Source organism: Polyodon spathula, chromosome 5 (genome assembly GCF_017654505.1).
Source record: "Polyodon spathula isolate WHYD16114869_AA chromosome 5, ASM1765450v1, whole genome shotgun sequence".
Taxonomy (NCBI): Eukaryota; Metazoa; Chordata; class Actinopteri; order Acipenseriformes; family Polyodontidae; genus Polyodon; species Polyodon spathula.
Window position 1 is genome coordinate 64,298,831 of NC_054538.1, and position 245,847 is coordinate 64,544,677.

A 245,847-nucleotide genomic window follows, 5' to 3' on the forward strand; every position below is an offset into this window, starting at 1 on the left:
CAAAAAAAAATAAATTATATGCAAACCCACAGATATGAACACAAGGTAGTTAGAAATGTATCGGAACCCTGCAAGTCTTGCTTCTGCGAAAGACGCATAAAAAAAAATATTTACGTACTTAATTGCAACTTACAGAATAAATAACACACATTATTGCTATATGTGCAATTGCAGTTATTAAACAGGTTGCAGTTAAAGCTGAATGACAGTTTAAAATAAATAGTTAATACTCGAGTTTTCTCCTTACAGAATTTGTACATAGTACTGAAAGAGTTAATCCTGATGGTGTTTTCCCAAAAGTCTTATTTAGTGACTACTCGTAGTGATTTTAAAAAAAATAATATATATATATATATATATATATATATATATATATATATATATATATATATATATATATATATATATATATATATATATTTTGCTTACAATGGTACAAATAATTTATTTACGCGTTCTACAAGTTGCTTAGCTGCAGTACATGTGCAAGTGCCTCATGATTTTTTATAGTTGACTACTGCCCTGATATATATATCATAACTGGAAGAGGTCTGTAATAGAGTTGTTTTGCCAGGTTTAAGGAAGGGGAATTTAGATTTCTGGAAAGTAATATATATATTCCGCCATCAAATACAGAGCAAGTCTCTATTTTTCGTGTTCATTTTCAATTACAAACAGCTGTGTACAGCATACTTTCAAACTTGGTTAATGCAGACTTTATTTTCAAAGTGCAGTATAACACGCCAATGGGCCAGTTTCCATGCGGAGCTATTTACACATGAAGTGGCGATGCGCATGCATGTCTGGGAGAATTACTCGTGTGAATCAAGTTTGTGGCCGGAAAAAACGGCCAAAGAGAGGGACGGTAAATCTCATTTACTCATGTAAATGACGAAAAACACTGGAAAACCACATTTCACGTGAAAATGTAAATTAGCTTGTTTGTTCTTATATGATAAATATTGCAAGGGAACAGGTAGTTCAGCTTAATGATAATGCGGGCAGCTTTTTTTGTTGTTCTTCTGCTGTGTGTCTGTCCTGTCATGCTGTGTATCTCAAGTGGGTTTACAGTTCTGCATAAAACCACTTACAAATATACCATGAACTGTGGTGTACACATGTTATAGTATTAAAGCAGTTGTTTGAGAATACCCTTGCTGTAGAAACTATGCTATAGTTAAACACAAAGAGCAAGCGAGCTGCTTAAATGCCTGTAACTGGATTAATTCCCGTTCCTTTTTTAAAATTATTTTTATCCCAGCTATGTCCGAAGACAACGCGTGTCTGCCCTCCACGTTAAGAAATGTAGTTGGTGAACTGGATGTCATGAGCCAGCTCGATCGCCCAAAACAGAGCAACAAACATATACAGCATACCAATAAACTGTTGATGCCCTCTCAGAACCGACCAAATAAAATTGCAAATGAACGTATTGATTGCGTTTTATTTGTTTGCATTATTAATATTTAACACAATGGTAAATCCAACACAACTTAAGAAAGGAGAAAATCACTGACAGCACGAGTCTCAATCAGATCGCTGCTGTCCAATTGAAACTGGCAGCTGAGGTAACTTTCCCGCTGTCTGTCTCACTGGCAGCCACTGATTCCTGAACACCTCATTTTGTTATTGAGAAGAGGTTGTGCAGGATACAACTGGCAGAGGCAATTTGGGGAACGATCTCATGCTGCATTTCAGTTCGTTTCACCAGTATCCACCACCTCCCTTTCAAGTGCCTACTACCCGTATTTGCCCAAGTGTGGTGTTGAATGCTTCCTCAGCAGCAGTTAGCCGTCCGGATCGGTAGGTTTTCTAAGCCAGGGTAGTATACGCAGCATCACCTGATCCCCTATATGCTGTATTGCCTGAATGAAAGGGAAATATATATATATGGTGAGCATGGTGATCTGCAATACCTGTTTCATTTTATACCTCTGAGTTTATTTTTAATTAATGAGTCGTAAGACAAATTCGTTTTAACAGTATTCATTAATAACGACATGACTCCCCACTAATGACATTTGAAAAACAATTTGGGCAAGAGCAGTAAAACATTCTTAAACAACCAGGCACGAGGTATTTAGAAACCGCAGCTTAGATTATCTCGTACCAGTTCTCTGTGTGCGCATGGAAACAACATTTTCACAAGCCATCTGTGATAACAGCACAAGGACTTTATGCATAGCGGGTGTACTGCCTTGTATTTTGCGGTGGTCACACGAGAGACAAACATGCAGTTGACATTGATCCTAAAGGTGGCCAATCTCACGCCATTCCAGTCTTCATCATTACCAGAGATGGACTGTCCTCTGTAACCCCAGCATCAAGCAGGTCCTGCCTGTTCTCAGAAAGGTCCTGCAGCAAACAGTAAGTGCCTGACAGCACTTTGCTCAGTTGTGTAAAGGCTGTATTGAAAGAGTTACAGTTTTACTGTTGCTAAGCTTCATGTGCAGGTTGTAAATGTATTTTTAAAAACAACCACAGTCCTTGTTTTTGCTGATGTTATTTTATTTGTTTGTTTAAGTTGTAATAATTTAACTGTCATTTGTTTCAGGGGTACCAAACAATGACCAACCCAGACAAAACCTGCGTCATAAGCTGCATTAAATAAAGCATTTGAATATGAAATTCCATGCCCAGTTTTTATAGATAATTGCATAACTACTGGAAGTACTGGTGGTTTCTAAACTAAAACATTTAAAAGTAGGAATGTATCATTTTTTGAAAACTGCTGAAGATGTGTTCAGCAAGTACATTTCTAGTTTGAAAAGTCAGTTTTCATTGGGAAATTGCATTTTAGGTTCAACAGCTGCAGTTGGTAGTTTGTCAATTATAGATGCTGTTTTCGAGCAATCCAGTTCGAATTGTTGTTTGTCACTGATAGATTATGTGCTGCTGCTGCATCTGCCCTTGGAAATTAAAGGTACATTTCAATTTTGAAAACACTTGGTCACAAGGGACTTTTGGGCTGTCCTTATAAAATGTGACCTTGCTTGCCCAAGGATGCCAGCTGTCAACGTGCTCCTCTGCTGTGGTGTGGCAGGAACAAGACCTTTTTTAAATATGCTCTGCTCTTTCTTTAAAGCCTGTCTACATTTAAGCACTTTTTGATGAACACCTTTGACGTTGCAGTACAGAGCAGTTGTACTAAAAGTTACAAAACCACATTTAATATTAAATTGATGTTGCCACTGATGGAAACAAACTAGTCACCTGATAAGTGGTCACTATTTAAGTTTGGTTGATACTGGCTCAGGTATGAATAAATAACTTGTTTTAAAGTACACCTCATATTGGCCTGGACAGTATATCTAGTTAACAGGTCAAGGTGGATATAAGTGTCCCACATGCTCAAATTATAGGGCATTATACTGCTGGCAAACTGCGGTCCACATTCTGAGGCTGTTAACCTGATATAAAGTATCCATTATAGGTTAACATGCAACTTTCGACTGAGCAAAAGGCCTGTTGAGTCAAAAGCGTCGATGCTTTTATTCTCATGGAATTTTGTCATCACATATACAACAAACAAAAAAAAAAAAAAAAAAAAAATAACAGTGGTACCTTCCTGCATGCTACACATAATATTAATTATAATAGGAAGAGCATTTTGCTCAATAAAGATACAGATATCCCATAATGCATTGGTCTTTCTTGTGTGGCCCAGTTGTTTTTTGTATTTTCGCTTGTAAAATACGCATAAAAGCAAAATACTGTTAGGCTGTAGTTCACTTACCTTGGGTGTTTTATAAATATATAATGTTGTAGAATGTTTACCATTATCTGGTTCCTTTTTGAAATTGCAAAAAATAACAAAAAAAGTTATTTACAAATACATATATATTTTTATTTAAAAATATATGTGTGAATAATGACATGCCAAGCAACATTATTATTTAAACCATTCTCTAGACAGTGTTAAAATAAGTTATCTTAAGCCAAATCAAACACAATAAACACATATTAAATATTTCAATAATGTATCTATACAGCAACCAACTCTAAACCAGACTTAAGAAACACAAGTATATGCAATATTCTTCTATGACAGGTATTGGCTTAATGCTTTCCTTAGAATGCACAACAAAACAGAACATGTATGTAGCTGTATGTTTATCAATATGGAACCAAAACTACTATTCTTGGCCCATGTCTCTGAAAACTTAAATCTAGGCCAATGTTCTTTGAAGTTCGCCTCTCTCTTGCATATGAATGATATGTATTTGTATAGGGCCTGCCAAAGTACCAATGACAAGAGCTTTTGTCATAAATGCATGGTCTGTAATTGGTATGTTATTACTGCTCCAGTAATAGTTACTGTAGGTTATAGCTCTAATTTAATGTTAGATGCAAGAGTTTCATTTAGCACTCAGAACTTGTAAGTTGAGTGCGTCAATAAAAGTATTGTGGATTATAATTAGGGCTTCTGGTTTTCAGTTTTAACCTATAAAACCTGATAAAACAGCCCTGATACAAAAAAATGACATAGGTTGACAGCCAATAAACACCGGAAAACACCAGAAAACCTGTGGAAATGGTTAATCAATTCACGTTGACTTTATCCTTTTTCCATTCACAAATAAGTGGGATTTAAAGCTGAATTACAGTTAAAATACAGAGGATTTAAAACAGAATTGTGGCAAAATGTACAAAAATGCCTACACACAAGAATGTGCCTGTGACCATAGGGATTTTGTTGTGGAAGACAGCAAAGGAAAGAAGGTATAACTTAAGTGTGCAAGTACTGTCAAGTTACTACTATACATATTTTGACAGAAAAAACAAAACAAAAACCGCTCAAGCATTTTGGAACATAACCGAAAACACTAATTTCATGCAGTATATCAAAACCAAAAGCCCTGAAAAAAAAAAAAAAAAAGATTTACATAAAACTAAAAAATAGCTAAAAATAAGCACCGAAACAGAAAAACAGAAGCCCTAATTACACAGTATTGCGTAAAACCTGTGGCCAGAAATGTGTTTCTTCACATGGCACAGTAACAGTACACTAAGCATGTGAACCTCACGTATCCCAGCAATGAAAACAGATCTTACAAGCAAACTTGAAAATGAGACCAAATAAATAAATTACGCAAGATCCTTCCTCAATCACTGGAAAGTAATAGCTGTGTGCATTTAGAGACCTTCACTTAGTTACAAAAGATTTGTCGTTAATGCTTCCTGTTAAACTGTTAGGGCTACAGCACATTGTATCCATCTGTTCCTGCATTCAAGATAAGCAAAATAAATGCTGAAGCTCCTCTTTTTTTATTTTAAGAGTAAAATAAATTAATTACATATCAAAATAAATTAAACTTAAGCCCCTTTTACACTGGCACAATCCCACATAGTGTGAAACCAGGTACCTGGGTCGTACCAGGGTTGACCCGGGTCTCAGCGACCCATCTGAGGGTGTGGGTCGCTTCGACCCGGGTTGAGAGAGACCAAATGCATGAGGCCATTCGTGAGCAGACGCAATAACAAACAGCCACGCCTGCGTGAAGATTTCACTTCCGCAAGGAACATTTCTGTTTATTCTGTTTAGCCATAGATTTGTCGATTGAGACACAGCATGAGCCAGATTGCAGCAGGGATGAAGAATAATTTGCTCTAAGCAACCTTTGGGCCGACGGTTCATTCCAGAGAAGCCTGGATGTAAGTGTCCATAACAAGCTGCTTCCAGGGCACTGATACATTGTGTACTTGCGTCTGTCACCCAGGTCAACCCTGCTTTAACAAAAGCAGTGTGAAACTGTAGCCGACCCGCATGACACCGGGTCCTGACCCGGGTAGGTTCTGACCCAGTTAGAGCATGCCAGTGTGAAAGAGGCTTTACACTTCTTCCTGTGTGCTAGATGGGAGAAGTGATGAGAACAGTGATATGATAAGTAAATTGAGAGTTGATGTCTCCCCCATCACACTAATTTGATTTCTAAAGCACAAACCCCTCCACACACATGCAAATCAACACATTCATGAGTTACTGCACAACAAAGACACAACAGAGAAGAAAAACTAGGTTAAGGCTGACAACAACACAACTGGCTGGATTTACTAAATTTAAAAAAACATACATTTTTAGAGTGTTTCTATCTATAAGTTGTTAGGTCTCAAGTTTGTTTTAAAAGACAGATAACCAATTCCTATTTATGGTCTACAAGAAGCTTTAAAAACAGAAAACAAAGTAAAATGTCATAATATGTAGTACTTTCCTTCCCAACAGGTCTAATAAGGACAGGGGTTTTGGAAAGAAAAGAATACCAACATATACACTTCCCCTTACACTGTGCTCCCATGACATGACTGTACCTGTACTATACAGTACTGAATGTATCAAATTCACAGTGCTAGTGAATTCATGTTTTAATTAGAGAAAGAGAATTGCCTGTCCAAAACAGAACCTGTCCACAAACTCAGTTTACATTGTATATTGTAGCTAGTTTTTTTTTTTTTTTAACTGAAATAGACTATTTTGTGCTACAAGACCTGTAATTATTGATAATTATCTTATTGTCGTAATAAATAAACCAAAAATATTTTGTCACACATAAAAACGGTATCAGTAAAATATCAGTAAAAAAAAATAAAAATTTGTAAAACAGCTGTTGAAATCACGACAATGCATTTGAATTGCTACATGTATTTCTAAAATGGATCCAAAAAAATACTTTTTTTTTTAATGCAAAAATAGCTGGTATTTTAGTCGTTTCACTCAAGTTTGCAAATATTTCTTTGCTACTACTATAGCTCCTCCAGTCCAGTTAAGTCCACCTTTACTTTAACAAACAAAGTTTCGTCTTTTACGTAAATTGCATTTTTTGGAGTCTCCAGCGCAGTATGGGTTACAAAGCAAGGGAAGCCGGAAGCCACGTTCATTTCAGTGGCTGGCCTCTTGAAGCTGTTGCTGTTCAGGTCAGGTTTAAAGACATCCACAACATCATTTTTGGCCCCGCTCTGATCTAGAATCATCAGTGTCACTGTCTGCTCGAAAGGCCAAGGCAGGAGCGAGTCGAATTCACCCCTCATTACCACAACATAGAGAGACAGGTGAGTCCCTTTACCAGTGCCATCTCCATTCAGGTACGCCCTCGCACACAGCCTGTAGCCATTGCGGCTTGTGTAAAACACCTGGCTGAAAATTGAAAGAACGCGCCCTTCCACAGCTTCCTTCTTCTTCTTCTTATAATCCTGGATCTTCCAGATGAGTTTCCCGTTGTAGGACATGGCTTCCAACTGACGGAATCTTTCCTCGTTTAAACTGAGCTGTTGAACATGAATGTTTAATAGTCCAGAATGGCGAGTGTACTGGACTTCCAAGGATGCTGAAAGAGAAGAGTTACAGTATTTTAGTGCTGTACATAACAAGACTGTCAAGAAGTGTTACAGCGTGATTTAAAATGCAAGGTAACATTCTATCAAAGACGATGGGCAGGAGATTTTCAAAGTTATTTTCATTGCAGTTTTCTGTAAGGAATATTTACAAATCTAAAATAATTTAAAAAACAAGACTACTTTAAAGCGCTGAGACGAATGGCTTGCGGTTTATTTCTAATTTGTTAATTTTATTGTCTGTGTTTTTCCTTTCTGACAAAAAACATCCTAATGACGTAACGGTATAAAAAGCCCTGTGAACAAGGGTGGAGGTGGTGGCATCAGTGGTGCTTTATTCAAATCGGTTGCTAGTCACGACACGAGACAATAATAATAACTCATTTTTAATTGCCTAAAATAAAATATAATGAAGTAAGCACTAAATACAAAAAAGACTGCACTTTCAGACATTTAACATGGAACAATAACTATTCTCTGTTCTGATTTGAAAAAGTTCAGATAACTGTAAACCATGCACCCTTTGCTCTAGCTGTGTATTTTTTTTTTTTTTTTTTCACGGTAGGTTTAGGGAAGAAGAAACACTTAAGACTGACCCAAATGATCTTTCAGTGATTCAACAACTGAGACTTCCTGCTTCAGGCTGCCCACAGAATGTTTGAGCAGCCCCAGCTCTGAGGGGCTTGGATCCTGGTTGAATGCCCTGGTTAACTGCTGCAGCTGTATCTGGACACTGGATACTCTGTCTTTCTGATCTTCAAGAGATTTCTGTCAGTTGCACATGATAAGCACATTTTAAAAAAATACGTAAATATACTGAAAAAAAAAATTCCAGCGCTCTACTTGAGGTGGGAGAATGATATGAAAAGCTTGGTTAGTTTTCATTTATTATCTGGTTTCGCAGACCCTAATTAGCATTAATCCTGGACAATCTCACCTTCGGTAACAGTAGGTAGTTCAGGATTAGTTAAACAGGACGTAAGGGAAAATATAAGATAGTGTAAAAGATATTTGTATTCATTGTACACATTTTATGGAGGTAGCAATATTTTTGTGAAAAATTTGGAATAAACGTTAATGTTATGTTCCCTGACATTTACACCACTTTTGCTCATTGGAGAAAAAACATCAATTGATCTTACAAATCTTAGCTGTTATTTCTTGATTTGTAACATAAACAGGTGTTTTTCTCTTATTTCACTTTGGAGTTAAAGGAAGATCTGTGAATTTCCCCCTCAAAGTCTTGCTTATCTTTTCTCACCACTAACATCTTTGAACATCATCACTTCATCACTTTGAAAGCCTGCATTTTCCAGATCTATATTTTGCACAGGATGCACACCTGCGCTCTGCTTTCACCAGAGGGTGTTATTCTCGCATCCAAATCATTTAGGTAATGTTGATGCCTTCAGTATAAAGTAGGATTATACGTACACCAGTTTTTAAATTGAAGCCCAGTAAAATGTTCATTACTAACGTATACTGTAAATCAAGGATTAGGTCTGCATAAACAGTTAGGGTCACACTTTATTTTAAGGGTTGTTTTTTTTGTTTATTAACTGTTAGCAAACATTGTTAATTTTTAGCTTATAGTTAGGGTTAATAAAAACCTGATTTAATTTGCTAAATATTACTACAGTAACAATTTGAACCGATTTCCAACATATGATCAACTGGGTATTGATCATCCATAGGGCTCTGGTGTTTGCAGTTTTAGCTGGCCTATTACATATTATTTACCAACAGAAAATAATGTACATGAACATATTTATTAGCTATTTGTTACCAATTAATAAACCAAGAAAACGGCCCTTAAAATAAAGCTTGGCAAGAGTTAATTGCTTATATACCAGTAAGATTGTTAGTATGATTATTATAGAATTGCTAGATACAGTGTGCCATATTTTAAAAACAGAGAAACAATCAACTTGATTATGCTTAAGAAAACTTGAATTATATAACTTTCTTGTTCGATTTTCATCTTTTTAAAGAGTATATTAACTGGTTTAAAAAATCCCCCAGCAAGTTTTTGACCACGTTGTTTGAATTGAATTACAACACACTGTTTGCATGACCAATTAAAATAATGCATTCCCCTGGATGGTGCATATTTGCTGTACTGCAGTAGCTCTACTGTTCATTTCAAACAAAACAAGAGCCTTACCTGAACATTAGAGAGCGTGTTGTCAGTTTTAGAGACCTGCTGCATTAAAGGTTTGATTTCATTCTCCAGTTTGTTAACAACTATTGTTAATTCTTGGATTTCCTGGTGTTTTAAATGTAATGTCACCTGTAGATCAGCAATCTGGGTGGAACAAAAGGCAAGTGCATGATAGGTATGAAACCATAAGTAGAATATTGGACCTTAAAGACAACTAAGACATCTCTGTACAGTCTGTTTGTATTAGTGTAGGTGGCCATGTAAATTCCCCCACAACAAGGTACCACTACTATGTCTCTCCTGTGAATAGAAACACAGCAAACAGTGTAGTTTTGTTAGCGTTGTATGTTGATGCTGTAAACTGAGAAATATGTTGAGACCATCTCATGTCTCCAACATATTTGTGATTTAACCCACAGTATCAACTAGCTCCCTATACATTGTCAAAATGAGTCATTATTTTGGTTTGCAGTCACCATGCTTAGTAAAAATGATCACCCTTGCTGTCATTTCTCAATTTCTGCTCTTTACCATGTTGCAGTGTTTATTTGTCCACATCTCAATTTAGATACACATGATTGTACAATATTATACACTGACAAGGGAAATTACATTTTGACTAACCTTGCAGTATTGTACAGCTTACCTGTTTTTCCAATTTTGAGTTACTTTCTAAAACAAGGAGCAGGTGGTCCTTCAAAGCCATGTCCTCATGAGCCCGAACTTTAACTCGTTTATCCTACTTAAAAATACAAAGAAAACCTTATATATTGTAAACGTTTGAAAAACAAAAAGCACAGTGAGCTTATATTCTCAGATTATGAAGAAAGTAAAGATTGACAGGCTTTTCTTAGAAGTGTGTTGCCTTCAGCAATGGAAGATGAAGACTTCCAATCACTGAAAAAGTAGGACTGAACTGATCTTCATGACTCTGAACAGACAACGGTCCAAATAACATGCATTATCAGATATACTGAAGAACTGTTTTGTATAAAAAGACTAACTTACTCATTGACGTCTGTGTTGTGATTCGTATTGTGAATCAGAATTCACTGTCAGAAATCTCTTCTTAAAAATACCAATTATGGAAATACTTTTTGCTAAATAAACACCTGGATTGATATCTAATAGGGGTACCCCATAGTAAAAGCATAGCAAAGTGTGATAAAGCATGGTGAAAACATGGTAAAGCATAGGTAAACATGGTAAAGACCAGCAAAGTATAGTAAAGCATAATAGGAACGATGGAAAACAAGGATAAACTATGGTAAATGCATAGGATAACCATGGCAAAGCACCACAAAACTGAAAACATATCGTGCAAGAATACTGTGGTAAATTTTTATATGGGACCTCCCTTCAGTGAAAAGGTCCATTTCCCACTGAGCATTATATTAAGTTATCTTGTCAAATCAAATAGTCCTTGAAAAGGAGGAGTAGCTAGTACTGTACCTTTTAGACCTAAGTGTGAAATACACAAAGGGGCATTAATGTGTACTAACCCTGACAGAGCAGCCATACTTCTTGTACATGCATTCTATTGGAATTTCTGGGCATTCATGGAAGTGTTCTTTGAGCTACAGAGAAAAAACAAAAACATGTCCTAGCTATCAGTATGTTTAGCTCGAACAAATTTTGCCAGGACATTGCCAAATTATTCATTGACTCAGCTCCCAAATAATTCTGAGAGACTTCTTTTGTTTTCTGCCTGACACACTCTATTTGTTTACAGCTTCAGAAAAGAGGCATCAGTGTTTCAATCAAATACACACTGCCAGCTGTCCTGCCACAGTTCAAATAATAATTTAATTAAAACATACAGTTGCAGAATTTGAAAGCACTATTTTAAAACAATTTGTTTAGGACTTGCCTGTTTATGGACAAACACAAATAAAAGAACAACTGTAGTGTGGTGACTGCAGTTTTGTAAAATCATAGATCTAGCACCTTAACGCATACAGGCCATCTAGAAACCAAAAGTGTTTGAGATATTAGCAGTAGAGGTGGATTGACAAGTACATAGAGTATAAAGAAAATGAGAAAGTGTTCTAGACCTGGTCTCTTGGTATAGCACCTTTACAAATCTGTCTCTAAGTGAGCAGTCTAAATGTGGTATGTTGGATTGAAATAAAAAATGTATGAAATATGATAAATAATGTACACTCTCTTACCTCTTGTCTTTTCATTATTTGGGTGCATGCATTGGGACAGGGTATTAGATATTCTGGACACTGAGTTTCTTCATGGTTCTACAAATGAACAATTCATGATATAAGAGACTCACTGAAATTTAATATAAAAAGGTTTGGTAACCCCCATGACTTTCATTATAATACAATATCAGTGACATACAGTCAGCACTCGGAAATCTGTCAGTCCCATTTTACCGCCCTTCTATTAAGAATAAAATCATTCCCTGTTTTATATATACATCTATATCTATATCTATATCTATATATATATATAGATATATTCAGAATCAATTATTGTAAGGTGACACTGGTTTTATGTTGGGAAATATTTTTAAGAAAAATAAAAATCTGAAATATCTTGTTTGCATAAGTATTCAACCCCTGTGCTGTGGAAGCTCCCAGTTTGCACAGATGAAAGAAATTGCCCTAACGAGGACACAATTACCTTACCATTGGCCTCCACCTGTGAACCATTAAAGTTGCTGTCACATTTTCTGGATAAAAACCCCACTGTTGAAGGATCATTGCTAAGGCTGTGAATCTGAAGGAAAATGAAGACCAAAGAGCATTCTACAGAAGTTAGAGATAAAGTAATACAAATGCATAGATTAGGGAAAGGGTACAAAATAATATCCAAGTGTTTGGATATCCCAGTGAGCACAGTTGGATCAATAATCAGGAAGTGGAAGCTGCATCACACCACCCAGGCACTGCCAAGAAAAGGCCATCCCTCAAAACTCAGCGCTCAAACAAGAAGGAGACTTGTGAGAGAAGCCACAGAGAGGCCAGGCCAACAATCACTTTGAAGGAGCTACAGAGTTCAGTGGCTGGGAGTGGAGTAATGGTGTACCAGTCAACCATATCAAGAGCTCTGCATAACACTGGTTTGTATGGGAGGGTGGCAAGAAAGAAGCCGTTACTCAAAAAGTACCATCTGAAAGCACGTCTGGAGTTTGCCAGAAAGCATGAGAGTGACCCAGCTGTGATGTGGGAAAAGGTTTTGTGGTCAGATGAGACCAAGATAGAGCTGTTTGGCCAAAATTCAAAGCGCTATGTGTGGCGCAAACCTAACACTGCCCATGCCTCAAGACACACCATCCCTACAGTGAAGTATGGTGGTGGCAGCATCATGCTGTGGGGATGCTTCTCATCAGCAGGGACTGGGCATCTTGTTACAATTGAAGGAAGAATAGATGGAGCAAAATACAGGCAAATACTGCAAGAGAATCTGCTTCAGTCCGCTAAAAAACTGAAGCTTGGGAGGAAATTCACCTTTCAGCAGGACAATGATCCCAAGCACAAGGCCAAAGCAACATTGGAATGGCTCAAGAACAAAAAGGTGAATGTCCTACAGTGGTCCAGTCAAAGTCCTGATCTCAATCCCATTGAGAATCTGTGGCACTATTTGAAAATTGCGGTCCACAAGCGTCGTCCAACCAACCTGAACAACCTGGAGCAAATCTGCCAAGAAGAATGGGCCAAAATCACTCCGACACTGTGTGCAAAGCTGGTACATACTTACCCCAAAAGACTTAAAGCTGTTATTGCAGCGAAAGGTGGCTCTACCAAATATTAATGTTTGGGGGTTGAATACTTATGCAAGCAAGATATTTCAGTTTTTTTATTTTTCTTAAAAATATTTCCCAACATAAAACCAATGTCACCTTACAATAATTGATTTTGAGTTTAAGTGTTTTAAAATAAAATATCAAACAGAACGAAATTTCAATGTACCATTTGTAATTCAGTAATATGAGAGAATTGGTCAGGGGTCTGAATACTTTTGCAAGCCACTGTGTATATATTTTATATATATATATATATATATATATATATATATACACACACACACACACACACACACACACACACACACACACACACACACACACACACACACACACACACTGTATATATATAACAAATGAATGCACTGCCTGTCACACCCAATTTCCGACTCCGTCACCAGTTTTATGATGTTTTTTTGGTTAATTCTCTAATGCCAGATCAGTCTGTCTTATATTGTGCAGTTACAGAGCGCTTCCTCCAGTTTCACCTGACGAAAATGCAGCAAAACAAAGCGAGCGAGACAAGCTGGGTAATTGGGTAAAAACAGTTTTAGATACTGTGATGTATTTTGATTTTTTTTATCTGTGATGTTTTGTTGCTTTTGTGCATTTTCATTTGCAAGTGAACTGTGACATTAAGGCTTTATCGAGCACTATATTCTGCAACTTTGAATACTGACTTGGGATACCATTTTTTTTTTTTTTAATCTTTTGGTTTTGCTAAATTGCATCGCCTTTTACGTTTTCCACAGTTCTGTGCATGGATAACATTTAGATTTCATTTTGCTGTTAGGTCGTTAATGGGAAATTTTACATACCGCTATAATGTGTACAATTTTAAAAGTATGTACTGTATTACAGTTAACGTATTGTCTCTTTAGTTTTGGTAAGTGATATTTTCAGAATCATAGCATTCTGAATTAAAATACTACTTCTGTTGAAAATATAGTACTGTACCAACAAAACCAACTACAGTACTAAATGGAAGCCTACTTATTTTAAAACAGTCCTTTCAGCTATGTATTTTTGCTATTGTATTTTTTGTGTTCCCTGAAAAATGGACAAGGGTTGGAACGGGCTAAAATGAAATAATCAGATATGCGTCGCACTCGTTTAACCATCAAGTCAAAATTGTATAGGGTCGGATATGTGAGTGCTGACTGTATAGGTATTGATAAATTCATTGAAAAGGCTTTAAATTTAAAAGTTCTAAAGTACTGCACATGTTTTATTTTATAGAACTAGGTTTCTATATATTACTTATGTGTATTATCCAAAAAGCTAATTACTGTGCCATGTAAAACTGTAAGTACATGAGTGAGGATGGGTGTATAGACTGAGATTATTCCGTAATGAAATAACCTGAAAGTAGTCGTTTTTTTTAAACATACAATTGCAGCCTTACCTTCAAATGAATTAACACTAGACAGGTCTGACAGTGTGGACAAGGTTCCAGTCTATATTTACAAATATTCTTCAAGTGTTCCTTTAAGTCCTTTCTGAACATCCTGTCAGTGCATCCTGTGTGTGTGCACTGCAGGGATTCATACTGGCACTGTTCAAGATGGTCCTGTAAGTGCCATGGAAAAACACTGCAGATTAAACACCTGAATCAATTACTTTAAAGCTACAGCATGATACAGTACAAGACAGGTGACCATCAGGGTCCATAAACACACATTAACTTCATACTACGATGAAATAAAACATAGCTTCTTAAAACATATAGACAAAAACAGGAAATTGAACAACAAATAATATAACTATAGTCTTCTATGCGCAGTGCATAAAACATACACCTAAGTCTAAAAAGTTTAAACAAGTCTAACTGACTTGAATTAGTAAAGTACAGTGCAATTTATGAAAAAGTTATACCTAATACCTAGTATAGCAACTGGTAATGTTTTATGGATGTTAATTAATAATGTGTACTCAATCCCTGGTATGGGTAGGGTGCTGGTCTTTATCATCTAGTTATGCTAGGAACTTTATCATTGGGAATGAGACAGCAGCATGGTTGTAGGGGGGAGTTCTATTGGAATCACGTAAGTAGTTATACGCAGTATTAGATATCGGCATGTTAATTTTTAACCAATGCGAATGCAGCATTTGGTTTTGACAAGTGCCCCGACCCCATTTTTAGCCAATCAGGATCGACAGGAAGTCCCAAATTTGAAGTTTTTAAGCAATTCCGGAAGTCCCACCCTCCCGTCCTGTCACGTGTTTGTAGTTTTAATGCAAATATGGAAACCATGTTCCTTGCTTGTATTTTTTTTTAATGCACTTATGGAGACCGTGTTACGTGTTTGTAGTTTGTCACAGAAAATGGTATTTTTTTTAATTTAAATGTATTTTTAAAATGGTAAAATGGGTAAACAGGGGTATACATGTTTTTGTTATATGTGTTATTTCAGAAAATAAAATAAGGTTTTTACAAAAATAAAATGAGCAGTAAATGGGAAAGACAGGGGGGTACAAAGTGTGCTTTGCTACATATGTTATTTCAGGAAAATAAGCTTTTGTACAAAAGTTTTGTACTGAAGTCTTTGTGTGCCATTCATTTGCTTTTGGAATGTGTAGTCTACACATGCAGGGTTGACCCAAACCCGCTATTTATTGTGAGAGGTGTGTCATTCTCCACCACTAATTGCGGTGAGGGGTATTTAAATGGTTTGATTGCTTTAACTAATTAGTCTTATAAAATAGGCCGTTACTTTGACGATGAGTGCGGCCGTACCGAACACGCACATTAGGTGGCTTTTTGCGGTCGTTTTTTATCCTTTATAAAACAGGGCCTTTGTTGTTTTTTTAATAGACACGCTTCTCTGTTTAATGTTCTTCTTTTAAACATTTTGCAGTCTGTTTTCAAGCTTGCTTTATTTTTCAAGTACAGTTTTTATTTCCCTTTTTACTAATTTTATTTTTCAACACTATACATTTTTTTTTTCACATTTTCAAGCTTGTTTATTTTTTCAGCACTTTGTACCCTTTTTACTTTTGTAAAAAAACTTATTTTTCTGAAATAACTTATGCAGCAAAGCACACTTTGTACCCCCCCCCCCCCCCCCCGTTTTTTCCCCATTTACTGCTCCTTTTATTTTTCGGAAATAAAGAATATAACAAAACAAAACTGTATATCCGTTTTCAAGATTATTTTATTTTTGTAAAAAGCTTATTTTATGTCCTGAAATAACACATATAACAAAACCATGTATACCCGTTTACCCATTTTACTCTTAAAAATAAAATTAAATTAAAAAAAATACCATTTTACTGTGACAAACTACTAACACGTAACACGGTTTCCGTATTTGCATTAAAACTACAAACATGTGACAGGATGAGAGGGTCGGACTTCTGGAATTGCTTAAAAACTACAAATTTGGGCCGGGAAGGGAGGCGGGACTTCTGGTTGGCTAAAAAAGGGTTCGCAACCAAATGCTACATTCTTATTGGTTAAAAATTAACATGCATAAAACTACTCACGTATAGCTAGATAAATGGCACAGAAATACAAAAAAACGATGTTTTAATGTTTAAAGGTTTGTAGTCAGTAAGGTAAATGGTGTGGATCACCGGTTAGAACAAATCCCAAAAGTATTGTTGGTTGTCGTCTTCGAATTGAAATGGAAATGACAGTATACCTGATGAAACTGAATCTAAAATCTTACCTTTAAACGGCATAATGTCACCTTTGAACTGCAGTCAGGAGAATTTGTGCAGTATATTTCTAAGTTTAACACTTCTCTTTTACAACAATTGTCCTGAAAGACCTACAGAAAATAAAAATACATACTATTAGGAAAACACAAATTTGGTCCACCCGAGCTGGAATGACCAACGCTTTATTATTTTATGTATATCAATGCACTATTATGTATCTCACCAAAGTAATGTAATTTTGTTATATGCTACATTAATAGCAATAAAAAGGGAAATGGTTAATTGGATATTGTTTGGAAATCTGAGAAGAATGCTCATCAAACACAAGTGAGTGTCACATGGCAGTAGTTTGAGGAAGAGATTAGTTTTAACTTCAACACCAACTAAAATGGAGACTGTTACTTGTTACAAAAACAGGTGGAACAAAAGTATTTCATATTCAAGTAAGTACAGTTGTAGTTTACCAATAAATAACTTGATACCTTATTTTACCTTCTGAGTAAATTAAAATTGAACTATAATTCTAGAGCAGACAGAAATTTAGACCACTGTGCCAGCAACTGCAAGCACCCCATAGAAGAAGAAAAAAAGGTCTTACCTCATTTGATTTTATCAGCTCATTATCAACAGGACATGTTGGAGCAGAGGTGCATTCCCTAGAAAAATGTTGAACAAAACATAAATCTGTTAAACCTGACCTAATATAGCTACGTCACTTTGTAGGTCTCTCATTTTCCTATATGAAAGACTCACATATTATGGTAAATATGTATTCCGTTTTCTACAATATCATTTTCCAATTCCTAAAGTCACCTTGCACATATGAGCTGTGTGTGCTTTAAATTAAAAAGTAAAGTTGCAAAACTCACAAGACAACAAACATAATACAAGCCCTGAAATGAATATTATTCCTAATTCTGAAATATAAACAGTTTTATTCATTTCAGAAAATAAGAGGTACAAGATTAATGTCCAACATTTGAGTCAGTTGGTTATTTAAAGGACACCCAAGGTTTAAAAACACTGTCCCCTTTCTGATCAGCATAACAGCTTGCAAGTCCCTTATCTTTCCCCTGTAGATTAATTAGGTTTCCAGACTTTATTTTCACTTTCACTCCGGCGAAGTCCCTTTAACCTGCCATCACAACGTGCAACAAGTATGAGGACCCCACCAGAAATATTTAACACCCTTTGGCGGCACAAGTGGTTTCAGCTGGGATCCTAATACCTGTTGCACAGGAAGTGAATCTACATTGTTGTGGCATGACAAACCGGATTCAAAATGAAAATAATGTGTTTAAAAGGTAAACGATTGACAGAAAAAAATTATTAATAAAAACTAATGAGATAAAAAAAAGGGTTAGGTTATTAACCCTTTAGACAAAAAATTGTATGTGCTTGAGGTTATGGGCAGCACTGGGGATTTAATTGGTTATTAATGCATATACTATATTATGGACCTGCAATCTGGACCACTAACAGCACTGGTACAGTATGTGGGGAATGGCTGCTGCCTGTAAAGGGATCTTTAAACATCTTTAAACATGTCTGCAACTTACAAAAAAGTTGTAATGCACTGGTAGCAAAATATGTGTCCGCAGCTTGTCTGGTGAGGATTGAGGACGACTTGGCGACAACTGGGACATATGTACTGTTCATCTAGCTTCTCCACAAACTGGAAATTCATTCTGACCAAAAAGTCGAATTCAGTGGAAATAGCTGCACTGGAGTTCTGTCGTGAAATTCCACCCATATTTGAACTGGGGCGATCATTCAATGCCATTGTCCCTGTGGAAAAAAACAAAAACAACAACAAAAAAAACACAATTGATTTAGGTGTGCATTAGCAGAGAAAAACCTGTTTAAAGAATCACATCGTCAGCAATAGGGATGCAAAGGGGGCACCAGTCCATACAAACTTAAAGGTATGTACAACTTTAGAGTTTTATATGTAATTGAGAGAACTTCTTATACAATAAGCTAAAACGTACTATTCTTGGACATTCTTTATCACACCTTCTTGAGAGTGTCAGAATCTTTGGATATAAGTAGGTGCCTGTCTGTTCACATACACTTGTACACATGTTTATTTTATTTTAGTTACACTTTATTTAACCAGTGCTATAATTAAGATGCAAGTCTTCCTTTCAACACAGCCCTGGTATGCTGACACTCATAAATAAATACATTCCATACAGTTCAAACATTCATTTGTTATACATCTTAAGCAAGTTAAATCAAAGCATACCCACTGCTTTCAATTGTCTGCAAGAGACTGGTTTACATTTTTCTGGAGAACCACTCAACCAAATCTAACAAAAAAATGTCACTCTTTATCACTCTCACTTTGTACTAGTTACTTACATACCTGTTTAGTAAAAAATAAAAGTAATGTTACAATGTTGCAGTCTTGTAATTACTTGTTTGACATCATCAAATATACTGTGTTTAAACACTGAAATGTCCCTTCTGAATTAAACATTACATGAAAGTTTGTATTGTATTGCCAGCAAACCATATCCTGCAGAGTGACAAAACTGGCCTTTAGAAATCCCCTCCTGGTTCATAACAAAACTAATTAAGCATGTTCAAAGGCCAAAAAAGGATCCGTTATTGGTTTCTCTAGCTTAATTTACGTACGTCAACAAGTTTTCTTCACTTTTTTAAATGTTAGTTCTTCTTTCTTTGCAAGCTTATCCAAAGATACGACTCAAAGGCATGTGATATTAAATAAGCACCATTCAGAATGCAATTTACTGTGCCACTGGTGGCTGTTACTATCCCCTTCAATGCAATGTGCAAACTAATAAAATAATTAAAGCAATAAACTACTTTTCTGCAGGAAAGGGCAGTTAAATTATTGGTAGTTTTAAACCATTACAGTGATTGTATTCCTCTCTGAAATGTTGCCTTTTTCTTTGGACTTGCTTTCAAATAAGGCACTAAAGGGTAGGTACTAGGATGGGCCAGTCTCTGCGCAAACATACAGCAGTTTGCATTTTCGTTGTGACACTTAGCAAAGTATATATTTTGTCATATGTACTAAGAGAAAATATGTTAATGAAAAGAGCCGCAATATAGTAAATATCTGTTGCGCCTTTTTAAAGAGATCTCTACTGCGAGAGTCGTGAGACATTGTTAACAGCAGGAGTTGAGTTGTGGTGCAACAGAGGGAGCCCGAAGGATAACGTCTATACATGCAAGGGTCCAAGAATCAAAGCAACATTGTTTTAAGGAGGTGTCGGGTTTAAAAAAAAATACAATTTGCCACAATTCTGTTTTAAATTCTCTGTATCTTAAACACTTTAGTACACCACCCCTAAGTTTCAAACCCTCTGTTTAAACTGAACATGCAAGTCATTTTTTGAAATACATTTTGGTAGAAAACATTGCAAAATATCTGCTTATGGTGTGTAGTAATGCAGATTTTGGAGGACCTCAAAATTAGCTATACATTCTGGATAATTTTAGCACCTAAGACAACTGAAAATACTGCATTGTAATAAAATGTATTTTAACTTGCACAACAGCATCCAATCCAAATTTAATTTTGTGAATCAGCAATGTTCAGTTTGTTTATCTGAGCACTCATAGGTGCTTTATTTTCAAAGATATACTAGCTATTCAACGGAACTCAATTTAGGACCAATTGAACATTCGTGATCAGCAAAGCTTAGGCTATCTGTCAATGTTGTACTGTAATCCAGAATCCAGACGCGTAGGCTAACATTTTGCAATCCGTGCTCAAGATACCGACTAAAATCTACAGATAAACCCGTTGCAAACTCATTTTGTCTGGATTAGGTTAACGCTGGCAGTAGTTTCTCTTCATGTGTGTCAAAGACTGTCTTACATTCAGTAGATCATAGCCAACTAATTACTTATTTCCTATTGCTAAAATCTAACACATTGTGTTTTTTCCCCCCCAAGCACAACTTTAAATCAATCGTATTAACACCAGCAGTAATAACTGTTAACAAGAAATTCAACAGCCTAATGTAACTTTAACATATTTTACTTAATATGTACCGTACTATTTTGTACTGCTGCTATGCTGCAAGGGGAATCCCATCCCTGGGTCAAATGGCTTTCTGTCACTAAGGTCCAAACGCTTGTAAAAAATACACATATTACATGTTTTAAAAATCAGTTGCAACTGTTCGAAAACGTAACTTGTTCTTCGTTTTTCAATAGACATTATATTTAAAAAGTAATGAATAAGATATTACAAATAAAGACTGTAACTGCAACTAAAACCGACAATGCAACGCTGACAATCTGTTTTACTTTCGGTTTTAATGGAAAGATACACACTCTAGGAATTTTTTTTTTTTTTTTAAAAGGTCGGCTTTTTGGTCGAGACACATACCTTGTTTTTTTTTATTCTCCTTCACGCTCAGTACACCACTGGACAGCCTCCAAGAATACGCTGGACTATGGATTTATTATAGAGCACACGGGTTATTCATCCCAGACGCGGGGCGCCTTTTTTGACTGTCACAGTGACAAGGGTGTTCGCTTTACATATTGCGGCAAGAAAAGGGATGAAGTATAAACAAGTATATGGCACGGTGTGAGGGCCGTAACCAGAGCTGATATTCTAGTACCGAGGTCAAACTTAGGTTTCAAACTATAGCTGCCAGTATATATGTGTGTGTGTGTGTGTGTGTATATATATATATATATATATATATATATATATATATATATATATATATATATATATGTGGATGAAGGCTATATTTGCATCCTGAACTATTCTAAAAAAAATTTAAATAAATAAGGCATAATACCACATTAATGACGTAAAAGTGATAATTCCAAGAAGAAAATATACTTTAACTTTGACTCCTCTAGACCATCACTTTCAATTCATACACAACATGTCTCGTTTCCAATCATTCGACAACACCCACAGTACATAAATGTTAATCATCAACAAAATGAGAATACATTAAAAAAAGGGGGAAACTGAAGAAACATATAACGACATAGAACATCTGTACAGCACTTAAAAAAAAAAAAAACTGTTCTCGTCTTCTTTAGTATTAGCATCACAATGGTATTTATGTATTATTAAAAAAAAATAATAGATGGGCCTCTTCAGTGAGTTACAATAAAATAATTCCACCTCGGGTTTCTCTGACAGTTTATAAATTACTCGACCTTCGGGCCTCTCTTCCCCCAACAACCCGATACCACACACACACACACACACAATACAATTTTATATTTCCTTAGCGACTGCTTTACAACGGAACGATAGATATAACATCTGATAAAAGCTATTGACTAAGTCAGGTTTAAAAAAAAAAAAAAAAAAAAAAAAAAAAAGTCTGGTCTAGATTTAAATGTTATTTATCTGCTTCTCTAATATTCTGAGAAATAGAATTCCATAAACCAGAGGCATAGTAATTGAAAAGCCCACATATGTGCCGTGTTTGTTACATTTCACCATGCTAAGAACTTGATTCCATCAAGTCTCCTTAAAGTACAGCAACTCGATGTATATAAGTTTAAACCAAAAATGGCAGTTCACCTTTAATAAAACTGAATTTTTTTCTAAGACTAATAATGATATATTTTATCTATAAAGAAGCCTTGATTTTGTGAAGCACCTTGATATGCGCACATAAAAACAAAGGTTAAATGAAATACAGAAGACAACAAAGTGCAAAACTAACTACAAAATGTCTTTTTAAAGCATGAATGCTGGATGAAACTGCTATTGGAAAAAAGTCATCTTGACAACAGGACGGTTCAATAGCAGTAGGTTCACAGTAGGTAACACAGCTTACAGCTCACAGCACACAATTCTCCACTCTCTGAATCCACACAAAATCACACACCTGATGCACCCTCTTTTAACCCCCCCTTAAACCCAGACACAGAAAACACAAAGTATGTGAGGCTTTGACGTGAACAACACCCGGTGACCCGTGTAGACTGCCTGATCCAGTGGCAACTCTGTAGCATGGTGAGATGACAGTCCTGGAGGCAGCAAGGCGCACGTCCATAGTGTTGTGCCAATGAAAAGGGACAGCCACTGGGGTGTCAGCAGGACTAACCTTGGCACGTTGCTGGCTGTCAGAGCCATCTGGCTATGTGGAAGTCCCGGGCAAAGGTGAGCCTGAGGATCCAGGTTGTCACTACACCCCCTCCACCCCCCACTGTATGAGGAAAGATGGTCCTGATGGATCGCCACCTTCCAATCCAAGAAATGTCCAGCTTGGGGCAGTGTCCCCACTTACAATGGGAGCTATAAACCCACACAAACTCCCCGGCAAAAAAGTGCCTTCCCCTCACCCAAAGGTCATAGTTACACTATTGGCGGCCGTCTGTAGCCGCGAGTCCAGGCAACCTTGCAAGTGCCTTGCATACTCAGGCACTGGGGTACCTTCTGCAATGTAGTGGTTCCTCCCAATCAGACTGCAGAGAGGGGCCCAGGATATCAATTCATTCGTCCCATGGGCTCCCCGGCTGGAAACTGTTGCAGTGAGTGTGCGACTGGCCCGAAGATCCCTTCCCTGCAACACACTCATCACAGCGTCAGAAATCCTTCACATCCCAACGGCAGCGGGCCCAGTAGAATGGCTTTCGGAGCTGCTTGAGGGTTAAGGCAGCCTCAAAGTGCCTTAAACCCAGCCTGCCACGATGTAGTAACTCCGTCTGTAGGGAGTGTGGGACCATGACTGCTGCTGTGGCCACAGTCAGCTCACTACAGGTTGCGGTGGTCTCCCAGCTCTCCTGCATTGCCTGGTGCCATTCTTGGTCCCGACCCCCTCTCTGCTCGGTCCCAACCATCACTTCCTCCCTGAAGTCCTGCTTGTGCTCAGTATAGGGGCGATGGGACAGTGCAACCGTGTTGTTGTGTTGAGTCCCGGCTCTGTGCTAGTTTCGGTAATTGAAGGGCTGTAGCTGCTCAATCCAGTACGCCACCTGCCCCTCTGGTTCCTGAAATGACAGCAGTCACTGCAACGCAGCATGACCTGTGCAGATGAGCAAGGGCAATCCACACAAATAGTGACAGAATTAGCAGACCAACACCACTACTGCAAGCAACTCCAGTCAGGTGACACAGTACTGCGACTCTGTCTTGTTCAGGGTGAAAAAAGCCACTACCCACTCTCCGTCTGTTGTAACAACACAGCTCCTATCCCTTCATTGCTGGCATCCATGTCAAGTAGGAATGGGAGAGTTGGATCAGGTGAAGCAGTACAGTCATACGGCTCTTCCTTCCTCAGCAACTGGTCAAAAGGTGTAGCAATAGTGGCGAACTGGGCAATGAAGCATCAGTAATAGCTGGTGTTGGTCGGACAGAACGGGCCAGTCCCAGATGGTGCTGACTGGCTCAGTGCAGCTCCCTTCCCCCCCATCTTTGCAGACCCAGAGTAATTTCCTGATGGGTGGTGGGGCCTGGGGACCCGAGGCTGGGAGGCAGCTGCCGGGCATTGTGCCTATAGGACCAGGCTGGTTACAGTTCCTGCAGAAACAGACCCAAGACCTGGAGCGCTGCTTGGCCACTGGTGTTAAGCGCCTGCACAAGGGGAGGACTTCAGGGAGCCAGGAGGGTGTTGGCGCGCCGCTGTTGGGTTCCCTTTCACTGAGCTGGGCTTGTCGCACTGTGGGTTGGCCCCTTGTTGATTCGCAGTGCAGCCTGCAGGGTCTGAGGGCATTGCAGCCACAGGTGTTCGTGCAGCTGTCCGGTCACGAGTGCCTCTATGAATTGTAGCCCGACTTGTTCTTGCTCTCATTCAGCAGGAGAAGACTGCGTATGCCTGCTGGCTTTCCCTCTTCAGCTCTGATGCAAAACTGGCCAGGCTCTCCGTCGGCCAACGCAACCGACGTTGCAGCCTCAAATTGAGCCCCTCTGGATTGACCATGCTCCCAAAGCAGCTCACGAGAGCCTCGCTTAAGAGCAGTGTATTCTCCCAGGCTGTCGGGGGAAGGTTTTATAGGACTAGCTGTGCATCACCCCTCAGCACACCAGTCAGTCGGCACCCATGCAGCTTGCCCAGTGTCTCCAGCTGCTGATGCCATCGAATCCCAGGATCTTTATTCCGCCTGGTTCTCGCTCTGCAGAGCCTGGTCTGACTCTGCTCCCCATCTTCCTCTCAGCGACCCACTCTCGCAGCCAGTTTCGGGAGACACCCTCTCTTGCTGCCGATTTCTGCCTGGCCAGTGGCGGTTGTGTCAGCTCTGGTTGCACTTTCCACAGTGTTCAATCCATCCGACTTCTCATCACCAATGTAGCACTTGACAAAACTGCAATCAGAAAAAAAAGTCTTGACTACAAAGCAGTTCAGTAACTGGCAGGCTCCTTATTTGCAGCAGCAGGTTCACAGCAAGTAACACAGCTCACAGCACATGATTCTGCACTCTCTGATTCCACACAGTCACACACCTGATACAGCCTCTCTTATCCCTCCTCAGACCAAGACACAGAAATCACAAAGTTACAAGTATGAGAAGCTTCAACCAATCAGCAATGTAACTAACAACGTAATAGAATAGCATGTTCCTCACCCAATCAGAGCCCTGTACAGCCGCATTGGGGTTCACACCCAGCACTCTGCTGCATGCATGGTGTAGGTTAACAGTTCCGACAAGCTGGTGTGCCTGTACCTGCCGCTACATTATGGTCATGTAATTAAAGCAAAATGGCTCCTCACTCCCAATATTTTTGTTTAATTTGTAAGTGTGAGAAAATACCTTCTGTTCTGGCTTCCCCTTCATTTTCCCCTAAATTACAAAGTCGCCCTACTATAAAAAAACAAAACAAAAACAAAAAAACAGATTGATAGGTATACAGTACATTAAGATATGTACAGAGACTTGCCTACATGTATGTAAAACAGTATGTCAAAGTACCTAAGATTTTTATTTTAGCTACACTGGGACCTTAGACCTTATGATCTGAAAGATTGAGCATAGGCGGGAAAGCAAGTGTCTGAGTCTGGATTAGACTTCCTAGGTGGAAGATCCTTTCTTTAACCACTGGACCACACAGCCTCATCGTTTATCTTTTTTTTAAAATGCACGTGTCACTGCATCTAAACTCAACTGTAGGAAAAAGATGCTCTTGCTGAGCATCTCGAGTGCGTTACTGCTCAACCCCGAAATATGAACACTCATTGGATGTGGGTGTGCAATGTGTTCAATGCTTTTTTTACAATGCTGTCTTGACTATTTGATCTTTACTATTCAAGCTCAAAATATGTTACATGGCAAACCAACAGAGAAAATTAAGGAGTTTTTATGTACTTCACCAGAATTTGTACATGAGCACTTATGTGTCCTTGTAGCTAGTTACAGCATAATTGTGTTGCCCATTCACCAAGTCTTTATATGGAAAATGTTTTGAAATATTCTTTCCCCCTATTCATCATTTAAAGGAAGCTGTCCGGTTGCCTACTGAAACATTTTATTTTTTGGGTAAATGTATTTTTTCACTTCATTTTCCACAGTGTAACAAACATAATAGGGAAGATTGTGGAGGGTTGTTAAAAGCCCATCACGAAACTGAGTACACAGAGGAATATGCAGTATGCTGTGAAAAGACAGTGAATTAAATGAAAAACAGCCGCACCAAGACTACTTCTGAACTTTAATGCTTTGTTACAACAAGCGTGTAATGATTGAACAACCAATTAGCAATAAACTGATAGTGTATACATGCACAAAGATACCACTACATATTAGGTATTTTTAATGCTTTACACCTAGCAAAGTACATAACGATAAATGGAAAAAAAAAAAAAAAAAACTTCCATTGTGTACAAACAGTATTGCAAGTACATATGCTGAGGTTTTTAAAATGTGTGTGCTATTTTCTACATACAGTACAGGCAGGTCTTTAAAGTAGCACTTTAAACAGTTACACAGTAGTAGAAAGTCTAATGCATCCAAGTGAGTTAGCAGTCTCTTTCCCTAAGGACAGAAAAGTAGGTACACAACCATTATGTGCCATAGCTTCAACGCATGTTGAACTAATGTTAAGTTTTCTACACAGCATTTATAATAAAAATACAAAATGATTACATTAGGGTACAACACAGACTAAATATTCCAGCTGTACGGCACTAGTCAAATGTTTCATAACCATCTATCATTGGAACATGCTTTTGGAAAGGAAAATGAGAAAACAGGTTCCATTGTGAATTATCAAATGTGAATGATGGAAACTGTCAATGGACTAGTAAAACAGAACAACCTACTGTGGTCACCTAAAATCAAACAGCTAAAGTTCTTTTCTAAATACTGTCTTGTTGCTAAATATCAAAAAAGTTTTAGTGCCCTACAATTTGTACTATCAGCTATAACAATATTGTTAGAAACAGTATTTAAGATATGACACACATATCTATACTAATTGACAAAAATAAGTTAAAACTAAAAACATACACCTGAAGCACGTTTCTTTGAAATCGTTTGGTCTTTGAAACACAACAAATAGTAAATTATATAGACAAATTAACAAAATAACAAAGAACAATGTTTCCGTAAAAAAAAAAAAAAAAAAAAAAAAAAAAAAAAAGAACAAAAATACAACTTTTTTAGTCTTTCGTAATTTTGATTTGATTAAAAATAGGTTCGTACTCTATATATATATAATATATATATATATATATATATATATATATATATATTATATATATATATATATATATATATATATATATATATATAATATAAAGGATCTCAATAGAAGTTTAGCGGTTTTGAAGATGCTGAGGACATGGAGCCTTTAAAGCCTTTCTTGTCAGCATGTACTATATAAAGGTTCATGACAGAATGTAAGAAAAGTTGGGTCAATCCCTTTTTTCATGTGTATAAACTAAAAAATAGCCCTTGATGTGCATGAAAAAACAAAAGCTCTTGCCATCACAAATGCAATAAGTCATACATTGAAAGAAGCTTGCAAACAGAAGACAGAATGCTCATTTAAAAGCAAGTACATGGTTAGCACACTTACTGTGACTTATTAAATATGCACAAAAAACTCCCACGATTTCCTCCCCATTTCTTAAGCGGCTTTCTGTTGTACAGTTGGTTTGTAGAATGCACTTCCTGCAAGTTAAAACACATACTTGGAGAGGGTCAGCTGATTAGTACCATTATTCTTGTGTTGCTCAAGCCAAAGCTGTGTTTTTAAACTGCTTTCCCTTCAAAATTTGTGCAGTTTTCACTTTCATGAAGTATATATTTTCCAGTTGTGGTATGTGAATCAGCCATGCAGTTTAAAAGTCCAGCATTTTGCACATACCATACAATTGCTAGTCCTCTTATAAAAACATCACATCTGAGGTATGCCTAATGGGCCAAGCAGATATGACTATCATTTGAAAAACACACTAGCCCTAAAACTACTTTTTAACCTGTTGCTGTTATACGGAATTGTAAAATGTACCAGACAATAAAACTATTATAATGGTTTTCAAATATTTATTGTTAAAGAGCACCTTTGTATGGATGTGAAATTTCAGTTAGCTTAACTAATTGTGGGTTATATTCACTTTTTGTGTTTCAAGTCAACTCAATCTTTGACTTTTTAAGACTCAAAGCATCGCTGTGGCCTCAATCATGCTGGAACTCTGTTTCAGGATAGTGACTATTAACCTTTATGCCACACTGCCCTCTGGCTGCAATAAATATCTCTGTGTAGCATTTCTTGCAACCACTAGGGGCAGTGTGGCAGAAAGACAACTTTAGACTCTGGTGTACCAGATATATTTATATTGAGGCCACAACGGTTCTTTAAAGCTTTAAGTCACAAGGATTTGATGACTAAAACTGAAAATGATATTAAGTGAATATAAACAAGAATAATACATTAGTTAAGATACCTCATATCTATACCAAACTGTCTAACACTACATAACATGCTAAAAAAGCATCAGTTTTTTTTTATCACAGTTGAAGTTATTTCGTTATTTGGTAAAACTATATATATATTTTTAAACTGCTGCTAAAGTTGTTATAATTACTATTTATCCATACCTTGTAACATGCTAAATGTCTGATAAATAAAAAGTTAGCATAACAAGACAACAGCGAGACAACAGATTGCCTAAAACAATTACTACCCTACAGGACATATCAAAATCACGTCCACAATGCAAGGAAACATTTGAAATTGACAGATTACAAAGCCACTGCCAAAACTCTCAGCTTAATTATTTTCTTTGTTCACACTAGCAAACACAATTCATAGGGCTCTTTTTTTGTGTTTAAAGCACAAAGGTCACTGGACCACAAAACCAAACTGGATGTAGTTGCTAATAAGAATCTTCATGATTGTAATTCTATTTTGTTGTTAAAAAAAAAAAAAAAAAAAAAAAAAAAAAAAAAAAAGCATTTTATTAATTTGTGCATGGTCATTAAATTGGTTACGTTCCCTGAATTCAGCTGCTTTATGTATTAAATCCTGCAGCGTCTAAACCAATGATTAAAACACTGTGAAAAATGACTTTTACTCAATGATCGGTAATTGCAGACTGTTCTTTTAAAATTCTTCGCTGAAGATAGGAAAATAGCTTGACAGAGCCAATAAACTCTCTACCTCACAGTCCTGAACTATTCAAAACTGAATCTGCACACAAATTAAAACAGTCAAAGTAAAAAAACAATACAAAAAACAACCCCCTCTCATTCTACTCACACGATTACTGCTGTTTGGGTACATACAATACAGCTACAAAGGGAATGCAAAATGACAGCATTTTACCTTTTAAAAAAATAGACACGTTTGTTCTCTCTTAAATACTTCAATGACAATGACAAATCAATGATTTATATTTCTTTTCCAGTTTTATGAGAGCAACCAGAGAAATATGTTCAGCTGTTACTCTCTTTAAAATACTATTGTGGACTTAAGTGCACTTGTATGGTGTTAATTATTCCTCGCATAAATGCGAAATTTGTCAGGAGTCAATAGCACCAAGTAGAAAAATAAATAACTGCTTATATACACAAGACTGATAATGATTAGTTATGTAGAGGAGAAAACAACATATTTGATACAGTAATTAACCAAGCAATACCAAAAAAAAATCCAGCATACATCAGTTATGCCCATGGCATAAAATTATTCCATACAAAACACATGTGTCACTAATGACTTCTGATAAACTATATCAACTTTGTAGTGTCTTCGTTTTTGCAGATTACATGGAGTAAAAAAACAACTTTTGGTTGTCCAGTTTGAATAAATTTGTAAATGCAATAAATACAAACATTTCTACAATAGGCCTGTTCTATTTGATATCACCTACTTAACAGATTAGTGCAGCACTTGAATAAAAGAAAGGGGCACCTAAGTGAAATGACTGTTAACCCTTTGCGGTCCTATGTCGGACCAGGTCTGACATTACAATTTTCCCTTTCCAGTCCGTGTCCGACATCATCAAAAAGAGGTCAACCACAGGTCTCTAGTCGTTTATTCTCCGGAAAAAGCAGAGAAAACCTTTCAATGGCCAAGAGAAGCCGAAAAAAGGGGCAGATCTGAGCAATACACAGAGGCCCTGCACCACAGAGATAATACGGACATAAACAAACAAGACAGCTGCTTCCACATCCAGCGCTCAAAGAATATCACAGACATTTGCAGAGCTTTTTGAGCTTTTTGTTATAGTAATAAAATAATGACTTCGCATTATTGAGGAGTTTGGTGATAAAACGAGTGATCAGGAGTTGATTTATCAGTATGCACGACTATGAAGAGGTATGTGATAAATACAGCTAACAAGGGGTGGGGTGGGGCAGGGCTGGAGGTGCAGTACTGAGTATGCAGTGCATTTGAAGCCTGTTTCACTGTGAAAAAAAAAACACTTTTAAACAGCGTGTGTAAAATAAACAGTACGTATAAAAATAAATTGGACCTGACGAGCCTCACAGGAGCCGAATAAATGGACCGCAAAGGGTTAGTTACTTATACTTATTTGTATTTATCTAATGATAACATTTACTCCAAATAAGTGCGTTGGTGACAGGAAAAGATGATGACAAATAAAACTGGTATCTATTGATAACATGAACCTTTTCTAAAAGGTTCACTTATCTTTTTAACAAAACTGGCTATTCAGATAAACACAGAAGTTACAACATCTGTTAAATCAGAGACACTGTATGCAACTTAATCTGCAAAAGTTCTAGTCTCTAAAAAAAATAACAAAAAAAATACAAAGAAAATTAAAAATTGTAACTGCAGTGTATTCAGTGCAGAGAGGACTGTGTTTCTGCTTGGATGCCAATCAGTGTCGGTGGCTGCTGTCCACTGACAGCTGGTACGACTGGCCTTGGGTTTAGACGGGGTGGCATTTGATTGGCCGGCCTGATGAGCGGAGGTGGTGGCTGGTTGAGGGTAGGCCTTGGTTGAAGGAAGCGAGCCTGCTGCTGCAATGGGGGAGGCTGCCGGTGAAGAGCTGGGGCAGCTGGGATAGATGGCCGAAGAAGGGGTGGTGGCTGGTTGAGTGAAGCTGTAGGTGTTACAGGAGCAGAGGCAGAAGACACTTGGGCTGGAGGAGAACGACCAGAAGATGGCACCACCAAAGCCTGTAGGTAAAAAATACATTTTGATTTGTATTTAAAAAAGAATACATTTAGGAGGTAGAGCCATAACATTCTCAATTTGACTTCCTGGATTAAAAAAAGGTTTACAGATAAAAAAAACAAAAAAACAATGAAAAGTCAAAAACAAAATATGAAAAAATAAATTCTATATAGTAGTGCTGGGAGGAACAGAGGATTTTCATGTTTGGATATTCACTCATAATTAAAATATTTGTTCAGGACACAGGCAGAGACAGCTTAGCAGCAGGGGCAGGGGGGCATGACCCACGTGTGTGCGCCTTTATTTTACAGCAAGACATTACAATATGTAACACGTTAAAGTAGAAAAATATCACAGGAGTAACGAAGATGTTGTGGATGTAGGTCTTACTTTACCCCAGTGAATTAACTACAAAGCAAAGGATGCCAAAAAGCAGTTCAAGTTAAACGTTTTTTTTGTTTATTCCCGAAATAAATACTACATAAAGTTAACACCGCATTTTATTTATTTTTGACTTCTTTTTCATTTCTTGCCATTACCGTTTCTTCACAGTAAACAGTGGTCATTTTCATAAAGTAGTAACATGAGGTGGCTTTTTGTAGCTGAGCAAGAAAACAAAAACTAAAATTTAACTTTAAACACTTCAAATAAAACAAACATGGAAATTGTGTTGTAAATTGAGGGGAAAAAACTCACCGTTTTGGTTCTTGTTCATACATTCAACATAACAAAGTCACAACAAAAAATATATAATATATACAATCTATATAAAAATCATTAAACAATATTTCCAGCAAGGTGGACACAGTTTAGGCGAGGCATTTCAGAATGACGTGCTTGCTTTTTTTCTGTCCCATGAGATTCTGACTCACTATAAGCAGCACAATGTGTTTTTGACCCAGATGGCTAACGGTTTGTTAACTTTTTGCTGTCTAAAACTTTTAAGTAGAGGCTCAAGAGCTGCTGTGTTGATCCTGTTTTTTTTTTTTTTTTCATATATATATTAATCTCACATATCAAACAGAGCTCTTTTTCATTTGCCATTTTTGAAACTGTCACGCAACTTCTGGTGAGGTGGAAAATAAGCGCAAGTTATTTTTGTAATTTCTAGCAAATACGAACATCTGATTTTTGTACCCAAATACAAGTCAAAACATTTTCGTTTGATTTGTCCCAGCACTAATATATATATATATATATATAAAATCATGTAATTTATTTTACATATCTGTACATACTGTACTAATAAATAGTAACGTAAGAACTGACAACAGCTACAACTGCAGACATCATCAATGTAAACACCAGCTACCACCTTGTAAGTTCACTGTTAGAAAATCTAATGAGTCCATTTTAATAATATTGCCAATAAACAGGCTGTCTTTACAGCAAATGGAACTAATTTTCTGCCATATTCACTTCAGTTATGTTTATACAGTAAATGTACATGCTTACATATCCCTGCTACTGTCCCAAACTCAACTGTCTTTTGAGATGGCATTTCAAACACCAGGGTTGTGGTTTTCTTTTTAAGTTACATAGTCCATCTTATCTCTGCTCTATGTTATCTACTGTCTATGTTAGTGAAAGGCAAGTAGAAAATTCCACCACCTCCTCCTCCTCCTCCTCCTCCTCCTCCTCTTCGTCGGTACTTTTCCCTGATGGGGTGTTGAAAGTGTTCTTCCCCTCCTCCCCTGAGGTAGCAGTGTCATCGTTGGGGGCCTGAGTTCCCTGTTCTGCCTCCCACTCCTGCAGCACCTCCTCCAAGTTAAATCGACGACGGTAGTTTACAAAGAAGTTTTTTACCTGACCTACGGTCTTATTACCGATAACTTCGGCAATAGCTTGGAAGTCTTTCCCATACTTCCGGACACCTATGGACAAAGAAGTGGTTGTCTTTTAAACAAAGCAACTGCAAATAAGAAAAACCAGTAGGAGATTTTATAAATAAATAATGAAAAGACCTTCTATGTTTACCTATCTACATCAACTGTAACTGGTCATCAACCTGTGCCCTCCCTCACAGAATATGCCTTAAAACCACTACCACTTACTGTGATGGCTACCGGAAAAATCTACAATTACATGGTAATTGCTGATTAGGTAAAAGAAAAAAGAAAACAAAACTGCACTACACTATCTCAATTCACAGTGGGCCTACATGACCCTGTTAAAAACAATGCTGCTGAAATGTCTATAGCTACCTTGTACTGCAAGCAGCTGCTCATCTGTAGTCCACCTGGCATTTATTTTCTGGTTACACTACAAGAAAAAGACAGTGATAAAGTCATACGCTTTACAAATAAAAAACAACAAACCTTAAACAAAAAACATAACCCTGAAATCTGTTTAGAAGGTAACAGTATAAATCCTGATTCCTACTTAAACACTGGGGTTCTCTCGGTCCCCACTGACAAGCTGTCAGTTGGTGGCCTCTGTTCAGTTCAATGCTATGGTCTAAATAAAGTCCAAGATCTAACACTTTTTTCAAGCAACAGCGAATCAAGCTAACATGCTTCCACTTTTTACTAATATACTTTTCAACTACTGTATGAAGGCATTCAACATTCACTTTATATAGTACTAGAATTTACCTCAGGCAGTCTGTAGTCATCAATACCTGTGTCCACCTTCTGCTTCAGAACTCCATTCACTTGCTTAGCATTTTGGACCTTTAAGAAAAAATATGAAATACTCCCCATTAAAACCTCTATATCTATATAATTCTAATAGGTCTAAAATCATATAGGGATAACACAAGTCATGTCTAATGCGTGACATGACTTCAACGGTTACACAAATCAAACTGTTTTAAAACAAGTCCCATTTTACGTACTTTCCCTTAAATGTGTTGTATTGATTGAGGTTCATAAGGAGGTTCAAGACGTACTTTATCGGTACACAGCTCTCTATATTCTCCTATTTTATGATCAAAAACATCCCTATAGTGCAAACACCGAAGAAAATGGATGTGTGAAAAGTGAATAATAGAACATGTACAGAATATAAACCCAGTATCTCAGAGCATTAGGTCTCACATTCATTTTAGGGTTGCAGTATTAAAATCTGCCACCGCTTAGATCAGGGTTCTCTAACCCTGGTCCCAGGGGGCTCCTCCTGGTTTCTGTTCTCACTGTACACTAAATTAATTAATTGGACCAATTAAGCTTCTACTAAGCACTTAACTGGTCCAAGTAAGTAATTTAGGATACAGTTGTAACAAAAACCAGGTGGACACCAGCCCTCCAGGACCAGGGTTGGAAACCTCTGGTTTAATCATTAAAATAGACCCAAGTGAGACTGCACAAGATTCATCTAATTATAAAGTGATCCTGACTAAATGCAGAAGCTACATAACATAAGAGTAAAGCGAAAGAAAACTTCTTAAGCTTTCTAGATGATAAAATGCAGATACAGGTACCTGTCGTTTTAATGAAACTAGCTCCATGTCCAGTTGTCTAAGAACAGTGTTTGCTGCACTGGGACTACAGGAAACAGCTACCACATCCTCCTGAGTTAGGTACATGCCTTTGGGAGGGCGGCACTTGGACCGTTGTGAATGGTGGCGATGCATCAGAGTCTGGTGCTCCCTTCGACCCAACCCAATCTTACTGTTCTGGACAGGCTGTTCAGACTGACTCTAAAAAAACACACAAAAGTAATACGATTAAGACATGTAAGTAACACACATAACTCCCTGTGGCAGGGCAAAAGCCCTGAATTTGTAAAAAAAAAAAAAAAAAAAAAAAAGTGTGCTTGTTTTGTTTGATGAATTATTTAAGTTTGGCAGGGATGAGGTGAATACCATCCCTGTCAAATACATGTGTGGAATGTGGCTGGATCCTGACTGAATAATTAGGCGGCAGTGTGGTCCAGTGCTTAAAGTCTAGGGCTTGTAACCAGAAGGTCACCGGTCACTTAACCTCCTTGTGCTCCATCTTGTGGCTGAGATGTTAAACCAATGTCCTATTGTAAGTGACTGCATATAATGCACAGTTCACAGCCTACCTCTGTAAAGCGCTTTGTGATGGTGGTCCACTATGCAAGGCGCTATATAAAAATAAAGATATATATGTATCAACAAGGGATGTCAATTTCAAACATGTAAACATCGTACTATTGGACATTAACTGAGGGTTTAAAAGAAACTCACAGATATAAGCCCTTCAATCCACTCAGGAAATTATTAATTTGCTTTGTTGTTACTGGAGTTTATTTATGAGTTGGTCTCTAGAATATGCTTCTTTGTGAATGTGTCTAAGTGGAAACAGTACAGTTTAGTGTACCACAGTAAGTGTTCACATTTACAAATACTAGTAAACCTGGAAGCCCAACTACCAACAAACATCAATCATATATTTCTTGAGATTTAGTTTCTGAGTCTCAACAAGGTACTTGAAATGTAAACAAGACACATTACCTCTTTTTTAGTTTCTTTACTTGGGTCATAATCGCTATCATTTGCCTCATTTGGATTTCCCTCTTCCATCTCCTCGTCACTAAAATGCCAAACCAAACATAACTGAAAAATGGCTTCTATAGAAAAAGAAATGTATGTTTTATCAAAAAGTTTTTTTTTTTTTTTTTTTTTTAAAGACCTAAATTAACTTTAACCCTCCACGTATCTAGCTACATGGGACTGCTTTTCATTAACTTTGATCATCACATTATGAAAAACAATTTAATTTTCATTATAAATTATAATAATTTTCACCAGTATAAAAAATAACAAGTATAGATTGGAACATCTGACCAAAATAAATCTGATTATTTTCTACAGCAAATAAATGTGCCTTCTAGCAAGGTAAGGCTGGTTTTATCAGATTACATTTAATATCTAAAAGATTACCAAAATAACAATATTAGAACTCCTTGTTCCAATTACCTTTCTTCTTGATTATTTCTGTTTGCTAATTTTCTGGCCTGACGGTCCATCAGACTTGTCCTGGATCTTGTTTTTTTCCAAGAGTAGTAATATTTTACCAAACTTGAAATGGTTTTATCTGGTAGCTGTAAATTACATTACAGTTAGTTGTGAAAGGAAGAAAGCAATAAAGACAGACTAGCATGCCATATTTAATCCAAGCCATTTTCATCTGTAACATTTTTGGTACCATAAGCTACAAGAACAAGTTGCCAATTTTTATTTAATGGCACAATACAGTCATATAATGAAATGTGATAACTGGAAAAACAAACCTTTGCAGTGAAAGGGTGGTTTAATTCTTAAGACCAGGTTTCAGCAATTCAACTCTGTACATGACAAAAAAAAGAAAAGAAAAAAGGAGACCTGTGCCAATATATTGTATGACTGAATTGTACCATTAAACCATACTGAATAACTGCACCCATAAGGTATGTAGCTTTTGAAGGCAAGTTACCATTTGTTGAATCCTGTGAAAACTTTTCCCATGAAAACTGAAGGCTTGCTCAAACAGAACTTTATCCTCCACTGTCCACTCATCGGGAAAAGGGGTGAAGTTTGGGAGATCAGCAAGTGACTTTTCAATGTTGTGCTTGTGCCAAAATAACATGCCCAGAGCCTAAAAAGAGACGACAAATAATTCAAACCAAGACACATACACTGAGAGTACCTCCAGAGTACTGACAATCTGACAGGTCAATGAACTGCACTAAAGCCAATAAGAGTTGCAAGTTGAAAAAATAATATTGCCAAGTAAACTTTAGTACCAAGAATGGCATGTACTCTTTTAAACTGTGTTGGTTAACAATAGCACAGACTATCAGTGTTGTATTCTTTGTCCTGTTCAATAATAATCCACTGTAATACTTCCCCTCACGAAGTGTCATTCAGTGTGATTTTTTCCACTTTAAAACACAAAACGTGTAGCCAATTACATTTAGTTAATTTACGATAAATTTTCTATAGAAAAAAGAAAAAAAATTAGAAAAAAATGAAGACGAAAATACAAACCTGTTCAACATTGTATCCATGCTTTTCTTTTGCTATCGCAATATATTCATCCACTGCAAAAATAAATAAATAATGGAATTGTACACAGTAGTAGTAAAATTAGGCTGTGCACAACGTGGACAAAAAGTAAATGCAATAGTAACTAGACATGTACTAGGGTGATGCCCAAAGAAATACATTTTTTAGTAATTGACTGCTTTGATTCAGAAAACAAATGTATAGAGTTTACATGTCATATGGCAGTGCACTTGAATCCAATGAAACCTCACAAACTGATTCCAGTTCAAAATGGGTTTACATGCAGAATATATAGAGGATTTGGGATTCCTCAATTGGTATCTTAAATCTGACTGCCAGTTAATTTTCATTCCTGTTAGTTCCATACTCAGGGGTCAAATTCTGCTGATACTCACCAGTACGTCGTACTGGGACTTATTTTGGTGCCGGTAGAGGGTACCAGGACTTATTTAATCTGCTTTTCATCCACTCACACGTGGACCCTGTGTGTGTGTGTGTGCGTGTGTGTGTATGTGTGTGCCTTTATTTTATAGCAAGACACTACGCTATGTAACACGTTAAAGTAAAAAAAATATCCAAGGAGTAAAGATAAGTAGGCCTTACTTTATCCCAGAGAATTAACTACAAAACAAAGGATAACAAATAAACATTGAAATAAATAGTACATAAAGTTTGCATCTTATTTGCATCTTCGCATTTTATTTATTTTTTACTTTTTTTTTCATTCCTTGTCATTGCCGTTTCTTCGCAGTAAAAACAGTGGCCATAGAGGTTTGAGGTTTACTTGTGCTTTTTTGTAGCCGAACAAGCAAACGAAAACCAAAATTTAACTTTAAACACTTCAAATAAAACAAACGTGGAAAAGGCGTTGTAAAACAAAGGCAAAAAAAAACTCACTGTTGTGGTTGTCGTTTATTACATTCCACATAACAAAGTCGGAACCAAAAAAACATTATCCATAATCTATATAACAATCACTACACAACATTTCCAGGAAGTTGGACACTGTTTAAGCAAGGCATTTCAGAATGAGGTGCTCGCCTTTTTTCTGTCCCATGAGATTCTGACTCGCTCTAAAGCAGCACAACGCTTTTTTGATCCAGATGGCTTTCCATAGAGATCACTATGCATGCGCACGCATATTCTGGTTTGTTTACTTTTTCCTGTCTAAAACTTTTAAAGAGGCTCAAGCTCCTGCATTGATCTTGTGTTTTATTTTTTTATATACTAAATTTCACGTTTCACACAGAGCTCTTTTTCATTTGCCATTTTTGGTGCGGTGGTAAATAAGTGCATGGTGTTTTTGTAATTTCTAGAGAATACAAACATCTGATTTTTGTATCTGAATACATGTCAGAAATATCTGTTTGAATATTCGGACATTTGTCCCAGCACTAATTATTATTATTATGAAGTAACTGCTGTTTTCTTTAGTGCGGCGGAGAAACTATCTGAATATTCAAATGGCCATTGCTGCACATGAATTTGAAGGCAAAAATCCACGTCAGTGTTAGCCATAAATTAGATAGTTGATAAATATTAGAAATAATTATCACAACACGTTTTGCTTTGCAGCGATTTACCACCTTGCCAGAATTTGTGCGAAAGTTTCTAAAATGGCAAGTGATGTGTGGGACAGTTGGGATAAACATTAAAAAACAGGATCAAGTGCTGCTTCAGATTTGGCGAGTCGGATGCAGATGTACGTGTGCTTCATGCTTTTCAAACACTGCCCCAACTTGCAAGGCACATGTTAAGTATAGTGATCAACATTTTGTTTTGTTGTGATCCTACTTTCTGTTATGAGGACTGTAATAAACAAAAAACTAAATAGCGAGGTGTTTTTTTTTCTTTGTACGATGCCCCATTTTCTACATTTTGCGTTTATTTAAGGTCAATTTGAGTTTTTACTTGCCCGTACATCAAAAAAAAAAAAAAAAAAGCCATAAGTAAACCACAGTAATGATATTACTTTATAAAAATGTGTCTTTTGCCACTTTGTTTATTGTGCAGAAACCACAATGCCAGGGATTTATACTTTTATAGTTTCTGACTGAAAAATATTTTTTCTGGAATAGATTATGGTAAATAATCTACATAGAAACTCAACAGAGGAACACACAGAATATATTGGGATAAATAAATTCAACAGCGGCTTGTGTTGTACACCGGCTAACTAATATATGATCTTCATATATATATATCTATTTATTTGTATATATATTATAGATAATCCGATAGTAACCATCACTTCGGTAGGCTCAGCATGTACCAAGGAAGGACGCATGGGGTCCCAGGACCTTTCGATGGTTTCCTTACTATGTGGAAGTACGGGAAAGATTTTAGGGTTCAGTTCATGGATATTATGAAAAATGTTTCATTCACGGAAGTAATAATTTTTTAAGAATTTTTTGGGTCTGTCCATAAAAAAATCTGAGAGGGTCTCATCTTTAAGGCACCCTATGTGATATTTCATTGTCGACCATCAGCTGAATTCTGACGAAGAATCATTTTATTAAAACGGGGGTATTGTTTGACTTAAACCTAAAAAATTTTTTCAAAGCATATTGTGCTTTGTTTGACTTAGACACATCATTCCTTTTATATCATTTTTTTTTAATAGCAGTTGTTTTTTTATACTTTTTTTTTTTATAACATCATTCCTTTTTTAGGCTCTCTCTAAAGCAGTTACTGGAGAATGTTTTATTTTTTTAATACTCAGTACACGACAGCAATACATGCAGAGGATACAACGCTTTCAGTATTTTCAGCTTCTTTGTTTATAGTGAAGTGGTTATATTTCATCAGTTATTTTATAAGGTTTATTTTGTATTCATAAATGTATTGTATACTATATATTTAAAAAAGTGTTTATTCACTGGCACTCAAATTGTCTCTTTTTTTAAATGTTTATACCTGGCTGCGCATATACCTGAACTTTTTTGTTCAGAATTTCAACCCTGACCACAATAATCTTTGTACTGAACTGATTACAGTAGTTACAGCTGTAAGGCCCCATACCATGCTTCATTTCGAATCACGACATTGTTGCCTTACCCATTCTTTAACATTACCTGCAGTCACACACAAAGATCCGTCTATAGCTTTCTGGACACCACTATAATTCAACTCCATATTCAATATAAGGTAATAATGAAATTATGCTAATGACAGCATAAGTTACTTACATTTTGTGTCAACAATAATGTGATCTGGAGACCATACCAACATTCCCCCACTGTCTTTATCTGTGTATTTTGTAGCACCTAAAAATGCAAAATAAAGAATCTAGTTTATGTACAATTGCTTTATGCATTCAATATTTTTTAGTCAATATGTCAATTAGTCTGATTACTTATTGTTCAGATTTGTACCGCATTCACAAATATCGCATTAGTGCATTTATTCATCCAGAACGTAAACCTGTACCTGAACGTCAGTAATATATATTGTACCTGCTGTACTTCACTCATATTAAGGGAACGCCTTAATACTAAATTCAGCTGTCAAACCCCTGCTGGACACTGTAAGCGTAAGAGATCACGTGCATGTATAGTATCATTCAGAGTTTATCTTGAGCTGAATCCACCAACAGATCTTAAATAAATAAACAGATAAATAAAAACACGTTATATGTTGTACGCAGCACGCAAACGTTTTTTTTTTTTCATTTAACACTATGTGATTGTAAATGCTTTTTAGGAGGCGGGGCTATGCTAATTTGTGTTAATCATGCTATACTTGTCTATTTGAAAAAGACAATATTGTCTAAACACGTTTGTGATAACTGTACTTTTATTTTCCAGTACACGATTTATCATGGTTCTTATAATTAAAGGATAGGCCTACACTTGGCCATATCCGGTAACATTTGAATCACAATCAACATTAGCTACGGTACTAACGTTAGCAGTTACTCGATCTGCGTCGTTTAGTTGCAAATTCCAATCCAGAAAACATTTTCCACCAACGTCTGTATTACAAATTACATTAAAAAGCATATCATAACAAATGTATAAAGTTACTACAATGTTGTGCTGTTTAACAGCGTAAACGTCAGGTATACACACTACAATTATTACCAGGTTCAAATTCAGGAATACTCGCTTGATATTCCGCTCCCACTCGCATTCCAACATCTACAAAAAAATAATTAGAAGAAGAAAAAAAAAATAAGTTCCAACATATTTCAGAACCGAAATGACAATATGAAAGATTGAAAATAGTGTTAGTGTTCGAGGCTATCACCGTGCTCGTCGTCGCTGCCACTCTCCTCCGAAAAATGTCCATTTGAGGCGTTAGATGGGCTTTTAGTTCCGTTAGACCGTCCTTTCCCAAGGTACTCTAACCCTTTGTCCATCATTCCCGGCATTGCTAAATACTGTATTACCGTATTTATTTATTTAGTTATTAAATAAAGTACATTTATACAACCAACAGCATTCCACTATGTTACTGAGTTGTTGTTTTTTTTTTTTTTCCTCCAAACAACTCCCCTTTCTGCGCAGCAGTGTCACTGTGCTAATGTACTGTCAGGTATTCATCCACCTATATATTTATTTAAATTGTATTAACTTCAAACAGGGACATTTCTTCTTATTATTATTATCATCATCGTTAATAAATATATATTTTACTAATTATTTCAACTGTCTTGGAAATTTAAAGAGCGTGTACTTTTTTGTACGAAAACAAATTGGCAAGTGTGGACTTTTTTCTTCGGCGGAGGGAACTGTCATTGGCTTTCTCGTCACAGCGAAGTTGAGCTGCGACTTAGGGGCTGGCTGGAGTTGCACTGGCAGCCTCAGGGTCGTTTAGTGTTTAGCAGTGCATGCTATTCGTTTTTTTGTTGATAATCCCCCCCCCCCCCCCCCCCCCCCCCCCCCCCCCCCCCCATCCCCTAATTTTTCAATGGACTCTATTAGTGTGCGTAATTCATAAATTTCAAATACTAAAGATTAAAATGTAGTTTATTATAAAGCCAACTATATTTGGTCGTCCGTAAGCATCAGGCATCTTGTCATGTTACTAATCACTTTACTAGAGTATGTTAACACAAATCCTAAAGCCAAATAATGTACCTAAATAAATTATAATAAATAATAATAAAATAATAATAATAATAATAATAATAATAATAATAATAATAAAAGTACACTTTAAGTAAGGATGGCCTGACATAAACCAGTCGAAATCATATATTAAAGCGCGTATCTGCAAATCATTAACGTTTAAAGAATTACCTTAACGCTGTGGCATATGGCAAGTGGTTTTAACATTTAATCCTCAATTGCTGATATCAGCAATTTTAATACTGATATCAGTAACGTATTGCTGAAATCAGCAATTCTATTTTTCATAACAACATTTCTCAATGTTATTTTTTGATATCAAAAAAAGTAATTGTTGAAAATACAATTATGGATATCAAAAATTGAATTGTTGATATCATAAATAGTATCTTTTATTTTGATATCAACAATTGTATTTCCGATATCAACAATTCTATTTTTGATATCAAGAATGGCATTTTTGATATCAAGAATGGCATTTCTGATATCAAAAACACGATTACAAACCTGATATCAAAAATGCCATTCTTGATATCAAGAATGCAATTCTTCGTATTAGAAATGCCATTCATGATATCAGCAATTGAGGATTAGATGTTAAAACGGCTTGCCATATGACGCTGTGTGTTGAAAACAGGCTACTGTTGCAAAATACTAAATTACTTTTTTGTTGTTGTGTGTGTATATCACCAGGAGATGGCGATGTTGCTTTATGAAAAAGATCCAAGGAGTTCCAGAGTTTCCCAGCGTGGTAATTCAGATAATTATTTTTCTATTACTATTATTGCTTTTCCTGCTGGTTTGATACCATCCTTGGCCAACAGAGGGAGCAGAGCTGGAGACAGAGACGGACGGCATGAGAGGAGTCAGATTGTAACACTAGCTCATTCTGAGCGAATACCATGAAGACAACAGACCTGGAAGATAGTCCAGTGGATTGTATCAGCAGCCCAAAGCCCTGAACCGTGTGCATACACACTGGACTGAATGACGAGACAGAATGGCAGGAGGCAGGAGAGGACTCGTGGCCCCTCAAAACACTTTCCTGGAAAATATTGTTAGAAGGTCTAATGGTAAGAACTTGTAATGATGCTATGTACCCTGATGTTACAGTGTGTTTATAAATTGTGGACCACGCATACACCGCGATGCCAAAGACTTTTGGTAAACTTTTTTATTTATTTATTTATTTATTGTAAGGAGAACATCCACAGGGAAAGTTGTATTTTTGCATTTTAAAAATAACGACTTTAAGATAAAACACACACACACACACACACACACACACACACACACACACACACACACACACACACACACACACACACAAAGAAATAACTTCAGATGAATCAATACCACGGCTTGTATGCGTTTCGCGAAGAAAAATAACCCAACACCTATTATTTATAGGGAATTAACGCACTGCGATGTTTTTAAAACTACTCTTCATATAGTAATCAGTTTCTAATCGTCATAAAGACACTTGGAAAAAAGCACAGTATTAACAGAAGCAGTTTAACCTTCATGAATAATATTTGGTTATAGAATGTAATATGTTTTGTTGACATGGGTTTCTTAAAACGCTGTCTATCCCACAGCTTGTTTCAACATGGATATTTCCATGATCGAGTTCCTTCTGTCCTTTTGAAATATGACGTGCTTTAAATATCACCTAATTAAAAACAAACATGGTAAAACCTTATTTTGAAATATAATGTTTTGCATTTTAAAGTGCACAGTATAAGTGCCTACTCTCTTCATCCCAATAGTCTAGACTGTCACCCACAATTCTGTTCTGATTGAGTTCCTGTGCATCTGATTTTGCAGCCAGTGCAAACAATTCACGGATTACTAGAAAGATATGGATGGACAGACACAAGATACTGTAATTCAAATTAGCCACAGTCTGTAGTATGTGCAGAACCGAATGCAAAGAATGCAAGGTTTTACATAATTGGTAGCAGCTGGGTTTTACACCGGCGGGGCGCTTAATGCATTCACTTTCATCAATAGCTAGTAATTATGAAAGCTGTTTGACCGAAAAATAAAGTTAGAAAACGATGTTATTAACACTTGTGGTTATTATAGGTAAATAATTAACACACTAGACATTTAGAATATACGTCAAATGAATATACGTTTCAGAACATTTCTAAAACAAACGATTCACATTAGAACGATTTATTTGATTGCATTCCAAACAGTGACTGTTTGGAATGCAACAATATTAGGCAAGATTAATAAAACAAAAAGGACAGCAGTTATGGAAAATTGTCTGAGGTGCTAAATATAGTAATTGAAATTTACATTATAGAAACAATAGCTAGGTCTATTCATTGCAGCCCACGTTTTCACAATGGTAAAGTTTACCAGTTTTGTTACTGAAGTTTGTTCAAGCCACACTGACATCAATACCTATTTCAAATGCCCGATAAAGAATGTGTACTTACTAATTGTTGTTCTCATTATTGGAATTATAAACAGTACTTATGTTTGTACATTCAGCACATGCGCTTGTAAGCATGTGTAATATGATAGTCCCTTTAAAACTGTTCTTTTATTATTATTATTATTATTATTATTATTATTATTATTATTAGTAATGGTAGTAGCAGTATACCATTAAACCATTGTTGATATTATATATATACTATATATATATTATATTATTATATATATATTATTATATATCTATATATAATATATTGTAAAGAAAAAAACCGATTGCTCCAACCTATGTTTACATGTCTCAGTACATATGAGCTTTGCATTAATCATTTTGAAACAAATGTAAACAAACAAACAAAATAAACAGTGCAGTAAATGCCTTATCATTTTGTGAATTTTCTAGGAATTCTTGTAAAACCAAAGAGTTCCTTTATGTAAAGTTTCTTTTGTAAATGTTTTTTTTTGGATTAATTCATTTATTTAATACATTAATAAATAATTAAGTGTGCTCATGATATCTTCAGTAACAATGCATAATTCACATGCAATGTGCAGTAGCTATTTTTAAATTAAGAACAGGAACTGTAACGTGAACAAAGCACTTTAAATGATAAGGTAAGTCATCTGTTCTGCTTGTTTTTTAAATTGATTTCAAGTTCGCTGTTATCGACTGCTGAGAAAATGTGTTTCTCTGATGTTCCTTTCTTCAGAGAAAATGGGACAGAGAGACTTTCTCAATGTAATTACTATACACAAAACAGGACTCAATTTAATAAAAAAAAAAAATAAGAGAATGTACCGATAAGTCCAAGACTTTTATATTTTGGAACAAATATGTATTCTTAAAGGGAACAACATTGACTTTCATTAATTCATTAAGTTAAGAAATACAATTTTATGTTGTGCCAGCAAACAAAAATATGTCACCAGAGGGTTAGGCTGAGATTACATTTCAATTATGGTACTGCTATACTTATACCACCTGCTTTCAAGAAGCACGTAACCAAACTGATAATTGTGCTGTGCTCAAACTGCTAAAACAGACAAAACAGTCCCCCAGCTCACGATTATAATAAAGATATTTTGTAAAATATATAAAGAGCAGTCTTTGTAACCTATTGATTAATTAATTTGGTGTCGGATCTCTGGAGCTCGATAGCCATCTCAAGGCCACCCTCCCCCAAATTACACACCCGCGGTAAAAATGAAAACATTTGTTTGATCTGGGCCTGTCCACTGGATCTCGACAGACGGTCCTTTTTTTCTGGCCGAACTACCTAAAAAGAAAAAAAATATGCAAATAAAAATAAGAACATATCTTGTTAGTGGGCAGGACAAGCAGAGCGATTCCACTTTTCTCCGGGACAGGCCCATCTCAAGCTCCTTCATCTTGCAGAATTAAACTGCCAAGCACTCAGGTAAGGAAAAAAAACCCTGCTCACCGAAAGGTGACAAAAGGAAATCTTAGGGAATCCATGGCTGAGGGTAAACCTTCCTCCTAGTTCAGAACAGAAAATACTTCTTTTACGCTTTCTTTTCTTTTGTGTAGAGAGTGTTTTTTGTGCTGCTAGAGTAGTTTTTCGGATATAAAGTTCGCCTTGATCTACTATGGCGAAATGTTCCTTGAAGCAGCTGAAGTGACGGTGCTGATCCTGAAGGAATGTCCGGAATAATTATCGGAAAGGAAATCCATTGCGTAGGAGAGATGTGCCTAGATGGTCGCAGAACCAATTCCTGGAAACAACTGATCCTTCTGGGATGAGGAAGAGGGGTTCAGATGAGCTAGCGCCCAAGCGCATCGACAGGTAGATGACCTGAGAATGAAGATGGAGATCTCTGATGCAGAGGTCGGAAGAGGGATCGAAAGTCTGGGTCCGGGAAGAGATTCTGCCGCATCGGAGGAATCAGCAGTACACAGAGACGAACATAGCTTTCAGGAGGGCGCCATGGTATGGGGAGAAGAAGCCAAAGCGAAGAATGTTTACGAGGGATTTCAAGGATTTCTTTTGTAGGGCAGTTTGGGGGATGGACAACTGGGAGCAGATCGTTGGATGCCCTGAAGCAGCAGAGATTAGAGGAGGAAAAAGAACTCTGGTTAAACGAAAGTGAAATTGTAACCCTGTTAAGTAGTGTTGTATGGTAGGGAGGGATATTTTTGAAGACCACAAACCAACTTTTGATGACATGCACAGGAATGTTTGTTGAGCAGCTGTGGTTGCAGCTCCAATCTTGAAGGAATGACATTAATAGTGTAGTTTGATGAAGAAAGGCCAGCTTTGGAGATCTTGGAGTCTTGCAGGTTCTGTGCAGTTAGAAACAGCAGGTCTGGAGATGCAGATCGGGGTCTGGAGACCAGATGTCTCAGCATGGAAGCGTGGGGACAGAAAACAGAATTAGTGTGAGCAATGTGTTTGAGATCTTTGATGCTGGCACCAATGCTGGATCAAGGAACTGGTTTTGGTGGTAATTTCACCATGCCGGTGGAACCCACAGCAGCAGAGACGAACGTCGTTTCTAGAAAGACCATCCAGAGCGCAGTTTTGACAGACTCCAGGACTCCTTTGTGATGGGGGGTTTGGAAGATGATGGTTGGAGCAGATCCTGAATGTCCCACGGTGACATTTATATCCAAGGTAGTGGTTAAAGGAAACAATAATTGCGAGTAGCCAGGTGATATGTCATGCTGATTAGTTACGCACAACGTAAAGAGACATGATTGCATTAATTAGTGAAAGCCATCGATTCTATGGTAGAATTTTGAGTAGTTGACATGACCGAGCATAATTGAATGAGATTAATGAGTGATATTGTAACCTGATAAATATGTGTATGAGACACTAATTGCATTGAGTAAAGCACAAGTAGTATTCTTCAGTAAGATTTTCATTATGCAACCCGACAAAGTGTATTGACACAGTAGATAGATTTTCCTGGATTCAGCACAAGCTTCAAGGGGAATGAAATTAAGGACTGCTCCTACATCTGTGTGTAAAGCATACTGCAAATTGGAATAGATTTCCTATGGAACCACTATGGTTCATTGATCTGGAGGATTGGGGAGTGAGTGATTGAACGTCCAGTTTAAATCAAGGTTTAGAAGCAATGTAATATTTTTTTTGTAATTCCCTTCTGCTAAGTTCATACAAGTCTGTAGAAAATGAAGCCGAGATGTTACGAATGCTGTAGATATATCGACACGATAGTATTTTTACTGAGTATACAGTGGAATACACATCTCTGTATGATAAAACTGGGCCCTCTGGCAGCATACGTGTCTCTCCCTGCACAGAATTAATCATGTTGAAAAATTCAAATACACTCTAAATAAATCAGCTAAAACAAAAGAAACAAAAAAATAATTTTGCCATCTAGAATTAATTTCAGTAGAGTGGAAATGTTTATATTATTGTGGGCATATCAATTTCTGGACTTAGAACAGTAAGCATATAAACAATAACCAATTACCAAGCAAGATTCTATGTGCAGATTTCACATTTGTGAAATTTTTCATGAATGATAATAACTCAATTCTGATAATAACAAAACCCTTACCCCATGAGAGGACAGAGCGTGCATTGCCAAGCACCAATCCCCAAATCGATGCAAAATCGTCTCACGTTCATTATCATTTCATTAAACTTACAAATACCTTAAGAGAACCGTGTCTACCACGTGGTGTCCCGAACATCCACCATGTTTGTGTGGTTCCATGTCCGATGCTCTGAGGTAGAATGGAAGGAGAGAGACTTGCGTGATAAGTTTGATACAGACTGAGCTAAAATGACGTACAAAAAATGCAAAACATGGGAGTACAAATGCGGCGTTTGGAAAGAATTTCACTTCTTTTTCCTGTTATCCTGTTGTGCATGATTGCTCTCGCATTCGGCTTTGCCGATGCCATGGTACCTGATGGTGCGTTGGAAACGCAACACAGGCTGTGTCTAAGAGCTAAGCTGAAACAAATCTGGAAAGTAACGTGCAAGGTGTCGCAGTCCTGAACTTGATGTCATGCATTTCGAGGAGAAATAAAGCTAAATTTATGTTCCTACCTTTGTGAATTTTGGAGCGGTGTTCCTGATAAATAAAGCTTTCAGGAGGCATGGATTTGTCCAAGCTTGATAGTTTTTGAAGGATGACTTCTGACAAGGTGTGAGCCTAGCAGAAGTCCGCATGCTAGGTACTGGAGCTGAAAACAGGACTGCCCATGGCGGAGATGCAGGAACTGTCGTGATTCGAATCCATAATGCCAGGTAAGGAGCATCAAACACAGAAATGAGAAGGAGGCGTAAACGATAGGGCTATGTATGGGAACAGTTTGATTATGTATGTGATTAGTGGGTGGATTCCCCTTTCAGAAACACAATGGAGTTTACAATTGTATTTCACACGTTTTAACAATTTTTCTTTTTAACTTTTCAGTTTGGACATTATCACATAGACAGACAGGTATACAACATGCTCTGTGGTGGTGTTCTGTGCCTATGATAGTTATTTCTCCCATTATATGTTACTCTGGAATCGTTCTGTACCAATTTCTGTTAATTTACAAGTATCCCTGACGTAAATACATTCAAATATGATTTTATGATTTTTGTAATTGATGTATTAATTCCATCATTCATATAATATATATATATTATATATATATATATATATATATATAAAGTAAACAACTATTTTTTTGGTTCAAATTGAAGGGCTGATACTGTTCTTCATACTTTTTGGGATGCTAATGTTTCCCTCCCTCGTAGACTTGACAGTGTATAAAGCTATTCACCAGCAAAGACTTTGGTATTTAACCATTGTAAAATAACAAATGTTGGCATAGAACTTACAACTGTACCATAATGTTTTGTGCTTGTCTTTATAGTATTAGTAAATGTTTTAAATCCTTTTTAATACTGTTTTTAGCTATTAATGTTGATCAAATATATCTATTGCTGTCTCCAGTTTCCATAGTCTATCATGTGATAATAATGTACTTTAAGGATTTTTTGCAGTGTATTATACCTGTGCTGTGTGGCTTTAGTTGTATGCTGCTTTCACTACTTTCCAAGCTCTACTACCTCATTGCTCTGTGATCTAACTGCGATTTCAGAGTTGGGAAAGGTATATTAAGCAATGGTTAGTCCGAAATTAAATTTCAGGCATTGTTTTGCCTGGTAATCGATTGTTCTATAGTAAATAATTCACTTTTGAGTTAAGCCTTATATGCTATACAGAATATGTACAGTATTTACATTGTGTAAGTTTGTGGTGTCAGTTATGGAAGCACCCATGCAAACAATATACCGACTCATTCTTCTCTATTCAGAGGAGCCTCTTTTAAAGGCACATTCTAGTTAAATGTATCATCACCAGTTCCATTTAGCACATTTCCATAATGGGATCTTCACATCATTTACATGTTCCTAACTATTTAATTTACCTGTTTAACATCCTATGATGTGTGTTCTGCATGATTCTTCTACTTTGTTATTTCTTCTAAATTCAGTATTTCCCATCCCAGTAGAAATTGTTTGTGAAAAGATGCTTTCCCACCTCATCTTCCCACAACCAGGAGTCTTTTCAGAAGCATTTTGTGCTGGACTAGTTAGTAAGCATGGCAAACAGTGATCTATGCAAAAACAACAAGAGACACTCAAACAGAACACACAAAAAGCATTTGTATATTCTGTTATAGTATAGGGGTAAGTATATATTGTATCTCAGCCTATACGAAAAAAGTCATAATTAACTAATGTTACTTTAGCGACTGATAATTAAGCGATTTGACGACACATCATTTATTTATGACTTTCCCAACTATTTTTCTTGGAATTTTCTGTACATTAAACTTCTGACTGTTGCTTTTATCATAAAAATTCCAAGCATTGAAAATGTCAGCCCATTTTTTAATGATCATACTAGAAGCCAGAGAATCATTCTTTGGACACTAAAAAAAATCACAAAAACAACAAAGAAAACTGCTTTCGATATAAACCTTCAAAGTCGTGTAATCCATTTATTATAAAACAATAAATAAATGGGTTATGATTGCATCTCAGGGTTCTGGTGAATTCCTCATAAACCAGACGAGGTTCGCTCCCGTGGTTTATCGTGTCACCAGAACCCTTGGATGAAATCATAACCTTTTAATTAACTGCAGCCTATCTATGATTCTATATATAATCAACTGAAACAGAGCAATCGGATTGATTAGAAATTTGTGATGCTGAATAATCGTGAATGATCAATAAGCATGACCTGGAGAATGGGTGTTTCCATAATTATTTCAAAAACTACATAAGATTAATACCATCCATAAATATGTATACAATGCTATTTATGTGTATGTATATGTACTGTATATACCTACAAAATGTGAGTCACAAGTGAGGGGTGTAGGACTGCTCTTGCTTTTCTTCCACTAATTCCTTTTCATGTTGTGGCTTTCATGCTTTAACAATTCAAAGTTAAGTTTCTCTATTAAGTTTAAAACGTTGAATTGATTATTATTATCATTATTATTAACCCCCATTCCTCCTTCCTGCCCTTTTTTTCTTTTCAACAGACACCAATTTTGTATTGGGTAATGCCCAGATTGTAGACTGGCCCATTGTGTACAGCAATGATGGATTCTGCAAACTCTCAGGATACCATCGGGCCGAGGTTATGCAAAAGAGCAGCACTTGCAGGTACTTACTGTTCCTTATGCTTTGTTACAACTGTAATGTAGGGACTAGAAACCATGTCATGTTGCACTGCTGAATTACCGGTCCCTCATTATTTGGACCTAAAGTGTGCATGTCTGGATAGAATGTTCTGTGATGTAGCGGAACTAAGTGACGATTGTGCACTTTTTTGGCCTACAATGGTTTGAGTTTGAAAGGAGTAGGATCAACTGTGTCCCAGAGTACAACCAGAATTCAGGGACCACTGTGTCACACGTCTGTAAGGAATGGCAAACAAGTCAGCAGCTACTGATCGTTCTAATTGGGGCTGGAACCTGCTGGTGACTAGTAGAGAAATATGGCTGCAGTATATTGTAACACCTGAAGTAATCACCCAAGCACCTCATGTTGGAAGTTGTGTGGACCTCAACAGTGCTCAATCTAACCAAGTACTGAGTACAGATTACGTAGGGTAGTGCTTATTAGTGTCTGTGAATGCAGTTATATAAGATTCAGTCATAGAGAAACAGAAAATGTAATTACGGTACATGACAAAATAAATGCTTTCTGCAAGAAAGTGGAATTTGGTTAGTTGATGCAAATGAGAATGTAACAGATTATCTTCTCACTAGAAGTTTGCTTCGAGAGAAAGTTGATCTTTTACTGTCTAAAACAGTTACTCTATTGTTGAATAGTTTTTGCTACTGTAGCATGTGTAACAGGTGTACTGGATGACTGTTTTTAATTGAGCGATTTCAGCAATATTTTCTGATACATTTTCATCAATAGTACTACAGTACTTTTAATTTAAGTGCATGAACAAGGTACAGTATTCAGTGTGCGTGTCCATAAAGTAGACACGCTGACTTTCACACCTTCTTTCCCTCACTAAGAACACAAAAAAAAAGTATATATATATATATATATATATATAATATATATATATATATATATATATATATATATATATATATATATATATATATATATTATATCTCTATATATAATATATATATATTATTCTATTATAAGATATTAAACAAACACTAACGTCGCAATATCAATGGTGAGCTCACGGACAAGGAAACGAGTGCAAAAGTCCGGCAAACCTTTGAAAACTATGAGATGAACTCATTCGAAATACTCATGTATAAGAAAAACAGTAAGTGTTGAGAAACAGGACTGGCCTGCCTTGAGGTACAGTACCTTTACCTGAACACTGTGTGGACTTTCCAGAAATAAAGAATTGTGCAGATTATTTTCACTGCATTTCAACTCCAAAAGTAATTCCTTTTTATTAATTTAGAAATTCTTACAGTGTGTTTCCCAGTATGTCAAAGTCTGATCACACATTATCTGCGAAAATACTCCTCAGATATGTGATAAATATTGTTGTTTATTCAAGGCATTTAATAGCATACACATACAAACTATGGCTATGCCAGTACTTTTCAGGACAGACGCTTTTTGTATTGATACTATTTAAAAAAAATATCTTATTAATAGATCAGTGGATTATCTAATGCCCTTCTTTCTGCTTGTATAGCAAAGTGTAAATGAAAAAAACAAAACCTTTCACCATCTTTGCAGTCTCTGTTGGTGTTGGACACAACCTGAGTGATTGTTCCAGCCCAGATCCTAATGGACATGTGTCACAAAGCCACTATCACATTTTTGACTTTTTCTGCAGGCTCCCAGAAAGGGAAAAAATTGGATAGAAACTAATTTATTGTACCTATAACTGTCTATAGTGCAGTATACTTACTTCCTGAGCACAGGCAGTGATGTCTGTTTTGAAATAAAGTGCAGCTCTTTCTTTTGCCAATTTCTGTGCATGAATTTTTTTTTTAATTATTGTTTGTTTCAGGGATGCCTGTATGGTTCTTTGTCAAAATTGCCCCAATTCGAAACGAACAGGACAAAGTGGTATTATTTCTGTGCACCTTTAGTGACATCACAGCTTTTAAGCAGCCTATTGAAGATGATTCATCCAAAGGTTGGTCCACCTTGATTTTCTCCACATAAAAACAATAATTGCACAAATGTGGGGCATTTCAGATAGACAGATGTCTTTCTTTTGGTAAATAGTTAGTTTGGTAAATAGTTCTTTAATCTTAAAACTTGTCACAGCAGACCTTAGACGTGTAAAAATTAAAGTAGTTTTGATTAATGGAACGATCGAGGGAATAAGAATACCTGTGTTTTACTAGTATGAAACAATACTTTTAACTGTTACTACTAATTACTCCTGGTATTAAACACAGTTAATTAGATTTTTTAGTTGATAAATACACAATTGTGGTCATTTATTACATGGTAACAAATACACTGTTTCTTTTCTAAGGCTGGGGTAAATTTGCTCGCCTGACGAGAGCTCTAACGAGCAGTCGAGGAGTACTGCAGCAACTCGCTCCAACCATGCACAAAGGAGAAAATGTTCACAAGCACTCCAGACTAGCCGAGGTATAAATGAATTCTAGTATCAAAATTATTACAGCATTGGCTCTCGTAATTCAAACTCTTTAAAATGTAATCGTTAGTGCTGAATTGCAAGAGGTGTGAACTATTGGGTTTCAGTGTAATCCATAGTTCTTAATGTGCAGACAATTAATCATCAACATTGTGGTGCAGCAGTTTAAATCGTCAACAGTTTTATCACACAATGGGATCTATTGAATTGATTTAATTGATCTCTAATACTGCCATGACTAAAATCAAGCAGAAAGGTCTCATTCTAACCCTTCTAACAATGCAAGTTAGCTTCTTTAGGGTATTTCTTTCTAATGACACAGGAAAATGTTTTTTTATTTTTTTAATGGCTATAACATAAAGATCTGCTACTGCTCAGATAACCTGATTAGACCCCATTGATTGATAGATTTATGCAAGTGATTTGAACTGTCCAATTATTTCTGCTACAAAGCAGGATATGGATAATGAATAAATGTTGATCAATTTGTCCAATGCCTAGGCCATAAATGTACAGTTACTGCACCAATACCGATACTCTCTGAAATGTCCCCAGTCTGGTGATTTGATTGCTTTTACTGGTGGCAGTAGTTAAGAGTATTCACTGGGGAATAACATCGGCGGTCTACTGAATGGAGAGAACACTGAGGGGGAGCAAATCTAGTCTTGTCACTCACAGGATCTAGGAATTGACACACATATTCCCTTCTGAATCCTTCTCACTGGCACTTGTACATAATAAATCAATTAACCACCGCCCTAGGTTGTGGTTTCTTTAATCTTTTCGCTTTTATCAAGTTGAACTAACTACCAGGGGACTGGAGCCATTTGTTACAGAAGACAACATTTGAAAGCACATTAAGGACATGCCACATGAGGATTTGTGTCCTCCTGCATAGATTATAGTTGGTTACAAACAACAGTATTGAATTTATATTAAACTGCCAGATTACAGATAACCCTTGAATGTTTTATTGCTGTCAGGGCAGGTTGTTTTGAATTTATTGTTAATATGAAGTAAAACCAGTGAACTCAATCTCAGATCCAATTTAACAGTCCCTTTAACACTTCAATGTGTTCCCATCACTGTTAAACAAAGAAATCTAAAATTGAACTGCATTCCAGAGGAGTCTGAAGTAGATTATAACACCTTGTCTAGGTTTTACAGCTAAAGCATATCATTTCTATATTTCTCTATTTATCGTTTACAGCACATTATATATATATATATATATATATATATATATATATATATATATATATATATATATATATATATATAACATATTAGCATAGCCCCTCTTTAATTACAGTGGTGTGGCACTTAGAAGTTTGTTGTAAAATAAAAAAGGACAGGGCTAAGGGATTTATTTTCAGTAATAATAGCTCTACAATGATAACGTGCTATCTCTATTTTCATTGTAAATGAAGCCACTGATTACCACCTCTAATTACACAAGTTACTCACCCAGTAAACTAATACATTATACAGTTAATATACCCATGCTCACTTTCATATGAAAGCCCCCACTTCCTCCAGCTCTGCCCTTAAAGCTGGCCCTTGCTCTTACTGTAGTTCTACAAAACAGAAGTGGGAGAGGGGTCTCAATTGCCTTGTCCAATTCTATTTACCTACAGCATGCATTGTCAACTCAACAAATTTAATTTTAATTCACTTAAATTGTGGCTGTCCTGAACTACTGATGTGTTCAATGTAATGAATAGACTATGGCATGCAGCTTTTGTTAAAAAGACAAATCTAAACAATATAGTAATACAGATATTTTTACAGTAAAAAGAATGTTTTTTTTTTTCAAAAAAACACAGAAATAGAAGTCATTCTGAAACAATAACTTTTAGATTTAAAAAATAATTTGAAAACAACAAATGATTTGTACTCACATGTCCGTTTGCATGCAATGTATTGCCTCCCCCTTCGTAAACAATGCCTGTGTTCCAGAAAAGGTATGGGAGACACAGATTTCGATTGGCTGACGATTTTACTTTTCTGTGGTGGTTATTCCATTTAATAGTCTGTTACCAAGGAAACCGTGAACTACGGAGTCAGTGTTATCTTATCTAATTTTCATGAATGCTGTTTGACCAATAATTAAAAAAGAAATTCCCCATTTACACACGCACAAATACAATTGTCTTCCTTAATGCTGTTCTAGATATGGAAGGTATGTGGTAGGTAGAGAACAAGCATATTGCAAAGAAAGGAAAGTAGTCTCTGCATTAATCTTAAGGACAAGGTATAAGCATGCATTCATAACTTCAAAACATTACATCAACATTTAAGGTAAAACTTAAAAGAAAGTAATTACATTAATCACATATTATCATATATAACTGTTAACTACAGGGCCCATCAAGGTGAGACTATTGACAGTTAAAGTGAATTGTAGTGAACTATTTCTTTATTAATGTATCCATTAAATATATTTTGTAAGGACTGTTGACTGAATCACAGTTTTAGAAACAGAGTAGCGAGGTTACAGTAAAACATACATGACAGTTGTAAAATAATAGGAAACAGTACAGTAAGTTTCAAGTATAGACCTTCCCCAATAAATGCTCTCTTTGGAATGAGTGTGATACCTAATGGCAGTAAATCCCAATACCTAAGTCACCTTATCAATACAATTCAATACAACAAGCATGCATGTACTGTAGTTCCTTTCATGTCCCTTCTGCACTTTAATATTATTACTCAGTTGCATTTCTAAAGCATGTCGAAGTAAATTGCCTTTGCATTTGGTTTTGGCCAATGTTTTTGGCATCTCGTTTTAAAAATGAATGGTCCTTTTCAATAGACGAAAACGAAATAGTGGGGTTTTCATTTTAAGAGAAACTAAATGCACATTGGCTGGCCACTATATTAGGACTGGACATGACTTGAATTAGAGGTGCAAATTTGGTTTATCATGAGATGTGTCATGTGATCTCTGCAGCACTATGAAGCTGTGGAGCAGAACGATTGCAAAACAGTCTACCAGAAATAGGGAATGGCAGCAATAGCAAGACCAAAGAGAAAGTTGTCACCAGTTCGCAAAGTAGCAGGGGGATAAGATGGTTGACCATGTGGAGTCTATGCCATGTTGTGTCAAGGCTGAGATCAGGGGAATTAGTGGCCCAACCCAATATTTAGTACAGGTCCTAATAAGGTGGCCCAACAGTGTATACCCTTATTGCCTGTAGTGTGTCATTGTTTAGCTCTGAAGTAATTAATTTATTTGCTTTAAAAAAGAAAACTCAGACCTGCTAAATAAATTATGGAGACCGCCCCTATGTGCTTTAGAAAATGGGTACCAGAAGAAACTGTTCTTACTGTTCAAAACAAGCTGCTGCCGTGTGATGTTTCCTCATCATTTAGCATTTTGAAACTATTCCAAGAATTAATTGAATGGTTTTCTATACACTCTCTTTTAATTATAGAACAGTTTGGCTCACTGATGCAACATCACCACTATTAATTGACACATTAAGTTTAATTAAAGTCATTGAGGTAAAACATTGACATTTTAAGGTGTTATGAAATAATATCGAAAACATATAGAATTGAACCTCAGTCACAAGGGATATACTTTGTGAGTGTTGGGTTCGGCCCGTCTTTTGGTGTAATTGATTTAGTGCAGTAAGCAATCCATTCTGGTGCATTAATATATAAAAAAAATGAACCAATAGCTCTGGTGACTGCCCAAAAGAAAAACAGCCTGAACATAATACTGTCATACTGCATACCATCACACTGCTAGACAGGCTACCCAATATACAAATATTTAATTGCTAAGTTTCTGGGAGTGGCTATGTTGAACCATTAGAAAATATGTCATTGGTGGCTAGTTGAAGGCCTGTGATTGAGTCATGATTTATGTGACCTTATGGCTCCAAGTTCTCCAGGATAGTTTGGGCCAGTGCTTGTCATCTTATATCTCTTAAATTAACAGGTGCAGAAAAGGTTACCTGAATGTGTTGTGATGGGACCGTTGTAGAATTTGATGGGCAAGGAGATTGAACTGCTGTACCCTAGCATTGCTGCTGTCCATGTTGCTCTGTCGATAATTTAACAAGCACAACAATTCATATATTATTGAAGAAATATAAATGTTCTTAATGTGATGTGTTTCTTTACAATCTTTCTCAGGTGCTGCAACTTGGCTCTGAGATTCTTCCACAGTACAAGCAAGAAACACCAAAGACTCCCCCTCATATCATTCTTCATTACTGCGCCTTTAAGACCACCTGGGACTGGGTCATCCTCATTTTAACCTTCTACACTGCTATCATGGTCCCTTACAACGTTTCTTTTAAAACCAAGCAGAACAATGTTACATGGCTGGTGGTCGACAGCATTGTGGATGTAATATTCCTGGTGGACATCGTGCTCAATTTCCACACCACGTTTGTTGGACCAGCAGGGGAGGTTATTTCTGACCCAAAGCTTATCCGCATGAACTACCTGAAGACGTGGTTTGTGATAGACCTGCTTTCTTGCTTGCCCTACGATGTCATCAACGCCTTTGAAAATGTGGACGAGGTTAGTACCTGAACCAGACTTCCTGTTCTGGTAAGTTGTCTTGCCTCTTACAGAAACAGGGAGATACAGCTTTTATATATATATATATATATATATATATATATATATATATATATATATATATATATATATATAGAAGAATACATGTCAGAGATGCCATTTCCAACAAATAAATCAGTGTCATGCAAAGGACATTCAATTTACAGCTCTGGATGGCTGGGGTTTCGAATAATTGCTTTCTTTCTCTCTTTATCTCTCTTTGGCCCTCGGTCCTCCTTCATGTCGAGTCTAATTGCCTGAGTCTTTGGAAGTCTGTCTATACTCCCAGTGTTGGACCTGGCTGCAAGCCATTCTCCCTAATTTGTCATTTTCATGGCTTCAGTGTAGGCCAGCAGGGATTTCTGTTAGAGAGGGAAGGGGTGAGCCGAATACTTTAAATTGCTGCTCTGTCTTCAGGGGGCCAGCCGAAGAGTGATTCACGTCCTGTTAAATCGAGCAGTTATTGTCCAGTACTGGCTCAGTGTGGCCCCAGTGACCTTGGAACAACTAACTCCTGGCCTGGAGACAAACACTGTCAAGTGTTTTTATTTTGTGTTTTTTTTTTTTTTTGCCAGTGTTGCCATCATGTTATTAGTCATAAAAACAGACAAACATCACTCAGTACACTGCAGAAAAGGATTACTGTATAGCAGTATGCTATCAACCTAGTTCTGGAATTAAACATACAGTTGTAAACTACAGTAGGTGATGCTGGTTAAGTTAAGAAAATATGAACACAAATTAAAAAATAATAGTAGCAAAAGTTTAACTTTTAAAAAGTGTTCTTTTTGATTGAAGTTCCTAGAACAGTTTTTTAATAAAGACCCCGACAGATGCTGCAGCTATAGCATCTTTCTTTAAGCACATGTGACAATGACGACTGGGAGTTACAAAGCAGCAACACTGACAATACTTAGTTAAGAAGTAATAATTACGTGAAGCTGCACTGTTTTCCTCTTTTTTTTAAATTTAGCTTCCTGATAACTTGCCCCTTCAATACCGTTCCCATACTGTAAATCCAAGGTTGCATGCTACCATGCTTTCATTTTAAATCAATTCTTGTTTGGTGGAATAAAAGTTCTTTTGTAGTACTGAACAAAAGAATTGATTTTACATAAAGCTCCTTCCACAGAGACGCCAGATACAATAATTTTGTAACAAAACTTGCTGCTCATGGATCTAGACTGGAGTGTTGCCTAAAAGCTGTTTCTGCGCAGAACATATAATGTGGCTTATTTTAAAAGCCTTTTTTGTAAATTAAGCATTACAAATTACAACCCAACTCATTAATATAATGAAGGTCCCTACTATTATAAGGCAGGACTTAACATGACATTTAAAGGCTGAAATGCTGCAAGCCGTGTGTCACGCAATGTGTAAAGAATGTAATTAGCTGTGAAATTCTAATTGCATTTAAATACTAGTGTCAAAATTCAAACTCTTTTTCCTTGAAACACGCCTCATTACCTAGTGATGTAGACCTGATAAAAGCCATGTGCAGGTCAACAGACCTTGATATCAAGGCACTCGAATTCAGAAATCGGGAGGTTACACTAGGTGTGCATGTACGTGTACACCGGCATATAGAAGGGCTGACTGTACATTCCCGTAGCTATAAACCTGTAACCACTGAGCCCGTCCAAGACATTCGGAATTGCTTTGTGGGGTTTGGAGTAACAAGTGACGAATAGAGAGAAGCATTTGATTGACCGAGTCATGAAGTGCCATAAAGAATTTAATGTGATTCACACAAGGGCAGGCAATCTGCGTCAGGTATCTATTTATGCCACGTTGCATCGGTGTCACTGAGTTGCATGAAAACAGCTTCCGATCAGAAATCCAGTCTTTTTCCAGAGCTATGGTGAGCAATACAGGGGAACTTATCCATATCTGAGTAGAGGCATTCCCATTCTTATGGGGGAGTCAGGTGATGCCCCTTCTCGCAATGATAGATGAAGGGATTCCTCTGGGATCACAGATGAATCAACCTCCCTGCTATCTGGGTCTAAGGCCTGACCTAAATAAAGCCTAAAAATGGAACATGCTTATCAAGGAAAGGTTACTCTATTGACCACAAGTGAGTGAGCTGACTTCACCGAACCACTGCATGACCACTTTGAACCGCAGATCACACTGTGGTAGGCCACCCATTCCCCTTATTGATTCCTTCAGTTCATTGCTAGGGTCTATTAAAACAAATGGTTCAGTAGTCGCAGTGTGCTGCATATTAGCCTACAGTGCACATACTACCTTACGCCAAGAGACAGGCTCTTTGCCACATGAACTATTTAACATGATTAGCTGCGACTGGTGAAAGGTATTTTCAATTATTCTGTTTTTTTCATCACACCTGACAGATTTCATCACACCTGACAGATAAAAAATGCTCTTTAACTGTGTTACCAATTGGTGATACAAAGTGAGAACAGTACAACCTTAAAAAATAGGTGTCACAAGGATGGCTGTAGTGGTGACTTCAGACCTGGAACAGAAACACACAGATTGGTGAGTGAATTGTGAATTGTGCCAGTTTATTTCAAAATAAAGAAAAGATTTTAACAAACCCAAACACTGATACAAAACAAACGGTGCCTTGGTCAAAATAAATAGACAGACAAAACAGATTAAATTAAAAAAGGACCGTGCTGGAGCTCCCACCATGAGTAGCAATTGTTATTCTTTTATAAATTCTTCTTATTAAATTACCTCCTGACTCTTGTTCTCTCCACACCGAACACACAACCTCGAGTGAGTGAAACATGCACCTGTATATACAGTTGTGTCGGGATTCAATTAATAATTAATTATTTACTTGAATCCCAGTACATGAACTAATTTGTTGCACTCATTGACTACCAGCTTCCTCAGTTGAGCTGGGGTTGCCTTGTGTGATGTAGGTGGAGCTGAGCTGAGACCAAGACCCCCTCTTCCATGCTGAACTTGCCACATAATATCATTGATTCGAAGGGCAGCCTTTGCATTCCACGGCTTTTTTTGCTGCCCACTTCCAGTTTTCAACACAGGTGCTGCCTCCCTTACTCATTTGTCGTGTGAATCTACTAATGTCATTTCCAGTCGGACTTTGGCGCACTTTAACTCCTTGGTTAGAGCAGAGACTGGTAGCTGCAGTATTCCTTTACCATAAGGTTCCACTCTGCTGAGGCAGCATGGAACTTTCAACCATTTCCTGACGTATGAACTGATTAAAGCTTCCAGCTTCTCAACACAGTACACAGTCAGTGGCCACAGCAACCTTGGCAGCAGACCAAACTGAAAGCACCAGAGTTTCAGTTTGCCTGGTAAAGCTCTGCTGTCTATGTTCGTCAGCTCTTCCGCTGCTTGTTGTCTAACTTCTCCCACACAAACTCTGTCCTTTAGATCCCCGTCGTACCATCTCCCTAGACTTCACTGGCTTCTCAGACACTGTTGGTATTGCCTCACCATTAATGTAGAACCTTTTATCTACTACTTTACCTTTAATTATAAGGATGCCCCTTGATTTAGTGGGCTTGAATTGCATTCATGCCCATTTGATTTTATTGGTTAATTTGCCCAGTAACCGATTAGTGCAGGCTACTGTTGTAGTCATGGTTTTCATGTCATCCATGTATGCTCGAATTGGTGGTAGTCGCATTCCAGAAGCCAAGCGCTGTCTCTCAGAAAAATGTTTCTCAGAAAATTAGCTACATTATCCACTATGTACCTAATTTATGCTTTTTAGTATATCACTGCATCTTGTGAGGATTTCATTTTTGCATTACATTTTATTAAATATTTTATATCCATTTTTATGTTTCTTTAATTATTAAATATAGCTGATGTATGTGCCAAACTGTGTTTTCATGTTTCGATTGCTTATTAGTTTTCAGTTTTCATTTTCTTTTGACACTTATTTGTTCATTGTTACTATATTTTTGTTTCCTTTGATTTGTGTTTTGTTTGCATGGCTTCTCCTCCATATGTTTACCTATCGGACTTGGAAGAACTGGAACCATCGAGCTATCACTCAAGTAGGCCTCACAATTTTCATTTTAGAAACTTGACACGAGTCTTGATTTGCACTTTCTGTTGTAAGATAATACATTTGGCCCTCTATAATTATATATATATATAATATATATAATATATATCATATATCTATATATATTATATATATATATATGTATATATATATATATATATATATATATATACACACACACACACACACACACACACACACACACACACACAGTGGTTTGCAGAAGTATTCACCCCCCTGCAAAGTTTTCACATTTTGTTGGCACCTGAGCGTACTCCACAATGCTTTCAAATTAGACTTTACATGTAGAATCTACACCAACTAGAATATAAAGAAGTAAGATTTACAGAGAAAAACAGATTAATCTCAGTTGCATATGTATTCAACCCCTTTGCTACTGCAGCCCTAAATCAGCTCAGGTGCAAATGACTTGTTTGAAAGGTCACAAAATTGGTGAAATGGTTTCAGCCTGTGTGCACTCAAAGTGGTTTAAATTGTAGATAATTTCCCTCAGGTATATAAAGACTTTCAAGCTGCAACTCACATAGTGAGCCAACAAAGCAACCATGAAGACCAATGAGCTTTTGAAACAAGTCAGGGATAAAGTGGTAGAGTTGCATAGAGCAGGATCCCCAACAATCTTATCAGAACTGGAGCAATTTTCCCGTGAAGAATAGGCAAAAATTTCACCATCCTACTGTGCAAAGCTAGTAGAGACCTATCCAAAAAGACTCATAGCAGTAATTGCTGCAAAAGGTGCTTGTACCAAGTACTGACTTAAGGGGCTGAATACTTAAGCAACCAGTAAATTTCATTTTGTACATTTTCTTTGTAAGTTTTGCTGACATTTAACCTAATATAACAATGTTCAGTTCAATCGCTACAGCTTTGAATAAAAAAAAAAAAAAGTTTGTTAGAAAAACTGTGCATAAATTATTTGTAATTCAACAAAATGTGACATTATTGGTAGGGGGTGAATACTTCTGCAAACCACGGTGGGTGGTTGGGTAGGGTAGGTAGGTAGGTAAAAAGTTTGGAAACAACAGTACTTCCGCATGGTTGTAAGCGGCTCATATTTGGGGTACCTTTGAGGTAGTCTGAGTGACGCTATCCACCAACAAACTCCCCACCCCCAGTTGTGCAGCTTTCCTAGAATAAGAAGAACATTTTGGGGTACCACTCCGCTTGTGAGACATGTTTGTTTAGCATATTTTTAAAGAACAGATAATGGGGGTTGTGTTGCGAATGATCCCCTCGAGTTGAAGAAGATTCATTTCACCCAAAGTGTTTTCTTCAGTTCGTGTAAAAGTGAGATTGAATTATTCTCCAGGGAAATAAATAAAATTCAAAAAAATAATAATAATTTAAAACCTCGTTATTGCTGTAATAAATATTTTGCAGACCTTTTGTTTTTCTAAGTGTGAACGTGTCAATTATAGTCATCAAATGTATTTTTGAGAAAAATTCATGTTTTAATAATCAGTTTTACTAAAAACATAATAGTACTCACTGGAATCGTCGGTACCAAAGCAGGAACCAGGTACCCGATTCATACAAAGGAACCGGTTCACACATCTCTACATTTTGGAAGCGATTTACACTAGCAGTGGAGTGGAGTGAGAGTGGAGCTGCCTGCAGAATTAGAAGAATCAGAGTGGAGCAGACTGGGGAAATAAAAGCCTTGGAGTGAGCGGTTTCAAAGAGGAAGAGAGCTTAAGAGCAGCATTTATGAGCGCTCCACTCGGCGCACTTGCTCTGGTCTGAGTGAGAAAAAAGAACAATACCCACCCCTAGTCTTGTTGTAAATCATTTGTTGTTTCCAAACTTTTGAGCCCTACTGTACACAGATCACTAATTAAGTAAATACCAACTGAATATACATACATTAATTAATTTAATAATGCAATGGTCTATTTCCACAAAATGTATGCCAGAAAAAAAATGTCTAACAATGTAACAAACAGTAAAACACAGGATTATTTTGAAATTACCAAAGGGACACTTACATTTCCCTAATATTTAATATCTTACATGTTTAATCATCTTTGTTTTTGCTTAGCTTATCATTTGTCATCCTTACAAACTATTCCAACGAAACATGCTTCTAAAAAAAAACAGATTGAAGAAGCATTCATGTGGGGAAACATTGAGAGTTGCATAGGGTTCAGTGCACATACCTTCATCTATGGGTTTCAGTGCACTTTGAAAAACGAATATGCTTTCCCTTCCCCACAATCAGTTGAGTCTTTTGAGAAGCAATTTGTGATGGAATAGTCAGTAAACATGGCAAATAGTGATCTGAGCAGAAAGTAGAAAATCATTCAGTGCACACATATACTACGAGGATGAAACAGGTAAGACATTTCATTCTGAAAATATAGCTGACAACTTAAAAATCTCTGTTAACAAAACAAAGCTGAGCTACGTCTGTTGTTCTATTGGCATTTGAACCCTTACATTCAGTAAACAATACTGCTTTCAAGGTTTTGTTATTAAATGCATTGGCGAGTGCTGTTTTTTTTTTTGTTTACTGATTTTCAAACAAGACAGTGTGTGTGTGTGTGTGTGTGTGTGTGTGTGTGTGTGTGTGTGTGTGTGTGCGTGTGCATTTTTTGGTTTTGTTTGGTGCTTATCCACTTGTATTGCTAAACCTTACATTAAGTTGTGGTTCCTCCCTCCAGCTATGCTGATCAATGTCCCTATTACTGTGGTGTGCACATCCTTTTGGGTAGCCCCATGTAAATTTGGAAATAATGGAGTGGAGTGGAAGAGAATGTGGACTCAATATGGTTAGCGTATCTGTGGCTGACTTCCACCACTTTATGAACTAAACTAGTTAGATTTCAAGACAGTCTCAATGGCCTTGAATGATCCCTTCTGTTTAAAGTTTTAAACCCATATTGTATAGTGCTTGGGTTACTTTCTCTAACATGACAGTACTGGAATAGTTAATAAGGGAATGGTTAAGTTATGTCCATTGTTTTACTGTGAGTGCTGGAAAATATAATATTCTGTGTCTTTCTGCCCCTCACAGGGAATCAGTAGCCTCTTCAGCTCCCTGAAGGTTGTCAGGCTCCTTCGATTGGGCAGAGTGGCTCGCAAGCTGGATCACTATATTGAGTATGGAGCTGCAGTTTTGGTGCTGTTGGTGTGTGTGTTTGGACTGGCTGCTCATTGGCTGGCCTGTATCTGGTACAGCATTGGGGACTACGAGGTCATCAACGAGGAAACCAATTCACTACGGACTGACAGCTGGCTTTATACGCTGGGAGAGTCTATTGGGATGCCATATAGATTTAACATATCGGGGAGTGGAAAATGGGAAGGTGGACCAAATAAAGACTCGGTATACATCTCTTCATTGTATTTCACAATGACCAGCCTCACTAGTATTGGATTTGGAAACATCGCCCCAACCACCGATGGAGAGAAAATCTTTGCAGTGGCCATGATGATGATTGGTTGTAAGTAGAATATTATTATTATTATTATTATTAATATTTAGCATGGGAATGATTTTCACTAACATAGATAAAAGCATTTAAAATTACGATATCGCATGGAACAAATCTTTGCTTTCAGTACAAATATTTCTGCTGATTGTTATGGTAATTGTTTTATTAGCAAATTTGGAAAGGGCGCTAAACTTCATGGTGAGCGATAATTGCACTTACTGTGCAGGTTAATGATTTCCGTATTTACTATTGCAATTGTATTCTTTATCGTGTGAAATAGAGGGCATATTATGGCGCACACTGATTTGTGCTTTACTGTGGTAATCAGAATGAGTAAGAACATAAGAACATAAGAATATAAGAACATAAGAAAGTTTACAAACGAGAGGAGGCCATTCGACCCATCTTGCTCGTTTGGTTGTTAGTAGCTTATTGATCCCAAAATCTCATCAAGCAGCTTCTTGAAGGATCCCAGGGTGTCAGCTTCAACAACATTACTGGGGAGTTGATTCCAGACCCGCACAATTCTCTGTGTAAAAAAGTGCCTCCTATTTTCTGTTCTGAATGCCCCTGTGGCAGGCTGGCGAGTGGAAAGAGGCCCAGAGAAAAAAAAAAATAACTATTTTATTATAAATAAACACAAAAATGAAAGGGCACAAGGGCCAAAACAAAGCAATTTAAACACAAAGAAAGACAAAAAGCAAAACTTACAAAAATAACAATTTCCAGGCTGGGCAATGCCTTCACTGGATTCAAACCTTCCAAACAACCAAAAAAAAACCAACCTGCTTCCTCAGCTCCCTCTCCCCAAATGAGAAGCAGAGGCCTCCTTTTATATCAGGTGGCTGGGCGCCGATTGATCGTTAATCAACCTAATCAACTAATCAACCCCAGCCACCTGAACATAATAAACCCAGGCAGGTAGGGGAAGTTAACCCCATCCCTGCCAATTTAAAGGGCAGAGCTTTGCTCTGCCACACACCTCCCCCCATGTACAACGTACACCGGCCGCAATCGGCCAACTCCCCCCTTCCCCCCACCCTCCCCCCCCCAAGAGTCCAATTATGTCCCTTGGGTGGGCTGTTATGGTGGGTGGTGGTGGGCAGGGTTGATGTCGGAGCCCCCAAGCCTTCTTTGGTTGAGGGGGCCCCGAATCTCCAAGGTAGTACGGCGGCCCGGCTCCCTCTACGGCGGCCCGGCTCCCTCTAGTGGCGGGGGCGGCCCGGCTCCCTCTAGTGGCGGGGGCGGCCCGGCTCCCTCTAGTGGCGGGGGCGGCGACGGCAGACCCTCGGCAACCCTAGAAAACAAAAAGGAGATACCAGCAGTCCCAAGCGATGCGGAGCAGCAGGCAACCCCAGGCAATACGAAGCAGCAGGCAACCCCAGGCGATCCAAATGTGTCATTCCTGAGCGTAGCGGGGGTGGCATCCCTGGGCGGTGCAAGGCAGGCATCCTTGGGCCATAGCTCCTCCCCTCTGGGCTCTGGGAGCGGCGGCTCCTCCTCTCTCAGGCTCTGGGAGCGGCGGCGGGGGCTCCTCCCTTTCTCTCTGGGCTCTGGGAGCTCTGGGAGAGCGGCGGCGGCTCCTCCCTCTCGGGCTCTGGGAGCGCCGGCGGCGGCTCCTCCCTCTCGGGCTCTGGGAGCGCCGGCGGCGGCTCCTCCCTCTCGGGCTCTGGGAGCGCCGGCGGCGGCTCCTCACCCCTCTCTGGCTCTGGGGACGACAGCAGATCCTCCTCCCTCTCTGGCTCTGGGAGCGACGGCAGCTCCTCACCCCTCTCTGGCTCTGGGGACGACAGCAGATCCTCCTCCCTCTCTGGCTCTGGGAGCGACGGCAGCTCCTCACCCCTCTCTGGCTCTGGGAGCGACGGCAGCTCCTCCTCCCTCTCTGGCTCTGGGAGCGACGGCAGCTCCTCCTCCCTCTCTGGCTCTGGGAGCGACGGCAGCTCCTCCTCCCTCTCTGGCTCTGGGGACGACGGAGGCTCCTCACCCCTCTCTGGCTCTGGGAGCGACGGAGGCTCCTCACCCCTCTCTGGCTCTGGGAGCGACGGAGGCTCCTCACCCCTCTCTGGCTCTGGGAGCGACGGCAGCTCCTCACCCCTCTCTGGCTCTGGGAGCGACGGAGGCTCCTCCTCCCTCTCTGGCTCTGGGAGCGACGGCAGCTCCTCCTCCCTCTCTGGCTCTGGGAGCGCCGGCGGCGGCTCCTCCCTCTCTGGCTCTGGGAGCGACGGCGGCTCCTCCTCCCTCTCTGGCTCTGGGAGCGACGGCAGATCCTCCTCCCTCTCTGGCTCTGGGAGCGACGGCAGCTCCTCACCCCTCTCTGGCTCTGGGGACGACGGCAGATCCTCCTCCCTCTCTGGCTCTGGGAGCGACGGCAGCTCCTCACCCCTCTCTGGCTCTGGGGACGACGGCAGCTCCTCCTCCCTCTCTGGCTCTGGGAGCGACGGCAGCTCCTCCTCCCTCTCTGGCTCTGGGAACGACGGCAGCTCCTCCTCCCTCTCGGGCTCTGGGGACGACGGAGGCTCCTCACCCCTCTCTTGCTCTGGGAGCGACGGAGGCTCCTCACCCCTCTCTGGCTCTGGGAGCGACGGAGGCTCCTCACCCCTCTCTGGCTCTGGGAGCGACGGCGGCTCCTCACCCCTCTCTGGCTCTGGGAGCGACGGAGGCTCCTCCTCCCTCTCTGGCTCTGGGAGCGACGGCGGCTCCTCACCCCTCTCTGGCTCTGGGAGCGACGGCGGCTCCTCACCCCTCTCTGGCTCTGGGAGCGACGGCGGCTCCTCACCCCTCTCTGGCTCTGGGAGCGACGGCGGCTCCTCACCCCTCTCTGGCTCTGGGAGCGACGGCGGCTCCTCACCCCTCTCTGGCTCTGGGAGCGACGGCGGCTCCTCACCCCCTCTCTGGCTCTGGGAGCGACGGCGGCTCCTCACCCCTCTCTGGCTCTGGGGACGACGGCAGCTCCTCACCCCTCTCTGGCTCTCGGGAAGGCGGCTCACCCCTCTCTGGCTCTCGGGAAGGCGGCTCACCCCTCTCTGGCTCTCGGGAAGGCGGCTCACCCCTCTTTATTGGAGTGACCGGGGCATCTCCCATGTCTACCGCCAGGTAATTAACCACCATGAGGGCAACCTCTGGGAAGGAGGCCGGGTGGTGTTGTTCCTCCCACTGTTCCCACCTCTCCCCATCTCGACGCCACAGCGTGTTGATAACTATGGGGAGATCATGGACGAGGTCTGCCTCAGGGTGCATCAACCAGTCCCAGATCTCCTGGGACGGTGGTGAAGGTGGTGGTGCTGGAGGTAGTGGGGTGGCCCCTGATGCCCGGGGTGAACACGGCACCTCTTCCTGGGCCTGGTTGTAGGGGCATCCTGCCCAGTTGTGGCCATCCTCCTCACACCGGCCACACCAGTTTGCCGGTGGCACGTCTGGGCAGGACCGCCAACGATGGTCCTCCTTCCCGCACCAGGAACACCAGGGGAAGAGGCTGGCTGGGTCCTCCAGCGGTGGCTGCAGCAACTTACATTTCTTCAGCTGCTGCTGCTTTTCCTGCCTTTGCCGCTGTCTGCTCTTCTTTCCCATTTTTTTTTAAAAAAAAAAAAAAAATTATCCCAAAAATTCCACAAAACAAAACAAAAAAAAATACTGCTCTGAGCCTCTAGGTGGCGCTATCCCACTTCTGACACCAAATGTGGCAGGCTGGCGAGTGGAAAGAGGCCCAGAGACAGACTGCAGTTCAAAAAAAATAACTATTTTATTATAAATAAACACAAAAATGAAAGGGCACAAGGGCCAAAACAAAGCAATTTAAACACAAAGAAAGACAAAAAGCAAAACTTACAAAAATAACAATTTCCAGGCTGGGCAATGTCTTCACTGGATTCAAACCTTCCAAACAACCAAAAAAAAAACCCAACCTGCTTCCTCAGCTCCCTCTCTCCCCAAATGAGAAGCAGAGGCCTCCTTTTATATCAGGTGGCTGGGCGCCGATTGATCGTTAATCAACCTAATCAACTAATCAACCCCAGCCACCTGAACATAATAAACCCAGGCAGGTAGGGGAAGTTAACCCCATCCCTGCCAATTTAAAGGGCAGAGCTTTGCTCTGCCACAGCCCCTTTGTCTAATTTGTATGGTAATGCATGATAATGTATTCAAATGAGCATCCAGCTCAGAATACTGAGATGAGCCGTGTTCACATGGTATTAATTTTAGTGCGCCTTGTGATGTGTAGTTCGATTCTTTTTACTGACTCGATTAGTTTGATTCATTCCGTTTGGTGAATCAATTCCACAGATGTGTTCGTTTGATTCACTAACGCAAAATAAATATTTCTTGCTGGATTACTTGGTTATGAAAATTTGTTTGAACAAAAAAATCTGCCAGCAAGGACCATTTAAGTTAAGACTGTTCACTAGGTGGGCTGCATGGTAAAAAAAATAAATAAATATATATATATATATATATATATATATATATATATATATATATATATATATATATATATATTGTAATGTATGTGAAAATGTATAAATTGTATGTAGGCCAATATACTTAAATATTCTACTCAAAACACATTAATTCCACTGTACGATTCCTACTCAATAAGTGTGCAGTTTCAATCAATTAACTAGCATATTCCTTAATGTACTCTATAATACAAAAATAGGCAGCTATAACCAGAAGCTGCTTTCCTAGAACACTGACTAAAAAACTCAGTATCACAAATCTAATATAATGAAGGAAACAGAAGGGTATTTTATTTCAGTGGAAATCTCAAACAGTAAAAAAAAAAAGATATCAGTGTAAGAACATTTTTAACAGCACTAAAAAAAAAAACCAAGATACTGAAAAAATGTGAAAATGCAAACTAGTAAACAGTACCACTATGAAATGCACCTTTTTATGACTTCTGTCCAGACACTTGGCACTTCTTTTCTGGCACACTTGATAACAATGCTCATGATGTGTTCTAATTCTGCAACTTTTCCACATAATGCCTGTTGATGCAGAATCCAGTGTAAGAAAATCGGTACTTCTGCATTTCTCAAATAATCATCTAGCTAACGATTTTGGAATCTTCTGTTTTCCGCCTCCACCTTTAGCTTCCGTTACATCTCCAGCTAATTTTTGGCTACTGATTTTAAATTTTACACAAAGTAAAATAAATACACCCACCCCTCGTTATATCGCCCCTCGCTATACTGCGGATTCGGATATATCGCTGTCCTGGAATTGGCTCCCAGTTTTTAATGTCTAACTGCGTATGCCTTAGCTGCAATATACATAAGCACTTAGAATTACTGTTCATTTTATTTCTTACTGCACATCATAAACAACAATATACAAAACAATTAAAAACAAAGTATTACTATCGTATGGTTATCGTATACACACGTATTGCACAGTAACACAAAGCACGTTATACTTGCTGAAGCTGTTTTTATTTTAGCCAACAAGGTGTTCACGTGTGGCAGCAATGCACTAGCAAACGCCCCAAGCAGTGACGTCAGCTCCCTAGCAACAAGCCTCCTATGTTGGTGTGCTGCTTTTTATACGAAAAATGAGAAAAAGCGGGTTGCATAGGAGATTTATACTGGACCCTGACGCACCCGATAGAACGAGGGAGTGGTTGTACAGTATTTATTTGTTAGCCTATTGAAAACATATTGGAACATGATTTCATCACTCTCTTTTTCCAACGCCTCCTTTTTCTAAAAAGTCAGACCAAAGTTCACAGAATCCTTGCTATAATATAATACAAGTACATGTGTATATATGAGAGATGTTTTAAGTATGTAAAACCAGCTCTATCTGATTATATTAAGCTGTATAGCTATGTTACCTTTTCAGTGTGTTGTCAATGGGCCAGTTTAACTTAATATACAAATGTGTGTTAACAAAGTGTGGGACAAAGACTGCCTTTGAATAAGCATACAGTGGTCAGTTATTTTCATTTCAATTTAAGCTATAATAAACATGTTACATATAACAGCCTTATTTAACTGTGCAATTCTCAGACTATGCCTGACCTCTGTCTGGTTCTAAAAGTTTCCTGCTCAAGCAGGATTCAGACACCCTGTTTTCTTGCCAAGACTATTGTTTTGATTAGTATGAAACACCATTGTAAGCACTTCTCCAAATTCATCCCATGAAGTCAGTTTTCTCCCAAAGAAAGTCGCTACTTATTTGATAAGAAATGATACTGGACACAACTCCCCTAATTCAAGAAGTGTCATTTCAACTGCCAGATTTTCTTATCAAAGTAAGACCTTGGATTCAAAACTGCGGACAACAAGTAAATCTCACTTTGACTGCCAAAAAAAACCCCTTCCATATCTAGCACCGCTCTGCTTGCAAGCAGATAAGGGCAAGGCTATTTTTCTGTAGGATTTTTGCATACTAAAATTATTGAATACAGTTTACACTGTCTTGTCTAATATTCCAACCCAACAGTTCCTGTTTTTTATTGCAGTAAAAAACCTTTATATAAACTAAACATGTATATTCTTCAATGGCATTTGTAATGTCTAAAATATTTATTGTTTACTTGGAGAAAGAAAATGGACTAATTCTTAAATTGATTAAATTAAATGCTCGCTCCTGCTTTTACAGTCTATTTGTATTACAGTAGAGCCCCAAACAAGCAAATACACTTGTTAGTTTAAATATTATGTTTCTTATTAGATCAAAATACTTAAAACATTATTTATCTTCTGAGAGTTTTGTCACTCTATTATTAGATAAGAATACTTTTTATTTAAAACCTCTATGCTTAGTAACAACACAATCAAATCCAATCAAATAGGTATTTTTACTTTCAAATATCATTCTGTCTAAAAAGGGTTACCCTTTTGTTTTTGCTAATTTGCAATAGCTAGCCTCCATGTTTAGTTCCCCCAGATGCCTGCTTCTTTAAGGTTACTGGCTTCCAAGTGTGTATGTGCACAAATAACAAAGGCACACAGACAAGCTTTTTTTCTAACATTAACGCTCGTTCAGTTTTCTTAGTTCATATCATTGTAACCTGTTCGTAATTTCCTGCAATATTATTTATGCTGATTTTATATTCTTTAAAGCACAGTACAATTATTACAATATTCTGACTGAATGTCTTTCGTTTTTAACTCTAATATATTCTTTTAACATTTATTTGTAACAGTTAACTTTAAATGATTTTATAACATGTATTTCTAATTCAGTTACTTCAGTACAACAGTTGCTAATATTATTTTACTGAATTAAGTCTGCCCCCTTTCTCTGTTCATACAAAAGCCAGTTGAAGCAGGTTTTAAGACATCCTAGCCTTTTGCCAATTTTTTGGTGTTGATTAATATGAGACATGAAGTAATGAAAGTAATGTAACGAAAGAAACTGGCTACTTTTTCTCATAAAACTGGAATATGTTGACAAGGCCTTATGATAAGAGCCTGCTTTCATAGACTGCTAATAATATTTTCTACTGGTTTAACAGATCTATTTGAAAGGAGTATATACATGTCACAAAGACGGCCGAAGTGGGCGGCGTCAGAACCAGGAAGGAATGAAATACACAGACAGAACAATGTGAAATGATGATGGCGCTTGCTTGCGCCAGTTTATTGAAAAATAAAAGGGTTTAACAAACAAACAGAAACAGGACACGACACACTTCGCCAAAACAAAAAGACAAACAAATCGGACTAGACAGACAAACACGGTGAGCTTCTATTTAACGATTACTTTTGTTATTATTTCTACCTCTGTCTCCTATCCCGTTCTCAACTCACCGAACACCCAACCGCGAGTGGGTGAAAACATGCTGTTTTTATGCAGCTGTACCAAGACTCGATTGCTAGTCAATCATTCAATTGGAGTCTCAGAACAACTGCACGTGAATTAATAAAGTGCAATTCCCCGTGCTCACATATTATTACTTTTTACTTGCACGTGAAGTGCTGTGCAATCCTCGTGCCTAAATACAAATATACATTTCTAAACACACGTGAAACACAGACCCGTTTATATCCCGTGTACCAATGTCTATACACCAACATTTAAACACACCACACGCAACACATAACAGATAATATACACAGGGGCGGGCACTTTGTCACAATACAGTATTACTATAATTATTGAGAAAGCGTATAGCATATTACTTCAATCAATACAGGCTAGTTTAAATCATCCAACACGTTCCCAACAGGATTCGAACTCTGCGCTAGGCTCAGCTCGGACTGGTTCTGCGAACACCACGACAGGCTTGTGCAGGTCTGCTAAAAATATTTTCTAAAACACATTACAGTCATTACAATATTTGATGCAGTTTCACAAATATCAGATTTGTATCCCAAAGATCAGCCTGCTTCCAGTAGCTGTGACATTCTTGGGTCAGTTTCTGCTCACAGTGAGTCAGTTTTTGCTCACAGGTGTGGGTGACAGTCTTCAAAAAGCCTGATACCTGCAAAGCTGGTTAGCTGGGCTCCCATCTCTACATTCCCATTCACATCATCACTGGGAAAACCTCAAATAAAATAAGCTGTTTCTGTCAAAGAGCCAGACAACCTTGCCACGTATACCTTTTACTCAAAAAAAGTGTTCACATCTTGTACAAGGGAAGATGAGTTTTAGGGTCACTCTGTGACATTAGCCATCTCTCCTTCACAATAAGGTACTGACCAAAAGATATGCCTGGACTGCTGGGGCTTTTGATATCACAATGGTCATGGGTAAGTCCCTGACATTATCGTGCACATTAAATTATCACTCACAATACATGTAGTGTGCACGGTTTGATATTTAAATTAGCCAAATACTGTGCACTTAAATTAATGCATTTACTGTTAGAAATGGGGCAGTAAATCTAGATGGATCGCTCACATTAGGCTCACTACTTTATGTGCACTCCAAATTTAGTGCCCTTTCGTAAATGAGGCCCTAAGTGTTTCCAGAAAGTCAGCCTACATCAAATGAAAATGTGGCCAGTACAAGCATAGACTGAAGCCACGAAGATTAGGATGCTCAGGTTTATTTATTTGGAAGATTTGGTTTTGGCTGGTTGTTGTATGAAAGAGTGTGACAAAAACGGCTGTAGTGGGGACGTCAGACCAGAAGAAACACACAGTACTGCGAGATGGAATGATAAATGGATGCGCTGCTGCGCGGTTTATTATTATAAAATAAAACAGGACAAAAAACAGGACATGGCACTGGCAGCCAAAACAAAGAGACAAACAAAAACGAACTACACAGACAAACACGGTGAGCTGAAATTATGATTTACTTTACGTTATTATTTTCTCCTCTCCAGTCCCGTTCTCCACTCACTGAACACACAACCTTGAGTGAGTGAAAATATGCTGCTTTTATGCAGCTGTACCGAGACACGATTGCTAATCAATCATTCAGTTGGAGTCGCGGTACAACTGCACGTGAATTAATAAAGTGCAATTCCCCGTGCTCACATATTATTACATTTTACTTGCACGTGAAGTGCTGTGCAATCCTCGTGCCTGAATACATATATACATTTTAAACAGTTGTGTTACACAGACCCGTTTATATTCCATGTACCAATGACTATACACCAACATTAACACACAACATACCACACAAAATACACACGGGGCAGGGCACTTTACCACATATACTCCTTTTGTGCAAAGCACACATGGCCTCAATAGCCACCTCCCCCCTTAAAATCCCAAAAGTCTCGCTCAAAGTCCTGGGCCAAGAACAGGGACTTTAAGGGGTTGATGGGCGGCAGTGTTGCCAGTAGCCAGGCTGCTACTGGCCATGCTGTCAGCAGACGTGCTGACAGTGGGGCGAATCTCTCCTCCCGCTGTACCACTGGCAGCAGAAATGCTGCCAATGGTGCGTCTGTCAGCAGACGTGCTGACAGCTCCCAGACTGACTCCTTCAGCCGGGGCAAGTCCAACAGCGGAAAAGCTGCTGGGGTTTGTGGTCTCCAGACCTCTTTCCTTCATTGTTTTAATATAATGTAGTGATATTAATATATACTCCTGGGGGAAAACATCAGCGGGATTTATATGGAGTAAGTGTTGCAGGATTTAGATCACTAAAATAGGCCCTAATATGTGCATTCCAGGTAGTGAGGCTGGTCAGCACTGGTGTGGGAAGATCCAGGGCTCAATATGAAAATGGACAAGAACAAATGATCCCAGGTGCAGCTTTATCGCATACATTCTTCTGTAGTATAACAAGAATCAAGTATATTAAGCCTAATTCTAATACAATAGTCATGAGAATCCTTCTTCTTTTTTTTTTTTAAATGATTTCCTTGTGAAAGGTAAATGTAAACCATAACAAAAAGGTAGAGCGCTGTTTTTTCTGAACAACAATATTAATTTAGAAACATCCAATAAATATCATAATATTAAAAAAATCTAATAATCTCTTTATTTATTGTACACTAGTGTGTACTGAATGCTAGAAGCTTGTTAAAGCAGAGACATTTCTGCATTGGAGACACTAATGACTCATTAGCTGATATTCCGTCAAGCTCAGAAAAGCTTTTGCGGCAGGGGGAATTAGAAACTGTCACTGTTTATTGCAGAATTGTGCAAAAGTTGTCTTTCATCTGTTTCAAGGTTACTGACATTTCACTTTGACAAACCATTCATTTGCAGTTGGTGGCAGAACATTATTATACAGTTTATTTTAAGCAGTGCTGTGGTTTTCATTTGATCTGCTGTGTTGTAGTCACTGTACTGCAAATACAGTTTGTTTGGGAGGGGATCTAAAAAAAGGCTTTAGTATAAAACACCAGTGAATAAAACAGCTCTTTGTTTCATGCTATTGTATCCTGACCTTGCATCTAAAAGCCTTCTGCAATAGAAACCCACAAAGCTTTCAGACTTTTAGAAGATCATAATCTGGTTAGATCTGAGTCTTGCAAACAAACCTTTACAGAGCACAGTCAGAGCAGACAATGATATCTGGCCCTGTGGCAGTGTGCCCTGTCCTGTGTGTATTTTGTGTTATATGTTGCGTGTGGTGTGTTAATGTTGGTGTATGTGTATTGGTTCATGGGATATAAATGGGTCGTGTAACACAAGTGATTTAAAATATATAGCTGTATTTAGGCACGGGGATGGCACAATCACTTCACGTGCAGATAAAGTATGTAATAGTATGTGAGCACGGGATTGCACAAATTAGTTCACGTGCCGAGATTCAAGTGAATGATGAATTAGTAATTGAATCTCGGCACAGCTGTATATATAGAGACACGAAGCACTTCATAAGTGGAGAACAGGTGTGGAGAGGAGAATAAAAAGTAAAAGAAAATAAATAATTGCTACAACGTGCTGGAATCACCAGCACTGTACTTGTTTGTCTGTTTGTCTACTGTTTGTTTAGTGTTAGTCTGTTTTTGTTTGTCTATTTATTTTGGCTCAAAGTGCCGTGTGCTGTTTTTGTTTAACGTTTTCTTTTTCTGTATGTTTAATAAAACACTAAACTCCGCAGCGTCTCAGTTTCACACGCCAGCGCTGCCTGTCTGTGTGTTCCTTTCTGGCCTGACGTCACCCCTACAGCCAGCCTATTCACAGGCCCCCATGCTGCTACACTATGAAAGGAGCAAAGCAGTCCATGTCTGTGACAATGGTCCATTACTGATAGCTTTCATTGAAATTGTTTTCTGTGAAAAGATAACAAAAAAACATGGAGTCTATTGACAGAAATGTATCTTTAGTTTTGACAGTATTAGGGACACTAGGTTCTACGTGCTTTGGCTCTCCTTCACAGAAACCAATCATTGTTTTTTTTTCTGTTACTCACTTGTTTTCATTATCTCCGTGTTCCTTATGTGAACTATCAAAATTATTTTCCATCTTTATTGAAGCAGCTTTTAAAGCCCAATTAAGGAAATCATATTGCATATTAAACAAAATAAATGTATTGTCTGTAAAAATACATACAGTATTCGGCATGAGACTAAGGGACGTAACATTCCACAATCGCTGTGACATTATGAGAGGACACATAGACATGTTTTGTGCTGTTTTTGGACCTGAATTTAAATGGCTAAAAAATGTGTTCCACCTGAGCTAGAAATGTTCAAAGAAGGTTCATAATATTCCTCAGACTATGTGTCAGGTTTTTCTTTTTTTTTTTACCAAATTGATTTGCAATTTGATTTGAAGTCAATATTTGCCACAAGTTACATTTGAAATATGTAAGAACTTCTGTTACAGCACAGATATAAATAATTATTCCAATATTTCTTCTGCCTGAAATTATTGAAAAACATGAGGTGTGGTATAAGAGAAAAGACAAAATGCTTTCCCTAGATGTATAACTAGTTAGAATTCTGCACCATGGGTTGACATGTCACAGAATGTTCGAAAACCCATATACATTTTTGTCAACGAATGAATCTTGGTTAAAAATCTCCCTCCTGACCTGTGAGGGCGCAGTGTAAAGGGAACAGTGTGCCCCGGACTGGATGGTTTGATAGTTTATTCCAGGGTCAGTAGGAAGGCGACCATCCAAGAAGGGGGCAGAGCCACAGTACTCCAAGTCATCGCCCCAGACAGGAAGCGATGTGGCAATCGCTGATTGGAGGAAAAACGATTGCACTCGCTAACCAAGGGGGCGTGGCTGAAGGTACAAAAGGGGATGTGGCCGAGTGAACTGCTCCTTTGTTATGGTTACGGATGAAACGCTGAAGGACTGTGATATACTGTGCGTGTTTGGTGTTTGTTTTGTTGTACTAATTGTAAACGTTGGTTCTTGTAGACGGCTAATGTACCAGGAGCTGTCGCTAAAGGCCAGCACTAAGCTGGACAACAATGCACTACTTTTCACAAGTAAATGTATTTCACCACTTGCACTTAAAAAGCACATACTTTGGAATTGTGACCGTGTCTGTGTTCTGTTTGTGTATTTACCATCATTATTATTTCAGGACTGAACCCCTTGGGTTTTACTGAACAGTACACATAGTTATGTATTGCCAGTTATTATTGTTTACAGTTGTCAAGTGACTTTGGATCATAAGTAAACATTGTGAACGTTGTTGTTTGTCATTACTTGAGCACCGCATGACCTCTACACGTCTGCACTGAAAACTACAATGCCACAGGGATATATTTGACACCCTGCCAAAAACTAACGATAAGACATAGATCAAATCTATTTGGTAAAAAACTGACATATAATCTGAGGAATGTTATGAACCTGCTTAACAATTTCTAGCTCAGTTGGAACACATTTTTCAATCATGTAAACTTAAAAGGCCCAAAAACAGCTCAGAACATGACTCTACGGACCTTTGACCTCTGATCTAGTCAGTACCAAAAGCACTGTAAACATTATCTCTACCGGATTTGGTGTTCAGATGATAGTCTACTGTATATAAATATGCTGAAAAACTCAAGTGGTTCCTGGTACTGAGGCTTTCTGTTGGAGGTGGATTGTACCAGCTGATATCTTTACATGATGTTGTTCACAGCCGATATGAGGGTCATAAAAGGTGGTATTGCTACTCCATGGTTGAATGAAGCAGCAGTAATTTAAAACCAAATCCCATTGAATGACATTCATGTCACTATCTAGCTCCTCCCTCTAGGATATATTGGGAAATATATGTTCTGCTGTTACTACAGTAGTTGGTACTTATCCGTTATTTATTAGATTAATTTAATATTAACCTTTTAGTGTCTTTAATGAAATATATTAAAAGATCCAGGTTTCTTTGAAGTCAACTGAAAAATACGTATTTGTGAATGTTGAATAGCATCCTTCCACCATAAACAAAGAAGAGTTTCCAGAGCTTGTGTTGGATTGCTTATTGGGATCAGTAAGCTATTCGTTTTAGCTTCCTCTTGTTCATTCTTATTATTTTTATAAATACAATGTACCTATAGTTAATGTCTGCAATGCTCTCACCTCGGACAGACCTCAAGTATATGTTTATAAGAATATCCATCATGATATCCTTGGGCAGGGAGTTTCGTTAGAAGGTTGCTTATTCTTATGCTGTAGAACACTTTGCTGCAATGAAAAGGAATCACTTGTATTTAATATGGTCAAGAATTTGATGCCACGTAATTATACTTATTTATTTTATACTGTTACTCCTAAAAGACCGTTAGAGTAATACAGTTTGCCCTTAAAATGGTTATTTAACTTAAATGAAAGACCATTTTCGGGACAGTTTAATAAGGGAAAGAGAAAAATCTATCCATCTGTCTCATGCTGGTCTTTAATCAGGGCATCGCTGAGTCTAAGCGCATAGAGGCAAAAATATAAAAGACATGTTAGGTACTGTAACTTGAGTCATTTCCCATAGAGCATTTGTCTTCTGTCCTCTAAGCTGAACCAAGAGCTCAGTGGTGCTCATGATAAGATATTTTGCAGCACTTATAAGTCAAACTAGCTTTCTAAACCGGCTGTTTTAGGCCAGTTTAGGCCAATTCCTATTCCATAGTAATTTAGACTGACAGGTGTTGTGTTATATTTAAAGAGAAATGTCACACCAGTACATTTGAAGGTGCTGTTTGACAGGTTTATTATTGTATTATTGACAGCTTTTATAAAATAAAAAAGTTCATTCACTTCAGTCTATTGAGTTCCGCAAGAAGAAATAAATGTATTTTTAGGCTATGTCTGTTTTGAAAAATGAAATAAAGTTAGCTACTGATGACACTTTTTTTTTAGCAGTTGCTTACTTCCTAAACAGTCATCTAAATATATTGTATTTGCATTTTTAATTAGCCATTTGTTAAATAACTTCTGAGTTACAATATTAAAGTTGTGAAATTAGGTTCCATAATCGATTGAATTAATTGATGGGTCTGAATTCAGAATGCTATTTCAGTTGCTTTTCAAGCATATCTAGAAAATGTGGTGTAAATAACTCAGCATTCCCGGTATATTTGTAGTATGCAAAGTAAATGAGTCACCTTCAGATCAGTTAAAAAAAAAAAGAAAATAGACATAGCCTATGCTAATGTAAAGCTTAAACTGAAGTGGTTCCCATAGTAACATAAAGACAGATTCTGTGCACTTTATGATTATAACAAACAATTAAAAATAGAAAGTAAGTGGCAGAAATTGGTTGAATAAAACACAATTTAAATTTCTAAAGTGGATTTCATGAACCAAGCTGTTACAACTGTCAGTTGAAACTAAATATTCTTAAAATTTTGTAAGCTAGAAGAACGAAATCTGTTTTAGCATAGAGGGAGGGAAAATATACTTGAATAGGACAGAGTCCTTTATTTCAGAGAACTGTTTTTTTTTTAATCTAGCCCAGGGAATCCGGAGAAGTGGTTTCCTGTGGTCATGCACTTACTTGCAAAACAATTTAAAGCATTTCAAGTTTTCAGAGCTTTTTAAGGCTAGTGTCAAACGGATAAGAAAACTGGCAACTGTTGATCCCAAAACATAGGGAGGAGGATGCTAAGACTACAAGACAAGGGGTCTATTCATAAAGGGTTAACCCCTGTCAAAATGAGAAAATGGGAGTACATGATTAGATTTCGTCCACAGACACCTATTTAGCGGCAGTTGCTATTCATAAGAGATCATTTACATGTGTTGTTAAGCCCCAATGATTTTCATCTATGAAGGCATGCTTTTAACAAATTGAGAGAAAGGTAAAGGATGACCTCATTAGCATAAAGTTTTCAACGGTCAGCCTGCTTTTCATAAGGGTGAACAACAGCAAAATGCTGTAGATAACTAGGCGTTATTGAACGCTTTCTACAGTCAAATCTAAACTGATGACAGCCTTGAAAGACTATTTTTTTTAAAAGACATTTAATTACTACACTTGCTCTGTTATATAGTTTGACATACCCATCATTAACACTGCCTATTTAAAAAAAATAAAAAAATCTGTAGCTTTATATGAAGAAAATGTTTAATATAAATGTTTAATTCTGTGGAATAATCATTTTGAAACAGCACTGTGAAGCGGAGAGCAAGTGAGAGACTGAGAATTATTTTCTTATTATTTCTTTACGTGATCCACGGCTGACAGCAGTCCTTTTCTTTTTATTTCTTTTACTTGTGTTCACAATAAACGGTTTGGATGCTCGATCAGTGTTCGAAAGGGAGTCTTTTTGTCCATTTTGTGTACCGTGTGCAATGCGGTGTGAAACGTTCACTGATTCATAAACATAAACAATTATTATTATTATTATTATTATTATTGCTAGAATTACAGTATTATTCAAACTTCCTCCTACAGTGCTTTGTGTTTAGTTTTATTTATTTTTTTTGGTCCTGCAGGTAAGAATGGAAATGTTATGTGTGCGTATGGAAATGTGTTTACCAGCGTGGCCAAACAAAACAAAAATACAAAGTATTTATTTCAAAAATACTTTTTTTTTTTTTCTAAATGATGACATCAGTAGTAGGCTGCTGCCGGTCGATTCCGTTTTTCTTTTTGCAACAGCTACCGACACCACCCAGGGAACATTAATAATGCTGATGATGTCATCAAAAAGAGGCAGATTTTCGTTCTTGAACATTTCGCTCAGATCATTTTATGAATAGCAACGACTTTCGTTAGTTTTAAACAAAATTAATTTTGTTACGGCAGTCAGCAAGTACTTTTATGAATAGGTCTTCAAGTCATTGAGATTTGCAGCACTAACCCATGACAATCCTGTGGGGAGGATTTCAAAATCAATAATACTTTTTACTGGAAACCAGTGAAGCCTGAATACGGTAAGGAATGTATGTTTGTTATATTTACAGATATTTTGTAAAGGGTGTAGTCTTGTTACGAAATCTGACAGTGTCAAGTACACTGCGATATTGTTGACTATTTTATATTTTCTGTCCTTGCTGTCCTTGCTACCAAAACCAGTATTGCTATAACGCGGTTCTTGGGAGACACACAATATGAGCGTTATAACCGAAGAGTGTTATAAACAGGGGAGGGGGTGGGGGCGCTGCGGGACACATACAACACACAGCTGACTAAAATACAAAATAAAATAACTCCCTCTATAATGCACATATAGTAAAGCAAAAAAAATCTAGGAGTCATAAATTGCAGCTACCTGGCAACATCTGAAAAAGGGTAAAGACATGCAATTCCGTCAGTGCTCTTAGATGATGCCTCTGTATAATAATTAATAATAATACGCTGCTTGTCTTTAGATGAACGTGAAGATAATGTACCGTTGCTCTTTATGCATTTCTCAGCAAGACGTGAAGACATGCTGACATGAAGCTTTTTACTTAATTAGCTTCTTCTCCTGCAGGGCTTTGCGTACCGTTTCACAGGTAATTACATCAATAGGAAGCTGGCAACAGCAAATGTTGTGTTAACAAATATCTGAATAGGTCTGTAGAATCAGCTCCAAGTCCATGAGAGAATTGTAGGATGTTGGTGTGGCTTGGAAAACGTGTATACAGATGTTTGAGCATAGCAGAGAGAATATATGGAATTTCATAAACATAGCTGGGGATCCTCCAGGTTTCAATTGTTAAACCGCTCGCTCTGTCAAGGGGAAGATACTGTGTTTTCTCTCTATACAATATCACAATTTCAGAGGGGATAGAAACTACACTTATACTGTACCTCTGCACTTCAGAAATCCAGGTTTTAGCACTCATTTCAGAGGCAGGTTGAAATGATTGGCTGGAATGGTTATTAGTAAGCAGTGGCACAGTAAATAATAATCTAAGCAGGAAAAACCATAGATAATGGTAGAGACCACACAAAATAGTGCATTAACATTATTGAAGCTAATCATGTAATCCCATATAACAAACATATATTTTTTATTTTAAACACATAGTGGGGAGGATTTTCAAACATCAGTGTTATTGCATGGAACTCGTGGTGCAGTAACGACACCTTTAGTAGCAAGTGACTTTCAAACAAAATTTGTTAATAAAATCAATCCGATAATGCTTTGAAATTGAGTCAATGAGGTGATTAATGAACACATTTCTCAGTAAAAAGTGTAATTGTCCCAGGTCACATACATCACTGCATAACAGGAACTTGTTAATCAAAATGCATGCAAATGAGATCAAGAAAAATAATTTTCTGTTATCACCTGCTGGAAGTATACAGGGACAACAGACCTTCCCGTTCCCAGGCTGTGTCTGTCCCTCTGCGTCACACTGGCCGACATGCAGGTAGAGGGGGGGGGGGAAATATCATTTTTAATCAAAAATTCTTAAAAAACAATGTTGATGGGCCAGGGGTAAGCCATCTATGTAGACTTGGTTGTAATTTATTTTCTTATGTAGTACATACAATTATAGGCTATAAATAAATAAGTTTCAAGTGCTATTTGTGTTTATAATTGTTCGATGAATTCCTCTAATCATGTTGAATGCATTTTCTCTGGCACTCATTGCTCGCCTCCGGAATAAATAAACTCAACATGATTAGAAGCAGCCACTGAACACTTACAGTATTATAATAATATTTTGTATGTATAAAACGTGTGAAGATGTAAGTATATATTATTGTACATACAGTAAGTGTGTGTGTATGTGGATGCCAAATAGCAGTTCAAGTTAAACGTTGTTTTGTTTATTCCCGAAATAAATAGTTGTGGCAAAGAGCGCAGGTGTAGAGGTGATGCAGTGCTCAAGAGAATGACAACAACAATGTTTCTGGTGAAATGATGTTAATGACAATACACAATGATGCATATTGCTCAGTAAAACCACAGGGTTTAGTCCCAAAATAATAAACACAATTTTTAATACACACACAATATACAAACACGGTCACAAGTACAAAGTGAGTGCTGTAGTGCTTGTGGTGCAAATAGAATTAACCGTGAAACAAGTGCAGTGTTGTCTGGGTTTGTGCTGGCCTGTAGCGACAGCTCCAGATCGTGTTAGCCATCTAATAACAACAAACAAGTATATTTAGACACAACAAAACACTCACGATTTATTATACGGTTCTCCTTCCGGTTTAGCATTAACCATAGCAAAGGAACGACCTCTTAAGTATGGTGAATCACGCCCCCTTGGTAAACGATTACAACTGCTCCTCTAGTCCATGGCTGCCACATCGCTTCCCTTCTGGGTCGATGATTTGGTGTACCTTATCTCCACCCCCTTTCTAGATGGCCGACTTCCACCTAACCCTGGGAATGAATTGTCTGACCATCCAATCCAGTGCACTCTGTTCCCATTACACAGTGCCCTTACAGGTCGGGAGGGAGATTTATCACCTAGAATCATTCTGTCTCTGTCACAGTAGTACATAAAGTTGACAGTGTACTCTATTTATTAATTTTTTTCATTCTTCGCAATTGCCATTTCTTCACAGTAAACAGTGGCCATAGACTTGTTTTCATAAAGTAATAACAAATCTGCAATCACCTGTAAGGTAACTTGATTGTAATATCTAGTGTGCCTTTTTCTATACCAAGGTTTGATTATTTACTCTTAGGTTTTTATATGTATAATTCAAATAAAATCTATAGTAGAGGTCAGTTGTCAACAAACACAACCACCAGAAATCAAAACATCCAACACATTTGAGCCACTTCAAAATTTTGATGAGCAAAACCAACAAAAGGAACAACATCCAGGAACCTACTAATAGTGGTGGCCAGACAGCAAAAAGAAAGGAGGTCATGATTGTTGGGGACACCCTATTGAGAATCACAGCAAGTTCAGTTCGGAGTTTGGACCCCCTTACTACAACAGTGTGCTGCCTTCCAGGAGCCTCTGTCATGCACATCATTGAGAACATGGACAGGCTCCTAAAACGAACAGGAGATGACCTGGTAGTAGTCATCCACTTTGGTACAAACAACATTGGAAGAGACAGACTAAAATCCCTGCAAAACAAATTCAGAGAGCTAGGAAGGAAATTAAAAGACAAGACCAAAACTGTGGTATTTTCTGGGATACTGACAGCTGGAAATAATGAATCTAAACGCATGGCTGAAGACGTGGTGCACATGGGAAGGCTTCACCTATCTCCATCATTGGACCACATTCTACAAAAACTATCTGATAGACGGGGCGGACTGCACTTAAATAAAAAGGGAACCAGTCTACTTGGAGAAAAGATCCTCAAGCAGGTTCAGAAGCATTTAAACTAGAAAGGAAGGGGGGGGAGGGAATCAACAAAAAAAAGAAGGGAGACTGCATGAAAACAAGGACAACAACTCAGGTACGACAGCAATTAAAAGTATTTATTGAAATGCTAGAAGTATCAGAAACAAAATTTTAGAACTTGAAGCTACTGCACTAACAAGTAACTATGATGTGATAGGTGTCACAGAAACTTGGTTGTCTGAGAGTGATGGGGATGAATATAATATTTGTGGGTATACACTGTATAAGAAAGACAGGCAGGACAGAAGAGGTGGAGGGGTAGCGCTATACATAAGAAACAGTTTTGAATCCCAGGTGTTAAATCTGGACAAAGAAAATAAAGCCGAATCAGTATGGGTCAGAGTAACAGACAAAAATTCAAAGGGCATAATAATAGGAGCATGCTATAGACTGCCAGATTCAGATGGCGAGCAAAATAATCAGTTATACAATGACATTAAAAATGCGTGTAGCAAAGCAGAAGCCATACTAATGGGGGATTTCAACTTCCTCCATATAAAATGGGAAAACCCGGTGGGTAGCATGACGGACAAAATTGAAATGGTGGAAATGACAAATGACTGCTTCCTAACACAATTTGTCAAGACGTCGACTAGAGGGGAAGCATGCCCTGATTTAGTCTTTTCAAATAACGAAGACAGAATAACTAAAACAGAGGTCAGAGAACCACTAGCAAACTCAGACCACAACATGGTCTCGTTTAAAGTGCTTTTTAAAACCCCAAAAGTAATGACTAAAGCTGAGGTTTACAATTTTAGACCAGAGACTAACAGAAGTAGATTGGAGTAAAATAGAGAAGACATCCTTGGAAAAAGGATGGCTGTTCTTCAAAAATGTAGTATTAGATGCGGATAACAATTACATCCCTAAAGTAGACAAATCTAAGTTTAAAACTAAATTTCCAAAATGGCTTAACAGGTCAATTAAAAAAAAATTCAGCGAAAAAAGGCACTTTACAGGGCGTTTAAAAGGGTAAGTAATGTTGTTGAAGCTGACACCCTGTGATCCTTCAAGAAGCTGCTTGATGAGATTCTGGGATCAATAAGCTACTAACAACCGATGGGCCGAATGGCCTCCTCTCGTTTCCAAACTTTCTTATGTTCTTATGTTCTTATGTTCTTATGCTCTAATGTACGTATCCAGAGAGGCTACAGTCGCATTGATCATTTCTTGGTACTAACATTACACTGGGTGCAAATAATTGTATATCGTTTTAGCAATACAACAAATGTTCCAAATGGTTAAAACGAGTGACTAAATCTCATTCATAATCACAAGTATAGAAAAGTCTAAAATATTTTCAAACTACAAATATTGAATTATCCAGGTAGTCTTACAATAATGACTAATATGCCATCTGGTGTGTTGGGCCTCTGAAATGATTAAACAGCGGATTTTGACAAAATCTAAGTCATGACAGGAGCCAGGGAAATTTGCTCATATGTTCCAGATGTTATAGGGTGCATCACAACTCACCTGCATGTTTAGTGAATGGAACCCCTTCCTGTTCACATGTGCATGGTGCTGTGGTGATTTGCGTGCAACGTGTGTGCAATTGATGGCTCCCATTACTCTGGGAAACCCAGCAATGTCATAAAACTGCCTTTTAATATTTTGTAGCTGCTCCTGATTAAGTGGGAGACTGATACAATCGTTAACCCTCTTTATCAAGTCAGCTGTGGCCCTTTGAAATCACCCAGAGACAAAGAAGGACAATGCTGCCAACACCTTCATATGCGAGGGTACGGAACAGCCCCTTTTAGTAGGCAATTCAAGGTTCTCCCGCAGAGTCTGACAGAGGTCGACAATGGCTGCAATATCCAGATGCAAGTTTTTAGATCGTCATCTGGTAAATCTAAGAAATGAACCCTGGTCCTGTACACCCTCGCTCTGTATTGTCGGCATCGCTCTAAAATTACATTTGCTTCTACTGCTGCTACAACTGTTGCCACTCCCAGCAAAGCCATACTGTAGTTTGTTTATTCAATGTGTGTAACACAAAAGAACTTAAATACTGTTTCATGCTGAGTTGTATACTTTTTTGTTAATTAAAACCCTCCTTTTCCAAGTGAAAATGAACGCCTGATAAATTATAACAATTAACACAGATTTCCTTTTAAATTCCCACACAAACAAAATAAATAGTTGCAAGAAGCACTGCTTGTTAAGATATTAACATTTTTTTCGTAAATCACATCATGATTATTTAATAATGAAATAGGCATAACGACCGCTTGAAAATGTCAAAATGCTACATGCGGATTTGTTCATTAACACTGGAGTTATCATTTACAACCTTTTGAGAAAAGAAAGGTGTTTCTTCTGTTAGAAGAAATTATTTAGACACATAGAACTAAATATTTAGCTGACAGACTTGAATAACTATGTTAATGTGGCCCAGGGCATTTGTTGCAAATTACATCTCAATCCCTATTTTTGTAGCAATTAGTTATTAAAACATTATTCTGACCCTGGAGGTAGAAAAATGGTGCAACTTCAATCATCACAGCAGAAAATCTTTGACTAACCACAGGAGGAAAATAAGGAAAACAACTCAAAAGCAATTACTACTGCAATATAATAACTTTGCCTTTTTTAAAAATGATAACTTGTAACAAAGAGTATCTTAAAACACAACAAAATATTTAAAACTTCTATTTGTGTAACATCAAGATTAAAACGTGAACAGGTTTATGAAAAAACAGTATTACAGAAATGAGATGCAAAGACAATTAAGCGATGATAAGTATTACAAACATATTCAGTATGACCCTGATGCTGAAACATTGTCAATCATTCAGTAAACTATCAATAATTAGATTACTAAAAAAAAAAAAAAAAAAAAAAAAAAAATTTATTTTAGTAGAGCATCTTAAAATACCAGTAATCTTCCTTATTCTTAAAATACATACAATTTACAAACTCCTCCTGGTTGTCCTATCGTAGCAGGTATTGACAGGTTATTAGAGCCTTTATCCACGTTTGTTGACTTCTTTGTAAAACCTTTTGTTATATCATTACCTACTTATATTAGGGATTCATCTCAGTTTGTTGGATATTATTGCTCAGTATGACAATGTGTTAGACAATTTAACTCTAGTCACATTGGACGTGGAGAGTCTTCACCAATATCCCACATTCTGAGGGATTACTGGCAAATAAATCGGCAGAGACCTGGGAATACACTACCTCCAAATGATTTTTTTTGTTGGAGCCAGCAAATTTAGTGTTAAATACAAACTAAAGGATTTTTTTTCAGTAAGAATTTTGTAAGGTAATAATATAAGTAACAGAATAAACCCGGTAACTATGTACAGTACATTACTTGTCTGCTTTAATAAATCGCGATAACATAAATCAACTTTTAATGTTCTCTCTGGAAGAGCAGACAGCTTGAACCTGACAATGTGTTGCACTTTACTATATATCCTGTTCAATTAGGAAGGGCCAAGCCTGAAACTCAATTTCTATTCTGATTGTAATGAATGTAACTGTGGCAAGGCAGAAGCCCTGCTGCTGTAAATGGTGTGTGTGTGTGTGTGTGTGTGTGTGTGTGTGAATGTAAGGTTGACAGGGATGGTTTTCAATATGTCCTTGCCAGAAATCACAGGTGTGGCGATTCCCCAATTAGGAAATTGATGCTAATTAGGGAGTGGCCACATGTATAAAACAAGAATGGCCACCCCAGTGATTTCTGGCAGGGACAGATTTAACCCCATCCCTGCCAACCTTACATTCACACACACACACATATAAAACAAGTGATCAGGAGAGGATTTATCAGTATGCACGTCTATAAAGAGGTATGTCAAAAATACAGTGAACAAGGGGTGGGGTTTGGCTGGAGATGCAGTACAGATGTCGTTTTGCCATGCAATGCCTTTTAAACCTGTTTTACTCTAAAAAAATATATTTTAAACAGCGCGAGTAAAATAAATTCGACCTGATGCGCCTGACAAGCACTGAATAAATGGACTGCAAAGGGTTAAAGAGAGATACAGCCACTGTTTAGATCAATAAAACACAACCCTCTAAAATTAAGAATCAAATACATCTTTTTGGTGTATATTTAAAAGGAAAATTGGTCCCTTCAGTGCCCAGCAATGTTAAAACATTCATGCAGTGGCGATGCAAACACAATTGTACTTCTAGTGAATCTGGTGAATCTGTCAGACTCCTTCAGTTTACTGCATTTTTATGGTCACAAATCCCTTAGGCTGCATTCTAATGGTGTTCTTATGCATCCAATGAAGGATTTAAGCATCATTAAATGCCTGCACATTTTTTTTTAACTAGAAGCAGTATTTCAACAGCTGCAATACTGGCCACTCCTCTCTCCCTTCAGTGAAACAAAATATTGTGAATAATGTTACGTAAGAATTTCTGCATGAGTAATGATCTAGAAAGTGGCCACTCATCTCAGTAGCTGGCTTCATATGATAAGGGAAAGAAAGGAGCAATAAAAATGATAGCAAACAGTCTGGGAGGTAGGGTTGTTCAGCTGTGATGGGATTTTGATGTTCTTTTGCACTGAACAAACATATAAGACTGGTTGTATGGTTTTAACTGGGCTTTATCTTGTGTTGCATTCTGTTGGTTGTTGCAAAAGAAGATACATTCACATCTTGCCAGGGCTGCAGAGAGCCTTCATGGGCCCCCAGGAAAGGATTAGTGTGTGCCCCCCTGGGCATACACGGTACTACATCAGTTCGACTTTGTTGTTTACTCATCAGCCAATTAGGGAAGAACATTATGATGTGTGTATATTGGGATCAAACACAATGGCAGCTTCAGTGATAAAGACTATAAAGGGAATCATACAATTATCACTAGAAAGACCAAGACGGTCATTCTGACAGTTTTTGGAATTTAAATTTAAATTGCAGTGTGTATGTTTAGGATCCGGAGCTGTGCTTTCCTGACTTTTACTAAATATATGTACTGATTACCCTTAGAAGAAAAGAATCTCATAGCTACAAAAATCAGAGAGATAAAGTAGCGTCATATCTATTCCTGCCAGGAGTGGTCAAATTGACAGCTACATATAAAACATATTATAACATTGAAATGTTGCGGTATTATTTGTATTTATCAGTCGGGACTTGCCGCCATGTATTGAAGCTTGATTATATCAGTCTGCACTCCTCAAGTGAGCAGTCTGTTGACATTTCTATTGTTTCAATGAGCCTCCTGATAGCCCATCAATCAGCCATGACAGCTCATGGCGCCCATCTGTCTCCTCTGATCTATGTTTTAGATGCACTCTGGTTTCTATACAAGTCACTCGTTTTTCTAAGAAATTCATTATTACCCCAATACACATTAAAAATGGATCGCGGAAGACGCGGGAGGATATTTTTCTGGTTACCCTTTTTTTCTTGTGTTTTTCATTCTCATCTTGTTCCTAATTGAAAGTTTTTAATGTCATTCACTACTGCCTTATTACCGATTACAAGAATAACAAGAACCACGCAAACCTACTTCAACCGTTATATTATGCATAATGTGTTGATAACAAAAAAACCCAAAAAATTCGAGTTTAACTCCAACTCTAAATAGGTTTATTTAATCAAGCTATTTGCTGAGGTTGACATATTTAAAAATAATTTAGGCTTTTACATTTTTTTTAAAGTGAAAATGTTAGGGAAAAAAGCAATTGGTTGATGGCACTTATTTGGGGAAAACATTCACCTTTTCAGTGTTGTTTAGTGCTACAGTGGCAATAACCATACATTCTGGTAAAGTTTCCTTTTTTTATTTTTCTTACATGCACTATTATGCTATATGGTTTAATGTTGTAATCTGGTTATTTATTAACAGTTTTGAGGTGCGTTCTCAAAATAATATTTTCATGTATTTTTGAAAACAGTTGTTGCTAAATAAAAATAAAAATAGATGAAGCCTACTAAGAATAGCATGATTACAAAAATGTTACTGAAATGTGCTAAACCTGTACTTATGAGGGAAGCCATAGGGGTTAGCAATACAAAATGACCCTAATTATTGCTTCAGTTTCTTGGTGGATGTATAATCTCGAGTTGTGAACATTCATTTTATTTCGTGTTAAAACAAGTGGCTTCCAGATTTAAAACACACACATCAGGAAGCTGTGTTTTTAATTAAATTTGTCAAACGCTGAGAAGAAAGCTGTGTGTACTTTGGAGCAGATTGGGTTGGCAAGGACAGCAGTAAACATTAACAGTGTCTGAAACGCTGAAATTGGTTTTATGTAGGTAAATATTAATGCTTGTGCTCATGTAAAAAAAATAAAAAAATCAATTATTCAGAGCAAGTTATTGTAGATTAATAGATTCATTATCTATGTTGTATATTAAAATGTTGCATAAAAATACCAGGACCTTTTTATTTTAATTAAAGCTACCTGGTTCTGTTTTATTTCATTTACTCAACTAATAACGTTTGTAAATATTAAACACATGATATGGTGTACTAGATATTTGTCACGGAGGCATTTATGTCATGACATTATCTTTACAGCATTTTATTGGGAAAGGAAAATAAAACTAGCAACAAACACTTTTTAGTCATAAAGTGACATTAATGCTGCAAAATTGTGATTGACATCCCAGTGATAATTCCACATACTTGTGTACTGTACTGCACTCCACCACACTTTCATGCCCCTCTTTGCTTTACTGTCATGCCTAACACAGTGGGTCTATTCAATTGATCAAAACGGTAGTAGATCTAAATATTGCTGATGTTTAAATCTAAAAGTGTGTGAGTGTTTTCGTCTTTAAAAGTAAGTAAAATGCCAGATTTGGACTAATTTTTACTATTTAAAAAATTGCAGCATTTAGATTTGCTACTCATTAGATCAATTCAATAGACTGGTATATTTGAAATGACGCCACCTTTAAACATCACAGTTTTGATTGGATTCACAGGCTGCGTTCCTTTGTAATGTCATAAGATGTTGACAGCATTAACAGTAGGGAAAAATAGTGAAAGAGTTAATGTGTCAGCTTGAGTCACTTGAAGATAGCAGCCATGGTGTTAATAAAATGGTAACATGTTTTGCCGGACTGTGGTGTAAATGGAATATGTAATAATATTCTGTTTTCTTTTAGCCCAACCATAGTAGACTTTAGTCTCCATAATCAGTCCTTGTTGTTGGACCCCATTGGAAACCCATATGACCACTTAAACAGACCAAACATTAATCATTCCAGTTTTATTTTTCTTCAGCTCTCCTGTATGCAACCATCTTTGGTAACGTGACCACAATCTTCCAGCAAATGTATGCCAACACCAACAGATACCATGAGATGCTGAACAGCGTGCGTGACTTCCTGAAACTCTACCAGGTCCCCAAAGGTCTGAGCGAGCGAGTCATGGACTACATTGTCTCCACCTGGTCCATGTCCAGAGGCATAGATACTGAAAAGGTATCGCAAACTGTAAGCTATACATTTATTACCTTGCATGCTAGTTTTTCTTTTCTTTTGCATGGTAGATCTGCCACTTAATTGCATTACCTGGATATTAATGCTTAACAGAATATCTCTTGCTAAAAAAATATCAATAATGGGACGACTAATGTAATGAATAATATTGTAGTAACCTTGATTTGTGTCTTGTGGGGTATTTGATTAATTCCTTATTAATACCGGTAGTGCTGTATTCATACTGGTAATGCTTATTTAAGCTTGAAAATTTTACATGGTCTTCAGTTCCCTTCTTGGTGTCACACTAATTAGTTGTCCACCAAACTCATGAAGAGACACTTTGGCCTACTAATATAGTTTAAACGATGGACATAACACTGTTCTATTTCACTGTAAAACCTTAATTAAACTTTAATTTTAATTCAATTATCCAAGCCATTTGTTCTTAACCTCCCGGTCCCAATTAGTTTAAATGAAAAGGCTTTCTCTGTATTTTGTTTCACGCAGACTCTCTCTAGTTTCCCCATTAAATGTAGAAGGCAACATCAATGGATAAAACACTGAAGTATTACTTAAATTATTAAGAACTTATTTAATTAGCAATGACTTTATATATTACCTGGACCATAAAAATGAATATTATGATGGCCTTTAGAGTACAAAAAAAAAAAAAAATTCTATTGGAAGACAAGCATAAAAAATAGTGAGTGTCCTACGAAAAGGTCTTCGCAAACAAAACATTACAGGCCTCTAAATAATTAAATGACAACTACAGGGCTCAGCGTGTATGAAGAGATAGCAGTCTTTCAAGTAGGTAAAATCTGAGGTGAGGTTGAGGGTGTTTTTCTAGCAAGGCGAGGGAGACTATTCTCTTCAAGCCTCTATTATATGACAAGTGCTTTGGTCTTTCTTTGATTTAAGGGCCTTATTTTTTATTTAAAAAAAAAAAAAAAGAATTGTATTCTTAAAGATAAAATGTTTGTGGTAAAAGCAGAATTTAAGGTTAATGGGAGGGCACAGTCAGATTGTTCTTCTTTTGTATGGCGTTTGAAAAGCAACGGGCTACAGTTGTAATTTTATGTTTGTAAGCCATTCCATGGCACCCAGAGTAGCTGTGTGGAGTCAGCTTGTTCCACTAGAATACGCCTGCATTGGGCAATCATCAGATGTGCCTGATGGTTTGCACCTCACCGCATTCACAGCTTGGTGAGTCCTTGATCTTCCATTTATGGAAGAAATATCCACACCTCCCATGTACTGTTCGGATGCGGCTTTGAGGTGATGGCGACAGCTAAGAGTCCGGCCGAGGGTGACTCTGTGGTTTGTGGTCATGGTTAAGGGGGACCCCACAGAATTTTACCTTGAGCGGACTCAAGGCTGCAATGTTGATCAAATGGAAGGAGGACACTGACATCTTCCCTGCATTGGGCTTCAAGCACCATGCTTTGCAGGACTTCTCGAGTACTGTCAGCTCTGCCTCCAGGATTCTCTCCGCTTCCTCGAATGTGGTCGCTTGGGTTGTCCGCACAATGCAGTCCGCATAAATGAATTTGCCAGACATTGTTGATGGGATGTCACTGGTGTAGATGTTGAATAAGGTCGGATTGTTTATGTATATTGACAGGATAACCTTAGCATTAAAAAATGCTTAAAGGTGAAATAAGACATAAGACCATTTCCTTGCAACATTGCTCAGCTTCTTCTAGTGCAGTGCTGCAGAATAAAGCTGCTGTGCTGGGGATTTTATTGCACAACAATACCTGTTAGAGCTGGGTACAGGAAGGCTCTTGTTCTCTTTGTAAAATCTGAAGCCTGATACTGATAACACTGATACAGGCTGTTAAAAAAAAATATAGACACAATTGGCAAAAGTTATGAGTTCACAGCGTATTGATTTTGAATTCAGATACATTAATTAAACATAGTATTCATTTCACAACCTAGAGTTAAGGACAGCAAGACAACACATACTATAGTATATTGTACCACACACCTTATATATATATATATATATTAGGGCTTCAACTCTATTAATATTAATTTTGATCGGTTAATTTATGGGCATTAGTTGATTAATTGGTAGATTAATCAGTAGATTAATCCGTGTACATTATTTTATAAAAGTAACAATCGTATAACAGCTGCCCTGCATGTAATACTAAAAAATCTATAGAATCTAAAATATAAAATAAAACCCAAAGGGACTTATTATTATTATTATTATTATTATTATTATTATTATTATTATTTGAGTAAATGTAACACATTTTCACAAAACAACAGCTCCAGCGGTATAATGTTTTTAATGGACAGCTACTGGCAAGTACTGCGGATACCTTTCATAATTTGAAAGTTGGAAGTGGCGAGTATATCCCTTCCCTTCCTGTGTCAGTTCAGGTATTTGTGGTGTATACCTCCATTTTTTTTAACAATCTAAATGCCAAATGCCAAATGATACTGTAGAAATGGCTGTGGAATAACACTTGTATAGGTTAGTATCAACTTGTGGAAGTCATATTTGGGCTTGCTACTGTTTGATTTTATTTTATTTTTTTTTGCCAAATTGACGATTGATATCGTCGTTTATTTTAGAAAGAATTTACCAGGTTTTTTTCAATCTTTAATTTTCAATTCAAGTAGAGAATAGGAGAAATCAACCATTATGCTTTAAATGCCACTGAAAAATTACACATTTTGCAAAACACCTGTATCATATTCAACATGCAACAAAACTATGGTTACCAGCATTCTAATTGAAATAACATTTGGTCACAGCAGAGCTATACCTTATAAAGATAAAGATCCCACACAAATTTAAAAATTGTCTCAACTAAACCGTAGAAAACATGGCATATAAAAGTACACAGACTTGTATAGCATAAATTTAATAGTAAAAATAATATGCACAGATCAAAACAGATAGTTCAACAGAACTAACTTGCACTTATTATTTGGGGTTAGAGTTCCATCCCTCTTGCTTCAGCACAGCTGGACTCAGAGTCACTGGAAGGCAAGGCAGATGGGCTCGCTTTGTCCTATCGTAGAGACTTCAGCCGCTGGCCAGGGTATTGTGCACAATATTCATGAAGTGTTTTTCACTTGTGGCCCATTTTCAAATCAAACTAGTAACTGTCGCCGTATACCTATAGCAAAAGCTGACCTACACCTTAACCCGCTAATTTCAAAGTAGGCCCTTTGAATGACAGGTGCTGTAGCTGGCAAATGAAAATGATGATTGACAGTCATTTAAACAAATGAGAGCATTCTAGCACTCAACGAGATCTGTCAGAACAGGGTGAAACTACAGTACTAACAGACCACTGAGAAGACTGACAGCGACCGCCAGCAATTCAGAGCAGAACGGAGATGGCACAGACTGCAATTATAAATACTACACAAACTAGAGAGATTTCTAAATGATAGCAAGTGGTTTTACTGACGTTTGTAGTATATACATTTATTTCAGTCAAACTCATATTTTGGGGGAATTCAACATTTAACGAGGTTTACCGATTAATATTGAAAAGTAGCAAACCTAGTCATATTCCATTTAGCTCACTGTCTTTGACTGAATCAGAAATTGTATTCTCATTCTTAAAAATGGTGATTTCATGCAGGAATAGATTACACATTGTTTAGTCCCCTCTCTGGTTTTCTTTTAGGTTTTACAGATCTGCCCAAAGGATATGAGAGCCGATATCTGTGTGCACCTGAACCGCAAAGTCTTTAAAGAGCACCCGGCTTTCAGACTGGCAAGTGATGGCTGCTTACGGGCCTTGGCCATGGAGTTCCAGACCACCCATTGTGCGCCTGGGGACCTGATTTACCATGCAGGCGAAAGTGTAGACAGCCTCTGCTTTGTGGTATCGGGGTCCTTGGAAGTTATACAAGATGATGAAGTTGTAGCCATTTTGGGTAAGTTTGGGTTGTTCAAACCTGTTAATTTTATTCCCATTGCTTAAGTGTGTTTCATCTTAGTATTCTTGAGACACCCTTCGTCCCAAACTGTCCCAATATGTGTTGGTAGGAGTGTACAGTGTTCATACTCTTGATAGCATGTATGTTGCTTCAAAAACAACAAAAACAACAAGGGAGTTATAATGCGATAATTTTGATCCAGCTTTAACCACTTCAACACCACGACATACGCACGTACGTCAAATGAAAACCCACTTACAGTTCCATGCCATACGTGCATACGTCAAGTTTCCCATTCTATTCTATGAGCGGTTTCTCAGTCTAGCGTTTCAGGTTTCATTCCCTAAGGCAGTGCTGGCACTGTGGAATGTGCAGTGGAAGTCGGGAGAGGGTCAGGTGACATTTGTATCCAATTGCGTGTCGTGTAGAGATTCCAATCTACCTGTGGGCATATTGAAGACTGAGATATATTGCAGAAAGCCATTCAACTTTTACAGTTACATATATAGCATTTTATATTATTATTTTTTGTTCTATTATTCGTTTTACTTGTTTAGTTGTATTTTATATAGTTTTTAGCGAAAGCTAAACATGGCAACATACGTGAGAGCGACAACAGTATTGATGAAGGTTTCGAAGTTGGTTCAAAGGATTTTGATACCAACGACAGTGATGCTGACTTATCACTCAGCGATGATGATGAAGAGGATGCAGAGCCAAGAACAGCAGGTGACTGGGTGTTTATTACTGATCCCTACCATGATGTCAGTCCTCCATCATTTGATTTTGCACCTGTTTACACAGATGTGCACCCTGCCGAGAGTTTGTGTTCTCCAGTGGAGTGCTTTTTGGCTTTTGTTCCCAAAAAGCTAATCACTGACCTTTGTGACTGTACAAACAAAAGACCATACAGCTACTTTACAGGTAAGCCAGCTGCAAACGGGAAGATGTTTGGTTTGAAATGGCAGAACATGGAACCCAAGGTGATGTACATCTTTTTTGCTCTTGTGTTTCTTATGAGCATAAGCAAGCTGCCACGGATGTCTGCAGACTGGTTAAACCACCTGTTAATGCAATGCACCCCTGACTTTTGCAAAGAGGTGATGAGCAGAAACCGCTTTCTCAGCATCATAAAGTTTTTGCAATTGTCTAATATAGACAATGTACGCACAGACTGCTCTTTCTTTCCATGCTAGAGAGACATCAATGGATTTAGTTGACCCGGGACAGAATATAGCCATTGATGAGGCACTTGTTTTGTGGAAAGGAAGACTTCACTTTTGGCAATACATAAAAACAAAAAAGAGCTTGATTTGGGAATCAGACTTTTCTGCCTGTGTCCCAGTGATAAAAGGCTGAAGGGGTTACACCTGAAATCAGCAAGGATAAATATGATGTCTCGCATTATCCAGAAGCAAGTGAACTCATTTTATCTGAAAGGATTGTGGTTTATTTGGCAGATCATGTACTGAACCAAGGGCATCATATTATTATTGATAATTGGTACATGTCTACAAGACTATCATCATTTTTGCTTACACAAAATATGCACATCACTGGGACTATTCGAACCAACAGAGGAGTACCAAAGGAAGTAACTGAAGAAAAAATGGAAGAATCATCTTTACTAATTGGGACCAATACCAGTTCGCATAATCGATTTGTATGGATAATCAAACAGGAATTAATAACAATTAATGTACCCTTTAATAATGTTTAGATTAATTTTAACATAGACAAGTACCTACTGATGATATATAGCTAGTAACCTATTCTATCAGATTAAGCATACAGAATTACAAAGCTTTTCAAATCATTAAATTAGTGCAATTCAGTAAAACTAACACCTACAGTTAAGGTAGTGGAATACTGTCATTAAACGTACCATATACCAAATTGTCAAAGAATACAATTCAGTACAACTTTGACACATTACAGAACTTTAGTAATCATTCAACTTCAAAAATTCAGTAAAATGTTTATTTGATACTTGCTGTTAAGGCATTGCAATAACATGCAATTGAAATGAATAAAATCAAGGTTCTTAGCTGCTCAATAACAGAGACAGGATCTCCAGCCTTAACTGACGAAAGAAGAAAAATCAAGAATGAGGTGACTGTTTTACTTTGCTTAACTGCTACAATTTAAAGCTCACAATGCTCCATCTAAGGTTTTGGTGATCTGAATAATTCTGTAACTTTCATTTGCCTCAGTCTGCTGGTCCTTTTTTTGTCAATCTCATAGCCGTTTTAGCAGCAGAAGCTGTGTGGTAATACATCACACGTAATTCATCACATGATTACAGGTGTGTTCGGTTGATTAGAAAGTACGGTTGATCAAAGATCAGATCATTGACTCTCTACTGTAAATACGTTTTTATCTTCTGTAATCCCATTGTAAGTCTCGTGTTAAAAAATGCCTATCGAACAACTTTAAAACAAATCACGCAAGGGCCAATGAAACCGTAATAAAAATGCTGACCAGGAAAAGGGTGCAGAGCTACATCAGTGCTTCCCCGTGACTGTCAGAAGTACATTCTTATGAATGTTTATACTGTACATTTTTCAGACTGTTGTAGAGAAATGTAATATTTGTGTATACTAAGTGGACCAGCAACTGGACTGAGAGTTTTAACTCTAAGTGGAGAATAATTGGGAGCCATGTGTGGTTGAATAATGTGCTCAGTAAACTGTATAGATGGTAAAGTTGTCTTAGAAATAAATGAGTGTATGAAAGATAAGTTCAATGACAATGGGTTTGAGTGATATATATATATATATATATATATATATATATATATATATATATATATATATATATATATATATATATATATATATATATGTACTGACCAATATTTAACCTGTGGTATATATCATAAGGTGATGGCTGAGTGATAAATATAACGATCTGCTTTGATGGAAATTGGTTTATGCTCAATTTCATCAGAATAGATAAGAGGGATAAAAGGGGCCTGATCTTATTTTAAACAGTATGTTTCAAGTATAAATAGAAGGGTAGCTATACAGACAATCAGGATTTGCAATTCTGAACACCTCTAAATCAACTGTCCACAGCCTGAAGAGTAATATACCTTCACTCCCAATAGAAACAATCTTAAAGCTGCTGTTTGATGCTTGTGACCAAGCATAACTAAATGTAACAGCAATTTAATACATGTAAGTGTGTGCTTTGGAATCAAATAAATGTAGTCTCGTTAAGTTTCAGTTATAAGCCATTCGAGTCTTTATTATACTTTATTAATAATCATTGATAATGACAATAACAGAATTATTGTTGTAATAATAACAAATTGAACCACAATCCCACACAGTCGCTAATAAACCATTGAAATCTGATCAGCAAGCTGAAGTTTACATGTATCTCAATCAATAAAGACTGTGTTTACAGTCCTTAAAATTATGGCATTGAATCCTGCTGTTGAAAAATATTTTAATGCAAAGGTACTTCTCTCATTACAACTATAGTAAATATAACTTCTCTTTGACCAGATAAAGTACTGTGCAAAAGTTTTAGGCAGGTGTGAAAAAATGCTGTAAAGTAAGAATGCTTTCAAAAATAGACATGTTAATAGTTTATATTCATCAATTAACAAAATGCAAAGTGAGTGAACAGAAGAAAAATCTACATTAAATCAATATTTGGTGTGACCACCCTTTGCCTTCAAAACAGCATCAATTCTTCTAGGTACACTTGCACAAAGTTTTTGAACGAACTCGGCAGGTAGGTTGGTCCAAACATCTTGGAGAACAAACCACAGTTCTTCTGCGGATTTAGGCAGCCTCAGTTGCTTCTCTCTCTTCATGTAATCCCAGACAGACTCGATGATGTTGAGATCAGGGCTCTGTGGGGGCCATACCCTCACTTCCAGGACTCCTTGTTCTTCTTTACGCTGAAGATAGTTCTTAATGACTTTCGCTGTATGTTTGGGGTCGTTGTCATGCTGCAGAATAAATTTGGGGCCAGTCAGATGCCTCCCTGATGGTATTGCGTGATGGATAAGTATCTGCCTGTACTTCTCAGCATTGAGGAGACCATTAATTCTGACCAAATCCCCAACTCCATTTGCAGAAGTGCAGCCCCAACTTGCAAGGAACCTCCACCATGCTTCACTGTTGCCTGCAGACACTCATTCGTGTACCGCTCTCCAGCCCTTTGGTGAACAAACTGCCTTCTGTTATAGCCAAATATTTCAAATTTTGACTCATCAGTCCAGAGCACCTGCTGCCATTTTTCTGCACCCCAGTTCCTGTGTTTTTGTGCATAGTTGAGTCGCTTGACTTTGTTTCCACGTCGGAGGTATGGCTTTTTGGCCACAAGTCTTCCATGAAGGCCACTTCTGACTTCTCTGGACAGTAGATGGGTGTACCAGGGTCCAACTGTTTTCTGCCAATTCTGAGCTGATGGCACTGCTGGACATCTTCTGATTGCGAAGGGAAGTAAGCATGATGTGTTTTTCATCTGCTGTAAGTTTCCTTGGCCGACCACTGCGTCTACAGTCCTCAACGTTGCCCGTTTCTTTGTGCTTCTTCAAAAGAGCAGTCTCAGCCTTTTGCGCAGGACCACACGCGGCACACCGTCAAACCGGAAGCGCAGCAGTGCAGCTTCCATGCAGTACAGTTATCGGCACCAAGGTCTTAGTTTCGTTTTTATCTGGCTAATTTCAGTTAACATGGCGTGAGTACAGAGCTTGATAAAAGCACAGCAATCGCGACAGGTACATTTCGATGCGATGCAAGGACTATTTAGATTTATAAACAAAACGTTTAAAATAGTTTGACGGAGTGTATGTTTTGAAGAACTGAAATTGCATGCATATGAAAAATACTACAGTTTAATTGATGCATAGATGTATAATATATAGCTAGAAAATACATGTGTGTATCTATTACCTTTTATCTAACACAATGTTTTATAGACTTGTCCGTTTTTTTCCTAACTAACACTCGCTATTCTCTTATAAAAAAGCCTTTTATGTAACTGCAGTTGCTTTTTTAAAATGTTCACTCATTTATGTACACATTGGAAATATACTTCCACAAAGTCCCATGTATTGTAATGATTAGAATTGACTATTTGCAATATTCAATACATTATTAAGAGTTGTTTGTTTGTTATACTACAAAAAAAATGTAAAACCTGTTTGATACGTTTAATAAATGAACCTAGTTAAAAAGTAAAGACTAGTTACTGTTTCACAGGACAAGATAAGTCAAATAAATATAATGAGTATATGTAGGACACTATATTACTTTTTTTTTCTGATGAAACCAGTAACGAGTCATAAGCTACTTTTTTTCAGTAACGTGCTCAACATTGTATTTAACAAATAATTACATGTAACTATCCCCGGAGCTCACAAAATAAAGAGAGATTACAGGAAGAATGCCCTAGTTACATGTGCTGTAAACCCAGATGGCCACAATTAGGTAAGCAAAATTGGAATGTTTCTGTAATATTATTCTATAGTCTTGTAAGCATCCTTTTTGATGCAATGCACCTTTAAATAATGGTGCAGTTCTTTTTTGAGTGACATCTGAAATATTTGTATAAGCCTTTCTTTATTACCACAAAGTAACACCTACTGGCCAAAGAGAAACTGTGATTAGTGTAAGTTTGTATTCTGCTATCAATTCATTATATTATTATGAACTCCTGTCAGAAATAGCTGGGGGTTCAGCTGTCATTTACCAAATGTTTATATTTTAGAAAATAGATATATAAAATATGAAATATAAAATAAAACATGTTTGGATAGCTTTCACTTGAGAGGAAAGCATTTGCAGAGACAGCTTGCTGACTGCTCTGAGGGGAGGTACAATGCTCTGGTAATGTGTTGAGTCTTTGCTCCAGTTTTCTCAGTCTGGGCATTGCCTTGAGTAGCCCTTTTAATAGTGGAGCAACAAGCTGCAAGTTGGTAATGGTGGTTAGTATTCCAGGGTTCTATCAGGAATGTCTGTGGTTAGTATTCCAGGGTTCTATCAGGAATTCTGTGGTTAGTATTCCAGGGTTCTATCAGGAATTCTGTGGTTTGTATTCCAGGGTTCTATCAGGAATGTCTGTGGTTTGTATTCCAGGGTTCTATCAGGAATGTCTGTGGTTAGTATTCCAGGGTTCTATCAGGAATGTCTGTGGTTAGTATTTCAGGTTCCTATCAGGGATCTCAGTTAGCCCCCATGTGATCAAATAGAAAATGTGCCTATATCTAAGCATATTGGGTTTAGGGCTCACCTGTATTTTTGTTGTATTTTTAAAGCTTTTTCACATTGATATTATTTCACTTTGCATGCTACTACTATAAATGTTTATACTAATACTTTTAGCGCACCACATTAAGAACTGGTGGATATTGTATGTGAGCTTGTGCTGTTATCTGCTGGAAAACCAGGAAAACTGAACAATGTTACGGCAACTATTGAAGAAACTTAATATAGGTGACATTTTCAAGGAATTTTAATTAATGGGTATTGCTGTGGCATATAACAGGGCAATAACTAGGTAATTACTAAGTAATAAGTCATCCATCAATCATTTGATTGAACATTGGTTCCATTATTACACAGGAACTCGACACAACAATAGCATTATAATTACTATACTACAACCGTTTACATGTCTTTATTTATTTGCCCCTGTTTGTCTGAAATAATCCACTGAAAGAGTTAACTCATCAGGACTTGAACATCCCTGGGAATGTTTCATCAGTAAGCAGTGGTTATAGAACAGGTGTTGTTGATTAATTTAATCTTTTCAGTCATGCTTTATTTGCTGTTCTATTTTTGAGTAGTAACTAAACCACTGACCTCCATAGAAAACAATGGGAGAGCAGTGTCCAATTGTTGTATAATTATGCACAAAGTAAAAAAAAAAAAAAAAAAAAAAAAAAAAATCGAAACCTTCTGAGTACCCAGCTTTTTATCAATTCAAGCCCATAGAAAAAATCATTTGAATTTCTTGTCTCAGCAGGAAAAAAAAAAAGATAATTTGTGTAAAGCAACCTTTTATAAACAGCTGTTGTCTGCCTCAAGTCATACTGTATAATGAACAGTGTTAATGCAGAACTGCATGCATTCAGTGTGATCTTTACATGATTAACCAAGACAGCAGCCCAACAGCTTGTGTAATTACAGTACAAACGCAGAAGGTGTAATAGCGAGATCTTTTAGTGTTCTGTATTTAATTAAACATATTACAGGTTATCAATAAAGTTTTTTTTTCTAGATACACCTGAGGATTTTTTGTTAATCTGAATAATGTTTTACATTCAACAACCCCCTTTTGAATTTCTAATTTGTTCCAACCATCTGAACATCCACAGAAGTAGATGATTATCTATTAATGATGATACATGTATCTATTAAACAGAAGAAGTGTGCAAGAAGCTGAATCATTTCTGAAACATGCCGAATTGGGCTGTATTTTAAGACTTACTCCAAGTCCTGAGCATCTGGAGCTTATTTGTTTGACTGTGAGGACAAGACAGAGCGAGAGGAAGATATATCTCAACAGAAAAAAAAAACTGAATATCAGAACTGAACCAAGCTGAATACAATAGGAGGGGGAATTCACACTGAGGTGACTTGACTTTTGAGTTGTAATTATTAGTATTTAGAAAGTTGTGATTTTCCAAGGTGGAGGATTAAAGGCAAAGTTAAAAATTAACAAAAGTACCTGAATCAATCAGAGTTCAGAGGCTGTTCCATTTCCTGGATCCACGTTCATTTAAATGTCATTTCTCATTTTGACAAAGTGGCTAACAGTGGGCAGGTGCAGGTGCTCAATAATCAGACAGACAGCAATATTCCAGGTGCAATGGTTTTTAAATCCAATTGCCTTATGACAAACAACAGTAAAGAATAATCAATGATAATGATGAGCAATACAGCGGTGTGTATTGCTTTATTGTAATCCACGGGTTTGGTCCCGAAATAATAAACAGTCCCGTTTTAAACACCCACACGAAACAGAAAACACATACACAATTCCACAGTGCGCATTAAAGTGTTCTTGGTGTAATTACAGTTCTACTGAAACAAAGTGCAGTGATGTCCAGTTAAGTGCTGGCCTTTGGCGACAGCTCCGGATCGTGTCCAGCTGTCTAAAAATAACAAACAATATATTGCTTAGACACGACAACAAAGAAACAAAACACTCATGATATAAATTAAATCCTCCGTTCGGTTTACCTTTAACCATACCAAGGAACAGATCACATCGCTCTGTTGTCCTCTTTTGTACCATCAATCATGACCCCTTGGTTAACGAGTGCAACAGCTCCTGCAATCCATGGCTGCCACATTGTTTCCCGTCCGGGTCGATGATTTATTGTACTGGAGCTCCACCCCCTTTCTAGAAGACCAACTTCAACCTAACCCTGGGAATGAATTGTCTGGCCATCCAGTCCAGGGTACTCTGTTCCCTTTACACAGCGCCCTCACAGGTCAGGAGGGAGATGTATCACCAAGAATCATTTTGTCTCACACTCATGCAACGTCTGGAGTGACATGGTGAGCTGGAAGGCTTTATTTTGTACTTAGAAGGAATGACCTAATTCTTCCTAGATCAAGCCAGGAACAAGTGTGCTAGTTTGGCATAAGGAAAGCAGCGTATAACATAACTCTGTAGAAGAAAAGAACAGCAAGCTGGAGTGTTGAAAAAAAAAATATTAGAATTTTGCAATAGACTAACAGTCACATTTTCCAACATTAGCCAAATACTGTATGTGACAGGTGCATGTTTCTTTGACCTGTCTACACATCACTTTACAAACCGATTGCTGATTTAGCTTTGATGTACTATAATATAACAGTGTGGTTTTGCTTTTCTGAACTACAACTAACAGTTTTGCTGGCTGATCTACATTGCTTTTAAGCTATTCCTGTTTTTTTTCTACCCCTTTCCCATTTGTACTTGGAGCTTTGGGTTCGATAGCTGATTGTTGTTTCTCAGCTCCTGGAATGTGCCCAAGCTCTTCCCTTAGGGTTTATAAAGAGTTTGATTTCAGTGAAAGGGTCTGCATTATTTAGTTGTCTGAGACCCTCCTTCTTAATAATTTAAATGACCAGTTAACTCAGCAGGAAGTTGCTGTTCAAATCTACCACTCCCATCTCCAACCTCCACCCCCAGATGGCCAGAGGAAGGGAGATTGACTCTTCCATCCTCTTTTGAGACATGGGAACCTTGACCAAATAATATTCAAACATATTAACAATGACATTGACAATTAATTTGTATTAGATTATTCCTACTACTTCCTTTAGGCATTTGACATGTTCCTATTGTGTAAGCACTGCTCATAACCTTTAGATTCTCCAAGCCGTTCATTGTTTCCACAATGTAATACCACTGTAGTATTGGTTAATCCAAGCATAGGGAGCTCCCTATAACAAATGCAGCATTGGCATTTATAATGTGCTTTCCGTAGTGCATCATGTGAAATCTAGAACAAGCTACAGAGTGGGTTTATCTTCAATCAGAAAGAATGTGCGCATTTGACCTTATTCGATACCTAACATTGCTTTGCATAATCTATGGCAAATGTCATTAGTAACTATGAAAAATAGAGGTGTTATTTTTGAGTGGTACAAAAACAATGTAATTTTCCAAAAATGCTCGTTTTAATTATGTTTTTTTTTTTAATTTTTTATTTTTTATTTTATTCTTTTTATTCCTGGTCAGAATCAAAACTGCCACAGCAAATTCATGTTTACTAATAATCCTGGTCAGAATCAAAACTGCCACAGCAAATTTGTATTCAAATACAATATGCTTTATACCATGAATTGAATTTAGAACATAAGAACATAAGAAAGTTTACAAACGAGACGAGGCCATTCGGCCCATCTTGCTCGTTTGGTTGTTAGTAGCTTATTGATCCCAGAATCTCATCAAGCAGTTTCTTGAAGGATCCCAGAGTGTCAGCTTCAACAACATTACTGGGGTGTTGATTCCAGACCCTCACAATTTTCTGTGTAAAAAAGTGCCTCCTATTTTCTGTTCTGAATGCCCCTTTGTCTAATCTCTATTTGTGACCCCTGGTCCTTGTTTCTTTCTTCAGGCCGAAAAAGTCCCTTGGGTCGACACTGTCAATACCTTTTAGAATTTTGAATGCTTGAATTAGGTCGCCACGTAGTCTTCTTTGTTCAAGACTGAACAGATTCAATTATTTTAGCCTGTCTGCATATGACATGCCATTTAAGCCTGGAATAATTGTGGTCGCTCTTCTTTGCACTCTTTCTAGAGCAGCAATATCTTTTTTATAGCGAGGTGACCAGAACTGCACACAATATTCAAGATGAGGTCTTACTAGTGCATTGTACAGTTTTAACATTACTTCCCTTGATTTAAATTCAACACTTTTCACAATGTATCCGAGCATCTTGTTAGCCTTTTTTATAGCTTCCCCACATTGTCTAGATGAAGATATTTCTAAGTCAACAAAAACTCCTAGGTCTTTTTCATAGATTCCTTCTCCGATTTCAGTATCTCCCATATGATATTTGTAATGTACATTTTTATTTCCTGCATGCAGTACCTTACACTTTTCTCTATTAAATGTCATTTGCCATTTGACTTTGCTGCTACAACAGTGTTTGCCACTCCTCCTACTAATTTGGTGCTACTGTGGAATATAAATAAATACCGTACCGGTGAATGACCTGTAACTATTGATTCATGAATGTAATTGCTTTGGCACCTCTTGGAAATCTTGAAGGAGCCGTACTATCAATTAAAACTGGATTCAATTTCACAGTCTGCAGTGCATTACGGTCTTTAAGCACTCAGCATTGACTAAATTGTATTTTTGGATAGCAGAACATGGTGTAAAATTTTCTATGCTATAAATAGGATGATTTATGCTGCTTGTGGTTTTCCTGATTAAGGATGTGCTGTCCACAACTGAGGCTATCATTGAGCAATTTTCAATGTATTCATGTATTTGTTTTCATTTCATGTGCAAAGACACTTGAAGCATCGTAGACTTTAGGTGCAACATCTTCAATGAGTCTGTCTTAGATTATTTATTATATTGTAAATAATGTATCTTACAAAATAACCCATTGCTGTAACTGTCCCTGATTCTCACATTTGTCTTTAAGTCCTGAGCAAAATATAGAATCAGAAATGAATGTGCCATATTGTATATTATCATTCTTCTGATTAAATGGACAAGGTTAAGGAAAGAAAATAATATATCATTTCTTATGTTGCCGATGGCAAAATGCTAAATACTGGTTATTGCACCATAAAGTTAAAAGTCCTGAAACTCCCTTCAACAGCAGCTTGGTGTTAATAAAAAAGAAAAAATAATCATAGTAACGTAAATATTTTCAACAGTGGGCATTACCTGCCAGATTGTGCTGTCTAAAGCCCTCAGGCACTGCCCCCCAAATAAACACATTTTATTTTCTCTAGAGCATAGAGTCAGTTTCTCACCATAGCTTCACAAACACAGTCCTTTTTAATTTAGTTTAAGACTTCCCAGTCACACAGTGGATTATTACAAAATATGTTTGGATGAGTCAGCCAGAGCACTGCCAGTCTCCAGAGGATAGCCTGCCTTTGGAGTTCAGTTCAATTAAACAGGAGCAGGATAAGAGATAACGGCACATTAGTTTAGATAGTGGCCATTGTCTTCAACATGTTTTGTATCAAAACTGGTTGACATACTAATGTTATTTTTGATTAATAATAATAATAATAATAATAATAATAATAATAATGTATATATTATTTTGGGAGAAGGATGAAATAATTGTAATTAGACTACAACTAGCATTAAACTTGCTTCTTAAATTGTATAATTTTTTTGTGCAGTTATGAAGAGCTTATGCTATTGTATAACAGAAATACAACACACTTTTGCTCTGAAGTTTAGGGAGGAAATTGCAAAGGAACGAACTGTTTGTATGTCGGTGGTCAAAGTATGTAAGCTTTGTGGAAGTAACAAATCTTAATCTTAATTGTGTGATATTGATCTGTATTTTATAGCCTAATTTCTTGTTTTGTGAAAATGCCATTTCATATTTTGTCAACAGTAACAGTATATACACAAATGTGTTTATTATATAATGCTTAATCGAATAGAATACAGTTCTGCTTTCAGAAACTGTTATTTTACTACTCAGATTTTTTCTATTATGAATTCTTGTTTCTCATTTACAGATCCATCTTTTGCACCAGTGAATCTACATTAACATTAATTAACATAATGTTAATAATAAAAACATGCATTTATTATTTGACATTTTTCAACACATGTCATGTGTTGACATGACCCCCCCCCCCCCCACACTTGAGATATTAGAACGGTTGGTTTCAAATCTCTAAATCTCTCAGTAACAGTTACTTAGCAAGCTTTGTGCAGCTATTTTGATTATGAATGTCATTATTGTAATACTGGATTGCTATAGATAAGCGTTAACAGTAGATCCACCAGACAGATGTTTTCTATATCAATATTATGTACTGTACATTAGTGACCCTACAGCAGTCTTATGTAGTGTACTCAAAAGCTAATTGCCTTATCGGTAATCTGGACGGTGGCCATTATGTTTTCCTTTACAAAGAATACCAGGAAAATTGTGTGTGCCTTTGTCAACCTGACATGAGATCAGTTGAAGGTGGTGGCTTTGATTCAGACATTGATTTACCATTAAGCAAAGTATTTTGATTAATTGTATGGTATATCAGTAAAAAATGGCTTTTACATCAAATGTAGTGATTGCACCCCTGTGCTCCTTGAATTGCACAATAGCTTGTTGAGGTTTATATTTTAAAATATATATATGTTTGACCGCTTTTTACCATTAGCAGTATTCACTCTGGTGCCCTTTCTTCTGTTGAAGGACGTTTAGGTCTTTGCTTTTTAAAGCCTCTGCCAGTTCCTTTTTATACTGTGTATTCATGTGCATGGCTAAGTATAAGTTAGTTGGTAATTGTGACATGCAGTGACAATGTATGAGTAAATATAGGACAGATGCTTTAAAATGTCACTTGCCTTTTGAATTGATGGATAGTGTTCATGGGCACCTAAGATCTTTCAAGTAATTCTGAAAGCTGACAAAGGACAATTTAAAATTATACGTGTCCCTTAGGATCTGTTGACCATTTTTGGTTATACCAATGCATGTCTTAGAATCAAATACTGTCTTTTTGTTGCTTTTGAAATGGAAATAGTAAAAATGTTCAATGTTCTCTCCTAAAAATGTTCAATATTTCTCTTTGTTTAAAAGTGAAGGTGGTATAATTATTAATGATAGCAGTCTGGCAACTGAGCCTGAAAGAGATCTAAAGGATCCAATCCGAGCCTAGCCACTAGATTTAACTGTGTTCAGTGTGCTTCATCAGCATAATGTTCATCTACCAGGGTAGCCAAGGAACCATAGTTTATCCATCTGGCTTGATCATGTGGATTGTACCCATGGTTGGCTGTCCAATCCTAGCCCACATCTTTCCTTATATTCTACTAATGTTTTTTTTTGTTTGTTTGTTTTGTATTTTAAGAATGTTTTTTTCTTTACATTTTTGTTTTGCTGGATAAAATAATGTTTTGGAGAAACATTCTTTTAATGAGTAAATATTTTGTGGATAGGGCCTGTTGCTGCATCTTTAAGGGTTTCCCAGTGTGTGGTTTACTGCATATACTGCTTTTCTCCTTTAGATTTTACACAGAATCAGATTTAACTGTTACCACAAATGTCAAATGTCACTGATTGGTTGACAGCTGTTTAAAACCTGGAAGAAATATGGCCTAACCCAGACTTCTAGTGTGAAACTCCAGTAGTAACCTCATTAACTGTTGCCACTTGTGTCAGGTTTCATTTAACTCCTGCAAATACTGTAATAAAGAACCAACCTACACAGAGGGTAAGAGTTGTTTGATTCCACCGTGAGATACTAATACATCTTTCTGAGACTATATTGCTGAAGCTGTGGATCTCAAATTACAAGCTGCTCTGAAGACAACTTAATTATACAGTGGACCACTGTATAATACATAATACTAATACTTTATGTTCCATATATAAGTCTTATTATTGTATAATGTTGAATACTGCAGAATATGTGATCAGTGTTTATCACCTAGAAATTGGGGCTGTTATGCAATGAAAAACCAAAAGAAACTGACAAAGTGTAAAGTGGTGTAACTAACAAAATACAGTCGCAGACAGAAATATTGTCACCCTACACTTAGTATAACATAATTCAAGAAAATATGTTAAATAGAAGTAGAAAGTGAACATTAGCCACTAATTAATATGACAAAGACCAACATACACAATTTCTGGTAGTTTAACAAGCAATCTTTATAAGTAAACAAAAGCACTTAAGCAATTTCAAATATTTATTCATGACAAAAGTATTGGCACCCCTTTTGTATTTTGTGTGTCCTCCTGTCGTGGGTTATTGCTTACATAACAAATACTAGCATTACCATGTGACGGAAATAGAATGATCTTTGGTGGTAAATCTTTGGTGGTAAATGTACTATTGACTGTGTTTATTGTTTGGAACTTGTGACAGGGTAGCCAAAGTGAGGAGACTCAGAGACGGAAAGTGCAGCAAATAAAATATTTTTAATTAAATAATAATCAACACACAAAACAAAAGGGCACGATGACCCACACAGCAGACTCACATCCACTCTAAACACCACAAAAACACAAAGACAGGCTGCACCCTGTCACAGAATTGCAATTCCGTTATTTAGAACAGTACAATACCCATTTGCCTGGGAGTTATTATTTATGGTCACCAGACCTGGATTTTAACTAAAAACCACTTGCACTGAGATTACCGTTGTCTTTCATTTAATCACTGCATCACTTCTGCACTTGTACACTGCAAGCCACTTTGCCATATACCACCATTTACAAGTAAGGATATACATATAAAAAAAACAACTTGGTTTTACTACTTTAATGGCAGTAGACTTGAGAAGTTGATTGCCCTAAGATGCCAGTCTCCACGTGCCCCCCCTTGGTCTCAATGGATGCTCACTTTTCTTGATATTATTCTCATGGAGCTCTCCACAGCCAAAATCCATGGTACCAGGAGGGATACTTTACAGGCATGGAGCAGAAGCTGTGAAATCCTTGCTGCACCGTGTTTTGTAAATTCTATTACATAATGCAATGTGCTTATTTTTTTCCTAACATGGGGTCCGTTTCAGGGGTGGTGGGGGGAACCAGATGCCTTGGGTTGGGGTAGGGGTGAGGGTGGGGCTTATTAGTCCTATGTATGACTTGTCTTTGATGTCTTTGATGTCTTAATTAATAGTTTAAATACAAAATTGTTCACAAAAAACAGTTTAGTATAGATACTGAGATGGCCAGTGACAATGGCAGAGGTAAGAACATTTATTTTAAAACCAAAGCAACAACAGTTTACAAAAAAAGTTCCACTAATGATAAGGAGAGCAGTGCAAATCATTTTGAAATCTTTAGCACAACAATGAAAATTTCAACTAAGCAATAATGACCACTAACGAACACTGTACTTGTAATCCACATGACTTTTCTCCACAAGCCGCATTGACTTGCTCTTTGCTTCTGTGTTTTACCAGCAAAAACGCACTGGATTCAAAATTATTTCTTAATTTAGATGTATTGAGAATTTATTTTTTAATACTATGAGTATTTAAATTAAATTACTTATTTTGTTCTTCTTCTGAAAATGTATAATTAACCTTCAGTTCAGTACCAATGGCTACAATCTATTATGCAGCCTCTGTGCATTTTGAAAACTGTATAAAACATTTATAATTAATTCTTTAATGACTGATAAAAGGGGTAATAGTAGGGGAAAATGCAGATAAACTGCAAGTTGAAATATTTACAACAAATTATCATGCACTTAAAGAATCAAAAAGTAATTGCCTAGTAATTTAATAGTAGTGAGATTTGTCTTTGCTTGTTCTGCTATTCTGCACTTTCAAGGACACTACAAAGTTGATTGAGTTAAGCCTGGTGTACTTGATTTGAAGCATTAGAAAAATTACCAAGCTGTTATACCAGTAATTCAGATTGACCGTCAGAAATACATAACAGTGCAGGTGTGACATTCATGTGTTGGACAGATGTTTTCAGTTAAAGGGTACACATTCCTTAGTAATTATTTGGTAACTACAGTATACTTTATATTAATTATTTATCATGGCAAACTGATTACTTACATTATTAGTTTACGGGGTGTGTCCCCTGATTTAAAAAAACAAAACAAAAAACAACAACATTTAACTGCTGGCAACCAAGAACAGTTGAGTATTTACTGTTTTCTTACTGTGTACCCAGCTGGTATGTAAAACACCAGCACAGGTTTACAGCCTCTCTAACTAGTGTGACCATTTGAAACTACAGGATGCTGATCACTGTTGGAATTTCCAAAAGGTTTGAACTTTGTGGCCATTTACCAAATACAGAATCTAAAACTGGTTTGAGACATGAATGAAAAAAATAACTATAGGGAAGATGTATTAATAATTCAAGTATAACTTAAACTTTGTAAACTCTTTCTCAGTATCAATAAAGATGGCAAGATTGTATATGTTATCATACAGTGTTTAACGTTATTTATAGATTTGTGATTGGTGTATAGCATAGCAAGTATCATATTTTACAAGAATTGCCAGTACAACATAAAATAAATCAAAACAGTGAATTTCATACTTTATTTCACAAAGTGTTAAGACCAATTGCAAAATCAAGAATCTTGTGGAGAAATTAGCAATTGGATATTTCCAAGGTTTCTAATGCCCTGACATTAATTAAAGTAATGTTTTAAGGACGAGCTGAAGAAGGTACTTTATATTAAGTCCTATTCCATGAAGTGAGATTCTTAACTACAATATAAAGCTTTGATGGATGTATAACTACACTTTTTAAGTGTATATGTCAGCCATATTCTAATTTAGGAATCATTATTACTTTTGTTGTGGCCATGATAATTTGTTGGTGTGTTGCCAAGAACATTACATGACAGTATGATAATTAATTAGCTCTGACAACCTCATAAAAATGTTCTTGTGCAGAATCTGTCTTGATTGTGTGATCTCTATTATAAGTGTGTATAATGCAAAACAATCTGTCCCATTTGCACTTTATTAGATTTACGTACAAAAACTTTGAAAAAAAGTATGAAGTACCATGCACCAGAATTTAATTTAAAAGCAGCATGTTATTTCTTGTGTAAATTTTTTCCAATTGTAAATTGTTTTAAATTAGATTTACAATTTTTTTGACCATGTGGAGTTTTAAGTCAAATCTTTCCACCTCATGTGCACATTGCTTCTATATCTCCTGTTAGGGCCGGAGGCATACTTTAATAAGAAATCATATTTTACATGTGTAGGACTTATAATAACATATCATCAAAAATACCTTAAAGTAGGTATCATAAATCATAATGCCTATTTCTAATATATAGTGATGCCTTAATTTCTTTCCTCTTTAAAAGTTGAATTTGTGAGCTGGTTATTGTTAAATTCTGTCTAACAGTATATTATGTATGTTAACTTGAACCCTTATGCATTGCAAGGAAGGATCCGTTCAATCATAGAAGCATTGTAAATGTCTTCAGCTTGTCTGTAGATGCTCTGTGGTAGTTCCCAGAGCCTTTTTCAGTGGAAGCATGGATAACACCAAGGTGGCTATCATATGGGGTCATGTTATTATCAAGTTAAGTTGCCGGATCATTATTTGGTTATTCCTGTTATACTGTAACACATGAATGTAATTGTTTAGCTTCATTGAAGTGTTAGCGAGAATCCACAATGTTAAGCAACGATAATAAAAAGCGATAATGATAGCGTGTTCTTCTTTCTGTAGGAAAGGGAGACGTGTTTGGGGATGTATTCTGGAAGGAAGTCACCCTGGCCCAGGCCTGTGCCAACGTCAGAGCACTCACGTACTGCGACCTGCACGTCATCAAACGGGATGCCTTACAGAAAGTCCTGGAGTTCTATACAGCCTTCTCCAACCACTTCTCCAGAAACCTGCTGCTGACCTACAACCTGAGAAAAAGGGTAGGGCTATCTTCTCATTTCCATATCACTTCCAGGCAGTTGAGCTGATGGTATTACTTCAATACGTAATTGGGTGCAGCGAAGGAACTGGAAGCAATACTTTGTTTTATTACATAAGCTGTGTTAATAAGATGCTGTACTGGTTGGAGGCAAAAAACTATTTGATATGTCTGTTACAGTGGGGCCTTATTTGTATTTCCTTGAATCCAGTATGTTGTTTTCTTTCAGTAGAGGATAACCACTACAAATCAGTGTGTGCAATATGTCTCAGTGTGGGGAGAATAATTCAATTTCAGGTGTCTTAACTTCTTTTGTATTTTTCCTTTTGATGGAAAGTCTGTGCAGGTATGGATAGCCTATGTTTCCTTCTGGAAGCCCTTGTTTCCTTTGAAGGCACAGGCAGAAGAATCATTAGTGCTTCTTGAATTTGTTGATGCAAGCTTGATTTGTTATTCAGTTCCTTGATTGGATATTCAGTTCCTTGATTGGGTATTCAGTTCCCTGATTGGATATTGGATGGGTCATATGTGAACAGGACAGCATCTCTGACCAGGAAGGGAGACTCAGACACAGATGTTGCAGTTTAAAACGCTAATGTGCACTTTTAATTATAAATAATAAAACAATAAACAAAACACTGGAACAAAACAAACAGTTAAACAAAACAATACAAACAATTTATATACCCTGTGGTTTCAGGCCAAGCTGCTGCTTTCAATAAACCACCATTAACACCCATTATATACCCTGTGACTGGAGCTTAATTAAACATCACTTATTCAATTTACGGCTCCAGCCACATTCCCATGTGTTTCTGCAAGGAAGAATTTAACCCCCTTCCTGCCAGCCCAATATTCCCCACACACATACACACACACCTGTGCACTGGCAGGGCTGTCACTTTGCCACACGGTGTTATCTCTCGAATCAGCTATGCTGTAAATGTCAATTTATGGAATTAATAAACACAATCACACAATTTCCCTGTAAATTATGATTGTGATTGATAACTGGACACATTATTACTGCATTTGTGGTTTGATGCAACTGCCAAAATTCACTCTAAGTAAAATATAACTTACCATGTGGTTTAATTGTCATTGAACAGCTTTATCTGTGAGAAAGTGACTCTAATAAGTATTAGAAAATGGATCTGAGATTTCCTTTTTTTTATTTTTTATTTAGTTGTCACCAATTAGTTTTTTGTTGTTTTTTTCCCCAATTTAGTAGTGTCCAATTATTTTGTTTAGCTCAGCTCACCGCTAGCACCCCTGCGCTGACTCGGGAGGGGGCGAAGACGAACACACGCTGTCTTCTGAAGCGAGTGCCGTTAGCAGCCCACTTTTTTACACACTGCAGACTCACTACGCAGTCACCCAGAGCTACAGGGGTCGCTGGAGTGCGGTGAGCCGAGGACACCCTAGACGACCTAACCCTCTCTCCACCCGGGTGGTGCTCGACCAATTGTGCTCCGCCTCCTGGAGCTGTTTCCAATGATATCATGTCTTTTGTTGTGGAATGTATTTCTTTTTTTTTTTATATAAGCCGCTCCCCCCCAAAAAATCATTAAAACGTTTATAATAATAATTTTTTTTTTTTTTATTGCCAATTTCGACCCCTTTTTAAGTTAGATATAAAAAATGTAAGGATGTTACAGTTTAAAATGTCTTCTGCTGTTGAGGAGCTACAAGATTTTGTCCGAGCCATGGTCTGTATGACAGAATGCCCAAAACTGCCCTATTTTCAGCATTGTCAGCTATTTTAGTCCAGACTAAGCAAAATATCACATTTGTAATGCTAGTGCAACAGCACACATGCTAATGAATATGCTCCACACCATTTGGAATGCTTAAGTCAAACCACAGGAGAATTTTTGTTTTGTGCAAATAACTTCTCTAAATAATTATTGCATCCCTTTGTGTATTTGTATTTTTTTTTTTCTAGAAACAAGTAGCAGCGACAAACATATAACTAGGGCTTTGCACTATTTAGTGCATAGTTTCAACGGGTCTAAGTAAGTTCTTCATTGAAACATGAAACCTGCTCATGGTAGTCATTTTCAGAGGCTTTTCCACTTCATGTGTTAACTTTCAGTTAAATCTGATCAGCTGCATCCACAATGTGTGGGTGGATGCTGAGTTGGATGCCAGTAAGGTTTTACAAATCGCTTTATCGGCACAGCTCTGAAATAAGAACCAACTTTTGTTGAAATGTGTTATGTTATATGTGGTATGTTATATATCCCATTTGAAGGGACATACAATAGGAAAAATAAATGTAAGAGTAAGAAATAAAACAGTGTTAAATAATGTTTTTAAATTAAATTTGGGATAAAGTAAAGAGTAATTTAATCGGTTAATAGTAATAAATGTAGTCACCTGTTATCATTTCTAATACATGTCCACAATAGACCAAGATTAACCTCTTGACACGATTATTGGTTCTCATTGGAGTCATATGCTTTAAGTAAGATTGTAGGTCAATAACATTAGAGACGGGTGAGTCCAGTTATTGTCGAATCTCGCCCACTCAGTCAGCCACTTCTTATGGTAACTTTCAATAGTGTAAATCACCGTTTCGGACTTTGAGTAATTGTCCAAAGCCGATAAACAAGTTTTGTTCACACGTAGAGATTTTCTACTCAAGTAAAACATTACCATAAAATGAGGGGGAACTCACATGACTCTTTGACTCACACATGTCATAAGGTTAAATTACCGTGTACATAAATAGATTTATGGGCAGTCATTATTGTATTATTTGCAGTTCAGTTGATAAACCACTAAAAAACATACCTCAACTAGTTCGTGATTTTCTGTTTTGGTAGAACACCATATAAAACCTTACATTTGAGTTTACACAGAAAACATAGAACAAACGAGTCGCGGACATGGACGCTCGACTTAAATAAAGCTGAACACAACGTTGTGTTGAAGACTTTATGACATAGCGAGTAAACTCATTAAAGAGGTAATTTCCAAAAATCCTTTTCAGTAAAGCATTCTGTACGTAGTGTAAATTTACTCTTTGAAATACTCTAAGAGTTTAAGGAGTCTTTCCTCTGAAAGGAGTCCCTGTAGAAGGGAGTCCTTATTCTCTGTTTATCTAATCAAAAGTTCGCTGTGTTTATAAACGACTTTTTTTTTGATTCGTCAATTATGATTGTTACCTTAACATCAAGGTTGAGTTTATACTTTTAAGGTTTTGACACGTGTGGTGTGTAGACCTGGGTGTTCCAATGCCTTTTACTCAGTAAAGTCAGCATTGCATTTAAAAAAAATAATGGAATGGAATGCGCCCAATTGTGATTGCACAATTATACACATGCTAGCTTTTGTACAGTCAACAGAATAGGTTGCCAGATTGTCTTCCCACGTATCATGTTTAAAAAGTCTACTGCCAGTCAACCTCTGTGACATTCTGCAAAAACAACAGGACTACTATACATGATATGGGATAAATTGTCTATAAAAGCTGTACAATTATACTCTAAAAGGAGATACAGCCACCCTTTAATTAACAAAAAATAAACACCTCATGCATTCCATTTAAAGAAGAATGCACAAAAGTACAATTCCTTTCAGAAAGGAAAGCTCTGAAAATGATTGTGGGGGGGCAGTGTTGTAGTATAGCTTTTAAGGAGGCTATGTGGTCTGGTGGCTAAAGAAAAGGGGCTTGTAACCAGGGTTACAAGCCCCTCCCAGGGTTCAAATCCTGGCTCACTGTGTGACCCTGAGCAAGTCTTTCGGGTGAGACGTTGTTGTAAGTGACTCTGCAGCTGATGCATAGTTCACACACCCTGGTCTGTGTAAGTCGCCTTGGATAAAGGCATCTGCTAAATAAACAAATAAAATTAACATACAAATAGCAGACGAAAGAATGGAAGTTTAAGCACTCTTGTTCATATTTATTTAAGGGAAACACAAATAAAACTGTTCACACAATATACATGATTTCCCAGGTAGAGCAACGTAATCAACAAGTGTTATGCTTGTAAGCAGGCACAGCTGTAAAGGCTGGGCTGGTAGGTAATCATCTGGAGGTAATTACCTGCATTCGGTCAGTGAAATAAGAGAATGGTAGTTAATTAATCAAGAGATTAATTGTTAATTAATCAAGTTTCAGCCACAGTCTGCATGTGGATTTGGCAAGAATAGTATTAACCCTATCCCTGCCAAACTGGAAGAACATCAATCCCAAGAAATGGATGAATGCATGTTCATATGAATGGCACACTTTTAGCTGTCTTGACCTGATAATAATGTAGATCATTTTTTTTAGCAGAAGTTCATTTTGATAGATCCAAACATAAATGGATAACGTTAGGATTTTGGCTTATGTCTATTCAGCGTACTGTGGGTCATGGTCTCTTTTTCATGATTCTGTGTTGTTCAAGTCATCAGTGAGGATAATATGCTGGTATGCTACTAAGTATTTCTAATAAATTGACCATTGTTAGAGACTTGAAAATGATTGTTCATATCTTTTTTCACAAATGAACCCACTTACACAGATGATGCAGCCCAAGCCGCAGCCTCGAGCAAGATCTTTAGAGAAGTGGTTTCCAAGGAGGATTCACAAGTGCATTTGTATTTCTATTGCCATGGTTTCAGACTATGGAATTGTATCAAAGAGTCCATTGAAACCTTCAAGTCTTAAGACTTATTTCTTTGACTTTTACGGTGCAAGAACAATTTTTGTTTGTATTGCCTAACAGATCATTGTTTTTGTATCTGTGCATGATGTCACACGGTATCATAAATCAATCCAATAGACATGATCACATTGTATTTGTTTTTATGTGTCACAGCTGTAATGTAAACTAATGTTTAGCTGTTCAAACCAGGCCTGATAGGAGGCAGATCTAGCATACGAGGTGTGCTTTAGCAGATGCAACACCTCCCCTATAAAAATTCACCATGGTCAATTTGTGTTATTCCTTTTGCAGTTTACTAAGTTTTATCATGTGTACTATTCTCTCACTATGCTTTACTGCTCTTTGTTTTCAATTAGTATAGTGCAGTTGCCACCAAATAAAGATGATGATGGTACTATCATGAAAAACATCTATATAATCTATATAAATCTATATATAAATCCCAATAGTATCTGATCCAGCTTGCAAAGTCTTGCACTGCTGTAACCTGGCCTGAAATCTGTTGAAGTCGTTGTCATTGTGCCTGTGGTTGAATCAAACTGCATGGTTGAGGTGAGGCTATATTTACATGGTTTGGGTCGGATTTGTGCTTTTGCTGCACTATAAATAAGTGGCTATTGGCTGAAATGACCTAGAGCATTGTAGAAGATCAGGATAACTCAAATAATCTTAAAAAAGACTCAGTAGACAAATGTTTCATGTTTACTTCCACATTCCAAATTGTCCAGTTTTGCAAGTTGTTAAATGTCCTGGTACAGATTTTCTCTAGACTATTACCAAAGCACAAACATTTAAAAAAAGTGTTTATGTCCCAACCCTATCATTCCTGATTGGCTAGCTGCGGAAGAAGCTGATCTTCTATTGGCTATGAAGAAACCCAGAAATGGCTGCCTGAGCGCTTCTGGCAAAAAAAATATAATGATTTTTTTTCTTTTGATTTTAGTATTGCTAAGCTAGTTTGCTATTTACCATATTTACATATTTATTTTAGATTTAAACACTATGTTACAAAAATATGATTTTGTTTTTACTAGATTTGAACAATCAGTTCTTTATTGGACATGCACAATCCATCAATTTGTGAAACTGTTAAAACATGAAGATTGACAAATACGTTTATAATGAAAGACACGAAATGCTTATATATGAGATTATCTCTACAGTATTTTATTATTATTTTAAAATAAAATACAGGTTGTAAAAATCATGGCAATGTGTTTATGTATTAATTCATTTATGTATTTATTTTTCAGTGAAAGTAGTGTGGGGGAAAAAAATCATGATGCCACTGGACAAGATGTTAGATGAGGAAAAACAGCTGTAAAATGTTGCTTTTTCAAAGAAAAAAGTATATAATAGAAATAAACAAAAGAAAAAAAAAACATTTGTCTTGGCAGAATTTGATGGAGCCTACTGTCAATATGGTACAGAACCCATCATTGAAACAGGCTGATGCACCCCATTTAAGCACCTGTGCTGGCTATGCCAGGCTGTCCCGGTCTGCAGCCTTCCACATCAGCTTTTATTCACCAAACCCAGGGTTCTCCCCAGGCCTTTTCAGCCAGAGGGGCCACCCAGCGAAGTGCATGTTGCCACCCAGCTGAAAAAAATAAATCCGCCCGTCTGTGTTACGTCTTGCCCCAATATTTAACCAGTCAGAGAACTGAAGGTGGCTGTTTTTCTGTGTTGAGTACTTCGAGAAGCTAAAATATTAGACTGCTAAAAAAAAATAACCAATTATTTTCAAAAAAAGTAGTGACAATGAACGCAGGGTTTTCAAAATAAGCCGACGATCTGTGCAATCCATCGCCTAATACTATATTTGCACCGGCTACTTTATTAAAAATATTAAGATATTCGGGTATTATCATTCACTCCATTTTTTATTGTATTATTGTACTGTAAAGTGATTTGTAGTGCATAACAGCCATACATATGCAACATAAAAGGAATATTCCTTTTGTTGTGATATTGTAAAAATATGTACCCAGGTGCTTGTGAGAGATATTGGGGGTTCATGTATAGAGGCTGTATGCCTTTAAGAAGAAAGGCACGATGGGATATCAGCTGAACACTTGTCAGCTGACATACAAATGCTTAAGTAGAGATGCTGGATTATTACAGTCCGGTTTCATGCAACAGTTATGATGGTGACCAAATGTGTGCGTAGTGTTGTGTAAATGGTTAAAATTAACAGCTGCATTAAAAAAATGTAGAACAGGAAAAAATAAAAACAGACTTAGCATTAACAAGTGAACAGGTTACCGTTTTTTTTTGTTTTTTGTGTGAACCCCAATAACCCCACGTTATCTTTCCCCAGTCAAATTGTAGAGTGCTAAAATAAGCACAGTAATTTACCATAATAAAAAAGTCCTGAAAAATAATTTAGAACACAGAAAAGCACGACCAAATATAGTCAACGAAAGACAACACATTGTTCAAATTCTTTGTCATGTTATGTATTTAAGGTAAGGCAAGTTTATTTTTCCGTTAAAAGTGCTCCTGGCTATAATGTTCTGCCGCCCGGCTGTACAGAATTCCTGGGGAGAACCCTGAGACCCTTTACAGATGTGAGCCATTGCCAATGGGGATTTTGTATTCAGAATGTACTCCCGGGTTGTGTTTATGGGGTGGTGACTATGAAAGTCACAAGTCCCACATGCCATTTTGCAAGTTCCTGTTTTAACTTCTTGTAAAATGCTGTCCCTGTTCGTTTTCCTTTTTGTTTGTCTGCCACTTTTGTTATCCATGCATCATTTATCGTTGTAGTTATGTAATGTTCTTCTTTCCACTCTATATAGTACTTGTTTTATATAAGCTGTATTCATAATTGTTGAAGCACAATACGGCACTAATGTTGGGAACAATATTGTTAACTGCTTACAGTAGCACACAATTGTATGTCCTGGGTAAATATACCTGTAAAATAATTGCAGTGAAAGTACAGCATTTTGCAGTCATATTACATTTTGTTGCTGACAGACATATATACAATATAAACATATACAGTATATTTGATGAAAACTCTTTTCTGCTAGAGCCCAAACAAAGTAGAGTGGCCCGAATCCTCATCAAAGGAGTGTAATAATCAGGCTTAATGCAATAAACAGACAATATTGCACAGTAGATGATTTGTACACTGATATCTCAACAACATTATCGTAAATTAACAAAAAAAAAATAAAACTAAAGAAATGTGTTTGTAACAGCAAATAGTGCTGGATAAGATGATGAGAGCATAATTACCCCCCACCCAACACAATACCGCATCCAAAACAAAAGGAAACTTGATTCGAAAGTTTTCACTAATAAATAATTGTTCAGTGACTCTTCTTTACAGACACTTTGGCTGATCTAGCGTGTGTTACATATAGTATGGCAAGCAACTAAAACTGAAAAACAGCTCCTGAACTTGGATGCAAGCCCCTTAATACAGAATTATCTAAATATGTATACAAAGTCCAGCAATTGCAATAAGAGCCACTCACATAACTGAAAACCTAAAAAAAAAAATGAATGTAATTTGAAGCTACTTAAGGTTTTAGAAAGGCCTCATAGGGGAGGTATGGAAAGAAACCATCAGAGTGTGTTATTATACTGGGGCAGTGTACTGTACAGTATGTGACAATAACATATTGAACAATACCCATAACAATTTAAATTAGGTCCAACATGTTCATCAAAACTGCTGGAGAACTGAAAGAAGATAATGTGACCTGCCGAGCTTGCGACTGAGGTGAATTCATGGAAAGTGTAATTGTACATTGTGCTGTGTCCTGGTTGCTGTAACGTATACTGTGCTGTGTTACACTTTACCAATATGTCCACTGTACTCAAAGCATAAACTCACGAGCTACTTGAAGACTGTTTTAAAAAGACAGTTCTGACTTGTTCATGTTTACATGACACAAAACCGTAAAAAATATTGGAAACTATATTTTTCAGCAAAGTACTTGAGCTGCAATGATTGATAAGGAGAAGAACTGGGTTATGTGAGCATCAGTCTTCAGGCCCAGTTGTTTTGTGTGAAATGTTAGCTTTATATAAATATGAGCAGCAGGAATGAATCTTTTTAAGGATACTAACAAACACTTCAGGCACCTGTTTTATTATAATACTCTACAGCATGCTCAGTTTTACTTTTATTTGGCTCTTTAACTGCTCACATGAAAACTGACTTGCACAGGTATCCAACAAGGTGCTTATACTGGTTGGAAGGAGACTTTTAAGGGTAAATCTTTTGTCTAATCAGGTTTTATTAACATTATGTACTTTTCATGTTACTTGCTTAAACTTGATATTTTTAATGTTGAATTCTTCTTTAGTAACCAGTGCAATTATCTATACCTTATATATGCTCTTAACAGCGACTTGATTGATAGTCTATATACATGGTTGTAGTTTGATATACGGTTCCTATACAGACAAGCAACTGAGAGCACAATAAAATAATGTCACATAGGCACCCAAATCCAGCGTAGAATAGACTGTCCATGCTGAGACAGAATCAATGAGGAGGAAGTCAATGAGTACAAAAATCTTAGACAGTACACATTGCAGAAGGCCTTTTGTTACTTCATTGATTTTATAATGCAAGTAGTTTGGCATGATGAGTGCAGATGAGAAATCGGTTTACTTTAGTGCTAGTTCACTGCAAGGGTTTATATTAGGCTTAGACAGAAGGACATGGGTATGCATGCTTTTGAGTATCCCTTAAGATGTCCCAATTGAATCAAGCAATTGTAGCTATGCTGGGTAACTATCTTGGTTGCGATCCCCAAACACAGGTTTAAGGAACCTTTCACTTTTGACCAGCCTGGAATTGAATAGATGACCCGTATTTGTTGGACCCATATAATTTCGCCAATTCACTCAGCCATGCATCCACTTTGTTTCAACCTATTAACATCAAATACCCTATAAGTTGCAGGAGGGCTCTTTTTCTTTGTATATAAGGATACGGTTTCTCACAAGTGCAGAGCTTTGGGTTTTTGGTCAGATTGATAAAGGAGAAATTGGCACAAGATCTGCACTTAAGGCAAATGCTACTGGAAACCATCTCCTTTGGGGCACTGAATTTTTTAAAGCGTTGATCACGTTCCTGAGAGTTGAAGTAAGGCCAGGTGGTCCTTGTGGTATTTATGTCTGCTTAGCTGTCATCTTTAGTGAGAATAAATTGTGATCAATCAGCAGCGTAAACTGCACTGCTGTGCAATACAATTGCATATTTTCAGCACAATGTTGAAAATGCTTCTGTGAGGCTTACAAAGAGAATATTGGCACCTTGGAGAATATTTATTTGATTGATAGTTTTTTTTTTTTAAATTAGATTACTGTTACCCCACTCTGTTCTGAAGTGTGTTTTAGATTGAGTAGCACTAGTTTCAGTTTTAGTTGTGCAAAAGCATTGGAGTTCTGGGAAATCCAAGCGGTAACAATTTATTTTATCAAAGCCTTAAGTAAGGGTTTAAAACATTATCTTAAATCTCCTTTGCCTAACAGAATTCTTGTCAGGTGGAAAACTCTCCCCATGCTCTTTCTGTGTTATAGGTAAAACAGGAGTGTAAGGCTCACATCCATACCTATAATAAAAGGGGCTTGATTCTGATGAAACAAGTGCAGTCGTGGACGCAATGGTTAAAGTCAAACGCATCTGCCTCGTAGGGTGTGTTGCTTCTCCAAAAGTGAGATTCTGATCAAAATAAAAACCCAGAGCAAGCATGTTTAGTGGTGCAGTGACAGCGCCCAGCCAATCAATGCTGAGTAGGTTGAGGAATCTGCTATCCAATCAGGTCCAGGCAACAATCCGTTTAACAGAATGCGCTTGCGTCACCGCAAGGCTCCAATGTAAATGTAGACGTGGCGTTCATGTCAAGCGACACTGAGTAGCACAGAGCAAGAAAAAATAGCACAAGTGAGAACAGCAAGTAGTAGGTCACTCGCCGACAGAATGCGTAAACCATGCTTCACGACACAGGAGACTGCTATATTAACAATATCTGTATAAAAACAATGATAAAAATTAACTAAAATAAATATGGAAAACAAACCCCCAAAAACAATAACATCGTAAATCAATTTGTGATTAGGATGTCGTGTCTTATTTTTGTAACCGGCAAAGCAGGGTGCAACACACTGCCCCTTTTCCAGACACTAAACCAGTCAGCGCGACTCAAGCCAGTTCCACTGAGCTCCACTTTGCATACTCTGTGGGGGATTTTAGTTTTTTAACCATGTTGCTATTGAAAGTTTTTTTCTATCTTATTCTGAAAGTGATATAAACATGGGGTGGCATGCTACATCCAAGCATCCCGCCCCGAGGTGGGCATTCAGTTTAGAGTTTTTATAGTCTTGGTGAGCACATTTTTTTCCGGCCAGAGTTCAAAATTATTGTACACGATCTAGTGCAGTAATTATTGTATTTTTTTTTTTGTTTTTATTAATTTTAGACACTCGCAAAATGTTCACTCGTTTATCAATATCAGTTAAGATCTCCTAGGATACTAAACCCACCCAAGATGCCCATATCTACCAATCAGTGAGGAGAGCCCAGAGTTGTTACTGGCTGCTGTTATGTGTCAGTCAATAAATCCTGTCCAGTTTTATTTTTGAAATTGAAACAAACTTAAACACATCAGGAACCTGGACCAATACACATAACTTAATTGGATTGGACAAAATTTCACAGCCGTGAAATAGGTAGGGCCTTAGTAATATAAAGTGTAAGCAAATCCATGTGGGCGAAATGCTTTGAAATGCTTCTCTGAGCACTCCAGTGTGTGACTCATTTTTTGGTTGCCACATGATTTGTAGATGGATTAGTTCTATACAAGTGTGAAGAGATATTCTCCATATATTGGTTGCGATCTGGGCAGGAAGTCAATTAATAATAAATCCACATACTTGTATGAAAGCGATATTATACATTTTCAAGTATGGAGACACAATATCAAATGACCGAGCGGAATTGTCGCTGTCGAAAGTTCCGTTGCAGGAAAGGGGAAGCTGCCTCTAATGTACTGTTTGGAAAAATGATGCTATAGTTCACTGGAGATAATGCAAATGTAAGTGGCTATGCAAAGTCATGTAAAGTTTGATTAAACTATGACAGCAAAAAGTGAAATGCATCTCTGCAGCTGTGGCACACTGGAAGGGACTATATGAATTATATATAATATAGTATATATTAATATATATATATATATAATATATATTGTTTTAATTGTGATTAAACTCAACGAATAGCCTATTAGTTCACCAATTAGACCTAATAAAAGAAACATGAATAAAACATATCTCAATAATACGTCCTTATTCTGGGTTGTTTTTTTTCCCCCCCTTTTCAGCGTAACAAAAACTATAATACTATACTGGTAAGTTAACTAGAATAGATACATTTTCTACTTTCCATTACCTTTAATGCAGCTTCTGCTGTTGGACTTCTTTTGAGAGTGTTAATGTTCGGCGAATAAGCTGTGGTTTTAATTTTCAGGCAGGATTCAAGTCTCACATCGTTCAGTTGGCTCCTCAGTTCGCTTTTTATGAAATACATGTTAGAAAACACTTGCTCACAAAGGTATGTAAATCCGAAGATTGACAGAAGTCCAAATGCGTATACCACAATTTGGTCCTGTTTTTTAAGGTTGTTCATTTCGGACCAGTTATGTTGTAGCGCCAGAGTAGATTTCTGCCTTTCGAGATTCTCAAGGTCAGTCACCATGTCTTTGAATTTGGAATTCCATAAATCCTTGTCCAGCAAAACAGCTGACTCAAGTTCAAATTGTGCTCAACCAACTCCAGCAAATGCTGAAAAAATAAGTGTCGGCTTCAAGGGGTTTCAACAAAAATGACAAAGTTGCCTTTTTCTTTCTGAATTCTTGAAATCGCGCAGCTTGCATTTATAAGGCTGTTGTTGCAAGGAACTTAAGATCAAGATCACAGACATTTATTTGTTTAAACTGCTTCAGCGCTGGGAAATGCGTCAACATGCCTGTTTCAATGTCCCTCTGAAATAAAGACAGCTTTCGTTCAAATGAAAGCACTTCTTCTAAAAGCAAGAGAGCAACATTTCCCTTTCCCTGCAGCTTCTGATTCAGGACATTGAAGTGAGAAATAATATCCACCATGAAAATGAATTTCTGTAGCACTGATCATTTGTAAGCTCAGCATATTCAAAGCCCTTCTCTCGCAGAAAAACTTTAACTTCCTCTAGACAGGCCGTAAAACGCATCAATGCTTTCCCTCTGGAAAGACATTGTACCTTGTTGTGCATGAGAAGATCAGAATATTGGCTATTGGCTTCTTGAAGAAGCTCACAAAACTGACGACGATTAAGACCTCTTTCCATTATTTTGTTGACGATCTGCACAACTAAATCCATCACTTTCGTTATCACCTCTGGAAACATTTGCGCATTTGGTGGATGATGCAATGAAATGTTATTATATTGTGCTTCACATTTTTTCGAAACAGAAATGAAACCCTTGTGTGCCCCCTTCATGCTCGGAGCCTTGTGTGTAGCGACAGAAATGTTGTAGGTGTTAATTTCTTTTTTTTTTAAGCATTCAGTAACAGCAGATGCAATATCTCTCCCCCCCCCCCCCCCCCCCGAGTTTGTCCTTTGAGTTGCAATAATCAAGAATCAAGATCAAGAAGGGCAAACTGAGCGATGTCATCCACATTGCACGATTCATCGCAAGCAATAGAAAACGCAGGTGATCAATTAATGTCACTAGCCTGCTGGCTGGTTATGTCTGTGGCCCTCTTTACAGTTCTGTCTCTTACAGTCTTGGCTGATAATGGCATGTCACAATTTTTTTGAACAATTTCATTTTTGTTTTTAAAATCACTGAAAAGATGCTCCGATGATTTGATAAAACATTATTTTATATATTCCCCATTCCGAGTGGCGCATCCGGTAAAGGTGCTCACATGCAGTGCAGGAGATTAAGGATGGGACGGTATGATAACCGTTAAAAAAAATATCCTTAATATCACGGTATACAGTACATCGTGCAAGTTATCAAATAAAGGCTCAAATGAAAATCACTTAAATTACCGTAATTCACAAAAAATTAAACCAACAAAACACACTTCCTTTCATGGAGTGATTTAAATATTTGGTATTTAGTATTTTGCTATGCCAAATAACTTGGTACGTTTCTTTTTTTATAAAGACAATCACAGTAATAATTAAAAAAAAAAACTAAAATTGTACACTCTCAATGTTATATTACAACAGTATTAAGATCTATTATTTGCTCAAAATGACATGGTGCTGTAGTTTGTATTTTAGCGTATAAAATGGAATAAATAAACAAATAAATAAATAAATACTTTGTTTAGCTGATGGCAAATAGAATTGAGAAATGATCGGTCTTTTGCTTAAAACATAAACATGTACCCATACAGGTTATTACTTAAGAGCACAGATGAGTTGTTTATTTTTTCAACCAGATAAATAAAATATGTATAGCAAAAAATTAGTATTTTAATACTAAAACGTGTTATTGGATTTACATTTACCACATTCCACAAGTAAGCTTCCAATGATTATTACACATGTGGTGTTTGTGAAAAAAAAAAAAAAAAAAAAAAGATTTCTTCACTTACCTAAGAAAATTGGAATACTGTTACAACTAGTTTAAACAAAACTACTTTTATAATAAGTAGGCTATCCTGCTGCAGTCGCGGGTCTGTGCTAGTTTTGTTTGAGACATTGGTCGTGTTCTTATAGCGCAGATTTCTGCAGTTCTGCAGTGCGGCACAGAATCTCAGACATGCGCTGTAGATGTCACTCAAAAAAACCCAAAACAAATAAAAAAAACATCAAAATACAGTATCAGTTCACAAAAAAGTCTTCCTCGTGCACTTTGCTAAGGCTACAAGTACAATGGCTTGATTTAGAAGCGTGTTTGCAGTTGAAAAAAGTGTCAACCGGTGTATAACCGAATTACAAAAATTGAGGTTTAGAATAAAAGCAACTGTATTAATACCGTAATGTAGCTAAACCGCGGTCAACCGAAAAACCGGTATACCGACCCATCCCTACAATAGATGCCTGGAGATAGCATGGAGATGGCAGGTTTGAATCCAGGCTATGTCATTGCCGACTGTGACCGGGGGCTCCTACGGGGCGGCGCACAATTGCCAGAGTGCCGCTCGGGTACGGAGGGCTTAGGTCGGCAGGGCAATACACGGTTCACCATGCACCAGCGACCCCTGTGGCTGATAGGAAGCCTGCGGGTCTGCAGTGGAGCCATTCAGATCTGTCTTGTCCTCTGGCACTATAAGTGGTGGCTTCGCTGTGAATCCGTAGTGCGAAAAATGACAGATTGGCAGGAACACGTTTCGAAGGACGTGTGTTTCAGCCTCCATTTCCTGAGTCGCCAGGGGGTTGAAGCGGTGAACCAGGATAAAAAAAAATAATAATTGGGCATTCCAAATTGGGAACAAAACTGGGGTAAAAACCACTGGCAACTCAATTAAAATAAAATAAAAAAATAAAATGTTTTTTTTAATCTTGACTGTTTATAGTGTAAAGTTTTAAAAAGCCACACTCTGTACCCAAAGAGCCGTATGCCACTCCAGAGCCGCGGGTTGCTGACCCCTGGAATAGGCTATAATGTTAATGTAGTTTTCAACACTTGGGTTTTTTTTCTCCTTTGGCCGGCAGGGTTGATTTTCTTTTTTTTCTTCTTTTTCTTAATTTACCATTATCTTTAGAGTGGAAATTTGTCAGATTTTACACAAAACAAGTCAAAGGCTAGTGACGGCAGGAGTATGAAAATTGGAGAGTACTGTATTTAAATGCCAATGTGTTTATAAAACGTGTCTTAAAACATCAGGATTTGTTTGAATGAGTTTTTATACCATGCTCTATAAAGTGACATATTGTTCCTTTAAACTGTTACTGTGAGAAGATTTTATTTATTTATTTATTTATTGCATTTTAACTCTAATCAGTACTCGTCGTTAGAATTTGTACGTTAATCGATGTCAACGTCAGGGTTCGATTTACAACACTAATTTATATATCTTTATCTCTCTCTCTCTCTCTCTCTCTCTCTCTCTCTCTCTCTATATATATATATAATATATATTATATATATATATATATACTAGTCCCCTTTACCCTTTATTATTCGATAACACGGGCCCAGATACAACGTATATAGATGCAATGTTCGTTACGAGTAACTTAAGTATTGTCTGGTCTACATCGTTAATCCTCAAACTCCCACTGTGGCGGAGTGTCCCGCCCCTTTGTGTTTATTAGTGTTTTATGTTGTATGTAGTGTGTTAATGTTGGTGTTTATGTATAAAATACACGGGATATAAATATGGGTTATGAGCAGAGTGTTATAAAGTGTAATTTGTATTTAGATACGAGGATGACACAACTCACGTCATGTGCATATTCAAGTGGGTATTGATATTTGAGCACACAGATTAGATCACGTGCTGGGATTCAAGTAAATAATTAATTGGTAATTGAATCCCAGCACTATTGTATATATAGATGCACGAAGCACTCACTCGGGGTTGTGTGTTCGGGAAGTGGAGAACGGGTGAGAGAGGAGAGTTAAATAATAACAATTGCTACAGCGTGCTGAAGTGCCAGCAGTGTTCCTGTTTGTTGGGTTCATCCATGTCTGTTTTGTCTGTCTGTTTCTTTGGCCAATGCGCCCTTTATTTTCAGTGTTGTGTGTTTTGTTTAAATCTTTTGTTTATTTTGTCATTTAATGAAATACTGAGCGCCGCGGCTCAGTTTCATCCGCCAGTCACTGTTTGGAGTCTGTGTTCGTCCGGGTCTGACATCACCATTACAGCCATCCTGTTCTCAGCCACATACAGATACATAGGCATACACATATCCTCCCTAAACAATGACACCCTCTCTCTTCCCATTATTTCTTAATTTCTCAATTATTTTACTTTTGTTTCTCACCAATTTTTTTGTCTAATTATGTTTCCGCAATTCCCCAGACAGCTCAGGAAAACTGAATCCCACTGCCCTATAAATCGTATCTTACAGCATTTTTCACCAAGGGGTTAGACAGTGGATCTGGGTGAGCTACTGGCTCCTTGATAGTAAGGGTCACTGTAGCGGACTCAGACCCTTCTACTTTTGCCTCCATAACCCATGAAAGAATGTAGTTCTATGGAATGGTCTCTGGAAAGAATGTCATGTGACCAAATAAGAACTGCTCATTGGGCTTTATCTAAAAATATCTTGGTCACTGCACAATAAGCCTCATGTGCAGTCACTTCTGCAGTTGAGTGTTTCTTTCAGTATTGTTTCCAGGAGTGACTCAGAACATCAATGCTTTACCACTGATACAAGCTCCCTTGTTAGGCTTGTTTGTTCCTATGGAAATAGAAAAAACAATAGTCTTCTGTTAGCTTGGTAAAGCGTTCCTAGTTCTTTGCTTTTTGTGAAAGCTTAGTGCTTTACAATGTCTTCTAAAATATATATTTTATTTTCCCCACGTGTATTCCGCTATCTGCATGCTAATTAAAGTGATGCTTCCGGGACATTTTAAATCTCTTGGCATACCTACAGCAGCTTGTCTGTTAAGGCAAAATGAATCCCCTAAGAAATTTCCCAAGAAAAGAAAGCCTTAAGGGGTTTGAGCTTCTCTTCTTTTTCACGCTGTCATCTCCTTTCTATCAAATGAACAAGGTTAGGTGGAAGAAGGATGTTCTGCATTTGAAGATAGCTCTTGAGGGGAGCTCAGTGTTATAGCTGAAAGAAAGGTCTTGAAAATTTTACCTTAACAACACCTAGTTTTCATGGGCACCCTTGATAAGAAACCATCACAGTTTAAAACTGAAACACAGAAAAATCTGATTGGATATACTAGAATCATTTGGAGGACTAGCCTCAATCAAGGAAACAGTGGTTAGGTTTCCATGCAGCTTAAAAAGTCACCACTCTCTCTCCAGGCACATACCACGCTCTATAAGGAAGTGCACGTCTAAAGCATTGTATTACTCTAAAGGGTGGATAAATTTCCAATTCACTCTACCCCCCCCCCAAAAAAAAAAAAAGTACAATTGACCATAAACAGTGTTTTTTGCATGGAAACATGTCTGGAAGTCACATTATACTTGCGAAACTTCAGCAGTGAAAATGGGAAAAAATAAGCGTAGAGTATGAGGGGTGTAAAGACATTCATTGTGTTTTATTTTTATTTTTTATGTGACGCCATTTATTCAAGTTATTGCCATTTGGCTCATTGTAAAAGTACATCATAGTTAAGTAGTTTTATAAGCAAAAAAAATACTACTACACTAACACTACTACAAATGAAAAAATACCCTTGCAATAAATAAATAAACAACTAACAAAGCGGGACAGCTGACTGCTTTAAGCCTAGACGTAAGATGCAATACATTGTACACTAGCCTTGCAGAATTAATTGTGGGTACCTAAGCACCAAAGAAAAAAACCAAGACCAAAATGTGTATTACATTAGCAGAGTTGTGTTATTGTTGCGAGCTACAGTCAGCATGAGGCTTGAGCCTAATTCATATCGAGCAAAATTTGTTTTAAAAGTATGAAAACATGAAAAAAAAAAAAAAAAAAATTGTTCCACAAATTTGTTCAAAAAGACAATTACTGATGAAAGCATTATTATTATTATTATTATTATTTATTATTATTATTATTATTATTATAAGCACTTCTTTATGTAGTGGGGAATGCAGTCAAATAAGGTAGCCTACCAATATTTAAAAAATGTACTGTATGTACCAGATCTGGGATAAATCTACAGTTATAAAAATGGTTTGTGAAAAGTAACTAAACACAAATTGTAAATAAATAACTGAAAAAAAATTAAATACAGATTGCAGAAAGTAACTATGATTTGAAAAGATTTAAATATGGTTTGTGGAAAGCAATTATAATTTGAAAATATTTAAATATAAGTAAAGTAGCTGAAATACACTGAAATACTTTAAACTCTGCATAAATATGTAACTGTAACACACAGCAGCCTAATTATTATCCTACATAAGCAATTTAAGCCTTATCCTTGTTAACCACTCGGTTATTTTTTGGAAACTGCTCTGTTTCAATTAGATTTAATTTGATCAATTAATTGAAATATTTTAATATTTTATTTCAGTGGGTAAATATTTGAAAACAATGAAATACATTTAACCACTGGTTTAATCTCCTGCTCTGATGGTATTGAATTGACATGTTTACCATTTTCCTCCTTAGAAAGCCTCCTCAGCCATCATGTGGTAATTGCAAGACTTGGTACATAATTAAACATGCAGAGTAATAATTAGGGTTTCGTTTTTTATTATTCATTAACTGTTTAGGAATAGTTGACAATATAAATATTTTCAAATAGTACTTGTTTTCTGCACAAAAAAAAAAGTAAATATTTTCAAATTTGAGCATATATATTTAAATATTTCATATATATTTCATACTATTATATATTTAAATATTTCATATATATTTCATACATGGAAACAGTCCCTATATGGTCGGGACAGTCCCGATTTCCTAGCAAATGTCCCGCGTCCCGATGCATAGGAAGAAAGTCACGATATTTACCCACAAAAAAAAAAAATCATTCATTCTGCACAGCAGAGTTAGTGAAAATCACACGCTGTGCCCTTCATGCGACTGACACGTCTGCTGATCACTAACTTATACAAAGGTAAGAACGCTTCATTATGTCTATTTTTACCGTCATGATGGTCGTGGTGAGTTGAGTTTGGGGGCGGGGGCGGGGGCGGGGGTATGTCTGTTATATCAGTGTTGTTCGCGTGTGCTCCTCCCATGTGTATGATGCGCAGTGGCGACTCGTAGCTTGAAAAACTGGTGTAAACATTAAGATAGCTTTCTAACATTACCACATCTTTAATTATAAACAATTCCACGCCAGATTGTCACAATCAAGAGAGCTGCAAACAACACTTTACAGGCAAGGGTCTCTTTTATCGACAGCTGCACCTGCACTAACCTGAGCGTTTGAAATGGGAGTATCGTCACACTCTTGTGCTGTTAATAACATTCTGAATTAAATAAGAATCAGGTTCAGTTTCTGATGATGTCTCTGGCATTGGTGGTTTAGCTTTTTTGTTGTAGAAAAACTCCAAACGTAGCTGTCTTTTTGCCATTTTAAAAGGGCTACATCAAATTCACTCTGTTTTTAGCACATATTTTGGCTGATTGAAAAAGTGTCTCTTTGAAAAAAAAGTGACGTTTTGTTTTTCGAAAAATAAAGAACAATCTTTTTTTTAACAAAAGATCCAATAACCAAATGCACTGTTGTGCAAAATAGTTAAAAAAAAAAAAAAAATCAGTTTAGAACACTTCCAATTAAAAACAAAAAAGGAAATACAAAGCAAAGGACTTGAACTTTTAACATGCGCATCAGATTTCAATTTCACATTATGATAATAAATAAAAATAACTATATATAATTTCATTAGTACTTATGGTTGTGCATTTTTGTTAATTAACATTTTGTGTTCAAAGCAAAACAAACCATTTTATTTAATCTCACAAATTCTGACTAATTACCGTTTGACTGACGCAAGACTGCTGGTGGTAGCTGCTAGCTTGTTGTCATCGGACGGTTCATCAACAGTTTTCTGCCGTTTAGACAAATTAGGACCAAAACAAATAGCTAATTTTTAAATTATGTTTTCTTTTCCCCTACCGCAGTCAGGCCATACTTCAAGTATCGCACTCAGTGTTCTGTCACGTTGCACGTCCGTTTGGACTGGAAAGTGTAAAAGCTGTGTGCATTGTCCAATCAGAAGAGTTCAAGGTTGAACCTCTCACGAATGACAGTAAATAGCGCTTTGTCAGACAGCAAGCATGTCATTGGTCAGTTGTGAATGGCGCTTCATGTATATACTAATTGAAAGTGTTACTGATTGAAGCGTATTGCCGCCACCAAAAAAAAAAAAAAAAAAAAACTACAGCTTTTCAGCAGTTTTTATTTCCTGTAAGGCATTGGCTAAGCCACTGCCTGGCGGAAATCTGGGGGGCACGTGACTAGGCGTGCCCCCCCCCCCCCCACATCACCATTGATGATGCGAATGACCCCCATTCCACGTGCAAGTGTACATTTTTAGAGATTAATAAAAAAAAAGTAAGGTTTCATTTTAAGAGGCAGTAGTAAACAGGGGGAAGCAGAGGAGCTAATGCTGACATTTCTAATGAATACTGTACTCTGAAGTGGGTGGGGCTAAAACCACAATGCCATAAAAAAGACATTTCTGGCACTCAGAAAGTGTTCATACAACATATGAGTGCCAAAGTTGTTGCCAGTTTGATACCATTACATGTTTTATTGGACTGCCTGTGTATTTGTCCTTGCTTCAAAATAGTTGTGTGAATTTTGGTCAGAAAATTGGGAAGTTATACATACCCACTGCTGCCAGGGTTCTTTGTCGAATGGGGTACATTTAGTACCTTGGTCGACAAAGACCCAATCTGCGTTACATTATAAGTGTCCTGCTTTTCATATTTGTCTATAGTTATTTAACACAAGGAGTGTAATTTAGAGCTAGCAGACCTGCAGCATTCACAGCAAGAAGATTAACAGTATTGTGTCTCCTCAATTTTCTGTATTTCTGTTTTAAATGCCTATCTTACTCTCTGCACAACACTGCCAAATGAGTCTGAGCCTACTGATTTGCTTGTATGTCCTTAGTTACTTGTAAACAATGTCAGTTTTGCTGCATGGTTTTCAAAGGCAGTACAGTATCTACTGAAAAGGAGCAATGGGCACTTGTTCAGGTGTTGACCATTACCAGGGGTATTAATTAAGCAATAGAACCAGAAGAGGAGGGCTTTACCATCTGTTGAGCCCCCTTGTGCAGTTAAATGAACTGAGCCAAAGGCAAGGGCATTTAACATAACGAGACAGGCTTTACCGGATGGTAAAACACTCTTTTTGGGATTCTATTGCATTACAAAATGGTTGCATTTCAAGTTTTTCTGTGTTTGTTTACATTTTTAAAAATTTGCAGCACTGTTTTTAGTTGCTAATGAATATAAACGTTTACCTCAAAAGGCTTGCTCAGAATTCAATGTATGGCAGCCTTCAGGTTTTTTTTTTTTAATTTATAATCTCTGTGTCATGTGCTATGTCAAGCTTTAAATTACTAGTGGTGGATGATGTCGTGTTGTGGGTAATTCCAATATTCTAAACAATAATTTAATAAAAAAAAAAAAAAAAAAAAAAATTCAAGGCATCTGGTACACGAAGGTGACCACGCTTTGTGATCTGTTTGTTTTTTTCCATCTTGTAAATGTGAAACATGTAAAAAAATAAATAATAATCAGGATATGAGTGCGGGTGTTTGTATTTGTGTATCTTTCAGCATTTAATAAATATATTAGCGTTAGCAAAAAAGCAAATATCTAGTAGCCCACATGTGTTAATGCTGATCGTGTTGTTGGTTCAGGACCTTTGTAGCTTTGTTAGTAAAGAGAACGCAGTGCCTATGTTGTTATGCAATGCTGAAATGAAGTTGCTTAAAGTAGTCAATCTACATCCAGTTGTTTGATTTCTACGTGTTTCATTCAAACCAGAGACTAGCTGTGATTGCCCCTGTGGCTGACAGCAAACAATGTTCACGATTAAATAAATTAATATCTATTTCAATTTTGAATGCTTGAATTTGAATGCTTGAATTAGGTCGCCACGTAGTCTTCTTTGTTCAAGACTGAACAGATTCAATTCTTTTAGCCTGTCTGCATATGACATGCCTTTTAAGCCCGGAATAATTCTGGTCGCTCTTCTTTGCACTCTTTCTAGAGCAGCAATATCTTTTTTATAGCGAGGTGACCAGAACTGCACACAATATTCAAGATGAGGTCTTACTAGTGCATTGTACAGTTTTAACATTACTTCCCTTGATTTAAATTCAACACTTTTCACAATGTATCCGAGTATCTTGTTAGCCTTTTTTATAGCTTCCCCACATTGCCTAGATGAAGACATTTCTGAGTCAACAAAAACTCCTAGGTCTTTTTCATAGATTCCTTCTCCAATTTCAATATCTCCCATATGATATTTATAATGTACATTTTTATTTCCTGCGTGCAGTACCTTACACTTTTCTCTATTAAATGTCATTTGCCATGTGTCTGCCCAGTTCTGAATCTTGTCTAGATCATTTTGAATGACCTTTGCTGCTGCAACAGTGTTTGCCACTCCTCCTACTTTTGTGTCGTCTGCAAATTTAACAAGTTTGCTTACTATACCAGAATCTAAATCATTAATGTAGATTAGGAATAGCAGAGGACCTAATACTGATCCCTGTGGTACACCGCTGGTTACCACACTCCATTCTGAGGTTTTTCCTCTAATCAGTACTTTCTGTTTTCTATATGTTAACCACTCCCTAATCCATGTACATGTGTTTCCTTGAATCCCAACTGCGTTCAGTTTGAGAATTAATCTTTTGTGCGGGACTTTGTCAAAAGCTTTCTGGAAATCTAAATAAACCATGTCATATGCTTTGCAATTATCCATTATCGATGTTGCATCCTCAAAAAAATCAAGCAAGTTAGTTAGGCACGATCTCCCTTTCCTAAAACCATGTTGACTGTCTCCCAGTACCCTGTTACCATATAGGTAATTTTCCATTTTGGATCTTATTATAGTTTCCATAAGTTTGCATATAATAGAAGTCAGGCTTACTGGTCTGTAGTTACCTGGTTCAGTTTTGTTTCCCTTTTTGTGGATCGGTATTACGTTTGCAATTTTCCAGTCTGTCGGTACCACCCCTGTGTCAAGAGACTGCTGCATGATCTTGGTTAGCGGTTTGTAAATTACTTCTTTCATTTCTTTGAGTACTACTGGGAGGATCTCATCCGGCCCAGGGGATTTGTTTATTTTAAGAGCTCCTAGTCCCTTTAACACTTCTGCCTCAGTTATGCTAAAGTTATTTAAAACTGGATAGGAACTGGATGACATGTGGGGCATGTTGTCAGTATCTTCCTTTGTGTAAAAACTTGTGAAAAGTAATCATTTAACATATTTGCTATTTTTTTTTTTCTTCCTCTACGATTTTGCCATTTGTATCTCTTAAACATTTAATCTCCTCTTTGAATGTTCTCTTGCTGTTGTAATATTGGAAAAACATTTTGGAATTGGTTTTAGCTCCCTTAGCAATGTTCATTTCTATTTCTCTCTTGGCCTTTCTAACTTCCTTTTTGACTTGCATTTGCAGTTCTGTGTACTCTTTCTGTGTACTTTCTTTTTGGTCCTTTTTTAATGCTCTGTAAAGTGCCTTTTTTCGCTGAATATTTTTTTTAATTGATCTATTAAACCATTTTGGCAATTTAGTTTTACATTTAGATTTGTCTACTTTAGGGATATAATTGTTTTGCGCCTCTAGTACTACATTTTTGAAGAACAACCATCCTTCTTCTGTGGGTGTTTTCTCTATTTTACTCCAATCTACTTCTGTTAGTCTCTGTTTCATACCTTCATAGTTTGCTTTTCTAAAATTGTAAACCTTAGCTTTAGTCTTTACTTTTGGGGATTTAAAAAACACTTCAAATGAGACCATGTTGTGGTCTGAGTTTGCCAGTGGTTCTCTGACCTCTGTTTTAGTTATTCTATCTTCGTTATTTGAAAAGACTAAATCAAGGCATGCCTCCCCTCTAGTGGGTGCCTTCACAAATTGTGTTAGGAAGCAGTCATTTGTCATTTCCACCATTTCTATTTCATCCTTCGCGCTACCCACCGGGTTTTCCCATTTTATTTGGGGGAAGTTGAAATCCCCCATTAGTATGGCTTCTCCTTTGCTACACACATTTCTAATGTCATTGTATAACAGATTATTGTGCTCACCGTCTGAATCTGGCGGTCTATAGCATGCTCCTATTATTATGCCTTTTGAATTTTTGTCTGTTATTCTGACCCATATTGATTCGGTTTTATTTTCTTTGTCCAGGTTTAACACCTGGGCTTCAAGACTGTTTCTTATGTATAGCGCTACCCCTCCTCCTCTTCTGTCCTGCCTGTCTTTCCTATACAGTGTATACCCACAAATATTATATTCGTCCCCATCACTCTCAGACAACCAAGTTTCTGTAACACCTATCACATCATAGTTACCTGTTAGTGCAGTAGCTTCAAGTTCTAGAATTTTGTTTCTGATACTTCTAGCATTTAGATAAATACATTTAATGGTTGTCTTACCTGAGTTGTTGTTCTTGTTTTGATGCGGTCTCCCTTCTGTTTTTTTGTTGATTTCTCCCCCCTTCCTTTCTAGTTTAAATGCTTCCGAACCTGCTCGAGGATCTTTTCTCCAAGTAGACTAGTTCCCTTGTTATTTAAATGCAGTCCATCCCGTCTATACAGATAGTCCTCGTTGTAGAATGTGGTCCAATGATCAAGATAGGTGAAGCCTTCCCGTGTGCACCACGTCTTCAACCATTGGTTTTGATTTATTATTTCCAGCTGTCCATATGGTCCTTTGCAAGGTGCGGGTAGTATACCAGAAAATACCACAGTTTTGGTTTTCTCTTTTAATTTCCTTCCTAGCTCTCTGAATTTGTTTTGCAGGGATTTTGGTCTGTCTCTTCCAATGTTGTTTGTACCGATGTGGACGACTACTACCGGGTCGTCTCCTGTTCGTTCTAGGAGCCTGTCCACGTTTTCAGTGATGTGCTTGACCGAGGCTCCCGGAAGGCAGCACACTGTTGTAGTAAGGGGGTCCAAACTGCGAATTGAACTTGCTGTGTTTCTCAATATGGAGTCCCCAACAATCATGACCTCCCTTCTTTTTGCTGTCTGGTCACCACTGTCAATGGGGTCCTGGATGTTGTTCCTTTCATTCTCTTGTTGTTGGTTCTGCTCATCAAAATTCTGAAGTGACTCAAATCTGTTGGTTGTTTTGATTTCTGGTGGTTGTGTTTGACGAAGTTTCTTTTTTTCCCTGCTTCTGCCTACCTGAACCCAGCTGTTCTGACCTTCTATCTCCCTGGTGGCTTTCAGTCTATTAGGGGTGATGCAGACTTCCATGAATTGTGGGTGTGCCAGTTCCTCAAGATCTTGTTGCTGTCTCACTTCTTCCAGCTCCATTTCTAGCATGCTTACTAGTTTATGCAAATCCTGGATCGCGCGGCACTTTACGCACACTTGGTTTAGCTCCGCTGGGTTTTCTCGGATTTCCCACATCAAGCAGGTGTCACAGATTACTGGCTTGAAGACCATGTTGAGGGTTTTTTTTTTTTTTTTTTTGAAGTTTAGTTTCTTCTGCAGCCGTCAACCTGCTTTCAAACTGCTTCGAAACTGCTCTGTACTTTTCCACGCCTGTACTTCTCCCACTCGCTGTCGCTGGGAAGACTGCCTCGTTTAACTGCGTTGTTCTGCTGTGCTGTCGGCTCCTCCCCTCGCCCGTGTCTCAAAACGGCGCTGAATTTGAATCAGCTGCTCCGAGTTTCAGCTTGTTTGTTATCAGAAAAACACACGCGGCTGTGTTTCCCCAATGTCCTCTGTTTTCTGATTAAAGCAATTCAAGATGCAATTTCTCCTTTCTGCTTCGAAACTGCTCTGTACTTTTCCACGCCTGTACTTCTCCCACTCGCTGTCGCTTCCACTCGCTGTCGCTGGGAAGACTGCCTCGTTTAAACTGCGTTGTTCTGCTGTGCTGTTGGCTCCTCCCCTCGCCCGTGTCTCAAAACGGCGCTGAATTTGAATCAGCTGCTCCGAGTTTCAGCTTGTTTGTTATCAGAAAAACACACGCGGCTGTGTTTCCCCAATGTCCTCTGTTTTCTGATTAAAGCAATTCAAGATGCAATTTCTCCTTTCTGCTTCTAAACTGCTCTGTACTTTTCCACGCTGTACTTCTCCCACTCGCTGTCGCTTCCACTCGCTGTCGCTGGGAAGACTGCCTCGTTTAACTGCGTTGTTCTGCTGTGCTGTTGGCTCCTCCCCTCGCCCGTGTCTCAAAACGGCGCTGAATTTGAATCAGCTGCTCCGAGTTTCAGCTTGTTTGTTATCAGAAAAACACACGCGGCTGTGTTTCCCCAATGTCCTCTGTTTTCTGATTAAAGCAATTCAAGATGCAATTTCTCCTTTCTGCTTCGAAACTGCTCTGTACTTTTCCACGCTGTACTTCTCCCACTCGCTGTCGCTTCCGGGCAAAGGTATAGTATATATATATATATATATATAGATATATATATATATATATATATATATATATATATATATATAATTTTTGCTATACTAAATTGAAATAGATTGAATGTATAGGACAGCGAGAAAGCAGATTTTAGTCTATATTGAAAGACAACATTCAGAGATTTCCTTTCATGAAGTTGACAAAAAAGGTAAATTACATAAATCAATGCACTTACGTATTTTCCAGCTGATTGATTTGGAACAGAGATTAAACATAGTTTGAAAGATATCATTGTAGTTCTTTTACCAGAGATTAGGGACCTCATACTGACCGTTCAGGTTAAAGGAAATCTCCAATCCATTTTCTAATGTTGTCATTAAAGTTGCTATAAAAGGCAATGCAGATAAGATTGTACTGCAGCAGAAGTAAGCTTTGAATCAAATTCCTGTCAAATTCTGTGGTTAAATGTTGATATGCTGCATACATAATTATAAAGCCCTTATGACTGGTGCACTACTATAGAATGGAAGACTACCAAATGCCTATAAGGACTGGTATAGCATTGTAAATTGCTCTTATGATTGTCAGAGAGAAGAAAAGCATTTTAACAAACCAAATGTCCTTTTCCAGGACAATATGTGGTATGCACTGGCATACAACTGGGAGCCTTTATTGGGCTGAAGTCACTTGTACCGCCTGGGTGTTTTTTAAATTGTTAAAAGGTGCCATGCATCTTACACGACTCCCACGCCCTTGCTTAATGAGGGAATTTGTAACCACACGTGATCTCATAGTTTACAGTATAAGATATCCTGTTATGCTTTTTTTTTACTAAAATGCTACTTATGCCAGCTGTTTATGTCAAAGCAGTGGGGTGCTTTTGTTATGTGTTGTATCACATTGCTGAGCAAAGCTATGCGTATGTTGGGCTCGGTTTAGACAGTGCTGATGAGTAAGTGTATTGGAAATTCCCAAGGCTCATTTAGTCCAAGGCTCATTGCTCCACCAGTGAAGAGAGGTATTGACTTGATGAACATGGAAGGATTTTGGCAACTAGTGATTAAGAAGATCAGGGGCGTAAAACAGCAAATACTTGCGTAGCCAGGCACAGATTAAACGTCTGATTAATCTAGTCTCGATCCTTTCTGAAAACTGATCTTTTTTTTTTTTTTACAGCCTGAAGTCAAGAGCAGTTTATATGTAACCACTGACCTTCAATCGTTTTTCATCTTTTAAGCAGAACAGTGGTATCAGCCCAAGTCATTCTTTTTAGCTAGCACCCTGCTTTCTCTACAGCCTGTACACTAAGGAACCAGCACAAACATGTCTTATTTCCAGACTCAACAGTTCAGGGCTGATGATGGATGTTTAACTTCACTTGAGTGCTACTCACTCGGTTGATTCAGTTGTCTAATTTCCTTCTACTTCAAGTGGCTTAGATCATTTAATCACCTACATTATTTGTATTATTTGCAGAAGTTCACACACTGTAGAACCAGACTGATTAATGTAAACAACATTGTGTTTCATTGATAAAACTGGAGCAACCTGGTAATTTTGGGATTACTACAAACCACATAATAATGTACCGCAGGTCTAAAATAATTGGGGACTTTCACACAACGGCAGTGCCTTATTCAGACTATGTTCAGAGTAATCATAGCATCAGATAAACAATCCTGTTTCCAGTTATCACAGTTTATTATTATTACATCAGTATACAATATGATTTCCCTCCTTTTGCTGTTAAAAACTAGATGTTAAGATGGTGTTTTCCATCAGGTATTGAATTTACTGCTTACAAAACGCAGCTTTTAAAATCTTGTCAAATACTTGGACGAGCAGAAAAATGTGCAGTTACCTGAGTGCTACCTGCCTTAAAGCTAGTAATATGGAATTCTCTTAACAATGTATAATTTAACAGGTGATAAACACAAGATACTTTGCAGAAGTGGAAAAATGGATTGAGTTATTCTGTTATTGGTGCTATTTTTCTGTATTTATAATTTTAGTGCCTTGACAGTTTCTGCGTGGTTACTGTGTTTGTGGTACACATCACTGAAGTGTGACGTATATTGGCAACACAAGACCAAACCAACAGCCTATTGTAAGATCAACCTAATTATGTAATTGCTTACCATACTAATTGGTTGATTAAGTAGACGAGATTAAGCGTTTCTGCCGAGGTGACACTACCTGGCTGATGCTCTTTGTATTTTTCCTTCTGTGTTGTGGTGCATTGGACTTTTCCTAACCCCAACAGAAAATGAAGGTTTAACATTCCTCAGATTCAGGTTAAGGCACAGTAGCTGAATGCTAATAAAACTGAAATTTCCAACAAATGTTACAATCCAGTGTACAATTACTATGTTGTTAAACAAGGTCAAATTTGCTTGTCCTTAAAAAAACAACTGATCTTCTGTACCTTTGCTTATAAAATGTGATTATTAAAAATAGATTTATAGGGAGGAAATAATCACTGATAGTAATGTATTTAAGCGTCCATGTAAGGAGAGCCTGTATGAGTTTGCGAATATGTTGCCACTACTGATATCTTCAGATGGCAACTTCATGTTTTCAGTTTTAAGGAAACTCTACTATTAAAATCTAACACTTTTACTTAAGATGGTCACTATGTTAGGTTCAGGGTATTTTTTTTTTCATTCTGGATGATGAAGACTTACTACTTCAAAGTATTGGCTTCATACTATTGGCTGTAATATTCAATCATGGGTGTTTTACAAGAAAAAAAAAATTATGAGTTATTTAAATTCAAAGTTATTTTATAAAGCTGCCAACGGCACAGTGTCAAAGCCGTATATCTCAAAAACGTTTGAGGTAGTTGCTTTATATTTGCTGGATTCTGTAAACCCTGCATGCCAAAGGTTATGCTGACCATGCCAGGACTCGTCAATAAAGTTCCATAACAGGGAGTGTCCAGTAGAAATTAACCATTTCACTAAATCAAAATTACTTTGTCCTTTTCATTATGGCTCCCTGGATGCTTTTTTTGGTCACAAAAGCTTTCATTTCTATTTTGTTTTTACTGTACATTAGCACAGCATTTGGATATAGACACTTATAGAAATAACTGCAATTAGCTTTAGCCTCCAGATTTTCTATTTTCAAGAGAACATTTTGATCTGAAAACTGTACTTTAGTGTTAATTTGGTTGACACTTCATCACAAATTAGCAGGCCAGGTCTTTGGAGGCGCGTTTACATTTGGTTTTCATAAATTAGGCTATTTGTTATTGACTTTTATGTACTGCATAGTACTCTACAGATGTTCCACTGAAGTCAATTTGCAAAGAAATGATTATTATTATTTAAAAGCGCATTATTATTTTGTGTTGCTTTATTGTGCTATTGTTGCTGTTTTGGGTTTGCATTCTTTAAAAGTAAGAAAAATGGATCTCCCTATTTGAAAGGTCTGCCCCTCACCTTGGACCTGATTGAAGGGGAGTGTATTGTGCCTCTTAATGCAAAAGGATGATCTAATTGGATATTGTCTGTGGAGGTGTGCTCAGTTTGTTTCAGCAATGTATATCTATGGTGGGGGACAGCTGTCAGCTTTCACACATGCCTGTAGGGATAGATCTGTACAACACAGGCAGCTAAGGCACTGAAAACAAAAACTGTCAAGTCTTCATTCTCTCGAGCAACCAGCTCAGGACTTTCTTTTTTATTAATACCTTCTGGGTATCACTAGATTGTGTGTTCACTGAAAGTCATCAGTCATCTTTGCCTGGACAGCCATTTCTCTAGCTCCTTAATGTCTGTCACAGCATTGTTAACTTAGCCCAACACTCACAAGATACACTTGGCCAGATTCATCAAGGCCAACACCTTTACTTGAAACTTGAAAATTCTGTCCACTTTTTCTGATTGGAACTGATGGCCCCTACTCAAAACTTCAACCTGCCTCACACATATAATGTTTGTGTTCCCGCGTGCAATGATAAAAATGGCATTTTTACATTGTTCTAATAAATAACATTTTTAAAGCATTTTACTAAAACTCAGCATCAAATTGTTAATATAACTGAAGAGAAAGCACTCCAGTATGGTGATAAGTAGGGCCCTGTGAAATTCACGGGAGAATTAGAACGACATGAATAACCGGCAATTCAAACCTCAAGATGTTCGTGTAACCATTTCAGCTAAACTGATCAAAAGATTCATTAAGTAATCAACCCATTAAATTCTGGCTAATTAGAAAACACCACCTAATTACGAGGGGCAATTATTGCTAGTAAAGTATTGGGATGATTGTTTAATGATTTATCATTACGTGGCTTACTGTGGAGGCTATATCGACACCTCGTGGCTGTAGGACTAAATTACAGGTTAAAAGACAAGTTGTGTAAAACGCAAGGCCCGAGTGATAACATGTATCGATTATAACAGGGAGTCAGAAATCCATCTAAGGACTTATGACTCTGTTTGTGTCAGAAACAGTGCTGTCACATTCTGATCACCTGTTCATATGTGTAACAAATCCCACTGCTGGAAAGATGAGTTCTAATGTGTGATTCTAAGGATTATACTTTTTTTTTTTTTTTTTTTAAATCTGTAGATCACTGTAAAATAATCCTTAGATTAGCCATTCCATTACCTTGCTCATCTGTGTTTTAAAAACGCCTACACTAAACCCGGTTGGCTACGGAATTTTTATAAGATTTCAACGTTCTAACCAGGACGAAACAGGATACCAGATGGAAGCGGTGTGTTTTTATGACGCGAGTTGCAATCATTGGTAAATTAGAAGACAGTAAACTGAAGAAACCTTTCCTCTAAAGGAACTGAAAATATTAAAGACTGCGAGAAGAAACGTCACTAAAATGGAAGATGAAAAGTTGGCTTTAAAAATGGGCTTTAAAAATACAAAACATTTCTTAAGACAACCACTTGAATACATTTTTTATTCAGAACTATAAATACATATTTGTGTATGTTTTTTAGGACCTGTGATCATTACCCAAAGTGCTTTGGGTGGGTAAACAAAACATAATGTTCTTGGGCTGATCCTCAGGTTAATGTGCAAAGAGCTTTCTTTTGTAACAAAAGTGCATTGTAATGCCTGCAGTACGTTGCTCTTGAGGAGTTTCAGTTAAACAGCTAACCCCAGGGGCCACACTAGGTGGTTCGCTGTTAATCTAAGGAATAATTGAATTACTGGAGTTCATTAAATGGAAATTATTTAGACTGTGCATAAGCTGGCTTCTCATTAACACCACATATCTTTAATTTGCCAGTTGAGTTGATATTAGGGTTAACGACTTTTTGTACAGTTTGGGAATGCATCTTAAATATTCAGGGTTATCTGTATTAGGATAGCTGAACTATTCTAATGTGGCAACTAGTTTCACATTAACACCTGGTTTAAAATATATAGTTCCCTTTCAAGTACGAAATGTAACAATTATCGTATGGGTAGTTACCTCCTAAAGCCCCCGAGACCTGAATAAGATATATCAAAGCTGTGACATAGTCATGGCTCACAAACCTCTGTGCCATTTTTCCTTTCAAGACTGACCTGACAAACAAGCCTTGTTCAGATAAGTTCTTGTACTTCTATCTGCTATATATTTTGCATTTATACACTCTACCTAGCTTCCCATGCCATTTCGGCTTGCCATATCAAAGTTGACTCAGTCTCCCCAGGAGCTCACTTCCTGGTGGGGCGATTTTTGAAAAGGGCTTGGCGGCTTCAGTCATCTGTGAAGGACATTGTTCCTCGCTGGAGGTTAAATGTGGTGCTTAATGCACTCATGAAGTCTCCATTTGGGCCCATGCATTCAGCTGAGGTTAACTATATATCGCTTAAAGTGGCATTCTTGCTTGCTATCACCTCCGCAAAGCGGGTGAGTGAGATGCAGGCATTCTCCATTGCAAAAACGTACTTAATTTTTACAGAGGCCAGCACAAAGGTTATGCTCCGTATCAATCCTGCTTTTTGCTGAAGACGAGCTTGGCTTTTCATGTCAACCAATGTGGAATTGGAGGCTTTCCCTCCACCTCCTTTCCAGTCTGACAGGTAGCAACAGCTCCATACACTCCATTGTATTAAATTAAATAAAGCTATGTTACTAGTATTAAGGTTCAAATTTAGAGTGATGCTTCAAGGCGTTACCAAAAGATTTACTGTATTTAACAACATTAAACAAAATCAGAAAATACGTAGGTAACTTTATTACCTGTAATACAAAAAACGCTAACAGGCTTTATAACATTTACCATAGTAAACGATGAACTTTACCATGCTTTTATTGTACTTATACTATGCATTTCCATGCTTTACCATGATTGGCCATGTATACTGTACTTGATTTACTTGATTTTACTGTGTGGGTGTGCATTAAAATGCTTTCACAATACGTTTGCTATGATTGTCATACTTTTACCATGGCATACTGAGCTAGTGGCAGCATTGTCTTTACAATATCTAATAAGCATGCTGCATGTCAGCATCCTGAGCAATGCTCTCGTGTGGTTGTTAAGCCCTCAAGCAGATGGGATATAGCTTTTATTTTATGTATGCACGATGGGAGCCAAATGTGTATTCTGCTGATATAGAAAAGTGTAATGTGCATTCGATTCTAATAGTCTGTATCAGAGCATGCTCCCAATTAAAAATTCATCTTTCAGTATGTGATGCCTAAGGACCTGCTCTCAAAGTTTTTGTCTTTAATTAACATTTTTTGAAAGGAGACTAAGATATCAAGTTTTTTCAGATCATTTATGTTACATTGCGTGTGCGTTTACTGTAAAGGGCAAGATAAAATGTGTAGGAAGACCAGTTGATTTTGATAGAGGTATGTTGCACAAATATATTTCATGAGGGCCAGTCTCAAATGTTCAGTGTTTGCCTGCTTCAAAACAGACTACCCTGATTATTTCCAACGCCAACTTCCCTAAGGGGTTAGAGACAGGTATAATTCAGGACTGGCACCATCGAATCAGTGTTGTTTATACAGTAGGGAGAGGCTACTCAAATCTTCAAGGGCCATTCCATCTAGATTCAGTGTTCCACTTGTGTTTTTAATTTTTTTTTTTTTTTATTAAGATTCTTAACTCCTAAGGTCTTTAATTTTGAATTATATCAGTTTAACCAGGACTGTAATAACCCCAAATGTATGGGGTGCCATGTGTAAAAAAAAAAGTGTATGTTTCACAGATTTAACTTAAATCTTGTATTATTTTCCAGATTTATAAATGTCGTGAAAATAAATACATATTTTTTTTAAACGTGTACATTCAGATATAATTTATAATCTTAAATAATTTAGCAAGTTTTCAACGTTTAAATGCTAAATCTTTATTTTAAAAACAAATATAGAATTTCTTATTAAATATTTATTTGGGGAATTAAGATTTAGCTGTTCGCAAATAAATCGGGATTTTGTGAACTTAAATATTTAACTAAATCTTAAATCTCTTAGCAAGATTTAACATTTAGCTAAATATTACCTGGCCAGCTGAATCTGGAGTTTGTATGCAAGTGAGCTCCACCCACTTTGTGTTACGTCAGCATTCTTAGGAGGGGCGGGCGAAGGAATCAACCAATAAGCACAGCTGTTGATGTCACGTGGTAAAAGTCATTCAAATAATTTTCATTTATTGCTTTCATTCCACTTAACTCCAAAGCTACTTGTTTTTACTTACTCTCCTGAGCTTTTCATGAGTTAAAGTACAGTTGTGCTGCACTGATGAGCCCCAAACAGGGCGAAACATGTCTGCAGATTTTAATTTGACAGTTAAAATGCAGTGAATCACACGATTTGATTGGCTCTTGTTATGCTGAAATTTGCATATCTCTCGATTACCCAAACAACTTGGAGAAATGGTGTCTGTAATTACGTGGCAATGGGAGTGCATTGAGAAATTGATAGGTCTCTATGAGAAATATCCATGTTTATATAATATGAAAAAGAAAGAGTATCATGATAAAAATGAAAGGAGCAAGGCAGTTGAAGAAATTGCCGCGGAGATTAACATGTCAGATGAGGTTTTGATATTTAGATGTGAAAAGCCCAGGCCGGACAGACCTACCAGAGAGAATACAGAAAATACGTTTTGAAATTACATTTAAAAAAGGCATAGTCTATCCCTGCTGAACCAGACATGTCAGGAGACAGAGCTTGTCCAAAAAAAAAAAAAAGAGATTTAAAAAACACACATATAAGTGCTTCAGTTATTTCAAATAAATAAGTATATAAACTTAAATAAATATCTACAGCATAGCACACTTTCTTTATACTTTAGCGTATAGGTTACTGGTAACAAAAAATACATTGTTATGCTTTGTTCACATTACTGTACACTGCAAAATTGAAACTAAATATATATATATATTTTTTTTACCTTAGTCCTACTTCATACACAATTAATATAACAGATAATGGTGTGTTGACACGCTGTGATATTTTAGCATTGTGTGAAAATAAAGCAGTCTCACAAAAGCAGGGTCTTCGTTTTCCTAAATTGACAGTTTATTATTTTTTTTTTACAATAAACAGAATCGCTGTCAGCCACAGTCCACGACAAAATAATAAAATCATTTAATTAGTGTTTCTCTTAATTTGTTTTGGTTATTCTCTGTCTCTGTCGTTTTCACTACACTTCTCAAACACAATCCTCTTGACAGCTCGCTGGGTCGTTACAGTATTAATACAGTATTACATTACAGTCTTAAAAAAAACACACACTTAAAAAAACCAAACAATTACATTGTATGCTAATCTGCTAGAATTTGTCTTGGTATATGCTACTGTAGTCCCAATGCTGTGTGTGTGTGTGTGTGTGTGTGTGTGTATACACACACAGCATATTTTGCACGTTTTAATATATTTATATATATATATATATATATATATATATATATATATATATATATATATATATATATATATATATATATATATATATATATAAAGATTTAGCATTTAAATGTTGAAAACTTGCGACATATTTATAAATCTGGGTAACAAATGCAAGATTTAAGTTAAACCTGGGAAAAAAGACATGTTAAAATATTAACACTGTATTTTTACACATGGCACCCCATACAAATGACCGGACTAACCCAATCTCTGCCTTTCTTAAGGGGCCATGAATATTACATTAAAAAAAATCTTAAGAAATTACAAATTCTACCAGTGTGAAACATCATTACAGAGTACTGGAAGTAGCTTCAAATTACATTTTCATAGTTTTTGTTCCCTATAACCTTTTCTGATGTTTGCAATTGTTCAGCGAACGTGGTTCATATTGTAACTACTCAAATATATTTTAGTCTGTGTTAAGTTACTTTGGTCTGGGTTCAGAAGTTGTTCTTTTAAACAAAGGCTAGCCCAGGAGTGTCTTAGTGTTAACAGTCACCAGGCCGTCTAGATGACACCTACTGTGGGGTTAGTTTCCTTTTGTATTTCTGAAAATACAGAGTAAGCTGTTCACTAGATGGTTATTGACACTATAAAAACATGTTGGCTGTTGTAAGAATGTTGCAGATTTTATCACAATTTGATAAGATTTAAAATACAAGTGTGAGATGCAAAGGTACATAAAGACTGATGGACAGTAGATACAGTCTCTGATACTCTCAGTAATTGTACAAAGAATGTTCTAAAATGGTTCACAGTTATATTACATGCACAATATACTGTTTGTTTGTTTGTTGAGATTAGCATTTAAGGTATGTGTGAATACGTAAGCTGACTTTTTTTTTTTTTTTTATCCACGGCAACTACAACCACAGTTTATGTGTGAATATGTGATGGTTTATGTCTCTAACAGGTTAAAAAAAAGAGTAAAGTGTTGTTTTATTTCTGATCGATTTCTCTTGTTTGTACCTCGGAATGCACTGTGTGTTCTGCTGCCACCTCCCCAGTCTGTTCAGGGGGAGGTCGATGAGAGAGCTGCAGGCCTCATCACAGCCTGAGACTCTGCAGCTCTGTTCTCCCCAGAGTCAGAACTGACTGTCAGCTTCTGTCACTCTAAGTTAGAGTTTTCCTCCCAGGAGATAATTACTTTCTAACTTTTACAGTATGTAAAATAATAACAATCTTTTTAATACTAATCTTTATTTTATATAGCGCAATTCATGCAACACATTTCAACGCGCTTTACAATCTAAAAACACACTAACACATAAATAATCATAATCTATACATATTAAAACATAGCTCACAAAACACACATACTATACAAATTCATAAAAGCAGACCTCCTACATAGTCTGATATGCCAAATTTGGCGACCGTAAATAATAAACCCTGGCAACACACAGCAATGTGCATTGCACAGAGAAACCACAGGGTTCATGCCCAAAATTAACAGATGTCATTTATTTATTGTATTTATGACAAAAATGAACAGATGTTTACTTGTTGCTTTTACTTCAGAAAATAAATACAAAGAATAACTATGATACTGTGTGCTTGACAGTCGCAATAAAAACATTTTGCATTTGTACTAGTAAAATCACTTCTGTAGAAAAAAAAATATATAATGTGACATTAACTTTTATAACCACTTGCTGTCAAACATTGTGTATTATAACGTCTACCTATAAAATTAAAAATGTAGCCTACGCATTGTCAACTACAACAATGTTCCTAAAATCTTATTTTAAGCATACACTGCTTAAAAATGCAGCACAATTTAAATTGTTCACCAAATCAAAAAAAAAAAAAAAAATCTCATAAAAATATTAAATTTCCGGTTAAAAAATTCAGTCAAGATTGAATTTTTTACTTAACAAATGACGGCACAGTAATTAATTTCTGCATCAAATACACCTGCAACCAATGCAGATTAAGCAAGATAAACACATATTACAAAAGCCCATTTTGAAGTGAATTGTATAATAATAATAATAATAATAATAATAATAATAATAATGATGATGATGTAACGACCCGGCAGTTTGTGGTAACTAAGAGGACTTGTTTTGCTGTTTGGACGCAGAGTGTTGAGCAGCACGGGGCAGGCGAACACTGCAGAGTCTTAAATATTCAAAGATGAGAGCTTTTTTTTTTTAAAGCATCAGAATAATATTCTACTCGCTGTTCATCGGTGCATTTAATGTAGCGTCAAGTCTGTTTTGCAGCGCACAACTCTGCTATCCTGTTGTCGTTTTCAGATATTACAAAAAAATATATCCAAACACTGCTCTTTTGAGCACTGGGAAAATGACTGCCTCAGTGTTCTTGTGTCATTAGTATATTAAGTGTGCCGGACCAAACATTAAATTCTGTGCTGGAAGAAATTCAAGCATGAATATCGGTGTACATTATCGGCTAAAATAACAAAAACTGACGATCGCCGATGTGTTTTTTTTCCTTATATTGGTGCCATGCCGAAAGGCTACCGACTATCGGTACACCACTAGAATAAATGTTTTATATCAATGAATGCTTGTATGCATGTGCCAATGCCACCAGGACACTCTTGTAAAAGAGGTAACTACATCAACAAGTTTCTTTTTACCTGGTTAAATAAATAAATTATACTTCTATTTACTGCTTCTATTCACATTGACTGCTCATATTTAGGAACACTGTGGCCTTATAAGCCTGTTGAAATTATTACCTCTAAGTTAATGTCATGTACAATATTACTGGTATAAGAAAAACATATTTTGAAAAAAAAAAAAGAATAACCACCTCCTGCTTTAATCTGGCTCACAGACTGCTATAATAAGTTAATTTCATGAGGGAAGATGCTAACTTAGAGGATGTGTAAAATAAAGTTTGGTTTCTTTCGGTAAACAGATTGCACCTAAGGACTAACATTAAACAGTCAATAAAAAGTCAGAGTAAGATTGAACATTATTGTGGGACATTGCAGCTTTCAATGCATTAGCTATTTACCTCTGCACTAAACTGAAAAAATAGGAAGAAAGACTAAGAACTGTAGCAAAGATTACTGCTCTGTACTACACAAAGATGATCTGTGTTGTGTTTTTAGCAATATTCTAGGCAATCATCTGAGTACTTTAAAAAAGCACCTCGTTTAATCCAATTTGACACATAATCCAGCCGCCTCAGTAATGGGCGGTCAAAGGGACAGAAAGTGTGAAGGCTATAGAAAGCTGAGGCAGCAGATTGCTCACTCCAGGCTGGGGGTGCATTGGCAGGGTGGCTTGGTGCCCAGCATTGCCACAGGCATACTGTGCATGACCTTGACAGCACTCCTCTTGTCACTGCGAGCCACTCGTGTGCTGCATCTTCACTTTTTTTTTTCTTATATAAGGAATTGATAACAGCCTGAGATGTATCCTCTTGCTGGCTGTCTAGAAAAGGCTTTTGATAGCTATTGTAAGACTCTCTCTGCTAAAGAAAGGCTGAAAAGCTGTGCTATCAATTCGACACATTAAATATTGCTACTTGTCCTACACCACTGAAACATCTCATTACAAAACATTAAGAGCTGGTATGGCTCCAGGGCAAAACTTACAGCCTTCATTTCATGAGCAGCACAGAAATGCACAAACAGAATATAAATAATTTGGGGGTATGTCATATTTGAAACAATCGAGTTGTAAACATGTTGCGTAAACAAAAGTCACCTAAAGTTGTATGGTATCTGACCAGCAAAATAAAAAAATATATACAAGAAAGGCATTCTTTTTGCAATCAGTGCCAGTCAGAAATGGCAAATGTGATTTCTCTGTTTAAAAATAAAGTAGAACTTAGAGGAATTGATGTAGTCGGTCCATTGTTTGGAGAATAAAACTGTAACACAAACCTTAACTCACAACATAAAAATATTAGTACACTGAGTCCACAAAAATTATGTTAATGATTTTTATTACTTGGAGGATCAGTAGAAGAATTCTATATGCAGCAATATTTATGAAAGCAAGCTGCATCCCGGTGTTAATTTATTTTCCTAACTAAATATAATGTGTTCTTAGAGATAGATTCCTCCCTAGAGCAGTCACATTAGACATACAGTACAGTATCTCTGAACTGAGTCTCTTTCAACCAGGGATCAAGCCCTATAGTCTCCACAATCACACAACACACATATCATCAGTGATGAAGCTTGATACGTGATAGTTTTTGACATTACCAGGCAACATTGATGACAAACACAAAGACAACCTCAATTACAAATTACAGCTTCTGTTTTAGCGCAGCCTGCGATGTTGTCTTCTCACAGTTCGTTGATATTGTCAAGCATTGAGAACCTGCTTTTCTATGGCCTGTTTAGTTGTCACAGTTTCTCAGAGGAAGTTGGTTCATTACTGTACGCAGCAACTTCAAAAAAATTGCTAGTGGAAATTGCTATATATATATATATACTTCTTGTGGAATAAAGCTAGTAATACCCTGTGACATTTTAATTAGTCTTTTTTTAATTATACAACAGTTTGCTGGTCTGAGAACCCCAAGCAAATCAAGCTGTTTACTCTTCCCCCTAATTCACCAAGCTCATTAGTGGATAATTGTGATCTTTAACTATCAGAGGGATTTTCAAAGGCAGCCATGAGTATAATGAATGGAGGTTTGTTTGTAATTAAAGTGGTTTTCCTTGCTGTGCCATCTTAAGAGATAAAAGAAATGAGGTAAGCCAGTCTTAGACCAGCAAAGATACAATAGAAGCAGACAGTAAGCTTGAGGATGAATATACATGTATGCTGTTGACAGGAGAACAAGCGACACAGAGCTGTAGGTAATGCTGTCAAGCAATAACAAAAACAACATACTGTACTGTATATGAATCAGCTGTGTTGTACAGGAGGTGTGGGCTAAAGGTTTCTTGAGGTTTGTTCCTTGTATTAGAACTCCTGCTTCAGACTGTAATACATTCTGCCAGTGAGGAAGTGTGTACTGCCACACATCATTAGTTTGGCAATAATGAAAATAGATGTTTTCTTGTTTTGACATACTACAGTACAGCACTGTGGAAGCACCAAAGGATATGGTATAATTCTGTCAATCTTGGCTACAGCACATTCTTAAATTAAAATGAACTGGCAAAATACACACCAAAAACCATACAGCTATAAACCACATCACTGTGTAAGTGATTCTGGGAAATTACTTACAGTGGTCTGGAAAGGTCCCTGTATACAAAATTGTGCAAATGAAACAAACTGCATTTTATTTCTTAGATACAACCATAACATAGTTGTTCAAGTCTGGGCAAAGAATGAGATCTTGGCATCTCAAATGCATTGAGCTGTGTTGCTGTGAGTTTAGACAGATAAAGCCAGCTGCTAACAGTGCTGAAGAAATTGAGTGTTGCCATCTTGGCTTTCCAACCATATCTAATGTTGTTAGACCAAGGAAATGTTGTCCTAAATACTAAAATGTAAAGCTACAAAATACAGTGCCCCCTGTATAAAGTGACACACTGATTAACCTAATTAGTGTAAATTAAATAATCGATAAAGCTATTTATAAATCAAGTTTCAAGTGTGTATTGGCCAATAATTCCTATCTGTTAAGACAAAGAACATCTAATACACAAATGTTCTTTACTGAATGAAAAATAAATTATACAATGCAGCACCTTTTTATAACCCCCTTAAAAAAAAAAGTAATTATATATTTTTTTAAAAACTAGCCTTTACAGCAAATTTCCTTTTCTGTTTCCTTCAGATTGTTTTCCGAAAGATCAGTGATGTGAAGCGTGAGGAAGAAGAGCGACTGCGAAGGAAGAATGAAGCCCCGCTCAACCTCCCGCCAGACCACCCTGTGCGGCGGCTCTTCCAGAGGTTCAGACAACAGAAGGAGGCCCGGCTGGCTGCTGAACGAGCCAAAGGCCAAGATGAGCCTGACGTGGAAAAGGGGTCAGTCCAGGTGGAGCACACACGGCCGGACGTGATTGCCACCACCAGCATCGTCACGGTTACAGAGAGTCCCGCCACCCCAGTCCCTTCAGTATCGGTTAATGCCTCCACTTCAAGAGAGTCTGACCGGGCAAAACTGCAAGCCCCCACAGTGTCAAACTATGCAGGCAGCAAATCAGCTGAGACCACCAAAGGAAAAGGCTGGAACAGATTCAAAGACCCTGTCAGGAAAGCAGACAACTGGAACAAAGTTTCGAAAGCGGAATCCATGGAGACTTTAAAAGAAAGAACTAAGGTTCCCGAGGAGACTTCCTTAAAGAAAACGGATTCCTGCGACAGCGGCATTACAAAAAGTGATTTACGGTTGGATAATGTCGGAGAGGTTCGGAGCCCCCAAGACCGAAGTCCTGTTCAGGCAGATGCTAAACACATGTTTTTACCAATTCCTGAGCAAACCATTCAGGCTTCAATCTCAGAGCTAAAGCACGAACTGAAGGAGGACATCAAAGCCCTAAACAACAGGATGTCCTCCCTAGAAAACCAACTTGATGAAATTCTTAGAATATTAAAGTCTAGGAAATTCCGAAATTCACCCCAGGACTTGTTTGAAATATCAAGACCAGGGTCCTCTGAGTCAGACAAGGATGACGTTTTTTAATGATTTTTACATGGTTTGGAAATTGGACTTCAATGTATGCCTTGGAAGAGGTGCATGGACTATGTGATAAAACTACATTTTATCAACAGTACAGTGGTTACTTCTAATAGTACAGGGAAAAAATAAGTTTATGGGCACAGAGCCATTCATGGTTCTAGTGTATGGTAAACATAGCATATCGTGAAGTTGTTCTTTGTTATTGCATCTGGGACTATACTACTGTACACTATAATGTATTTCCATTTGATTTCTTGTGTAATCTAGCTGCATATCTGAGATCTAATAGGCTTTTTTTTTTTGTAGCATTTAAAAATGGAAGAGAGCAGAACTATACTTTGATTTATGAAAGTAGCCTGCCCATTTCTAACAGATAACCAATTTTAGAATCGTTTCAATTAAAAAATAGCCCCGTTTGCTTTTAGATCATAATTAAATATCAGTTTAACTCCTTTTTGGATAAACAGAGCTGCTATTCCCTTTTTTATTTGATGGCAACAAAAACTAAAAACGCTCAGGACCATCGTATTGACCCTGGTCTGAAAGATCCTGCGTGAGTCAAGGTAGATGTTTCATGATTCATGTTTTAGTCCCCAGATCCCCAGGCGTGGTTACTTATTAACTTCTCTAGAATATCACACAGGCACCACAACAGTTCACAAGCAAAATGTAACTACTGGCACATCCCCACATCAGTATTGATATATGTCCCGTTCTAGGGATGTCTCAGTCCTTTTAGATCCTCCTGTGTTTTTCCAGTATCAGCCTGGCCAGATATTTACTAATGCTAGGTTGTGATCAGGACGAGAACCTGGATGAGATTTTGCTGGAACAATTTACTTTCCCTGCTGTTGTGAGGATACTTATCCACCTTACCTCAGGTCTCAAAATTAAATGTGAATTAATGATAAGTAACGGTATTCCGTCAAACCAGTGGAAAACTGAAATGTGTTTTTCGGACTGGTCTTCAAATATCATTGTTAGTCTCTCTAGTTTGCGCTATACAGTTTCATGTTACTGCTGCTACTTCTCCTGTATCTGTGTAAAACTCCTTGCTTGTAACCTTGGTTACCAGTTTTCTTATCTCATCAACATTTTCCCATACTGAAGGCATGCCTCGTTGCGTAACACCAACGCACATTTTATTTCCTCTGCCTCCCCTCCTTCATCTGCATGTATGGCTGTTTTTTTAATAGATTGTAATGTACCCTATATTCATTCCTGCTTTTCTATTCCCCTATAGTCATATGCAAAATAAAAAAATTATGAGATTATATATATATAATAAAAAAGGTAATGTAGGTGCATAACAATATGAATAATGGATAAAAAAAATTATATTATATCAGGTGGGTTTGGACTACAAGTCCTTCATCAGCTGGATGGAAAAAGCAACGCTGTAGACATCACCATCACTGCTTCTAATTTGGCCATCAACACCACCATTTTCTACAAAGAAACAGACTCACATTCATACCTGAGATACAACTCTTCACATCCTAAAGCTTTTCGTGACTCCATTCCGTACTCCCAGTTATTAAGACTGAGATGCATTTGCAGTGATGACAGTGATTTTTTTAAACTAAACATGAAATGTATGCATTTTTCAGAAACTGCGGTTTTCCAGACACAACCATTAGAGAAGCACAGTTACATGTATCTACGATAAACTGAAAGGATGCTTTGTACAAAAGCAACACAAGGAATACTAATAATCATATCCCCATTGTTCTTACTTGAGAAAAACTGCTTTTTTTATTATTAATAATATCTTTATTTTTATATAGTGCTTTTCATAGTGGACCACCATAACAAAGCGCTTTACAGAGGCAGGCTGTGAATAGTGCATTATATGCAGAGTCACTTACAATAGGACACTGATTTAACATCTCATCCACAGGATAGAGCACAAGGAGGCTAAGTAACTTGTTTAGGGTCATACAGTGAGTCAGGGGTAGGGGTGGGATTTGAACTGGTGACCTTCTAGTTACAAGCCCTGGACTTTAACCACTGGACCATACTGCCTCCAAGTAAAATAGCAATAGCAGATATTAATCAACTTGTTTAGCTGTTGTCCCTAATTCAAATGTATTTAGCACAGTACACTTGTTTTAGGTCATAGCAAGTGAGTTTTAACCTTCTAAAACTAGACTTCAAAGATTAGTTTATTTCAGTTCCCTTACGGGACATGAAAGAGACTTGGTCTTTGTTGAGTTTGCCCTGTTCATTTTTGTCCTGTTGTCCTGTTTACTGTACTTAAGAGGTCGAAAGCTGTCTCTTTGAAAGTCACTGCAGGAAATGGAGCGCTAGTACGTGCTACACAGTGTACTCATGATGGATTTTGGTCATGAATATTATTTTTTAGCTTACAAATTTAATTTAACTTATCCCCTTAGTATAAATATGAACTACTTTATTTTGGGTGTTTGAACGTCCTTAGAGTAAAATGCTATTTTATATCTGCAAAATATAGCAATAACATTTTGTTAGGGTGTTAACTACACTGAACAAAAATATAAACGCAACGTGCAACAATTTCAAAGATTTTACTGAGTTACAGTTCATATAAGGAAATCAGTCAATTGAAATAAATTCATTAGGCCCTAATCTATGGATTTCGCATGACTTTGGAATACAGATATGCATCTGTTGGTCACAGGTACCTTAAAAAAAAAAAGGTAGGGGCGTGGATCAGAAAACCAGTCAGTATCTGGTGTGACCACCATTTGCCTCATGCAGCGTGACACATCACCTTCGCATAGAGTTGATCAGGCTGTTGATTGTGGCTTGTGAAATGTTGTCCCACTCCTCTTCAATGGCTATGCTAAGTTGCTGGATATTGGTGGGAACTGGAACACTCTGTCGTACACGTCGATCCAGAGCATCCCAAACATGCTCAATGGGTGACATGTCTGGTGAGTATGCAGGCCATGGAAGAACTGGGACATTTTCAGCTTCCAGGAATTGTGTACAGATCCTTGCAACATGGGGCTGTGCATTATCATGCTGAAACATGAGGTGATGGCGGCGGATGAATGGAACGAAAGTGGGACTCAGGATCTCGTCACGGTATCTCTGTGCATTAAAATTGCCATTGATAAAATGCAATTGTGTTTGTTGTCTGTAGCTTATGCCTGCCCACACCATAACCCCACCGCCACCATGGGGCATCAGCAAACCACTTGCCCACACGATGCCATACACGCTGTCTACCATCTACCCGGTACAGTTGAAACCGGGATTTATCCGTGAAGAGCACACTTCTCCAGTGTGCCAGTGGCCATCGAAGGTGAGCATTTGCCCAGTGAAGTCGGTTACAACACTGATCTGCAGTCAAGATCCTGGTGAGGACGACGAGCACGCAGATGAGCTTCCCTGAGACGGTTTCTGACAGAAATTTTTTGGTTGTGCAAACCCACAGCTGTCCAAGTGGCTGTCCGAGTGGCTGATCTCAGACGATCCCGCAGGTGAAGAAGCCGGATGTGACGGTCCTGGGCTGGCAGGGTTACACGTGGTCTGCGGTTGTGAGGCCGGTTGGACGCACTGCCAAATTCTCTAAAACGACGTTGGAGACGGCTTATGGTAGAGAAATCAAGATTCAATTCTCTGGCAATAGCTCTGGTGGACATTCTTGCAGTCAGCATGCCAATTGCATGCTCCCTCAAAACTTGAGACATCTGTGGCATTGTGTTGTGTGACAAAACTGCACATTTTAGAGTGGCCTTTTATTGTCCCCAGCACAAGGTGCACCTGTGTAATGATCATGCTGTTTAATCAGCTTCTTGATATGCCACACCTGTCAGATGGATGGCAAAGGAGAAATGCTACCTAACAGGGATGTAAACAAATTTGTGCACAAAATTTGAGAGAAATAAGCTTTTTGTGCATATGGAAAATTTCTGGGATCTTTTACTTCAACTCATGAAACATAGGACCAACACTTTACATGTTGCATTTAAATTTTTGTTCAGTGTAAATTATGATCAATCTTATTTTACTGTTTTAGGGAAGGCAAGGTCCATTTAATTTAATATATTGTAAATTAGTGGTTTATTGTAAATCTCCCCCTTGCCTGATTTATTCTTATGAAAAGGGTTACATGTAAAATTTAGAGAACAGTTAATAGTATTAGGTCTCTCTCTCTCTCTCTCTCTCTCTCTCTCTCTCTCTCTCTCTCTATCTATATATATATATATATATATATATATAAATTATTGCAACGTCCAGTCAGTAGAAGAAAAAGATACAGTATCTGACTGATAAAGGAAATTTGTTTGTTTTCTTTCAGTATAGCTATTCGATCTGAGCCTTGCAGTATGAAAGTTTTTTTGCAGTTCTATTAAAAAATGACATGTAACCAGCATTTAGTCTGCTTTGTGAAGTCATCTCTTTTCTTCCCTCTCCATGTAATGAGCACCAAATAAAGTTTTTACTTGATTTCTGTTGCACTTCTTCAATACATTTGCGTGAGCATGAAGAATGATGAAACATGATTAAAAACTATTTTTGTGGTCAGCTAAGAAGCTGCCAGGTAGCTATGTACTGTTTTGGAATGTTACTATATATATATATAAACACGATGTGATTTATGCACATCTTATCAAATTAATATATTCACTGTATCATTTTTAATTAAGCACAAATGAGACTCTTTATAAAGATGTAAAACATTATTTATAATAAAATATTTTATACATGAAACCGCCTGTAGCATTTCCTTTTTCCCCTCTGGAGACCTGCGTTTAAATCTGGTCACAAATGGAATAAGCCCTCAGTCGTTCACCACACTACAGCGCTCCCTCATTATACACTGCAGGACAGGTTATATGGCAGTTTGGTTATGGCTCCCATTTGCCCCATAATGCCATTACACTAGTGCTTGTATTATCTTTGCTCGTTGGAACACAAAATAATGTATGGCTCCGGTCGCAGCGTTATACTCTGTATTGGGTCAAATTATATTTCACAAATGGAAGATTTGATAGCTATGGAGACTGAAGTGAGAGGAGTCCCTCGAGGGCATGCTTGCTAGGCAATGTAGGGAGGCTCACACTGTCACTACTTTTGAAATCTCTGACTCTTACATTCACAATGGTTAATTGTAGATATATTTTGTGTGCGTCTGGGTTTATGCTTTCCTTTTAAAACATGCACTTAATTAATTCCAAATGTAATGTTCTAAACCCCTTCATAATCTGATAAACTCTTATCCCTCACCTGCCAAGTTGCGTAACAACTCATTTCTGGAGCCGTGGAAAAACAAAAATTATAGACTGATCAACGTAATTTGCAGATGTATTCTCTTTTAAAACTTGAGTGTTCTTTCCACAATACCAAATCTGTCATCATAACGGCATAGCACAATCTGAAAGGCAGAATAAAGGCAACCTCTACAGTGGGTTTACTGTCAAGATACCATTCAACTACATATCATAAACTCTTTGACCTTCTTGCTAATCTGATTAGTGCTGTATATCTCCTCTTAGCCTTTTAGTGTTATGGAAATGTAATCTGAGCTTTAGGTCCTCAAGCCAGCTTTACAGCGAGACAAATGCTGTGCTAATTTATGTGGATTATAAAGGTATATTAAATTACCTTGTACAATGCCAGTTATATATTTGTAATGTGTTTGGTCAGTAACACTTGGCAGACATTGGCCTGGACTAAACTGAAATATTGCTCTGCCATGAACTATTACTATTAAATAATGTTATGGCAGTGCCATAGACTTATTTATATAAATGACTACAAAATTGCATTTTCTCACAGCCACCATTAGTTTCTGCAAGTAAAAACTGAAATGGCAACTTAGCCTTGCAATTAATACTATTCCATCATTTGAAACTGTATCTCAGATATTTTGAATCACTAACCCCTTTCACTGGCAACACTAAGCCTTATTGATTAACAGTACTAAGAAGAGTTTCTCTGTGAGGGTCCATTTTTAGTAATTTCCCTTTGGATGGTTTCCCAGAAATAAAAATGTACTGCAACCTTCCTTCCTTTTTTTTTTTTTTTTTCGTCTGAGCCTTCACCAAATATTCTGGCTCTGAAGGTCTGAAAAGCTATTAAGATGGCTTTGTATAAAGTGCTTACACACTTCAGCTCTTGTTGTTGCTGCTAAAGTTATACATACAAAACACTCCACGTGGAATACAAAACACACAACAAGGGATTATTCTTTATTATTATCATTCAAGAACATTTTACCTTTCATTCTTTCCTTATGTAAACGTCCTAAAAAACAAAGGCAAGAAACGGTCATTTATCCTGATACCATTAACCCAACAACAGTTTCATTCACCATGGGCCAGACAGCAGACCTGAAAAACTTTTGATTCAGGGCTTACAGAAAACACATTTAAATTACTAATGCTTTTGTAAGGAAATACATCAAAAGCGAAGACTCAGTGGACCACTCTGGAAAACAGACTTTCCTGCAGAACTTCCCTGAAGAATATATACTTCAGAACAATTGATACCCCTTCTGGCCCTTTCACATTCACTTTGTTCTGTCCTGGTTGTGGCCCTACACACTGTTAACAGTAATCGTGTTCTGATGTTCATAGTTTTCCCTTAAAGACTTGCGATATATTTATATATTACTGAAAACAGAGCGTAAATCAAATCTCTTCAAAAGCTTTTCTTTGAATCATGAACAGTGAACAGTTTGGGTCCACATGGTCTGGTCATAATCAGTTAGCCCTTAAGTAGCAATTGCAGTCTAAACAAAAGCCCATTAAATACAACAAAGGAAACTAAACAAGATGATACTATGGGGGGGGGGGGGGGGGGGGTTCAAAAGTTCATAAATGATAGAATAAACAAACCACAGTATGGCTTTGCTGGGAGTGGCAGCAGTTGCAGCAGCAGAAGCAGCAAATGTAATTTTAGAGCTTGAGTGTGCACCTAAGATTGACAGACCCTGGCTGCGAGGTCGACAATACAGAGAGAGGGTGTACAGGACCAGGGTTAATTTCTTAGACTTACGAGATGATGATCTAAAAATCTTGATCTAAAAACCGCTATTTGATCTACCGGTACTTCTTGACAACAACCTCTCCTTTGATGCCCACATCTCCTCTGCGGTCAAATCTTCCTTCTACCCTCTTCGCAACATCTCCAAAGTCCGTCCCTACCTTTCCCTCCCAGATGCAGAGATACTTTGTCATGCATTCGTCTCCTCTCGACTCAACTACTGCAACTCTCTATATGGTGGTCTCCCGGCACGCACCATAAATAGACTGAAGCTAGTTCAGAATGCTGCTGCCAGGATCCTTACCAGGTGCAAAAATGATCACATCCCCCCCCCCCCCCCCCCCCCCCCCCCTTGCCCCCCCCCCCCCCCCCCCCCACCCCCCCCCCCCCCCCCCCCCCCCCCCCCCCCACCCCCCCCCCCCCCACCCCCCCCCCCCCCCCCCTGCACTGGCTACCTGTAAAGTTCAGGATTATGTTCAAAACTCTCCTGCTCACCTCAAATGCCCTTCATCACACAGGTCCTGAGTACCTCCTCAACCTGCTGACCCGCTATGTCCCTGCCCGCAAGCTGAGGTCCTCCGACTCTGGCCTGCTTGTTATCCCCAAGCAAAAGTGCACCACACTTGGACAACGCTCATTTAGCTTCATGGCTCTGACTCTTTGGAACTCTCTCCCAGCTTTGGTGCGTGATGCTCCCACCGTCGCTCACTTTAAATCAACTCTCAAGACCCACCTGTTCTCTCTTGCTTTCCATGCTCTTTAAGCCTGATATCTGCTATTAGCTGCTACTACTATTTCACATATTATGTTACTATCATGTATTATGCACTTTCCACTGTATTTAATGCACTATTTCATGTATTATGTACTTTCCACTGTATTTAATGTTTTTTTTTTACTGTATATCATGTATTATGCATTTCTCTGTATTTGAAGTATTATGGATTTTCTTGTATTTACTGCATCTTGTAAAGCGCTTTGTGATGGTGGTCCACTATGAAAGGCACTACATAAAATAAAGATTGATTGATTGATTGATTTATTTGCACCCAGTGGAAATTATCAAATGATCTGTTCCTTAACTAGGATACGTACATTACATGACAACTGACCTCTACTGTAGATGTTTTGAATTATAAATAAAAACTTATGAGTAGATAATTAAATCTTGGTATATACTCAATGGCATACTAGATATTACAATAGTTTACCTTGGCTTTTAACACCTATGTCTAAACCATACACATGAACGAAGATACAGGCTTACAATAGGGTACACAGGCCCACTAGGAATGTGATCCCGTGTGTCGGGGTGACCTTTAGATTTCCTCCCCTGGAAATCTAAAGGAAACCAAAAAACATTAAAATACAAATTTTGTTATTTTATCTCTATCAACAGGCTAGGGATAGTCATGTCCGACCCGTACAAACTATAAACGGATATAATGGGGATCCTCTGTATATTACCCAGTGACAATTTTTACACCATAGTCAATGTTACAAAATCATGATAATGGAACTCCTAAATAACCACTTTAACCAAAGCTCCCAGTGCTACAGTATTGAACAGTTTTGATTAACAATACTCAAGCACCATGCAATATATCTCCAAGCCAACAGATGGCTCTGTAGTTGTGAACTATCTGATCTTCAGCTTCACAACATACCACTGCATTGTCAATATTATTGCCTAGCCAGTGTCTTCAACCAGAGTGAATATGCACATAGAAAAAAAATAACAGCAACACAGCAAGTCTGACAGTGCTACTGTGTAAACTATATATCTGCTTTCAATTCTAGTACAACTGGATCCTTATCTTAAATGCAGGCAAACTGACAGAAATGTTACCACCTGGAAGCACCAAACAAGAGTTCAATTTAAACTCTGCAATAACTTATTCTTGTCAGCCTGCTGCCGCAACTGGTTTTGAACTTAGAACACCTCTGAAAATCACCTTGACAATTTAACTGATTTAAATCCAATTTCTGAGGTTTTTTTTTAGGTTTTTTTTTTTTTAATTGGGAAATGAAATATTCAAAGTTACATCATTGAGACAGCAGTTCTGGGCATTTAACGTATCATCATCAGCAAACAAACTCACATGTCTACAACTAGGAAGCACAGAAAGTGGCAATTTCATCCTCCTCTGCATCCGTGAGATAGTAAATGGAAAATGTCTATACAAAATCATAGTGGCTACACTGGAGACAGAAATTGCAATCCCCTCACTTTTTTACTTTAGGAGTCTTTTCAGAAGGAGTCCCAGTTATTGATTTTTGCTGTAACAACTAGAAAGCAGAAACAACCATGCAAATGTTAGATAACACACATAATAGGATATAAAGGGGAAATAAGAAAAATAGAACGCATAAAGCATACCTTTAAGTTATATACACTTTAAATACTAACCATGCTGAAAATAGAGATTTTGGATCCCTCAGTGATTCAATGTTCATGATTGGATGCAGCCAAGTGCATCTTACACAGGGATTTGAAACTAATCAATTGCAAACACTCTATGCAGTGCATGTTAACTCTATTTATAGTGCAGCCATTTCATCATAAGCTAGAAGATTTTATTACATCACATTTGTATGGTAGTTCCACTATGTTTATGTATTTTTGCATTTGGTTACATCACATGACACCAGCACACTATACAAACATTTTCTTCTACGATTAATGAAGTTCAACAAATACATTCGTAATTTTAACATATTGTACATTCTAACAGGATAACGATTTGACTGTGTTTTTGGTCTCTTTTGGAAATCTCAATTTAAACAGTTTTAATAATATTTTGAAACCTGTATTGATACAACAATTGTAACAGTAATGCACAAAATGGCTTAACAAAAAGATTTTAAACAAGAAGATTCTGTACACGACATATGCTGTTCTGTATCTTTTCCCACAAGTCCTGTAGTAGAATTCAAAATTAATGACCTACCCAAAAGAACAGTTACTTATGAGAATCTCCTCATATTAGTGTACAGAAAAAGATTTTAAAAATACAAAATCCGTGGAGTGTTTAATTTAGACTTCCCATTCACTCAACAACAGTTGCATTGTAGTTTACAATCACTTTTACACATGTGATCTTTCCCACTCCATTCCAATTTGTGCTAAACAAACAGTGTTAGTGAATAAACAAAATAAAAAGAGAGTACACTTTTTAAATTGACTGTATTGCTTGAAAAACACTCTATATTTCTAGACAGCCACGAAACTTTCTGAAAACTGAATCTAGCACCTACACACAAACATTGTAAAAAGCGTTTATGTCCCACCCCTATCACTTCTGGTTGGCTAGCTGTGGAAAAAGCTGATCTTCTGTTGGTTACAAAGAAACCCAGAAATGGCTGCCAAGTGAGCCTCTGGCAAGGCAATGACTTTAAACTTAAGGTATTTGTAATTTTTTTTTTTTTTTTTGTAAATTAGCAATTAAGTGATACTGCTTTTTTAATATGTGAACCTATTAAATGCAGCAATCTAGTAAAGACTAAAAAAACAAACAAAAAAATAAATAAACACCACAGTCACTAAGGTATGGAACCCCTAAAGGGACATTGTGAAATAAATAAATTAATAAATAAATAAATACTATCTCGTGCACACGAGTTAATGTCTTGCTTACTGCAGAAGACAACTGGTGTTCTCGGTGGATACGTTAGGAGACAACTACCGTATTTTCGTCATGGCATAGCAAATATGCAAAGCTGGTATGCTTTTAGAATCATGCTAACTTAATGTAAATACAGAACCTATTGCATCCAATTGTATTCTCTTACTGCCTGGAACATTTCACCCTGTTACAAAAGCAAATGTGAACTGAGTAATTTGAGTCATGTTCCAGGATTTAGGACTTAATTATCTTGATTTATCAGGAAGAAAAATATGCCCTTTACATTATACAGTAGTTTGAATTTGTTTTGTTGTATTGTGTTTTATGATTTATTTATTGTATTTATATATGACGGCGAAAGCTGTGTGTTGTTATGTTTAAATGTGTTCTGGCAGAGGCGAAGTTGGCAGTCCGTCCTCTGCCAGTTACTAATTAAAAAACTTGTGCAGATTGTGGCCAAGGGGTAATGAGATCATTGATAGTTAACCCCTCGGCCATAGCAAATAAAAGCCTGCAGATCTCTGCACTCTGGGTGCGTGTTCAGAGGAGAGAACAGAGTGAGAGCGAGAGCAGTTTAAAAACTAAACTAATATATATATAGGGTGAGTGAAAGCAGTCTGCCCAGCCTGACCTGTGCGTTTAGTTTTTTGTGTTCATGATTTTGTTTATCTGTTTTATTTGCTCTGTGAGCAGTGTTTTTTTTGTTAAAACATTTTATTTATTTTTGTATTTAAAAATCAAAGCGGCGCACGCCGTACCTTTTGCACCACAGTATTTTCTCCTTTGTTTTTCTTCCTGCATCTGGCCTGACCACACGGCTACCCTGTCACAGGGTATTTAAGTCATGTCTCATTGATTTGAATTAATAATCTCTAGTTATGCACACGCTAAATACGCATAGATATTTACTGTACATTATACAGTAGGCTACGTCATATAATGGTTCACAGTTCCTACATACAAACTTACAAAAGAATGCTACTTCACCACATGAAAGATGTCATGCTATGGAGTAAATTAAGTCACAGCTCATTTGATTTGCGAGCTATTCATCTCTAGATTTGAACACTAGCTATTAGTGATATTAGCTATTTACTGGACAAGCACAATCCATCCATTTGTGAAAATATTAAAACATGACAATTGACAAACATGTTTATAATGATAGAAATGAAATGCTATGATAGTACTGTCTACAAGGTGAAAGAAAATGCTGGATTGTAGGTGAACATTCTTAGAGATTATAAAAGGATTAGGTATAGGATGATTGCTGTCATTACCTATAAGTCAATATGGGAAAAAATAAAGAGCTATCTGAAGACCTTGGGCAGAAAATAAAGCCCCAACCCCACTGAGCTACTGTAGGACCTGCATGATACAGAAACAAATATTTCTAGAAATATGAATTAGCAAACAAGTTAGATATTTCAGTCAATCACTAAACCTACACTGATATTTAGCCTTAAAAACACTGCTTATGGCTAATAATAAATATAGCCTGCTGTAATATCAAAGATGAGTTAAGCCTATGAATTACTGTTAAGGCTTGCAAGTTATCCTACCTGGAGACAGCTTGAAACTTCACACACTACTGCTGCAGTTACATGAACCTCAGGTCCCTGATTTCCCTCAACCTTGACCTTTTCGGTGTCTAAACTTCCTGGCTACCAGCGATAGCTTGGCAATGGTGCCTCCAACATGCAAGAGCATCAACTGTAGTTCTGATGTTTTTTACCCATCCTGTGTAAATTTAGAAATTAAAATAATGTTACAGGTGATTTTAATTGGTTTTACTACCTTATAAAGTATTTGCCATTAAATACATGTTTTAAAATTGGTTTAGTTTGGATTATCACCTAAATTGGCTTAATGGATGCGACACCATTTACTAAATGATAAGGTATAATTACATAATTAGTTTACTCTTCTAATAAAAAATACAAATACATCTTACTTCAGATAAATTATTACATTTGGGGAGAGAGCACATTGGAATGTACAGTGGCCATGTGATCTGAAGTGGTCATGCACCTTTCAAGTCCACCTCGAAAAAACATAAAATTGCAGAAAAGCATGTAAGACATTGCTAATGTCTTTTTAATTTCATGATAAAGTAAGAAAAAAGTTACCAGAAGGTATGGGATATGCAGAATGTTAGGCTTTTTTGTTTTAAGTAAGTTGAATACCATATGACTAATCTGAAGCCTATCAAGCGTTCAGTTTCTAAAATTTCAGATAACCCATCTTTGTATATGATAATATTACTTATAAAAGTACTAATTAGACAGATTTTCTAACTAAGATTCAGAACATTAATCTCATAAATTTACAAAAAAGCGTTAATACTTACCTTTAAATCCATACAAAATACGTAAAACAATGTTTTCTTTGATTGCTTGGAGACTGAAGTTTTCTTGTGCCTTCAACATGGCTACCAGGAAGTACAGACAGAAACGTATGCATATCTTAGGAACAAAAACTCTGATTAGCTTCAAATAAAAAGTAAGATGAGTAGAACAACCCACTGGATTTATTAATTTAAAATAAATAAATAAATAAATAAATAAAAGATGTTTTCCTTTTTTAAACTGTCGAGCATAAGTGGTGGTGGGCTTAATAGGTGCATGGGCTTAATCTAAAAATTTAATTTAACCCCAAGCCGATGAAGTTGCATTTTGGCTTGGGATCCTAACATACACTGACCTGTTTGCACATACCACATGGTTAAAGATTTTTTTAACTGTATGCATTGTGAAATTTGCAATACATTTTTAATTAATTAAATGTGCAATTAACAAGGTTCATATAAAAGCACACAATGGCTTTCACTGTTGTAATAAAACTGTTTTTGTGCAAATTGGAGATTGATTATTTCGTTAACTTTATACAAGGCGATTTCATAGATTGCACAAAGCTGTCGCAAAGCTGCATCGTTTATGTATCATATCTTATATGTACAGTCTCTGTCAAACATGTTTCCTTTGCATAAATGATACAAAACATGATGCAAAATGTATGCAAATAATGTTTCGTCATCCACACGTGCCCTTTTTGTAGCCGTAAAGCAACCCCACTGCTTTTGATTTCATAGCAAGACCTGCCACTCAACATAGGCACCCAATCACAATATGCTTTTCAGATGACACACCCTAAAAGACATGGGGAAATCCCTTGCAAGTTCCATAGTCTAGAGTGATAAAAAACAGGCACTGTAGAAATCAGTCATCTACTAGTATTGCTACAAAGCAGATCAAATTAATATACAAGTAACTCAAAAAACTATCACACTAAAGCCTATTTTGTCAGTGTAATTAAACTGAAACTGTTTCGAGGAGAAGAGTGAGAATTAGTATTCATTAAAGGAAATCGAAAGAGCACCAAAACCAGGAAAATTGACTGGTGTTTATTGTACCTACTGTACTTGACAATTAAATGGTGTTTCCAAAGGTTTCTTTCTGGTAGATCACACATTGAATGGAAAGAACTAAGGCCAACAATGGAAATGAATTGTCTAGGGCTGAAATTTCTCCAATTCTCCTACAGTGATCACATGTCCTATTCACAACCAACAGTGGAAGCCCTTCAAAGAGATAACTTGCTTCACAAAAAACGTATCTGGTAAAAAATCATTGCTGATTCCCAGCTTATTGGAACCAGGGAAAAGAGCAATAAAGATTTTCCCTCTGCTAACAACAACTCTTCTCTTGAGACAAAAGCAATATGTTTGGGCTTTATGGTCTTGGCTGGCAGCAGGACTGCCCCCACAAATATAAAGTGTTTCAACCAATCAGAGTGTGTTTGTTTTTTCCTGAGTTTCGCAGCACCTACACGGCCACATTATAAAACTGCAATCAAATTGCATCAGTTTCCCTTTTTAAAAATGAATAAACACAGCACACTGCCATTGAGTCAGAACAGCAACTAGACTGACAGCCAAATAGTCCAAGACAACAATAAACTACAAATAAACCCATTTGAAATACAGACTTAAACCAAGGGGAAAACTAGCTTACAAATATTTTATGCTGGTTCCATTTCTAATCATTTTACTCTCACAACCGCTACAACTAATCATTACTCAACCCTTAAGCATGGTGTGTAAAGTTTTGTTTATGTTACATGTTGTGACAAAACAGGCAGTTAAAAAATAAAATAATAATAATAATAATAATAATAATAATAATAATAATAATAATAATAATAATAAAAGGAATAAGTTAACTTTTTAGCAATACATAATGATGAGAAACCAAGTCAAGTATCCATTCTACCAGAAGCCTAAGATAATAGACTTTTATATGCATACTTTGGTGTACACTATTAGGTAAGTGGAAAAAATAATAGTTTGAGTGGCAATGATAGTTAAAAACAAAGGAATTACAAACAGTTTTGTGGTCAACGAATCAAATGACCAACTGCCTGTTTGTCAACAAATGACAATGTTTTGTTTGTGTGTTAACTTATTTATGGTTAACTATGTGTTATATAAGTTGGAAGCCGTTACAGGTGATCTTGTGGCAAGATAAATGATGAGACTGAAGGTCAAGTATCCATGTCACCAGAAGCCTGAGATACAATGACAGGCTTTTTATTGCATACTTTGGTGTACACTATTTGTTATAATAAGTTGGAGCCGTTCACAATAGGTTGAAAAAGTAACACATATGACCAATTCTCATCCCTTGTTTTTTTTTTTTTTTTTTTTTTTTTTAATGATTTTGTTTTGACACTAAACTTTCTATTGTTTTTGTGAAGTCCGTTTGGTTACCGTAGTAAATGTAACTTTCATATTTGTGTCACATACCTGTCTTTGCTTCCCAGTATACCATAATGTTGTCGAGTTGCTGTTCTGGTATTTGATGAATTCTCCAGTTTTCTCCATTTTCTTCCAGGTACGCTTTTAGTACATTTCTGTCACTTAACATCATTTTTCTTGTGGCAGCATTTTCCTGATTTCCAACAAACATGTCTGATTTCATCACTAACATTTTTAAATGTGGTTGTCATTTTTATTAAACTGCCAGTTGGTGTGCTGTGGTGAAGTCAGTTAAGATGCTCACGCAACCTGTACATAATAAATTACAGCTCTACATAATAAGACTGTAAACTCTGGGAGTTCTAATATAATCTATAGGGCTGTAAACAGCTCCTGCTGATAATACTAATAATAACATCACAACTTGGCAATTTACGTGTTAATGATTAGCAAAATGTATTATTCATTTGAAAAGAAGACACTGATAAAATTAAAATACAAATGAGACTTTAAATGTGCACTTACCATGCTCAATCCTAGATGAGCAGCAGCATTCAGCACATGCTGTAGTACTGCACTAGCATTCAATGCTGCTAACGTATTTGCCAGAAACAGACAGTTCGGTGCTTTTACTGATTTTTTTCCCCCTGACATTCTGGATCATCAGAACAGAGATTTTTTTGCTCTTTATGTAAGGTTTCCATTTGCTCATTACTACCATTACATAAACAGAACAATTCTATAAGCTTAATATGTGCGATGAGATGTTAAATCAACGTCCTGTTGTAAGTGACTCTATGTATAATGCACAGTTCACAGCCTACCTTTGTAAAGCGCTTTGAGATGGTGGTCCACTATGAAAGGCACTATATAAAAATAAATATATTATTATTATCATCACAAGTATCAATTTGTATGCTTGTATATTATGGACATAATGTTCAATAATGTGGAAAGAGAAAAAATGCATTTTACAAGTGATAAAGGAGAAGCCTTAGGCAAGGATAAAAGATGGCTTCTTTTCTTTCTAACTCGCAGCTACACATACTATTGATGTAACAATGCTGCTCGCTGTATACCTTCGGAAGTGTGAAAGTATTCTAAAATTAAATCAGACTTGCGGTTCTGGAGTCTTGTCTTAAAGAATCTGCTATTGACGTATAAAATATGATGTTTGTCAGAGCCTGACAGTTCTGTAGCCTGTTATGACGAAGTAAGGTAAAATGAGTCAAAAACAGACATGTTTAGTTTTGCATGGTATGCACTCTGTGAGACTCCCACTGCATATTATAAGCAATGTGTCACTTATCTTTCAAATAAACACATCAGACATCAGCGGTCCAGACAAGCTGCGGACCTGCCATTTTTACGCATTATAAAATTCATTTAATGCATAAAAATACCCATAGCAATTTTTCTGCATAGCTTGTCTGCCACCAGTCCCGCTTTGCCTAAAACCTCCACTAACAACTACATCTCCTAGAATACAATGTATTCAGTTACTAGAAAACTGTACACAAGAAAAACCAACCCAGCAGACATTATCCAGTCTCTGGCTAGCCCTGTTGTCTTTGCAGCCAATCACAGTAAGAATAAGAAAAATTTGAAGCTACACAGGTTGAAGCGTAAACACCCCAGTCCAGCTACAAATCCATCGCAGCGGCAACCGCTAAAAAAACGTGCCTAAAATATTAAATAAACTGTTTAATAACTTATTAATGCATTTCCTTATTTTATTTATGTGTATGGCTTTATATTGACATTTTAACATGTTCACCGAGTTTAAGAATTTAATGTTGACATATAAGTAGAGTAATTAATTTGTAGAGTCAGTGTGATAACTCGAAAAAATTGCGCCGAGCCGATAAAGAACCTTGCACAACACACGCATGGTTGTACACTGCAGTAGTTCAAAGTAGCATTGTAGTTAAAATGGAAGGCTCTTTTTAATGCCTACCCCATTACCATTTAAGATTGTACTGTATTTATTGAGATGTATTAATGACTTCAAGGTAATGTTGCATTTTATCCCTTGAAAATACATTTTACTCTCAGTGTTAAAATTAAGTGGAAGTTACTCCCAGATCACATATCTGGAGCGCTGTCGGGCATTATTAATATCCATGTTATCTCACTGATGGTGCAAAATGCGGATGCAGTAAAAAAAAAAAAAAAATAATAACAGTGTGCACCATGTATATAATGTGCATGACTGAATTATGTTGCATCCCTTCTATACTACTCCATGTACAGTATACTAGCTCAAAAAGAACACTACATTCACACTATACTCTGAGTATTTATACCCACTGACCCCATCTTAATTTTGGGTTGTACATTTCTGTTTACTGATTTGAATACTTCTGTGAAACAGCTGCTGTATATAATTTGTATAAATAAGACTCAGATGGGCATGATACAGTCAGCTCTCACATATCCGACCCTATAACAATTTGGCTTCAGTGACGGTTAAACGCGTGTGATGCATATCTGGTTATTTCATTCTGGCCCGTTCCAACCTTAGCCTGTTTTTCAGGGAACACAAAAAAGTTACAGTATAAAAAATACATAGCTGAAAGCACTGTTTTAAAATAAATAGGCTTCAATTTATTGGTTTTGTTGGTATAGTACTATATTTTCAACAGAAAAAAAGTATTTTAATTCAGAACGATATGATTCTGAAAATAGCATTTGCCAAAAGAGACGACTGTGAACATGTGAACTGTAATACAGTACATACTTTTAAATCCGGTACGTATTGTAGCAGAATGTAAAATTCTCCGTTAACAACCCAACAGCAAAATTAAATCAAAATGTTACCCATGCACAGAACTTTGTACAGTGTGAAAGGTAATGCAATTTAGCAAAAGACAAAAAAAAAAAAAGTTTCCAGAATTAAAACTAAAGACAGCAAAAAAAAAGTAATTTGAAGCTATTTTCTAAAAGTTAATCTATATATACTCTATATATATATATATATATATATATATATATATATATATATATATATATATATATATATATATATATAGATATATATACCACAACTAAGAGTAACCTTTAAGTTTCCACCTTAAAATACAAGCTATTAGATTATTATCATAACCCTGGTTCCCTGAAATAGAAATGCAACCATTACTGTATGAGTATTTACCACCTACAGACCTCGAAACCTGAAGAAGATATATCAAAGCTGCTGCAGAGTCTGTGATGCAGTCGTGGACCCGCCCCTGAGGGCACAAATATACTGTACTCACAGACCTCTGTGTCATTTTTCCGTCAAACCTGCTGTAATTATGGATGCAGCGACCTTGAAGGTTAATGGTACCATATGTATTTCAGGAAACCAGGGTTATGATAATAACCTAATGTTCCCTTTCAAGTACAAAATGTAATCATTACAGTATAGCAAGATTGTAAAATGACTGGAATGCTACAAGGCTAAGCCGAGAGGCTGCCTTGTGCGTTACCATACCCCAGTAAGAAGTAGCTAGAAACTAACCTCCATGCCTGTATTGTAAGGGTCAACTCGGAAGCCGCTTTTCCAAAACCAGGGTTTTGAGGATCTACAGTATTAAGTCTGTAGAACCTAGTAAAAGTATGGGGAATAGCCCACACTGCTGCATTGCACAAGATGCACCCTGGAATAGAATAGAAGAAATCTTGGATCTGGAGTCCAAGCACACTCCTAAATAGGAGCTTCGCGTGATTCACTGTAAGGCCCAACCGTTGACGGTGGCCAGTGAAAGTTCAGTGTGGGCCTCTGCCTGTGCTGCACAAATGAGGGATGCCTCTCTGTATAAGCCACTGGCAAAACCACTCAGTCAGTACATACACGAAACTGAAGAAAGCCTACTTGTTAGATGGTACTAACAGCCTTCACAATGGTGATGCTAAAGAGCAACCAAAACGACATCAAGATACTGTGGATGACATTGCAAGCAATCAACACCTAAAGCACATATGTTGGTCCTACGCAGTGCTGCTGAGCCCAGTAGCTGCTCTCACTGTACGTGTGCAAAGCATCACAATGCAGACCGGCCTGCAAGCAGTCTCTGCAAAAGAAACAGAAAACACAACAGAAACTTCTCTACAAACAGTAATAAAATATTACAGTAAATAAAGCCTCGTAATAAAATGAGAATAAAATGTCCCATAACAAAAAACAAGAAAAAAGAAGTACGAATTAACATTTTGGTGGGGATCTTTCCAAGATAAAACCTTCCACTGCTAAACAATAGTACCCCTTTCTTCAATGCCCTAATTCTGTCTCACAAATGTGCTAAGAAACTGTGCAGGTGGTGAATTCTGTATTGCTCCCAAGTGTAATGAAAAAAATCAATTGTGCTATAAATCATGGTAATTGGATATTCCTAGATTGCCATTTAATAAGCATTTTGAAATGTTCAAAGCATACTGCGCAACGCAATTTATAAAAAATAAAATAATAAAAAAGTGAAATTAGACACACTGCATTTTCTGTAGTTTTGCATATTCACTGTGCTAAAAGGGGATACGGCTTTGAAGAATATTTTAATCTAATGTATTAAACAGGATAGGCTCATTTATACACCTGCTGTTTTCACTAACCAGTGGCAGGCAGCCTAGCGTGTGGAAAAAGTACCGTGTTCGAGTAATTTAAATATAATGAACAGCATTCCCTCTAAGCTTTTTAGATACTGAGAAACTTGCCGTTTTGACTGGGAAAGGGTAAATTGTCAGTTAGAAACCTTTCACCATGCATTAATCCTTTAAACATATTTGTGTTGAATTATACAATTTTGAAACAATATTCCAACACAAGTATCTCAACAACTTTACAATTTACTAAATTTAAACAATACATTTATTGTGGCTCTGTCTCTGATTTTGAATCATCCTCTGATCCTATGCAGCCTGTCTGTTGTTATCATAGACACAGCCTGCATGCTTAACTGGTGGCCTGCATAAAATTGCTTTATACTACTGCATAAAACACTGGCATCTGCACTGCCTTCAATTGTAACCATCTTTAGGGCTACTAATTGCTCCATTCTTGAGAATACCAAATTCCATTTTTCAAAAATGGCCAATTCCGTTCCCACTTTTTATTAATAAATATGGCATTTGAACATAAATATAATGTTGGTAGTTAAAATAAGTAAATTTAATAAATATTACCACTCAATCAATCATTGCTGTAATAGTAAGTAAAGCACCTGAAGACACTTCAAACCTGTCATAATGTTTACAGACATGGCTAATATTGCTGGCATTAAAATAAGCAGGAAAACCTAAGAATTATATTACAACAGTTCAGAAAACCAAATGTCCAGCACTGTTGTGAGAATCATATCTACAGTCTTCCACTAACACAGTAGTTCAGTCTACAAATAAATGTTTTGAAAAGACCCGTTTAGCTTATTGCTGGCATTTACAATAACAATAAAATATGAAACAGTTTAGTAACAGTGCAGCAATGTCATGTGAGAGTAATCCTATGTACAATACTCCACAAATTAAGATTAGCGTTTTACTGGCATTATAATGATAACCAGGATGATCAAATATAAAACATTGATAAAGGCATGTTGACTGGCTTGTTGCTCTAAAACAGTCTGCTATGTATTACCCGATTGTAATTTAATGTAAACGCATAATTAATCCTCTCAGTTGTTTCTTTCCTAATTCTGCAGTGTTATTTGCAAGATGTAAAAAGAGGCGTGTCTGCAGACAGAATGTCTTTATGAAACCAGCGGTGTGTAGTGTAGAGACTACATCCTTTACACAGTAAAGCGATCAACTTCCTTTAAGGATTGCATAGCTAGAAAAATAGTTTTGAGCTGATTTCTTCGTCGTCAGAAAATATAATTCAATTAAGAAATGACCATGGTTTAAAATTGCTAATTTTATAGCGTCATTAAAGACAGATAGCGTGGAAAGAAATAAACTAAACAATAATGAAACAGGCAATTAATTTAGCTTACTTCGGGAAAGCTCCGCCTTGAGCGCAGTATTTTAGGTCTTAGTTTTTCAACATAGCAGAATGCAGTTCTTTGCCATTGTTACCGTCTTATTTGTTTTATTATTCACTGCGTGTTTACGGTTGGCATTATGATATTTAATGGTATTGACTCATACATGATCACGCGAATTACAGCAAAACTAAGAATAGTATCGCACCATCCTCATATAATCAGACTTTTAGCTCTGTCTTACTAAAACATTTTTTTTTCTTCGTTGGTGCAGCCGCCATGTTGAATTTCAGCAGTGAAGAGAGTGAAGTCACATAAACTCGACCCAACCCCGTAACCTACGCAGGACACATCCCGCTCTACAGCGCCCTCTACCGGCCCAGTGAGGAGGTGCGCAGGCTGCTGAGAGAACACGGACCGCAGGAGCCGGGACCAGAGCTGGACTGGGAGGAGGAGGATGAGGAGGAAGAGGGAGGAGAGGGAGAGGAGGAGTTTCATGACCTTGTTATTAGTGGACACCCTGTCCTGTAACCGCGGCCGGTCACTACGGAAACAAGCCCACTAATCTCCATACTGCCATGGTAATCCGGGTCACACCATCATCCACTTTCTAAGGGGGAGTTGTTCCTTACCAAAACCAGTCATAAAAGTTTGGGATGGGGGTATCAGTGTGTTATTGAGGAAACTGGGTCTCCTGGGCTGCCATTGTGGCGCTAATCAATACTCTGCAGACCTGCTGGGGAGCCCACGGGAGTCCAATTGAAACCCTGACAGGAAGCAGTTTCACAAAGCACTGCCAGCATTTAGCAAGCAAGCAATCTTATTTCAGAAAAATATCATTTATATAGCTCCTTTCACAGTGGACCACTATCACAAAGCGCTTTAAACATCTCAGCTGCAGGACAGAGCACAGGGAGGTGAAGTGACTCGCTCAGGGTCACACAGTGAGTCGGTCAGTGGCAGGGGTGGGATTTGAACCGGTAACCTTCTGGTGACAAGCCCTAGACTTTAACCACTGGACCAAGAAATTTTTGCAAGATGGGCCGAATGGCCTCCTCTCGTTTTGTAAACTTTCTTATAACATACTTTTATCAAGTAGAAGCAGTGCAACAGCAGGTGGTCTGGCATCAATGCTGTTTGGTTACTACGGCAATGAGGTCAAACAAATACCGCTTCATGATTGGTGAATTCCTTATACTGTACAGTGACGTAGGATAACATCGGCGACGACGCCCCTCTTAACTGAATCTCATTTTATGCATGGAAAATAATAGAGATTTTAAATTAAAGAAGTATTAAAGTAAAGTTAATTAATTAATGTACAAACACCATGACAATTTTTCAAAGAAAATAAATTGCTATTCTTGCAATTTAACAAAATAACCTTACCCAACCTCGGGGGAAGAGGCCCCTGGGTCAGGGTAAGGTGCGCCGCCTCCCCCCCCCAAACCAATACACATCACCTTAAAAATAAGGTGAACTTTGTAAAAATCTAAAATAACTAAACACATTAGGATGAAAAATAGAGAACTTTAGTAAAATTACAAATGTTCTTAAAACATTTTAAACATTTAAGAATTAGAGGTAGACTAAGGGCCGGACCAAATCAAACCCTGATTGCTCTTGCGAAGGAGTGTTTATGCGATAATGCTGCTAGTTTCCATATAATTTTCTTTATCTGGGGGCATAAACTAAACATTTCTAATCCGCGGAAGGGGCGAAGACTGATATCGCTTGTTTAGGAAGCAAAAGTAGGAAGGCACAAAACAGCAGCTGTCGACCGATCATAGCTTACGTTCAAGACCTTTCAAAACATGGCAGAAGCAAACGAAGGTAAGAATCAAACCTGTGAAATAATTAATACACCTGCAAAACCCTGCCGTGCATACATGTGTTTTGTAGATGTGTATTATTGCATAGGTTATATCTACGTGTACAAGACGCTAATGAGAACAAAACCAACACACGAATATATATTCAAGTGGCGATATTGTAAAGCTAGCATAATCTACAATATGACCTTTGCTCATATGTTGTTGATGTTAGTAGCAGAAGTGTGGCTAAAGCATTTATCCAGCAAGGCACCTTACATACAAGAATGACTATGTAGTACACCAGCTGTAACAATACAAGCAACCAGGTTTGGGGTCCATTCCTATTTTCCATTTCCAAATACAGCCTATTCCACACAGTTATAATTCCAATACAGCGCAGGGTTAGTTTACTTAGAAGTAGGAGTTTGAATAAAAAAAATAAAACTGGAATTGACCCCAACCTTGCAAGAAACTGTGTTTTAACTGTAAATGGTGTCTGCAAACTCAGCTTAAGAACAAAAATGGCTGCCCAGCGGACGTCCACCGCACAGACTGGCGGGGGAGTTAACACCACACTGGAACTCACCCCCCCTGGAACAACGTTTTCTGTCCCTGAAGGGCCACGAATGTGACTCAGACACCATCAGCAACAAGGGCAGCCACGGACATCAACAAGAGTCCACATTGCTGTCCACAGCTGCCTCTACTGCCTCCACTTCCAGATGCAGGGGTCTACCTCCAGAAGACGGCCTGGCCCCCCTCCTGGCAAGCATCCTGGACAGATAGGAGCAAACACTTACAGTGCAGAGGGAGGCAATTGGAATATTGCTATCGTTAGCTGCAAACGTGCATATGGATCATGTCACCTATACCTATGCAATATTTAATATTTTTATTTATAATAATGACTAGCAATATTTCAGTTGTCTCCCAGCCCACACCAAAGGCAAGTTCACGTGCACCCCACACACACCATCCCGTTCACTGCACACCCCCACCCCCCCCCACCTCTAGAATATAAGCCGCCCTCCCCACCCCCAGTTTTGCCACGGTGAACACGGACGGCCGGAGGATGCCACAATGTTAGATCGTTGCACACACACTAACCTTGCAACGTGCCTGTTACCTTCACTGACTCTTGCACTGTTGGTCCAGGACTGCCGGAACACACGCCAGGAGTCTCTACATCCACCTGAGGCCATGCCCTCCAGCAGGGGAAGGGGCAGGGCCAGGGGCACCACAAAGACAAGAAATAAAAGAAAATATATCTGAAACCTTTTAACCCTAACCCTAACCCAAACCCCTGAAAGAGACATTGCTCCACACAAAGCTATCCATGAGTAGAAAAGAGTTTATTGTTTGTACATATTAAAGAAATAATGCGGATTGCTTTATTAAACATTTAACTCAAACTGTGGCAAAAAAAAAAAAAAAAAAAAAAACAGTAAAGAAGAAAACGGTCTTGTGTGTGTTTCGTTTAAGGTGCAACAAGCACAACATATGTTATGATAATAGAAATAATACATATAATAATATTTGATACTGTAAATGATTCATTTTAAATTATTCAGTGTTGTGTGCAAGTGTTCCATATATAAGGTCAGTGGAGTATCTTGAGTATTGTTTTTTTTTTTTTTTTTGCAAATGTCAGGATGTTTAGTGTTATTTGTTTTACTATTTGCTTAATAAGCGATAGTTTCGACAACTTCAAAGTTGACTATAAAATCCAGTCCTGCGAAAGTCTTGTGATGTGATTTATAGCTGGAATTGAGTAGATTTGGTCGGGCGATAGCAAACCACTCCCCCTTCTCAACCCACTTGTAGTCAACAAGTGATAGCTGGTTTTTGAAGGGCGAGAAGGGCTTGTTTTGGTTCTGTGAGATTTCACTTGGAATTTTTTTGTGTTTTATTACCGTGAATGCTTTCGCGTCCTCATTCGCTAAGTGCTAACTTTGATTAAGTCTCATGAACTGTATTTAAATCACAAATGTTTTTAAAACATTTAAAACATTTTAAGCATTTAGGAATTAGTGTTAAATTTTACCATGAACCTTGTCATTTAAAAGCAGGCTATGAAATGCTTCTCACTCTGTGCATAATTCACATATGAAACCATCACCAGAGACAGTAGCACAGTCCATGCATGCCCATCGAGGACATGTTTCACACTGGATCCATTCTCCACCACGGCCAGAGTATGCTTCTGTGCAATGTAAGCATTCAGCAGCATCATCTACCCTGTCAACTGTTGTTATGACATTGGTTTGTTTTTGTTTTCCTATCATTGACGTTTCTTTTGTTATTTCTTAACAGTAATAAGTATATGTGAATACGTGTCTCAGAGTTCGAAAGTTTTCATAGCGGACGATGAATTTACTGGTTCAAATTTAACACTAATTCCCTAAATGCTGATACGAATTTTAAAAAAATTTACAAAAATTTGTGACACTAAATTACAGTCATGAGACTCTGAATCAAAGTTAGCACTTAGCGAATGAGGACGCGAAAGCATTCACGGTAATAAAACACAAAAAAATTCCAAGTGAAATCTCACAGAACCAAAACAAGCCCTTTTCGCCCTTCAAAAAGCAGCTATCACTTGTTGACTACAAGTGGGTTGAGAAGGGGGAGTGGTTTGCTATCGCCCGACCAAATCTACTCAATTCCAGCTATAAATCACATCACAAGACTTTCGCAGGACTGGATTTTATAGTCAACTTTGAAGTTGTCGAAACTATCGCTTATTAAGCAAATAGTGGGTTGCATCATTTTGAGTGTACACATTTTTTTTTTTGAGTGGACATCCACATGTCAAGAAAAAAATATAAAATACATGCATGCATATAGCCTATCATCCATGCATTCATCCACCCGTCTATCCTTAGCCAATGATTCAATGGCATCCAAAAATATTGAGGTCTGTCTCTTATAATGTATTGACATTACATGTTTTCAAACATAAATTATGAATGTAAATAATGTTTTCTGATTATTAGCCTTGTGTTAAGTGCCTAAAAATCCTGTTATCACCCTGTGCTTGGATTTATACTCATAACTGATTTTCAAAGCTAAAAATGGTTTTGATACTCAAGCTTCCACGTGTGCGCTTTTGTAATATGAAGCATTGCCACTTCATTAATGTACAAATGGAGTGTGATGAGAAACTGAGGATTCTTGATGTGGTTGCCAGCTATCCTGGAGCAGCACGCGACTCGTACAGCTTCAGACAGTCAGGGATATATGAAGATCACGGCCACTGTACGGCAAACTTTAGTTTTTTTTTAGATATTATAATCTTTTTATTTTTATTTTATTTTCTCAGGTGACTTTGCTGGTTATTTGAGTTGATGTATTATCTTGTTGTTTACAGTAGTTCTGGAATATTTCTATGTGATGCAACAAAACGTTTTCCACCATGTAACTGAACATGTACAGCTTCAGTTTCCCTGCACAAGAAACTAGGAATTGTGAGCCGTCTTGTGTAACTGGTGAAAGATTACCTTGGTGCAACACAGACCATCCTACATTCTGGAAGCTATACTACAGCTTCAGTTTATCAATGACTTCTTAATCATAGTGCAAGATTATGAAATATATTACCCATAAACAACAATGCCCATCTACAGAAGCTCACAACTTGAAGTTTTGTTTTTACACGACAGTGATCATTACAAAAAATACTAACACATTATTCACAAAAAAAAAAAAAAAAAAAAAAAAAAAAAAAAAAACATTATCTGGAAGACAACTACGGTTTTAAAATGAATACTGAGTATTATGAAAATAAATCGGTATTGACCCTGAAAACACAGAAACTGATATAATTTCTGCACGAGTTCAGATTTCAGTCCCGCTCCCTAAACTCTGATTGGAGTAGCCTTCAAACAGAAGTAAGGATACAGAATACAACAGTAATGTGTTGAACCAAACCATTATTTCGATTAAAACTCTACTTGAACTTTAAATACCTAATTAAACAAGAACCTGTAAATTAGGGGGCTCCCAATTATCAATTTTTTTTTACAGGCTGATATAAATGGGCCAATTAAAGTATCTTGAAGGCAAAACCTCTAATTAAGTACTTATTTTGCATTAATGAAATTCAATTCAAGTAGCTGACTGTTGAGACAATTACCCCCTGAAGATTCAGTTTGAAAGATTGGGGTTACATTCCTGACTCTTAGGCCAGATAATATAGTTTTACAAAAAAGACCCGTTACATTGTACTCATGCAAACATTTATTTAAATATTTACACTCAGACAGGTGGTTACGCACATATTACTCTAACATCGACCTGGCTTGTTTAAAAATACAGACTATGGGCTTTCCAATGACGTATTCAGTGTGTGTATGTGCTACTCCTAGCAAGAAATACGATCGCCTGAAGTTAAGCCCCTCATCATGTGACACAGCTGAGGTTTTGTTTGAGTCCACTGCTCTTATCAGTAATTCTTAAGTGCAAATAAATTCTACAAAAAAAAAAAAAAAAAAAAACCGCTAGGCTGTCAGGGCGACCACGTACTGCATTTCGGACACCAAGCATGCGCACATCATGCACTGCTCAGGTCTCGCCGTGTCGTAAATGCCGTTTTGATGTCGTAAAGTCGAAGCAGGGTAATAATGCAAGAGAGTGGTAAGTGCCGTGCGTCGTAAGTCTAGGATCGTCTGTACTTGTTGATTACAATTTTTTTTTTTTTGTTCCTGGGTAGTAAGTGTTATTTCCTAATTGATTATGCCTCAAAAGTATAGAAAATGGCTATTATTCCCACAAACTTTGCTTTTGTGACCAGGACAGTGATATTTCAAAATATCACTATTTCCAATGAGAAAACGGGCAAATGTCTGTTTTTTCGTTCACATTAAGTCAGAAAAAAACAACATATGAATCCAAATTAACATGTATTTATACTAAAGTAATACAAAAATGACAACAAAAGATTTAGAAGTGAGTAGTTTTTCGAGATTTACGATTATACAGTATTTACAATTATGAAATAACACTACCCAGGAACAAAAAATGTGTTACATAATGTTATGCTTCGGATAACACATCTTGAAAATCAAGTGGTGCAAGTTATTTCACTTAATGTTTTTCCTTTTTTAACCATGTCAAGGTAGTTATAATAGAAGAAAACAGTAGTGGAGGCTTTGAGTAAATTGTTGATGCTCATAATTCATCAGAGTAGAAAAATGCAACATGTCTAAGACACACACATGTACTAGTATACTATATATATATATATATATATATATATATATATATATATATATATATATATATATATATACCTACATACACACACACACACACACACACACACACACACACACACACACACACACACACACACACACACACACACAGGTACAGTCAAACTTGCTTAATGTCGTTGTAATTAAAGTCACACTCTGTTTATTGTAAACAAATTAAAATGTCCAGACCACAATATGATGGGAGTCAATGGAAACAAGCTCGATATAATCACTTTGGTTAATGTCACACTCCTCTTAATATCAAGGAAATGTAACAGTCGTAATCGATTTCCTCTCCACTTAATATCACTTGCCTGCATCCACTGGACTGTATTATCAACCTATTCTGTATACACTGTACTAGACAGCTTTGTGGTCACATGACTGCTTGACTGGTGGAAATCAGAAGTATGTGTATCAATTAGATAATCATGCAGCTAACCCTTAAATTGTAATAAGGTTATTTGTGACTGCATCTTAAATATAGACTAATTCATTCCAAGACCATGGAGCAAAATAAGCAAATTATCTTTTAGCAACATCATTACTCACATTAGGAACCGTAAAATACAAAAATGAGTGTGATCTAAGACTATAATTACTACAAGTGACTGTAAAGTATTCATTTATGTATGGAGGTAGCTTCCATAGAATAGCCTTGTATAAAAACAAATACCAGTGCTTCAACCTTTGCAATACCAAGGAGGTCCAGCCAGTCAAACTGTATAACACACAGTGATGAGTACTGTAACTTGAATTAGTAATATATCTAAGGCTGCATGATATATGGGATCCAGTTTGCTTATTGTTAAGGACGACGGAAACCTATAGACTGTGTCACCATAATCAATTTGTGGTAGAAATATACAAGCAATTTGCCTTTTTTTCTAACTACGGAAAAACAGGATTTGAGTCTATACAGAAAACTTATCATGAATTTCAATTTTTTTGCAAGATGGTCAATATGGGCCATGAAATCAAGATTACTATCCAGCCAAATACCCAGATACTTATAGTTGTCAACTAACTCAATGGCTAAAGTAACTAAAGTTGAATCAATAGTAACATTTGTCCTGGTAGCAGAGAATACCATAGAGTTTGTCTTACTAGAGTTTAAAAGACGCTTTAAATTAATCAATTAAAGCTCATTGAATGGAGTCAAAATCAGATTGCAAATTTTTGATTGCTAAACGGGGAGGGATTATATGAATATAACATGGTATCATCTGCATAGAGGTGGTACTTACAATATTTAATGTTGTCGCTGATATTATTAATATATAGAATAAACAATAATGGACAAAGAATTGAACCTTGAGGAACACCCTTATTTAACAAAACAGGATTTGACATCAGATTTGCATGTTTAACAATCTGTGATCTATTAGCAAGGTAGTTTTGGAACCATCCAGATGCTTGCAATCCAATACCAGCGCTCAATAATCTTTTGTTGAATTTTGCATGATCAACTGTATCATAAGCCTTGGAGAGATCAATAAAAAAAGACATACATGTTGATTTCTTATCTAAAGCCCTTTTGATGTCGTCCATAACTTTCAATGCTGCAGTCACAAGCTTCGATTTGCAAGCTTTGACCCCAACTGTGTGAATCCCTAGCCTACTTTTCTCTTGAAAAAAATATTTAAAAATCGTAGTCTCTAAATTGCTTGGTATACTAAACTGGCACTGCATGTGGCAGTTAAAAAAATGACTTCAGAAATAGCTGCTGCTACTGCTGCTGACATGGAGCTGACAAAGCCACAATAAACATTACTTTTAATATTTCAAGCAGGCTGTACAGGAATATTGGCAAGACTAAAGGCAGATCAATGTTATTCTTCACAACATGTCCAAAGAGAAGTGTGAGATAGTCTGTTCCAGTGATTCACATTTCTGCTACCACCATCTCTGTCTGCTTTTACATGATAACACATTAAGTTGATATTTCAGCCATAAAGATATAACCATGCCCAACAGGATAACAACAGCTGTCTTAAAGCTGACGTCGGGATGCCTGGAGAAAATGGAGCAGGATGTGCAACAGCAGTAGGCGGGCAAGGACAATTGGTACACTTGCATGCAAGAAGCTCCATTAAGAGAATCACTGGCTATGTTTACAACAAATATAGTTACAGCATGACTAGCGCTAGTATTCCTCAAAATCAATTTGACCCTGTCTTTTTTTTTTGTTAACGTGACGTGGTTTTACAACAAACTTCAAAATGCTGTACACATGGGTGTCATTTGTCTTTGCACTATTTGTTTTGAAGTTGTTGTTTCTTAACATAAGATTTGCAATGGGATTACTGGAGTTAAGGATGTGTATTTCTGTCTCTGTATGATTCGTCCCTTGAATTTGACATATTTTGACCCATGGAATGATCTTAATGTTACCAAATTGGCATTGGCCTACCCCCTCCGGGTATTCCATGCTTGGAAAGTATATTTCCAAAAACTAGAAAGATATAATGACATCACAACTCTTGAAAAAGAATATTCCATACTGGATACCAAAAGTCACATAGCCATTGAGTTGCATAAAACAACTATGAACTTGGTCTAAAAATCATCACAGCTTTAGAAATATCCTTTTGGTGTTTTTGTTCAGGGGTGATTTACCTTTCCCTCTAAGCAATGGTGATGTTTGTTTCAGGAAATCAAGAAAACCCCCCACAACTCAAATTGAGAATCGAATTCCAATTTCCAAACTTCATTCAAACAAGCCTGGTATTAATGTTAGCTCACAGCCATCTTCCATGAAGGGCCACCAAAGGCATATAAAACAGTGCTGTGAAAAAACTGTTTCTAAGAACAGAACTTAGAAACACAGAAAATGTATCAATTTGTAGCAATTAAAGGCTAGAGCGCAGACAGAGGTCACCATTAATTAACCAACATAATGTCCTTAGGAATGTCTGCAGTCATGCAATCAGGGGACTGCAGATTCCCAGGGGTTGGGGAGGTAAAATCTTCAGAGGCTTCTTAATCTCATCTCACTACAGTAATCCCTACTGGTTTATATACATTAAATTAAGATGCCAGATTTATTACTATGGGTCTACAATTTAGAGCAAAGGACAAATGTAACTTAATAGGAAAATGGAAATGAAAGGAGCAAATCCATTAAATGCCTGATAGATGACCCAAAGCCCCTTGCACATAATTAATATAAATGACCAAAGAAAATACAGCCATGAACTTTGATAGCGCTGCTAACAGCATACATTTGTGCCATATTATCAGTTTGTGGGGTGGGTGGGCAATGTCTATTGATTATGAATGTATTATTATAAATAAGGCTGTAAAAAAAATCGTGATTTTTTTTGTCCAGTCACGACCACTGTGTATTAAAGTTGTGGTTTTGGCGCGGTAATAAATATAAACAGTTTGCATACGCAAGCACGCACGCACGCACACACACATAATTTGCTTTCAAGATGTAATTTGTTCAAAAACAACAGTATGAAAAAAAACCCCACAGAAATAGAATACCAGAACATAAGTTCTTAAGACTCCCTCTATCACCATTTGAAATAAAATGTTTTACACTGTGTTTCATTTTACAAGTGATGAGTTGCAACTAACAATAATGATGCATAACATACAGTACTTGTATAACAGTAAAAGCTCACTCACAAAACACCGTGTAACAATTTTTTTTTTGTTTTGTTCCTGGGTAGTAAGTGTCATTTCCTAATTGCTTATGACTCAAAAGTATAGAAAATGGTTATTATTCCCCACAAACTTTGCTTTTGTGACCAGGACAGTGATATTTCAAAATAGCACTATTTCCAATGGGAAAACGGGCAAATGTGTGTCTTTTCGTTCACATAAAGTCAGAAAAAAACAACATATGAATCCAAATTAACATGTATTTATACTAAAGTAATACAAAAATGACTACAAAAGATTTAGAAGTGAGTAGTTTTTCGAGATTTACAATTATACTGTAAATCTCGAAAAACTACTCACTTCTAAATCTTTTGTAGTCATTTTTGTATTACTTTAGTATAAATACATGTTAATTTGGATTCATATGTTGATTTTTTCTGACTTTATGTGAACGAAAAGTTTGCCCGCACTTTTCTTACAGCCTTATTTATAAATAATAACCCTCTTTGTAACAACATTAGATACATAAATAAAAAAAGGTTTAATTACTTTATTAATCTGCATCTACACTTGATATGGTCAAATTCCTGAAGCATTGAAAGTTCAATAAAAAAGTTAAAATAACTGCTATATAAGCAACTTTTCCAATTCACAGATTCAAGAAATGTATGAGTAGTGAATGTCTACTCTAACTGTAGTGATATGCCACTGTTGGCACTGTGTGCGAATGGCCACTAAGTATTGAAGGTGGTGGAATTGCAATCAGATTGAACTCCTGACTTTATTTTGAAATTCCAGTATAATATTCTTGTAAGTGTTCAGTGATTGAATATTGAAAATGTTTTCATATTCAACGCAACAGATTTAATTTATATATTTATTTATTTATTTACCGTATCCCATTTGTGAATTTGGTCTTCCATTTATTTAAATCCAACGAATAACTGGGCGAATCACATTGTTCCAAAACCACGCCCATTGCTAAGCAGTTGCAGTGCTTAATCTAGGTAAAGTAATTCTCTAAATTAATTTGTTCAGTGTGTTTAAACATTACTTCATTACATACATTTACTTGTTTTATAAACAGAATACACCATGAAAGTTCATGGTATTGTGTGGTTATTTCACTCATGAGTAAGGCTGCATTTTTTTTCAGGGTTCTGAGTTCACGATTTCTGCAACATGTACCCATTGCCGTGTGATATATAGTTCTCCGGGAAAAATCCAATTTCTAAAGAATAGTGTAAATACACATATTTTTATCACTACAGCAAGTGTTTGCCTTATTGATGCACTACCTGTTAGATTGCATTTAGGAACTTTGCAGCCGGTTTAGTTTGCTTCCAGTAACTGAACTGCATGATTTCTTTAAAATGTCATCAACAAAATAGACACCAGCTGCATCAAATATTTCTGCTAAAGATCGCTCTGTCCAGTACAAGGACACATTTCACGTGTCTGTTTATTTATGTTTTTATTTTGTTTGAAAATTCATTGATGGTGAATTAGGATATAAAAAATGTATATTCTACAATTCAGCATTTACTGTTTTTTTTTTTTTTTTAGTAAGAATTTAAATATTTAGGAACATTTGTGTATAATAACTCTAGAGAAAATGATCAATTTTAAATACATCAACTCTACTTTTTCTGCTTTAATAAATATTATGTTTTATCTTGAAACATCTATTTTTGGACCGTGAAATGCAGTGAAAAAATAATGCAGCCCTACTCATGAGAATGACTGTAAACACCCCATTTGCATCCTTTGGAGACTTGCCATCGACCATCCTCATATAGAGAATAACTACAGTACTCCTGGTGGATCTTCAATGGCCTGATGATCCAACAGAATGCACAACAGAATGCAGCTCCCACTGACAGAGCTTGTTAAATGTGAAGCTGTCTGCAGTGAAGAGTGGAGCACAGAAACAACACAGCTGCTGCTCCCGTGATGCTGCTAAATTTATGGGAATCAACCAGCTGGTTAGATGGCTGACTGCAAACGTATTAAGGCTGTCTTAAGTTCTGTAATTGATCACGTTTTACAGTAGTTTCTGCATATATGAACTCTTCCTAAGAGTAAATGCTTCCATTGTAAATGCTCCAGCTAAAGGAACAAGAACTTTGCTTAACATACCACCTTTTTGGCACCGCTAGCAATTCGTTCACAACTGATACAGTACTGTTTTGTAAACTGATAACTCGTCATCATCAAACTTAAATTTAAATGGTTTATTCAATCTTTTCAAATGTGACTTGTCATCGCCAGTGTCTTGAGCAGGGATCTCCAACCCCGGTCCTGGAGAGCTACTGGATCTGCTGGTTTTCATTTCAACCGAGTTCTCAGTACTTAATTGCACTAATTATTGGCTTAATTAGTCAAGATTAACAGGTGTTCCAGATCTTTAGCCATTGATGATGTGAAGACAGCTAGAAAACCTGCAGGATAGGGGCTCTCCAGTACTAGGGTTGGAAACCCCTGGTCTTGAGGCACACTGATTGGTTTATTCAATTTTACCAGAACTGCCGTCATATCATTACCTCATTTTGTATTCTGGTTTCCACCAGTGCACCTCATTGCTACAAAATGGCATGTAAAGAAACGTGAAACTCACCGCTATTTCTCTTGCTACAAAAACCTGAATCAGACACAAGTTACCGAGCAAGTTGGTGTTTTCCGTTCTGGAAGTTGCTTCACCATTCTGTTAAATAATTTTGTGCTTATCTTAAATATTGCTCCCGTACAGGTATTCATAATTAGTCTAGAGCTGCTGCTGCATTTTTAATGTGTGTAAGGGTGCTGTGTTAATTTAATTTGACAGTTTATTAATGTTAGTTTGTAAGTACACTTTATTATTGTAGTGTATTAACATACACTTGCCTACTGCTTTTCTCTTATTCTGTTAATTTCATATGTTGATGCACCTACGTCATGACAAGTAATAAATATGTATTTATTTATTGATTCATATGGTGTCTGGTGGTCAACTCCGTCTTAAAGAACACTTTGGTTAAGAGGACACTTCACTTGCTTCTGGTGTGTGTTCTCTTAGCCAGAGACTACTGTACTGACTGAATGTTTTCTGAAAAAACAGGACATTTCAGGATTTTTGGAACAATCACAGGGACAATCCCAGTCAAAGTAAGATGTAGTTAACCTAATAAATTGTGACAGGGCATTTCTAGAAACAAATTATTTGGTATCACAAGCAGAGCTGTTGAAAAAAGTGTCCACCAAGAATTCATTTCCGACTTCCTCCATTGCTGAAGAGACCAAAGCCATGGAATAAAAGCCATACACTGCTTGATTTGTCACACAAAACCAAGCTTAATATATTCACAGTACAGAAATTGTGTCTCAGCAGGCATCCCAAAGGTTAGTGCATTAGAAATCCATCCTTCAATAGCGAGTGCAGAATCGTTTTTATTATTACTGTATTTCTGTCCCATTATTAAAGTTATTAAACTACAGGAAAGGAAAACAAGGGAATACAATTACACAATGACAGATACTATTTGATGTGTATCATATATAACCTCCAGGGGTATTGCATGTGTATACAGTATACTACCTGCATACCATATTAATTAATTAATTATTTTTTTAAAAGATGTTTCATAGGTAATACTGATATACTGTCTATGTCTATCATGTGTCTTTACTGAACATATTTATTACTATACACTAACTGACCAAAACAGTCAATTAGAATGTAGTCAAATTAAAATGAAATCCATGATAATGAATGCGGTCATGTGACGAGTCATGTGATCCACTAGGCCTATATAAGCTGTGTGCGATATATTCTGCTACAATTGAGGGAAAGAAAAAGGATTTCAGTGACTTCACAATTTTCACGATAACGGCTGCCCTTTCAAACAGCTTGTCCTTGAAAGCAGTGGAACTGGCCAATATGTCAATCAAGATGGTCTCCTGAGTGTTCCTGGAAAGGCATGTTTGCAAAAAAAACAAAGGAAAGCACAACTCCACTCAACAAATGGTGGCAATTAAAGTCAATTAAAGATGCATTTACAAAGATACAATCTCAAAATTACGCACAGAAGGGCCAATTATACAAATGAAAACTATTATTTTGCAATGACATGTTACAAACTCATCTATTAGGCATATTAGTTAAATGTATTGTATATTGGTAAATTAACATGCCTGTAACAACAAATCTCTCCTAGTCATCGTCCTCTGACGCCTCTCTATTACTTGACATTTCCTGGGCAATGGGCCTCATTTATGAAAGGGTGCTGAACTTTACAATGAGCGATACTTGCAATTACTGTGCACATTAATGATTTTCCGGATTTACTATTGCAATTTTATAAATTATTACATGAAATAGTGGGCATATTATGGTGCACGCTCATTTTCTTGTGCCACACTATGGTTATCAGAATGAATATGTGATTTGTATGGTAATGCTTGATAATGTACTTAAATGAGCATCCAGATCACAGATGAGCTGTATTCACATGGTATTTACTAAAAGACGTTAATTTTAGCGCACTCATTAAAGTGATAAAGTATTAGTGTGTATGGAAACCAGACTTTAACCACTGACAGGTGCGCTATATTTCTGGCATGAAAACTAGTGATGTGCAGTTCGATTCTTTTTACTCGATTAGTTTGATTCATTCAGTTTAGTGAATCAATTCAACAGATTTGGTCTTTGATTCATGGATTTACTAACATGAAATAAATACATATTGCTGAATTATTTGGTTATGAAAATTCATTTGAATGGAAAAATCCGGCAGCAACAGCTATTTAAGATAAGACTGAACTTGGTGGCCCGCACCCTAAAAAAAAAAAATATATATATAAACACACACACACACACTGTAATGTACATGACAATGTCTATAAATTGTATGTAGGCCAACATACTCAAATATACTACTCAAAACACATTGCCTCCACTGTATGATTCCCAGTCAATAAGTAAGCAGGCATGGTTTCAATCAATTAATCAACATATTAATGTACTTGATACAGAAATAGGCAGATATAACTAAAAGCAGTTTTCCTAGAACATTGACAAAAAAACTAAATATCACAAATGTACATAGTAGGAAATAAAAGAGTATTATATTTCAATGGAAATCTCAAACGGTAAAAAAAAGATATATTAAATAGTCCAAAACTTGTTTTTAACAGCACTAAAAAAAGATACTGACAAGATGTGAAAATGCAAACTAGTAAACAGTACCACTATGAAATGCACTATTTTATGACTTCTGTCCAGACACTGGCACTTCTTTTTGGCACATTTGACAACAATGCTCATGATGTGTTCTAATTCTGCCACTTTTCCTCATAATGCCTGTTGATGCAGAATCCAGTGTAAGAATTGGTACTTCAGCATTTCTTTCTTTAATGTTTTTCAGCACTTTGCTAGCCAGTCCTCTCTTTTGTCCAGTCATATATATGGTGCACCCTCTGTTGTATTCCCAGTTAGTTTCTTCCAAGATATTTATGCACTTTCCATGGCTTCTTGAAGTTAAAAAAGTCCTTTCCTGTGGTAGTGTTGTTCATGGAACCCACAGCACTTTCATTTTTTTCTTCTCATTTTCAGAAAAAAAAAACTTTAGTTAGTGTCCATAGCTGCTTTCATTTCCAGTAAACTCAAAATATGTTGCTTTGTGCAGCGTGTCATAGTGACGTTGTATGTTATAATATTTCATAACTGCAACCGTTGCACTGTAAATCAGACATCAAAATTATTGATTGAACAAATAATTATCTGGCCAACAATTTTGGAATCTTCTTGTTCCGCCTCTACCTTTTGCTTCTATGACATCTCCAACTACTTTCTGGCTACTGATTTTAAATTTCACACAAACTAAAATAAATAGTTTAAATAAGCCTTCCCATCTCTATCCTAATCAAAATTATGTGTGCTGTGTGCATGAGGAAACAGATCCTGTGTGCTATTTGATTGGCTATTTTACTACCTGTGTGAGCTGTGATTGGCTTAATGGGGATGCTACTCATACAGTGCAGACTGTACATGTTGAACATGCGTGTTATATTAAAGAGGTGGGTTGTTTTAAAGAAGAATTCCAAAACAATACAGTACATGCAATTTTAGAAACTAATGGGCCGTATGCATTAAACGAGAAAGGATTAAAAAAATGTTTAATATCAGACAAGGAATACATTAAAATGAGGTAAGCAGTGCAGTTTCACTTTACATTGCCTCTGCCTGTCCCCTGCTGAGTGCTGGGTCTGTTGATTGCTCATTTTTGGTCAATGTAAGCCACCAAATACAGGTAGTGTGCACGGTATGGTATGTAAATTAACCAAATACTGTGTACATAAATGAATGCATTCTGTGTTAGTAAATGGGGCAGTAAATTTAGATTTATTACGCACGTTGGGCTCACTATTTTACGTGCACGCTAACTCCAAATGTAGTGCCCTTTTGTAAATGAGACCCAATGGGGCCTGCTTCTTTGAAAATGGCAGCCTGCCTATTGTGTGTATTTGAGAGCGGAGAGCTATGTAGGATACTATTAGTAGGCTGCAAGTTGCTGTAATTAGTAATTGCACGTTTGTTAATGTTATCCAATTAATAGTAAACAGTATCTAAGCAACCTCTGCATCATAATAAGAAATGTTAAAAACACATGATCACCACAAAGACACACACTGAATCACACATATAAAGGATTAATTCTGCTGCAGCTGAAAGTGATTCAGAGGTACAAGAGGTGAATTATTCATTATTCAAGTGATGAACTTTCTGTATGGGTCTCTACAGTCTGAAAGAGAGGCCTTGAGAGGAACGAGATGTGCCTGAAGCAGAGCTGTTGTAGTTCATATTAATTTTTCTTAAGGACGTGAAGTAATCTTAATGTATTATACATCAGTGAAGAGTCAAAATAAAATGGTCCTGGTTTATGATGCTCTTTATTCAAGGTGTGGGCATACACTCAAAAAAGCATAAAATACAATGTCATATTAAAATACAAAAACATGTTAAACAGGGCTCCCGAGTGGTGCATCCGGTAAAGGCACTGCTGACCATGGACGGGATTTCCTAGGGTGCGGCCCAGGTGGAATAGGGGTTAGGTTAGTTGGGGACTCCTGTGGCTGGCTGGGCACCTGCAGGCCGGTCTGTACGCAATTCGGAACTGCGTGGTCCTCTGACGCTGCAAGTTCTGAATATGGCTGCACGGCGGGCTTGCAGAGCATAAGAAAAGCAGACGGCTGACAGCACTCGTTTCGGAGGACGTGAGTGCTCGTCCTTGTCTCTCCCGAGTTAGTTCGGGGGTTGCAGCGTGACATTTGAAATTTTTAAATTGGACATTTCAAAAATTGGGAAAATTTTGAAAATGAAAAAATAATTGTTAAAATAATAATAATAATTAAAGCGTGTTAAACAATACCTACGTGGATTTTTCTTGGGAACAATCACAGATTTCCATGACATTTTCCCATTGCTGTGTAATATGTTGTGCAATTCTATTAGGTTCATTAAAGAAGAGTAATATTAATTTCAAAATGGCGTTCAAAGTCTATTTATTTTTCTTGCCAAGCGAGTCCAATGAACACCATTCGTAGCACTTCTGGTCGTTGATCAAACAGATTTTTGTCCACGAAGCAATGCTACTAGATTGCAGTTTTGCACTACATTTGTTGACATCATTGGTACCTCTGTGTAAAATTATGAAGGCCACAAAAAGTGTGGAACTGTGGTTGTCACTAACTCTATGGCGCAGAATAAACTAATATGCTTTATTTTATATTCAAAACGAGCACTTTCTTATTTTTGTTGCTTTGATATATGCCATTTATATGCAATTTTCACTGTGTTGGACCTGACATGCCTGATATATATATATATATATATAATATATATGTATATATATATATATATATATATATATATATATATATATATATCATTATCTCAGGTTAAGTTATGAAGGGCCAATTATAGGACAAAATCAGTACCGGTGATTTACGGAACATAGATACGGTAAACATTTGTTGAGGTTTCCGGGTTCTTCAGATCAGGAAAAGATCTTTCCCAGAAACCCATGCCGAGAACCTTCCACTGGAACATAGATGTACCTGTAACGACAATCAAGGAGAAAGTTCAGGTCTTTAGATTCTGTGATGAAGCATTAATATCCAGTGCATTAACATCCAACTGTGGCACTGGCAACAATGAAATGCTCCGTGCCAAATGCAAGGGTACTTAACAAAAACCAAGGTCAGTTATCTATTAGATATTACTCAAAGTGCTGATTACTATACAGAAAAAAGTACACCCAGCTGTGCATAACAATGCTGTAATGTTATCAAGGGTTTGTTGCGAACATCAAGGTTTTTGGTTCATATACAGATGGTATGATCTCCAGTTCTGAATCAAACTGAGCATTGCTGGGTCAAGTTTAAGAGGGTGGTAAAGAGAACACAGTACTCAAGTACTGGACAGTTGGAACTGTATGTCAGGTGCTTTTCTACATTGTAAAAAGAGTTATCACCGCATTAACACTGAATATAAAAGTATAGACAAATTCCCTCAATCAAGTCAGTGCTTTAGCTGCAACTCAAAGACAGTGATTTTTTAAGAAAGCTTTTGCTCAAAATGCACCCTACGGACCTGTTCTGTCAACAGCAACTCTACATCAGTCAGTACAAAAAAACAATCAGAAGAAATTGGTTGAAAAGGTGATAAATGGTGTCTCCTAACTCCATTTTAAGAGCCGCTGTCATCTTTGCAGTCTGCGAAAGTGATTAATAGATCTCACCCGAGGCCAATTGCAAGGGTTAAAAAATGGCTTTTAGTACTTCTTCAAGAATGGGTATTTTTATAGGCCATTTTCACACTGTCATAATCGGATATTATAAAAGATCTGTGTGGGAGAACAACCATTCACAGTGATATAACTGTTCTATCTTTAGTTCTTCTTGGAAGACACAACCATGCAGCATGTTGCAAATCAGACAATTCTAAGATCCTTAACTCTTCTTTTACATATCAGACATATTGGCATTATTCCAGATTCACAATAGAAAAGGCTCGATTGTTGCTACACCTCCCAGAATTTGTTTTGTGACCACAAGAGCAGCCTGTCTATGCTAAAAAGTTAAGCAGGGTTGGGACTGGTCAGTACTTAGACCTCCATAGAAAAACGAGGAGCTAGTGGTGTTAGTGGTTCAGTAAGGGGCACTCTTCAGGGGTGTTAAGCCAATGTAATGATAAAGCTCTGGTTTGTTTAAACTGTCCCTACTGCAAATAATGGTTAGGCTTCCTATCAATTCCCTGGATCATCACTAAATGAGAATCTGTTTTCAATTGGTTCCAACCCATGTTTTAAACAAAGTTTTGGACTTATACCAATGCAAAGTTGAACATGGTTGCCAATTACTACATTATCTTATGGACACAAATGACACAGAGGTGATGCCAAAAATCTCACCATTTAGGCTGCCAGTATTTGCATTGAAACTGGATTGTAACCAATATTTTATCTTAAGCATGTCTAGCTTCTCTGCATTCACACTTTGATAAAGTGACAATGTTAACAGCTGAATCACTTCAAAAACGATTTACACACATTTTGCATTTGAAAAAAGAGACAATAAAAGGAGAACTTAGGCTGTCTAAGCAATTCTTTTTCTTTTTTTTTTTTTCTCCACAGGCTTGTCAAATGCCTTGATGAAATCCCCCATGAAACACTTGCAGACTGACTTGCTGCAATGATTAACTTCACATGCATACCACTGGCAGTTTTTTTTGTAAATCACATATGCTTTTGGGACATCAGATATTTAGGCACTGTTGCTTCTTTCATTTTCTCTCTGGTGGTAGTTGTAATGCTATGTTTGTTAATCAGAAGTATAACTTTATAGGTGGCAAGGTGAGCTAATTTCAAAGTCTTACATGGCTATAACCTTTAGAGGCCTAGGTTTGAAACCGACTCAAGTCACAAGTGAAACTCCAGTGGGGTGTTTTCAAACTGGGGGCCCTTTTTCAGAAACTGGTGGCTTCTTTCTCCCTATAAAATGTAGGCTGCTGCTAAAATCACCCATTAGTCATGACCTAAAATAATTTTAAAATAAAATAGACTCATGGGATGTATCCATTGCTAATGCCATATATTCCCCAACATTATTTCTTATGACCCTAACATATACACTTGATCTGGGTATATTTTAATATACTGTATGTTTTCTCAGCAATTGGATACACTAAAATTCCTTAATCAATGGCTGGAAAAAAGAAAATCTTAGAACAGCACATCTCTCAGTTGTGCTGTTCTAAGATCAGCTACACTACAGATTTATATGTTTTACATAATGTAATGTGTACACATTAATATTATTTCAGCACAGTGAGCAATACTTTTTAAATACATTGTGCACTATAAATCCAGCAGCCTAGGTTAATAATATAAAACATATCCAGTCAAAATGTTTAGCATTAATATCAGCTAATCTAGATTGAATGTTTTTCCAAATATTGGTTGTAGTTTTACAATAGGCTGCCCTACTTGCCAGCTTTTCCCATTACATAATGTTCTTAATAATAATAATAATAATAATAATAATAATAATACCTAAATCCAAATTCTGCAGGGACAGAGCAAGGCTCTAGCTAGAATGTTTTCTTTTTTGTGTTAGTGGGGATCCAGTATACTGATAGCCCATACAAGTTCAACACATTTCTCAGTAGACGCTAAGCCACCTGGGCATTTGTTTTCTGGATCTTCATTCTGTAAGTTCATTCATTCTTGCAGCAAGCCTTATATTTGTCTTTTTGAACACATTTGTGGAATCACCTGTTTTTTTTTCTCTTCTTCATGTTTTTGTTCTTCACTTCAACTCTATTCACGGTCGCTCAAGTCTGCCTAGTCGGTAGCCCTCAGCAATAACATAGCAGACCACTGGCATGAATTCCCAGCTATGCTAATTTAATACATTTTAGGGTGCAAACCTGATGTTTTTGCAGATGCCCATGATAGATGTTATTTAAGGCTTGCGCAACATGAATTGCACCTTATTTTACTGCTAAGCGACTGAGAAGTCTTAAGCTTAAGGCAATCAGCTATCTGATTATGATAAATAAAATTAAAGGACAATTCAATACACATATATGGATCAAGGCTATATTTGCATCCCGAGTGATTGAAAAAAAAAGGAATAATACCACAGTAGTGACGTCAAAATGGCATATTCGTCTAGAAAATTAAACTTAACCTTTGACCCATATTTGACTCCCTTGCACCCCAAGCCCACTTTCAATCACTCACCCACAATTTGAGCTTTTTAGGCACTCTGCATCTGTCTCTGTGAGGATTTACAATCCTCCTACACCAACGGGAGCACCAACCAAACGAGTGAGGCAAATAATCTTCGACTGACAGCGACTAAGAATAAGAATAAAAAAGCATACCCCATTGAAACCTTTCTCTTCACCTTTTTCTTAAAAATATGTTATTTTTTAGAGTTCACTATTTACCCAGCTTAATTCACCATTCCTGAATTATCAAAAAGAAAATTACATTTAAGATTGTTTAATATTTTAACCTAATTTATGTTATTTTTACTATTCAACCCTAGATGGAATTATTTCCCAGTAACTCACTGAAGCCCATCTATAGATAGTGTATATATATGCCAATTCAATACTTCCCAATTAAGTAGATAGTAATGGCCACCATGCCAGTAGTAAACAAACCCAAAGGCCAATCCAAAGGAAAAGATCTTTCCCAGAAACCCATGCCGAGAACCTCCCATTTGCACTGGCAACAGTGAAATGCTCCGTGCCAAAGGCAAGGGTACTTAACGAAAACCAAGGTCAGTTATCTATTAGATATTACTCAAAGTGCTGATTACTATACAGAAAAAAAGTACACCCAACTGTGCATAACAATGCTGTAATGTTATCAAGGGTTTGTTGTGAACATCATGGTTTTTGGTTCATACACAGATAGTATGATCTCCAGTTCTGAATCAAACTGAGCATTGCTGGGTCAAGTTTAAGAGGGTGGTAAAGAGAACACAGTACTCAAGTACTGGACAGTTGGAACTGTATGTCAGGTGCTTTTCTGCATTGAAAAAAGAGTTATCACCGCATTAACACTGAATATAAAAGTATAGACAAATTCCCTCAATCAAGTCAGTGCTTTAGCTGCAACTCAAAGACAGTGATTTTTTTTAGAAAGCTTTTGCTCAAAATGCACCCTACGGACCTGTTCTGTCAACAGCAACTCTACATCAGTCAGTACAAAAAAACAATCAGAAGAAATTGGTTGAAAAGGTGATAAATGGTGTCTCCTAACTCCATTTTAAGAGCCGCTGTCATCTTTGCAGTCTGCGAAAGTGATTAATAGATCTCATCCGAGGCCAACTGCAAGGGTTAAAAAATGGCTTTTAGTACTTCTTCAAGAATGGGTATTTTTATAGGCCATTTTCACACTGTCATAATCGGATATTATAAAAGATCTGTGTGGGAGAACAACCATTCACAGTGATATAACTGTTCTATCTTTAGTTCTTCTTGGAAGACACAACCATGCAGCATGTTGCAAATCAGACAATTCTAAGATCCTTAACTCTTCTTTTACATATCAGACATATTGGCATTATTCCAGATTCACAATAGAAAAGGCTAGATTGTTGCTACACCTCCCAGAATTTGTTTTGTGACCACAAGAGCAGCCTGTCTATGCTAAAAAGATAAGCAGGGTTGGGACTGGTCAGTACTTAGACCTCCATAGAAAAACGAGGAGCTAGTGGTGTTAGTGGATCAGTAGGGGGCACTCTTCAGGGGTGTTAAGCCAATGTAATGGATAAAGCGCTGGTTTGTTTAAACTGTCCCATGAGAATCTGTTTTCAATTGGTTCCAACCCATGTTTTAAACAAAGTTTTGGACTTATACCAATGCAAAGTTGAACATGGTTGCCAATTACTACATTATATTACGATATATATATATATATATATATATATATATATATATTTTCTATGCTTTTTTTTTTGCAAAGGCTTTCTGTTTTCTTGTACTTTGTAGTAGCTTCAATATTTGTTATAACTTTGCTCATAAAACAACTCAGTTATAAAGCACTACCATTTTAGAAGTCACCTGCAAACACCAATAATTTAAAACACTGAATAAATGATTTAAAAAAAAAATACATATAAAATACAAAGAACATACGGGAAAAAGAGGTCTAAACTTCTTGTATGCTTATTTTTTTCTATTTGGTCAAAGAAGCTTGCCAGGGCAACTTCCTGCAGTTCTCACTTGATCTCACTTGGTATGTCCTTTAGTTTTAGTAGAAAGGTGTACAAGGTTACGTTTTCACTGCTGAAGTCTTGTCAACAGACAGTATGGCTTTCAAAACCTTAGCTTTTATTTATCCACCCTTTGATTGACCCTTTTTAGCAGTGTCATGTTTTGGCCGCGCACTTCCTGTAGCATGAGGAATGTGCATGATATACGTGTGCTACGTTACATTCTCATGACAATGGAGAAAAAATGAGGAGTTTCATAGCTGCACATAAACCAAGCCATTCAGTCAGGTTTTACAGTCACATAATGAACATGAGCAGGGCTGTACTGTTTTCACATTTAAAAAAAAAAAAAAAATCGCTTATTTCAGAGTCTAAATATAAGAAAAAATTGCGCTGTCATATTCAAAATGTGTAATTCTTTATTATACCAAACATTTCCAAAATATTTAAATGCTTACCTGAAAAACATGAAATACTAAATTGTAGAATATTAATTTTTTTTTTTATATGTCTACCTTTTAAAGACATTTATTTTAACTGTCAATTATCAAACAAAACAAAAACATACATAAATGTGAAAACAAGAAGACATGTGAAATGTCCCCTTCTTGTACTGGACAGAGCGATCTTTAGAGGAAATATCTCCGATTATTGCTGCAGAAAGTGTCTTTTTCATTGAAGACATTTTAAAGAAATTGTGCAGCTCTACAGTGTGTTCAGTCATTCACCGGAAGTAAACTAAACCAGCTGGCAGGTTCTTAAATGCAGTGTAACAGGTAGTGTGTTGGTCAACCAGGCAAACATTTGCTGTATTTACTTTTAAGTGATAAAATGCGTATGTTTACACTGATCTTTTTGAAATGGGAATTTTTACTGGGTACAACATATTACACGGCAATGGGTAAATTTCAAGGAACATGAAATCTGTGATACCTGTGAAAAAATACAGCCTTAAACACACTGCACAGCTCTGTTAAAATGAAAGATATACAATATACTTATATATAGCTATACAATATAAAACATTACTTTGCAGGTCATTTTTAAATTGATACTACTCTTCTTAAATAGACCTAATGCAATTGTAAGTCTGGGTTTATTTAAAGTTGTATTAGGCTCCTCGGTAACAATGATAATGCTGAGATCAGTTATCAGCAGCTTGAAAACCAATTCTTTTTTTAGTCCTTGTGATTTACTTAGATGTGAGCACTAAAGGAGAAAGCTCATAATCTCTAAAATCCATGACAGGCTGGCATTAAAGAATTAAAAGAGGGCTTTTGAAAGAGATTATTCAAAGCAATGAAATGGATACTGACAACCCCCTCCCCCTTCCCTCCTGCCTGAAAGTACATTCACCTTGTTGTAAAAATCAGCACACCTGTAAACACTTCTGATTTTAACCTTTGAATAAAAAAAAAGCCTTGGGGCCAATTTTAATGAGACTAGTAAATGGACTAATTAGCTTCCACAACAGTTGAGTATCTGCAACATATTCAAATTCAAGTGCAGAATATTAGAATTGTAATTTCTTGGAAACGACAGTTAGAGATGCATCTCTACTGATTCACTACCATCTGTAACTTACCATTTTGGTGATTCACAACAGACCTGTCATTCTGGTACAGTACATCTGCACTTCACCATTCGTTTTCTATACACACACACAGAGTGGCAGACAAAAGTATTTGAGCCGTTAAAAAACAAAAAAAGAGAAAAACCACAAAAATAGTGATTTCTATAATATGTTCTCCTGACCCTCTATCCAACTCCCGATTTCAGCTTTCTCCTCCATTACACAAATTTCTTATTCACCCAGCCTCAAACGCGGCCAAATCCCCCCACCCCCCCCCCACTGTTGAATTGTTCTACTGAAATATATAAATTACAGATTCAGCTTTATAATAAAATAACAAATTATTATTAAACATGCATAAAAGAAAAAATAACCCCCACCCCCCCCACACACGTATATAGTGTGTGTGTGTGTGTGTGTGTGTATATATATATATATATATATATATATATATATATATATATATATATATATCTCAGTGATTGGAAATCCTGGCCTGTGGTTGGTTAACACCTCATCATAGGAGGAAAAACAGATTTAACTATTGCCCTAACATCCTTACACCACCGGTTCATAGTCTCAGTCTGTCATGTGACTGGTTCACATCCCTGTCAGTCCTGCACCTTTTCAAAGGAACGCCTTTCTCCCCTGCACTCTTCACAAGAGTAGATGGCTGAGCATGAGGTGACAGAAAATGAATTACAAATTATACTACAAAAGACTCTCCAAATACTAAAATGGTGATTAAAAAAAATCACTGTCATTTTCTGAAATTCAAACAAATTCAGCTCGACGATGTAAACAAATAAGGTGGGAGGGATATAAACTGGATTATACAGCAGGTCAGCAAACCAGATGGAGCCAGAAAAAAACGTTGCTAACTATACGGTACAAACTTCAAAAACATTTTACCTTATTTACTTATTTATTTACTTATGTTGTATCAGCTATATTTAAACTATATATAATCTTTTATTTTCTTGACTGACTCATATATTAAATATGTAGCGCAAACTCAGCCACAGTGGAAAATGAAATGCCTCTGCGGCTTCTGGCATTATAGCCCCGACGGTGGTAACAATATTCTTCCTTCAGGTCTATAATTTTATACTATAGCCCTCCTTTCCAGTTCATATATATATATATATATATATATATATATATATACAGCTCTGGAAAAAATTAAGAGACCACTGCAAAATTATCAGTTTCTCTGGTTTTACTATTTATAGGTATGTATTTGGGTAAAATGAACATTTTTGTTTTATTCTATAAACTACTGACAACATTTCTCCCAAATTCCAAATAAAAATATTGTCATTTAGAGCATTTATTTGCAGAAAATGACAACTGGTCAAAATAACAAAAAAGATGCAGTGTTGTCAGACCTCGAATAATGCAAAGGAAATAAGTTCATATTCATTTTTAAACAACACAATACTAATGTTTTAACTTAGAAAAATCAATATTTGGTGGAATAACCCTGATTTTCAAGCACAGCTTTCATGCGTCTTGGCATGCTCTCCACCAGTCTTTCACATTGATGTTGGGTGACTTTATGCCACTCCTGGCGCAAAAATTCAAGCAGCTCGGCTTTGTTTGATGGTTTGTGACCATCCATCTTCCTCTTGATCAAATTCCAGAGGTATTCAGTGGGGTTCAGGTCTGGAGATTGGGCTGGCCATGACAGGGTCTTGATCTGGTGGTCCTCCATCCACACCTTGATTGACCTGGCTGTGTGGCATGGAGCATTGTCCTGCTGGAAAAACCAATCCTCAGAGTTGGGGAACATTGTCAGAGCAGAAGGAAGCAAGTTTTCTTCCAGGACAACCTTATTCATGTAAATGCACACCTTTCTAATCTGTGCTCATTCTTCACTGTTCATTGAAAAAAAAAACGTAATCTGGCTGGCCCAGCCTTTTCACTCTGCATAAAAGTAGCGCACTGCAACTCGGTCGGTTGGAATGACTAAATTAAAACAAACAAACATTAACACTCTTAAACCAGCAACACTGAGATGCCATTTATCTACAAAGCATTCAGAATGTGAAAAAAAAAAAATTTTAAACAAAAGAAACAGTAACTTTGCCATCAGAAACTTTCAATGCGCAAAATGACAACATTCCTTCCTAACCTGATAGTGAATACTCAAGTCCAAGAATTTCATTAAGTTAGGTATGTTATATAAATACTTTACTTTTTACATATACTTACATATATACACATAAAAAGTAGTTTAACAATGCTGTTGTGAAAAAATGTGTGGCCAATGGTCCGTGGGAAAAATCCAAATACCAAGGTGATCCCTACATTGAAAAAGGTTCGGAACCACTGCTGTAGATTAACTATGATCAAATATCCTCTATACTTAAAAAGAGTACAACTAAAAACACTCCTTTGTATACTATCAGGGTAAATAAGCATATCAAAGAGAGCTGAGGTTAATAATTACTAGAATTCCTTCAATAGGAATAAAAAAAAATAAAAACACCAATCAGTATTAATCAGACTTCAGCTGCCCTTATTTCCCTTTGCTCCTACCATTGGTTCTGCGACTGTCTCTTTCCATTGTCTGACAGCTTTATGAAAACCAAGTTGAATACTAATTAGATGCTATTATAGGGGTATGGTGTATTCATTTTTTTAATATATGCTGATTGATATTTGGCTTTTTAAGATATCCGCCCTTACTCTGGTCCCACCGCGACGGATTACTGTACAACTTTATCAGTCCTTGTAGCTTTGACATCCCCATTTAACTGTCATCTTTAACAGTGTTGGGACTGTAGTTAGGGTTAGTTGCGATGGCTTTACCCCCCCCCCCCCCCCCCCCTTTATTATACACATAGGTGGGACTTAAACAACAATCTGCTTCGACCTATGTGGCCCATGCCGTAATATTTATATAAATATAATGTGGCGGGGGAGGGTCAGATTCCTCCCTGCCTAAAAAAATGTGCAAATGCACATTTTGTTTAATTTAATTGCTTTTGTTTAATTTGTTTAATTGTATTATTTGTTAATTGTTAATTATCCCCTGCACCTGGAGGTAATTGTAAATTAGCGCTAGGTGCAGGGTATTTAAAGACTGCAGCCAGTTTGTTCTGGGCTGTGGCTGTAGAGTGAAGAGCTCGATTGTTGGTGTGCAAATAGAGGTAAAACCTACGTTTGGTTGAAAAGATTTTTGTTAATAGTGTGTTATATTTTGTTTGTCAGGTAAACAGCGTAGCTGTCCTGTGCATTAGTCAGGGACCTGCCAGTGTTAGTTAGGGTTTTGTTTATTTGTTTGTTTGTTTGTTTGTTTTGTATTTTGAATTAAAATGTGCCAAAAATCAAAATTTATTTCTGGGTCACGTTTTTAAAGGGGCACAAACCCAAACTACTGCAAGCCTGTTCACAACAATATATATATACACACACACACACACACACACATATACAATAGTCTCCAGCTAATAGAATACCCCTCGGGAAGCATGCAAAATGTTCTTACAGCCGAAGTGTTGTCTAAAACGGAGTTAGCCACCAGACACAATAAGAATCAATAAATAAATATGTACATCTGAGGTACTTGTCATGGTGCACGTGCACCAACACGTGAAATTAACTGAATAAGTAAAAGCAAAATAATAGGCAGGTGTATGTTTATAACCTATAATAATAAAGTGACAGACAAACTAATGTTAATAAAACTAAAGCAAAACTTATTCTTTGTTTATTCAGCAGACGCCTTCATCCAAGGCGACTTACAGAGACTTGGGTGTGTGAACTATATATCTGCTGCATAGTCACTTACAATGCCGTCTCACCCGAAAGACGGAGCACAAGGAGGTTAAGTGACTTGCTCACGGTCACACAAGGAGTCAGTGGCTGAGCCTATTTGAATCGGGGACTTCCTGGTTAAAAGCCCTTTTCTTTAACCACTGGACCACACAGCCTCCTGTATACTATGTACTATGAAATGAGCTGGCGGGTATGTTTCAGGCTATCGCAATGGCAGGCAAAAATAATGGGGTTTGCTTAGGGTTAACTTAACGTTAACAAACTGTTAAATTAAACTAACACAGCACCCCCTACAAACGCTACAAAATGTAGCAGTAATGTGCAAGACAGCAGACAGAAGTAGCTTACCGGAACAGAAAACACCAAATTGCTCTGCGACTTGTGTGTGGCTGATTCAGGTTTTTTTTCAAGAGCTCAATTTCCAGCTTTGTGTAGCAAGAGAAACAGCGGTGCATTTATCCGTTTGTTTACGTGCCATTGTGTAGCAACGAGATGCACTCGTGGAAATCAGAATACAAAACAATTCAATGATATGATGGCGGTTCTGGAAAGATTTAATAAACCAATCAGTGTCCCTCAAGACACTCTTGTGCAAGTCTCTTTTTTACAGTACAGTTCTGTATCCATGGTAAACTAATCGCTATTGGTGCCAAGAAGGTGTTCTTTTAGAAGTTCGTTAGTTTAGCCGGAGCATTTACAACGGGAAAAATCTGTTTCACCACAAGGGTGTTCTTTAGGTAAAGTGTTCTCTTCAGAGGTGTTCCTATATGCAGAGACTACAAGACTACAAGGTTGCCCCAATGTGTTTTTCAGGCACAATAAACACGGATCAAACGCATGACAAACACAAGCCAAGTTTGTAAAAATAGATGAAAGCATGATGACCTTTATGTACAAAAAATCTTCACTAATACACTATTTTTCATTTCATAACAGTAGTAAATATATCATTGTTTATAGTGAAAAATAAATATCAAGATAAATAAATAAATGCGTAACTGTCCATGTATTAATTTATGTATTCATTTATTTCAATATTTATATTAATGTATTTTTTTTTTTGTGTGTGTGTCTTTTATATATAGGCTTTAGCATAGCTAATTCTCTGAAATTATATTCCTTTTCTGTCCAGCGGGGACCAAAAATAGCGTTACTCTCATCAACCAACCCAAAAATTTGCATTACTCAAGCTCAAAATCTCAGAAAGAGGATGAAGATGATGAATGATGACTTGAAAAATCTAAAGAATATAAGTCTGGAGAATTCTCAGCTGGCTGACTTCATCTTTCAAAATACTGCTTGTCTCAAGCACCATGCTTTTGGGTATTCTCAAATAATATAACATAGGCCTATAATAGCATAGTTTAATAAACTGGGAACCCAACAGCTTGTTCTTTATATATTATATTTCTAAATAAAATATATTTCAAAATCTGTAAAACATTTTCAATAAAGGAAAACCTTCATTTGCATCAGTTGCTAAGGCTCGTACACCTCTGACCAAAAAAAACTCAAGTGCTATTTCCACCCCTGTATGTGACATAAAAGGAACCTCAGACAGACCAATCAACTATAAATAAATACATCACATTTTAAAACAGGACAATAGTTTGAACAATCAGCATTTACATCACAATTAAACTGTATTCATTACCAGAACTGAGCTGAACACATTATTTATTGTTGAATGCACATTACTGAAAGCTCAGAGTCTGCATTTCCAGTTCAAACACATTTTTACACTGAACTGCAGTTGTTTCTCTGTCGGTTAGAAAAACAGCTAAACACAAAATACTTTGAAGTTCGGTTTCAACAAAGTCTTACAAATCATTGCAGTATAACAGCAACTTAACTGAAACTCTGGTGAGCGTTTAATAAATAATCATTTTGAAAGGTGAAAAACATTGCTCGTAGCCAAAGCTTACTAAATCTGACCCCTGTAGTAAAGCAGTATTCAATTTATTGTACCAATATAGCTAAACAAAAAAACTATTTGGAATAGTGTCTGCCATTCCATTAGAGATACCTTCCAATTTATCTATCATGAAAAGCATATAGAGAGATAATCCTACAAAATCTATTTGTGCAACAGCCAGCCTCAGTTTAATAATTAGCTACAGTAGTTTCACCCAAAGCAGCACCTGTAGTTCCTCACTTACATATTTTTTTTTAAAATTACACAGCATACAGGCAGGTAGCTTGGTAGGTAAGTACCTTGTTTAATAGAATGGGTACAACACAAATATGTGTGCCAGTAACATATCCCCAGCTCCTGTCATTTTCTTTTTTTTCTAACCAGGCTGTGCGCCAATCTATCAAAAGCCTGATGGACTGTGAGTGTTGTGCGCTTTTCAGATACATCACTGAAAGGAGGCAAGAGCAGCAGCAGAAGCACTTTCATCTTTGAATGGTTTCAGGTTTGTCGTTTTCCAATAGACAGCAGATCGACTGGTTGTACTAAACTTCTCATGAATATTAATGAATTTCTGCTGAACATAATTGTGCAGTAAGTGAGATCAGAACAGTGCACTGAGAGTAAAATGTTTATTTTGGCAGTAAAAATGTCAAGTCCGTATAAAAACATTAAAAAAATAATAATAAGATGCAACAAATAACCCTTTACTGTGCAGAGCTTACCACTAAATATAAAAAAATGGCAAGCTGTAAGTATTTGTACATTTGTCTTTTGTTTCAACAGTTTCTAATTTAGTGTGAATATGAATATGTTTTGCATTGTTACCAGCTACATTTTATATTTCTGTCAAAAACATAAGAAAAGTATCAGATATATGTTTACAATTAATACGACAAAACAAACAAACACTAAACACTCACGGTATATCACAGTCCTTCAGCAGTTAGTCTGTAAACATAACAAAGGAGCAGTTCGCTTGGTCACATCCCCTTTTGTACCTTCAGCTACGCCCCCTTGGTTAGCGAGTGCAATAAATTTTACTCCAATCCGCAATTGCCATATTGCTTCCATCTGGGGCGATGACTTGGTGTACTGTGGCTCCGCCTCCTTCCTGGATGGCCGAATTTCGACTGACCTTGGAATGAACTGTCAAACCATCGAGTCCGGGGCACACTGTTCCCTTTACACAGCGCCCTCACAGATCGGGAGGCAGATTTATAACCAACATTCATTCTTTCTCTGCCACATTAACATTGTAGTCACGCCCCGAAATGGAGGAGGACTGTGTCTGAATTGTATAGAATAGCCAGTCTGTACAGTACCGAGTTGGACTGATGCCAGTACTCCAGGTGACTCCCTCAAAAGGGGCCTTGGGTCTGTGGCAACAAATTGCTAGGGTTGCTGTTTTGCTTGATGCTTTGCCTGAGGCTTTTGCCTTTGCACTAGATGGTGGAACTTATTGAAGTTTCCCCTTTGCGCAGCCATGGGTTGGCTGTGAAAACCTCTTCTGGCCTTAGCAGGAGCTGGCTGAGCCACTCTGAGGCTGCTGGAATCTTGGCCGCAACTTTGGAGTTGGTCTGCGTACTGGAGGAGGCCGCTTAGGAAGCAGGCACACCAGTTCCTTCGTAGACTCTTACATCCAGTGAAATCGCTGCAGCATATTATCTACTGCAGGACCAAAAGCGTGTCCTGGAGTAATTGGAGCATCCAGCAATGGTGCCTTGTCACCATCTGCTATGCGCGCCTGGGACAGTCATAGCTGATGTCTGGTAGCTACTAGTACATCAAAGTTCCTGCCCACTGCCTGCCCATTGAATTTTGATATATAGAGCAGTTTCTTAATTCACTGCTGTGCTGTGGGTCTGTGGCTCTGTGAAAGAGACTTTAGCAAACAGCTTTGGTAAACTACCAAGATGCTGTTGTAGTTGCTGAACCGTTCAGTAAATGCACCGGCTGAGTAAGCCTTCTTGAGAATAATCTGCAAAACCCTGCATTGTTTATTTGGGCAGGTACCATCTTTGTTCAAAAGAGGTAGCTTTGGAGCTTGCACCAGTGATGCAACAGCGGCATCTACTGGTGGAAAATCAGCCAAGCCAAGCTTTTCCGCCTCACGTAAGCCGTACAGTGTCCCCAAGGAAAGTAAAGCAGCAGGTGCTGTAGCTGGGTTACCTCAAAAAGAAAATCCGGGTGTACCGGAGGAGACACCTGAGAAAGAGCGGAATCATCTTCAAAAATAGTCTTTCTGCTTGTCATCTACAGGCTTGTCATCCAGGGGACATTTAAGTCGGTGGCCTTCTTAATTAGTGGCAAAAGCTCTGCTGACAATGACATATTCACTACTGGTGTTGAGCTACCCGAGTCACCCTCCTCAGAACGGAACTCTTGATCGACCACCTCCTCAGAGGCAGCGATAGACAGCAGATCGATCACCTCCTCAGGGACAGCGATAGACAGCAGATTGATCACCTCCTCAAGGGCAGCAATAGACAGCAGATTGATCACCTCCTCAGGAACAACGAGAGACAGCAGATCGACCACCTCCTCGGGGACAGTGATAAGACAGCAGATTGATCACCTCCTCAGGAACAGCGAGAGACAGCAGATCGATCACCTCCTCAGGAACAGCGAGAGACAGCAGATCGACCACCTCCTCAGGGACAGCGATAAGACAGCAGATCGACCACCTCCTCAGGGACAGCGATAAGACAGCAGATTGATCACCTCCTCAGGAACAACGAGAGACAGCAGATCGATCACCTCCTCAGGAACAGCGAGAGACAGCAGATCGATCACCTCCTCAGGAACAGTGAGAGACAGCAGATTGATCACCTCCTCAGGGACAGTGATAGACAGCAGATCGACCACCTCCTCAGGAACAGCGAGAGACAACAGATCGATCACCTCCTCAGGGACAGCGACAGACAGCAGATCGACCACCTCCTCAGGAACAGCGAGAGACAGCAGATCGATCACCTCCTCAGGGACAGCGACAGACAGCAGATCGTTCACCTCCTCAGGAACAGCGAGAGACAGCAGATCGATCACCTCCTCAGGGACAGCCATAGACAGCAGATCAACCAGGTCTTCAGGGGCAGTGATACACAGCAGATCGACCACCTCCTCGGGCAGCGATAGACAGCAGATCGTCTTGGTGTACAATGCAAATAAAAGATTATTTTAAATTGAAACTAAATACTTATTATTATTATTATTATTATTATTATTATTATTATTATTAACTTGGCAGCCTAGACAATTAACACAATAGATCATGGTGCTGCATTGACAAGTTATACTTACAGAAGGCCAGTCAATTCTCGTTAATTCGAATTTCAAAAGGAGCAGCAACAAATTTTGCATTACACCACTAATTTGTGTTATCATTAGTAGCCTAGAAGCCAAATGTATACTGTCTGTTTTTATTTAACTTAGTCAGGGGTGCAGTGCCAAATTGTGTATAATTACAAACCACCTACACATTAATAGAATAGGTGTGTATCCTATTCCTATACAGATGTTCAGAATAAGCTGGAGGGGTTAGCAGCACATGTGTGCAGTCTATTGATCCCAACACCTTGAGGAAACCAGAAATGTCACTGAAATTTGTTTTCAAGGCTTGTAAGTACACCCTGCCTTTAGGGAAAAATAGGTATTTGGCTGTTGGACTCAAACTGCATTGAGCATAACTGGCAACACATGAGAAAAAGCGGATGCAATTGTAAGTGTCGCAACTGCCTGCAGTTTTCGTACATCTCATTATAAAATTTGAGAACCCTCATTTGCATTATCGCCGCCCCCTTTTTGCAAATTTATGCAGGAACACCCACAATTAGACATTCATCTACGCTTGAACCGCAAACAAAACCTGCTGCCGCAAAGCATTCCCTAAAAGTCGCAAATACCATTGCGCTAGTTTAGTACATTTCAACCAAGACTTCCGACTCATTTGCAACTATTACGACAGACGCAACACTTTAGTACACCTACCCCATAATCTCCTACAGTATTATACAGTGTACTCAATTATACTGTTTTGCTAGAGAAGCCCTTCAACATCAAATGTAATTTAATAAACGGCATGCAATGTGAAAACATCAGTTATATCTTACATTGTTATTCATTTAAAAATCTTTCCTATATTACATGAGACCCATTTATATGTCACACAATTAGCTTGGGAAGTATGAATAATGCTGTTAATAATATATCTATATTGCATTTAGGAAAAATGTGCAAAGCACTGTATCTCATTTCTAGGCTAATTGCTTTTCTAAATCTGATTAATAAAAATGATTACATTACTACTTCAGAATGGTTAAAGAACAATAAAATCAAGGTTCTGGAATGGCCTAGTCAGTCCCGATCTAAATCCACTGAGAATGTTTACTATGAGTTGAAGAAGGCTGTGCATAAAGGAAGTCATCGGAATTTGAATGAACTAGAACAGTTTTATAAATTACAGAATACATGTCAAGGATATTGTTTAGATAACAAATTAAGCAGCAATGTAAGGGACAACCACTTAGACAAAATTGCATACTGTTGTAGCCAATTGCATTTTTGTCCAAATCCTGTAGTCAGTTGTAAACAGTGTGTAGTGTAGAACATTGGAACGGATAATAGAAGGAGCCTATTGATACAGGACCCATATCAAAGATTACCACGGTAACCTTGAACATTTATTTTGAAAATTGTTAACTTAGTTTACCATGTTTGTTTTTTAACTTTGCTTTACTATCTATTTGTTCTTTAGAATTCCTTGTACTCTCTGTACTACACTTTACTAAGTTTGTACCTCTGTACCATTAATACAGAAGCTAAACATCTAATTACCAATTAAAGAGTAGAGCAAAGTCAGGCAGAAGAAAACGAGAGGTAAGCGTACCATGCATTATTCTTCCCTTTATTCTTGCACCAATAGATAAAACCAATAGATTTTGTATCTCACATTCCAGCTTTCTGGCTTATCCGCAAAACTAAAATACTAAGCCCCAAAAAGCTGGTCTAATGACTTTCTATTTTACTCTTGATAACCTTGACTAAAATCCCATCTCTTTATGGTGGTGAATACTCATTTGAATATCTGTTTTCATATGGATATTGTCAAGCACCCCCCCTCGCTCCATTTGAGCTAGAATGACCCTGCCCATAATATTTTAAAAACAAGAGAGAGAAAGGTCTTTAAATGAGATCTGGGGGCATTATTTCAATCATCGGCCAAGCAGTTTGGTAGAAAAGCTGTAGGTTTGCAAAGCTGAAATCCGGCACTGACAGTAATCAGAACAAAAGCTTAACCAAAAATGTGTGAACAACAATAAGATTAGGGAGTATAAAAGTATACAAGTCTTATGGGTGCTTACAAGTTTTTCTTTCTATTTTTATAATTCTACAAATCAAACATCCATGCAAAAAACTGGGTATAATATACAGCTATTCTCAGGAGACATGGTAAACCGAAGCAAGGAGAACCCATCCGTGTCTAATGAAAAAATAATTGACATCATCTGTTTACAAAATGATATGTTTTTAGTTAAAAGGAAGTTTGCATAATTGAACAAAGATTCTTCCGCTTGGCATACACCTGGTTCTTACCATCCATAGCACAAAGAACTTTAGAACTACATCCTCTATGCTTTCCAAGACTGAATTTATCATTAGACTGAGTTTCCTATATTTATCCCCTAAGTTTTGCACTTTGGCTCTAAGCTATATTATAATTACTTTGTATTAATTGGGTAAACCCTCTGAGAAAACATCTTGTTTATTGATGTGTCCCAAAAAAGACATGCAAGAGATAAAATTCACTCATAACACAATTCATACAATAATGAAAAATATGCAAAAATTAATTTCAAACAGTGCTGTTTATAATAAAAATGAAACACAAAACTATCCAGAGTATTATATTGTTTTGGGGGAGCCAGTTCCAACTATCAGGGCCTTTAAATCAACTTATTTATGTCCTAGTGACTTTTTATTTAGGGACCTTAAACTGTACAGCATCCACAGATCTTATAAAACATTCAGAAAGAGTTTTGGGTATTTAAAAAAAAAAAAAAAATATATATATATATATATATATATATATATATATATATATATATATATAAAAGTGGTACAGTAATTTCAACTTTTTTCAAATTAATTAGGTAATTAGAGGTACTATGGTTTTCAAAAGCCGTTATTGTGTTTTCTATGGTATCTGAGAGAAGCGTATATTGAAGTTTATTTCTGCGGCTACAACTTGATCAAGATGGCGAAGAAGTCCAGTGAAACTGAAAGCTGTTGAGATTGCAGATCAGACCAGTCTTTGACTAGATGAGGACACATACCAGTGTAGCTTGGAGAGGAAAATAAAAACAAGACAAATGTCAATTCAACACCGAGGAGGTAGGTTTATTTTCCCTTTCTTACAGCAGTTTCTAAGAGTCGCAGGGCTGAACTCTTTAAAAGACAATGCGTTTCTTTCTCTTCAGCCAGCAAGACAACTAAACACGCAGGTTCTCCTGTTCCAGGGAGGGCTTCGGTGAGGAACAGGAGTTGATCTCCTGGCTATCCCCTAAACACCAACATTACAGTGAGAGCTACACTAGCTTCTACCCCACTGACACTCCAAAACACCACACCCCCACTCTCCGAACTTCTGCAGCGTCTCTTATTAGCCAAAATACTGTGCATGCAACCAAAACAGAAATGCATTTAAAAAACTTAAGTAATCATACACCTCCTGCATTACACCTAATATATATTACTTTTCTTGGTTACTCCATATATATATATATATATATATATATATATATATATATATATATATATATATATATATATATATATATATATATATGCTGTATTAGTACATTGTGCTGTGTACCTATGGTATTCTTTTTTGTTTGGTTTCTAAACTTCACAGTAAAATGCCAGTATGCTAGTGTGTAACTGTATTCTTTTAAATACATTTTATTCAAGTTTATTCATTTTGTTTCTATTTGTACTGTTTTGCCATTCTGTGTTTTGTATGTGTTTCTTTATTGCTACATTTATATGAGCTGGGGTAGGGAAAAATGTACATGTTTCATTATTGAGAGCAGCGTTTATTCTGTTGGGATAGGTCTCTATCATCTTTGCACACCTAGATTTGGCAATATTTGACCATTCTTCTTTACAAAACTGTTCAAGCTCTGTCAAGTTCCTTGGGGAGCGTTGATGGACAGCAATCTTCAAGTCATGCCACAAATTTTCAGTTGGATTTAAGTCGGGGCTCTGACTGGGCCACTCAAGAACATTTACCTTTTTGCTCCTTAGCCACTCCAGTGTAGCTTTGGCTTGTGCTTTGGGTCATTGTCATGCTGAAAGGTGAACTTCTGTCCCAGTTTCAGCTTTCTTGCAGAGGGCAGCAGATTTTCCTCAAGGACTTCTCTGTACTTTGCTCCATTCATTTTCCATTCTATCCTGTCCCAGTCCCTGCCGATGAGAAACCACCATGCTTCATCGTAGGGATGGTGTTCTTTGGGAGATGTGCTGTGTTGGGTTTACGCCAAACATAATGCTTTGCATTTAGGCCAAAAGGTTCCATTCTAGTTTCGTCAGCCCACAAAACAGAATCTACAGAATCAGAATCTCCTGAGTGTTTTTTTGAATACTTCTAACAGGACTCAAGGTGGGATTTCTTGAGTAATGACTTCTTTCTTGCCACTCTACCATACAGGCCAGATTTGTGGAGTGCATGGGATATTGTTTTCACATGCACACTTTGACCAGTCTTGGCCATAAAGACTGTAGCTCTTGTAAAGTTGCCATTGGCCTCTTGGTAGCCCCTCTGATCAGTCTCCTTCTTGCTCGGTCATCCAGTTTGGTGGGACGGCCTGATTTAGGCAAGGTCTTGGTGGTGCCATACACCTTCCACTTCTTAATAATCGTCTTGACCGTGCTCCAAGGGATATTCAAGGCCTTTGATTTTTTTGATACCCATCCCGCTCTGTGCCTTTCAACAACTTTGTCCCGGAATTCTTTTGAAACCGCCTTTGCTTTGAAATGCACTACCCAGCAGAGGGAACCTACAGGAGCTGCTGAATTTATCCTGAAATCATGTGAATCACTACAATTTAACACAGGTGGAGGCCACTTAACTTGGTGTGTAATTTTGAAGGTGATTGGTTACACCTGAGCTAATTTAGGATTTCTATTCCATGGGGGGGTGGACATTTATCCAACCAAGCTATTTCAGTTTTTATTTTTAAATTAATTTTCTACAAATTTCTAGAATATTTTTTTCACTTGTAAGTTATGGGATAGGATGTGTAGATAAATGAAAAAAAAAAATAAAAATATATATATATATATATTTTAATGCATTTCAATTCCAGGCTATAAGGCAACAAAAGGTGAAAATTTTAAATATAATTTAATATGTGAAAGATTTAACTTAATTTTAGGTTAGTAGCCCCTTTTAATAGACCCAGATACAAGAATTGAAGTTTTAAATAGCACTTTCATTCAGTTTTTATTATAGAAATAAAAGATAAATCAAAACAGAACAAAAAATCCCTCAGTAGCAAATAATTTTTAAACACACACAAACAAAAAGGTATTTTCACACCTGACACCCTCTCTCTTCACAGAGACTGGAGACTGCCTTAAACAAACATTTCTCCCTGGTTATATACCTGGCTGCTAATCACAGGCAGGGGTCCCTCATTACCCTTAGAGCCAGTTGTAGCTCCTCCTGGCTCGCTCCTGTGGCATTCTGGGAAATGTAGTGTCCCCATTACATCTCCTCCCCCTAATCTATCACTCACACACACACACACACACACACACACACACACACACACACACACACATATATATAATATATATAAAGATTAAAGATTGACCTATTGTGGTAATATCCTTCTATGGGGCTGTTTTTCCTCTAATGGCACAGGAAGCTTAGCTCCAGTACATGGTAAAATGGATTCCATAGCATACCAAAACATATTGGCCATCATCTGAAACCCTCCTCTACAAAACCTGGTTTAAAGCGCAACTGGATGTTCCAACACAACAACTACCCAAAGCCCAAATCAAAATCTACTTTACAATGGTTAAAGAAGAACAAAATCAAGGTTCTGGAATGGCCTAGTGAGAGTCTTTGGTATGAGTTGAAGGCGGCTGTGCACAAGAGAAGTCCTTGTAATTAGAATTAACTGGAACAGTTCTCAGATGAAGATTGGTCAAAAAAATCTCTCAAGAATCATGCCAAAAGCTCATTGACAAATATCGGAATCGTTTAAAATAGGTTATTATTGCTAAAGGTGCCTCAACTAGTTATTTATTTTATTTTCCTTGTCAGGGTATGAATATTTTTTAATTAGCATTTTTGGAGTTTTGCAAAAATATATATAAATATAGAATATAAATAAATAATTGTAGACATCTATTTCTTGTAACTTTTTCGTCATTCACAAAATCAAAACTTTGCTACAATTTTGTTTTCCTAAAATTGTTTGTTTTCGAAAAATTTCTAGAAATTATAAATTTCCATTGGGGTATGTAAACTTTTGACTGCAACTGTATACTGTAAATAATGTTCAGTACTGCAGAAAAACAAATATTCAGTACTGAACAGTGAATTAGAGTCAGTTCCCATTAACAATTTAAAAAAAATAAGTTTTTTATTTTTATTTTTAATCAATCATGTGCTCAAGGCTGAATGCTAACAACCTAGAATAACATGCAGATTGCTGACTAGTATTCTCTGATATACTGAGCCTCAGGACAGTTACATAAACCTGTCTTTAGATATTTGACTTCTCTGATTCTCATCCACTTTTGCACTTCCCGGTCTCCCTTGTTGGCTTATCTATATTGTTTCCGCAGCAGAAACGATGAACAGCCAACAATAAGCTATCTGAGGTAAATCAATATACTACAAGATTAAACACCATCAGATAAGCACAACTCAAGATATATACATAAAGACAGATGGGATGCCTCCAAATACAAAAATATAAATTCTAAATCTATTCATTTAGATCAGATGACAAACTGTTACTGCCAAATTAAGATTGATACAAAGTTTCACTTTTTTTGTGCGTACATTTCTTCTTATGTATCTTTTCTATATGGGAGAAGTCCTGCAATACAGATGATTATCTATACAATCACTGGGCAACTAGCCATGATACAGCGAAATGCTGAGGGCTAAATGTAAAATGAGCATTCATGACAGTTCAGAATTGATTCCAGAACAATTTCAGGGCACTGTGATTTTTCATCTCAGTTGATTCCATCTGCTTCTGTAGACTACCAAGTACAAGGTTCATGTAAATGGTTATTGTCTTTAAATATTCCTCCTTAAAACGTATAACTAAGAAATGTAAAAGCCAGAGTATGTTCTGTTAAAAGGCAAGTATATGTCATAATCTTGAATGGTTTCTTACAGTATTTGGTGGAGCGAAATGAAAAACTGAAATCAGAACTCTGTGGATCCTTCAAAAGCAGTCTTTATGGGATGCGCTGTGTCATTTGTCACGCGAGGCTTGTGCTGTACAAGAGTCTCAGCGGGGAAGGTTAATAGAAGATACACCAGTTGTGTGACCTGATAAACCAACGGTGCAGTTCTACATCAAAATGCCTGACAGAAAAAGAATGAATACCATCAACAAAAGAAAGCTCCCTACACACTTCTTAAACTTTACTTAGAATTATTTCAGAATATTAAAGCAAGTTGATCACTGTGGCAAAGTGGTTAGTAGTGCTCTAATAATAACACAAACAGAATTTACGGTGCAAACAGCTCTTTGATTTTCTATTTCATGGTTTGGCACTATTCAATAACAGCGCTATACACCAATGTATAGTTTGCACAGTGAAATAATACTGTGTTTCAGTCCCAAAATAATAATAAACAACAGCAATGTCCCGGCATGGCTCCGCTTCCTTTCACTGTGCTCCCGTGCTGGTGGTGAGCACACAGTGAATACTGACTTGGTGAAGTAGCTGTAATCCAGGGTTAAAGCTGGCTTGACAGCGACAGCTCCCGGGTGTTTAGCAGTCTAACAATTATAAATAAACAGGTTAGACAAACAACAAAATACAGCACTCATGGTTATATGTTTTCGGTCTGTTCGCTTGTAACCATAACCAAAGTATCCTCCAATCCATGACTGACACGTAGCCTATCGCATTAAGGCAGTGACTTCTGGTATTGTGGCTCCGCCCCCTTTCTGGGTGGCCAACTTCCAACTGACCCTGGAATGAACCATCAACCCATCCGGTCCGGGGCACCTTGTTCCTGTTATACGTGCCCTCACAGGTCAGGAGGGAGATTGTTGACTAGGATTCATTCGCTCTCTGTCACAATCACATAAATGAGTCATTTGGTGTCAAATGGTGACTATCGCAAATTTAGTTTGACATCCTAGTTATTACTTGTTAGAAAAGGCTATTGAATGTGTGAATTCATATAATATATGAAAAGGAATAACAAGTTTATGTTTATACTGACGGCTGTTTATTTGAATACAGTATTTGTATGCCTGTCTGTTTCTTCTGAGACTCTATTAAAATGCAATAATATTTGTCAAAGGGTTTATCTTGAAAGCAAACTATTAATGAATTACTAGGTAGTTCTGGATCAGTTATTTTTCTGTGCAATCAACTGGGTTTTGTCAAGATAGGAATTCTTAAATGGCTGTGAGACAACTTAAACATCACTTTACACTCCAAATCACTGAGAAATGTGCTATTTCTATGAAGGTTAAGGTCTGCAATTACTATTTTCATGATTATAATAATACAGGTGTGCAGTGCAGCAAGCCTAATGTCCTTTTTTTTTTTTTTGCACAGAACATACAGTACTTGAATGAATCAAAAGACAAAGAATTCTGAATCATTTCCTTAACTGTGAATGTATGATTAATGGTAAATTATGCAGAAGAATCACAAAGCAGGATCTCGCTTAATTAAAATTAAATGGTTTGTTTTATTCACAGTAGGTGATTAAAGCTGCACTATTGTTTATTATTAACATCAAATGCGTGACGTGTGTCTTCACAATTCTTTTTCATTTTTTATAAAAGCTTTAATGTGGATACCAAATCAATGAATTCACGATTGTGAAATGTTATCCCCAGCAACTGGTTTATTGTGGTGTCGCTCACACACATGGCACAATTGTGCTGAAATCTGAAAGTGACCTGCTTGAATTCTAGCCACGGATCGTTTGTAATGTTGTCGTACTTACTTTTAAGACTGTAGACATAGCCAAGTGCTGTTCAATATATCATTGTTTTGGCTGCAAATGTTTCAATATTAAAACAATGAAAGCTACACTTCAGCTAAAACAATTATTTCTCTAGCTTTTACATGTGCCAGTTGGCACTTGGCATGATAGTCAGGGCTGGGCAGATACAATGGCAGCAATTACAGTGTTTCAGGAAAATGTTACTAGCTGCTAGCAAGTAATGCCTTACACATTATTTAAAGAAAAAAAGAACATTCAAGGCTGGGTAGCTGTTAGTAAATGTTTGTATATATATAACCAATTTTAGTTTTTGATTATTTGCAGTGGGATTTTATAAACAGTATCCACTGGCAGAGAAGAAAACTTGGAATAACAGCTTTTAGACAGGAAGAGCTTATTGGAATAATAATATTTCTATCGTCTGCCTCTCTCTTCCTCTCTCTCTCTCTCTCTCTCTCTCTCTCTCTCTCTCTCTCTCTCTCTCTATATATATATATATATATATATATATATATATATATATTTTTTTTTTTTTTTTTTTTTTTGTAACTATTTATAGCCAACAGCTGAAGTGAATAACACCGTTAAGTGGCCGAGGTGCAGTAGGTGTACAACTGATCTCCCCACTTTGAAATGACTGCAATTGAAGGTATGTTTTTTGTTAAGCAACAAGTGACGTCAAACTTAGTGATAGTGTGGAAAAAGCAAGGCAGTACCTGAAACTAATAGCTGGCTTTACTTGGGTGCATGTGATGGATTCTGACTAGCTTTTTGCATTCTGACTGGACATGCAGGGTGTCAGAAGAGGTGTAATTATGCTGAAGCTTGTATCCATTGAGTACAGTGCCCACAATAAAGTAGGAAGGAATACATTTTTGCAGTTCTCCCATACTTTTCCCCTGGTTATACTATGTATTTACTGTAGTTTACCATGTTTTTTTTTTTTTTTTTTTTATAAATGTTCTCTGGGCTATATAATGCTTACACTATACTTTATTACACTTTGTTATGCTTTCACTATGATCACTTTTTTATAAGGGCACCATCAGACACTCACAGATTGCTTTTGCTTACATTTCTAGAGAAACGTGAAGCAAATATTAAATCAGGTACTTGGGTTAGACAAAATTGAGACAAACGATCAAAATAATGTGTGATATATTATGCGTTGTGACTGGTAAGTATGATCTGTCTAAGTACGAACTGAAGGTCATCACTGAAATTCAAAAGCAGTGTGATCATTTCCAGTAACTTTCTGTGGAATGCATTAGGTTTAAGAATTCACTATTATCACCCTGGGCCAAAGCCCAAACTGGTAACCACATTCTCATCCCAGTAAAAACACACATTCCACCCAGTTGTAGCTCTGGCCTTCAGTCTTATAGGCAAATAAAGTGTTGTTATGTCCTTTTAGCAGGTGACCTAATCACTGAAATGAGTGTGAGATAACATGGAATAGTAAAAGATGGAATATTAAGGAAGATTTTGATAATGAAAATGGAGATTGGGCACTGTCAGAACAAGTGATTCATGAACACATACGCACACCAGCAATCTAACCTCTGAGTGCTCAAATAATGCTACTGGTATATTGACTGATTTTGTATGAAGCAAACAATCACTAAGTTAGGGGTCTCGAGGAAAATCGCAAATCCCCTTGTTATGTTTCGAACAGCATTTGGATGTAAAGAGCAGTATTAACAATCAAAGATTAAGGTAATTGGATAAAGGGAGGGGTATTAAATAGTGAAGGGGATGTTCACTATTTAATACCCCGTTCTTGTAAGTGACTCTGCAGCTGATGCATAGTTCACACATCCTAGTCTCGTATCTTGTAAAGAGCTTTGTGATGGCGGTCCACTATGAAAGGTGCTATATAAAAATTAAGATTATTATTATTATTATAAAAAACTGTAACTTTTATTCAGTATAAAGGTCAGGGGTTCTCAAACTGGGGGGCACAGAATGTATCCTGGGGTGGCGTGAAAAGGTTTAGGATTTTTTTTTTTTTTTTTTTTTGCTGACACCTCCTGGTATGTCACAGTTTCTAGATGGCGCTGTGCATCTGACTGGTATCTTATTTAAGCTTGCATATTATTGGACGAGGTCCACTGCCACCTGCTGTTTATCGGCTTTCTATGTGGTGTGCATATTAGTAAGCATTGCACAATCTGTAAACTATTATTATCAGTGTTAAGTTTGCTCTTATTATGATGGATAGGTGGCTGGTTTGTGCAAAAGAAAAAAACTCCACAGCAGTGACATACAGAGAAGCCAGTGGCATGCTGGATTTTTTTTTTTTTTTTTACCGGTATAGGTACATGTGTCGAGGGGGTGCGTCAAGTAAGTGCATCATTTATGTTTTGGACACTGTTACTTTAAATACTTAGTACCATTAAGGCATAAAAAGCAGAAAACCAAACAATGTTCTTCTAACACCACCCTGCCTAATTCACACATAATTCAGAAGAGAAATTCAATAACATTGCTTCTGAATATTTCCAAGCACATTATATAAATTTTGGAGATATCAGCTTCAAAGAAAAATACATCCTGAGGCTGATTGCATGTTAAAATCGATATTAAAAAGGGTAACATGTGGGTAGGACATATTGTTTCTAAAGCAAACAAGCCGTTTGTAACTTTACATTGTGCATGAAATGCCCTCGCACTGATTATATGAGAAAAACATTTTCAAGAAATAAGAAATTATTCTCAGGAAATTACAGCATAGTGTGCTACATAACAATGTTGCTTTACAGAGCTATTAATTATTCACGAACAATGAACAAAACCAGATAGTTTAGTCTAGGATATGAAACTTTTCAGAGTGTGTGGGGTGTACTGTTGAGACTAGAGAGGGGATGCAGGTTAACACATAGAACAGCCAAGGCAACTTACAGGACATATCTATGGCTGGGAGTATGTAGAGAAAGACACTGGAAAACAGATGTGATTACAAAGTAAAGGAAAACATTATTATTGGTAACTGTATTAACCAACAATAACTGTTCAGCTGACTTGGCAGTCAAATAAAACTGAAAAGGATATGCATTGCTGCTATATATCAATTTGTTCCTCTCTCTCTCTCTGATTGTCCCAAACTTGTCCACAAAATGAATGGCGGGGGTGAGAGAAATAACTACTACACTATCTAGGAGAGAAAATACAGTATAATTGTAAATCTCAAAAAACTACTCACTTCTAAATCTTTTGTAGTCCTCTTTGTATTACTTTAGTATAAATACATGTTAATTTGAATTCATATGTTGTTTTTTTCTGACTTTATGTGAACAAAAAGACACACATTTGCCCATTTTCCCATTGGAAATAGTGATATTTTGAAATATCACTGTCCTGGTCACAAAAGCAAAGTTTGTGGGGAATAATAGCCATTTTCTGTACTTTTGAGGCATTAGCAATTAGGAAATAACACTTACTACCCAGGAACAAAAATTGTGTTACACAGTGTAATCTGTCCATTTCTTGAACATTTTACTGTATCTGTTTATGACACTACCAATCAGCAAGACCATTCAGAAGCAACCCCTTCAAAAATGATTTGATTGGATTTATTCTCGTTCAGAGATTGTCCTTTTCGGTATCTTTTACTAAATAAGCATCAAAAGTTCTGGATAAGGGGAAAACAGTTTAAAAGTTTGATTAACCCCAATAAAGCCCAGTACTTCAGGCAAACATTCAGGCTTGGATTCATTTATCTTTTTAATTCTCGAAATTTCTATCCAATCCTATCATGAATAAATTACAGTAATATATGTAAGTCTGGGGAACATGTATAACAAATGAGAAACATCAGCATTATAGCTACTCAGATCTGAGCTGGAGGCGATTCTTGACAGAAAGGAGACTGAAAAAATAAAATTACATTATAATCCCAGTACTGCCAACCCTTTGGATTTCACTTGCATCCAAACAACTTTGAAATTAGGCTGTTTTCATCTTTAGGGTCTTAACCTGATAAACACTCACAGACTAGTGTAAATCACTCACTGCGACATGTCATAAAATGCAGATAATCATTGGTAAATTAGGAGCAGCAGCAGGCAAACTGATGAATTGTTTTGCAGTAAAAGTGTAATGTACTGATCTGACACAAAGACAAACAGATGGGACCTCCAGTATGTCCCTGTCACCAAACATTTACATCTCATGGGTAGATAATTAGCATTCCTTCAAAGGAAGTGCATTCACTACTCAAATAAAGTTTGATATTTGGGACAATGTTACACTGTTGATAAAAAAAAGACACAGCTTAGCAATATTTTATTCACAAGAATAGACTTTAAAAAAAAAGTTGTTTGAGTTCACGATTCGTAAGGATACACCATGAATGGTCATAGTACTGTAGTTTTGCCACGAAGAAAGATTGTCAAATAACCCAAAAGCCCCCAAAGAGATTAAGGAATTTTTTTACGGTTATCCTCATGAGTGACTCTAAAGATGTTTATAGGGTACTCTATTATAACAAGGATAATTATGGAAAATAAAGTATGTTTAAACCTACATTAAACAACTGAATTTAGAGAATTACTTTTCTTAAATCAAGCTCTGCATCTGCTTAGCAACGCAGCGCAATTTTGAACACTGATTTGCCCAGTGATTCTGTCGCTGAAATTTGAATGAATGCAATATTGATTCAACCACCGGATATGCAAAAGTTGCTAGATCTCTTAATGCATGTTGTGTAAATGTAACTTGTGTACTGTAGTTCCCAGCAGTTATTGATTGTGTTCAAAACTGCAAAGGAAGCTTTAGACATTTGGCATTACAACATTATAGGACCTTTGTGTAAGTGGAATTCAGTAAAGTACGCTTTTAAAATAAAGGCAAAGACAAACTAAAACAGCACAATACACTTTTTTTTTTTACAGGTTTCTGAAAATAAATGGAAAATGTACTAAAAAACATTTTTCATCGAAAGGTATGTTATAGGGATGAAATCTGAGGTCATGTGCTGCTTCTGCTTATGTTTAAATTAACATACCAATTAAACTGTATTTTGTTACAAATCAACACATAATGGATCTTTAGATCTGTCCCAGTAATATTGTGGTCTGTAGTTAGCCAATTTGTTTCTTGGATACTGTACCGAAAGAATGCTTTCCTCAGACCACAGAAGGCTATTGTGTAACCAAGATTTATATCCAGAACATATCTGACAGCAAAATAATTATTTTCTATGTTTATTAACACTGTTATCTGGTACAGTAAAACCTGTCCAATCCAGCATTGTTCAGGGTCGGAAAATTGTGCCAGATTACACAGTGCGCCGGATTACAAAGTAACAAAAAATCTAATACTGTACCTAAAAAAGATAAAATGACAAAACTATTTGAACACTTTTCTGAGAAGCGCGAACTTTCTTCTTTAAGAGATCGTTGGGTGAAAGTTTAGACATTATTTGCTGTTTAACTACTGCACAATGAGTATATGCATGTGAATATATACACAAAAGCTTGCTTTTGCAATTTTAAATACTCATTTTTTAATTTGGAAAAAGAAAAATCACATGACACGGTGACGATCTGCACAGTCAGATTTACAGGTTTTAGACAGACATGAGTTACAAATCATGCCGCATTCCAGATTAGACAAGTTCCAGACTGCAGAGGGTATCACACCATTCATTTCAATAGGGATTTGGTCAGGACCTAAAAATCATGCAGAATTATGCAGAATACTGGTATGTAGAAAAGCTGGATCAGAACTGCATCAAAACAGCTACAGCACTTCTACCTTCAACTTCTTTTCACGGTTTCTTTTGAGGATATTGGAGTACACTATTATATTTATATACACATATTGTGGTGCTGGAGGGGTAAAGTTAGCCCAAAGCATTAAGATATTTCACAAAAGTAAGTCTAATAAAAAAGACACATTTACAAGGGTTTTCAACCGTCTCTCTGTACAGTACATTTAGGTCATGTTCCTGAAAGTCGTCAAACATATTCTGCTAGTACAAATAGATAAGGTTAATTAATGTGTAATGAATTACAATTTCTTTGCAAAGCTATTACAGCACAGGTGCATTGTCAGGTGTTGGTGACACAGAAAGAAAGAATTCTATTGGCCCATGAGCTACAATGAATTCTGATCTCAACCAAACTGCGAAAATTCCAAATTGTGGCTGCGTCGACATATGCTTAATTTTATGTGTGTTCTAACTGGAGTCCAGAAGAGAGGAGGGAAACAGAAAACTGCCTGGAATTAACCAGTGGAATTGAACACCTTGTAATGCTTTATGTCAAAGATGAGACTGGTGTCTAGGAACAAAAACCTAGCATTTCCATTGGCATAATGGTATTTATGATTGAAGGGTTTGAAAATATGAATTAAAATGTGAAAAGATCTGTATCATTCAAATGGCTAGAGGTTAAAACAGTGGTGCGTAGAAAAGAGCTTTGTAAAGACACATCTCAAAGTGTGTGTTCTGCCATGAAATGATACATCTTTATTGTACGACTCATTTAAATACCCCAGGATAAGCCATATATTAAGTCAGAGGTCAAAGTTAAGGTTTGTGCTAAAATATGAAGAAGACACTGGTTTGCAATATATTATCCCCCCTCTGCGCTAAAACAGACCAAAAAAATGATAATCACAACAGAACTGGTTATGCAGTAGTACAGTGTTGCCCACTTGGAAGAACAGAAGGGTCTCTTTCATGTCAAACCAACTCAGTAACATACAGAACTAACCTTTGAATTGAGTGTTTTAAATTCATGGTCGATATGTGAAATTGTATGCAATAATCAGTAAAGTTTTCTACATTCATAAGAAACCTGCAAAAAAACCTTCTAAAGCATCACACTTCACTTACTAATTTTATTACATTTCTGTATGTACTACACAGACAATTTCGATTTGGGGATGGGGGTGGGAGTAGTTAACATTCAAGTGATTCTAAACAACAACACTTGTAGTATTTTATACCTGTACCAAGCTAATCTTTAAACAAAACAGAGAATGAAAATGTTACTAAACACATATAAAGCAAGTACCTCACCTCCACATCCCAGTTAAACTGTACATGGTGCTGACACTGCCCGGTAGTCAAAGTGCTTCAATGCCACCCAGTTTAACAATGAGTGCTGGCAGACCAAAAAGCACCAAGTACTTCACATTGATAAACAGTACATGGGCCAACGCCAGGCCACCTGAAATGAGACAGCATCCCCCCCCAAGTTTGACAAAAAATGTATACAAGCCTAATCCATTCCAAATGAAACAGTAGGGGTATGATACGGTAAATTAGAATCGCGGTTCATTTCTAACAGTACAACATGTTTTCTGTGTGTGTATGGGCTTCAAATATAATACAGGTATTGTATCTTCAATTTAGGTGTTTAGATTTTTCAGAAAATTGATTCACAATCACCACACAAGTATACCCTTTTGGTTAAATAACAAAATTAGTATCTGATTTAAAAACAGACTAAAGATACTATGATTCATATTTAAAGGGAAGACAAGTTGCTGGAATGGTATTTTACAGATTACACTATGTAACACAATTTTTGTTCCTGGGTAGTAAGTGTTATTTCCTAATTGCTTATGCCTCAAAAGTATAGAAAATGGCTATTACTCCCCACAAACTTTGCTTTTGTGACCAGGACAGTGATATTTTGAAATATCACTATTTCCGATGAGAAAATGGGAGCTTTTGTGTCTCTTCGTTCACATTACTAAGTCAGAAAAAAACAACATATGAACCCAAATTAACATGTATTTATACTAAAGTAATACAAAATGACTACAAAAGATTCAGAAGTGAGTAGTTTTTCGAGATTTACGATTATACTGTAAATTTAAGAACTACGGCACAATGGGCTGTAGGATGTCCCTCAGAGTCCATATCCTTGATGCTCATCTTGATAAATTCAAGGAGAACATGGGAGCGTACTCGGAGGAGCAAGGAGAGCGCTTCCACCAGGATATGCTGGACTTTGATCGCCTCTACCAAGGACAGTATAACGAGAACATGATGGGAGACTACATTTGGGGGCTGATTCGTGAAAGTGATTTACAGTATAATCGTAAATCCCAAAAAACTACTCGCTTCTAAATCTTTTGTAGTCATTTCTGTATTACTTTAGTATAAATACATGTTAATTTGGATTCATATGTTGTTTTCTTCTGACTTTATGTGAACGAAAAGACAGTTTTCTCATTGGAAATAGGTAAATTTCAAAATATCACTGTCCTGGTCACAAAAGCAAAGTTTGTGGGGAGTAATAGCCATTTTCTATACTTTTGAGGCATAAGCAATTAGGAAATAACACTTACTACCCAGGAACAAAAAAAAAAATTGTTAAACGGTGTTATTCTTGTACTGCAGTATAAAGGTATATATTATAAACATTTCTCTTGCAGGATTCTCTACCTGATGAAACAGTATATATGCATCTGGGCGTGAGCACTGTCAGCATTTCATTTCCATTTTGTGTTTAAAGCCAGTAACCAATACATAGACTCCACAACCAATACAGACTAGTTTTATTCAAAAGAACTGGAATGAGTCCTGTGCTGCAGGATGGCTACTTATCTTGGTAAATCCAGCATCTCTGGAGAACATCTATGTGATGGCCAAGCCTGGATCCTTGGTGCTAAGCCAATGGCAGATGTATGAACTCACAGAAAATCAAAATACAAAATCATTCTTAAAGCATGTTGGTAGGGCATACAAAAACACAGTGATATATTTATCCACATGTTGCCAACTTTTTGCACTTCCACTTTTTAGTTGCCAAAAGTCTTTAGAACATTTCCTGGCTCTGTACCATCCTATATTGGGGTGCTTTGGAAACCAAACCCTCTACCCCTGCAACAACATTCTCTTGTTTTCTCTTTTTAACTATGTGGCAGGGGAGACGGGAGCTGTTGACTCACACAGGTGTATTTTGAGTCAGCTGTAAATGTCCCCTGATGGTGCTGAGGCTGATAAGTTATGTGAAAATGCAAGGGATACAAAGTTTGATTCTTGGCTTTTCACGTAGCTTGTAATTGCCACCCACCAGGCAGACTTGATTGAATTTTAAATTGAATAATTGATTTGTGTATAAATACAAACTGGTGATGCAGGGAAATTCTGCACCGCCAAGCCCAAAGGAGCAGAGTGGCTTTAAAACATCCATGATGCTAAACTAAATGAAAGCAAATACAGTTTTCTCTACTTGGTTAAGTAAGCCTGTAGGAAGATGTTGATTTTTTTTTTTTTTTTTTTTTTTTTTTTTTTTTACAATGACCTACATCAGTCTCATGTCCATAACTGTCTAGACTGTGATATTCTTAATAACTTGTGAGAGAATGTCATAACCAAGCAATGTGAATTAAATACATTTCTGTTCACCCACTGCAGAAACTCTAATGATCAATTTCAAATATCAGAACAGCCTACAGTCTACTGTGTCTCTACTGTCTGAAGCACAGTGAGATCAAAGATGTCATTTCATCCAGTTTGGTCATTATGTGAACTGTTATATTGGGGGAGGAGACACTGTGGAAAATTATGGTGCAGTACTTGACTTATGCACTACTTGTTATTTGATCTCTGGCCTGAACTATATAAAACAGACTAAAAAAGGAAAGAAATCTACAGTTCCATGTCTGATCTATACAGCAAATGAAACTCTTTCCTGACAGAACTTTTGATGCCTGTATTTTACAAACTGTTTTCAATCAATGTATATTGAGGGGCAGAATAGGGATAGTAGCATAAATCATGTTACATGTGGTGTTGTATCTATCAGAACCTCTTGAAGTACTGTCTCCAAATGATTTTATATCCTTTTAGACATATCAGACAGAACTTTCATTTTTGTTTTCAGTTACTCAAAATGCTATTGAGCTCTGAAAACCATCTGCCTGCACCACTAGCATCACAGCAAATAAACTGCAAAATCTAATGGCAGTCTGTCACACACACACCTGCAACCTTGTTATGGAAAAGCTTTTAATAAGACAGGGGGTTATTAACTAATTAATACAATGGATATATTCTCTGCATATAAAACAGTGCTGTGGTTTCAAATACTGTACTCATTTTAGTAAACAAAAGTCTTGATTTTATTTTTATGTCAATATAAATAGGCAGCATGCCCTGCAAGGAAGACTAGGTTTAAATAAATAAATAAATAAATAATTACTGACCTGCATTTATTTACAGTGTCTATAGAATGTCTACACCCCTTTCAAAATGTTCACTTTTTGTTGCCTTATAGCCTGGAATTAAAATGCATTAAAACAGTTTTATTTTTCATTTATCTACACTCATCTACATTCATCTACATTCATTTAATTTATCCTCACATCCTACCCGACAACTTCCAAGTGAAAAAAATATTCTAGAAATTTGTAGAAAATGAATTCAAAATAAAAACTGAAAAAGCTTGGTTGGTGTCCACCCCCCTTGTAATAGCAATCCTAAATTATCTCAGCTACAACCAATCACCTTCAAAATCACACACCAAGTTAAGTGGCCTCCACCTGTGTTAAATTGTAGTGATTCACATGATTTCAGGATAAATTCAGAAGTTCCTGTAGGTTCCCTCTGCTGGGTAGTGCATTTCAAAGCAAAGACTCAACCATGAGCACCATAGAGATTTCAAAAGAACACTGGGACACAGTTGTTGAAAGGCACAGATCGGGGGATGGGTATAAAAAAATATCAAAGGCCTTGAATATCCCTTGGAGCACGATCAAGACGATTACTAAGAAGTGGAAGGTGTATGGCACCACCAAGACCCTGCCTAAATCAGGCCGTCCCACCAAACTGGATGACCGAGCAAGAAGGAGACTGATCAGAGGGGCTACCAAGAGGCCAATGGCAACTTTACAAGAGCTACAGTCTTTATGGCCAAGACTGGTCAAAGTGTGCATGTGAAAACAATATCCCATGCACTCCACAAATCTGGCCTGTATGGTAGAGTGGCAAGAAAGAAGCCATTACTCAAGAAAGCCCACCTTGAATCCCATTTGAAGTATGCAAAAAAACACTCAGGAGATTCTGTAGCCATGTGGCAAAAAGATTTGTGGTCCGACAATTAAAATTGAACTTTTTGGCCTAAATGCAAAGCGTTATGTTTGGCGCAAACCCAACACAGCGCATCACCCAAAGAATACCATCTCTACTGTGAAGCATGGTGGTGGCAGCATCATGTTATGGGGATGTTTCTCATCGGCAGGGACTGGGGCACTTGTCATGAAAACGAATGGAGCAAAGTACAGAGAAGTCCTCTGTCCTCAAGAAAGCTGAAACTGGGACAGAAGTTCACCATTCAGCATGACAACGACTCAAAGCACACAGCCAAAGCTACACTAAAGTGGCTAAGGAACAAAAAGGTAAATGTCTTTCAGTGGCCCAGTCAGAGCTCCAACCTAAATCCAATCGAAAATTTGTGGCATGACTTGAAGACTGCTGTCCATCAACGCTCCCCAAGGAACTTGACAGAGCTTGAACAGTTTTGTAAAGAAGAATGGTCAAATATTGCCAAATCTAGGTGTGCAAAGTTGGTAGAGACCTATCCGAACAGATTCACAGCTGTAATTGCTGCCAAAGGTGCTTTTACCAAGTATTAACTCAGGGGGGTGGTGATCTTTCAGTTTTGTATTTTTAATATATCATTTTTTTCTCAATAAAAACATTTTTCCCCTTAATAGTGTGGAGTACGGTGTGTAGATAAGTGGAAAATGCTCACTTAAATGTATGAAACTCTGAGGCACTGACACAACAAAATGTGAAAAAAGTTCAAGGCAGTGATGTAGTCAAGACCAAACCCAGACCAAGACCAAGACCGAGACCGACACCAAACATACTGAGGCCAAACATACCGAGACTGAGACCAAGACTAAGACTAAATGTACCGAGACCGAGACCAAACGTACCGAGACCAAACGTAACGAGACCAATATATTTTTGTTGTGACCAACCTTATAAACTAAATTCATTTTTGCTAGAACAGCAATGATAATAATAACTATTTCTTTTTTGAAAGCTATTTTTTTTTTTAATAAACAAAATAAACACAACAAATGTAACAACTGAAAAATGTGTTCTATTGACTTTTTCCAGTTACAATCAATTCACTTAGGAATACACACCCTGCAAATGTGTATAAAAACATTTACTGCAACAGAGGCTGCAGGAGACTGTTGAATGGGGGAAAAAAAAAAGTTGGCCGAATCTCCAGAGCTCCATATATAAAGTGTGATGGTAGCTCCTTTTGTAATAGTACAACATTTTTACAAGTTTTTTTTTTCTTTTTACACCTTGTGTATCTTGATATTTGATTTATATAACATTACACACTGACCTTAGTTGTAATAACTGACGTTTACTCATAAAACCAGGAGCCTGTCACTAACTGTAAATGGTTTCGCTAGATAGAACAGCGATACACATGCCAAAAAATTGGCTTACCTTGAAAAATAAGTTCCCCGCACTTCTGTCACCTTTGTGTTACAATGCTTGCACTTTGGAAACTGTCAGTAGCTATGTTTCCATCCAAAAAAAATAGAAAATACTAATAAAAATGTGCTAAAACGTATGCGTATGAAAAAAGTACATTATTCTGTGAACGCACCAGCGGGCAGCTTAGTCATTTAAAATATACCAGTAACTTCATACATTATTGCAGTGGGGGGTGGGGGCGATAATAATAATAATAATAATAATAATAATAATAATAATAATAATAATAATATAATAATAATAAGAATAAAAACTTTTACTTTATATGGCGCCTAAATGCAAAGCATCTCATAGCGCTGTACAGTTTCAAACACGTTAGCAAAAAACGTCAGTGCCTTTAACAAGACCTGTGTTTTTATATATTATGTCAGGGCATCGTAGTATGATCATGTGACATTATCAGAGGTCAAAGGAGGTCATAGAGCAGTGGTACTCAAATCTGGTACAGAACCTGCTTAGAGTAAAAACCTGGACTGTATTGGATCTTGAGTACTAGCGTTGAGTACCACTGTCGCAGAGTCATGTTTTGAGCGTTTTTTGAACCTTTTTGAGTTTAAATGGCTCAAAAGTGTGTTCCGCCTGAGCTAGAAGCAGACTCGTAATATTCCTCAGATTACGTGTCAGTTTCTTGCCAAATTGATTTGACCTATATGTTACTGTTAGATTTTGGCAGGGTGTCAAAAAAAGTGTCACCCCTCCCCTTTTTAATTTTTTTTTTAACGAATGTGTTTGGTTTTTCAAACATTCTGTTAAAAATGTCAAACCACTGTGTAGAATTCTGATAACATCAAAAACATACAAGTTATACATCTATGGAAAGCATTTTTTATCAACTTATACTATCCACCCATCCATTATCTGTAACCGCTTAATCCTAGAGGGTCACAGTGAGCCGGAGCCTAACCCGACAGACACAGGGCGCAAAGCTGGACTACACTCTGGATGGGACGCCAGTCCATCCAAGGGTAACTAAGGGGCAATTTAGAGAAGCCACGCCACCTAACCAGCATGGCTTTGGACTGTGGAAGCAAACCGGAGTACCCGAAGGAAACCCACGTGAACACGGGTAGAACCTGCAAACTCCACACAGACCCATGGGGCCGGAGTCGAACCCAGGACCCTTTAAAATTACAACATTAATGAATTGGAAAAAGTAATTATATCCCAGATTGTATTTGGCTTGGTATTGGTTTAACACTTTGTTTATTTTATCTCAATTAAATAAGTTAAAATACGGTATTACTTCAATTTGGCGCCGCACTCGAATTAAAGACGCCCTCGTATTGACGCCGCAATCAGCTTTATAATAGAGGCCGCCCTCGAATAAACGCCGCTATCAATAAAGAAACATTAAGGGATTTTTTTCTCCACCTATTAAAAAAAACACACAGTGAACAAAGGCGCAATACTGACTACGCACATGTAACGCCCGGAAGAGACAGGATCCTCAATCTAGCACGTACTTTGCAAACTAATGTACACACAAGATAAACTACTAACAGAACAGCAGTCGTTCTGAAGTTATTAGGTGGTTTTGTAGTTTTGTTGTCAGTTCAATTGTAATTCACGTACTCAATCCCCTTCAAATAAAAACAACGCGCTTACTATCTATGAGAAGATTTAGTTTCGGTTTCTCTTGCAGAGAAATTACAAACGAGCAAGTTACTGGGGAAAAAAAATAACCGAATATGATTTACTGAGTTTTTACAGAAATCAAGCTGATATTCTGAGATAGTTTTGTTGTAGAAAAACGTCTACGTCACACTCTTGGACTTAACTGCCACACCACAATTGCCCCGCCCCTTAGCAACCAATACACACTTCCGATTCGCTGGTACAGTACTCCGTGACCTTCCAACTCCCACCTAATAGGCTCTCGTTAACGGTCAGTAAATGTACTGTATTCAAGCCCCAAAAACACACAGGAGTGCAGTGCTGCAGATCAGAGCCTCAAACAGCGTTGCTGCTAAAATGCCTTTAATCATGTAATAAAACATTGCAGCGTTTGTAAAGCATAGTATTATTAATAAAGGCCGCCCTCGTTTAAGGACTGAAGTCATTTTGATCCATTTAAAATAAACGTCAAGGCGCCAAATTGAAGTAATACGGTATATACATTACTACATTATAGCCTGTAAATATTTCAGTAGCACTTCGACCACCACACAAAATCTCACATCTTTGCTTCATTAGGATAATACCAAGATGGCTTTTATGGGCCTGTGGTAGGGTGAAAGCCCTGCTGGTGCACATCTGCGTGTGTGTGTGTGTGTGTGTGTGTGTGTGTGTGTGTGTGTGTGTGTGTGTGTGTGTGTGTGTGTGTGTGTGTGTGTGTGTGTGTGTGTGTGTGTGTGTGTGTGAGTGTGTGTGTGTGTGTGTGGTAAAATTGGTTTGGCAGGAAGGGGGTTAAATTCCTCCCTGCCAGAACACGTGGGTGTAGCTGGAGCCATAAATTTAATAAGTGATGTCACACAGACCATTTTAACCAAACCGTCCTTCCCCCAATTTAAGGAGGGACGGTCTTGTGCACCCACATCGACCTCGGTATTTAATTATTCACTACTAATTTACCATGTATGACCTTTTAGACATAAGAACCTTTTTATTTTATTGTGTTACATGTTCCCATGTGTTGCTACAACTGTTTACGTAAGGTGTGTGTATTGTTTAATTTTTTTTATTATTATTATTTTTTTTAGATTTTGACCACTTTTTTTAAACTTTTAAATTGCATTCCCTGCCTCAAGATGGCTTCCCATGTACCCGCATGGACCTCTCAGAACTACATTCCCCATCCCCCTCCTGCTCACATATGTAACTGAGATGGATTTACAAGTGAGCTGGAGGATGATGGGAAATATAGTTCTGAGAGGTCCATGCAGGTACATGGGAAACCATCTTGAGGCAGGGAATGCAATTTAAAAAGTGGTGCTCTTGAAAGGTGTTGAACTGGAGCTATTCTCCTGTTTTTTTTTTTTCTTTTTTCACAGAGCGAAACCACTTTTCATCGTCTAACTAACCTGTGTAATGGAATAGACTTGGTGACCTAGAGACCCATGATCAACTGGACATCTAACCACTGACATTGGAACCTATAGAATCCGATGGTTGCTCTCTGCTTGAGTATTACTCAGAGATGCTTTGCCAGTATAAGGCAGGCTCTAAAACTGGGAAAACAAGAAATACAATAAAGATTGCATTATAAAATAAGCCCATAAAAATGGACATGGAGCTGTATTCACAAAACGCAAACTCTAACATTACGTTTAATTTTAAATGAGTCTTGTTTAATTACAGAAAGCCTTACAGAAGGTTAACAAACACTCTTAAAACAAGTAAAAATGATTGTTATAAGTGTAATAAATATGTAGATCGATATTGTCTACATCCATATCACCTACAAACTGTTTTCTCTAAGTATACTGTATAAAATAAAACCAGGGGCATGCAGTCCCAGTGAGGGGTAGGAGCCATCATTTCAAAAAGGTAGCACATCAAATATAGATTTTACTTGAAATCTTTTTGTTACAGGATTTATTACTGACCTCCAGAACCCACAAACCCCCCTTTCAAGATTCAATCCCATACACTGCTGCCTTGGCCAGCCACATCATTGGCAAGCTTGAGGGCCCAACCCAGAGTGGAGGCATTGTACAGTGTCAGCATTCTTCCTGTTGTTTACTGGTTATACAATACTGTGTATTGATGGTGGCGGAGATATATGGGTATTTGTAATAGAGCATAGCATACTAATTAGAATCAATATAAATTAGCTAATGACTGTTAACATTTTTTTTTAGATTAGATAATGCACAAGCTATGAATTGTAATTTACAGTGCTAAAGATTAATTGTTAGCAACTGGCATGATGTTTTTTACTGTATGACATTATCTTGCCCAAGATAAATAATAACAAAAAACCTGGGAGCTCTTCTGCAAAATTGAAATTGCTTGAGTGGCAGGGCCTGAAGTGAATCATAATAATCACAGATAATAAACTGTTGCATCCTCGATTAAATAAGGAAGATACTGAAAGGAATCTACTTTTGTAATAAAATGTGTAGGCTTGCAATGGCTTGCAAATATTTATTGCTTTGCCAGATATAAAAAACCACAAACCTTTACAAAGCTGACAAATTCAGCAGCAGCTTATTCCAGGATATAGAAAGTCTACACCCCGTTTCAAAATTTCCACCTTCTGTTGCCTTATGGCCTGGAATTAAGATGCATTAAAATAGTTTTTTTTCATTTATCTACACATCCTACCCCACAACTTCCAAGTGAAAAAATATTCTAGAAATTTGTAGAAAATTAATTAAAAATAAAAACTGAAATTGCTTGGTTAGATAAGTGTCTACCTTACCTGTCTACTTGTAATAGCATTCCTAAATTAGCTCAGGTGTTACCAATCACCTTCAAAATCAACACACAAAGTTAAGTGGCCTCCACCTGTGTTAAATTGTAGTGATTCACATGATTTCAGGATAAATTCAGCAGTTCCTGTAGGTTAGTGCATTTCTGCTGGGTAGTGGATTTCAAAGCAAAGACTCAACCATGAGCACCAAGGTGCTTTCAAAAAATCTCTGGGACAAAGTTGTTGAAAGGCAGAGATCAGGGGATGGGTATAAAAAAATATGAAAGGTCTTAAATATCCTTTGGAGCATGATCAAGACGATTACTAAGAAGTGGAAGGTGTATGGCACCACCAAGACCTTGCCTAGATCTGGCTGTCCCTCCAAACTGGATGACTGAGCAAGAAGAATGATCAGAGAGGCTACCAAGAGGCCATTGACATCTTCGCAAGAGCTACAGGCTTTTATAGCCAAGACTGGTCAAATTGTGCATGTGACAATATCCCAAGCACTCCACAAATCTGGCCTGTATGGTAGGGTGGCAAGAAGGAAGCCATTACTCAAGAAAGCCCACCTTGAATCCCGTTTGAAGTATGCAAAAAAAAAACCACAAGATTTTGTAGCCAGTTTTGTGGTCTGATGAAACTAAAATGGACCTTTTGACCTAAAAGCAAAGCGTTATGTTTGGCACAAACCCAACACAGCACATCACCCAAAGAACACCATCCCTACTGCAAAGCATGGTGGTGGCAGTATCATGTTATGGGGATGTTTCTCATCGGCAGGGACTGGGGCACTTGTCATGATAGAAGGGAAAATGAATGGAGCAAAGTACAGAGAAGTCCTTGAGGAAAACCTGCAGCCCTTTGCAAGAAAGCTGAAACTGGGACAGAAATTCACCTTTCAGCATGACAGCGACCCAAAGCACACAGCCAAAGCTACACTGGAGTGCGGAAGTTGGTAGAGACCTATCCCAACATACTCACAGCTATAATTGCTACCAAAGGTGCTTCCACCAAGTATTAACTCAGGGGGTTGGAGACTTATCCAATTATGATCTTTTTGTTTTGTATTTTTAACATATATATTTTTTCTCAATAAAAACTTTTTTCCCCTTAACAGTGTGGAGTATTGCGTGTAGAAAATGCATGAAACTCTGAGGCAATGACACAACAAAATGTGAAAAAAGTTCAAGGGGTGTAGACTTTCTATAGGTAGGCACTGTATATATATATATATATATATATATATATATATATATATATATATATATATATATATATATATATATATATATATATATATATAGATAGATAGATAGATAGATAGATAGATAGATAGATAGATAGATTACCTCATCCAATTCTAGATTTGACCCACTGGAGATGCCAAAGGAGGAACTGGTTAGCGTTTGAGCAATAATATGCCTGGGCTGATGTCAAAGTCTATACAGAAAACAAGGAATTGGTTCAAACCTGTGTTTACAGTAAAACTACTGTAGAAAAAATATGAACAGTGATTATATTTTAACTGATCCAAGCAAAGTTAATCTTATTTCCAGATAAAAGGATTTTGTCTTTTATAATGTGGCCTAGATTTATAGATTTACAAAGGAGTAATTAACTGATAAGATACCATACAGAGTGCTATACTAGTTTGATATACAAAACTAAGCTAAGCTACATACACCTCTGGGCAATCCATAACACGATTAATACTTCCACTTTCTCTGTTTTATATGGGCATGGTTTCATGCAAGCCTAAATTTTGTGCTTGAGATCCCCAGCCAGAATCTTTCCATCTCAACCCCAGCCAGGTGCTGCTCCTTTCTGCTGCTTCAGATAAGTTCTTCACTGTGTGACGCAACTTTTGACCACTGAACACGACAACTCTGAGAAACTGGGTTGTAGAGTGTGCCACAAATCCTTGACAACCCACCTCCACTGGGTAAACCCAGACTCTCCATCCTCGCTGTTCCGCTTCAGCAGCTAGTTGAGCATACAGAAGTTTCTTCCTCTCATATGCCTCATCAACAACATCCTCCCATGGCACTGTTAACTCTACCAGATGAACAAGGTTTAGGTTCTGTGGTGATGGGAGAACATAATATGTTGATCTGATGAGGAAACTGATCCTGCTCTGTTCCATTGTCCATAGGTCTTGCCAGCCGATCTTTCATTGTTCCACACTCTCCCATCTCATCCATTCTCCCTGCTTGTCCCGGGAAACAGCCTTTGCACACCTCATCCTCTCCTCTTGCTTTTGCACCTCGTTGACTACCAGCTTCCTCTGTTGAGCTGGGGTTGCCTTGTGTCATGTAGGAGGAGCTGAACTAAGACCAAGACTCCCTTTACCAGCCTTGGCAGTAGACCAAACTGAAAGCACCAGCTTCAGTTTGCCTGGTAAAGCGCTGCTGTCTATGCTCTTCAACCCTTTCACTGCTTGTTGTCTAACTTCTTCCACACAAACTGTGTCCTTTAGAGCCCCATTGTACTATCTCCCAAGACTTTTTACTGGCTTCAATGGTAGTATTGCCTCACCATTAATGTAAAACCTTTTATCTACTACTTTACCTTTAATTATAGAGATGCTCCTTGATTTAGTGGGCGTAAATTGCATTTGTGGCCATTCAATATTATTGGTTAATTTGCCCAATAACCAATTAGTGCAGGCTACTGTTGTAGTCATGGTTGTCATGTCATCCATGTGTTCTCAGATTGGCGGTAGTTGCATTCCAGAAGCCAAGCGCTCTTCTCCCGGTACCTATTTTAATGCCCTAATAATTATTTCCATTGCCATGGTAAAAGTCAGTAAAGAAATGGTGCATCCTGCCATTATTCCAACTTCTAGGCATTGCCATGTAGTGCTGAATTCTGAAGTTGAAAAACTAAATTGCAAATCTCCAAAGTAGGCTTTCACTAAATTTGTTATTGTCATCGGTATACTGAAAAAATCAAATGCTGCCCAAAGAAGTTCATGTGGCACTGAACCATATGCATTAGCCAAATCCAGGAATGTCACATGGCGCTCCATCCTCTCCTTTCTATGTCATTGAATTTGTTGCCAGATCACGCTGATGTGTTATAAGCATCCTGGGAGACTTGGAATGCCCGCTTTTTGTACTGAAGTGTCAATGAAGCAGTTTTTTAATAAGTAAGTTGACAATCTCTGAGCAATAATGCTGAAGAAAATCTTCCCGTCTACGTTTAATGGGGAAATAGGACGAAACTGACCGATGCTTGTAGAATCTTTTTCTACAGGGAAAAGACTCCACCTGTTTGGCACCATGCTCTTGGTACAACCTGTTTTTCCGATGACACTTTCATCAATTTCCACAGGATTCGTAGAACTCCAGAAGCACTCTTGCATACTCTGTACGGAACTCCATTAGGCTCTGGAGATGATGACTCCCTTGCTTTTTTCACAGCTTGCTCTACTTCTTTCCACTTAGGTGCACAGCCCTCCATTTGGTATTCGGGTGGATTGGTAGGTGGGATGTCTGAAGGAACTGACATAAGCTCCTGCCTTTTTGATTCTGTATTTATTTCCTCCAAATATCTCTCTTAGCTGATTTTAGTGTGCCATTTTTCTCACTGGTGACATCTGTTCTGATTGAGCTCAGTTGATTGAATGGGACATTATCAAGCAAAAATTATCCCATATGAATGGGCCAGTAGGTACCTACTAGCCTACTAACAGGTAGAGTAGGTCCGGATCAAGCGCTTTAATGGATGTTGGATGTAGTAGTTGCTACAGGGCGCAAAAAACGGTGTTAAAGTCATAGTAAAAATTACTTTAATAGTAACATAGTTAGGTGTAGGGGTTGAGATTAGGTTAGTTGTAGACATTAGGTTTAGGGGTAGAGGATAGATTTAGGGGTTAGTAGGCTAGTAGGTACCTACTGGCCCATTCCTATGGGATGATTTTTGCATGATAATGCACCATTCAATCGACTGATCTCAGTCAGATTGGCTGCTGCTAAATAACGTATTTATAAATTTGAATGGATCTTTATAAAAGTTAGTTCTCCTACTTTTTGTAGCATTTCCGTAGGTGCTCAACCATGCACAATGTTGCAAGCTTATCTTTTATGACCCTTTGTAACAGACTGAGTCCCTCCTTCTGACTTTGTTCTGCTCTTCTCCACTGCTTCTTAAGCTGCCTCCTTTCTCTAAGCGTTCAATCTCCTGCTGCCATCTATACTTTCCAGGAATAGTTTATACTTTTTCCTTCCTTTTTTCAGCTCCAAACCTCTCCATATGCATAGATGATGTCCTCAAATTTATCCAGCTTCTTTTCAACTGTTCCACTTAACCTTTCCAAAGTACAACAGAGATCCGTGTTTACCGTGTCCCACACAGTTTTCTCACAAGCTCTTGGCCATTTAACTCCAGGCTTGTGCCCGTTGAGGTTCTTTTCTCTCTTACGCTGGTTCATCAACCAGGTTCGCAAGGATCATTAGGTTCATCACTAGTTGTATTCATGGAAGTCCCCTCATGTCTATGACAGGGGTGCTGATATCCTGTGAACTGTGGTTTGCTTCCTGTCGCTAGATTTAATTCGACTGACTTGACTGACTTTGTAAGAAGGACTAATCAATGCAAGGCCCTTGTCCCTTATCCCTCAAGCATTTCATTCTCCCTCGATGAATCGTCAAACCCCTAACCATTGTCGCCTTGCTCCAGCCGCAGGCATAAACCTGGAGTTCCATGTTCCACTGCAGATCTTGAACTAGTCTTTTGTGAAGTACTCTCCATTCTCATACCTGTTTCTGTTAGTAAGTCATTAACCGTGTTGTCCAACGTTGAGTCATCTTCCGCCCCTGCTCTCACAGACTCAAGGGGTATTTTTCTCTTTAATTTCTTAGAAGCCTTGGGCGGGTGTCTCCAGCATCCTGTTTACCTTTGGAAACACAGAGCTGGATACTGCCGACAAGGGTAGCTAACCGTTGCCAGCCCCAATGGGGTCTCTTTCCTCCTGTCAGTTGTCTCTCCATGCTTTCCCTTGTTACCAGCTGCACTATCCACAGCAGTCACTGGACGTATCCAGATCTTCATGATTTCCATTGCATGAGAGTAGAAGATAAGCACCAACTAAGACGTAGCTTTACAGTAAACTAATGTGATCCATCTGCATCTCTATCTGATGATGTAGATATCCTTCTGCCTGGTGTTGATAGCTGAAGTGTAATGCTTGCTCCAGGGATCAGCTTATTTTGCCTCCCCAGTGCATCAGCACGCACAAAGGCTGCAATGCTGGCTTCAGGGATCAACCACAGTGTGGTCTCCCCAGCTCATCAGCATGACAACAGTCTGGATTGAGCTAAGTAGGATTGAGCTAGTACATCTCTGTGGTCTTCAAGTGGGCATCTTCTGTCCTTGTTGTTTCATCGACTAGCCCACGACACCTCAAGAGGGCTCAACTGTGATTCTGGCGTCCCAGCATCACCTCCTTCTCTCCCCTCTCAACTCAGCCCAGCTTTCTTACCTGTAAATCAGCGTTGCTTTAATTCTATTGTGCTTCAGATCCCCAGCCAGAATCTTTCCATCTCAACCGCAACCAGTTGCTGCTCCTTTCTGCTGCTTCAGATAAGTTCTTCACTGTGCGACGCAACTCTTGACCACTGAACCCAAAATAATATTGGAAAAGTAATGAACTTCTGTTATACATTATTTAATAGTTCTATAATTGTGGTTTAAAAGTACTGAAAAAAAAAACAAAAAAAAAATAGATTTATGAATGAGACTTAGTGTAATATTACGTAATAAATTCCTACCTGCATGTCTGTTGGGTAACTGCTGTAACAAGATCTACAAGAATCTCAAAGTGCTACATCTTAGCCTCTAAATGGGATTTCTTATTCATAGAGATGGATGAGAGTCAATGTATATTTATTAAACATTACCTTTTTAAATCCTGAAATGAAAAATCCTTGTTCAAATTCAAATTTGCTCCTGAGGAGTTCTTCATAGTCTGTCAAAAGTGAAATGTAGAGATGAAACTGCAGAAGTGTAAAATAGCTTGATGGGCAGTGACTCCTATCAAGTGACAAACTTCCTGCATTACATCTTAAACACTAGCTAAATTGTCTAAGACAGTTATTTTGCGAGGATGGGCAAGTGCAGTATTAGTTTGTGTAATCTTTATTCTGTGCAACCACTCTGTCTGTGTACAAGAGAACACGGCTGGATTTTTCTATAACCTTTGAAATTTGTTACAAAATTCAGCATTCAAGAGATTATTTTAGATCAGAGCTGGTAAATAACCTTTTAGTTGATCATCTTAGTGTTATACATTTTTGTATATGCATTACAACATCATTGGGTTTGGGTAACTCTCTGTTGCAGAGCACTAGTATTTATTTGTTAAATATAATGCAATTCATGTAATTATTAGATAATTATTTTAGTATTTCATGTAAATTGGTAATTGGTGTTACCATGTCCTGTAAGCA

General features: G+C 37.2%; 3 protein-coding genes across 5 annotated transcripts; 1 reads left to right on the forward strand and 2 right to left on the reverse strand.

Moving 5' to 3' along the window:
- Positions 1–5,763: 5,763 nt before the first annotated feature.
- Positions 5,764–21,492, reverse strand: traf5 (Tnf receptor-associated factor 5). The gene is made up of 11 exons (XM_041251016.1): positions 21,283–21,492; positions 18,473–18,701; positions 17,512–17,569; positions 16,922–17,023; positions 14,656–14,820; positions 11,662–11,739; positions 10,993–11,067; positions 10,137–10,229; positions 9,494–9,634; positions 7,926–8,097; positions 5,764–7,322 (listed from the first exon to the last, which is right to left on the reverse strand). Exons 2-11 carry the CDS (start codon positions 18,694–18,696, stop codon positions 6,742–6,744), a joined length of 1,689 nt encoding a protein of 562 aa, XP_041106950.1. The 5' UTR covers positions 18,697–18,701; positions 21,283–21,492; the 3' UTR covers positions 5,764–6,741.
- A 9,117-nt stretch (positions 21,493–30,609) lies between these two features.
- On the reverse strand, positions 30,610–41,921 carry rcor3 (REST corepressor 3). 3 transcript variants are annotated; one of them, XM_041251018.1, is made up of 12 exons: positions 41,666–41,921; positions 41,500–41,556; positions 40,606–40,683; positions 37,400–37,452; positions 36,846–37,007; positions 36,350–36,474; positions 35,885–35,963; positions 34,886–35,104; positions 34,059–34,136; positions 33,669–33,726; positions 33,079–33,338; positions 30,610–31,466 (listed from the first exon to the last, which is right to left on the reverse strand). In XM_041251018.1, the coding sequence occupies exons 1-12, from the start codon at positions 41,787–41,789 to the stop codon at positions 31,128–31,130; spliced, it is 1,632 nt and encodes a 543-aa protein (XP_041106952.1). In that variant the 5' UTR covers positions 41,790–41,921; the 3' UTR covers positions 30,610–31,127. The 3 variants fall into 3 exon arrangements, with proteins under 3 accessions (XP_041106952.1, XP_041106951.1, XP_041106953.1); XM_041251017.1 differs by having other exon boundaries at positions 33,076–33,338; XM_041251019.1 differs by having other exon boundaries at positions 33,271–33,338; positions 41,666–41,920.
- A 1,480-nt stretch (positions 41,922–43,401) lies between these two features.
- Positions 43,402–159,602, forward strand: LOC121316162 (potassium voltage-gated channel subfamily H member 1-like). The gene is made up of 11 exons (XM_041251021.1): positions 43,402–43,562; positions 51,491–51,622; positions 52,654–52,752; positions 53,458–53,586; positions 53,935–54,053; positions 58,207–58,599; positions 65,694–66,123; positions 93,379–93,578; positions 97,241–97,493; positions 115,346–115,542; positions 156,945–159,602. Exons 1-11 carry the CDS (start codon positions 43,490–43,492, stop codon positions 157,791–157,793), a joined length of 2,874 nt encoding a protein of 957 aa, XP_041106955.1. The 5' UTR covers positions 43,402–43,489; the 3' UTR covers positions 157,794–159,602.
- The last annotated feature ends 86,245 nt before the right edge of the window (positions 159,603–245,847 follow it).

Bases quoted from the DNA above. Each gene is read 5' to 3' on its own strand.
- LOC121316162 (XM_041251021.1), top strand. From the start codon at position 43,490: ATGGCAGGAGGCAGGAGAGGACTCGTGGCCCCTCAAAACACTTTCCTG. The intron at 43,563-51,490 runs GTAAGAACTTGT...TCTTTTCAACAG, and splicing joins TATTGTTAGAAGGTCTAATG to ACACCAATTTTGTATTGGGT. The intron at 66,124-93,378 runs GTAAGTAGAATA...ATTTTTCTTCAG, and splicing joins GGCCATGATGATGATTGGTT to CTCTCCTGTATGCAACCATC.
- rcor3 (XM_041251017.1), bottom strand. From the start codon at position 41,789: ATGCCGGGAATGATGGACAAAGGGTTAGAGTACCTTGGGAAAGGACGG. The intron at 40,684-41,499 runs GTAATAATTGTA...TTGCATTTTTAG, and splicing joins TATTCCTGAATTTGAACCTG to GTGCTACAAAATACACAGAT. The intron at 36,475-36,845 runs GTAACTTGCCTT...TGTAATTTACAG, and splicing joins TTCACAGGATTCAACAAATG to CTACCAGATAAAACCATTTC.
- traf5 (XM_041251016.1), bottom strand. From the start codon at position 18,696: ATGGCATTGAATGATCGCCCCAGTTCAAATATGGGTGGAATTTCACGA. The intron at 14,821-16,921 runs GTAAGATTTTAG...TGGCACTTACAG, and splicing joins TGACATTATGCCGTTTAAAG to GACCATCTTGAACAGTGCCA. The intron at 11,068-11,661 runs GTAAGAGAGTGT...TTTTCTCTGTAG, and splicing joins AAATAATGAAAAGACAAGAG to CTCAAAGAACACTTCCATGA.